The sequence below is a fragment of the Periplaneta americana genome, chromosome 11, assembly GCF_040183065.1.
Source record: "Periplaneta americana isolate PAMFEO1 chromosome 11, P.americana_PAMFEO1_priV1, whole genome shotgun sequence".
In the NCBI taxonomy this organism is placed as follows: domain Eukaryota; kingdom Metazoa; phylum Arthropoda; class Insecta; order Blattodea; family Blattidae; genus Periplaneta; species Periplaneta americana.
This window is the reverse complement of record NC_091127.1, coordinates 133,544,185-133,788,837: the sequence shown is the minus strand read 5'-3', so window position 1 is coordinate 133,788,837 and position 244,653 is coordinate 133,544,185. Positions and strand designations below refer to the sequence as shown.

At 36.1% G+C, this 244,653-nt stretch overlaps 4 protein-coding genes across 8 annotated transcripts in view; all 4 read right to left on the bottom strand.

Annotated features, from left to right (window-relative positions):
* Positions 1-16,426: 16,426 nt before the first annotated feature.
* Positions 16,427-168,073, bottom strand: LOC138709354 (nose resistant to fluoxetine protein 6-like). 4 transcript variants are annotated; one of them, XM_069840067.1, is made up of 13 exons: positions 167,791-168,073; positions 142,328-142,527; positions 140,303-140,484; positions 136,349-136,413; positions 135,327-135,520; positions 126,887-127,050; positions 111,958-112,123; positions 108,018-108,211; positions 104,510-104,642; positions 101,040-101,229; positions 98,474-98,616; positions 96,664-96,778; positions 16,427-16,743 (listed from the first exon to the last, which is right to left on the bottom strand). In XM_069840067.1, exons 1-13 carry the CDS (start codon positions 168,014-168,016, stop codon positions 16,682-16,684), a joined length of 2,034 nt encoding a protein of 677 aa, XP_069696168.1. In that variant the 5' UTR covers positions 168,017-168,073; the 3' UTR covers positions 16,427-16,681. The 4 variants fall into 4 exon arrangements, 3 of the variants coding, with proteins under 3 accessions (XP_069696168.1, XP_069696170.1, XP_069696167.1); XM_069840066.1 differs by lacking the exon at positions 16,427-16,743 and adding an exon at positions 86,772-87,741 and having other exon boundaries at positions 167,791-168,072; XM_069840069.1 differs by lacking the exons at positions 16,427-16,743; positions 96,664-96,778 and adding an exon at positions 86,764-87,741.
* On the bottom strand, positions 21,230-69,286 carry LOC138708670 (nose resistant to fluoxetine protein 6-like). Its single transcript, XM_069838757.1, has 13 exons — positions 69,134-69,286; positions 61,073-61,271; positions 59,041-59,222; positions 53,975-54,039; positions 52,907-53,100; positions 44,351-44,514; positions 40,510-40,675; positions 36,567-36,760; positions 31,820-31,952; positions 28,692-28,881; positions 27,294-27,436; positions 25,281-25,395; positions 21,230-21,261 (listed from the first exon to the last, which is right to left on the bottom strand). Exons 2-13 carry the CDS (start codon positions 61,166-61,168, stop codon positions 21,230-21,232), a joined length of 1,674 nt encoding a protein of 557 aa, XP_069694858.1. The 5' UTR covers positions 61,169-61,271; positions 69,134-69,286.
* Positions 168,074-178,587: 10,514 nt separating the features above from the next.
* On the bottom strand, positions 178,588-227,016 carry LOC138708548 (nose resistant to fluoxetine protein 6-like). Its single transcript, XM_069838664.1, has 14 exons — positions 226,794-227,016; positions 218,526-218,728; positions 213,810-213,991; positions 209,436-209,500; positions 208,353-208,546; positions 203,236-203,313; positions 201,284-201,453; positions 195,085-195,250; positions 191,407-191,600; positions 187,980-188,112; positions 184,565-184,754; positions 183,180-183,322; positions 180,894-181,008; positions 178,588-179,031 (listed from the first exon to the last, which is right to left on the bottom strand). The coding sequence occupies exons 1-14, from the start codon at positions 227,014-227,016 to the stop codon at positions 178,967-178,969; spliced, it is 2,121 nt and encodes a 706-aa protein (XP_069694765.1). The 3' UTR covers positions 178,588-178,966.
* Positions 227,017-241,894: 14,878 nt separating this feature from the next.
* Positions 241,895-244,653, bottom strand: part of LOC138709350 (nose resistant to fluoxetine protein 6-like) — a 59,451-nt gene continuing 56,692 nt past the window's right edge. For both annotated transcript variants that reach the window (XM_069840060.1, XM_069840061.1), the window contains one exon: positions 241,895-243,673. In XM_069840060.1, coding sequence (XP_069696161.1) covers positions 243,546-243,673 — 128 coding nt within the window. In that variant the 3' untranslated portion in view covers positions 241,895-243,545. The remainder of the gene's footprint in view (positions 243,674-244,653) is intronic.

Genomic DNA, 244,653 nt, shown 5'->3' with positions numbered 1-244,653 from the left:
CCAGGTAGATGTGCGTTAGGATGTTATGTTGAATCGCATGTCCTCTCATATCGTGAAGGGTACATCTTCCATGGGCAGCAGAAGCGTGTTCCGAAGAACGCTCCATTCAAACGGGGCAGCAAAATGACAGGACACTGGTAGCCTGTTCGCAAGGGTAATTGAAGAAATAAATGCATTATTCATTTCATAATTAATTATAAATATCACTAAAACCTGTCTTATTTTCGATATTGCATAGCTCTTACACGAGGCATCGGAGAACATGGATTGTTTTACGAAAAATTATCCTCTTTGCGAGAACTATGGATCCCCAGAGTTTATTGCAGATATCCTGAATCAACCTGTATTAAAAAGCTAATCTTAAAAATATTAATTTCATCTTTGTTCCAATATGAAAAAAAGCGTGAACTTGAGTACCTTTTGTAACAGCAGTCGAATAAATGGACGGAGTTATGCAGTAAGAAATCAACCGCGAAAAAGCCTGCTTTACGGATACTGACAATTCAAATAAAGCTGGTTTTTATTAAACATTTTATGCAAAAAGTATTGTAACATTGACAGTATTACAAAAAATAGCACAAATAATACTAAAAAGAGATGAACCAATTTTTAACAACAGACAAGCAGTTGGTTTAATATCAAAGCAAAAAAAAAATGTTATACAATAAACGAATTTTACTTATAAATAGCAGCAAAAAACTGATATCGCATTCTCAATTTTGTCCAAGTTAAATAATCCAGCCAACAACAGATTTGTGCAAATGTCTCATTTATTCAAATTGTCGGTTGGTATACTATTGAGTAACTCCGAGGAAATATGAATTTTAAAAATGATGGGACCGTGAAGTAAAACAATTGATATGAAAATTACCTGGCGTCCTCGCAATGCAGATAACCGCAGGGAGATAATTTTCCAAGGGAAGTCATGTATATTCTTTCAAACTTTAATTCTTATACGTGGATTTACGGTTCCATAAGTGAAACTACTCCTTTAGGGATGAATTTAAACAATTCATGAGACTTTATACAGAAGTTTCAGGTAGAATATATTATTTTGTCTACAGAGTCTGATTATGTTTTATAGGAGGAATTGCCTCCTTATAGAGGTCCATTTAGACAAAATTAACAACTTCTCTCCTTTATAATATATTTTGAAGCAACTTTGTACAACTACTAGGCCTACAGGTAGCATACAAATGTAATCAGAATTTGTACACAGACATATACAGAATATGCTACGTGTAACTGCTGTACAATGTATCTTATAATCTGTTATGTAGGAGAGAAGTTAATCTTGTGTAAATGTATCCTCTGTAAAGGGGTACTTTCTCTTTTGGAACTGTAAATGTAGTTTGTACACAAAAAATATATCCTACCTGTAACTTCCGTACAATTTTTCATAAAAATCTGTTAGATAGGAGAGAAGTTCCTATTTTGTCTAAAACCACCCCGTATAAAGAGGTAGTTCCTCTTACACAATCGTAGTCAGAGTTTGTACAAAAAGAATATGTGCTATATATAAGGTCTGTACAAAGTTTCATAACAATCCGTTGGAATGCAGGAAAGTTATGAATTTTTTCCAGCTAGATTTGCGTTATTGCAAATGCGCACTTTGCGATGGTGTATACCGTATAGACTGTGACTAGTGTGTCATACGTAGACGGAGTGTAAATGTAAGGTTTAAAATGTTTTTTCGCCACCCCTTGCGGATGCCAGAAGACCGATGACCTGAAGCTTGAATACCACCACACAGAAGGAAGAATGGAAGAACTGGAAGGAATAGATGCTGTCGATGATGATGGAAAGGAATCTGGAGTTAGAGGACGCAAAAAACAAAATGTTTAGGAGAATAGGGACGATGAAGCTGAATAGTAGTAATACACCAGTCTACGTAGTCAGTATTCTGTTGGTGGAGTCAGAGCTTTCAGCTTTGCTTATTTATTTATTCATTCTTTATTATTACTATAGCTGGGATTTTTATGTAGTATCACTTAGCAAAATATGTACATAAATATGTAACGAAAAGCAGTGAAATATGTTGTAAAATGGGAAAAATATTATTTAAAATGTGTGTTGATAACGGTTGTACTCTATAAGTAAGTTTTTAATTGGTTGTGGGGTCTCTTGGGAGGGTAGCTGCGAATATATAGAATAAGCAGTCGTGGACAGCCGATAAGGGGTGGTCCTCCAGCCGGGGGATTGGGCGAAGTGCTAACAACCCATCACCGTAAAAAACAGCTTGTTACGAATCTCTACAATAAGCCTCGGAATAGGACTGATTCTCTGGCACGACCACAGCAAAGGAATAAGGTTTTGAGATTTGGCACTTGGAACGTAACTAGTCTTTATAGAACAGGAGGGGTAACATTAGTAGCAAAAGAACTAGCTAGATATAGAATAGACTTCGTGGGAGTACAAGAGGTTAGATTATATGGCAATGGCATATCACAAATAGGAGATTACTTGTTGTATTATGGGGAAGGAAACAATAATCACCAATTAGGAACAGGATTCTTTGTTCATAAAAGAATAAAATCAGCAGTAAAAAAGGTGGAATTTATCAGTGACAGGTTATCATATTTAGTACTTAAGGGTAGATGGTGCGACGTCATAGTTATAAATGCTCACGCCCCAACAGAAGAGAAAAACGACCATATAAAGGATAGCTTCTATGAGGAATTGGAACATACTTTTGATCAGTTCCCTGGATATCACATGAAAAATTTACTGGGGGATTTCAACGCTAAAGTAGGACAGGAGGATATTTTTAGACCAACTATTGGAAAAGAGAGCCTACACGTAATTAGTAGTGACAATGGAGTTACTGGAGATTAGTCAACTTTGCCACATCGAAAAATTTAATTGTCAAAAGTACAACATTCCCCCATAAGGATATACATAAATATACTTGCACTTCTCCAGATGGATTGACACACAAACAAATAGATCACATCTTGTTAGATAAACGGAGACATACTAGTATAGTAGATATTCGAACTTTCAGGGGTGCAGACTGTAATTCTGACCATTGTTTGGTGATTGAAGAATTAAGAGAAAGATTATCAACAAGCAACAAGTTAATATTACTAAATTCAATATTTTGGAATTCAAGGACGAGGAAACTAAGCAAAAATTATCAGGTCGAAATTTCGAATAGGTTTGCCACTTTAGAAAGTTGCGACGAAGTTGAGAAAGAATTAGATGTTAATAGCGTGTGGGAAAATATCAGAGATAGTATCAAAATTGCAGCTGAGCAGAGCATAGGTTATTATGAAACTAAGAAAAAGAAACCGTGGTTTGATGAAGATTGTTGCATGGTAGTAGAAAGAAGGAAACAGGCAAAATTGAAATTCTTACAGGATCCAGTTGAGGAGAAGAGAGATAATTATTTCAATGAAAGACGGGAAGCAAGTCGTACACTTAGGAATAAAAAGAGAGGTTACTTGAAGGAAAAACTGAATGAGGTAGAAACAAATAGTAAGAATAAAAACATTCGAGATTTATATAAGGGTATAAAGGAATTTAAGAACGGATATCAGCCAAGGGTAAACGTGATCAAGGATGAGAATGGTGACTTGCTTGCAGACTCTCCATCAATCCTAAACAGATGGAAAAACTATTTTGCGCAACTACTAAATGTACATGGGCCAAATAGAAATGATCGGGACGAAATTGAAATACAAACTGCTGAGCCATTTATACCCGAACCCACTCTTTCAGAAGTCGAAATTGCGATAGAAAATCTGAAAAAGTACGAGTCTCCAGGTATCGATCAAATTCCAGCAGAATTAATACAAGAGGGTGGAAATGCATAATATAGCGAAATTTATAAGCTTGTGCTTGCTATTTGGGAAAAGGAAATTGTACCAGAACAATGGAAGGAGTCCATAATTGTACCTATTTTTAGAAAGGGGGACAAAACCAACTGTGGTAACTTTCGAGGAATATCACTTTTGTTGACGTCGTACAAAATTTTCTCCAATATCCTTTTGAGAAGATTAACTCCGTACGTAGATGAAATTATTGGGGATCATCAGTGCGGTTTTCGGCGTAATAGATCGACTATTGATGAGATTTTTTGTATTCGACAGATAATGGAGAAAAAATGGGAGTATAAGGGTACAGTGCATCAGTTATTCATAGATTTCAAAAAGACATATGACTCGGTTAAGAGGGAAGTATTATATGATATTCTAATTGAATTTGGTATTCCCAAGAAACTAGTTCGATTAATTAAAATGTGTGTCAGTGAAACATACAGCAGAGTCCGTGTAGGTCAATTTCTATCTGATGCTTTTCCAATTCACTGCGGGCTAAAGCAGGGAGATGCACTATCACCTTTACCTTTTAACTTTGCTCTAGAGTATGCCATTAGGAAAGTTCAGGATAACAGGCAGGGCTTGGAATTGAACGGGTTACATCAGCTTATTGTCTCTACGGATGACGTGAATATGTTAGGAGAAAATCCACAAACGATTATGGAAAACACGGGAATTTTACTTGAAGCAAGTAAAGAGATAGGTTTGGAAGTGAATCCCGAAAAGACAAAGTATATGATTATGTCTCGTGACGAGAATATTATACGAAATGGAAATATAAAAATTGGAAATTCATCTTTTAAAGAGGTGGAGTCCACACCTGTGGAGTAACTGTCAGCGCGTCTGACTGCGAAGCCAGGTGGCCCGGGTTCGATTCCCGGTCGGGGCAAGTTACTTGGTTGAGGTTTTTTCCGGGGTTTTCCCTCAACCCAATATGAGCAAATGCTGGGTAACTTTCGGTGCTGGATCCCGGACTCATTTCACCGGCATTATCACCTTCATCTCATTCAGACGCTAAATAACCTAAGCTGTTGATAAAGCGTCGTAAAATAACCTACTAAAAGAAAAGAGGTGCAAAAATTCAAATATCTTGGAGCAACAGTAACAAATATAAATGACACTTGGGAGGAAATTAAACGCAGAATAAATATGGGAAATGCGTGTTATTATTCGGTTGAGAAGCACTTATCATCCAGTCTGCTGTCCAAAAATCTGAAAGTTAGAATTTATAAAACTGTTATATTACCGGTTGTTCTGTATGGCTGTGAAACTTGGACTCTCACTCTCAGAGAGGAACATAGGTTAAGGGTGTTTGAGAATAAGGTGCTTAGGAAAATATTTAGGGCTAAGCGGGATGAAGTTACAGGAGAATGGAGAAAGTTACACAACACAGAACTGCACGCATTGTATTGTTCACCTGACTTAATTAGGAACATTAAATCCAGACGTTTGAGATGAGCAGGGCATGTAGCATGTATGGGCGAATCCAGAAATGCATATAGAGTGTTAGTTGGGAGACCGGAGGGAAAAAGACCTTTAGGGAGGCCGAGACGTAGATGGGAGAATAATATTAAAATGGATTTGAGGGAGGTGAGGTATGATGATAGAGACTGGATTAATCTTGCACAGGATAGGGACCGCTGGCGGGCTTATGTGAGGGCGGCAATGAACCTCCGAGTTCCTTAAAAGCCATTTGTAAGTATGTGGGGTCTCTTGAATCTCAGCAAGCAAAATTTTTTCAGCAGCGCATCGTATTCAAGATTAATTTAGAAACATGTTAAATGAATTATTCTTGCTCCAAAAACGGAAGCTCTATTTAATTATGTAATTACTTCTTAATGTCATCTGGTATTGTAATGATGTTATGACTGAGATACCTATTAATTGTTTTCATTTGTAACATTAGGCCATAACTGACCCAGTATATAAGAGGAAGAACCTCTACAGTAATCTAAACATATATTTATTACTATTTAATATCAATAAAACAACAAAATATCAATATACCTTTACGTACAGTAGTGCCAAAATAAACCGGACCGACGGAATAATCGAAGTTCCCGAAATGAGCCACTGCGCATGCCACGTCCTCACTCACAAGACAGCGAGTAATCTACTGAAATTGTTGTAGTTTAGACTGCTGAAATAAGCTAGTAAAATTCATGTTGTGGGAATAATAAGTTAATTAAGTAGTAAAATATCGCTGCAATCGAAAAGTATTGGGCATAAATTTGAATAAGGAACAAAAAAAAGTTTCCTTCCCAGGCAGGATTCGAACCACGAAAGTCTTAGTTATCAGTCTATCGTGTCTCTGTAGTGAACAAGCTCTGAAATCAGCTTCAAGGGTCGGTCGCGTTTTTTTTTTTTGCCACTATTGTACATCAATTAATAATTTCAGGCATTTCACATTGCTCCTCTTCGTAACTAAGGGCCGTATTCATAAATGGGACTTTAGATGAAGACTTCCCAAAGTCGACTTTCGTAGTAAGGTTTAACTTTGTTAAAATCATATTCATAGACAATACTTCTGGACTTTGACTTTGACTTGGGTGAGTCGAGATTTGACGATCTTGTTCTAATGTTGGCAATCACGATTATGGCCTTCTAAATGAATTACATTAATAGATAGTGAAATAGAGTAGGCACTGCCACAATCCAAGCCATCTTTTGAGTCTCACGTCATTGAAACAATTGAACATCGGTACATGTTAAGCGATTGTTAGCCGTTCTTCCAGCTTTATACAAGGACAATTATTTAATTGTAAAATAATTTTATTCTCATAAATATGTAAGATAAGAAGATGCCACCAATGACAGACTATAAAAGAGACATAAATTATCCTACTGACAGTTGGAAGAGTTACTCCCTCCCTCCCTCCCTCCCTCCCACCATGTTTGGAGAAACTATTTAAAAATTATCTGATATCAGTATGCAGAAAACGATATTATGACGACCGCAGGATTATAAATTAACTTCATATCCAACTGCATAATCAATCCTCTATAGAATTAAATAGTCAATTAAGCCCTCAATCCTTACCTGTAGCATAAAATCGCGATGATATAAGAAGTTGTAGGCCTATTAATGGTGGAACACAATTCTCTTTCATTATTATTCATAATGAATGTTGAAATTTGACGAGGATATCAAATACGGTTTGTTTATCAAATCTGTACTTTGATTTGAATTCATTATCTATATGTAATACACTAAAGAACATGAGCAGCTTTAATATCTCCTGGATGTCCTCGGCAAATTCAACAATTTTCCAAATATCAGTCATTTTTCTTATGCCCTCGAACGAAACTCAAAGTCAAAGTCTAAATTTTTGGCGACTTCGAAGTAAAGTCACTTTCGTCAAAGTGTCGACTGTGAATAGAAAAATGGCGACTTTGTACTTTCCAAAGTCAACTTTTGTCCAAAGTTTCGTCTATGAATAAGATCCTAAATGCTTTCCATATATCAGACAAATAACATTTTCGTCTCTTTCACTCATAAAAAGTCAGGAGTCCAGTCAGCCTAAAACTTACTGAACGACTTCTTCCTCAATGTGTAATCTATAACCCTTGAGTTCATCAGTGACTTGTATCTGCGAGCCGTACGTGCTCTGCACAGCGCATACGGGCGAAGAGGCACGTTTGCGCTCTCGTTGACATCACAGCTTTGTAGGAATAAGGTGAAATCTCATTTCGATCATATTTTTTACATACGAGGTAGCTGTTAAACACCATCTAACATCGTAAACCATCCATGTATAAAAAACAAACTTGTAGTTCAGAAACCAATGCTGTAGGCATGCAGTTACAATCGAAATTAAAGAATTTGGCCACTCCCTGAATAACGTATGTAATATTAAATAATACAAATAAATAATTACAGAAATTAGAGGTCAAGATTCGTTATGCCTAAAACTATAAGATATATTTTTACTGAGAATGTAATGAACAATACATTTTATCAACGAATGTGTCAGTGACCCTAAATATGTCAAAACAACGCTGATATGATATTGTATATATATATATATATATATATATATATATATATATATATATACTGCAATGGGTATATACCCGGTGGCAGTGGTAACTAATTACATTCAATAATGACAATAATAAACTTATTAAATAAAATTACAATTAATAATAATACTAATAATTAATACTAATACTAATAATAATAATAATAATAATAATAATAATAATAGTAATAATAATAATAACAACAACAACAACAAGAACAGGGAATATACTAAATTAAATGAAACGATCACTTAAAATAACATTTGAAATATTCTAATTTGTATCTTAAAACTAAGATCGAACTAAAACCCACGAGTATATGTTCACATCTGCACAACTACCTTTCAACATTACACTCATTTCGCTGTCAACTCACTCACTCGCTGTCAACTACGACACATTTCACTGATTCTATCCTGATTTCACTACCACTTCAAAAACATTTCACTGTTCAAATTCTTTGCACTGCCACTATAAACTATAAAGCTTCACTGACAGGAACACGTTTCACTTACACAGAACACTTCACTGACACGACATACTTCTTCACTGATACAACACACTTCACTGACACAACATAATTCTTCACTGATACAACACTTCAATAACAACATATCAATTACACCCTTTAACTACTGTGTATAATTACCGTCTATTAGTAAGGTCCTTAAGCCTATTTTTAAATGCATTTTTGGTTGTTGGTAAAGCCTTTAGTAAGTCTGCAGGTAAAGCATTCCAGTCCCTGATAGTACCATTGAGAAAAGAAACTTTCCAGTGTCCGTCCTCTGCCTTCTTTCCCTCAATTTATGAGTGGTCGTTCCTTGAAGAGTAATTTGGCGGCTGCAACCTATTTTTTATTTCTCTCCAGGCAGGCTCACCTCTGTATGTTTTGAACAGTGCGCATAATCGAATTCGCGTTCTCCTGTCCGTAAGTGTGTCCCATTTTAATGGTGAATTTTTCCGAAAACACTTAAGAGCCCGTTTTTGAATCTTTTCCAGTGTCTTAATATGTTCTAATCTGTAAGGATCCCAACATGCAGCACCATATTCCATTACTGGACGTACTAGTGATTTATATGCAATCTCTTTGGATTTGTCAGAACCTTTTCTTAGTACCCTCATCACAAAGTGTAACGCTCTCCATGCCTTTCCCGCTGTGTCTGTAACGTGTTCCCCCCAGCCGAGATCGCTGCTAAATGTTATTCCGAGGTATTTACATTTGTTAACTTCCGGAATGGTTTCACCCCCTAACGCATACGATGCGACTATTTTATTTCTTTTCCTTGTAAAGCTGATGGCTTTGCTCTTTAGAGAATTTATTTTCATTTTGTTGGCTATTGCCCAATCGTTTATTCTATTGAGGTCATTCTGGAGAAGAGCAGTATCTTCATGACTTTTTATTTCCCTGTATACCATACAATCATCCGCGAATAAGCGAACCCTAGACAAGATATTAACTGGCAGATCATTTACAAAAGCCAAGAATAGAAGAGGCCCCAAGACACTCCCCTGCGGGACCCAGGAAGTAATTTCAATTGGGTTCGATAATTCCTCCCCTACCCGTACTCTCTGAGTGCGACAAGTTAAAAATTCCTTGATCCACTGGAGCACTCTGAAGTCAATCCCCGTTGATTGCAGTTTAACCAACAACATATCGTGTGGGACTACATCGAATGCGCGTGAAAAGTCAATAATCACTGCATCTACTTGGCTATTGGAATCTATTCCGTCTTCTAAATCCTGACATACCGTTACTAATTGACTCTCACATGAATAGCCCCCCCGAAATCCATGCTGACAGTTATGTAACCAATTTGAGTCATCCCAATGCTGCCTTAGATAAGCTGAAATCAAGTGTTCCATCTGTTTGCAAACCAGAGAGGTGAGGCTGACCGGTCTGTAATTTTTTGTATCTGAGCGAGACCCTGACTTATAAATTGGCACCACTATTGCATCTTTCCAATCTCGCGGGATAGTACCATTGTTAATTGATATTTCAAATATACGCACTAGATAGGGAATCATGGCTTCCCCTCCCAATTTTAGTACGTCTCCGGCGATACCATCAGGTCCTACTGATTTATGAGTTTTCAATTTAGAGATCATTCTCCTTATGTCACTAGGCTTGATAAAAAACTGACCCGTATTTTCCACAGAAGCTAAGTGTGGTACTATTGTCCTCATCCCAAAAACAGTGGCATAATAGGAATTTAATTTTTCTGCTTTTTCGCTGTCCTGTACGATAAATTAATTGCGGTCATTTTTTTTGTAGCGTTTTCATAGCGTTCTGCCCAAGGTCAGGTCTTTCACTGCAAACACAGCATTCTCCAGTCTTTCCTATTTTCTGCCTTCGTCTTTGTCTCCGCATATGATTCATATATTTTAATGTATCGTCTATCATCTGATATCTTCTTCTGCCTCAAACTCTTCTCCCGTTCACCATTCCTTCTAGTGCATCCTTCAGTAGGCAGTTTCTTTCCCAGCCAGTGACCCAGCCAATTCCTTCTCCGCTTTTTGATCAGTTTCAGCATCATTCTTTCTTCATCCACTCTTTGCAACACACTTTCGTTTCTTACTCTGTCTGTCCATTTCACACGCTTCATCCTTCTCCATATTCAAATTCCAAATGATTCTATTCGCTTGTCTTCACTTTGTAGTAATGTCCATGTTTCTGCCCCATACAATGCTACACTCCACACAAAGCACTTGACTAGTCTCTCCCTTAGTTCTTTCTCCAGAGGTCCGTAGAAGTTCCTTTTTCTATTAAAAGCTTCTTATCCTTCTTTTGACTTCTTGGCAGCAACTGATGTTACTTCTTTTAGAACACCCCAAGTATATGAAGCTGTCCGCTCATTTGGAATTCGCAAGTTTACCTTCTTTACTTTTCTTCCTATGACCATGGTTTTCGTCTTGTTGGCATTTGTCTTCATTCCATACTGCTCATAGCTGTCATTTAGCTCCAGTAGGAAATCCCTTAGTATCTTCTAACAACGCCATATCAGCAAATCTTAAGCACTTTATTCTTCTTCCTCCTACTATTATTTCTCCCATGATCTGAAAAGTTTCTCACTAAATTTTTAACGTAGATGTTGAACAGGGTAGATGATAAAGAGCATTCTTATTGTACTCCTCTCCCTATTTCACTTGCTTCAGACTTTAAATTTCTTCTCTTTTGACTCGTTGTTTCATTTGTAGGTTATTGAAAAGTCTTCTCTCTTTCCAATCCACGCCAATTTTCTGTAGGATTCCCATCAGTTTATTCCAATTCACGTTTCAATTATTCCAATTTTATATAGGATTCAATCCAGGACAGAAATATAATGTTCTTTTCTAGATAACAACGTAATCATTTTTAAATGTAAGTAAACAGTACTTGTATTCATTTTTAAATGTAAATAGACAGTACTTAGAATATTACAAGTTTCAACAAACTTCACAATTGATTTGATACAATCCTTCTATATTAAGTTCCCACTGCAAATTATTGTTACACTCCAACATTTCAAACATCAATGGTGGTGGTGGTGGTGGTGGTGGTGGTGGTGGTGGTGGTGGTGGTGGTGGTGGTGGTGGTGATGATGATGATAGGGATATAATTTTATGTACAAAAAAAATAAGAAAACAGATAGAATTTTTATGTACTAAAATATATAATAAGAAAACATGTCAGTTGTGCATAGAAATCCTAGCCGTAAATAAAATCTCAAACCAGTATTATATCCTTGTTTCTCTTTCCATTTCGAAACATAGAAATAAACGTTTTGAAGTCGGACAGTTCCTTTTCACACTGGCAATTGCTCTGCCTTGGGGAACATTAAATACTAAAACAATAGTAGATAAACCTCCCCTCCCAGTCTCACGTTCGCATACGTTGCATTTTGAATTTGGCACTACATATTAAAAGTTTGAATTCGAATTCCAGACCAGCCAAACAGAGAAAGGCATTGATTGGACTGGATATTTCAAGGTTGCACAATTATGTAACTGCCCACTTTTATTAACTCCATCTCTCAGGGAATTAACGGAGTTAACTATTGTAGATTTTGTTGTTCATAATAATTCTACAAAAAAAAAAAAAAAAAAAAAAAAAAAACGAAAAACCGATAAATTTGTGAGAAAACCGATATATTACACAATATAATGAATCAAAATTTCGATATCGATATATCGAAATATCGAAACGAAAATATCGGTATTTAGTAACAGCCGATAGGCTATATCGTTCCCATCTCTATTCAGATTCATTCACGGAACTAGGTACATATTTATAATGTTTATTCGTACGTCTCATAAAACTGCGTAAAGGGATCCTACTCAGAGTGCTTCCGTCTCTGCAGTCAATCTCATTACGTCATTGTCCCATCATTAATTTATCTACGGCGAATAACTTTTGTATCGTTAAACTTAGAATGTTGACCTGTAACAAGTTTTCCTAATCACTCTGGTTCTGAATGTATAAAAATTACGAACCTAATTTACATTAAAGTATTAAAGTACAGTATTTAAAGTAGGCCTATTTAAATTTTAAAGTATGCAACGAGAGACAATCAAAAGACGGTATGCAGTGTTGGATAAATCAGAGATGTGAATTCGTGCGAAACCCCTTCCCGCCGCCAAAACAAAAGAAAAAATAGAGTTTTGCGTAGGACTATATCATGATAAATAAGAACCTTGTTTTCTCTTCAACAAAGGAGATAATATTAAAATAGTAATTGAGACTAATAAGGAAGAAATAACGCAAAACATTAAGAACTTAAAAATCGTAAATCGGCTGGACCCGATGAAATAGTAAATGAAATGTTAAAATATGGTGGCACAGAATTGATTTCCGAAATAACACTTTCAATGCAGCAGATTTTTCAACATAATCAAATACCAGAAGAATGGAAGTTAGGAATCATTACACCTATGTTTAAAAAAGGAGATAGAAGCCACAAAACTATAGAGGTATAACATTATTGAATACGTGTTTAAAACTAACAACCAAAAGAATAACTCAGAAATTAACTGAAATTATCACGTTAAGTGAAGAACAACAAGGATTTCGCAGAAGTCGTTCCTATACAGATGCAATTTTTATTATTCATCAAATTGCAGAAAAAGCACTTGAATATAATAAACCTGTATTTTATTGTTTTATAGATCTAAATAAGGCATTTGATAATGTGCAATTACATATATTTTAGAAATATTAGATAAAGTAAACGTATCTAATGGATTAATTTTATTAATACAAAACATATACATAGGAAACAAGACAAAGATTAAAATAGATAGAACATTGACACAAGAAATTACATTAAATGAAGGCATCAGACAAGAAGACTCACTCAATCCACTACTTTTTAATATTTTAATGGATTTTATCATGCAAGAAGTAAGAGACAAGCAGGGGTACTTAATGGATACATGAGAAATAAATTTAGTTGCTGATGCAGATGATGATGTTCTAATTACAATTCAGAAGATAACTTACAAATTTTGTCAGACTGTTTTTCACTAGCTTGTGATAAATATGGAATGAGTATAAATGCATCAAAATCAAAAGTTTTAAGAGTAAATAAATAACCGTTAAGAAGTAAACTACAATTAAATCAACATATACTAGATCAGGTAATGAGTTTTAACTACCTAGGAGCAAAGATAACAAGTGATGGATGTTTAAAGGAAGAAGTGAGGGATCAAGTTAATAAGGCAACAGCTGTTTCAGGATATCTTAATTGTTACATCTGGAAAAATAAATATTTAAGAAGAGAAACGAAAACCAGAATATATAAAACAGTGGTGAGGCCAATCATGACTTATGCTGTGGAAACTAGATCAGACACAACAAAAACAAAACAAATGATGAATCTAACAGAAATGAAAGTTTTAAGAAACGTTTTAACAGGTAAAACCAAATTGGATAGAATACGAAATACAGAAATCAGAGATATCTGCAATATTCAGCCATTGAGGAGTGGACTGCTAGAAGAAGGGATGAATGCAATAACTATGTTGAACGGATGTAATTGAATCGACTAGTAAGAAGAGTAAGAGATGGAGTGCTAAGAGGAAGAAGAAGCCCTGGAAGACCTAGAAATAGATGGACCGATTCCCTACCTGGTGGAATAGGCTGATAAGCCTAGAAGAAGAAGGAGAAGGAGAAGGAGAAGAAGGAGAAGGGAATTTATTTTACTGGCAGAGCAGTTGCAAGGTTAAGAAGTATCGAAAATAAATAAATGAAAACATAATGAGGATAATACATACTTACAATAAATACATTGATCAATCAATGTCATTGAATCGACTAGTAAGAAGAGTAAGAGATGGAGTGCTAAGAGGAAGAAGAAGCCCTGAATTGAATTGAAACGTGAATTGGAATAAACTGATGGGAATCCTAAAGAAAATTGGCGTGGATTGGAAAGAGAGAAGACTTTTCAATAACCTACAAATGAAACAATGAGTCAAAAGAGAAGAAATTTAATGTCTGAAGCAAGTGAAATAGGGAGAGGAGTACAATAAGGATGCCCTTTATCATCTACCCTGTTCAACATCTACGTTGAAGATTTAGTGAGAAACTGTTTTCAGAACATGGGAGAAATAATAGTAGGAGGAAGAAGAATAAAGTGCTTAAGATTTGCTGATATGGCGTTGTTAGAAGATACTAAGGGATTTCCTACTGGAGCTAAATGACAGCTGTGAGCAGTATGGAATGAAGACAAATGCCAACAAGACGAAAACCATGGTCATAGGAAGAAAAGTAAAGAAGGTAAACTTGCGAATTCCAAATGAGCGGACAGCCTCATATACTTGGGGTGTTCTAAAAGAAGTAACATCAGTTGCTGCCAAGAAGTCAAAAGGAGGATAAGAAGCTTTTAATAGAAAAAGGAACTTCTACGGACCTCTGGAGAAAGAACTAAGGGAGAGACTAGTCAAGTGCTTTGTGTGGAGTGTAGCAGTGTATGGGGCAGAATCATGGACATTACTATAAAGTGAAGAATCATTTGGAATTTGAATATGGAGAAGGATGAAGCGTGTGAAATGGACAGACAGAATAAGAAACGAAAGTGTGTTGCGAACAGTGGATGAAGAAAGAATGATGCTGAAACTGATCAAAAGGCGGAGAAGGAATTGTCTGGGTCACTGGCTGGGAAAGAAACTGCCTACTGAAGGATGCACTAGAAGGAATGGTGAACGGGAGAAGAGTTTGAGGCAGAAGAAGATATCAGATGATAGACGATACATTAAAATATATGAATTATATGCGGAGACAAAGACGAAGGCAGAAAATAGGAAAGACTGGAGAATGCTGTGTTTGCAGTGAAATACCAGACCTTGGGCAGAACACTATGAATGAATGAATGTTTAATTATCAAATACTGACCCATATAGAGTTCACTTAACACTTTCCCATTGTATCATTTAAACTCATCTTACTTCCACTATAATTTCGATTTATGTTAGGAACAACATAATAATTATGGTATTGAAAATGTATTGTTTATCGTTGCAATTTTACATTTAATCTTTTGGCTGTTATGTTAATTTCAATGCTAATAAGGAATGGGCTATTAAACTTTAAATAAGTTTATTGTAATAAATGTACACCTGCAAATGTAATTGCATCAGTATCTATTAATTTACTTACGTAATAGCGATATATCGTTAATCGTTACGATATACGGATATATTTTCTGCAATATATATCGCTTATCGAAATTGGATTTGCAATATATTGCAGTATCAGTATATCGGTATTTAAATTATTTCCTCATCTCTAAATCTGAATGATAGGAACATCATCGTTTACGTTTCCTCATATGTTCAGGAGTGAAATCAGTAATTAAGTTATTAAAATGTAAATATTATCCTATCCCAGATGAAATAAAAAACAATTAATTCTAAAGAATATAACCTCAATACTGAATGTTATATCACTAAATATATTATAGTTACTCATAAACCATTGTTTGTAATAGTCGGCCTCGTTAGCGTAGTTGGTATAGCGCTGGCTTTCTATGCACAAGGTTGCGGGTTCGATCCCGGCCCAGGTCAATGGCGAAAAGCTCATGTTAGTAGATTTACTGGCATGTAAAAGAACTCTTGCGGGACAAAATTCCGGCACCCGGCGACGCTGATATAACCTCTGCAGTTGCGAGCGTCGTTAAATAAACCATCATTTAGAATTTTTGTTGTAATATTTCTAATAATTGTGGTTTTCAGGTAGAATCTCAGTCGGTAGAGCATTCGTGCGCTAAGTGAAGAGTCCCGGGATCAATTCCCGCCCGGAACAATTTTTCCCTTGAAATTATTCAAGCTTGCTTCACAGGGAGCTTCTACCTGAAAGCCGCCAGACTTGCATGATATATTCGTTACTGGAGGTACGTTAACAGAAGGCCACAATTTAAGTCACACAGTATTTGTGTGCACTCAAAGTTGGGTTCTGGCGTCTTGTCAGCCCAGTGTGGATATAAAGGGAAGAATTGTGACGGTGTCGTATATAGTTTCTGGGGTAGCATTCGTGCGCTAAGCGAAGGGTCCCGGGATCGTTACCCGGCCCCAGAACAATTTTTCCCTTGAAAATATTCAAGCTTGCTTCACAGGGAGCTTCTACCTGAAAGCCAGATTTGCATGATGATGATGATGATGATGATTCATATTTGTATTCATATTCATATTCTTTATTGGCCCGAAGGTACAATAGTACAAGAGGCCTCGTCAATGTAATAATATAAAATAAAATGTGTCTTCCCGTAGAAATGAGAATTCTAGCGAAGAACTTTTTCATTAGCCCTAGGAAAAATTCTACTATCCTGACTGTGTACTCGGCTTATCGGCATCGATCGTGAAAGACTGGTTCACATTGCCTTCTTCAGCAGATTGATTTTTCGAAATGTTGATATTCCAGCCTTCGCTCCATCTGAAACATAAAAAGTATATGATTGCTAAGTTGATGAAGTTATTTTTCATTTCTGTTTTACATGATTAGAAAGCGAAATTATTGCGTTAATGGAAAAATCAGTGACTGAACTTCAACGACAATACAGGCCTACTTTTTGATACCAAGTATTTAGAGACTATTTTCTGAATTGTTATATTAAGGAGGCTCACTGCTGCGAGGATTCATTTTTATTAATTACCATCATTTATGGAACTATTTTACGTAGATCAGAAATTTTTTTCAGGCTAATAGAACATCCTTTCTTTCTATTTATTGGGTTATTTTACGACGTTGTATCAACATCTCAGGCCTGTGGAGTAACGGTCAGCGTGTCTGGCTGCGAAACCAGGTGGCCCGTGTTCGAATCCCGGTCGGGGAAAGTTACCTGGTTGAGATTTATTCCTGGGTTTTCCCTCAACCCAATACGAGCAAATGCTGCGTAACTTTCGGTGCTGGACCCCGGACTCATTTCACCGGCATTATCACCTTCATATCATTCAGACGCTAAATAACCTAGATGTTGATACAGCGTCGTAAAATAACCCAATCAAATAAAAAAATAAAAACATCTCAGGTTAGTTAGTTTCTGAATGAGATGAAGGTGATAATGCCGGTGAAATGAGTCCGGTGTCCAGCACCGATAGTTACCCAGGTTTTGCTCATTGGGTGGAAGGAAAGTTCCGGAAAAACCTCATCCAGGTAACTTGTCCCAACCGGTATTCGAACCCGGGCCACCTGGTTTCGCGATCAGACGCGCTAACCGTTACTCCACAGGTGCGGACAATAGAAACATCCTATGGGTGTCTTTTTATATACAGGGTTTTTCAGAATTCGACCGAAGAAATTTAAATGGTTGTAGAGAGGTCTTAGGTAAGTATTTTCAGAGAGGAAACTAGGAATCTACGGGTTCGTCCACACCTGTGGAGTAACGGTCAGCGCGTCTGGCTGCGAAACCAGGTGGCCCGGGTTCGAATCCCGGTCGGGGCAAGTTACCTGGTTGAGGTTTTTTCCGGGGTTTTCCCTCAACCCAATACGAGCAAATGCTGGGTAACTTTCGGTGCTGGTACCCGGACTCATTTCACCGGCATTATCACCTTCATATCATTCAAACGCTAAATAACCTAGATGTTGATACAGCGTCGTAAAATAACCCAATAAATAAAAAAAACAAATCTACGGGTTCTAACTTGTGCATAGAGAGACATGAAATGTTTTATGCGCCAGTACGCCACTGATTGAAGCTGCACGTAGCATAGCCATACATTTGGAAATGTGTTGGATGCAATATTGCTATGTGTCTGTGGGACAATCGGTAAACATTGTAGATGTTTTCTGTGAGAGAATGAGGTGGAAAGTTCGTTTTCCTTAAGCCTTAATTTTTCTGAACCGACGGTAGAAGTAAACAATATTCAGGAGTAATACAGTACAGTACGGTACGTACGTATACCTACTGTAAACCTGCAGTGACCTAACTCGAACGGCAGTGATGACATGCGAGAGAGATATTATGAAGTAAGGAGACGGGGGAGAGGTACATACGTGAAAACTGCAACCAGTGGTGGTTTGTGCACTAACATTGAGTTCTTCATCATAAAAACGTCAACTATTTTGAATTACATTCGCGAGTTTGCTGCATCAGTAATGTCACTACTGTCATCAAGAGCCAATAAAAATATATAGGCTACAAATTGTCTGGATTTTTTTTAAATGTTCCTCATGAACACAATCAGAAATCGTCTAAATTCTCTTTTGGATATTTAGTCGAGAAATGCACAGTTTTTCAAAATTAATTAATAACTTTCATTGGGCAAATTATTTTAGCCATCTTGATCATTAAGCTTTTATAAAACTCTCCTTCGTTCGAAGGTTTCAGAGAGCGAGCTATTTCGTTCGCCAATAGATAGCTGGCTTCTTTACATTTATTTATGTCACCTTCCTCTCCATTACGATGGTTTGAGATTGATTTCAGTTTCTGGAATTTGATACTTCGTTTCATTAGGCCTACTGCAGTAGCACGTAATATTCAAACAGTTTCTCTATATTATTATTATTATTATTATTATTATTATTATTATTATTATTAGTAGTAGTAGTAGTAGTAGTAGTAGTAGTAGTAGTAGTAGTATTATATCAATAACTAGTAAATAAGTCATTATGGTTTTCACAAGATTAAAAAATTGAGATAAGCCTATAGCGTAGTAATTATTTATCCTTCAATGGAAAATGTAGGCCCATATGATTCAGACACGTATTTAAGAATTATGGTAACACTCGCTGATAAATAATAATAATGGTAATAATTAGACATCGTGGAATTGCCACGAGAATCGCAAGGTTTACTGCGCACGCGGTATAGACTGTATGAGAAGGGGACGTGCAACGGATGGAGTATGCCGCTAATATAAACACAGAGCAGTATACTGCGATTACGATAAAACCTGTATCCTGCATTCAAGAAATATATTGAATGATCATTGAAGTAGGAAAAGTCTAAATATGTAAATACACAATTATTTTATAGTGAGATATATTAATTCTTAAAATTTAATGTAAGATACTCATATCATCCTTGAATATGTGGATTGTAGATAAGAGATACGTACATTTTGAGCGACTGCAAAGTGAAACTCCTCCGATGGTCACTTAAGATTTTTTTATCTTGGGAAAATGTACGTTCAACATAAAACGATGTAGGTGCATATATGAAGAACGGAAAGTCGCTACTTTTTAGTACACCAACTTTAGACGTCTTGTAGTGACCTGATAGTACATCATTTATAATACGAAGTTGTGAATAGGCAGAATGTTTAGCAATAATGATTCTCAAATTACACTCACCTTTTCTGAGATTAGTGAATTGTTATTTTGGATAACGGTTTGTGATACTTTATACACTATATTAAGGGCTTCTGAGAGTTGTAGTTTAGACGATTCTAAAAGGGCGATGCTTTTGTACACGATTTTAAAATTAGAATATCTTCCAATAGCTTTTCAGAAGGCATTGATTTTAGAGCTGCAACAGCGGAACTGTCTGTGCTATCCAATGCATCAATTACCTCCATTATTTTTTCGTAATATTCTGCATAATAATTAACAGCATCCAACCACGTTCCCCAACGGGACAGGACTGGCTGCGGGGGTAAGGGTATTCCAGGGGTAATTGTTTGTAACAGAAACACTCTCATTGTAGTATGATTGAATTCTTGTCTGCACTGAACAAATATTAAGCTTTGACTATTCCAACCACAGTAATGCAAGAAACAAGTGCTTACATAGGTGTATACATTAACTGTAGCTGCTGTATCTATTTGGACCGGTCACATCTCTTAACATGACCTGCTTATACTACGAGACCGAGAGGTCGCTCGCCACCTCTATACTACCGTACATCGGCAACCTGATTGCATGCTGCGTGTGGCAATTCAACGAAGCCTAATAATAATAATAATAATAATAATAATAATACCTGTTATGTCTATGTATTCAGCGTAATGCCCTGTAATGTCGCTTCTATATACTTCTACTAATTGACCCATTGAGCAAAGAAACATATTACATTTTCTCCGAAAGAACAACAAATAAATTCCTCTTCCCATTCTGTACGAAACCTTCTGTTCCTGCTCGTAGAGTCAGAGGGTTTGTAGAGCGACATGGTACCAACACTGTTTACCTTCAGTACATGAGCGAGACAGAGAGCAATGTACAGGAAACTCCCCTTACCAGTATGAATGTCTTCGATTTCACGATGTAATCACGATGCCGCTGCTGTAGACTAATAAATGAGAACAAATAATTCTTTCATTATTCACTATCAGTAGAAAAATAAGTAACGGGAATAGTTGAAAGTAACGACCTCTGCCTTAAGTAGGCCTACAGTATTTTTCTGGAAGAAGAAAAAAAGTACGGTACTTTTTCTTAAGTTTATTATTCTGGCTTAACCATTAGGAACTACGTACAACGAATTTCATACCATTTTTACGTGAATATGAGTATAAAATGCATGAAAATAATAATACAGAACATCAGCCTGGATAGCGTAGTCGGTATAGCGCTGCCTTCTGTGCTCGAGGTTGCCCAGGTCGATGGCATTTAAGTGTGTTTAAATTGCGACAGGCTCATATCAGTAGGTTTACTGGCATGTACGAGTAAAGAACTCCTGCAGAACAAAATTCCGGCACACCGGCGACGCTGATATAACCTCTGCAGTTGCGAGCGTCGTTAAATAAACATTAATTTAAATAATACAGAACACAAAAAGGCCATGGACTTGTCACTTATGCAACCAAGTACCAGACCGTTTCTAACAAATATCTGAGCTCCAGGGGTCCAATAAAACTGACTCGATTTCAAATGAACTGTAATAAGCTAGTGGCTAGTACTATGCAGTATACTGTTACCGAAAGCATAGCAAATAAATAGTAGGCTACAATACGTATTTCGGTGTCCCGCGCCGTGGCGTCACGGTCTAAGGCAGGGATGTCGAACAGCGCTCTCGAGCTGTGAAATGAAGAGCTTTCATTACTCCCTTACCGTGCAACGGTTGAACACAGATAGCAGGCAGACCGGGCTAATGATCGTAAACAAAAGCGAAACCAATGCGGCGGCTGGTACTTAGAAAACTTTTATACATCTTACTAATTTATTAGGAGCTCATTTTAGATTTGCACCTATGAACTCTGATGAACAGGTAATGTAAGTCTACATGAGGATGAATGTTGCTGCTGCTGATGATAATAATGACGATGATGATGATGATGATGATAATAATAATATTGCGTTTTATCTAGTGGGCCAATCCATGACGGAAATACTGTCAATCATAATAATAATAATAATGTTGTTAATACAATGTTTAAAATATCAACTTACTGTGTACTATGTGTTGTAGCAGTGCAACTTCAAGTTCAGAAACGTCAACTATTTTGATGTATAAAATTAATTGATTTTAGCGTGACTTGAAATTTGTTCATTGTTTTTGTTATAGATTAAAAAAATATCTTCTCCTCTACTTCGATTCTTTAGTGAAATGGCATCTACAAGATCTCCGTGAACGTTGAAATGTGAATCGACACTCCTTATGAATATAGCTAGCTGCGCCGTATCTTTGCAGTCGGTTCTTTCATCAAGAGCTAGTGCGTAACAAGTAAAATGTTTTCTTTTTGCTATCAGTTGCCCCTCCAAGTTATCTCCCATTTCTGATCTGCGATCTGCAATAATATTACGAGACAAACATAGATTTAAAACCATTAACGTGTTCCGGACATATCTCTTTTGCAACAGCTATGAGCCAGTCTTTCACAAATTCTCCATCAGTGAATAGCTTTGAAGCCGTTGCACTAATTTTACAAATTTTGTAGCTAGCACGAATCAAGGTTGTTCTAATAACACCCGATGATGATGGTGATGATGATGATGATGATGATGATGATGATGATGATGATGATGATGATGATGGAAGGTTTTCTGAATTCAATCTTGATTTTAATTTCTCTACAAGCTTTTCATGAGCGGAACCGGATAACTTTTCTGGTTCATAAACTTCAGCATGTGATGGATTAAAATGCCTTTTAACATTATGATGACTTAGTTGCCCAAGTTCCTTTCTACATATTAAGCAATGTGCCTTTCCGTCCTTTAAGTAAATATTTATCTATCCAGTCACTATTGAGTCGTCGTTCCATGTCCATACAGCCGCCAGAGTTTGATAAACACACTGCGTACAGAACACTACTACAGCGAGCTCAGGTTGACCTTACTGACTGTCGTTTCAGCTCTGCTACTATAGGCAACAGTATTAATCGTTTCACAGTTTGAGAGCGCTGGTCTAAGGCATCCCGCCTATGACTCGCGTTACGGAATGCGATCTGGTTCGAGTCCTCATAGGGGTAGAAATTTTCTCATAAAATTTCGGCTTCTGTATGTACCAGTGCCTACCCAGGATCGTGATGCACTTGGGTAGCTACGATAGGTATCGAAAATCCTGTTTCGCAAACCTGCTATAACGGCAGGGGGGATCATCGTGCTATCAACACGATACCTCCATTCTGGTTGGATGATCGTCCACCTCTGCTTCGGCATGTGGACGTGAGACCAGCAGCTGGCTGGTCGGTCTTGGCCCTGCAAAAGGCTGTAGCGCCATGGATTTACTTTACTTTACTTTTATGTATGTCGGTTGTTCAGAAAAGGAAAAATTCAGATATCTCATCAATAAAATAAGAGGTACTGGGATTATAAAAAAACTACCATAGTCACCCGAACATAGTTTCACCTGGTCTGAGGCACGACGCGTTGCCAGTTATAACCAGGCAGCGCATTTTCGTTCCCAAACAAGTTAGGAAAGTTATCGGTTAGTGTATCCAGGAGTTTTAGGGTTACGTCAGGACGCTACGAATGGTATAACCTAGTTCGGTAAATAATAATAATAATAATAATAATAATAATAATAATAATAATAATAATAACAATAATAATAATAATAATAATAACAATAATAATAATAATAATAATAATAATAATAATAATAATGGAGCATAACAACTGTAAGTGGAATTGCTACTAGATTAAAATTGTCTGTGAAGCTACGTTTTAACCATATAAACACATAGTGCTCTAGAAAATATTAGTGCTATTAATGGCAATATATAATTAGATCGATACACTTAATTAAACGAAGTAATAAAGAAAATACATTGCTGTCAGAAAGTGTGTACTTCACAAATTAAATTAAATTAAATTAAGCTCTAGCGACATCGGAATGAGACACACTTGTGTTCAGAGACGAGCCCACTTACAAAATGATTTAAAAAAAAATACAGATCAAAATGAAATACAATATAAGATTCGTCCGACACTATAGTCCCATCACTCTTATTTCCGACAGCCAATCACGTTGAAGGTCGGATACATTTAAACGTGTGCGTCTTGTCATTCGCTGCTCATCACGTTATTCACTTCCTAAGGCCGATAAATACTTAATATAATCGCCCGCGATTTTGGTTCTTTCGTTGTTATTCGCAGAAAGCACACAAGGACGTTATTTGCCGCTCAATTATTTGCTCAATTACAGTGCGTTTGATTATCATAGGAGCTACGACACGATAATGGTTAACGGTGGGACAAATAGATTCCTGGTCTGGTAACTCGGCAACGAAAGAACAAAAATGACGAACGATACTACCTACCTAGAATTTATAGAGCCTTCACTTCCTAAGGCGTAAGCAAAGAGGAGGAGTCGCACCGGAAATAACAGCGACGCGACTATAGATCTCAGATACCTATTCCCCGTGTTAATACGGCCAGTGCCACTGCTTAACACTGAAACTTGGTGTCTGAGATCTAGTGTCAGACACTTTACTCTCCCGTTAAGATCCAGCCTTAGATTTAATTTTTGTGTTGCAGTGCGGAACGGCCTTCGAGGACACCACATTGAACGCTGAACAAAGTATGCAGAACAAGGATATGTTTGAGACGACGTAACAGTAAGTGAATAATAATTGTGTGAACTTCAATTTGTGAATTTAAATTTACTATCCTGAGTGACATTTAAAATAGTACATTATGCAACGTGCCTATAATGGTAGTAATTAAGACGCGAGTATGTTTATGAAACGAGCGCAAGCGAGTTTCATAATTCTCATACGAGCGTCTTAATTACCATTATAGGCAAGTTTCATATGACTTTTTATGCTCGACCATATTTCTAATTTGAAATTATTCATAAGAATTCATGTTATTCTTATCTGACTGAGGAGCGGAACTGACCTTGTGCAATACCTCGTAAATTGTGAGATGTACGCGGAAGTATTGATTTTTTCCGAGAAACAGATGTCGACATTGACCTTGATATAATCTAGAGAGTAAAATAAACATAAATCTTGATATAACCTTGAAATTGAATTAGACATTGAAAAACGAGGTGACAAATTGAATTTAATTGAATATTATTTACAATTAACGCTAATTATTATAGTAACAGAACTGACTTTGTTTCAAATATAGGTGATTTATTGTGCAATTGGTGAAATGAATTTGCGGGAATGTGCTTTGTGAAAGGTTGGAAGATGACGGTGAATTGATGTTAATTTGTGTGTTTTTTTTTCGACTAATTTTAATGTTGTATTTGAGATTTCAATTTTATTTTAGATCTATTCTTCAACATAACCTTCTGCGACAGTATTGGATTTCCAGCCTCCGTGACGTTTCGCTAGTTGTCTTTCGATTGCATATCCGAGAATAATCTATATTTGCGTTTTCATATTGCTACAGTGGTATTTTCTGATTTGTGGAACACCTGAACTTTAATGAATAGGTGTACTTTAATGAGGTCCATTAAAGGGCTGCTACCAGGTGTATAATTACTACATTTTGGCATGGTCGAGCATAAAATGCAATATACATTATTTTTGGAAGCAGCGGAATACAAAAAGCACGATCATAACGACCATGGAATCACACTGAAGTTAATACGATATTGAAACACGGTTATTATTATTAATGCAGAACGATTTGGAACTCACCTGTAGGTCTACTGAAGATAAGTCTATCGAGCGCTATAAATGGGAACTCGATCACCAGCGACAATATGACAGACAGTATGATAATGAAGACCATCTCGCCAAAGAACCGTGTTACCTAGGGGGAGAAATCGAATGTTATACTGAAAGTTGTATTCGATAAATAAATATCAATTCAAACTCGGCGAAAAGATATGCCCACTGTTTTTTGAACAATTTCATTTAATCCTATCTACTGATTATATTTTGAAGATAAAATTTGTATTACTACGGTGGTAAAAGTTGTTCCGTACACTTCACTTCGCAGGACCTTATTAAAGAAAATATAGTACGATTGTACAGTATTCTCATTTTATGAGGAAATTAGATTACAGCTGAACGCCGGCGTACACATTTCTTCGTGCTTGCATCGGCGGGGAGCGTGTTCCCTTACAAAGTTTCTGGAAAATCAAGACATATAGTAATGACGGGGGGAAAATTGTTAGGTTTCACCCCCAGAGTATAATGGAGATAGGCCACAGCATCGTCTTACTCCGATATGAATTTGTTGCCAAACTGAAAGTCTATTGTTGGTTCTAACTTCAGTATTTATACTAATTGCCTACATTTTTCCCCCGAATTATGGCATATATTAATATATAGATTTGTCTATGAATTTAAGTTTGAAATGTAATTTGTAAGAATTGAAATAATGTGGGCCTCAGCCATTTGCTTATGGATGCATGTGTTGTTTTCCGAAATGATGGAAACATTCTAAGTGTAATCATTTTATCCAGGTTCTTTATTATGCTATAGACCAGGCGTGCACAAGGTTTGCGCTCTCCGAGCCGGCTCACGGCTCATGAGCGGAATGCAGATATTAGCTGCGCTCTGTATAAGGGTGGCTGGAATAAGGGATGATCTCGTACAAAATATACACAAAAGGAAGTTACTATTACGAGTGTTTATGAAATGAATTCCCGTTCAGTCTTTGCAAAACTATCTTGGACTATTATTAATTAATAAAAAAATATTAATTTTACAGAAATAATAGAAATTCTATAGCTACTTAAGTGTACAATATAATTTTGTTATATTTTTTTATCAATACATCAAAACGAGGTTTTATGCTGTTGGCAGCTGAAAGGAACAGTAGCCTACTGATCGTAATGAAACATCAGTTACAGATGTTCGATGTCTGCCTTTATTAAAGTTGATTATAGAGAGCAGTTGCTCACAAATATAAATGTTGAGCCAAATATAGCAATCATTTTCACAACCAGCCTGTGTAGTCGTGGATATTATTACTAATGTTTAGTCTTGTAAAACTCAACCAGGCTAGTAGTATTTTTCAATCTATCTCTAGCCCTTAGGTCACATTGAAGGTCAATATGTTTGAGCTGTAAATCGTTAAATGTTATCTTCCGTCTTTTAGATTCCTCCATACTGTACTATAGCAGTAGGTAAGCAACGTGAAACAGTTACTGAGAATAGGCCTACACATTGCACTCCACTAGATGACTGATTGGTCGTTTACCTCTCCTCTACCTAAGGCAAGTCTATGTCATTCTGACGTATCTTCCTTTCCGTTTCGGCGAGCGGTAAAGACGGCTCTCCCCTTCCGAACGAGCGCGTGAGCTCGTTGAGCACTGTTTGTGCAGGTATGCTATAGACATTTTTGCCTTTAATGTGATGAGCAGGCGCCGCATCGTTCATTTAACTTTTTTCTTCTTATATGCTTAATATTTTTAAACAAAATTACGTTCTTATGAAAGTTTAAATAAATAACTGAAGGAGTAGGAAAACGCAGTCTTTTAATTTAACGAACGTCCTTGTGAGCGTTTGGGTAGACGAACATTATTGATTAATAAAGGTTTAATGGAATTTATACCTAAAAATACAAAAGGTAACAAAATTAGAGCTAATCTGACTTCATAAGAAATTGTTTGAGCAACAGCGCGCAACCCACCCAATAATGCATAATTAGAATTATATGATCAACAAAAAATGTAGTTGAAAATTACTTGTAACGCTTACCATATCCTTGTCATTAAAGTACAGCGGCGTCCTTAGCGTCATGTGGCGGGCCAGACTGAAAATGTAGTGCACGAGATAGATGGAGTATGACAGACGACTGAACGGATGGAACCCTTTCCAAGACAGCAAGGAATTAATCGGGCCTAAAGTTCACAGTATCATTATAACAAGGCAAGTGTCAGGCTGTATTTCAGACAGATAATATGAAACAAAAACCACATATTTGTCAAATAACTTTATTCATTATCATTAAGTTTCGGATAAAGTAGCTGTATCACGATAGACTGTATAGCTGTATAGGATAGAGCCTTGACTTGCTTCAGTAAACTCTACTGTCTTCCACTAGTTACGGGGTTAGGTACAGCTTACAGCAAGAGATTTTTTTGCAAATATTTAACATTTTTTCTTCCATTACTGTATCTTGTACAATAATGAAAGTTAGTACATGTAAAACACTATTCTTCTGCAATATGAAAAAAAAAATATATTTTTTACGATTAAAAATGATCTATTTATTTATTTATTTATTTCAAAATTTATGATGGTGGTAGTTCACTGTGCAGTGATGAAGCGTTTCCCTCATAACTCAAAAACTGTTAAGTTCTTTATGTCATCTCACTTTTATTTTATTACTGAAACACATATTTACAATATCATATTCTTTAAACTATATTCGTTAAGAAATAATATTTTTTTTCTATTTTGTGTTAGAAGAAAATACTAATATTTGACCATTTTTGTTAATGAATTAATTTTTTATCAGACAATCTATGACAAGTAGAGCAGTGATCTTGCATCATATGTAGATATGACATACATAAATATACACAAAAAATGTCATCACAGAATGCTTTATAGTTCTTTAGTTATGTGGGAAACTCTTCATCACTGCTCATTCAATTTAATTTGGAATATATATATATATATATATATATATATATATATATATATATATATATTATAAAGCAGAAGGACAGTGTTTTACACATACTAATTTTCATTATTGTATAAGATACAGTAATGGAGGAAAAAAAGGTTGAATATTTCCAAAATTTTACTGCTGTAAGCTTTACCTAACCTCTTAAAACTCTACCTGCTGGGAAGAGAGCTCCCCAACCCCATGCTAAAACATCAGTGAACTGGCTGGGAGACACGGACTAGTTAATGTTTGTAAACAAATCGCACGGAACAAAGATGCCTATCCTGATACAGCTATTTTATCAGAAGCTTAATTATCACTTTCATAATCTTAAACAATAAACACAGCCAAAAGTTTGAAATATTACACTTTCCTGAAAAATTCTCTATGAAATTTCGTGTCTTACTTGTCCCATTTGGAATTAAACACACGACACATATATGATTGCAGTATATTTTATATGGCGTAAGCGTCTTTACCTCCGTATCCCGACACGCAGGCGAAGATGAGCCACGCCACTCCCAGTGCCCACACTGGACGGTGCAGGCCGCTATATAGCGAAGTCTCTAAGTTGTTGAACACATAATCTGGTTGCTGGAAGGGTAGTAAGCCGAAGAGAGGACCCAGAAGGGCCACCGCAGTGAATAACCAGCCTGCAGATATTTGGAGCTGAAACAGTGAGACATCAGTAGAGCTCAGTGTTTGATCTCATTGAACTACAAGTTTAGTGAACACATACTTACGCTCTCCACTGTTTTGTACAACGAACGATACAAGAACCCAACTCTGATTCTGGGCATGTACAAACCTGTACAGTCAGCTCACGAAAGAAATCAGTATATTCATCTGCAAAATATTGTTTTAGGAAATGATTATTGTCCATTATAAGGAAAAACGTGCATGATTATTCATAATTAAAAAACAAACAGGTCTGTATAGTGAATTATAATTGTAATAAAGAAAACATTTCAAAATAGAAAACGATAGAAAAAACTATAATCTCTGTACAAACATAAGAAACAAATCTTACGACTCTGAAAATCAACAACCCTCTTTAAATTTATTAGGGCTACAATGAATGACTATGTACATTTTATAGGCCTCATTTTTCTAACAAAAATGTTCATTTTTTCTTTGCTAGTCTAGTATAATTTCTAAGGTGTGTTTCTGAGCCATCTTTTATACGCAGTATAATGAAATTGATTTTACATGGAAAGAGGAATTCAAATTTTGGTATTCAGTACGAAATACCTTGAAGATTTTTCTTGAGTTGACGAAGCTTCTACTATGGACATTGTTCCGAAAGGAATTATCGTTAATTATTAGACTGCAATTTTTTGTAATTGGACGTCGAGAAAATTCACTCTACGTTAGTAGTGGGGTGTGATTTTAATACCTATGATTTGTCGCTGTAATAGGTTTGTCACTGGTTTCGATTATGAGTATAGTTCCGAGAAATCGCCATTTCACTGAGACCTGTTCTCCAACCAGGAGATTAACCGTGAAAGGAATGTGCTTACTATTGCGTCATCTATTGTAGAGAAGTAGATAATATTACCGTTATAATGTCAGTTTAAAAAACATGCGCTCTCCTGCATATGTTATTTCCTGCATGGATGGATTAAAATTTGAGGGGCCATATTCATAGATATTCTTAGCGCGTGCTTCCGGTAGATGATCAGCGAATTAACGTTTTTCGTATTCATCAACCAGTGTTAGCGGTATGATATGATATGAATCCTGTACAACTAATCAGTCGATAGACGGGGCTAGTTTAGCACTCTCGTAGCACAGGCTAGCGAAATGTCTATGCATAGCACTCCTGAAGAATAACCGTGATCTAATTTTGTAACTAGGGTAGTACAAGTTTGTATGAGTGTTATCGTTTGTGTTTTGAGAGTTGGCCAATGGAGATGCGTGTACCCACATGTGTGACCTTATGACATCAACATTCATTCACAGCATTGCCCCTATGCGTCTCATTCCTCTGAGACTTTTTTTCTGGTTGGAGTTCTGGTGGTTCATAGCGATGGGGATTGATGTACGTACATATAACAATTTCAGTGTTCAGATAACTGCAAGTCAGGAAATTAACTTGATGGACAACATATCAGGGATCCAATTACTTACAGCTCGATTCAACGTTATTGACCCCTGTCCTTGGTTGTTTGTCTAGTGAGCGAGCTGTGCGTTGCGTCATAAATTTAATCATAAATGTGCATAGAAGGATAAGAGGGAAGAGGAAGAATGAAAATAGTATCTATGCTTGTAGCTGAGGGACACTCATTTCAAGAAAATATAAGTCCTCATGACATTGTTTAGTCAACAGGCTGAGTGTACTGCGACATGATACGAAGAAAGTGTTTGATGTTATGACTGCGCGGCCTGACATGTGTGACCGAGCCAGCCATTAGTGATGAGTAACTCGCTCTTAGTCAATCTACTTACTTTTTGCAGGTGGCCAAAAAATTCTGAATCACGCTGTGCCGTCATACGATTGTGGCAACACTCTAGACTGCAGGTCAACTTCGGTACCTCTTTGATAGTGAAGCTGCAATGCGCACTCGCTATATTCTTCCACGAAATACTCACCTTCGTAAACATTCTTGGACGAATATGTGAGCCCACAACTTGCGATAACACAGGTCAGAGCAGTCAGAGTGTGTTTTTAGTATAATCGCCGCGTTAAACACTTTTGTTGATATAAGATATTGCACCGGTAGGCTATATCAATTCAATCCGCAGAAGAACAATAAACATAATATCTCTGATGGAATATTTTGATTAAATATAATGCTAATTTATAGTCCATAATACTAAAGGCGATTAATTTATTTGAATGTAATCCTCATTACTGATTTCTATAAAATATCAATACTCGAATGTTATGAAATACGTAGAAGAGAAAAATGAACACATCACGGGTTATCGGTTAGAATTAATGGTTTCGGTCTCAAAACGATTTGTATTCGGTAAATTACGGGCTGTACTATATCTTTTGATTGTAATCTTCGAATTCATTCCGGTTTTCTCTCGATATACATATCCCTTACAAGAACAGTTATATAGCCTACCTTAATTTTGTAAAACGGCCACGGATTGAAGTCTTGAAGAACCCAGGCAATCTGGGACTTGCAGCAACAAGAAACTTGTACATAAAATTTATGTGGTCAGTGTTGCCATATCTGCTTCATCTGTAGCCATCGCCTTATCAGCCATTTTGATAAATGGAAAGACTAACTTCATCGAGAAAACATTTAGGATAAAATTGTTTTCGTACTGCCTATATTAAACGGCTCAAAACACAGAACACATTTCCGCGTTTCATTATGCTTTTTTTTTCAAGGTGCCAATTAACAATGTGTTGAGAGAAATGGGGATTATACATTAAATTATACTTGATTTTATGCGATTTACCTAGCCTTCATGTAAAGAACAAAACTATGGAGCACAAGGTCATTTGAAAAGAATGGAGTGAAATACTTTTGAAGCGATTCCGTCTATGAAGTTCAGTGGATTTCAAATTCTCAGAAAGACGTACACTTGTTCTTTTTGTGTCAGACAATATTTTATTTTAATATTATAAAAACACGCATACAAACATCACCTTGGTTAGCCGCAGATTCCGGTTCCTGGTGTGGTGAAGCAAGTATCCGAGTCCCAACCCTATGAACCAAGGCGCGCATCGTGTGTGGGTTTTCACATAGATATAACTCAACCAAGGTTGGAATTTTGGTGTTCTATAAAAGAGAGATATAAATGTAAATGTTCATAACTTCATCAATTTCATCTTAAACCGCCATTACTGATTCTAACATGTTTAGGCGTAATAGATCAACTTTTGACCAGATATTTTGTATTCGACGGATAATGGAGAAAAAATGGGAGTATAAGTATACAGTGCATCAGTTAATCATATATTTCAAAAAGGCATATCCCTCGGTTAAGACAGAAGTTTTATGTGATATTCTTATTGAATTTAGTATTCCCAAGAAACTAGTTCGATTAATTAAAATGTGTCTCAGTGAAACGTACAGCAGAGTTCGTATAGGTCAGTTTCTGTCAGATGCGTTTCCAATTCACTGTGGGCTAAAGCAAGGAGATGCACTATCACCTTTACTTTTTAACTTTGCTCTAGAGTATGCCATTAGGAAAGTCCAGGATAACAGAGAGGGTTTGGAATTGAATGGGTTACATCAGCTGCTTGTCTATGCTAATGACGTGAATATGTTAGGTGAAAATCCACAAACGATTAGGGAAAACACGGGAATTTTACTGGATGCAAGTAAAGAGATAGGTTTGGAAGTAAATCCCGAAAAGACAAAGACAAAGTATATGATTATGTCTCGTGACCAGAATATTGTACGAAATGGAAAAATAAAAATTGGAAATTTATCTTTTGAAGGGGTGGAGAAGTTCAAATATCTGAGAGCAACAGTAACAAATATAAATGATACTCGGGAGGAAATTAAACACAGAATATATATGGGAAATGCCTGTTATTATTCGGTTGAGAAACTTTTATCATTCAGTCTGCAGTCGAAAAATCTGAAAGTTAGAATTTATAAAACATTTACATTACCGGTTGTTCTGTATGGTTGTGGAACTTGGACTCTCACTTTGAGAGAGGAAGAGAGACTACAGGTGTTTGAGAATAAGATTCTTAGGAAAATATTTGGGGCTAAGAGGGATGAAATTACAGGAGAATGGACAAAGTTACACAACGCAGAACTGCACGCATTGTATTCTTCACCTGACATAATTAGGAACATTAAATCCAGACGTTTGAGATGGGCAGGGCATATAGAACGTAAGGGCGAACCCAGAAATGCATATAGAGTGTTAGTTGGGAGGCCGGAGGGAAAAAGACCTTTAGGGAGGCCGAGACGTAGATGGGAAAATAATATTAAAATTGATTTGAGGGAGGTGGGATATGATGATAGAGAATGGATTAATTTTGCTCAGGATAGGGACCAATGGCGGCTTTATGTGAGGGCGGCAATGAACCTCCGGGTTCCTTAAAAACAAGTAAGTAAGTAAGTAATTAATTAAGTAAGCAGTGAGATATAGGATAATGAGATTGGTAGCTCGATTACCAAAAGCTAACCATCCGGTGTAGCTCGGCTATCATAGAGGCCTACAGTGCGATCAGTTTTGCTTTCTGCCGGAGTGCTTTGCCTATGGGCGAGCGCGCCGTTCGTTAGTCGGTTAACCAGTTAAGGGTGGTTCACAATAAACCTGGAACATAAACGATAGCGAGAAAGAGTACGGAAATATTGTTAAAATAAATGTATTTAAATATGAGCTTTCACAATAGTTGATTGTGGATAGTCCCATTTAATGAATTTATTTTAACATTATTTCTATTCTCGTTCTCGTTGTCGTTTCCGTTCCCGGTTTATTGTGAACCAGCCTTTACTCGGGTCTCGAGGATTAGCGGGAGAGTAAAACAATAAAACAAACCAACCATGCAGCAATACACAAACAAATTTAAGAGGCTCATTACGTGCCAAATTATCAAATGAGGTGTTGAAACTGTCCGTCTTCATTCCCCACACGTTTTTCGCATTTTTTAGGAAATTATTAATCACATTTTCGAAAATTCATTCACAAAATGTGCTCCTACGTACGGGGTCACCTGGCTGAAAGGCATGTGCCACAGTTATTTTATACGGCCTGAAGTGCAATAATTTAATAGCCTTTTGCACAAACCCAAATAAAAGTCCCACTTGTGGAATATGACAAAATGATTTTCTAGGAGAATTTTATAAACAATTACTAATGTCATATAATCTTTCTTTGGTGAGAACCCCATGCAACCTTTTTGGTTTCTTAGGCTGGACACTTCCAGTTTCCTGAAATTTATGATAAAAATTATGGACCGTTTTACGATCTGGAGCGTCTACACCCGGTACCGTTTCTTGAAACCGTCTTCGAACTTCACGAGAAGACTGAGTTAACATAACGATGACTGAGAACCAGACTGTTCTTTTCTTCTTTTTCAGTAGATTATTTTACTGCGCTTTATCAACATCTTAGATTATTTTGCGTCTGAATGAGGTGAAGGTGGTAATGCCGGTAAAATGAGTCCGGGGTCCAGCACAGAAAGTTACTCAGCATTTGCTCATATTGGGTTGAGGAAAAACTCCAGAAAAAACCTGAACCAGGTAACTTGCCCTGACCGGGGATACAACCGGGGCCACCTGGTTTCGCGGCCAGACCCGCTTACCGTTACTCCACAGTTGTGGACAGACTGTTCTAAGTCCAACTTTTTATAAGAAAGAAATCTGTGTTTTATTGTGTTCAATTTCTTGTCGGCATATATGAATAGAACAAAATAGTAAATATCCCTCTTCATAAGGTTACTATGAAGCTATTCCGAATTGTTTCATGAAACTTTGAACGTCAGGAGTTTAAAAATAGCTCTCCTGAAAATAAAAATTGTAAAATGGACTTGGAACAGTCTGGTTCTGGGCCATCGATATATGAATCGTAAATAAAGACACTCTGTGCCGCTGTAAACTCACGAGGCATATACACTTCAAGTATACTGTCGAATTAGGAAACGAACAACACGACACACACCCGGAACAGCTGCGCTACGACTGCAAGGTCAAAAAAGAAGCAATTAGGCTTGCTACTCCCTCCAGTGCGCGGCAAACGAGTGAGGGTTCACTCATAGGAAAAACACCGCGCCATCGGGGAAAGTAAAACTGATCGCACTGTAGTTCACGGGAACTCTCTCATGTCTTTTGTAGGAGTTCTTGGAATCATTTAACTCATTTTCCTTTGCAAAACTGCCGAAATATTTATCCCTATTTCTGCCTCCTCCCTCTGCTGCTTTCCACTCTTATCTGTTTCTTTCTACTCTTCTCTGCCTATTTCCACGGTTCTCAGCATCTTTCCTCTCTTCTCTGTCTGTTACTCATCTCTTTTTTTTTTTACTCTTAACAGTCTCTTTCCATATCTTCACACTCTTTTTTTTTATTCTCTGTCTCAACTATTCTTTCTCTCTTTCCCCTCTTCTCGCTTTTATCCCTCTTCTGTCTCTTTCCTCTCTCCGCTGTCTCATTCCCTTTTTCTCTGTCTGTTTACGATCTTCTTGCTGTCTCTCTCTCTCTTAAATATTTTTAGTTTCTTTTCCTCTTTCCTTTGTCTTTCACCTATTTTGCGTAACTTTCACCTCTTCTCTCTCTTTCCCCTCTTCTCTTCCTTTTTCCCTATCTCTCTTTTTCCTACCTTCTTTCTCTTTTTTCTCTCTTCTATCTTTTTATCCCTCGCTCTTCTTTCCTCCCCTCGTTGCTATCCTTTCTTCTTCTCCTTTTTCCCCTCCTAGCTATTCATTTTCCCCTCCTCTCTGTCCTTTCTTCGTTCTTATCTATTTTCCTCTTCTTGTCTCTTTCCCTATCTTCTTTCATTTACCCCTCTTCTCTCTTTTCCCTCATCTCATAGTATTTCCTTCGTCTGTTTCTTCCTGTCTTCATTTTCTTGCTGTCTTGTTTCACTTTTGTTTTACCCTTCCTTTTTTCGTTACATTTTCCCTTTCATTTCTGTTTCCTCTTTCGTACCTATTTTCCCTTTTCGATTTCCCTTCTTTCTGTTTTGCACAATTTCCCTCTGTTTTTTTTATCTCCTTCACTTATTTGATGATATTTATATATTTTTTATTTCGTTTTCTTTTCTATTTAATTTCTACCATTTCTATTCTATGCCTTTGTTTTCTTTTATTTACTTATTCCTTATTATCTACTTTTCTCTAACCTTCCTTTATTTCTTCTTTTTTCTGCTTTTATATTTCTTGCTTTTTAAATTGCTATTTCTTTCTGTTCTTACCTTTTCTATTCGTTTTATTTTCTTTACTGTTTTTGTTTTTCTTGTTTATCTTTTGTATTCCTCATCCTATACTTCTCCGCTTCCTTTCGTTTCTTTCTTATTTTCTATTTATATTCCTATTTCCCTTTATTTTAATTTTCGCTTATATTTTTTCACTTTTCCCCTTTTGTTTCTGTTATGTTAAGCTCCATGTATCTGAATCACTTATTGATTTATAAAACGATTCCCAATGATTATCTTCGAATATGTTGAGTGAACGCATTCTGTTCGGAAAGCATAATGTATTCTACAATTAATTTATATCATGATACTGATGTCAGAATTATGGCGAAGTATAGTGTTGTCTCCGTCTATCATTAAAACTATGCAGATATGAACTTTGCTCTGAATGAAATAATATTGTTCTTTTGTGGTCTGTGCCTAAACTTGTCACGAAATGAAAACTATTTTTAATAATATAAGTATATTACGAAATAAGAATAGGTTCAATGGGAGAATCAGTCAAATCTTATTGAACTTACAATTCGGGTGTTATGCCGTTGCGTATCTCCAGCACGTAGTTAACGACAAAAGTGCAGAGAAGTCCGGCGATGGTGGCGGCCGCCAGTAGCGACAGGCTATATTTGCGAGGCCATCTGAGCAAGAGGTACAGGAATATCGGCGACAGCCAGAACAGCTGCATGTCCACCGACAGATACCAGCTGTGGTTAAAACACTGTACACACTTCAGACATTAGATTGCATTACCTTACATTAGTTTCATACCTCCACCAACTTCGTAATTATTGTCATCATTGTCATCGTAACTGCTGGTCAGATGTTTGTTATCGGCGTGAGCAGCATGTATTAGTTCCGAAGTGGCCCATTTTGAAACAAACTATTACTAGTCAACGTATACTACTCTGGGTCTTCCCACAGAGTGAATAAATGATCTGTGATGTGTTAATTGAATTGTTCCTTCGGAATTATTTTATTACCTAAGGTAGGTGTGTTGTGTATGTGTGCGCGTGGAGTTATTGTCAACTGCCATAATGTTGACTTCATTGATGTCATGGAACTGTTTCGTTGTGCTTATTATTAAGCAGCAATACCAATTTTGTAACTTCCGTAGTTTTAATAAAAATGCGAGTTTGGACAGTTCTTTTTTCAAAACTCATATTTTATTTTTTTTTCTAAAAAAACGAACAGACTAATTACATGAATGTGTTTAAAAAGTATGAACTAAATATTAACAACAATTCTTTAATTAAAGATTAGCGAACATGTTGTAACAAAATTTTGATTCAAATTCAAATTAAGAAGTAGATTACAAAATATCGTTTTCTCAAATTTCTTTCTAAAGAAAGTAATTTAACATAACAACTCTTCTTAACATCCCGAGGTTCTTAGACCAAGTGCACGAGATCGTACTGTTTGGTAGACCCAAACTGTACTACTGTGTGTTTCAGACTCAGAGCCCCTTCAGACGAGATCATTTTAAGAAACGCTGCAGAAGCGTTGTCTCTTGTGAATGATGGATATAAATGAGGACCTTCACACACAGCCACGGCCACTGACGCAGCCTACGGTCTGAGGCTTCGCCGCTGGTGGCGACCACTAATAGTGGCACTTCCCGTAGCAATACCAGGAATAGAATAATTGTAGGTTTCACACGGGGTTGCAGCCACACCATTATTTTAGAGGTGCGTCAGTGGCACATACGTGGCGCGACGGTAGTGCCGGTAAAGGACAATTCTTGGGCTACCAGTGTCTTACACCACCACCCGACAGCATGAAGCCTATTAAGCCACGGTTTTCTTTTTCGAATTTCAATGGTTATTCCAGCTATCTCTTGGAATCACGTCTTAGACATGCGAAAATGCGAAGAATATCATATAATTGTCTTCATGTAAATCATTATAAAAGTGTGAATAAGTCCTCGATTCATTATTTCCAAAACCAATGGGTGGACCCAGAACCTTCTATTTCTACGTCTACGTCTATTCTTTGTATGAGAAGCGTCGCAAACCGTATATCCCCATCTATTTTTTTTTATTTTAGTAGGTTATTTTACGACACTTTATCAACATTTCAGGTCATTTAGCGTCTGAATGAGATAAAGTGATAATGCCAGTGAAATGAGTCCAGGATCAAGCACCGATAGTTCCCCAGAATTTGCTCATAATGAGTTGAGGGTAAACCCCGGAAAAACCTCAACCAGGTAACTTGCCCCGACCGGGAATCGAACCCGGGACACCTGATTACGCGGCCAGACTCACTAACCGTTACTCCACAGATGTGGACGTCTTCATCTATGTTCAGTCTATGCTCACAGGAAGATAGAAAAATTGTTATTTAAAAATGTATTGTATTAGGGAGGACTTCATACTCGCGTCCGCAGCGCCACTAACAAGCAAACAATCTCATGGGGACAGATGAAAAAGTTAATTTATTTCTTCCACCATATTAATAATGTTAAAAACAAGTACTTGTACAAATTTAGGCACTCGAGCACAATTATGAGGACCATAATAAAAGAAGTTTCCCTGGAGCCGTTTACAGAAAGTGAACACAATTACATTGGAAAAAAATATTGGAACACATTAAACAACAGTAGGGCTATTTTTCAACATATTCCCCACTGGAATTGAGACATTTATCATAACATGGAATCAACAGAGAGGTGCAAACGGCTGTCACACACTGGTTCCGATCCCTGGCGGCAGACTGCTACGATACAGGGACACAAAAGTTGACCTGAGAGTATGGACCATGTCTCAATTTCGGTGGGAATATGTTGAAAAATAGCTCATCGATAGCTGTACCTGTTCCATATAAATATTTCCTTGAAATTTTGTTTTCTTTCTTTCAACGGCCTCATGGAAACTTATTTTTACAGCCTTCGTAATTGTGCTGAAGTGGCCAAAATTTGTATAAACCCGTGTTTTTATATTATTAACATGGTGAAGGAAAAAAATCTTATTTATCTGCCCCAAGAGAGTGTTTCCTTGTGAGTTGATGCTGAAAATTAAAAACCGTTTTGTTAATCCAACAACATTGGAATGAGTATAATGTGCACGGGGTATAGGGAAAAGAAGAGCAATGGCGTTCACCTAAGAAAGAATGTTTGAAAGAAAGAAGATTTTATATATAATGATTTAATATATGTGAAAAGTTTAATACTGGACATGCATCTTCTTACAGGCTATGGCCCAGTTTCTTCAACCTTTGCCAAAATGTACCTAACATAGCGTTAATTAACTGTAAGTTAAAAGCATAAATTGCTGTCAAAATTTTGCGTTTCTTCAACTTTACATTTCACATTTTAACATTCTGTTTGATAGTTCACTGTTAGGACCAGAGGTTCTAGAGTTTAACCATTATGTATAACCAAGTATAGGCTCAATTCTGTTTTCTGAACTCTAACAATTGCAATTTTCGCTTGTTTCCTTTTTTTCATTGAGAGACGAAAGAAGTCTTTCTTTTCTCTCAGGTTTGATTTATACTTTTTTCCATCGTCTGTATCACAATAGCATGGAGTGGCGTATTGCATTGTTGGTATGCCGTTGTGAAATGGAAAACACTGGACCAAAAAGAAATCGTGGGACTAATTTCTCCTCGTTCGAGAGAATCCTTCTGCTGGAAATAATTTTGCTGTATATACCAATTATTGAGAATAAACAAACAAAAGGATCTATGTTGAGAGCGAAAAGTGAGGCTTGGCAGAAAATAGGCTGTTGTGTTAAATCACTGACATCATCTGCTCTGTTTATATATTGATGGATATCATTTTCTGAATAAGATAAGATATAGAAGTTCAGCATGTAACGCACCAGTCATTCTGAATACCTCTATGCTAACAGAGAGTTAAATGAGTTAACTGTATGAAATTTAGCAGTTAAATTAACTTGGGGTTTAACAGCCTGTTAGTACTAACAATTGTTGAAGAAATGCTTCAACTGTTAAGTTTACAGTTAAAATGGAATAACACACTGTTATAATTTAACTAAGTTGGAAGAAGCTGGGTCTATATAATTGAAACTCTAGCTGTGTAAACACCAAGATAAAAAAATGGATAAACAAAGAACTACACTGAGTGGTATTGTCCTCTTTGGCAGGGCAATTGCGCTGAACATTACTGTAATGAACAATTATTTAACTGAACTCTTTAAAATGACAATAAATTGTTATTTTGAGCAATATTTACACACATAGTCATCTGGAGTCAGTCTCTCTTCCGCTTCATGCCTCCTAAGTCCATTGTGAACATGGACCTTGCCCGCTTAACGCTACAGTCCCGCCACCAGGTGAGATTGTATCGCTGCGATGTGAGTGGATTCATGTCCCGCGGTGGTGTAAGCATGAACTTAAAAGTCCTATGTAAATTACTGGAGAAATTAACGTGTACAATGTTTATACTAAAAGGAAGGCAGTCGAGCGTGCTTGAAGTGACAAGTGTACTGTCGAAAATTAATTTTTGCTCACCATTTGTTCGCCATAGTAATAGTTCTGGATGTAAAGAAGCATAGCCCACCAATATTTCCTGCATGTATTAGTTATAAATTCGTTTCCACTCCACAATGGACCCGAACCAAGATGGTCCATGAGACTCAGCTGAATCAGCAGCAGCACTGCAATAACTGGTGTCAGTCTGTAAAGAAAGTTTTGATGAAGACCTTCATTATAATGAACTAAAATTTTCAAGGAAATAAGACGTGTGCAGATAAATTTAATGTAGGTAAACATTACAAATAATTTACAAAAATAACTTAAAATAAAAATACATATACATCTATAATTACCAAAAAGTCCTAAAAATAATCTGCATCTTACAAAAGAGTAACATATTACAATAACATTTTTTATACAGTATATAACATACATATTCAATCTGAGTTTACAAACTGGAATATATCCTTCACATCGGAAAGAAGCATCCATTATTTCAGGTTTTAAAACACGGTAAAAAAATCTGTTAGTAATTACAGACCTTTATCTATTTTAAACAATTTTTTTTTTACAATTTAAAAAAAATTATCCACAAATATATTGCATTTTATGTTAAAAATAAAATTAATTCTGCCCAACATGGATTTACTAAATGTAAATCTATAACTACAAATTTAGTATCTTATACTTATTATGCCAGCGGTTGAAACTCAAGGACAAATTGATCCTATTTATTTTGACTTTAGCAAAGCATTTTTAATGTTGTTTCTCAAAACATTTTATTAAATGAATTGAATAATTTTGATCTGTCCACTAAGTGAATTTGTTTTCAAATTATTGAAATGAATGAGAATGTCGTTTGTGACTAGGAAATTCTCTCACGTTTCCGTGTAATAGTATGTGTGGGGTTCCTCAAAGATCTACATTGGGGCCTCTCCTATTTCTTCTAATTATAAATGACATAAGTAAAAGAATAAGATCTAGCTGCCTTTTATTTGCGGATAATCTTAAAATCTTTTGTAAAATTAATAGTTTGGCTGATTGTCAAATTCTTCAAAATGATATTCTCAAATTGTCCAAAATGATATTAATTCAATTGCACTATAGTCAATTGAAAATGGAATGGAAATTATTGAATACAAAACTTTTATCATTTTCTTCTGACGTAAAACTGCTTCCTTAAAATTTAATTATTCTCTTAATAACGTTAAAATTATTAGAAAAGACTGTTTTAGAGGTCTTGGTGTCTAACGTGATTAGGAATTGTATTTTCACGATCATGTTCAATATATTTATAACCATTCAGTAAGAATACTTGGATTAATTAGATCTATAACTTATTACTTATTCTTTTTGTACTCCTGTGTGTCTATTAACTTTATCCTATACATTGGTTAGATCCAAGCTTGAATATGCATTTGTTGTCTGGAATTCAATTCTCGGCTAAATTGGAAAATTTATTCAAAGAAAATTTATTTAATTTTGTTGTTTTATATTTTTACCTAATTCCTGTGATTATAATTATGAGATTAACTGCAAATATTTAAATTGTTACAGTCTATTTGCCAGACGTCAAGATCTTCATGACTTATTTTTTTAAGGTCATTAAGATATTGATTGTGAATCCTTCTTAAGCAATATCACTCTTCATATTCCGGCCAAAGGATTAAGATTTCAAAAACTTTTCTTCACTAGAAACTCAAAATCGCTTTCTATCTCCGGTCTGCAGATGTATAAAATATGCCAATTTTCATGGATTTAATTTTGATCCATTTAATGTGCAGGATTTACTTTTTTGAGTTGGTTTCCACTTCGTTATTAATATTACCGGTAATTTATGTCTTATTTAGAATTGTTTTTATAAAATTATTCTCTTAATCATTTATATTACTTTGTATAAATTCAGTTATTAATATTATCTATCATGAATGTTACTATTGTTTTTATTGTGTTATTCTTTATTATGTATTTTACAGTATTCGTTTTGAGACTGTATATGTGTTATTGATTTGTTATGAATATGATTTCTGTGAAGAATGGGGCTGGTGATATTCAGGAATATTGTGTGCCCGAATTTCCTGACATTTGCCTTACGGTTGAGGGAAAACCCTGAAAAACCTCAACCAGGAAATTCAATCCGACCGGGGATCGAACCCGACCCCTATGCGTAGAGACTAGCATGCTGATCCCTACACCACAGAGGTGGTCAATTTTTGTCATTGTTAATTTTGTCGTAGGTCTATTGTATTTATTGTCAATTTGTGCTGAACTGTTATTGGCCTCTGGCAGTTGTAGAGGACAATAAAATGTTAATAAATAAATAAAAATAAGTAAATTATTATGATGCCATTATTAATTATTATTATTATTATTATTATTATTATTATTATTATTATTATTATTATTACTGTAAGAAGTTCCCTAGTTTTCTTCACATATTGTACTGTAACATAAGTGGTTTTACTCCCTATGAATTCCATTACTAGGCCGGAAAGACCGGGCACAACTACCAATAGTTGTGAAAGCTCTGCACGAAATTAAATGGATGATTGCAATTTTAAAATGAAACACTCTAATGTAACTATTAAGAAATTCTAAATATGCAGAGGAGATGAAAAAATATAATAAATTTAATATAGTCTATCTGTAGAGGAAAATTGTTCGGCGACTTTGTTCAGGCTTTATCTTGTTCATTGCGATTCCTATATTCCTTCAGATTGTTATCGTAAACACACGGGTACTATAGGCATCAAACAAACAAAACTCAGTGCGCAGAAACCAGCGGGCGTGACTGTCTCGCGCAGATGACGTATGCTATCTTTCCCATCTTGCTCCCCGTCTCCAATCACACTAAATACGCCATGCGCATGCGCGTGCGCATGTATTATCTTCTTGTGCTGAACTGAACACGTGTTATTGTTACAGAGTCGGCGAGTCACATAGCGTTTTATATTAAATATTAGTTTAATTCAATTTAATTTAAATATTTAAAATTTAATTATGATGCGTTGATAACAGTTCCAGTGAAGATAGATACCGATTGTGACTTAGAAAGAGACGATGTTGATCTTGTAATGTTATATTCACTTAATTGGTTATTGTTACAGGTGCTCTTTGAGTGCACATGTCCGCAACCGTAGCCGTTATAGCTATACCTGTAGCCGCTTATTAATGAACCCGCCTACTGCAGGGGGGTATAGAATGCGCGTCGCGAGGAACTGAGCTGAGTTTTGCTTATAGGATACCTATGGTTTCACCACGGTTTGCACGAACCTGTATCGGTATGTTCGTTATCCTGTAGTTTTTTGAAGATATGGTTATATAAAACTTCTATATAATTACGTGGTAACAAGTGAAGACGCTCTGAAATCTGTGCAGAGACTAGATTAGGCCTGGGCGCTATTAGCTCTATTGAGTCACTACAGATTTCTTCTTTACTCCCCCCTACACCTTCCGCGGCTGAGATGAGTAGACTGGTAGTTAAACACTGCTCAGTGACGGATTCCATCATAACTTTTACTAACTGTCGTATAGCTGGTTGCCTGAAATCCATCGCTGATGCACAGTGGACTGAGCTTTTGTTTATAAGGCAGTGTAAGCGGGAGGGGGTGTTTCAGCATTCCGTGCCCAGAGCTGAACTAGACAAAGTGTGTAACTTGGGGTGAAGCGACACCAAAGCGCATGCGCGTAGCATGGCACAAATTAAGCCGAGATCTATGTGGTAACTGGTAGTTCGCATGTAGCATTCTGCGAGCTACGCTACTGCCACGCTATTTCAGTGTGAATGCGTTTACTTGTTTACGCGTGTTTAAAAAATGATAGCATGCAACTTCGGAGTGAAAGCCGCCTAATATTAGAAAAAATGTGTGCAACATACCTAATGTAGCGGTGCAGGTAATGCAGCGGGATGTTGAAACGCGCGTCGGGTCTGCGCATCTGCTTCAGGAAGACGTATGCGACAAGCAGGCCACTAAGTAGCAGGAACGTGTCCACGGCCATGACGAAGTTCACTAAGGGCATGTTCTCCCAGCTCCTAAAATACTGCAAAGACATGATGAGTTATTCTACAAAGGCTCGCCTCCACTATTAAACATTTAACAACAACATGTTAAATGTTACGTTGTTTACCGTTAACAATCCAACATGTTGATTGAACATGTTAATACTAATTTCATTTAACACTTTGTCCACACTGTTAAACATGTTAAACTTGACTTTCTTTGCGCAGTCCACCATAAACAGTCTATGAGATTTTAATATAAGTAGTGTTTTATTTTCAAACCTTGGAGAATGGACTCAGATGATGATATGACTTTTGTTATTGCATCTATCGCTTGTTACAAGGCTTTGAAAAGGAAGAAAATGAGAATGTGGATCCGGCAATATCTTAGTAAAAGACACTATGCAGGATTCACTCTAAACGAGCTTAAAGTTGAATGCAGTATCGATTTGGATTCAAAAACTTGCTGAGAATGTAAGAACACGATTTTAATATAGGCTAATGCTGCAAAAATACTTCCTGTTACATAAAAAAAAAGACACAATTTAAGAGCAGCCATTTCATCTTAATTAAATAATTACAGCGCGATTGATTATCATAGGACCTACGACATGATAGATGTTAAAGGAGTGGGTAATATCGTATAATTATTCTTTCCGAAGTTTTACGAACGTTAACATACATCACCAAATACGACCATTACTGACGTCAACATAGCATTAACGTTTAGCGTACGATGAGAGTGCGAAAACTTTCGATTGTATTCTCGAGAACAGTTAAATAATAATTCCAGTTCTCTAAAACAGGCGGCCTTCTTAGTTTTGCCCGTGTATTCTTTTGCAGACACATCCCACAAACAAGGTCTTTCCATCAGTGCATTGATTTTATTCCAATGTATTTTCTTTCGTCCACTCCATTATTTCGAACAACTTACAGCCAACACCAAGGACCAATGATAGCATGAAAATGATCAAGATACGCGCCACAAAATCAGAAACTATAGTGGTTGCTATGGAAACTGTACGAACTTTGCCGAACTGTACCGACGCTGCACGAGCAAATGAATTGACTTGATATGTTTTCCATATCTGCTGGAAAACACGCCAACATGTTAAAAGTGTTAAATTCAACGTACTTAGTTAACATGTTAAGTCAATTGAGACTAGAAATGTCCATATACATGTTAAATTCAATATGTTATATTTAACATCTTGTTGTTAAATGTTTAATAGTGGAAACGCTCCTTAAGAAGCCTGCTTCAAAATTGCTTAGGGATTAACAATCTCATGGACTTGGAATGTCGGTCTCGTAAGTTAGCAACATGCTTAATAATTTCAGTACTCAGGCATTGAGAATATTTCAATTAATTTCGGAGTCACATAGTGGTACAGTATTACTATTTGAAGTGGCAGTGGTGATAGATAAAGGTAGAGTCAACCTGGGTAGCGTAGTCGGTATAACGCTGGCCTTCTGTGCTCGAGGTTGCGGGTTCGATACCTGCCCATGTCGATGGCATTTAAGTGTGCTTAAATGCTACAGGCTCATGTCAGTAGATTCACTGGCATGTAAAAGAACTGCACAACGCCATAGTGGGCCAGAATTAAAATCTATCGGGAAAAAATTAAATAAGTATGGAATATAATTTTAAATGATTGTGTTTTACTAAATAATGATTTCTAAGAGCTTATTTAATAAGAATAAGCCAGTATGGGATGTTATCCGTAATAATGAGCTATGAGTACCATTTTGAATAACTACTTTCATTGAGCCTACTAGGTACTCAATTATATCACTTGTTGTTTTCGTGAACTTATAGTTTCCAATATTCTCTAATAGGAGAAGTCATCGTCTGTATCATCGTCCTCCTTATCTTCCTTCCTCCTCCTCCTCTCGTCCTCCTCTTCCACCTGCTGCTGCCCTTCGTCCGCTCCGTCATCCTTCCTTCTTGTCACGCGCACGTCTTCACTTGTACAATAAGTATGAGGCTCCTTCAACATTTGTCTCACTTCAGCAGGAAAGGAATTATTCTTATTTTTTTAACACGGATAAATACTTGATATGCTAGGATCAGGAGTTACAAGAAAATCATTTAAGATATCCTACATTGTTTGAATTCGTGAAAATGTACTTGAATAATCTTTACAGTAATTAATGGCTAGCTTTTTGGGCATACCTGTAGGTAACACTGCCCATTGTATTTACATTTGATGACGTTATCTATTAAAACTGTAATGCTTTCTTTGGTGTGTATGGTCCTGGTAAAGTTGGAGATATATTAGAGGCTATCTAATAGTTTGATGCTCTTTTTGGAGTGATTTGTGTGATTTGTTGCAGAACGTATGTTGCATCTCTTTTCCCTGAACCCCGCAAAGACAATTGAGTAGCTAGAACTACTTAACTTTAAGAACGCTGCTTTTTCAGAGACCGCAGCCTACATGTTTAATTCTTGTTTTCACGCCACTTTTTCAAATATTTTTAGAGGTCTACTCCTGAAACGGGTGGAAATAAGTCCTTGGACGTTTGGAGAGTTTTTATTTATTGTAGAAGTATTTCAGGAAATTTGATATCTTTTTTTTTTTTTTTAATTGGAGAGAAATTTTAATGGCAAGCAGAGTAATATCTCATGCCTCGAAGTTAAGTTTTGTACCAGTCACTTTATTTGGACCAGGTACTCAGCTTTAAAGCCGTTAGCCCTGTGAATTTATAGTATATTTACTTTCCCTGTTTGAAGTTTCGTATTTTACTGAAATATTGACAATAATTTAATAATAGAGAGAAGAAAGAATCTGGAGTAATCGGCCAGGCATATGGAAAAGTAGAGGGAAGGGAGAAGGAGAACTGTGGTCCATTCGTTTTACTAACCATACCTTATCTTTACGCAAAAACCTGTCCTTTTGCTTGGAGCACTGTTTCAAACGTTTTTCTAAATTACTTCTAAATGTGGGCACAACTTTTTCGACACACCGTATAATATCCTTGGAACAATGTTGTAATTCCAATTTTGTTACTTCCAAATCAGTGAGAGTATGAGTAGATACTTTTTCAGTAGTCAACACCTCGTATAAGTCCATTCGAGTCACAGTGGACTGGATATGGGGATCTACCCCTGAAATAGAAAAACACAAATATAAAAAAATTCAAGCAAACGCAAACAATTCTGAACTTTTTTAATAAACTGTAAGGATTGCTTTATAATAAAGGTGCGGCAAAACCCTCACTCTGAGTTAAAGTTTAAATATAATATAGAGGATCAAAATAAGGAAACTGTATCAATATGAATAGTATCTAAACAGTGGGAAATTTAGGCTTACATGCGTTGCCATAGCGATATCAAAAGACATGCGCAAAAGAACAGGAATTGAATACGACATTGAATACACGGAATTGACATTCAATTAGTGCAAATTGTAATCTGTAACGAATTCCAAGTATGCCGTGAACGGGTGAAGAACGTGCTTACGCTGTGGTATCGTTTCTGGTAACTGGTAATTCCGTTGTCGTTGCCCAGCGTGTTTTTCGGAGACTCTTCCAGATTTCCCCTCGTGGGGTAGTTCCAGATCGGAAAAGTATTAACTTGTGGGTATCAACTTAAGACCAAGTGGTGACATGATTAAAAGGGAGGAGGAAGGCCACGCAGCGTTCGAACTCCAGAAAACATTAATGGAGTAAGGCGTTCATTTCAGTAGTCTCCAAAGAGATCTGCTCGAAAACACGCTAGAGATCTTCAGTTATCTGATCGGAGTGTGCGTCAAATTTTATACCATAACTTGTGATTTCATCCCTACAAGATGGCCGTTGTTCAAGAATTGTTTGAACGTGATTATGATAATCGTGTGAGGTCATGTGCAGACATCCTTCAAAATATGCCTGAAGCTGCTGTGGTTCTTTTTAGTGATGAAGCACATTTTCACTTATCGGGATTCGTGAATAATCAAAATTTCCGATATTGAAGTGGACAGAACCCTCATGAACTACACTAAAAACCTCTACATAACGATCTTGTCACTGTATGGCGTGCTGTTGCAAGACTCAGGATACTTGCTCCTTACTTTTTTGAAGAGGATGGTGCTACTGTAACAGTAAACTCTCAGCGATACACTTTTATGATCAACAATTTTTCGGCACCAAGACTCAATGCGCTGCAGATTGACCAGGTATGGTTTCAGCAGGATGGAGCCACCTCTCTCACAGCTCAGATTTCTCTCCAAGTCCTGAGACATGTTTCCCATACGCTTTTCATTTTCTTCACGTGGCGACGTTCCCTGGCCAGCACGATCACCAAACCTTGCACTCTGCGATTTTTTTCTATGGGGTATCTTAATGCTGAGGTGTTCAAACATCGGCCGAGGACTTTGCGAGACCTAAGAAATGCAATACAGGAAGAAATTGGTCTTATTCCTAAAGAAACGCTAGTTAGAGTGATGCAGAATTTCCGTAGTCACATTCAGCAATGCATTGATAGTGAAGGACACCACTTAAGAGACACGTTATTAAAAAAATGAAAAATTCCCACTGTTAAGATACCATTCATATTAATAAAGTTTCCTTATTTTGATCCATCTGTTTTTTATTTAAACTTTAAATTAGGGAGGAGGTTTTGCCGCACCCTATATGATATAGATTTTAAGGTGACACCTGGTGCAACATTTTTTATATCTCTAATTTAAAATGAAATTAAGACATAATTCCGCAATATTTTAAAGCCATGTTTAACGCATCCATGATAATATTTCACGTAAACAATTAAAGTAAGGATAATGGAAATAGGAAGTACGAACCTACTGTTAACACTTCAACAACAGAAGGACACTTTTCTCCACATCAACAACACACAGATTACCCTCACATCACTACCGCCATAAACCGTCTAGCGCTCAGCGCTCAGGTTGTTACACTTGGCGACTTTTAACAGCCAGCCCTGTTCACATTTCGCTCGCTATAAATTGATGGGATACAGATTTGTGAAAATCAGTATTAGTACTTCGAGACTACATAGCGAGAAAACGTCATTTAAAACATTAAAAAATTCAATTTTTTCCTGCTAGAGTTGAATTCTGGCCCACTGTGCACCGGCGACGCTGTTATAACCTCGGCAATTGCGAGTGTCGTTAAATAAACCTTAATTTAAAAAAAAATAGATAAAGTTGGCCCATAGACCTAGCGTATAAGTTAGTTGTTTTACACTTCAATAGTAGACTTACACACCTGCGACAATGAAGTAATATATTGTTGAGATCATGAAATTGCTGCGACGACAATGGTGCTGGTATGCTCTGGTTTTATAGAAACAAAACGAATGTATTTAAACACTTGGGAAATGTGAAGTCATATGGCAGCAATGTCAAGGTCAAGAGCACTTGGTCGGTTCTGCGTGCGATCAAGTGCTCACTGCTTGCAATGAATCTATTCTGCAGGAAGCAACAGAGAATAACAAGGGGTGAGCAAAGTGAACTCTATTGGCCTGTCACTGCAAGATGAATTAAACTGTTTTTAATAATAGATAACGTGTTACATTCATACAAGACAACAACAAATCAGAACATGTTTTGTAGAGTGTACCTCTCTAATAAATTAAATGAATTATAAAATAGTAGGCTACAATAAATAATAAACATAGTTTCTTCTTAGCTTATATAGTTTCAGATAGTAGCTAGAATACAATTAATTTTATATAATTATCTAATAATCCAACAAGTATTATGACACTCTTTTCCTATTTTAATCTTACCGATACAGAAGTGAAAGAAATTATAGAACATTATGCATTGAGAAAAATGATATAATAGGATTGCAACAAATAATAAACGTACCTATTATATTTTTAATCTTAGAGGTTTTAGATAAAGAGGCCTACCTAATTAATTGCTATGTAACTGTTACACACTTAATAATGTACTTATTATTTGAACAGCATATTTCTAGAAACAAATTTAAATTCCTGACTTCTCGTCTAACACAGAAGTGTTTTTTCTTGTTTTTGCCGACACCAACCTTCTTATGTGCGGCGAAATTATGTTTCCTGCAGAATGACGTAGCATAGCACGCTTATTATCTTCTGACAATCTAGATATTAGTCTTAGTTTTGTGAGGTTCATAAGTGAGAAAATTTGGTCACGTATATGTTTACTGCCAAATATAGAAATAATTGGGCCCCAAATATTCGTACCCTGGATATATTTCCAGGCAAAGCGAACTTCCAACTTGACTCTCTTCACGCAATTCTAAGAACCTGGAGAGAACATTTCCTCGGCTTAGCTGGACATCATCAATATGGTAAGAACTGAAAATCTATGGACGACATATCTTCACAATTTTTTTAGACAGAATTCATAACGAGTCTTTGCTATTAGCATCCATACTTTCTGTACTTTATTCTGTAAATTTAAATGCAATGCAGTGAGGAAGAACCTCTACAGTACATCTAAACATATTTTTATTATTATGTAATGTCAATAAAACAACAAAATTTCAATACATCATTATGTACTTCAATTAATAATTTCAGGCGTTTCACATTGCTCCTCTTCGTAACTAAATGTTTTCCATATATCAGACAAAGAGCATTTTCGCCTCTTACTCACAAGAAGTCAGGAATCCAGTCAGCCTAAAACTTACTAAACGTCTTCTTCCTCCATGTGTAATGTACTATACAACCCGTGAGTTCATCAGTGACCTGTACCTGCGTTCCGTACGTGCTCTGAACAGCGCATACGGGCGATGAGGCATGCTTGCGCTCTCGTTGACATTACTGTCATAATATCACAGTCTGCTATAGGCAGTCACGAAGCTTGGGATGATTTTTTGCAAATCTCGCGATAGTTGCTAGCCGCTTGGAGCGCTGTGAGTACTAAGAACAATAGACTGTGCCACAGCCATCATGATCTAATACAGGCCATAAGGCAGACCATGTAACTTGCTTAACCCGATCACGAAGGGCGGCGTTTCAACCATATATATATATATATATATATATATATATATATATATATATATATATATATATTAGTAGGAATGCATAAACAGTAACATATATTTATATAAAATGTGGTGTAATTCCATTAATAAAATTTAAAACAATGATTATGAGACATTTCAGACATAATTTACTTGCGAGTTAAGATGTAATATTATTTATGGTGTGAAAATTGCGTTGTTCGTATGTGTAGTACCTGCGTTTATTTCGATTAAATATTGCGAAATTCTTGTACATTCATTTATGCACGATTCAATAATGTTCTATTGCACAGCAGGGATATTTATATGTTCAAATTATAGGTTATGCTTAGTGTACCAGGTGCCCCTTTGACTAAATTTAGAGATCTCCAATGCCTTGCCATTCATATGGAAATTATAGATTATGTTTACTACATTTAACTTATATTCCTAAATTCGCAATCATACATCATAATTAAGCATAATGCCATGTATGATACCACGGACATTCAATTTGTCTGTATTTTAATACTAAAATTGAGTACTGAATTATTTATTTATCTACTACTTAAGAGATGAAGTAACACAATTGTACGTACACTAATTTCATAGGAGTGGTATGGTAAATGTTTTGTCTAAAATTAAGGAAGGTAGATGTGCTAAATTGATATCACGATATAAATTCTTTTTTATTAAGCCTCAAAATAGCTTCCATTCTAAACTTGAAATGTTGATGCGAACAGATTATGTTAACTTGTAAAATTCTCTTCACAATAAAATAACACAGTTTTGTAATTATTTCTGCAACATAATATGCAACAAGAAGTAAACGGAACTTATAACACATTACACTAAATAAAGCTTAGCAATGATAAGCAATAAAGTTATAATATAATATTTCACTGAGCTCCATACACTGAAATAGAAAACCCCAACAAACATTACGACCTAGATCGAAAAAGCATTGACTGTGCCGTATTTCGCATTTTTGTGAAAAGCTATTTAAAGTGTGAAATGTTCGTTACCGGTTTTAATAACTGTAAGTGGCTAAAATAAAATAATTTGAATAATAATATGGGTCAAGGAGACGTTTGTAGTACTATAAATTGTAAGAAAAATAGGTTAGAGTTATCCTTCTTCCGAAAGATCCAGGAAGGTGAATATAATATATATTTTATGAAAATAATATATAAACCAATGTATTTCATATTTCAATAGTGGAAGGAAGATGTTAATTTTTTCAAAAGTACATGATATCGAAAATACAATACATTTTATGGTCTGCTAGGGAAAAAGAGTCTGTGATGAGGCGATAGTAGCGATCCTGATGGTGAGCAACTATCTAGGGATGCATATTTCAACTGATTATGTTTGCACATTTAGTAAGTATTAAGTTTCGTGAGTGTATATAATAGACTGTGATAATATGGTGTATAAATTTTCATTGAAGAGTGATGTTTATAGAACAAGTTTAAAATTAGTTAAGTGAGGTATACTCACGCTGGCAACGAATACTTTGTTGATAACTGGCCCGCCCATGTAGATAATATACTGATGCCCCAGTACGATCCAGAACATGCTCAAGCTCCGCACGCCGTGCAACACGGGTAGCGAGTCGCTGGATGTATCGGCGCTCATTAGCTTGGTACCATGGCGACGCAGAGAGAACGAGAGCAACAGCTCTCGGCGAGCTCCTGCAAAGTGTGTAAATGTAAATTATTTTATATTTGACGACGCTTGCAACTGCCGAGGTTATGTCAGCGTCACCCCTGTGCTCAAATGATGTCCCACAAGAGTTCTTTTACATTCCAGTAAACTTACTGACATGAGCCTCTCGCATATATACACACTTAAATATCATTGATCTGGTCCGAGATCGAACCCTCAACCTCGGGCGCAGAAGGTCAGTAGGTCACCTCTTCCACCTGTGCCACCCAGGTCGGCCCTGCAGAGTGACATCAGTAGATAAGAAAAGTGAACGAATGAAAAGAGAAAAGTTGAAAGCAATAAAGAAAGCAACGAAAAGAGTTAGGGAAGAAAGAGGGAAGGTGAAAGGATGAAAGAAAATCAGCATAAAGAAAAAGTAAGGAGGGAAGAGAGAATGTACGAAGCAGAGAGAAAGAGAAAAGTACTGTGTTTTATATGTCAGTGACTGAAATAATGTGATACTTGTATAATATTGAAGTTTATTGTGATCAGTCAGAATGGCCGGCCACGGGTTTTGATCCCAGGGACCTCTCGAAATGGAGTGTCAGACGTAAGAAATGAAGCTATGTTTGAAAGAGTGGGTGAAGGAAGAATGATGCTGAAACTGACCAGAAAGAGGAAAAGGAATTGGTTGTGTCGCTGGTTGAGAAGAAACTGCCTACTGAAGAATGTACTGGAAGGGGAACGGGAAAAGAGTTGGGGGTAGAAGAAGATATCAGATGATAGAAGACATTAATATATATGAATCATATGAGGAAACAAAGAGGAAGGCAGAAAATAGGAAAGATTGGAGAAAGCTGGGTTTGCGGTGAAAGAACACTAAATGAATGAATGAATGAATGAAGTTTCTTTGTACTTTACCTTTATTCATTATGTCGTAGGTCGTGCTTAGGACCACCACAAAGCCAAATGCGGAGAACACGGCACTGAAACAAAAGACACCAACAATAATATATCAGTCACTCAGGTTAAAAATCAGTTGTCCGTACTTATTTTCTTTGTTTTTTTCAGTCACTCGTTATCTTCTGTAGGAATTTGGCTTAATTATAATAATTCTGATTCCCGGACATAAAGAGTAGGTCAACCCGAAGCCAATCTTTCTTCGTCATTCATGTTTAATTCTCCTTTGTGTGTATGTGTGTATGTAATTTTCCTCAGTGTTGTATAGTTATAAGTTGTAATTTACGTTTGAATTTGTAATTCTTGTAATTTGTAATATTAGTTCACTTACCACTTGCATATTCATTAAGTGTAACTTCTAAGCCTTATATTATTTTGTAATCATTACGTAATAAAAAAGTTAGAGGTATCCCCGTAACATGCCATGAAGGCGCTAGGGGGGCATAGAGGTAGAGCCCCATGCTTTCCATAACCTCGGCACTAGAATGAGGTGGTGTGGTCGGCACCACGCTCTGACCGCCTTTTACCTCCGGGAAAGACCCGGTACTCAATTTTATAGGAGGCTGAGTGAACCTCGGGGACGTTCTGAAAGTTTGGCAACGAGAAAAAATCCTGTCACTACCTGGGATCTAACCCCGGACGTTCCAGTCCGTTGCCAGCTGCTCTACCAACTGAGCTACCTGGCCGCCAATCATTACGTAATAATAATAATAATAATAATAATAATAATAATAATAATAATAATAATAATAATGATGATGATGATGATAATATTATTATTATTATTATTATTATTATTATTATTATTATTATTATTATTATTATTATTATTTATAGTAATGGCAACGGTTTATTTAATCTCGCAGAGTCAAGGCCATACCGCCTTCTCTAACACTCAACCAGGAGTAAACTGCGATATAAAAAACACTACAAATTTACAAAGTAAAGTACACTACAATTTTACACACAAAACTGAAGTAGTTAATCACAATATAATGTAAACAACAAGCCAATAGAAATCAGACATATTATATAGAAAGAAAGGAAAAATAAATGAGACATACAAAGCATAAAAATACAATAATAATAATAATAATAATAATAATAATAATAATAATAATAATAATAATAAATATTGAAATACAAAGCATACAATGAATACAATATCTTTAGGCAGACATAGTAAGGAATATTATGATTATATATAGCTCAAGTTATCACTTTATAGATATACCATTATCGGGATATGTGAAGAAGAAAAAGATAATAGTACATTATGCAACGAGGCTATAATGAAGGTAATTAAGAAGTGAGTATGGATATTTATGAAACGAGCAAAAGCGAGTTTCATAATTTTCATACGAGCTTCTTAATTACCATTATAGGCGAGTTTCATTCGACTTTTTATGCTCGACCATATTTCTAACTTGATATTATTAATTTTTGAGCAATGCCCCGTATGTTGTGAGATGTGCGCAGGCGCGAAAGTATTGCTTTTTTCCGAGGAACAGATGTCCACATTGACCTTGCTAGGCCATAAGAAGCTACAGAGATAACATTGAAATTAAATCAGACATTAAAAAACGAGATGACAAATTGAATATATTTGAATATTATTTACAATTAACGCTAATTATTATAGTAACAGAACATAACCTTCTGCGACAGTATTGCATTTCCATCCTCCGTGACTTTTCGCTAATTCTCTTTCGATTGCATATCCGAGAATAATCGATACTTGCGGTTTTATAACGGTAGAAAGCTGACCTGCCATTGGCTGAACCGTTGTAACCTGAGTCGTCATTGGCTGAAAGACCTGACCTTTAATGACTAGGTGTACTTTAATGACATGCATTAAAGGTCTGCTACTAGGTGTATAATTACTACATTTCGGCATGGTCGAGCATAAAATATGTTAAATATCACTATAATATAAAAAGATTGAGGATTGGTTGATTCGTCTCGCGTTTTCTGTCTCTTCAACATCTTCTTCAGACTCTCACGTTCTGGTAACAGTACGCATGACGGAGAAACCATAGGAAGTTCATTATTTAGCATGTTGGGCGGAGTAAGTTAGGTAATCACTTCCTATACGTTTCAGCTTAGTTTCCAGTAATTGAACCTTCGTCGCTTAGCTACGCATCAATTCATGGTGCTTTTGGGACTTTGTATTTCATGGGATTTTGGATTCGGGGAAAATTTTCCGTGTCTTTTGAGTATGTAGACCTATAAATTCAGAGTATTTGATTCGGGTGATTGGATTCGGAAAAATGCGCGGGAACGAAAAATTCTTGTATGTTTTGTTGAGAGCTCAGTTAATTTTCTGATTTTATACCTAATATTCATACTAGAGACGTTCACAACCGGTTACGAAAAATAAAAATTATATATTGCTATTGAACGCCTGGCGCTATAGTCAGTATGCAAAGCGCTCTCTCTCATCTCTCGGAGTGGCTCAGAGTCGGTTTATCAAATATTCGAGTTGTTTCTCATTCTTTGTGGGTGGACGGCATAAGCAGACCACATTGAGCCATGCAAGAGTTACAAGAGCCTTTGCAGGGACGCATTTATCATTGTGTAGGCCTACCATTTAATTGATAATTCTTCCACTCTGAGTACATTCAATCAATCAACCATCCATCGATTTATCCATCATTCATTCATCCATCCATCGACTCATTGATTCATTCATATATCGATTCATTGATTCATTCACATATGGATTGATTGATTCATCCATTCATTCATCACTGATTGACTAATTCATTAGTTGATTCATTCATAGATTTTTTATTAATTCACTCATCCAGCCCAGGTATTACAGTTGGGTACCTTCAAGAGGAACAACATGCTTGGTGAAAGTACAAGCATTTGAGCTTCAGAGTACTTTTCTTTTTCTTAATAACACTCTATTTTATTAAAAATGATTTATTAATGAAATAATAATGCAGCTCTTTAGAGTAAATAAAAGGCATTATATGTTAACAACTACTGCTTTAGAGGTATGTATTTTGAGTTTAAAATGTAAATATTACACTAGAATGTAGGACCATGTACTTATTTGCTCTTCTCTTTAGTAAGTAATTGTAATTTATTTTATTCTTGCATTTCTTTACGCACCAGATTTCATATTCTGCATTACTCTTATTTCCTTTGTTGTTACTAGTGTCCATTTGTTGATTTATGTATTAATTGTAAGTGTATTAAAGTGTCCAGTCAATAATTGTAGACCTATATCAGCAGGCACATTTTTTAATAAGACAAAGTAAATTTTCTTCAATTGTTACTCCGTTTGTGTACTGAGAAAATATCGGTTTCATGTTTGATGAAGTGGGCCTGGTGTTCTGTCTACCTGCAAAACATAAGGCGTTACCGGTTGAAAATGGAATGTTCTGTCGGTTGCCGATCTTGACGGATGTTCTCTAACCGGTCGAATCTAAACAGGCTGTGATCGCTATTTTGCAGCTGTCTGATTCATACCTACATATCTGATGAAGCCAAAAAAGCACGGTGAAAACGTTAATATTACAAATATGTATAACATGTAATTATCAAAGCTTTTACTTTGTGTTATCAATACGGTAAATCATTGAGGGAAATTAAACAAATAATTATTTGAATATTAACAAAGATTTATCTGAACTATTCAGTATGAATTGTAATTATTGAAATAAGAAGTTCTATCAGTATTGATTGTCGTAATGAATATTATAAAAACCTCCAAATCCAATTTGAATGACCTACTGTGCTTTTTTACATATTTCATCCTCACTTTTTTGAGATTTGAAACAAAATCAGAGCGAAATTCTTTGGTCGTGTTAATAACATGTCGCAAAATCTGTAAACACATGAGAAAGGCACTACAAGTCTCTTCTAACTTACAAGCAAACGTTCTGATGGGGGCAGATAAAAAATTAAAATTTTTTTCTTCCACCATGTTAATAATGTCAAAAGAAGTGCTTATACAAATTTTGGCCACTTGACCGCAATTACGAAGCCGTCCAGAAAGTGATTTTCCCTGAGACCGTTTATAGAAAAAAGCACAATTGCATAGAAATATTTATTGAAACAGATACAGCAATTATTGCGCTATTTTTCAACATATCCGCCACTGAAATTGATACATTTGAAGAGTCCACTGCAAGAATGATGGATGTCATTGGGAATACATTTTTTCAGGAGAAGCAATTGAAAGTTTGAAATGCTTAGCCCTCAAAGCTTAGGCCTAACTGTGATTTTCCGATCGTTACTGGACAATGACTATCAGTGTTAATGCCATACAACTCTCTCTTTACATTCTATAAGTCTTAAGCTATGCATTGAGAGTCTTGGTTCATTTTCGACAAGAAAGTGACATCCATCATTCTTGCAGTGGACTCTTCATTTGTCATACCTTAGGATCAATTTTTGTGCCACAGACGTCAGCCGCCTCAGATAGGAACCAGCGTTTGACTACGTCTGAACCTCTCTCTGTCGATCCCATGATATGAGAAATGGCTCAATTCCAGTGGAAAATATGTTGAAAATAGCTCAACAATTGCTGTCTCCGTTCCAATCAATATGTCCAAAAAATTGTGTTTTTTTTTTCTGTTAGCGGCTCCTGGCGAACTTATTTTTTTACGGCCCTCGTAATTGCGGTCGAGTGCCCAAAATTTGCATAAGCATTTCTTTTGACATTATTAACATGGTGGAAAAAAAATAACTTTTTTATCTGCCCTCATCAGATCGTTTCCTTGTTAGATGAACTTGCAGTTCTTGCTGAAGATCGAGTCTGGGTAGATGGTATGAAACTGGATTCGCTACTATTTCAAGGTATTATGAAAATGCTTGTAATGTAATATTTTATTTTGAGTCCAGTATTTTATATGGAAGTTAAGAGCAACTGTAATAGAGAAAAGAATTTTCTTTCCTGGGCAATATATTGCTTTGATCTGTTCTCGTATTCTGCAGTACTTGGATCACCTTTCTAATGATGTAGGATGTTTAAAAAAGGAATTGAAATCTGTTGCTGGTAGTTTTAAACTTACATCGCCACATAGTCCAGGGACGTGTAGATCTTTTCGTCCTTAGTATGGCAGTCCTTTTCCTTGAGGGTGACAACGACGTCTCGGTCGAAATGCTCCTGCAGTCCGGGCACCAGGTCTTGAACGCCGCACGTTGAAGGAATGCAGAATCCCCACCGAAGACTGAGCGTTCTCGGAGACCCCGGCTACGTCACATGCAACACAGGTGTTGGTGCTGTTACATATATTTAATGTGCCGACGTCTTTGAAGTTTTGGGAGGGTAGGACTGTACATAAAAGTCCGAGAAATCTTTAATTGCTCTTTCTAAAAGAAATCCCTTGTATATATTACAGAAAATAACATCGTCTGATTTTTCATACTTAGTGAACAACAAGTATGGAATATTGCTAATAACTTCTTAAATTTTAATTTTCCAAAAATAACAAAATAAGTTTTATACGAAAGCTGTTGGAGATAAACCATGCAGTATGACACCAATGTTCGAAAAAATGTATTCAGACAGATAGGGTGTGACCAAAAGGCTGGGCGGAAGAGGCTCATTAATTCTAAATGAAACAACTTTTCTATGAAGGAGGTAACCCAGAAATTTAATTTCAGAGTGGACCAGGGTTTTGAGCTTCAGTGAAAGGAACTGGTCTGAGGCGGACGCTTTAAAAATGTCCTTTTTTCGCCAATTTGGGTATGATACATCAGGTTAGCTCAGTTGTTCCCAACATTTTTTGACTTTCGACACACTTTACTGAACGCCCACGATATCGCGACACACTTATTTGTTTTTATTGATAATAATATACAGTAATAACAACAACAACAACAACCACGAGTGCTTTTCTTCTGGAGAAATAGATGGTGGAACTCTGTGTGGAATATTCTATAGCGGACTTGGAGATGATTACTGTTCACTGCACGGGAATTTTGTCGTTTTAATCCTCTTTTTGTCCAACTAAGACTTCAAGGTCTAAGCGGAATTCAAGAAAAATTATATTAAAACATAATCCACACATAGCTATTTCGCTGCATTATGAAAAATGCAAGAAAAAGTGCCGGATCGCCATTCCAGAGCATTCCTCGAGGAAAAAACCACTGATAAATTCTATATAGTGTAGGACATCCATTGTTGTAGATAGGTCGATGTTAACACGCAATCGAAAATTCTAAAAAGATACGTAGTAACTTGAGTGGAATTGGAAAAAAAAAATTCAATCTTAGGTGTCAATAATCTCAACCTATCTATGTTGGAAGTCCGATCAAAGATTTTTACTATAGTTTTTGAAAACTCGCCTATTTAAATTAACGTGAAGTCTGCTCCTGGTGGGTTGCACAGAATTTATCTATACGTGACCTTATGGTTGACGGGATACGTAAATCATCTTCAAATGCAGCAGTCTCTTCCTTTGTTTCGATGTCACTATTTTAATGGTAGACAATGCAGATTCACACAAGTATGACGTTGAAAACGGTAGTTTTAAATGTGTTTTTAGTTTATTCGGCATCATCTAATAATTTGACAAAACATTTCCGCATATAAGACGTTCGGGATTTTGTTTATATTCATCTCCATGCTACGTGTATCGTATTTAAAATAAGGTATTTAACACTACATTTACGAAACGCATTACCTTTCTTTGAACCCTGAAAGGAATTTTCGCGCACATTATTTGAATTAGCACTGCTGTCACCTAATTCTAACCCAGGAAAATCATCTAAGAAATTATGAGTTTAGAAGTAAGGAAAAAATAGGTAAAAACTTATAAATATGGTCCCTATATATCATGGTTGTTCCTGCAATCACTCCTATGTGACTTATTTTTCAATTTTCAGATTTTTCCTCTATTAAATATTTTAAATAGTGATAGAGCAAATAAAATCTCCTGTATGTAATTATATTTCTTTCCTTCGGACATCTAAGAATTCACAGTCTCCTATGTACTACTGCCATAGAATGAATAAATGTGTTTTTTCTTCCTAATGGAAAATTTAATATTTTGCACATAGGCGTTGTTGTAGGAACAACGAGGATATGAGATTATTTACCAGCCTGACGTCGTTGAACATTTCGTTGGGAAAGATGAACGTGTCGTTAATCCAGGTGAGAGTCACGAGGCAGTACTTGCCGCTGAACGGCGCCATGTCTGTGTGTATGTCCACCACATCCACGCACTCGTCGTAGTTCCCAAGGTCGCCAAATTCCCCACCAACAGACCCGCCGGCAATCTGGCGTTTGAGTCAAACACTGGAACAAGAACAATATTAATTAGCACATGAACGATCATAGAACTAGTCTTCGTTCCATAATGTCTGACAGGAGGAGTAAAAATTGGCGGCAAAGAAGTAACTGCCAGACTGTGCAAATGTAAAGCGGAACAAAACAATAACAGTTTCGAAACATTTGCAATGAGTTAGAATACTCAGTTTACTGTATGGCAATCTACGCAGTAAGAAAATGCTTAATGAGTTTGTTTTTGAACACTGTTAAATTCCGATAGTCTCTGATGTCATTGGGTAGGGTATTCCATAAGCGCGATAGCGAGATTGTGTATGATGATGAATGCAATGATGTCTTGTGTGTTGGCATGACTAGTATGAGTCAATTTTGCGTGGGTATTGAACAGATTATGATAACGATAGGTAACTGAAACGGGAGGCAAGATAGGTAGGTGTAGAGGTGTGAAGGACTTGGAAAAGGAGAACAAGGGAATGAAAATTTCTACGTTCGTTAAACCGTAGCCAGGAAGGATGGGATAATGTGGTTAGCGCGACGGACATCGCAGACGAAACGAACACAAAAATTATGTACACGTAATCTTTGCGACTGATTGACATTTAGGTCAGTCAGTAGAAAGTCACAATAATTAAAGTGGGGCATTACTAGTGTTCCCACTAGTATTTTTTAGTAATAGCGGGAGAAATTTTAGAATGCTGTTTAAGAAATGTAATATGGAAAGCACTTTTTGATAATATGAATTACTTGGTTATTCCAGTTTAAATGCGTATCGAAGTAAACTACAGGTTTTTTTTAACACAGGAAGCAAAAGGGATTATTGTGCCGTTTAATTTGACTGGGAGAGCAGGAGTAAAGTTGCATAATAAACTCTGATGCTCCACAAGGAAAGTTTGTGATTTTCTTGCATTGAGAGTCAAACCGAACTTTCTGGTCCATACAGATATAGATTCAAGGGTCTCGTTAAAATTACGTATTGCGTCATTGAGTGAGTCAGGCGTTTATGGATATAGATTTGTAAATCGCCTGCGTCAAGGTGATGCTAGAGTGCTGTAGAGTCGAAGGGATGTCATTTACGTAAATAGTGAATAGTAGTGGTGATAGGACAGATCCCTGAGGGATTACGGAATCAACGATACACCAAGAGGAAATTCTACTTCCAATGGAAACACACTGCTGACTTTCGCTGAGATATGAGGAGAACCAAGAAACTGTGCTTTCTGATAGTTTCAGTGATCGTAATTTTCTCGTCAGTAATTCTATATTTACAGTGTCGAACGCTTTACTGAAGTCTTATAGTGTCAGTGTTGTAATTTTACGTTCATCCATAGTTTTGCGGATGTCTTCCGTTACGTCCAACACTGCAGTCGCTGTATTGTGTCGAGTCCGAAAACCTGACTGATATGTGTCTAGGAGTTCATATATATTTAGGTAGTCAGTGAGTTGTCTGTGTACTATTCTAACACCTTCGACAAGGTAGGTAGAATGCTAATAGGTCGATAGTCCTTGGGGGTAATCAACTTGGGTATAAGGCGCACAAAGGCATATTTCCAAGGTTTAGGAAAAATAGATATCTTCAGCGGAGCGTTGAAAATGTGTGTCATTGTTGGTAAGATTATGTCAGTCAGTTTGTTTATCATTGCGATACTAATATCGTCAGAACCTGCCGTTTTGGGCATAGACAAATAACAGAGTTTTGGGTTTGTTGCGTTTAAGGCTGGTATACATAGTCGACACTTTATATCACCACTTTGCAAAGTGACACTTTTGACGAAAGTGGCTCTTTCATATTAGTGGTATTCATAGACGATTGAAGAAGTGCACTTTACAAAGTGTCACTTTACTACGTCAGCAAAGTGTAGAGTTACAATTTGGTTGGTAACAGAAGTCCCACAATGCCTTTCAAAACAAGTGAACAAGCAATAACAAATTAATATGAACCCACAGATTATAATGCTTGTAATTTGAGTTGGGAGCCTAATTTATCGCACGAGAAAGAAAATATATATTTAATCTTGTTTTATTTCAGTTTCTAGTTTTCGCTGCCGATAGTTTAGATTATTTGAGTCAGTTCATATATATATAATATTTTATTAAATAGGTAGTGGTACTGCTGGTGAAATTAGGTTATGTTTTTACAGTACATAGCTGATCCATTGATTTATATATTTAGATTAGGTTTTGTACATATCTTTTTCATTGATTTATATTGTTAAGTTAGGATTTGTATGTATCAGTTCCACTGATTTATATAATTAGGTTAGATTTTGTACCTACATATATTCTATTGGTTTATGTAGTTAGGTTAAGTTGGACTGAGTAGGTTGTTTTGTGTATCCTATTTCATTTATATCGTTAGGTTAGTTTTTATACGTACCTGCTTCATTGATATATCGTTTTATTCCCTTTACTTTCATTTTTGTCTTTTTAGTGAATAGTGAATAGAAGTCAAAGGAATGAAATAAACACATTAGGCCTATTGCTATTATTATTATTATTATTATTATTATTATTATTATTATTATTATTAGCATCATTATCATTCTCTCTCTCTCTCGTTTCCATTATTGGCTGCTCTTCAGGAATATTTTTAATGAAAATTCTTCTACAATGCAAAACAAATTAGGCCTAATGGTATGAGATCTCTTTTTATGGCGAGGTTATGACTGCAAATGAACTAGAGACAGTATCTCAGCAAAAGCAGCCATGTCATATGTATTGCTTACCGGCATGAAAATATATATTATCGAAATAATGATTATATGAACATCGAGAACGGAAAAGTGACACTTTGCGTCTTCCAAAGGACACTTTAATCGAAAGTGTCGACTATGAATACCAGCCTAAGAGCTTTCTTAACGTCAGTTGGTGTAACGTATTAATGGGTCAACTACCCGAGGTTTTGCCATTGTCTGTAGCTATATGGTATGGTCAGTACTGTTACTTTGCGGAGCGTGAAGTGTTCATTGAGGCGTTCTAATGAGATGCTGATTTGTTATGTCTGTCCTTTTGTATTTCCAAATCGCATTGAATTAACATTTTTCCACATGTGCCTAGAGTTTACATTTGAATCAATTAGTCCGTGCATATATTTCAGTTTGGTATTTGATATTTCTCGATTCGTCATATTTCTTAGTCGTTTGTAATTTCGTAGGTTGTCATCAGTTTTATCTCGTCTATATTTTCGGTAAGCAGCATCCCTGTCGGAGATCAGGTCTTTTATGTTAGTTGTCATCCATGGTGCTGGACACCTTTTAACACGTTTAGTTTTCCTTGGAGCGTGTTTGACGTACAGTGACACGAATCCGTTAAGAATGTGCGTGCAGTCAAGATCGTGTGCCAGGCCAGCTGCACAGCATCCTCGTAGAAACTAGTCTCGTTAATGCGTTTGAAATCGCGGAATGTTATTGTATTTGGCTTCATTTTAGGGTATTGCAGTGAATATGTTGGGTAAATAATGTCATGAGCTGATATGCCTGGTACAGGTTATTGTCCGTATGACAGTAGCCTACCCTATAAGTGTTCTTAGTAATCAGGTCTAGTAACGTCTCGGATGTTGCAGTGTGATGCGTGGGCAAAAACTGTAAAATAGTCATGTTATACGAGTGGAATATTGTCAGAATTTCTCGAGTAGCGGGCAACTCAGTCGCTAGCAAGTTGATATTGAAATCTCCCAAGATTAAAACGTGTTCATAATGTGATTGATAAGTCCAATAATGCAGTTACAAACTCCGTTGACATACTAAGTCTGGGAGGCTTTTATACTACACTGATTAAACATTTCTGATAGGAAGCGCAAATTTCTATAAGCATAAATTCGAGACGAGCTGCATTTATTGTTTGGGTGACTGTCGCAAAACTCTTGTTGCATGTCTGAACGCAAGTAGACACCACAACCACCCAACTCTATCATTTCGAAAAAGAACGTAGCCAGTTAAATCCAGTAGAGAAAAGAAGAGGAAAGGTTTTAAGCATGTTTCATAAATGAGGATAGCATGGATATTCAAAGGATTGAAGATGGAAAGTATTTCGTGATAGTGTGGCATTAAGTTTTGGACGTTCAAATGCAACTGCAGTGCGAAAGGATTAGGCCTACTATTGACCAAGTCTGCTTTCAGAATGTCAGTTGTTGTCTGTGCCCGCGTCAAAGTGGAGGATGTAAGGTGCATTTCACACAGAGAAGTCATAGACAGGACGTGACTCGGACGTCGGGCGAAGACATAACGTGGACATGTCGTGAGTAAAGAATAGGCCTACTGAAGAGTCAAAAACCCTTCCAACACTTGCACGTCGTACAGCTTTCGTAATGTAATTTTTCAAACGTTGAGGTTGGCCATTCTCTCAAATAGTGTGCTAATATTATATATATATATATATATATATATATATATATATATATATATATATATGTATAAAGATTTTGCGTGCACACTTATTAGTTGAAAAAAGTAAGAGTTTATGGCATATTTATTTATTTATTTATTTGTTTCTTTACTTGTTTATTTATTTGCTTATATTTGTTTATTTATTTACTTACATAATTTACTTATTTATTTAATTAATTATTTATTTATTATTTTATTTATTTATCCTGGTAGAGTTAAGGCCATGAGACCTTCTCTTCCACATTACCAGAAGTTAAATATAAATTGAAATAATAAAACGTGGTTGTATTTCAATATAAAATCGTTATCATGCATATTAAGGACCTTATTGAGTATATTGAGTATCGTACAGTCAGTGAACACAAATTTGTGCAATTGACAAAGTCAAATATTACACACAAAATAAACCAAGACATAAAAAACAATAAAATTGTATCCAAAACACTCAACAACTTTAACATTTAAAAAACTCGTTAATATCATAAAAGGGTTTGTTAATTATCTAATCAGAGACAAATCTGTTAAAAGCTTCCTTTTCAAATTGAAAACATGTGTCGGAAATTTGTTTGCAATTCTTAAAGACGTAATAAAATAATTATTAATTTTTTTGGTCAGGCTACACTTAGGTATATCAAAAAAAGGTCATGATTTCTGGTATTGTATAGCCGAACATGATTCCTATATGTCAACATTTGTGAATTATCTTTGACAAAATTTAGGGCTTGATAAATATACAGTGATGTTAAAGTCATTACTTTTTCATTCACAAATAACGGTCTTCAGTGAATAATGAAATATTGACTAAACATAATACACAATTAAGTAATTACAATTTATATCCTATTTCCATTTTATATTAGGTCTAAATGATAATTTATACAAACACACAGAATCACCTATTAAATTTGGCTAACACTCACAAATCAATTCCGTGTAAAAGTTTGTGAGTAGCTTAATATCAAAGACGGACATCTGACCTCAATCGAAATTTAGATAGCTGTGGTTTTTAATACAATTTTTCATGCGCTTTCCAGTTATAGTGAAACCAAATGCAAACTTTAACACTACATTTATAAAATGTATTAAATATTACAAGGAACACTGTGAATTAAAAAATTGCCTCTAGATCAAAACTATGGAGACAACAGATGTCCGTCTTTGATATGAAACTACACATGTAATTTTAATTCTTAATTTGAATTGATTAACTGTTCGGCAATGCCTGATATAACGAGGTAAGGAGTCCATAGGCGACAAACTGACACGGTGAAAAAGGATGAAAAGGAAGAGGTACGCTGATTAGAAATGGATAATAAAGTCTGATGTTGATTCCGCAAAGTTGTAGATATTCAAAGCGAGTTCTCAGATATTTTGGAGTAGAAGATGAAAGAATTGAATATATATCCCGACTGTGTCCAGAATTTTTATATAATATTCCACTAGTGTTTCTAGACTATATTAAACCATCTCTTCACAAAATTTATTATCAAATTTAAAATCGTCGCGGATTTTCTTTTACAATCAGACTTCACGTGTCGCTCTGAAGGCCTTAACTCTGCCAGTAAAGGTAAATCAATTACATAAATTAATAAATAATTTAAATTGTAGGAAAGATTATCGTAGTGTCACTCATCATTATAATGCATTGTGAACAGGGCTCAGTAATTATTTTTGAATCAGGAATAGAACGTCAACTACAGCACAAACAAGATGCAAAATTCATAACACTTCGAAATTTTATCACTAAGGGGGCATTGATAATAATATTTTTAGCTTTAGTACAATCATTAATACAATATGGTATAATAAATTAGGGTGAAGTAGCATCATCTGTACTTAATACATTAGTTTAATTACACAAATGTTAATAAGAAATTTATAAATATAGTTTAGTAACTTACTACCACAGAAATAAAATAAAACATAAATCTAATCGACATGAATATCGTAAGGCCAACGGGCTGATAGTTAGACACTATCCCATTCTGGCGGCCTTAACTCCTGATAACCTGGGGGTAGGACTTGCCATGTATAAGGCCCTCATTCGCTCTGTCATTACCTATGCCGCACCCGCATGGGGGTTTGCTGCAGTGTCCCATCTCCGTAAACTCCAAGTTATCCAAAACCAGGTGATTCGACTCATTAAAAAAGGTATTCCGTGGTTTTCCTAAGGCGTAGGACAAATGTTGGGATGAGCCCTATAAGAAATGGGCCACGGACCTATATGCCCTTCCCCATATATATTCCCCTTTTCTTGTGAACGACGTATGCCCTAGATCAGAACCTATAAATTGTCTATTAAATGTACGAGGTCACTAAATTAGTAGCAATTTGAAAGGACAGGGACCTCTCAAATTGCAGTTTTAGATTTCACGGCGCTTCTTCCGACGGACTTCACATGCCTTATCATCGAACAACGGATGACAGCGTCTTGCCATCCTAACGGCAAACACCAGCCAACTCCTCCTCGCCCCGTTCCGTGATCACTTTATCAAATCTCCGTCCCCTCGCGTATGTGGTACCTAAGAGGTTACGTCCAATTTCGGCATCCCCTTCAAAATTTTCTAGAGCTCCTTCAGTGGAGCAGTGTAACCCGGAGTGAGACTAGTGGCCAACAGGCTTTGAGCTCACATATTTAGTTTTGTACAATCCCCAACCCCTTGCAAGGACGCGTTTTGCGTACCTTTTAAATTTGTCCTCCCAATTCTCTTTCGATTTTTCGATTATAGTACTCGAAAACAAAAGCCTACGTTTACATTAATTGAGCCTAAATATCATACAAGTGCAGCTCTAAAAATGTGCTAGTTTCGGCCCAAGACTTTACAATAAAATTAAAAAATCATTTTCCAAATTTGAAATATTTTAAAATTGATGTTTTTGAAACAGAAATTTATAAAATTATTCATGATAGATAATATTAACTAATGTGTTTAATTTTTTTTTACCTTTTATTTCTGTCGACCATATTCATGTTTTATTGAACATCACTGGCTTCTGTCTCATTGTCAATTTATATTAAATATGTTTTCTCTCTTTTTTTTCTCTCTCTCTTGAGGGTTATTTATCGGTTTGAATTAAGTTACTTACTGTATTTAGTAAACTGTCCTTTAAATGTTATGTTATATTACTGGCTAAGACCACACCGTAGGCGAGCCTAGCTCTTACTGTAGAGGCTAGAAACATTTTTGTTTTTTATAATTTTAATTTGTACTCCTCACTAGCTAGTTAGTTAAATAAATTAAATAAATTTAAATTTAATCTAAAAAAGTGTTTCCTGATAGTGTGGCACGGCACGTCACGTTACGTCAATATAACCTAATAACTACTAACCTTATCTCCGCACGCCCTGGGCCAAAATATTGTTCCTAATAATGTCACAGCCGCTGACATAAGAATGTGATCGGAGCATTAAGTTATTTTCTTTCTTTTAGTCTATTCAATTGCAACTAGACATAAATATGAACGAATAATAGAAGAAATGCGACTTACTTTTGTAGGCCCATGGTTTTCCTGCACTTAAACTTTCGTTGTAGAAGCGAATGTGTGTCTGACACAATTCGGACTTTGGCCACGCTGAAATGGACGTGGGCAGTTCCTCCAGAGCGTTCATCAGCCGCTTGAAATGAATGTCTCCATAGACTGTCGGTGATGCCAAAGCCCAGGTCCCAGTGCAACCGTCCGCCAAAGGGCACGTACACGTTGGAGCAACGATAAACGATAAGAGAAATGATCTAGGGAGCTTTGGTATTATCAAAGAATCAAGTGTTCATATCGGAGCAACGAGGACGCGGGACGCGAACATTTTGTTTTATCAGTAGAAGATATTCTATGCATCTACTTAATGAAAGAAGATATATAGGAAATATCATCTGCTAAGTTCAAGGTTAATGTAACTTAAATACATACAATTCAACCAGTTTCTCATCCCGAAGATAGTATAAATTCGTTGTGTTGTGATTGGTTCTTGTGATCACATAACATATGCCGAATAAATACACAACTGATCAATTTGTCAATATCTACAATAATTAATTTAATAATCCGAAATAATAATAAATCGATTAATATTCGGATATATTGATAACCACCGGTATTTATACAGGTTTTATTATCTTAATCAGAGATCATATGAACGACAAGAGGAAAGAAAATGGAACTTTGGTTTTTCGTCGCTTTTATCGTGCATCTTCGCTTTTATCGTTACTCCAATATGCACACCTCAATGACAATGGATGCTTCAATTCTCTCTGATATAGCATCGCTGCTTCTTTTATCGTTTATCGTCGCTCCAACGTGTACGTACCCTTTGGGTACCTACACGTTGGAGCGACGATAAACGATAAAAGAAACAAACTAGTGACGCTTTGGTATTATGAAAGAATCAAGGGTTCATATCGGAGCAACGAGGACGCGGGAAGCGAACATTGTGATTTATCAGTAGAAGATATTCTATGCATTCATTTAATGAAAGAAGATATATAGAAAATATCAGCTGCTAGGTTCAAGGTTAATATACCGGTAACTTAAATACGTACAAAATTGAACCTGTTTCTCATCCCAAAGCTAGTATAAATTCATTTTGATGTGATTGGTTCTTGTGATCACATAACATATCACGAATAAATACACCATTGATCAATTTGCCAATATCCATGATAATTAATTTAATATTCCGAAATAATAAGTCGATTAATATTCGGATATATTGATAACCACCGGTCATTATACAGATTAATATTATCTTAATCAAAGATCATATGAACGACAAGAGCGAAGAAAATGGAATTTTTATTTCGTCGCTTTTATTGTGTAATTTCGCTTTTATCGTTACTCCAATATGCACGCCTCAATGACAATGCATGTTTCAATTCTCTCTGATATAGCATCACTGCTTCTTTCGTCGTTTATCGTCGCTCCAACGTGTACGTACCCTTATATCACTGAGAAAATGTGCCTGAAAGCGTTCATTTTACTTTGCGACTGTACCCTGGACATAATTTGAATTGTACATTCGTCGTGATATCGCTCACTACCAAATCTTGGCATTTCTTGTTACGATACTGCATTAAAGATTTCAAAAGATCGGTGAATGTTGTCTGCCTGCCAGGTCACAGTAGTTCATGTACGGATGTAGTGACATGTTGTTACATGCGGCCTGACATAGGCTCCGGACGCTAAGAATTTGACATTATGGAAAGATCATGTTAGTGCAGATAAATCTATTGCTTATTGTGAGCATTCATTTGGAATTCAGAAAGAAAACAATTACCATTATTCATTCATTCATTCATTCATTCATTCATTCATTCATTCATTCATTCATTCATTCATTCATTCATTCGGTTATTCAATTATACACTCATTCATTCATTCATTTACCTATCTGTCTGTCTATTCTTCAGTCCGTCCGTAGTTTGCTCGTTTATTATTTATCTCCTAGCCGTACCCGTGCGCTCCGCTGCACCCGTTAGAAATAAATATAAAGTAATTACATAATTAAAATAGGACATTTGATCCAGGGAACATTCGTGTTTAATAGAAGGATAAATCGTTTAATATGTTACTTAATTTAAATTGTATTTAAATAATTAAAATGCGGTCATTTTGGTCTATAGAGCAATCATTTGGTGCAATGACAATTCCTTTAATATGTTTCTTAATTGTTATTACATGCAACCATAGTTTAATGAAGATTGATATATCATTTAGTTTTAATGTGTATACTTTATATTACTTACTTTATGTTTCAGAAGTTACTGTAATAACATTGTAGAATTATGTCCATCTAGAGAAACTACAATTTCCAATGGTGAAATAATAATTAAACAATTAATAATTAGTTTCCGATATTACTACATACAAACACAGAAACATTCTCTTGGGCTGTGTTTAATAGCCTTCGATTGTTGTTGTCCAAGACCCCTTATAGACGAAGTCATTTGTTTTTATTTGAGTACAGCGCCTTAGATGGCATTGTTATTGTAATTTTAAAACTCATTTATGTCATTAAATATCAGTCCTATCAAAATTTTTCAAGGAATAAAACTTATAGGAAATTATTTTAAAGAAACTTTATTATGTAATATGTTTGATGAAAATCAATAATAAGCGAGATATTGCTATTTATTTAATTCAGCCCCCCTTATAACCCCCATTTTAAATAAAGTATTTTGAATGCCATATAGCCTAAAATCTAAGTTACAACGAACTTAATTTATATTCCAATTTTCATGTAAATCGGTTCAGCCATTATCGCCTGAAAAGGTAACAAACATCCAGCCAGTCAGTCAGACAGACAGACAGACAGACATACATACAAACAAAAATGTCAAAAAAGCGATTTTCGGCTTCAGGATGGTTAATTATACATGTTAACATAAATTATTTTTGGAAAATCGAAAGTTACCAGAAAAATTTTGGCTACAGATTTATTATTAGTATAGATAATAATAATAATAATAATATTAATAATAATAATAATAATAATAATGATTTATTTAACCTGGCAGAGTTAAGGCCATACGGCCTTCTCTAACACTGATATGTCGTTTAGATTGAACAACAAAATAAACATTTATGTTATATTATATTCCAACATAAAAGTAAAGTAAGATAAGTAAATAAGTCATTCAGAACGTAGGATAGTGTAATATCTGGTAACAGTTGGTAACACTGACAAGACGGCAATATTTGCTTTTTAGGACCTGTTCTTTCGTGATCCTCACTACAGTGTTTGTCCCTCTCAACTTCACATTCTTGCTCAAAGTTGCAAATTATTTCAACTTCCGGCTCTCTCTAAATATATACTTGTCGGTGACTTCCGTTAAGTATTCTTGTTGTAGCATAACTTACAAGGATTGACCCTATAATAAGCACATAAATTATAAAAGAGTGCATTTTTTCATTTAATTGATCATGTTAGGCTGTTATTTACATGCATAACATTTATTTGACCACAATCTTTGCCAGAATTTCGACACTGCCGAAACTATATAATAATACAGTACCGGTACTTCATTCTTTCTATCGAGTTCCTCGAAATTGCAAGGTTTTGATTGCACTTCTTAGAAAGTTCCTCACTTTACTTTAGTATTCAGGTCTTTAATTGAATGTATGAAACAGATTGAAAGCAAGATCTCTTTTCCTCCGAAAGTAAGGACGTTGTTAGCTCTTGCCATTAGTGATTATTTCGAACTTTTCTGTCGTAACTGAAGAATGCTATCAAATTTAACGACGGGATTATTGCCTCAGCTTCACTTATTAGAAGGAAACGGAAATATCGGATGCTATAAGAGAGAAATGCGATACTACTGAACAGGAAGCTGGGTTGCAAATTATCTTTCGTCATCATCTTCCCCATCCTAGAATCGACCTTATTTCTACATGCTCCTAGTGTCTCTCATCGTGAGCAAGAAATGCTCGACCGCGTTAATTTAATAGTAACACGACCACGATATTTTCACCACCTTTAATCACTATCATTCTCTTAATAGTAAATGTATAAAATCCTCTGCTCTCGTCCAAGCTATAGGTTTTCATACTAAATGGACGTACACCGGGGTACGAGTCCCAGAAGAGAGATAGGTAATTCTTTTCCTTTTGTACGAAATATGTAATGTCCTTCGTAGATGAGTAAATCTTAGATAAGAAAGATTGATTGTCATAAGATTTAATAAGTAATAATTACACAAATAATGATTATTAGATAATGGATGCGGAATGACTTATCGTTAAATGTAGGTGCACATTTGCTATATGTTATATTTTTTTCATTCAGACCATTGCACAGTGGGACGGATTGCGATTCTAGCCGGAACAAAATCTATTAATGATAAATTTCTTTCGAGTAGTTGAAAATAGCAAGATGAAGGAAATTATTATGACACTTAATGAAATATCCGCATGAGAATTATTATTTTAGTATAGAAGGCCTATTTGTTAATAAAAACCATACAATAATAGAAATTGCATACAACTAATGCGAATAAAAATTAAAGTGAACAGAAATTATTTCACACACTACTATGAAGAGAAAAGTAATATATGTATTAAATTTTATGACTCACTAGCCGTACCCGTGCGCTCCGCTGCACCCGTTAGAAATAAATATAAAGTAATTACATAATTAAAATTGGACGTTTGATCCAGGGAACATTCGTGTTTAATAGAAGGATAAATCGTTTAATATGTTACTTAATTTAAATTACATCCAAATAATTAAAATGCGATCATTTTGGTCCAGGACACTCATTTGGTGCAATGACAATTCCTTTAACCTGTTTCTTAATTTTTATTACATGCAACCATAGTTTAATGAAGATTGACATCATTTAGGTTTAAAGTGTATATTTTATTTTACTTGTTATAGGTTTCCATTGAATTATGGTAATAACTTAATTCTAACCCTTGTTTTCTACGTATTCAGTAAATGGCGCTTGGCCCACTATGGTTGTGAACCCTTCAAATAACTTAAATTATGATATATATAATATTACATATATATTATATTATATTATATTATATTATATTATATTATATTATATTATATTATATTATATTATATTATATTATACAGGATGTTTAAAAATACGGGGCATAATTTCAGGTATGTATTTCCCACATGTAGACAATCAAAATAGTTCATTACAACATGTGTCCGGAAATGCTTTATTTCCGAGTTATGGCCTTCACAACATTGAAATTCACCGGAACGTTTTTCTTTCCGCAGGTCGTTGCCGTCAAAGGAGACATTAAGAGGACACTCTGACAGTTCATTCCGAGGCGAAGGTTACATTCAGTGTTGTGTAGGCGTTAGACTGTGCGACATATATTCAAATCAAGAGCTGGCAGAGATACAATTCATGTACGGTAAGGCGGACGGCAATGCTGCGCTGGCTCGTCGTTTGTACCAGGAGAGGTACCCACAGCGACAATGTCCAGATCGGAAGACATTTGTACGTCTCCATCACCGTCTGTGCGAGTATGGAAAATTTAACTCTCCTGGTTTGGGAAGGGGACGACCAAGATCTACAACTCCAGAAGTACAGGGGGAGATTCTGGCGGCTGTGAACATGACTCCTTCTATCAGCACACAAAGGGTAGCGTTGCAAGTCAATGTTTCTCATACGACTGTCTGGAGACTGTTGAAAGAGTATCAATTGTATCCTTATCATTTGCAACGTGTACAGGCCTTGTCACCAGCAGATTACCCTGCATGAGTTAGGTTCTGTCAGTGATTCTTGCAGCAGTGTGGTGTAAATCCGAACTTTCCTGCCTTAGTACTATTTACAGATGAAGCACAGTTCACACGAGATGGCATAACAAATTTTCACAATCAGCATGTATGGGCGTATGAAAATCCACGTGCAACTGTTCCATCTCATCACCAGGTGCGGTTCTCCCTCAACATGTGGGCCGATATCATTGGTGATCGATTAGTTGGACCCCATGTACTTGTAAACAGACTTACGGGGCAGGCGTACACAAACTTCCTGGAAAACGCCATAACTCATGTTTTAGAAGACACTCCACTGATCAATCGTCAACACATTCACTTCTTGCATGATGGCGCTCCTGCACACTTCAGTCGTACGGCTCGCCGGTACTTGGATCGAAGGTTTCCTGATCGATGGATAGGTAGAGGTGGCCCAATTGCTTAGCCTCCACGCTCACCTGATCTGAACCCTCTCGATTTCTACTTGTGGGGCCATTTAAAATCATTGGCTTATTCGTCTCCGGTGCCTGATTTGGAATCCCTTCGGAATCGAATTGTGGCATGTTCTGAGGACTCCTGGAGTTTGGGATCGTGCTCGCAGGTCAATGAGACATCGATGTGAGGTCTGTATTCAAGCAGGAGGTGGACATTTTGAATATCTTCTGTAATGACAACGACCTGCGGAAAGAAAAATGTTCCGATGAATTTCAATGTTGTGAAGGCCATAACTCAGAAATGAAGCATTTCCGGACACATGTTGTAATGAACTATTTTGATTGTCTAAATGTGGGAAATACATACCTGAAATTATGCCCCGTATTTGGAAACACCCTGTATAATATTATATTATATTATATTATATTATATTATATTATATTATATTATATTGTATTATATTATATTATATTATATCAGAAGTTACTGTAATAACATTATAACATTATGTCCATCTAGAGAAACTACACTATCCAATGGTGAAATAATAATTCATTATACAAATCGGTTAATTTAGATTCCGATATTACTTATACAAACACAGAGACATTCTCTGTAGGCTATCTTTCATAGCTTTCGATTGTTGCTGTCCAAGGCCCCTTATAGACGAAGTCATTTGGTTTTTAATTCATTATACGGCCTTAGATGGCAGTAATTTAAATTTAAAACTCAATTATCTCATTAAATATCAGTCCTATCAAAATTCTTCAAGGAATAAAACTTATCGGAAATTATTTATAAAGAAACGTTTGTTATGTAACATTTTTCACAAAAATCAATAATAAGCGAGATATTTCGATTTATTTAATTCAGGCCCCCTTATAACCCCCCTTTTAAATAACGTAGTTTGAATGCCATATAGCCTAAAATCTAAGTTACAACGAACTTAATTTATATTCCAATTTTCATCGAAATCCGTTCAGCCATTATCGCGTGAAAAGGTAACAAACAAACAAACATACAGACAGACAGACAGACAGACAGACATACAAACAAAAATTTCAAACAAGCGATTTTCGGTTTCAGGGTGGTTAATTGTATATGTTAGGACCAATTATTTTTGGAAAATCGAAAATTACCAGAAAAATTTTGGCTACACATTTATTATTATTATAGATTTATACATTCATTCACTCTATCTATCTATCTATCTATCTATCTATCTATCTATCTATCTATCTATCTATCTATCTATCTATCTATCTATCTATCTATCTATCTATCTATCTATCTAACTATCTATCTATCTATCTATCTATCTATCTATCTATCTATCTATCTATCTATCTATCTATCTATCTATCTATCTATCTATCTATCTATCTGTCTGTCTGTCTGTCTGTCTGTCTGTCTGTCTGTCTGTCTGTCTGTCTGTCTGTCTGTCTGTCTGTCTGTCTGTCTGTCTGTCTGTCTGTCTGTCTGTCTGTCTGTCTGTCTGCCTGCCTGTCTGTCTGTCTGTCTGTCTGTCTGTCTGCCTGTCTGCCTGCCTGCCTGCCTGCCTGCTACTCATTCAATTTTCACTTTTTGTTTTCTATAATTCTCAACCTGTAACGTTAAAATGGAATTTGTTTCTTTGTCGCATAAAGCGGTAGTTCTCGAAGTGGGGTCCGCGAACCCCCGAGCGTCTCCGGAGCTCATTCTGTGGTAATAATGTCCCAAGAACATTGGCTGTGGTTTGTATAACTATTAAATTCGTTCAGTTGTTGTCGAAGCCTTCTTATGTTATTCTTGTTACACAGTGTAAGACAATAAGGTGGATTTTTTGTGTGGCAGTATCCCAAAGGTGGTCTATTGTCTGTTGTTCGTACAACTTATAAATTCGGTTTGTCTGTAGTTGATCGTTAGCTTAAACGCCATCATAATATGGATGAAGATGAACTTAGAGATTATTTTTCGGTTTATAATTCTAAGAATGCATTATGTGCATTCAGAATTCCTTCATCAACATAGAGATTCACAACCTCACCGAAAAGTTGGACGATCTGCTTGTTGAGTTATTGTGTAAAACTACTTGGAAAGGCTTTTAAAGAATATCAGTTTTTTGCTGAAAGCTCAATTGGTACGTAAAGAACACTCAGATTCACGAAACGAAACATAGGTTTTCTATTCATTTAAGTGTACTCTATTGTCCATTTCAATCCGGAAGGCTATTTCACTTCCAACCTTTATTTATCCAATTTTGGCTAACATAACAAATATCACTACTAGTATTCACTTAATAGTAACCCAAAATCTAACTTGCCCTTCATTCCATTAACAACTTTGCAGGAATCCGCAAAAATACTGATAACAAAGAAAGGGGATCCATAGTGCTAATAAGTTTGAGAACCACTGCCATAAAGCAGGTCTGGGCAACTTTAAGCCATAAATGATATCATTTTGCCCATGCCTGCCATAAATGATCTACTTTCAAGATTGAATACAAAAATGGTTACTGTAGCATATTGCTAAGTTACAAGAAGGCAATATTCCATAGTAATAAAAACAAACCATTTTCACTTTTAAACCAAATTAAAATCTATTCAGTACAACAAAATATAATAATACATTTGTAACCTGTCTTCTTGAATAAAAATGATGGGACAATGACTTAATGAGATTGGCTGTAGAGACAGAAGAACTCTGAGTAGTGATCTGTTTACTCAGTGTCATGCAACGTATGAATAAACATTGCATATAAGTAATTTCGTAAATGAAACTGGATGAAAGGAATATTGTCGTTTACTCTTTCTCATATTTTCACGAGTGAAATCAGTAATTTATTAAAATCTAAAGGTTCTCATACCCCAGAAGAAATAAAGAGAAGTTAGCTCTGAAGAATCTGTCCTCAATAGTCTATGCTATATCGCTAAACATATCTTAATTTTTCCTAAACCAGTGTCCCTCAAAATAAGTGCCCTAGTAACTTCATGGATACTATAGTATGAGAAAATAATTCTTAAAACAACTGCGTCCATGCAGGATGAAGACAAAGACATTGTGGTAAACAGCATTTCTAAAAGGAACTCTATAGCTACTAGATACTTTCTTTAAATTAATATGTAAGCAAAGTTTTAATTCCTTAAACTTAAACTATATAGGTCCCACTTTCCTTGATTCTGATAACATTTTTAATAGTAACTGGCACTGTCGTATTTTATACAAATCAATATCAATTTTAATATCCAGTTATCTATAAAGCAGAAATTTCCAAGCTAAAATTTACAGATTGTCTTCCTTCCATCACACAGCTTTTGGTATTCATCAAAGATCAAGCCCGGCCTCCTCCATATTGCCTGTATATATCAGGTATACCCACTTGAAACCAGAATTGAAGTCTTGCATACCGGACATTTCACATCAAATCGCACAAAAAAGTTAAAATATTAACGAAGGGTTATTTAAAAACTAAGAATCTTTATGTACATGTAGAATAGAGTCAAAATAAAGATTATACAACATATAAAAAAGGTATTCCCTAAATTTAACGCATAAACGAAAAAACAGCTAATTTAGAGGCTGATATTTCAATTATCGTGAGAGATGGAAAATTGGATATTTTGTTATTTTCATGCTGATAATATAGGCCACGCTGGCTAGAGACGTATATAGGAGCTCAGTTTGATTATTTTCATGTACAGGGTGATTCAGGACCTCTACAACTAACTCTGGGGATCGATGAATCTCACAATGATGATCATTTTTCGTAAAAGAACCCATGCTCTCTGATGACTCGTTTAGCAGCTAAGCGACATCGAAACAAAGACAGGTTTTAGTGACTTGAACAATTATGAAATGAATTATTTTTCAAGGATGTTTACTGATAGTTACAGGTGTGTACCCTGAACCTGATTATATTTATTACACCATCGTAGCAGTTGTTATCGGCCTGTGTCGAATTTGATCAAAAGCAGCTAATAATCGCATAGTCGGTTCCTCTCGTCTCAATTCGTGTGGTCTATTACTTCTCATATCGAAAATATATATATATATATATATATATATATATATATATTAAGGGTGTGAAGGCAGGTGATCACTCTGGCCACGCAACAGGTCCGGCTCTCCCTATCCATTAGTTTCCCTAGGTGTTGTTCAGATGTGCATGTACAACCAGGTTGATGTGCGTTAGGATGTTATGTTGAATCGCATGTCCTCTCACATCGTGAAGGGTACATCTTCCATGAGCAGCAGAAGCGTGTTCCGAAGGTCGCTCCATTCAAACGCGGCAGCAAAATGACAGGACACTGGTAGCCTGTCCGCAAGGGTAATTGAAGAAATAAATGCATTATTCATTTCATAATTAACTGTAAATATCACTAAAACCTGACTTTTTTTCGATATTGCATAGCTCTTACACGAGGCTTAGGAGAACATGGATTGTTTTACGAAAAATGATCCCCATTGCGAGATCTATGGATCCCCAGAGTTTATTGCAGATATCCTGAATCAACCTGTATTAAAAGGCTAATCTTAAAAATATTAATTTCATCTTTGTTCCAATATGAAAAAAGCGTGAACTTGAGTACTTTTTGTGACAGCAGTCGAATAAATGGACGGAGTTATGCAGTAAGAAACCAACCGCCAAAAAGCCTGTTTTAGAGATACTGACAATTCAAATAAAGCTGGTTTTAATTATACATTATATGAAAAAAGTATTGTAATATTGACAGTATTACAAAAAATAACACAAATAATACTAAAAAGAGATCAACCAATTTTTAACAACAGACAAGCAGTTGGTTTAATATCAAAGCAAAAAAAAAAATGTTATACAATAAACGAATTTTACTTATAAATAGCAGCAAAAAACAGATATCGCATTCTCGATTATGTCCAAGTTAAATAATCCACATTTGTGCAAATGTCTCATTTATTCAAATTGTCGGTTGGTCTACTATTGAGTAACTCCGTGCAAATATGAATTTAAAAAATTATGGGACCTTGAAGTAAAACAATTGATAGGAAAATTACCTTGCGTCCTTGCAATGCAGATAACCGCGGGGAGATAATGTTCCAAGGGAAGTCATGTGTATTCTTTCAAACTTTAATTCTTACACGTGGATTTACGGTTCCATAAGTGAAACTACTCCTTTAGGGATGAATTTAAACAAAATTAATAAATTCTCTTATATCTAACAGATTTATATGAGACTATATACAGAAGTTTCAGGTAGAATATATTATTTTGTCTACAGAGTCTGATTATGTTTTATAGGAGGAATTGCCTCTTTATAGAAGTGCATTTAGACAAAATTAACAACTTCTCTCCTTTATAATATATTTTGAAGCAACTTTGTACAACTACTAGGCCTACAGGTAGCATACAAATGTAATCAGAATTTTTACACAGACATATACAGTATATACTACCTGTAACTGCTGTACAATGTATCTTATTATCTGTTATGTAGGAGAGAAGTTAATCTTGTGTAAATGTATCCCCTGTAAAGGGGTACTTTCTCTTTTGGAACTGTAAATGTAGTTTGTACACAAAAAATATATCCTACCTGTAACTTCCGTACAATTTTTCATAAAAATCTGTTAGATAGGAGAGAAGTTCCTATTTTGTCTAAAACCACCCCGTATGAAGAGGTAATTCCTCTTACACAATCGTAGTCAGAGTTTGTACAAAAAGAATATGTGCTATGTATAGTTATCAATTTTTTTCCAGCTAGATTTGCGTTATTGCACATGCACACTGTGCGATGGTGTATACTGTATAGGCTCTGACGAGTGTGTCATACGTAGACGGAGTGTAAATGTAAGGTTTAAAATGTTTTTTCGCCATCCCTTGCGGATGCCAGAAGACCGATGACCTGAAGCTTGAATACCACCACACAGAAGGAAGAATGGAAGAACTGGAAGGAATAGATGCTGTCGATGATGATGGAAAGGAATCTGGAGTTAGAGGACGCAAAAAACAAAATGTTTAGGAGAATAGGGACGATGAAGCTGAATAGTAGTAATACTACTAATCAGTCTACGTAGTCTGTATTCTGTTGGTGGAGTCAGAGCTTTCAGCTTTGCTTATTTATTTCTTCTTTATTATTACTATAGCTGGGATTTTTATGTAGTATCACTTAGCAAAATATGTACATAAATATGTAGCGAAAAGCAGTGAAATATGTTGTAAAATGGGAAAAATATTATTTAAAATGTGTGTTGATAACGGATGTACTACTGTAAGTAAGTTTTTAATTGGTTGTGGGGGTCTCTTGAATCTCAGAAAGCAAAATTCTTCCAGCAGCACATCGTATTCAAGATTAATTTACAAACATGTTAAATGAATTATTCTTGCACCAAAAACGGAAGCTCTATTTAATTATGTAATTACTTCATAATGTCATCTGGTATTGTAATGATGTTATGACTGAGATACCTATTAATTGTTTTCATTTGTAACATTAGGCCATAATTGACCCAGTATATAAGAGGAAGAACCTCTACAGTACATCTAAACATATATTTATTACGATTTAATATCAATAAAACAACAAAATATCAATATATCATTATGTACAGTAGTGCCAAAATAAACCGGACCGACGGATTAATCGAAGTCCCCGAAATGAGCCACTGCGCATGCCACGCCCACATTCACAAGAGAGCGAGTAATCTATTGAAATTGTTGTAGTTTCGACTGCTGACATAGACCATTTCGAAAGCCATTAGGAAATAAGCTAGTAAAATTCTTGTTCTGGGAATAATAAGTTAATTAAGTAGTAAAATATCGCTGCAATCGAAAAGTATTGGGAATAAATTTGAATAAGGAACAAAAATGTTTCCTTCCCATGCAGGATTCGAACCACGAAAGTCTTAGTTATCAGTCTATCGTGTCTCAGGAGTGAACAATCTCTGAAATCAGCTACAAGGATCGGTCGCGTTTTTTTTTTTTTGCCACTACTGTACATCAATTAATAATTTCAGGCATTTCACATTGCTCCTCTTCGTAACTAAGGGCCGTATTCATAAACGGGATTTTTTGGATGAAGACTTCCCAAAGTCGACTTTCGTAGTAAGGTTTAACTTTGGTAAAATCATATTCATATACAATACTTCTGAGACTTTGACTTTGACTTTGACTTCGGTAAGTCGAGATTTGACGATCTTGTTCTAACGTTGGCAATCACGATCATGGCCTTCTAAATGAATTACATTAATAGATAGTGAAATAGAGTAGGCACTGCCACAATCCAAGCCATCTTTTGAGTCTCACGTCAATGAAACAATTGAACATCGGTACATGTTAAGCGATTGTTAGCCGTTCTTTCAGCTTTATACAAGGACAATTATTTAATTGTAAAATAATTTTATTCTCATAAATATGTAAGATAAGAAGATGCCACCAATGACAGACTATAAAAGAGACATAAATTATCCTACTGACAGTTGGAAGAGTTACTCCCTCCCTCCCTCCATGTTTGGAGAAACTATTTAAAAATTATCTGAAATCAATATGCAGAAAACATTATTATGACGAGCGCAGGATTATAAATTAACTTCATATCCAACTGTATAATCTATCCTCTATAGAATTAAATATTCAATTAAGCCCTTAATCCTTACCTGTAGCATGAAATCGCGATGATATAAGAATTTGTAGGCCTATTATTGGTGGAACACAATTCTCTTTCATTATTATTTATCAGTGAATGTTGAAAATTGACGAGGATATCAAATACGGTTTGTTTATCAAATCTGTACTTTGATTTGAATTCATTATCTATATGTAATAGGCCTAATACAATAAAAGAACATGAGCAGCTTTAATAATCTCCTGGATGTCCTCGGCAAATTCAACAATTTTCCAAATATCAGTCATTTTTCTTATGCCCTCGAACGAAACTCAAAGTCAAAGTCTAAATTTTCGGCGACTTCGAAGTAAAGTCGACTGTGAATAGAAAAATGGCGACTTTGTACTTTCTAAAGTCAACTTTTGTCCAAAGTCTCGTCTATGAATAAGATCCTAAATGCTTTCCATATATCAGACAAATAACATTTTCGTCTCTTTCACTCATAAAAAGTCAGGAGTCCAGTCAGCCTAAAACTTACTGAACGACTTCTTCCTCAATGTGTAATGTATAACCCTTGAGTTCATCAGTGACTTGTACTTGCGTGCCGTACGTGCTCTGCACAGCGCATACGGGCGATGAGGCACGCTTGCGCTCTCGTTGACATCACAGCTTTGTAGGAATAAGGTGAAATCTCATTTCGATCATATTTTTTACATACGAGGTAGCTGTTAAACACCATCTAACATCGTAAACCATCCATGTATAAAAAACAAACTTGTAGTTCAGAAACCAATGCTGTAGGCATGCAGTTACAATCGAAATTAAAGAATTTGGCCACTCCCTGCATAACGTATGTAATATTAAATAATACAAATAAATAATTACAGAAATTAGAGGTCAAGATTCGTTATGCCTAAAACTATAAGATATATTTTTACTGAAAATGTACTGAACAATACATTTTATGAAAGAAACGTTCAGTGACCTAAATATATAAAAAAAAAAAATGCAGGTATGATATTGATTGTAAATATGTGTTATCCTCATTAAGTTTTCATTTATTTATTTTCGATACTTAACCTTGCAACTGCTACCAGTGAAATAAATTCACTTCTCTTGTTCTTCTTCTTCTTCTAGGCTTATCAGCCTATTCCACCAGGTAGGGAATCGGTCCATCTCTTTTTAGGTCTTCCAGGGCTTCTTCTTCCTCTTGGCACTTTATCTCTTACTCTTCTTACTAGTCGATTCAATGACATCCGTTCAATATAGTTATTCCATTCATCCCTTCTTCTAGCAGTCCACTCCTCAATGGCTGAATATTGCAGATATATCTAATTTCTGTATTTCGTATTCTATCCAATTTGGTTTTACCTGTTAAAATGTTTCTTAAAACTTTCATTTCTGTTACATTCATAATTTGTTTGGTTTTTGTTGTGTCTGGTCTAGTTTCCACAGCATAAGTCATGATTGGCCTAACCACTGTTTTATATATTCTGGTTTTCGTTTCTCTTCTTAAATATTTATTTTTCCAGATGTAACAATTAAGATATCCTGAAACAGCTGCTGCCTTATTAACTTGATCCCTCACTTCTTCCTTTAAACATCCATCACTTGTTATCTTTGCTCCTAGGTAGTTAAAACTCATTACCTGATCTAGTATATGTTGATTTAATTGTAGTTTACATCTTAACGGATATTTATTTACTATTAAAACTTTTTATTTTGATGCATTTATACTCATTCCATATTTGTCACAAGCTAGTGAAAAACAATGTGACAATATCTTCTGAATTGCTAATTAGAACATCATCATCTGCATCAGCAACTAAATTTATTTCTCATGTATCCATTAAGTATCCCTGCTTGTCTCTTACTTCTTGCATGATAAAATCCATTAAAATATTAAAAAGTAGTGGATTGAGTGAGTCTTCTTGTCTGATGCCTTTATTTAATGTAATTTCTTGTGTCAATGTTCTATCTATTTTAATCTTTGTCTTGTTTCCTATGTATATGTTTTGTATTAATAACATTAATCCATTAGATACGTTTACTTTATCTAAAATTTCTAAAATATATGCAATTGCACATTATCAAATGCCGTATTTAGATCTATAAAACAATAAAATACAGGTTTATTATATTCAAGTGCTTTTTCTGCAATCTGATGATTAATAAAAATTGCATCTGTATAGGAACGACTTCTGCGAAATCCTTGTTGTTCTTCACTTAACGTGATAATTTCAGTTAATTTCAGAGTTATTATTTTGGTTGTTAGTTTTAAACACGTATTCAATAATGTTATACCTCTATAGTTTTGTGGTTTCTATCTCCTTTTTTAAACATAGGTATAATGATTCCTAACTTCCATTCTTCTGGTATTTGATTATATTGAAAAATCTGCTGCATTAAAAGTGTTATTTCGGAAATCAATTCCGTGCCACCATATTTTAACATTTCATTTACTATTTCATCGGGTCCAGCCGATTTACGATTTTAAAGTTTTTTAATGCTTTGCGTTATTTCTTCTTTATTAGTCTCAATTACTATTTTAATATTATCTCCTTTGTTGAAGAGAAAACAATGTTCTTATTTATCATGATATAGTCCTACGGAAAACCCTATTTTTTGTTTTCTTTTTGGCGGCGAGAAGGGGTTTCGCACGAATTCACATCTCTGATTTATCCATCACTGCATACCGTCTTCTGATTGTCTCTCGTTGCATACTTTAAATACTTTAATACAAATTAGGTTCGTAATTTTTATACATTCAGAAACAGAGTGATTAGAAAAACTTGTTACAGGTCAACATTCTAAGTTTAACGATACAAAGGTTATTCGCCGTAGATAAATTGATGGGACAATGACGTAATGAGATTGACTGTAGAGACGGAAGCACTCTGAGTAGGATCCGTTTACGCAGTTTTATGCGACGTACGAATAAATATTATAAGTATGTACCTAGTTCCGTGAATGAATCTGAATAGCGATGGGAACGATATAGCCTATCGGCTTTTACGAAATACCGATATTTTCGTTTCGATATATCGATATCGAAATTTTGATTCAATATATCGTATAATATATCGGTTTTCTCATAAATTTATTGGTGTTTTGTATTTGTTTTTGTTTTTGTGGAATTATTATGAACAACAAAATCCACAATAGTTAACTCCGTTAATTCCCTGAGAGATGGAGTTAATGAAAGAGCGCAGTTACATAATTGTGCAACCTTGAGATATCCAGTCCAATCAATGCATTTATCTGTTTGGATGGTCTGGAATTCGAATTCAAACTGTTTAGTATGCAGTGCCAAATTCAAAATGCAACGTATGCGAACGTGAGACTGAGAGGGGAGGTTTATCTACTACTGTTTTAGTATTTAATGTTCCCCAAGGCAGAGCAACTGCCAGTGTGAAAAGGAACCGTCCGACTTCAAAACGTTTATTTCTATGTTTCGAAATGGAAAGAGAAACAAGGATATAATACTGGTTTGAGATTTTATTTACGGCTAGGATTTCTATGCACAACTGCCATGTTTTCTTATTATATATTTTAGTACATAAAAATTCTATCTATTTTCTTATTTTTTTTTGTACATAAAATTCTATCCCTATCATCATCACCACCACCACCACCACCACCACCACCATTGATGTTTGAAATGTTGGAGTGTAACAATAATTTGCAGTGAGAACTTACTATAGAAGGATTGTATCAAATCAATTGTGAAGTTTGTTAAAACTTGTAATATTCTAAGTACTGTCTATTTACATTTCAAAATGGATACAAGTACTGTTTACTTACATTTAAAAATGATTACGTTGTTATCTAGAAAAGAGCATCATATTTGTGTTCTGGATTGAATCCTATATAAAATTAGAATAACTGAAACGTGGATTGGAATAAACTGATGGGAATCCTCAAGAAAATTGGAGTGGATTGGAAAGAGAGAAGACTTTTCAATAACCTACAAATGAAACAACGAGTCAAAGGAGAAGAAATTTAATGTCTGAAGCAAGAGAAATAGGGAGAGGAGTACAATAAGGAGTGAAATCAGTAATTAAGTTGTTAAAATGTAAATATTCTCCTATCCCAGATGAAATAAAAAAAATCAATTCTAAAGAATATAACCTCAATACTGAATGTTATGTCACTAAATATATTATAGTTACTTATAAACCATTGCTTGTAATAGTCGGCCTCATTAGCGTAGTTGGTATAACGCTGGCTTTCTATGTTCGAGTTTGCGGGTTCGATCTCGGCCCAGGTCAATGGCATTTAAGTGTTTAAATCCGACAAGCTCATGTTAGTATATTTACTAGCATGTAAAGAACTCTTGCGGGACAAAATTCCGGCACCCGGCGACTCTGATATAACCTCTGCAGTTGCGAGCGTCGTTAAATAAACCATCATTTAGAATTTTTGTCGTAATATTCCTAATAATTGTGGCTTTCAGGTAGAAGCTCAGTCGGTAGAGCATTCGTGCGCTAAGTGAAGAGTCCCGGGATCAATTCCCGACCGAGAACAATTTTTCCCATGAAATTATTCAGGCTTGCTTCACAGGGAGCTTCTACCTGAAAGCCAGATTTGCATGATGATGATGATGATGATGATTCATATTTGTATTCATATTCATATTCTTTATTGGCCCGAAGGTACAGTAGTACAAGAGGCTTCGTCAATGTAATAATATAAAATAACATGTGTCTTCCTGTAGAAATGAGAATTCTAGCGAACAACTTTTCATTAGCCCTAGGAAAAATTCTACTATACAGACAGTGTATTCGGCCTATCGGCATCGATCGTGAAAGACTGGTTCACATTGCCTTCTTCACCAGGTTGATTCTTCGAAATGTTGATTGTTCCAGCCCCTGCGGTCCTCTTCGCTCCATCTGAAACATAAAAAGTATATGATTGCTAAGTTGATGAAGTTATTTTTCATTTTTGTGTTACATGATTAGAAAGCGAAATTATTGCGTTAATGGAAAAATCAGTGACTGAACTTTAACGGCAATACAGGCCTACTTTTTGATACCAAGTATTTCGAGACGATTTTCTGAATTATTATGTTAAGGAGGCTCATATACCTACCCTGAGCTGCGAGAGTGAATTTTTATTAATTAACATCATTTATGGAACTATTTTACAAAGTTCAGAAAATTTTTTTCACGCTAATAGAACATCCTTTCTTTCTATTTATTGGGTTATTTTACGACGTTGTGTCAACATCTCAGGCCTGTTGAGTAACGGTCAGCGCGTCTGGCTGCGAAACCAGGTGGTCCGGGTTCGAATCCCGGTCGGGGGGCAAGTTACCTGGTTGAGGTTTTTTCCGAGGTTTTCCCTCAACCCAATACGAGCAAATGTTGGGTAACTTTCGGTGCTGGATCCCGGACTCATTTCACCGGTATTATCACCTTCATATCATTCAGACGCTAAATAACCTAGATGTTGATACAGCGTCGTAAAATAACCCAATCAAATAAAAAATAGGTTAGTTAGTTTCTGAATGAAAGGAAGGTGATAATGCCGGTGAAATGAGTCCGGTATCCAGCACCGATAATTACCCAGGTTTTGCTCATTGGGTTGAAGGATAGCCCCGGAAAAACCTCATCCAGGTAACTTGCCCCGACCGGAATTCGAACCCGGGCCACCTGGTTTCGCGATCAGACGCGCTAACCGTTACTCCACAGGTGTGGACAATAGAAACAGGGTTTTTCAGAATTCAACCGAAGAAATTTAAATGGTTGTAGAGAGATCTTAGGTAAGTATTTTCAGAGAGGAAATTAGGGATCTACGGGTTCTAACTTGTACATAGAGACATGAAACATTTTATGGGCCAGTACGCCACTGATTGAAGCTGCACGTAACATAGCCATACATTTGGAAATGTGTTGGATGCAATATTGCTATGTGTCTGTGGGACAATCGGTAAACATTGTAGATGTTTTCTGTGAGAGAATGAGGTGGAAAGTTCGTTTTCCTTAAGCCTTAATTTTTCTGAACCGACGGTAGAAGTAAACAATATTCAGGAGTAATACAGTGCACTACAGTACAGTACGTACGTATACCTACTGTAAACCAGCAGTGACCTAACTCGAACGGCAGTGATTACACGCGAGAGAGATATTATGAAGTAAGGAGACGGGGGAGAGGTACATGGCATGAAAACTACAACCAGTGGTGGTTTGTGCACTAACATTGAGTTATTCATCAACCCTCGAATAAAATTTGGCAAGGTTTGCTGCATCAGTAATGTCACTACTGTCATCAAGAGCCAATAAAAATATATAGGCTACCAATTGTCTTGATTTTTTTTTTTTTTTTAATATTCCTCATGAACACAATCAGAAATCGTCTAAATTCTCTTTTGGATATTTAGTCGAGAAATGCACAGTTTTTCAAAATTAATTAATAACTTTCATTCGACAAACTATTTCACCCATCTTCATCATTACGCTTTTATAAAACTCTCCTTCTTTGGAAGGCTTCAGAGAACGAGCTATTTCGTTCGCCAATAGATATCTGGCTTCTTTACATTTATTTATGTCACCTTTCTCTCCATGACAATGCACAGTGTTTCCTAGAGGTATAAAAGCTGGCCAAAAATACTAAAAGCCACTTTAACACTTTTTTTTACCAATTTTTGGTACTAACTGAAAGATAATATCATATTAACAATATATCAGCTCTACTGGCTTATCTTACGACAGTGTTTCTCAACTGATGGCTCGCGTTCCGCTGGGTGTACTTGAACAATGAAGTGGTAGACCCAGTTTTTTTTTCGTCCATAATAAAGGCGCTTAATTTAACACTTTATATATAAGTATTGATTGAATTAATCTGTGCATTAAGTTATTACAAACATTTTACGATTATGTTCATGACTGTTTAATAGTTAATAGTAACTTTTTAATGGTTGTTACACGTTAAAATAACTGCACTGTTTATTATATTTATTACGGAGGCACTTAATAAATAATAAATTCTAAGTGAGCACGTACACAATACAGATTCAGAAACACTTTAGCACTTTAGTAGGGTAAAGAAAGTTCATTGATCACTGTTACTAGTACTGTTACTGTCCTCCCCTCCGAAAGTTGTGACTGCGTTTGCAGTAGGCCTGAACCGTCCCTTGTTTGTTTCAGAACTCAACAGATTTATGACTTCCACATGTAGTATCCTTTTCTTGTATTTTGTTCGGTTCTCTTGGCGGAAGGATGTTATAAAAGGATCAGAGGTGGCAAGGAGTCGATTGAATATATCCCGATTAGTGGCCTCTCTTGAAATCTTTCTGGCATACAGTTCACGAAATTGCTTTAGGTGTTTATACCTTGCTTCTTGTGCTTCTTCCGACATTTGTCCAATTGAATGATAAATTTGAAAAACGACTTAAGTCCACATTTTGGGAGTTTTGAGTTGAGAGCATGATTATGTTACTATGTGCAAGGGTCATCGCTTAGTAACAGTATGACTTTAATCCACGACTTTTGTATAGTTTTCCTTAGCAGCAGAATGTTTGGTTAAGGGGTAAAACGAATTTAGTCCTGGTCTTAAGTTGTTTTGCCTGTCAAGTACTGAAGAAACTTACATAATATGTAATTTTAATTATACAATCAGCTGACAAAATGTTTTTTGTCTGTTGTAATTGGTAATTCTTCAGTTGAGAAAATTTATTACGTTTGAAAAATAGAGCATGAAAATAAAAAGCAATATGTTCAGTAATCGTGCTGAACTTGTAGCTGAAGTAAAAAGTATTGCAAAATGGAGCCAAGTTAAGTATCTAGAGAGAGAGGATTTTCTTGCTGTCACATTTGACTACATGAAAAATGTATGCTTGCCTAACACCAGTTCAGGATATGTACTACTATCGCCAGCTCACCGTCTCAGTTTTCTCTGTGCACAGCATGAAAACTAGTGAAATGTGCTTTTGTGTCTACCATGAGGGACAGGCCAAGAAACGTCTTAATGAGGTATGTAATTTTCTCCTGCACACTACTTCGATAACTATGTCACATCCAGTATATTAAAGAACTGTGGTTGTTCTGCAACAGTTGTCCGGGACAAAATAACAGCCCACTAATCAAATTCTTAATGGCAATAAGTGCTCAGAAACATTTCTTCATACTTTTCTCCATCAGAGGTCTGTGCTCTTGTGATTAAAAAATTGTTCAAAATAATGTTGTTCAACAATTGCAATAAGGTTATTTTATGATTTTGGTATAGGCTAAATATATTCTGTTAAACATGTTTATGTGTCAATAACCTAATAATTATGATGCAGAATTGAAGTTAATTTGCAGAACAACTTAAGTCCTGAAGATAATTAAATTTTTTACAACCTGAAGAAGAGTACAAAAGTATGAATTTTTATACTAAAATTTTTTCTCTTCCATATATCTTACATATAAAAAATTATATTGTAACAATATATGGTTCAGCGAAGTCAAAAACAGTTTTCTTTAATTTTCTCAAAACTACTTCTTGGGACATAAGTCGTTTTGTAAATTCACCATTCAATTGGAAGTAATGCCTCGGAAATAATAGTCGAACCATGAATGTGTATTTTATGTACAGTGACAGGCATGGGATACCAAGAGTACAGTGAGACAAATAATCTGGCAGTCTCAGTTGCATATTTTTCAAATTCATTTGTGTTTGTTTCAGATCCACAGGATATGGTTTTAAGTATAATTCCAAATCTGTGGATGAGATTCCCGTCAATGCCGGTTATTTCTGCACTTACTTTATTTTTGCAGCGAATGTTAATTTTTTCGCAATCTCTGCAGATTTTCTTACATTTTGAGTTTTTCTACGCTTAGACCTACTACTGCTCTCCCCAAACTTTGCCTGTGGTCCTCCTCTTTTCTGTAGAGTAGGTTTTATAGCATTTAAATCACATACAAACTCTTTATCTAACACTGCTCGTTTTTTTTTAAATCAAACACTCATCCTGTTAGATTTATCGATTCTGCGAAACAAATTAATGCAAAAACGAGAAACGTGTCTCTCTAACAATTTAATTTGATCATGGGAGACTTCTAGACCGATTTTTGTAATAAGAAACTGCAATACTACGTCTTTCTGTTTCTTACGACCACTTTTTTTTCCTTCTGTAAAGTATCAAACAATTCTTTCCTTTTGCAACGGTACTCCATTCTGAAACCAAAATAAATGACTAAAAATTTGTTACTTTTTACTTTTATAACTATTTGATAGCCAAATTGAACATAGTTTTGCTGTAGAGAAGAAATTAACTGATACTGAGAATATTCGTATTTTAGACAATTAATTTGAAATACGCCAATTCATATATTTATCTAAATTTTATCAAAAGGGGCAAATATGGGCAATTTTACCTTTCAAGATCATCAAGTAAACATGTCAGGCTACACGTTGGTCAAGGAAATAACACGGGGCAACGTGAGGCAATTTTTGCTGGTCTGCATAAAAACCGAACTTAAGGAATCACAAAATAAAATGTTACATAATATGATTATGATTCCTCAGCGAAGCATAATATACTTAATCATTATAATAATAACGTATTCTTAATTCAGAAACATAACTCTAACAATCCATAATAACATTTACCTGAAAATCAACGACAGAAGTACAAAAGATAATAATTGAAATTCTAATTGAAAAACACACAATCACAACACAGCAAAAACGACACTTCATGCACTACTTTCAAAGGTTCAAATACAACTGCGTAGAATTAGACCTGCTACGAGGGTGGCTGTTTTATGACCGCCAGACCTTGGAGATAGTTTGGGGTATATTGCAAACATCATAAAATTAAAAGTGAAAAAATCATTTTTGGCCAGCTTTTGAGCATCTTGGAAACACTGTGCAATGATTTAAGATTGATTTCAGTTTCTGTAGCTTGATAGATCGTTTCATTAGGCCTACTACAGTAGCACATAATATTCAAACAGTTTCTCTATGTTATTATTATTAGTATTATTATATCAATAACTAGTAAATAAGTGATTATGGTTTCACAAGATTAAAAAAATTGAGATAAGTCTATAGTGTAGTTTCTATTTATCCTTCAAGGGAAAATGTAGGCCCATATGTATTCAGACACGTATTTAAGAATTATGGTAACACTTGCTGATAAATAATAATAATAATAATAATAATAATAATAATAATAATAATAATAATAATAACAATAATAATAATATAATAATTACAATAATACCTGTTATGTCTATGTATTCAGCGTAATGCCCTGTAATGTCGCTTCTATATACTTCTACTAATTCACCCATTGAGCAAATTGAGCAAAGAAACATATTACATTTTCTCCGAAAGAACAACAAATAAATTCCTCTTCCCATTCTGTACGAAACCTTCTGTTCCTGCTCGTAGAGTCAGAGGGTTGTAGAGCGACATGGTACCGACACTGTTTACCTTCAGTACGTGAGCCAGACAGAGAGCAATGTACAGGAAACTCCCCTTACCAGTATGAATGTCTTCGATTTCACGATGTAATCACGATACCGCTGCTGTAGACTAATATATGAAAGAAAATAATTCTTTCACTATTCACTATCAGTAGAAAAATAAGTAACGGGAATAGTTGAAAGTAAAGACCTCTTCCTTAAGTAGGCCTACAGTATTTTTCTGGAAGAAGGAAAAAAGAGTACGGTATTTTTTCTTAAGTTTGTTATTCTGGCTTAACCATTAGGAACTACGTACAACGAATTTCATACCATTTTTACGTGAATATGAGTATAAAATGCATGAAAATAATAATAGAGAACATCGGCCTGGATAGCGTAGTCGGTATAGCGCTGCCTTCTGTGCTCGAGGTTGCCCAGGTCGATGGCATTTAAGTGTGTCTAAATTGCGACAGGCTCATGTCAGTAGGTTTACTGGTATGTGCGAGTGAAAGAACTCCTGCGGAACAAAATTCCGGCACACCGGCGACGCTTATATAACCTCTGCAGTTGCGAGCGTCGTTAAATAAACATTAATTTAAATAATACAGAACACAAAAAGGCCATGGATTTGTCACTTATGCAACCAAGTACCAGCCCGTTTCTAACAAATATCTGAGCTCCAGGGGTCCAATAAGACTGACTTGATTTCAAATGAACTGTAATAAGCTAGTGGCTAGTACTATGCAGTATACTGTTACCGAAAGCATTGCAAATAAATAGTAGGCTACAATACGTATTTCGGTGTCCCGCGCCGTGGCGTCACAGTCTAAGGCAGGGATGTCGAACAGCGCTCTCGAGCTGTGCAATGAAGAACTTTCTTTCCTTCCTTACCATGCAACGGTTGAACACAGATAGCAGGCAGACCGGGCTAATGATCGTAAACAAAGCGAAACCAATCCGGCGGCTGGTGCTTAGATAACTTTTATACATCTTACTAATTTATTAGGAGCTCATTTTAGATTTGCACTTATGAACTCTGATGAACAGGTAATGTAAGTCTACATGAGGATGAATGTTGCTGCTGCTGATGATGATAATGGTGGTGGTGGTGATGATGATGATGATGATGATGATGATGATAATAATAATAATAATAATAATAATAACAAGAACAACAATAGCGTTTTATCCACTGGGCCAATCCATGATGGAAATACTGCCAATCATAATAATAATGTTGTTAATACCATGTTTAAATTATCAACTTAGTATGTACTATGTGTTGTAGCAGTGCAACTTCAAGTTGAGAAACGTCAACTGTTTTGATGTATAAAATTATTTGACTTTAGCGTGACTTGAAATTTGTTCATAGTTTTTGTTATAGATTCAAAAATATCTTCTCCTCTACTTCGATCCTTTAGTGAAATGGCAACTACAAGATCTCCGTGAACGTTGAAATGTGAATCGATACTCCTTATGAATATAGCTAGCTGCGCCGTATCTTTGTAGTCGGTTCTTTCATCATGAGATAGTGCGTAACAAGTAAAACGTTTTCTTGTTGCTATCAGTTACCCCTCCAAGCTATCTCCCATTTCTGATATGCGCTCTGCAATAATATTACGAGACAAACATAGATTTAAAACCATTAACGTGTTCCAGACATCTCTCTTTTGCAACAGCTATGAGCCAGTCTTTCACAAATTCTCCGTCAGTGAATAGCTTTGAAGCCGTTGCAATAAATTCACAAATTTTGTAGCTAGCACGAATCAAGGTTGTTCTACAAACACCCGATGATGATGACGATGGTGATATGATGATGATGGAATGTTTTCTGAATTCATTCTTGATTTTAATTCCTCTACAAGCTTTTCACGAGCGGAACCGAATAACTTTTCTGGTTCATAAACTTCAGCATGTGATGGATTAAAATGCCTTTTAACGTTATGATGACTTAGTTACCCAAGTTCCTTTCTACATATTAAGCAATGTGCCTTTCCGTCCTTTAAACAAATATTTATCTACCCAGTCACTATTGAATCGTCGTTCCATGTCCATACCAGCCGTCAGAGTTTGATAAACACACTGCGTACAGAACACTACTACAGCGAGCTCAGATTGACCTTACTGTCGTTTCACCTCTGCTACTATAGGCAACAGTATTAATCGTTTCACAGTTTGAGAGCGCTGTTCGACATCCCTGGTCTAAGGCATCTCGCCTATGACTCGCATTACGGAATGCGATCTGGTTCGAGTCCTCATGGGGGAAGAAATTTTCTCATGAAATTTCGGCCTCTGTATGTACCAGTGCCTACCCAGGATCGTGATGCACTTGGGTAGCTACGATAGGTATCTAAAATCCTGTTTCGCAAACCAGCTATGACGGCTGGGGGGATCATTTTGCTAACAACACGATACCTCCATTCTGGTTGGATGATCGTCCACCTCTGCTTCGGCATGTGGACGTGAGACCAGCAGCCGGCTGGTCGGTCTTGGCTCTGCAAAGGACTGTAGCGCAATGGATTTACTTTACTTTACTTTACTTTACGTATACCGGTGGTTCAGAAAAGAAAAAAATTCAGATATCTCATCAATAAAATAAGAGGTACTGGGATTATAAAAAACTGCCATAGTCACCCAAACATAGTTTCACCTGGTCTGAGGCACGACGCGTTGCCAGTTATAACCAGGCAGCGCATTTTTGTTCCCAAACAAGTTAGGAAAGTTATCGCTTAGTATATCCTGGAGTTTTAGGGTTACGTCAGGACGCTACGAAAGGTATAGCCTAGTTCGGTAAATAATAATAATAATAATAATAATAATAATAATAATAATAATAATAATAAAAATAATAATAAAAATATTAATAATAATGGAGCTTAACAATTGTAAGTGAGATTGCTACTAAATTAAAATTGTCTGTGAAGCTAATGACGGTGAATTGATGTTAATTTGTGTTGTTTTTTTTTTTCGACTGAGTTTAATATTGTATTTCAGATTCTGGATCGACTCTTTAACATAACCTTCTGCGCCAGTATTGGATATCCAGCCTCCGTGACGTTTCGCTAGTTGTCTTTCGATTGCATATCCGAGAATAATCGATATTTGAGCTTTCATATTGCTACAATGGTATTTTCTGATTGCTGGAACACCTGAACTTTAATGAATAGGTGTACTTTAATGAGGTACATTAAAGGGCTGCAACCAGGTGTATAATCACTACATTTCGGCATGGTCGAGCATAAAATACAATATACTAAATTTTTGGAAGCAGCGGAATACAAAAAGAACGATCATAACGACCAAGGAATCACACTGAAGTTAATACGATATTGAAACACGATTATTATTATTATTATTATTATTATTATTATTATTATTATTATTATTATTATTATTATTAATGCAGAACGATTTGGAACTCACCTGTAGGTCTACTAAAGATAAGTCTCTCGATCGTTATAAATGGGAACTCGATCACCAGCGACAATATGGCGGAGAGTATGATAATGAAGACCATCTCGCCAAAGAACCGTGTTACCTAGGGGGAGAAATCGAATGTTATACTGAAAGTTGTATTCGATAAATAAATATCAATTCAAACTCGGCGAAAAGATATGCCCACTGTTTTTCTGAACAATTTAATTTAATCCTATCTACTGATTATATTTTGAAGATAAAATTTGTATTACTACGGTGGTAAAAGTTGTTTTGTACTCTTCACTTCGCAGGAGCTTCTTAAAGAACATATAGTACGATTGTACAGTATTCTCATTTTATGAGGAAATTAGATTACAGCTGAACGCCGGCGTACACTTTTCTTCGTGTCGTGCTTGCATCGGCGGGGAGCGTGTTCCCTTACAAAGTTTCTGGAAAATCAAGACATGTAGTAATGACGGGGGGAAAATTGTTAGGTTTCACCCCTAGAGTAGTAAGTAAGGTGATCCGGACTATAAAGGAGAATTATCACCACAGCTACTGTCATCCTTTCCTACTTTTCTATTAGGAACAACAATAAATTTTGCAATAACATACTGAATTAGATGCTATTATCCTTAAGAGATTTGTGACTGTGATTCTTTTTTTTTTTTTACTGTAAGTTACTCTTAATATTTGTAATGAAAATTAATGGAAATAGGCCACAGCATCATCTTACTCCGATATCAATTTGTTACCAAACTGAAAGTCTATTGTTGGTTCTAACTTCAGTATTTATACTAATTGCCTACACTTTTTTCCCAAATTATGACATATATTAATATTGTGGTTTTAGACCTATTTCAATCATATATCTCTATGAATTTAAGTTCGAAATGTAATTTGTAAGAATTGAAATTAATTTGGGCCTCAGCCATTTGCTTAAGGATGCACGTGTTGTTTTCCGAAATGATGGAAACATTCTAAGTGTAATCATTTTATCCAGGTTCTTTATTATGCTATAGACTAGGCGTGCACAAGATTTGCGCTCTCCGAGCCGGCTCACGGCTCATGAGCGGAATGCAGATATTAGCTGCGCTCTGTATAAGGGTGGCTGGAATAAGGGGTGATCTCGTACAAAATATACACAAAAGGAAGTACTATTACGAGTGCTTATGAAATTAATTCCCGTTCAGTCTTTGCAAAACTATCTTGGAGTATTATCAATTAATAAATAAATATTTATTTTACAAAAATAATAGAAATTCTATAGCTACTTAAATGTACAATATAATTTTGTTATATTTTTATTTATCAATACATCAAAACGAGGTTTTATGCTGTTGGCAGCTGAAAGGAACAGTAGCCTACTGATCGTAACGTAACTCAGTTACAGATGTTCAATGTCTGCCTTTATTAAAATGGATTATAAAAAACAGTCGCTCACAAATATAAATGTTGAGCCGAATATAGCAAACATTTTCACAGCCAGCCTGTGTAGTCGTGGATATTATTGCTAATGTTTAATCTTGTAAAACTCAACCAGGCTAGTAGTATCATTCAAACGATCTTTAGCCATTAGGTCACATTGAAAATCAATAAGTTCCAGCTGTAAATCGTTAAATGGGTAGACGAATATTATTGATTAATAAAGGTTTAATGGAATTTATACCTAAAAAATAAAATAGATAACAAAATTAAAGCTAATCTGACTTCATAAGAAATTGTTTGAGCAACAGCGCGTAACCCACCCAATAATGCATAATTAGAATTAGATGATCAACCAAAAATGTAGTTGAAAATTACTTGTAACGCTTACCACATCCATATCTTCAAGGTACACCGGCGTCCTCATCGTCATGTGGCGGGTCAGACTGAAAATGTAGTGCACGAGATAGATGGAGTATGACAGACGACTGAACGGATGGAACCCTTTCCAAGACAGCAAGGAATTAACCGGGCCTAAAATTCACAGTATCATTATAACAAGGCAAGTGTCAGGCTGTATTTCAGACAGATAATTTGAACCAAAAAGCACATACTTGTGAAATAGCTTTATTCATTATTAGACATCGTGGAATTGCCACGAGAATCGCAAGGTTTACTGCGCACGCGGTATAGACCGTATGAGAAGGGGGCGTGCAACGGATGGAGTATGCCTCTAATGTAAACACTGAGCAGTATACTGCGGTTACAATAAAACCTGTATCCTGCATTGAAGAAATATAAAATAAATTACCATTGAAGTAGGAAATGTCTAAACACGTAAGTACACAATTATTTTATAGTGAGATATATCAACTCTTAAAATTTAATGTAAGATACTCACATCATCCTTGAATATGTGCATTTCAGTGAACAGTTACGTACATTTTGAGCGACTGCACAGTAACCTCCTCCGAAAGTCACTTAAACAGTTGTTATTTTGGGAAAATATACGTTCAACATCACACGATGTAATACGTACATATTTGAAGAACGGAAAGTCGCTACTTTTTAGTACACCAACTTTAGACGTCTAGTCGTGACCTGATGGTACATCATTTATAATATGACGTTGTGAATAGGCAGAATTTTTAGCAATAATGTTTCTCAACTTACATTTCACTTTTTCTGAAATTAATGAAATGTTATTTTGGATAACGGTTTGTGATACTTTATCCGCTATAGTAAGGACTTCTGGGAGTTGTAGTTTAGACGATTCTAACAGAATGATGCTTTTGGACAAGATTTTGAAATTAGAATCAATGAACAGGATATCTTCCAATAGCTTTCCAGAAGGCAATGATTTTACAGTTACAACAGGGGAACTGTCTGTGCTATCCAATTCATCAATTACCTCCATTATTTTTCCGTAATGTTCTGCATAATAATTAACAGCATCCAACGACGTTCCCCAACGGGACAAGACTGGCTACGGGGGTAAGTTATTCTAGGGGCAATTATTTGGAACAGAAACACTCTCATTGTAGTATGTTTGATTTAATTCTTGTGTGCACTGAACAAATGTTAAGCATTGACTGTGCCAACCACAGTAATGCAAAAACAAGTGCTTACATAAGTATATATTAGCTGTAGCTGCTCTATCTATTTGGACCGGTCACAACTCTTAACATGAATTGCTTATACTACCAGACCGGGCGGTCGCTCACCTCCTCTATACTACCGTACATCGGCAACCTGATTGCATGCTGCGTGTGGCAATTCAACCAAGTCTATTCATTATCATTAAGGTTCGGATAAAGTAGCTGTATCACGATAGACTGTATAGCTGTATAGGATAGAGCCTTGACTTGCTTCAGTAAACACTACTCTCTTCCAGTAGTTAAGGGGTTAGGTACAGCTTACAGCAGTAAATTTTTTGCAAATATTCAACATTTTTTCTTCCGTAATTGTATCTTGTACAATAATGAACGTTGGTACATGTAAAACACTGTCCTTCTGCTATATGAAAAAAAAATAGTTTTACGATTAAAAAATGATTTATTTAATTATTTCAAAATTTATAATGGTGGTAGTTCACTGTGCAGTGATGAAGCGTTTCACTCATAACTCACAAGCTGTTAAGTTCTTTATGTTATCTGTCTTTTATTTTATTACTGAAACGCATATTTACAATATCATACTCTTTCAACTATATTCCTTTAGAAATAATATTTTTTTTTTTTAATTATCTGTTAGAAGAAAATACTAATATTTGACCTTTTTTGGTAAAGAAGTTATTTTTTATCAGACAATCTATGACAGGTAGAGAAGTGATCTTGCATCATATACTAGATATGACATACATAAATACACACAGAAAATTTCATCACAGAATGTTGAATACTTCTTTAGTTATGTGGGAAAAGCTTAATCATTGCAAAATGAATTTAATTTTGAAAAAAAAATATGTGTATATATATATATATATATATATATATATATATATATATATATATATATATATATAGCAGAAGGACAGTGTTTTACACGTACTAATTTTCATTATTGTACAAGATGCAGTAATGGAGGGAAAAAATGTTGAATATTTGCAAAATTTTACTGCTGTAAGCTGTACCTAACCCCTTAAAAATCTACCTGTTGGGAAGAGAGCTCCCCAACCTCTTGCTACAACATCAGTGAACTGGCTGGTAGACACGGACTAGTTAATGTTTGTAAACAAAACGCACGGACCAAAGATGCCTATCCTGATACAGCTACTTTATCAGAAGCATCATTATCACCTTCATAATCATAAACAATAAACACAGCCAAAAGTGCGAAATTTTACATTTTCCTGAAAAACTCTCTATGGAATTTCGTGTCTTACTTGTCCCATTTGGAATTAAACACACGAGACAGATATGATTGCAGTATTTTTTATATGGCCTAAGCGTCTTTACCTCCGTATCCCGACACGCAGGCGAAGATGAGCCACGCCACTCCCAGTGCCCACACTGGACGGTGCAGGCCGCTATATAGCGAAGTCTCTAAGTTGTTGAACACATAATCTGGCTGCTGGAAGGGTAGTAAGCCGAAGAGAGGACCCAGAAGGGCCACCGCAGTGAATAACCAGCCTGCAGATATTTGAAGCTGAAACAGTAAGACATCAGTAGAGCTCAGTGTTTGATCTCATTGAACTACAAGTTTAGTGAACACATACCTACGCTCTCCACTGTTTTGTACAACGAACGATACAAGAACCCAACTCTGATTCTGGGCATGTACAAACCTGTACAGTCAGCTCAAGAAAGAAATCAGTATATTCATCTGCAAAATACTGTTTTAGGAAATGATTATTGTCCATTATAAGGAAAAACGTGCATGATTATTCATAATTAAAAAAACAAACAGGTCTGTATAGTGAATTATAATTGTAATAAAGAAAACATTTCAAGATAGAAAACGATAGAAAAAACTATAATCTCTGTTCAAACATAAGAAACAAATCTTACGACTGTGAAAATCAACAACCCTTTTTAAATTTATTAGGGCTACAATGAATGACTATGTACATGTTATAGGCATAATTTTTCTAACAAAAGTGTTCAAGTTGTCTTTGCTAGTCTAGTATAATTTCTAACGTGTGTTTCTGAGCCATCTTTTTATAGCCAGTATAATGAAATTAATTTTACATGGAAAGAGGAATTCAAATTTTAGAATTCAGTACGAAATACCTTGAAGATTTTTCTTGAGTTTATGAAGCTTCTGCTATGGACATTGTTCCGAAAAAGATGATCGTTAATTATTAGACTACAAGCTTTTGTAATTGGGCGTCGAGAAATTTAACTCTACGTTATTGGTGAGGTGTGATTTTAATACCTATGATTTGTCGCTGTAATGGGTTTCTCACTGGTTCCGACTATGAGTATAGTTCCGAAAAATCGCCATTTCACTCAGACCTGTTCTCCAACCAGGAGATTAACCGTGAAAGGAATGTGCTTACTATTGCATCATCTATTGGAGAGAAGTAAATAATGTTACCATTATAACGTCAGTTTAGAAAGCATACACTCTCCTTCATATGTTATTTCCTGTATGGAGCGATTAAAAGGCCAGGGGCCATATTCATAGATATCCTTAGCGCGGGCTTCCGGTGGATGATCAGCGAATTAACGTATTTCATATTCATCAACCAGTGTTAGCGATATGTTGTGATATGAAGCCTGTAGAAGTAATAAGTCGATAGCCGGGGCTAGTTTAGCACTCTCGTAGCGCGGGCTAGCGAAATATCTATGCATAGCAATCCAGGAGATTAACCGTGATCTAATTTTGTAACTAGGGTAGTATAAGTATGTATCAGTGTTATCGTTTGTGTTTTGAGAGTTGGCCAATGGAGATGCGTGTACCCACGTGTGTGAGCTTATGACATCTTATGACATCAACAGTCATTCACAGCATTGCCCCGCTGCGTCCGTCTCATTCCTCTGAGACTTTCTCCTGGCTGGAGTACAGGTGGTTCATAGCGATGGCGATTGATGTACGTACATATGACAGTTCCAGTGTTCAGATAACTGCAAGTCAGAAAATTAACTTGATGGACAACATATCAGGGATCCAATGACTTACACCTCGATTCAACGTTATTGTCCCTGTCCTTGGTTGTTTGTCTAGTGAGCGAGCTGTGTGTTGCGTCATAAACAAATTTAATCATAAATGTGCATAGAAGGATAAGAGGGAAGAGGAAGAATGAAAATAAAGTCTATGCTTGTAGTTGAGGGACCTCATTTCAAGAAAATATAAGTCCTCATGACATTGTTTAGTCAACAGGCGGAGTGTACTGCGACATGATACGAAGAAAGTGTTTGGTGCTATGACTGCGCGGCCTGACCTGTGTGACCGAGCCAGCCATTAGTGATGAGTAACTCGCACTTAGTCTATCTACTTACTTTTGCAGGGGGCCAAAAATTCCTGAATCAAGCTGTGCCGTCATACGGGTGGGGCCACACTCTAGACTACAGGTCATCATCGGCAACTCTTTGATAGTGAAGCTGCAATGCGCACTCGCTATACTCTTCCACGAAAAACTCACCTTCGTAAACATTCTTGGACGAATATCTGCGCCCACACCTTGCGATAACACAGGTCAGAGTAGTCAGAGTGTGTTTTTAGTATAATCGCCGCGTTAAACACTTTCGTTGATGTAAAACATTGCACCGGTAGGCTATATCAATTCAATCCGCAAAAGAACAATAAATATAATATATCTGATGAAATATTTTGATTAAATATAGTGCTAATTTATAGTCCATAATTCTAAAGGCGATTAATTTAGTTGAATATAATCCTCATTACTGATTTCTATAAAATATCAATATTCGAATGTTATGAAATATGTAGAAGAAAAGACTGAACACATCACTGGTTACCTGTTAGAATTAATGGTTTCGGTCTCAAAACGATTAGTATTCGGTAAATTACGGGCTGTATTATATCTTTTGATTGTAGTCTTCGAATTCATTCCGGTTTTCTCTCGATATACATACCCCTTACAAAGAACAGTTATATATCCTACCTTAATTTTGTAAAATGGCCACGGATTGAAGTCTTGAAGAACCCAGACAATCTGGGAAGTGCAGCAACAAGAAACGTGCACATTATGACTGATGAATTACCTTGGAATGTGGCATGTATTGCCATTATTTTTAATGAATGACTCTGTGAATGCCAGGGCGTTACAGCATTCGCAATCCTCAAGAATTATCCGAATACAAAAACGAAAATGAGACAAAATCGCAATTATATATATAACACAGATTTTTCCGAAGCTGTGACGGCAAAATGCTGCAATACACCACCTCTACTCTATGTTGCGCCGTGTTGGATCATAGGTGATGCTGGATGTCAATACGTATGTCAGTTTTCAAACTCTGGAGGCGATCATAAAATTGATATATATATTTTTTTTATTATTTTAGTTGGTTATTTTACGACGCTTTACATAAAATTTATGTGGTCAGTATTGCCATATCCGCTTCATCTGGAGCCATGATAAATGGAAAGACTAACTTCATCGAGAAAACATTTAGGATAAAATTGTTTTCGTACTGCCTATATTAAACGGCTCAAAACAGAACACATTTCCGCGTTTCATTATGCTTTTTTTTTCAAGGTGCCAATTAACAATGTGTTGAGAGAAATGGGGATTATACATTACATTATACTTGATTTTATGCGATTTATCTAGCCTTCGTGTAAAGAACAGAACTATGGAACAAGAGGTCATTTAAAAATAATGGAGTGAAATACTTTTGAAGCGAGTCCGTCTGTGAAGCTCAGTGGATTTCAGATTCTCAGAAAGACATACACTTGTTCTTTTTGTTCCAGACAAAATTTTATTTCAATCTTATAAAAACACGCATCCAAACCTGACCTTGGTTAGCCGCAGATTCCGGTTCCTGGTGTGGTGAAGCAAGTATCCGAGTCCCAATCCTATGAACCAAGGCGTGCATCGTGTGTGGGTTTTCACGTAGATATATCTGAACCAAGGTGGCAAGTCTTGTGTTCTGAAAAAGAGAGATGTAAATGTAAATGTTCATAACTTCAGCAATGGCATCTTAAACCGCCATTATTGATTTGAACATGTTAGCAATGAGATATAGGAAAATGAGATTGGTAGCTCGTTTAACAAAAGCTAACCATCCAGTGTAGCTCGGCTATCATATAGGCCTACACTGCGATCAGTTTTGCTTTCCGCCGGAGTGCTTTGCCTATGGGCGAGCGCGCCGTTCGTTAGACGGTTAACCAGTTAAGACTGGTTCACAATAAACCTGGAACAGAAACGACAGCGAGAGCGAGTACGGAAATATTGTTAAAATAAATGCATTTATATGCGAGCATTCACAATAGTTAATTGTGAATACTCCCATTTAAATGAATTTATTCTAACATTATTTCCGATCTCATTCTCCTTGTCGTTTCCGTTCCCGGTTTATTGTGAACCAGCCTTTACTTGGGTCTCGATGATTAGCGGGAGAGTAAAACAATGAAACAAACCAACCATGCAACAATACACAAACAAATTTAAGAGGCTCATTACTTGCCAAATTATCAAATGAAGTGTTGAAACTGCCCGTCTTCATTCCCCACAAATTTTTCGCATAATTTTAGGAAATTATTCATCACATTTTCCAAAATTAATTAAAAAAATGTGCTCCTACGTACGGGGTCACCTGGCTGAAGAGCATGTGCCACAGTTATTTTATACTTCCTGAAGTGCAATAATTTAGTAGCCTTTTGCACAGACCCATATAAAAGTCCCACTTGTTGTGGAAGATGACAAAAAGATATTGTAGGAGAATTTTATAAACAATTACGAATGTCATATAATCTTTCTTTGGTGAGAACACCATACTGCCATTTTTATTTCTTAGGCTGGACACTTCCAGTTTCCTGAAAGTTATGAAAAAAATTATGGACCGTTTTACGATCTGGAGCGTCTACACCCGGGGCCCTTTCTTGAAACCGTCTTCGAACTTCACGAGAAGACTGAGTTAACATAACGATGACTGAGAACCAGACTGTCCTTTTCTTCTTTTTCAGTAGATTATTTTACTGCGCTTTATCAACATCTTAGATTATTTTGCGTCTGAATGAGGTGAAGGTGGTAATGCCGGTAAAATGAGTCCGGGGTCCAGCACAGAAAGTTACTCAGCATTTGCTCATATTGGGTTGAGGAAAAACTCCAGAAAAAACCTGAACCAGGTAACTTTCCCTGACCGGGGATACAACCGGGGCTACCTGGTTTAGCGGCCAGACCCGCTAACCGTTACTCCACAGTTGTGGACAGACTGTTCTAAGTCCAACTTTTTATAAGAAAGAAATCTGTGTTTTATTTTGTTCAATTTCTTGTCGGCATGTATGAATCGAACAAAATTGTAAATATCCCTCTTCATAAGGTTACTATGAAGCTATTCCGAATTGTTTCATGAAACTTTAAATGTCAGGAGTTTAAAAATAGCTCTCCTGAAAATAAAAATAGTAAAATGGACTTGGAACATTCTGGTTCTGGGCCATCGATATATGAATCGTAAATAAAGACACTCTGTGCCGCTGTAAACTCACGAAGCATATACACTTCATGTATACTGTCGAATTAGGAAACGAACAACACGACACACACCCGGGAACAGATGCGCTACGACTGCAAGGTCAAAAAAGAAGCAATTAGGCTTGCTACTCCCTCCAGTGCGCGGCTAACGAGTGAGGGTTCACTCATAGGAAAAACACCGCGCCATGGGGGAAAGCAAAACTGATCGCACTGTAGTTCACGGGAACTCTCTCATGTCTTTTGTAGGAGTTCCTGCAACCATTTAACTCATTTTCCTTTGCAAAACTGCCGAAATATTTATCCCTATTTCTGCCTCCTCCCTCTGCTGCTTTCCACTCTTATCTGTTTCTTTCCACTCTTCTCTACCTATTTCCACCCTTCTCTGCATCTTTCCCCTCTTCTCTGTCTGTTACTCCTCATGTCGGTCTTTTTTACTCTTAAAAGTCTGTTTCCCTATCTTCAGACTCTTTTTTCTCTTCTCTGTCTCAACTATTCATTCTCTCTTTCCATCTTCTCGCTTTTATCCTTCTTCTGTCTCTTTCCTCTCTCCTCTGTCTTTTTACGATCTTCTTCCTCTCTCTCTCTCTCAACTTTTTTCCGTTTCTGTTACTCTTCCCAGTGTCTTTCACCTATTTTGCCCATCTTTCACCTCTTCTGTCTCTTTCCCTTCTTCTCTTCCTGTTTCCCTTATCTCTCTTTTTCCTACCTTCTTCCTCTTTTTTCACTCTTCTATCTTTTTCTCCTTCACTCTTCTTTCCTCCCCTCGTTGCGCTCCTTTTTCCTTCTCCTTTTTCCCCTCCTAGCTATTCTTTTTCCCCTCCTCTCTTTCCTTTCTTCGCTCTTTTCTATTTTCCTCTTCTTGTCTTTTTCCCTGTCTTTCATTTACCCCCTCTTCTCTCTTTTCCCTCATCTCATAGTATTTCCTTCGTGTGTTTCTTCCTTTCTTCTTCTTCTTACTGTCTTTTTTTCACTTTAGTTTTACGTTCGTTTTTTCATTTTCATTTTCTCTTGCATTTCTCTTTCCTCTTTCGTACCTATTTCCCCCTTTTCGATTTCCCTTCTTTCTGTTTGTATAACTTCCCTCTGTTGTTTTTTTTCCATTTCTCCTTCACTTATTTGATCATAATTATATATATTTTTTATTTCGTTTTCTTTTCTATTTAATTTCTACCATTTCTATTCTATGCCCATATTTTCTTTTGTTTACTATTTCCTTATTATCTACTTTCTTCCGACCTTCTTTTAGTTCTTATTTTCCTCTTTTTTTGTATTTCTTGCTTTTTTAAATAGCTATTGCTTTCTGTTCTTACCTTTTCTATTCGTTTTATTTTCTTTACTGCTTTTGTTTTTCTTGTTTATCTTTTGTATTCCTCATCCTATGCTTCTCCGCTTCCTTTCGTTTCTTTCTTATTTTCTATTTATGTTCCTATTTCCCTTTATTTTAATTTTCGCTTATGTTTTTTTCACTTTTCCTCTTTGTTTCTGTTATGTTAAGCTCCATGTCTCTGAATCACTTATTGATTTATAAAATAATTCACAATTATTATCTTCGAATATGTTGAGTGAACGCATTCTGTTCGGAAAGCATAATGTATTCTAAAATTAATTTATATCATGATACTGATGTCAGAATTATAGCGAAGTATAGTGTTGTCTCCGTCTATCATTAAAACCGTGCACATACGAACTTCGCTCTGAATAAAATAATATTGTTCTTTTGTGGTCTGTGCCTAAACTTGTCACGAAATGAAAACTATTTTTATTAGTATAAGTATATTACAAAATAAGAATAGGTTCAATTGAAGAATCAGTCAAATCTTATTGAACTTACAATTCGGGTGATAATGCGTTGCGTATCTCCAGCACGTAGTTAACGACAAAAGTGCAGAGAAGTCCGGCGATCGTGGCGACCGCCAGTAGCGACAGGCTATATTTGCGAGGCCATCTGAGCAAGGGGTACAGGAATATCGGCGACAGCCAGAACAGCTGCATGTCCACCGACAGATACCAGCTGTGGTTAAAACACTGTACACACGTCAGACATTAGATTGCATTACATTATATTATTTCATCACTACCACCAACTTCGTAATTATCGTCATAATTGCCATCTTAACTGCAAGTCAGATGTTTGTTATCGTGAGTAGCATGTATTAGTTCCGAAGTGGCCCATTTTGAAACTAACTGTTACTGGTCAACGTATACTACTCTGGGTCTTCCCACAGAGTGAATAAATAATCTGTGATGTGTTAATTGACTTGTTCTTTCGGAATTATTTTATTACCGAAGGTAGGTGTGTTGTGTATGTGTGTGCGTGGAGTTATTATCAACTGCCATAATTTCTTATTCCGTGTATAATGTTGACTTCAGTGATGTCATGGAACTCTATCGTTGTGCTTATTATTAAGCAGCAATGCGAATTTTGTAACTGCTGTAGTTTTCATAAAAATGCGAGTTTGGACAATTTTTTTTCAAAACTCGTTTTATTCTATTCTTTTTTCTCAAAAAACGAAACAGACTAATTACATAAAAGTGTTTCAAAGGTATGAACTAAACATTAACAACTATTCTTTAATTAAAGATTAGTGAACATTTTGTAACAAAATTTTGATTCAAATTCAAATTAAGAAGTAGATTACAAAATATCGTTTTCTCAAATTTCTTTCTAAAAAAAGAAATTTAACATAACAACTCTTCTTAACATCCCGAGGTTCTTAGACCAAGTACACGAGATTGTACTGTTGGTAGACCCATACTGTACTACAGTGTGTTTCAGACTAAGAGCCCCTTCAGACGAGATCATTTTAAGAAACGCTGCAGAAGCGTTGTCTCTTATAATGATGGATATAAATGAGGGCCTTCACACGCAGCCACGGCCACTGACGCTGCCTACGGTCTGAGGCTTCGCCGCTGGTGGCGGCCACTATAAGTGGCGCTCCCATAGCAATACCAGGAATAGAATAATTGTAGGTTTCACACGGGGTTGCAGCCACACCATTATTTTAGAGGTGCGTCAGTGGCACATACGTGGCGCGACGGTAGTGCTGATAAAGGACAATTCTTGGGCTACCAGTGTCTTACACCGCCACCCGACAGCATGAAGCCTATTAAGCCACGGTTTTCTTTTTCGAATTTCAATGGTTATTCCAGCTATCTCTTGGAATCACGTCTTAGACATGCGAAAATACGAAGAAAATCATATCATTGTCTTCATGTAAATCATCATAAAAAGTGTGAATAAGTCCTCGATTTATTATTTCCAAAACCAATGGGTGGACCCAGAAGCTTCTATTTCTACGTCTACGTGTATTCTTCGTATGAGAAGCGACGCAAAACACATCCCCATCTGCTGTTTATTTTTTTTTATTTTAGTAGGTTATTTTACGTCGCTTTATCAACATCTTAGGTTATTTAGCGTCTGAATGAGATGAAGTGATAATGCCGGTGAAATGAGTCCGGGGTCAAGCACCGATAGTTACCCAGTATTTGCTCATACTGGGTTGAGGGAAAACCCCGGAAAAACCTCAACCAGGTAACTTGCCCCTACCGGGAATCGAACCCGTGACACCTGATTTCGCGGCCAGACGCACTAACAGTTACTCCACAGATGTGGACATCTTCATCTATGTTCAGTCTATGCTCACGGGAAGATTAAGAAATTGTTATATAAAAATGTATTGTATTAGGGAGGACTTCATACTCGCGTTCGCAGCGCCACTGTAAAGCAAACATTATCATGGGGACAGGTAAAAACGTTAATTCATTTCTTCCACCATATTAATAATGTCAAAACAAGTACTTGTACAAATTTTGGTCACTAGAGCACAATTATGAGGACCATAATAAAAGTAGTTTCCCTGGAGCCGTTTACAGAAACAAAACACAATTTTTTTGGAAAAAATACTGGAAAACATTAAACAACAGTTGGGCTATTTTTAATCATAAACCTCACTGGAATTGGGACTTTTATCACATCATGGAATCGATAGAGAGGTGCAGACGGCTGTCACACACTGTTTCCGATCCCTGGCGGCAGACTTCTACGACACAGGGACACAAAAGTGAACCTCACGGTATGGAAAATGTCTCAATTTCGGTGGTGAATGTGTTGAAAAATAGTTCATCGATAGCTGTACTTCTTCCAATAAATATTTAATTGAAATTTTGTTTTCTTTCTTTCAACGGCCTCATGGAAACTTATTTTTACAGCCTTCGTAATTGTGCTGTAGTGGCCAAAATTTGTACAAAGCCGTGTTTTTACATTATTAACGTGGTGAAAGAAAAAAAAAACTTATTTATCTGCCCCCAAGAGAATGTTTGCTTGTGAGTTGATGCTGAAAATTAAAGACCGTTTTCCTAGTCCAACAACATTGGAATGAGTATAATGAGCATGGAGTATAATGGAAGGAAGAGCAATGTCGCTCACCTAAGAAAGAATGTTTAAAAGAAACAGGGTTTTTATATGTAATGATTTAATGTAAGTGAAAAGTTGAATACTGGACATGCAACTTCTTAAAGACTATGACCCAGTTTCTACAACCTTTGTTAAAATGTACCTAACATAACGTTAATTAGCTGTAAGTTAAAAGTATAAATCGCTGTTAAAATACTGCGTTTCTTCAACTTTACATTTCACATTTTAACATTCTGTTTGCTAACTCATTGTTAGGACCAGTGATTCTAGAGTTCATCCATAATTTATAACCAAGTATAGGCTCAATTCTGTTTTCTGAACTCTAACAATTGCAATTCTCGCTTGATTCCTTTGTTTGATTGAGAGACTGTAGAAGTCTCTCTATTTTCTCAGGTTTGATTTATACCTTTTTCCATCGTCTGTATCACAATAGCATGGAGTGGCGTATTGCCGGGTTGGTATGCCGTTGTGAAATGGAAAACACTGGACCAAAAAGAAATCGTGGGACTAATTTCTCTTCGTTAGAGAGAATCTTTCTGCTGGAAATAATTTTGCAGTATATACCAATTATTGAGAATAAACAAACAAAAGGATCTATGTTGAGAGCGAAAAGTGAGGATTGGCAGAAAATAGGCTGTTCTGCCAAATCACTGAAGTCACTTGCTCTGTTTATATATTGATGGATATCATTTTCTGAATAATCAAGATATAGAATTCCAGCATCTAACGCACCAGCCATTCTGAATAGTTCTATGCTAACAGAGAGTTAAATGAGTTAACTGCATGAAATTGAGCAGTTAAATTAACTTGGGGTTTAACAGCCTGTTAGTACTATCAATTGTTGAAGAAATGCTTCAACTGTTAAGTTTACAGTTAAAATGGAATAACCCTGTTATAATTTAACTGAGGTGGAAGAAACTGGGTCTATATAATTGAAACTCTAGCTGTGTAAACACCAAGATAAAAAATTGAAAAACACAGAACTACTCTGAGTGGTATTGTCCTCTGTGGCAGGGCAATTGCGCTCAACATTACTGTAATGAATAATTATTTAACTGAACTCATTAAAACGACAATAAATTGTTATTTTTAGCAATAATCACACAAATAGTCATCAGGAGTCTCTCTTCCGCTTCATGCCTCGTAAGTCCATTGTGAACACGGACCTTGCCCGCTTAACGCTACAGTCCCGCCACCAGGTGAGAGTGGATTCATGTCCCGCGTTGGTATGAGGATTCCTTAAAAGTCCTATGTAAATTACTAGAGAAATTAACGTGTACAATGTTCATACTAAAAGGAAGGCAGTCGAGCGTGCTTAAAGTGACAAGTGTGCTGTCCAAAATTAATTTTTGCTCACCATTTGTTCGCCATCGTAATAGTTCTGGATGTAAAGAAGCAAAGTCCACCAGTTTTTCCTGCATGTATAAGTTACATATCCGTTTCCACTCCATACTGGACCCGAACCAAGATGTTCCATGAGACTCAGCTGAATCAGCAACAGTACTGCAAGAACTGGTGTCAGTCTGTAAAGAAAGTTTTGGTGAAGACTTTCATTAAAATGAACTAAAATTTTCAAGGAATAAGACGTATGCAGATAAATTTAAAGTAAGTAAACATTACAAATAATTTACAAAAATAACTTAAAATAAAAATACATATAAACCTATAATTACCAAAAAGTCCTAAAAATAATCTGCAGCTTACAAAAGAGAAACATATTAAAATAACAATTACATATAGTACGTATAACATACATATTCAATCTGAGTTTACAAACTGGAATATATCCTTCACTTCGGAAAGAATCATCCATTATTCCTGGTTTTAAAACACGGTAATAAAACCTGTATTGGTAATTACAGACCTATATCTATTTTAAACAATTTTTTTTACAATTTTTCAAAAAAATTATCCACAAATATATATTGCATTTTATGTTAAAAATGAAATCAATTCTGCCCAACATGGATTTACTAAATATAAATCTATAACTACAAATTTAGTATCTTATTCTTATTATGCCAGCGGTTGAAAGTCAAGGACAAATTGAATTTTTTTATTTTGACTTTAGCAAAGCATTTTTAATGTTGTTTCTCAAAACATTTTATTAAATGAATTGAATAATTTTCATTTGTCCACTAACTAAGTGAATTGGTTTTCAATTTTTTAACTGATAGACAATCTCGTGTGTGACTAGGAAATTCTCTCACGGTTCCATATAATGGTATATGTGGGGTTGCTCAAATATCTACATTGGGGCCTCTCCTATTTTTTATTTATAAATGACATAGGAAAAAAGAATAAGTTCTAGCTGCCTTTCATTTGCGGATAATCTTAAAATTCTTTGTAAAATTAATAGTTTAGCTGATTGTCAAATTCTTCAAAATGATACTAATTCAATTGCACTATGGTGAATTGAAAATGGAATGGAAATTAATGAATACAAAACTTTTGCCATTTTCTTCTCATGTAAAACTGCTTCCTTAAAATTTAATTATTCTCTTAATAACGTTAAAATTATAGAAAAGACTGTATTAGATGTTTTGGTGTTTAACTAGATTCTAAATTGTATTTTCACGATCATGTTCAATATATTTATAACCATTCAGTAAGAATAGTTGGTTTAATTAGATCTATAACTTATTACTTATTCTTTTTTTACTCCTGTGTGTCTATTAATTTTATACTATACATTGGTTAGATCCAAGCTTGAATACGCATCTGTTGTCTGGAATTCAATTGTCGGCTAAATTGGAAGATTTATTCAAAGAAAATTTACTTCATTGTGTTCTTTGATTTTTTTACCTAATTCCTGTGATTATATTTATGAGATTAACTGCAAAAATAAAATTGTTATAGTCTATTTGCTAGACGCCAAGATCTTGATTACTTAATTTTTTGTAAGGTCATTAAGATATTGATTGTGAATCCTTCTTAAGCAATATCACTCTTCATATTCCTTCCTAAGGATTAAGATTTCAAAAACTTTTCTTCACTAGAAACTCCAAATCTTTTTCTATCTCCGGTCTGCGGCCAATTTGCATGGATTTAATTTTGATCAATTTAATGTGAAGGATTTACTTGTTTGAGTTGTTTGTCACTTTGTTATTAATATTACCGGTAATTTATGTCTTATTTAGAATTGTTTTTAAAAAATTATTCTCTTAATCATTTATATTATTTTGTATAAATTCAGTTATTATATTTATCTATCATGAATGTTACTATTGTTTTTATTGAGTTATTCTTTATTATGTATTTTACAGTATTCATTTTGCGACTGTATATGTGTTACTGATTTGTTATGAATATGATTTTGGTGAAGAATGAGGCTGGCGATATGCAGGAATATTTTGGCCCGAATTTCCTGTCATTTTCCTTACGGTTGACGGAAAACTCTGAAAAATCTCAACCAAGAAATTCAACTCGACCGGGAATCGAACCCGAGCTATTTGTAGAGACCAGCATGCTGTTCCCTACACCACAGAGGTGGTCAATATTTGTCGTTGTTAATTTTGTCGTAGGTCTATTGTATTTATTGTCATTTTGTGCTGAACTGTTATTGGCCTCTGGCAGTTGTACAGGACAATAAAATATTAATAAATAAATAAAAATGAATAAATTATTATACCATAATTTTATCATTATTATCATATTATTATTATTATTATTATTATTATTATTATTATTATTATTGTTGTTGTTGTTGTAAGAATTTCCCTAGTTTTCATCACATATTGTACTGTACCATAAGTGGTTTTACTCCCTATGACATCCATTATAAGGCCGAAAAGACTGTGCACAACTACCAATAGTTGTGAATGCTCTGCACGAAATGAAATGGATGAATGCAATTTTAAAATGAAACACTCTAATGTAACTATTAACAAATTCTAAATATTCAGAGGAGATGAAAAAATATAATAAATTTAATATAGTCTATCTGTAGAGGAAAATTGTTCGGCGACTTTGTTCAGGCTTTATCTTGTTCATTGCGATTCCTATATTCCTTCAGATTGTTATCGTAAACACACGGGTACTATAGGCATCCAACAAACAAAACTCAGTGCGCAGAAACCAGCGGGCGTGACTGTCTCGCGTAGATGACGTATGCTCCCTTTCCCAGCATGCTCCCCGTCTCCAATCATACCACAGACACTATGCGCATGCGCACATATTATCTTCTTGTGCTGAACTGAACACATGTTTTTGCTACAGAGTCAGGGAGTAACATAGCGTTTTATATTAAATATTAATTTAATTTAATTTAATTTAAATATTTAAAATTTAAATATGATGAGTTGGTAACAGTTCCATTGAAGATAGATACCGATTGTGACTTAGAATGAGACGATATTGATCTTGTAATGTTCTATTCACTTAATTGGTTATTGTTACAGGTGCTCTTTGAGTGCACATGTCCGCAAACGTAGCCGTTATAGCTATACCAGTAGCCGCTTATTAAAGAACCCGTCTACTGCGGGGGGGTATAGCAAGCGCGGCGTGAGGATCTGAGCTGAGTTTTACTTGTAGGATACCTATAGTTTCGCCACGGTTTGCACGAACCTGTATCGGAGTGTTCGTTATCCGGTAGTTTTTGTGAAGACATGGTTATATCCTAGATCATATATAAAACAGATTGACCAAGCTTATATTAAATTTAGACGCAACTGGAAAATAACGGACGCTATGCGTCGCTAGTGTCGAGAAATGAGCTTGCAATAACAAACACTAGATGGCAGAGTACCTGAACAGTACATAGAGTAATACGACTGTGGGATGACTTTTTTACGTCATGCCACCTCCAAATTTCTTTCTCATTGTAATGTGAGGTTATGTTACAATAAGACTTTGATGTGTCGCTAAATTGTAGTATACAGAAGCTTGTTTTACCCAAATTCATCAACACACATAGATGACATTTTGGTACATGGCTGATATAATGTTGTTTGCGTTCAATATATAATCTGTCATCATTTGATGTATGAAATCTAATTGTTTTTAATTTTCAGTATACAATACCTCCCTAGCAACAATTATCACAAAATACTAAAAAGATCAGATTTGTCTGCGTTTGTTGAATGCACATCATGATGCTCACGAAAAGGCACTAATTTATTTTGTGTGAACAAGATTACAATTTTTGAATATGAAGGAAAAGCAGGTATCCCTCTTCTGAAATTTATCCGAAAGGGGAAGAATTACAACTCCCTCCCCCCAAACTTGTTTCCTCTTTTTCTAGGCCTATATGTTTTCATTTTACAGGTGTATTATATGATGCGATATGGAAGCAGATAAATAATAACTGTACGTTTCTCGTCCACATTAAATTCAACGAGTTCATAACGTAGACCTGATATATTGCTTCATGTAGGCTACACAGCTGGCAGTGTTCTTTTTACGAATAAGCGGTCGTACTAATCATTTTCTTTTCATCTGAACTATTGCTAGAATATGCGTTTGTGTTTTTATTTGCTCTGTATGTTGTTAAATAACTACTGAACATCGTCTTTGGTTAACAAATTGTTCTAGTATTCGTTTTATATCAGTCTTACGGTATTGAATTATGTCCATAACGTGGGCGAGATATTATCAGGCTGTAAAATTCGCTCTGAATGCATTTTTTTACACAATTTTCTAATTTTCAGCAGATTTACGATACCCTGTGCGGTTTCTCTGCCAATGCAGAGTTAATTGCAATATACGGTAATTCTGTTATTTTCCTGACACTTTTATATCCGTTCTCAAACGTACTGATTTAGATTCTTTACCCTACTGTAGGTATTTTGCTCTCTACAAATCATCGTTAGTCAAATGAAATAGCCTATAATAGTTGTTTGCAACGAATTAATAGACAACCTCAATCCCTCCTGACCGCCTCCCTTACGAATTTCTTTCTCACTTTAATTAAATTTACTTTATACTGGTCCTTAAATTACTGAAACTAGTGCTGAGGTAGTTACGGTGATTTCTGAAGTGAAAATCGTTCAATTTATAAGAGTGAAATCAAAAATAACTTTTGTAGCCTTTCCTTGTCCTTAATTGGAAATTTGAGTAACTTCATATGACGACAATATTTCTTCCTTCTTCTACAGTTAACATAATCGCAGATGGGCATTTCTAAATGAAGTTTGTTACACAGAAACCTTTGAGACAATATTGACACTTGAAGTTCTTTATATAGTTCATCTATAAGAGTTAAATTAGCGCTGAGGTAGTTTCCTTCATACTCAGCTTATTCACCTTACATACATGAGTCTGTAACAGGTTAGGTTTGGTCAGTGCTGTCATGGTAATTTTTTTCTTGGCCATACACCCCACCCCTTGTTTTCTCCCTTGAAATATATTTTACTCTCCTCTCTCTATTTCTCCAATTGTCATTTAATTATTTTTTTTATACTAAAGAAGAAGTAAAGAAATTGTTTTGCTTTACAATTTAATTGTACAAGTTTGATTTAAAGAATACACCATGTAGCACCACCATAGATGCACACTTGTCTCGATGAATCTTGGAGTGTATATTTGCAGCACTTCTTGTTTTTCAACCATTATTTTATATAATTCTGGATTCCAGTGCTGAAGAGGTGGATAATTTTTGTTTATGAACATCAAACAAAATAGGCGGTAGGTACAGTAGGAACAGGAAGAGATGATCTAAGTTCTGTATAGATCTCCACGTACAAAACTTAGGCACCCATATGCCGTATGGCTCCTTACAGACAAAATTTTCATTTCCCCATACGATTAATTAAAAAAAATTGTAGGTTCCATACGATATATGGCCTCGTGTGGCCTCCATGACAGCACTGGGGTCAGTTAGTTTAGGCACTTTTACACCTTGCATGTACAATAAAATGCATCTCCACAAAAAAATTCCTTATAAATTGAACGGTTTTCACTTCAGAAATCACAGGAACCGCTTCACCCAGGTAAGTAGTTAGGAGTTAATCATTTCAAAGCTCTTGTTATATTATGAAATAGCATCACACAATGCTGCCAAAATAAATATTCCCAGTGTTAAAATTACAGAGTGTAAATTTCGCTTAGGACAGTTTTTGCTCTGGAAAATTAAAGGAAACAAACAGTATATCAAACCAGCAGCTGAGACACAAAGCACCTGAAATTCGAAAGTGGTTAAACATTTTTATATTTCGTTCTTTCTTATTTACCAGCAACAGAAGTACCGATATCAGATTTTTTGCAGAGCTAATATCAGAGGCCCCTCCTATTAGAGAATGTTTTGAATATTATTATATTCTGGAAAACTACATTGGCACATCAACCTCCCCTCCCCCCGCCTGAATTCTGGGCTGAAGCACGAAAATTTCGAAATGTACAAACTACAGATGCGGCAGAATATTACCACAATGGTCTTCAGCAAGAATTTTGTAAGACATATCCAAATATCTTCATGGTCATTATATGTATTAAAATAAAACATATACTACATGTGAAGTACCTACTAAAAATGAGAGAAATAGAAAAGGGAAGGACAATAAAAAAAGTGGAATGGACAAACACTAAGAAACTATTCATTTTGGATCAGTATGAACAATAGGACACTTTTTTTTGGTGTTAGTGGTATAGAATATGAAATTAAGTTGCATCACTAAGTTTTTCGAGTTTAGCATTACTTTAAGTATTTATTGTCCCCCTGTTGGAAAGATGGAATTACTTTGTTTGAAACTTGATGAAATTTTATTGTACCTTAACTCAATTTATTAAGGTACAATAAAATTCAAAATAATAACTGCAGGCCATTTTAAAATAAATCTGTTGGATGTAAATTATTTCTTAATTTATTAGGACCATAAAGGTATTGTTACAAGCGATAGATTGAATCATTTTTATCTTAATAATTTAATGTAGGATGATTATTTCGGGAATTGTTATGCTCTAAATTGTGAGGATATTTTAATACTTTTTTAAAATATAAATTTGGAATATGTTTCCAGTTAGTAAAGAGTAATTCAGAGAGACAGAGGTCTCAAACATACTTATTGACACATGCCAGAATTATTAAATATGAAAAAAAGAATTCTTGCACTAACATGCTGTTTATAAAGTAACCAAATCTTAAGAAATACAGTATATGTACTGGTATTCTATATAAAGGCATAGGAGTGAATATAAATCTGTTTTAAGGAATTCCTATTTAATATTCCTGCTATAGGAACATGACAAAATAAATACAACGCAGCATGGAAGCTAATTCAACTCTTATCGAGTATTGTTGATGAGATGTGTTATGAAGGTAGACCGAATCATTCAATATAAATGTATAAATAGGACGAATAATAATAGATTAATTTCAGTGTATGTAGTATCAAAACTGAAAGCGGTAACTAGTCTATGAATGATGTCTTAACAAGTATAAATAAAATGGACTCTTGACAAGAGACACACATTTGGCTTCAGTAATAACTAGGACTTCAAGGAATTTATGGTAGCTCACCTGTCAGGCAAAACTCTGAATAGTCAGCATTGTCGAACTATAGAAGCGCGATTAAAAAGTATTTTTTTCCCCACCCATTACATATGATTGCTTTTTTCAAGTCCCGGTAATAACATTATTAAATTAATTATCCCACATATTTGGGTGGTGCCTTTCTTTATTTCTGACATAATTTATGAGAGTTTCTCTTTTACACTTCAATAGAGAAATACAACTTTCAGTGGACAATGAACTTGTAACTCTAATGGAACTCTAAGATACCACAGCATTAATGTTTTCTTCTTTTCTTTCATGCCCTTTAGTTTTTGTTGCAGATAATATCATGCTATTGGATAATTATACATGCACCTTTCTAATAAAATTGGCATATATTTCACTGGTCTCAGAAGTAAAATTAAATGTATAATAGCTTCTCGGTGCAAAATATTTACTGAAAATTATTGTAGGATTTGACTAGAAATGTCACTTCTCAGGCAAGGTTATTCGTGGATGACTGTATAATATACAGAAAAAATTAGTGATAAATCTTATATCACCGCCTTGCAAAACTAGCTTGACGTTATTGAAAACTGGACTACAACAAATAAAATTAAAATCAATGTGAGCAAAAGTAAATCAATATGTATCCTTCTGTAAAACACAAAATTAAATTCGTCTCATATACCAATTAAATGGATCACCAGTGTCACAAGTAAACGCTTAGGTACTGTATATATTTTAGTAACAAACTGGTTGAAATAAGTCACTAATATTACAAGGATAGCCTGGAAAACACTACATTTCTTTATGCGTATTCTTAAGAAAGCTAACCGAAAGTCAAAAGAATTAATGTACATAACCCATGTTCGGTCCACTGCTGTGGAGTAATGGTTGGCACATCTGACCGTGAAATGAGTGGGCCTGGGTTCAAATCCTGATTGGGGCAAGTTACCTGGTTGAGGTTTTTTCCAAGGTTTTCCCCAATTGTAAGGCGAATGTCATGTAATCTATGGCGAATCCTCAACCTCATCTCGCCAAATATCATTTCACTATCATCAATTCCATCGAGGCTAAATAACCTAGTAGTTGATACAACATCGTTAAATAATCAATTTAAAAAAAGACGTCAGATAAGCAGAGGAAATTACAAAAGCTTGTAGTGGTGAAGAATTTAAAGCGTCTGTGTTGTTAAAAAAAGGGAAGTACTACAAATGGCAGAAAAAGTGGATAGCTTATATTGATGTATTTGTTACGTGACATTACACAGGAGATATCACCACATATAGTTGTAAACAACCGTGGATATTTTAAATCTGAAAGTGTACTTTAGTGTAATTTTTTTATTGGGTTATTTTACGACGCTGTATCAACATCTAAATTATTTAGCGTCTGAATGATATGAAGGTGAAATGAGTCCGGGGTCCAGCACCGAAAGTTACCCAGCATTTGCCCGTATTGGGTTGAGGGAAAACCCCGGAAAAAACCTCAACCAGGTAACTTGCCCCGACCGGGATTCGAACCCGGGCCACCTGGTTTCGCAGTCAGACGCGCTGACCGTTACTCCACAGGTGTGGACACTTTAGTGTAATCAAGTGTTGCTTTGTATAATAAGAACTGTAGACACAGTGTATACGGTAAATCTCTATATGCATTTGAAAAGATTAGTAATCAACTTGACAGAAATGTTCGTGTGTCACAATATAATTTGTAATATTTTATTTGTTAATGGCACTGTTATTTTTATTAAAGTATGCGATTTAGCAGTTACATGTACTTCACAAATGCCTTAATTGTTTCAAAAACAATTAAATGCATTTATGACATTTGGCACAATAATATGAACATTTTCCATTTTGGTAATAAATTAAGTGGCAAGAAAATGTTCATGTGTCACACCATATAATATTTAATATTTTTTACATTATTAATTATTCCTTTTCATTATGATTTTCTGTTTATATTTTGGAATGCTTACGTTAAAAAACAGTGATGTGTCTTTCATGAACTCCTAAGTATCTGATTAAGTATCCTGTGAAGATCATAGTTACTTCGAAAATGTTACGTGTGTGACTATGGAATGACCCATCAGTATTGTTAGTATTGTTACAAATTACAAAACCTGAAACTGTTAGAATGGGATCAGGAGTAGTGACAAAAAATGTAATGTTGTAGGCCTACATCAACATGACTATTTTAATCCAGTTTCTAATAGTTTTTAAGGTTTGAAGGCCTTTTGAGGTAAACAGTATTGAACATGTGAGGGAAGGGCTATTTCTTGGTAATGGATTAGGCCTGTATATTTTATAATATTATTAACTATATATTGTTAAAGTACCTAGTAAATATCGTAATATGTATATTATATAATACTGTAAACGAGACAATACCACAGGCTGAAAACTAGATTATTCTTGTTTTTGTATAATTATATGAACATGTCTGAAATAAACAAGACTACCATTGGTTAGGTTAGGATAGGATTACTTATATATTGTAATCAGGCTATATGCACAAATTTTCCAATATACTACTATCATAACTAAATAGGTAATGTTAACATTAATTTTCATAAGTTTTTGTGGTGCAAATTAAAATAATTCAAAGTAAAGTATAACAAAACTCCGACAACATTATAATTATGAACGTCAAATTCTCTTATTTTATTTATTTTTCAGTGTTTAGTCCCTTATTTCCCATTGTTCTTTGGATTTATCATTAGTGAAATATCAATTAACGGATAAATTAAGTTATACACTCAGTTGATAATATAAATAATATTCACGACAAATATATAAAAACAGAAGAGATAACGAATCATAATTTAGCCCACCGATAACTTTATAACATGGTCTAAAAATTCTAGGTAGATTGGCTTTGCGCGAGACTCTGTATTGTATTCTATTCAATACAAAGGCGTACTTTATCTTATCTCCCCGCTTCGCCCACGTGACAACTATAATTAGAACTCCCTCGTTCCGAACTTGCCTAGGTCATATAGGCCAATAATATTTATCCATGGTCATCAATTGTCGACAGTACATACACTGCCATCGTGATCTAGACCAGGCCGTAATGCAGGTTGTGTGACGTCACTCGATGAGTCGGGCTTTTCTATTTGAGTATACGGAGCTGAGTGAAATATATTACTTTATAGCGTGTCGGCGCTCAATTTCATTTAGTGTAATGTGTGTATAAGACCCCTTCACACTTCTTATTGCATAATATGTTGCAGAAATAATTATAAAACTGTGTTATTTTAATGTGAACGGAGTTCTACATGGTAACATAACCTGGTTGCAGCGACATTTTAAGTTTGGAATGGAAGCTATTTTGAGATTTAATAAAGAAGAATTATTTATATTGTGATTTTAATTTAGCACATCTACCTTCCTTACTTGTAGGTACAAAATTTACCACAGTCCCTCCTATGAAATTAATGTATGTACAGTTGTGTGTTAATCTGGTAGGTTAGATAAATACAATTCATTACAACCCAGTATAGTAGGGAACAAATAAATAATACAATTAAATTTTTATTCAATATAATATGTGCATAAGTTCCATTTAAATGTTGCATAATGTGGCAGGAATAATAAATAAAACTGTGTTATTTTTATGTGAAGAGAATTTACCATGTTAACATAACCTATCTGCGTCAACATTTTAGGCTTAAGTTGAGAACGAAAACGGTTTTGAGATTTAATAAAGAAGAATATATTTTTAGGATAAACTTCAGAACACGGTTACCGTCCTTACTTATAGGTAGAAAATTCACCACAGTCCCTCCTATGAAATGTACATACGTTATATTACTTAGTAGCGCTGAGGTATAGTTCCGGTAATTTCTGAACTGAAAACGGTTGAATTTATTTTTTGTGGAGATGCATTTGATCCTATAAGCAAGGCATATTAAAATCCTGAACGAACCGAACTAATTTGTATATCCAAGATGTATGAATACGAAGGGAACTACCTCAGCGCTAGTTTAGCCCTAGTAACATATTAAACTAATCAGACTTCAGACTGGAGTACCGTCTGAAACGAATAAATACAATTGAAGTGTAGACAAATTGCATTAAGTTATACGTAGCGTTATGCTTAATTATAATGCATAATTGCGAATATGGAAATAAGGCAAGTACTGATAGAATAAACATAACCTATAACTTCAACACATTAAAATATGCGTGCGATGCAACTGAAAATTGTTGAAACGTGCATAAATGAATGTGCAAGAATTTCGTAATGAAGCATGAGTGCTTTATTTCAACTAATTACAATTCTAGATACTGTAACAGTAATGAAAACTATAGGGTATAATTTTTCGTAATATACTATATGTATCTCGTTTTTAGTTCAAATTGTGTATATTATCAAACGTCGTATTATTTACTCGTATAATGTAGGTTATTCACAAATAAAAAGGGCGCAATAATTTAAATTTAATAAGACAAATACGGTAAACTAACAATAATGGATTAGACAAGAGTAACATCGGTAACGTTGCACTTAGGCCTAATCACAACTTACTTTACATGCCAGTCAATGTTTCACTTTCACGTATATATTACACATATTTAGCCTACTGTTTATAAGACCAAAATTTCACTTAACCACATAAGGGCGCAATATTTAATCGAAATAAAGGCAGGTATTACACATACGAACTTTGCCTGCAACAACGTAATTTTCACACCAAAAATAATATTATACCTTAAATTGCAAGTAAATTGTGTCTCAAGTGTCTCACAATCACTGTTTAAAATTTTACTGACGCAATTACACTGCATTTCAGAGAAATATATGTTATTCTTCATGCACTGCAACTAATTCATATGGTTGAAAGACCGCCTTTCGCGATCAGCTGTTAAGCGAGTCACGTGGTCTGCCTTACGGCCTGTATTAGATCACGACGGCAGTGGTACATACCGTTGCTTACGAGAATAACTCGTAAGCAAGAAATAATCGATTTAGACCGACCAGACCGGTTCAGAGTTCGTGTCTCGTGATGGCGTTGGTCATTGTGCCATCTGTTGACGATTATTGAACTACATCAAGCCGGCCTCGACTGCAAACCCTAAAGCCTATATAAAAGAGCTATCTGATAGTATATATGATCTAGGGTTATATACAATTTCAATATAATTACGTGGTATCAAGTGAAGACGCTCTGAAATCTGTGCAGAGACTAGATTAGGCCTGGGCGCTATTAGCTCTATTGAGTCACTACAGATTTCCTCTTTACTCCGCCCTAAACCTTCCCCGGCTGTGATGAGTAGACTGGTAATTAAACACTGCTCAGTGACGGATTCCATTATAACTTTTACTAACTGTCGCTATAGCTGGTTGCCTGAAATCCATCACTGAAGCACAGTGGACTGAGCTTTTGTTTATAAGGCAGTGTAAGCGGGAGGGGGTGTTTCAGCATTCCGTGCCCAGAGCTGAATTAGACAAAGTGTGTAACTTGGGTGAAACGACACCAAAGCGCATGCGCGTAGCATAGCACAAATTAAGTCCAGATCTATGTAGTAACTGGTAGTTCGCATGTGGCATTGTGCAAGCTACGCTACTGCCACGTTATTTGAGTGTGAATGCTTTTACTTGTTTACGCGTGTTTAAAAAAGAGTAGCATGCAACTTCGGAGTGAAAGCCGCCTAATATTAGAGAAAATGTGTGCAACGTACCCAAAGAGTTTGTAATACTTACTAGAGACACATACCCGTGAGTGGCAGGCAAGGAAAATGTCACAAACTGAATCGGCTAGCATCCGCCATTAAAGGGAGTGTTTGCGGCGCGAAATTCGGAAACAGTACCACAATACATTGATGTAACCTGGTGATAGACACTGTTTTAAACATATTTTACCAAGGATGTTATGTTTTATTTAACGACGCTCGCAACTGCAGAGGTTATATCAGCGTCGCCGGATGTGCCGGAATTTTGTCCCGCAGGAGTTCTTTTACATGCCAGTAAATCTACTGACATGAGCCTGTCGCATTTAAGCACACTTAAATGCCATCGACCTGGCCCGGGATCGAACCCTCAACCTTGGGCATAGAAGGCCAGCGCTATATCAACTTGCCAACCAGGTCGACTTTACCAAGGATGGGTCGTGATGAAATAAAAATGAATGGCAGAGGAGCGATGTATTTATTGAAGTATTATATGATTCATCTTTGGCAATATTATAAAAAAAAATAAATAAATTCAATCACCCATATAAGTTATACGCGGGATAAGTAAGTGAAATATTGAATAATGGCAATGCCAACATGAATTTTCAGTATTACCAGTATTTTAGGGCCATAATAATAGATATCTACTGTAATATTTAAAATGATATATAGTTTAGTCCTTTCATGCAAAGGAAGAGAAAGATATATGGTGCATAGAAAATGTTTAGTGGTGAAATATGACATCAAAATTTTGGAAACCTGGTTCAAAACATAACAAGAATACATTTTTTTACCATAAAACGATTTATTAATTGTATAGCTGTCAGTACAGGCTTTTTAATGCAGTAGTAGTAATAGACCTAGTAGTAGTGATATAATAGAGGTGTAGTAGTAGTGATATTAGTAGGCCTAGTAGTAGTGGTAACAGTAGACCTAGTATTGGTGATATTAGTAGACCTATTAGTAGTGGTAAGAGTAGGCCTAGTATTGGTGGTATTAGTAGGCCTATGCCTAGTATTGGTGATATTAATAGGCCCAGTACTAGTGGTAATAGTAGGCCTAGTATTGGTGATATGAGTAGGCCTTTAGTAGTGGTAAGAGTAAGCCTAGTATTGATGGTATTAGGAGGCCTAGTAATTGTGGTATTAGTAGGCCTAGTAGTAGTGGTAACAGTAGACCTAGTATTGGTGATATTAGTAGGCCTGTTAGTAGTGGTAAGAGTAGGCCTAGTAATGGTGGTATTAGTAGGCCTAGTAGTAGTGGTAATAGTAGGCCCAGTATTGGTGATATTAGTAGGCCTAATATTTGTGGTATTAAAATGTCCAGTAGTACTGGTAAGAGTAGGCCTAGTAGTAATAGTGGGCCTCGTATTGGTGATAATAATCGGCCTAATAGTAGTGGTAATAGTATGCCTATAAATGTGTTATTAGTAGGCCTGGTGGTTGTGGTGGTGGTGATTGTAATAGTAGGCCTAGTAGTGGTAATAGTAAGCCTAGTAATAGTGGTATTAGTAGGTCTAATATTTGTTATTAATAGGCCTAGTATTTGGTATTAGTAGGCCTAGTAGTAGTGATGGCAAGGCAATTTGTGGTGGTGATGGTAATAAATTTGTGGACATCAGCTATATTTTCACGAATAAACTAGAAGTCCCAAACGGAAATTACATGATTTACCGTAATTTATTCTGAAATAAACAGTTTTATACAGATACTGTCTGAGGATTTTATTATGCATTTTGCTATTATAATCTACTGCAATATGATTGCACCTAACCCTTACATACATTGTTGAAATCAACCGTATAAACCAGATTAATATGCTTCTGGAAAAAAAAAAAGTTATCCAAGAAATGTTCCGACATTCTGTAAACACATTGAAAGGAGGAACTGCATTTAGAACATTTTTCCAAATATTAAGTTATGCATGCTTTCCTGAGCATCCGACAGTAGTATGCTATGTTTGAACAATTATTTGCGGCGCAGTATTTCACCATTTTCTCATTATTTCCCTTCAGGTGTACTTATATTTATTCGTACTCCTCAAATAAGCATGAACTGCTCGCACTCCCGGCGAAGCATCGACTCCCTTTAATGGCGGCCAAACAGCGGTTCAAATTTGTACACCACATTAGCGCCATTGGTGTCTCTAGTTATATATTACAAACTCTTTGAACGTACCTAATGTAGCGGTGCAGGTAATGCAGCGGGATGTTGAAACGCGCGTCGGGTCTGCGCATCTGCTTCAGAAAGACGTATGCGACAAGCAGGCCACTAAGCAGCAGGAACGTGTCCACGGCCATGAGGAAGTTCACTAAGGGCATCCTCTCCCAGCTCCTCAAATACTGCAAAGACATGATGAGTTATTCTATAAAGACTCGTCTCCACTATTGAACATTTAACAACAACATGTTAAACGTTAAATTGTTTACCGTTAACATCCCTACATGTTGATTGAATATGTTAATGCTAATTTCATTTAACACTTTGTCCACACTGTTAAACATGTTAAACTTGACTTTCTTTGCGTAGTCCACCATAAACAGTGTATGAGATTTTAATATAAATAGTGTTTTATTTTCAAACCTTGGAGAATGGACTCAGATGATGGTATGACATTTGTAATTGCCTCTATTGCTTGTTACAAGGCTTTGAAAAGGAAGAAAATGAGAATGTGGATGCGGCAATATCTTAGTAAAAGACACTATGCAGGATACACTCTAAACGAGCTTAAAGTTGAATACAGGATCGATTTGGATTCAAAAACTTGCTGAGAATGTCAGAACACGATTTTAATATAGTGCTGCAAAAATACTTCCTGTTACATCAAAGAAAAACACAATTTAAGAGCAGCCATTTCATCTTAATTAAAAAATTACAGCACGATTGATTATCATAGGACCTACTACATTATAGATGTTAAAGGCGTGGGTAATATCGTATAATTATTCTTTCCGAAGTTTTACGAACGTTAACATACATCACCAAATACGACCATTACTGACGTCAACATAGCATTAACGTTTAGCGTACGATGAGAGTGCGAAAACTCTCTACTGTATTCTCAAGAACAGTTAAATAATAATTCTAGTTCTCTAAAACAGTCGACTTCTTAGTTTTGCCCGTGTATTCTTTTGCAGACAAATCCCACAAACAAGGCCTTTCCATCAGTGCATTAATTTTATTCTATGTATTTTCTTTCGTCCACTCCATTATTTTGAACAACTTACAGCCAACACCAAGGACCAATGATAGTATGAAAATGATCAAGATACGCGCCACAAAATCGGAATTTATAGTTGTGGCTATGGAAACTCTAAAAACTTTGCCGAACTGTATCGACGCTGCACGAGCAAATGAATAGACTTGACATGTTTTCCATATCTGCTGGAAAACACGCCAACATGTTGAAAGTGTTAAATTCAATGTACTTAGTTAACATGTTAAGTCAATTGAGACTTGAAATGTCCATATACAAGTTAAATTCAGCATGTTATATTTAATATGTTGTTGCTAAATGTTTAATAGTGGAGACGCTCCTTAAGAAGCCCGCTTCAAAATTGCTTTGGCATTAACAATCTCGTGGACTTGAAATGTCGGTCTCGTAAGTTAGCAACATGCTTAATAATTTCAGTACTAAGGCATTGAGAATATTTAAATTAATTTTGGAGTCACATAGTGGTACAGTATTTCTATTTGAAGTGGCAGTAGTGATAGATAAAGGTAGAGTCAACCTGGGTAGCGTAGTCGGTATAACGCTGGCCTTCTGCGCTCGAGGTTGCGGGTTCGATACCGGGCCAGGTCGATGGCATTGAAGTGTGCTTAAATGCGACAGGCTCATGTCAGTAGATTCACTGGCATGTAAAAGAACTGCACACCGCCTCAGTAGGCCAGAATTCAAATCTAGCGGGAAAAAATTAAATAAGAATGGAATATAATTTTAAATGATTCTGTTTTACTAAATAATGATTTCTAAGAGCTTATGGAATAACAATAAGCCAGTATGGGATGTTATCCGTAATAATGAGCTATGAGTACCATTTTGAATGACTACTTTCATGGAGCCTACTAGGTACTCAATTATATCACTTGTTCTTTTCCTGAACTCATAGTTTCCAATATTCTCTAATAGGAGAAGTCATCGTCTGTATCATCGTCCTCCTTATCTTCCTTCCTCCTCCTCCTCCTCCTCCTCCTCTCGTCCTCCTCTTCCAGCTGCTGCTGCCCTTCGTCCGCTCCATCATCCTTCCTTCTTGTCACGCGCACGTCTTCACTTGTACAATAAGTATGAGGCTCCTTCAACATTTGTCTCACTTCAGCAGGAAAGGAATTATTCTTATTTTCTTAACACGGATAAATACTTGATATGCTAGGATCAGGAGTTACAAGAAAATCATTTAAGATATCCTATATTGTTTGAATTCGTGAAAATTTTCTTGAATGGTCTTTACAGTACTTAATGTCTAGATTTTTGGGCATACCTGTAGGTAACACTGCCCAATGTATTTACATTGGTGACGTTGTCTATTAAAACTGTAATGCTTTGTCTGGTGTATATGGTCTTGATAAAGTTGGAGATATATTACAGGCTATCTTATACTTTGATGCTCTTTTTGGAGTAATTTGTTTGATTTGTTGTAGAATGTATGCTGCATCTCTTTTCCCTGAACCCCGCAAATACAATTGAGTAGCTAGAACTACTTCACTTTAAGAAAGCTGTTTTTTCAGAGACCGTAGCCTACATGTTTAATTCTTGTTTTTACGTCACTTTCTTCAAACAGTTTTTGAGGTCTACTCCTGAAACGCGTGGAATTAAGTCCTTGGACGTTTTTGAGAGTTTTTATTTATTGTAGAAGTCTTTCAGGAAATTTGATATCTTTTTTTTTTTAATTGGCGCGAAATTTCAATGGCAAGCAGAGTAATTATCTCATGCCTCCATGTTAAGTTTTGTACCAGTGCGCTTTATTTGGACCAGGTACTCAGCTTTGAAGCCATTAGCCCTGTGAATTTATAGTATATTTACTTTCCCTGTTAGAAGTTTCAGATTTTACTAAAATATTGACAATAATGTATTAATAGAGAGAAGAAAGAATCTGGAGTAATCGGCCGGCATATGGAAAAAGTAGAGGAAAGGGAGAAGGAGCCATGTGGTCCATTGATTCTACTAACCATTCCGAATCTTTACGCAAAAACCTGCCCTTTTGCCTGGAGCACTGTTTCAAACGTTTTTCTAAATTACTTCTAAATGTGGGCACAACTTTTTCGACACACCGTATAATATCCTTGGAACAATGTTGTCATTCTAATTTTGTCACTACGAAATCAGTGAGAGTATAAGTAGACCCTTTTTCAGTAGTCCAACACCTCGTATAAGTCCATTCGAGTCACAGTGGACTGGATATGGGTATCTACCCCTGAAATAGAAAAACGCAAATATAAAAAAATGCAAGCAAACGCAAGCAAATCTGAATTTTTGTAATAAACTGGAAGCATTGCTTTATAATAAAGAATGCGGCAAAATCCTCACCCTAATTTAAAGTTTAAATAGAATATAGATGGATCAAAATAAGGAAACTGTATCAATATGAATGGTATCTAAACAGTGGGAAATTTAGGTTTACATGCGTTGTCTTAGCGATATCAAAAGACATGTGCAAAACAACAGGAATTGAATAGGACATTGAATTCACGGAATTGACATTCAATTAGTGTAAATTTTAATCTGTAACGAATTCCAACTATGCAGTGGACGGATGAAGAACGTGCTTACGCTGTGGTATCGTTTCTGGTAAGTGGTAATTCCGTTGTCGCTGCCCAGCGTGTTTTTCGAAGACGCTTCCAGATTCCCCCTCTTGGTGCAGTTCCAGATCGGAAAAGCATTAACATATAGGTATCAAACTTTAGACCAAGTGGTGACATGATTAAAAAGGGAGGAGGAAGGCCACGCAGCGTTCGAACTCCAGAAAACATTAATGCAGTAAGGCGTTCATTTCAGCAGACTCCAAAGAGATCTGCTCGAAAACACGCTAGAGCTCTTCAGGTATCTGATCGGAGTGTGCGTCAAATTTTACACCATAACTTGTGATTTCATCCCTACAAGATGGTCGTTGTTCAAGAATTGTTTGAACGTGATTATGATAAGTGTGAGGTCATGTGCAGATATCCTTCAAAATATGCCTGAAGATGCTGTGGTTCTTTTTAGTAATGAAGCACATTTTCACTTATCGGGATGCGTGAATAATCAAAATTACCGATATTGAAGTGGACAGGACCCTCATGAACCTCATTAAAAATCTCTACATAAGGACCGGGTCACTATATGGTGCGCGACTGTAAGACTCAGGATACTTGGTCCTTACTTTTTTTAAGAGGATGGTGCTACTGTAACACTCTCAGCGGTACACTTTTATGATCAACAATTTTTCGACACGAAGGCTCAATTCCCTGCAAATTAACCAGGTGTGGTTTCAGCAGGATGGAGCCTCCTCTCTCACAGCTCAGATTTCTCTCCAAGTCCTGAGACATGTTTCCCAGACGCTTTTTTTCTTCTTCACGTGGCAACGTTCCCTAGCCATCACGATCACCAGACCTTGCACTCGGCGATTTTTTCTGTGTGGCATCTTAAGGCTGAGGTGTTCAAACATCGGCCGAGGACTTTGCGAGACATAAGAAATGCAATACAGGAAGAAATTTTACTTATTCCTAAAGAAACGCTAGTTACAGTGATGCAGAATTTCCATACTCGCATTCAGCAATGCATTGATAGTGAAGGACACCACTTAAGAGACACGTTATTCAAAAAATGAAAAATTCCCACTGTTAAGATACCATTCATATTAATAAAATTTCCTTATTTTGATCCATCTGTTTTTTTATTTAAACTTTAAATTAGGGAGGAGATTTTGCCGCACCCTATATGATGCAGATTTTAAGGTGACACCTGGTGCAACATTTTTTATATCTCTAATTTAAAATGAAATAAAGACATAATTCCGCAATATTTTAAAGCCATGTTTAACGCATCCATGATAATATTTCCCGTAAACAATTAAAGTATGAATAATGGAAATAGAAAGTACAAACCTACTGTTAACACTTCCATCACAGAAAGACATTTTTCTCCACATCAACAAGACACAGATTACCCTCACATCACTACCGCCATAACAGTCTGGCGCACAGCGCTCGGGTTCCTACACTTGGCGACTTTTAACAGCCAGCCCTGTTGGCATTCCGCTCAGCATAAATTGATGGGATACAGATTTGTGAAGATCAGTGTTAGTACTTCGAGACTACATAGCGAGAAAATGTCATTTAAAAGGTTAAAAAATTCAATATTTTCCTGCTAGAGTTGAATTCTGGCCCACTGTGCACCGGCGACGCTGATATAACCTCGGCAGTTGCGAGCGTCGTTAAATACACCGCGATTAAAAAAAATAGATAAAGTTGGCCCATAGACCTAGCGTATAAGTTAGGTCGTTTTACACTTTAATAGTAGACTTACACACCTGCGACAGTAAAATCATATATTGTTGAGATCATGAAATTTGTTGCGACGACAATGGTACTGGTATGCTCTGATTTTATAGAAACAAAACGAATGTATTTAAACACTTGGGAAATGTGAAGTCATATGGCAGCGATATCAAGGTCAAGAGCACTTGGACGGTTCTGCTTGCGATCAAGTGCTCACTGCTTGCAATGAATCTATTCTGCAGGAAGCAACAGAGAATAAGAAGGGGTGAGCAAAGTGAACTCTATTGGCCTGTCACTGCAAGATGAATTAAACTGTTTTTAATAATAGATAGCGTGTTACATTCATACAAGACAACAACAAATCAGAACATGTTTTGTAGAGTGTACTTCTCTAATAAATTAAATTATAAAATAGTAGGCTGCAATAAATAATAAACATAGCTTCTTCTTAACATATAGTTTCAGATAGTAGCTAGAATATAATTATTTAATATTCCAACAAGTATAAAAACACTGTTTTCCTGTTTTAAACTTACCAATACAAAAGTGAAAGAAATTACAGGACATTGTGCATACCTATTATATGAACAGCACATTTCAATAAAGAAATTTAAATTTCTGACTTCTCGTCTAACACAGAAGTGTTTTTTCTTGTTTTTGTCGAAACTAACCTTCTTATGTACGGCGAAATTACGTTTCCTGCAGCATGCCGTATCATAGCACGCTTATTATCTTCTGACAATCTAGATATTAGTCTTAGTTTTGTGAGGTTCTTAAGTGAGAAAAATTGCTCACATAGACTATATGCTTACTGCCAAATATAGAAATAATTTGCGCCGCAAATATTCGTAACCTGAATATATTTCCAGGCAAAGCGAAATTCCAACTTGACTCTCTTCACGCAATTCAAAGATATTAGTCTTAGTTTTGTGAGGTTCTTAAGTGAGAAAAATTGCTCACATAGACTATATGCTTACTGCCAAATATAGAAATAATTTGCGCCGAAAATATTCGTATCCTGAATATATTTCCAGGCAAAGCGAACTTCCAACTTGACTCTCTTCACGCAATTCAAAGAACCTGGAGAGAACTTTTCCTTGGCTCAACTGGACATCAAAATGGTAAGAATTGAAAATCTATGGACGACATATCTTCACAATTTTTTTTAGACAGAATTCATAACGAGTCTATGCTATTAGCATCCATACTTTTTTCTTTATTCTGTAAACTTAAATGCAATGCAGTGAGGAAGAATCTCTACAGTACATCTAAACATATATTTATTACTATTTAATGTCAATAAAACAACAAAATTTCAATACATCATTATGTATATCAATTAATAATTTCAGGCGTTTCACATTGCTCCTCTTCGTAACTAAATGTTTTCCATATATCAGACAAAAAACATTTTCGCCTCTTACTCACAAGAAGTCAGGAATCCAGTCAGCCTAAAACTTACTGAACGTCTTCTTCCTCAATGTGTAATGTACTATACAACCCGTGAGTTCATCAGTGACCTGTACCTGCGTTCCGTACGTGCTCTGAACAGCGCATACGGGCGATGGGGCATGCTTGCGCTCTCGTTGACGTCACTGTCATAATATCACAGTCTACTATATACAGTCACGAAGCTTGGTATGATTTTTTGCAAATCTCGCGATAGTTGCTAGCCGCTTGGAGCGCTGTGAGTACTAGGAACAATAGACTGTGCCACAGTCATCATGATCTAATACAGGCCGTAAGGCAGACCATGTAACTCGCTTAACCCGATCACGAAGGGCGGCGTTTCAAGCATATAAATTAGTTCGAATGCATAAACAGTAGCATATATTTCTCTAAAATATGGTGTAATTCCATTAATAAAATTTAAAAAAATTGATTATGAGACACTTCAGCCATAATTTACTTGCGAGTTAAGATGTAATATTATTTATGATGTGAAAATTACGTTGTTCGTATGTGTAATACCTGCGTTTATTTCGATGAAATATTTCGAAATTCTTGTACATTCATTTATGCACGATTCAATAATGTTCAATTGCACCGCAGGGATATTTAGATATGTTCAAATTATAGGTTATGTTTACTGTACCAGGTGCCCCTTTCTGTCAAAATTTAGTGATCGCCAATCCTTTGCCATTCATATGAAAATTATAGATTATGTTTACTATATTTAACTTATATTCCTAAATTCGCAATCATTTATTATAATTAAGCATAATGTCAGGTATGATACCCCGGACATTCAATTTGTCTGTATTTTAATACTAAAATTGAGTACTGAATTATTTATTTGTCTACTACTTAAGAGATGAAGTACCGTAAGACAATCGTACGTACACTAATTTCATAGGAGTGGTATGGTAAATGTTTTGTCTAAAATTAAGGAAGGTAGATGTGCTAAATTGAAATCACGATATAAATTCTTTTTTATTAAGCCTCAAAATAGCTTCCATTCTAAACTTGAAATGTTGACGCGAACAGATTATGTTAACATGTAAAATTCTCTTCACATTAAAATAACAAAGTTTTGTAATTATTTCTTCAACATATTATGCAACAAGAAGTAAACGGAACTTATAACACATTACACTAAATAAAGCTTAGCAATGATAAGCAATAAAGTTATAACATAATATTTCACTGAGCTCCAACAAACATTACGGCCTAGATCGAAAAAGCATTGACTGTGTCGTATTTCGCATTTTTGTGAAAAGCTATGTAAAATGTGAAATGTTCGTTATCGGTTGTAATAACTGTAAATGGCTAAAATACAATAATTTGAATAATAATATGGGACAAGGAGACGTTTGTAGTACTATAAATTGTAAGAAAAACCTTATGTATTTCATATTTCAATAGTGGAAAGAAGGTGTTAATTTTTTCAATAGAACACGATATCGAAAATACAATACATTTTATGTTCTGCTAGGGAAAGTCTCTGTGATGAGGGGATAGTAGCGATCCTGGTGGTGAGCAACTATTTATGGATGCATATTTCAACTGTTTATGTTTGCACATTTAATAAGTATTAAGCTTCGTGACTGTATATCCTAGACTGTGATAATATGGTGTGTAAATTTTCATTGAAGAATGATGTTCATAGAACAAGTTTAAATTTAGATAAGTGAGGGATACTCACGCTGGTAACGAATATTTTGTTGATAACTATCCCGCCCGTGTTGATTTGGTACTGATGCCCCAGTACGATCCAGAACATGCTCAAGCTCCGCACGCCGTGCAACGCGGGCAGCGAGTCGCTGGATGTATCGGCTCTCATTAGATTGGTACCATGGCGACGCAGAGAGAATGAGAGCAAGATCTCTCGGCGCGCTCCTGCAAAGTGTGTAAATGTAAATTATTTTATATTTGACGACGCTTGCAACTGCCGAGGTTATGTCAGCATCACCCCTGTGCCCAAATATGTCCCACAAGAGTTCTTTTACATGCCAGTAAACTTACTGACATGATCCTGTCGCATATATGCACACTTAAATATCATTGATCTGGTCCGGGATCGAACCCTCAACCTCGGGCGCAGAAGGTCAGTAGGCCACCTCTACCACCTGCGCCACCCAGGCCGGCCCTGCAGAGTGATATCAATAGATAAGAAAAGTGAACGAATGAAAAGAGAAAAGTTTAAAGCAAAAAGAAAGCTACGAAAAGAGTTGGGGAAGAAAGAGGGAAAGGTAAAAGGATGAAAGACGAAAAAGATAAAGGAAATGTAAGGAGGGAAGAGAGAAAGTGCGAAGGAGAGAGAGAAAGAGAGAGAGAGAGAGAGCGAAAGAAGAAAAGTACTGTGTTTTATGTGTCAGTGACTGAAATAATTTGATAATTGTATAATATTTAAGTTTATTCTGATCAATCAGAATGGCCGGCCACGGGTTTTGATCTCAGGTACCTCTCGAAATGGAGTGTCAGACGTAAGAAATGAAGCTTTGTTGGAAAGAGTGGGTGAAGGAAGAATGATGCTGAAACTGATCAGAAAGAGGAAAAGGAATTGGTTGGGTCACTGGTTGAGAAGAAACTGCCTACTGAAGAATGCACTGGAAGGGGAACGGGAAAAGAGTTCGGGGTAGAAGAAGCTATCAGATGATAGACGACATTAATATACATGGATCATATGAGGAATGAATGAATGAATGAAGTTTATTTGTACTTTACCTTTATTCATTATGTCGTAGGTCGTGCTTAGGACCACCATAATGCCAAATGCGGAGAACACGGCACTGACACAAAAGAGACCATCAATAATATATCACTCACTCAGGTTAAAAAACAGTTGTCCCTACTAATTTTCTTTGTTTTTTTTTAGCACTCGTTATCTACTGTAGGAATTTGGCTTAATAACAAAAATTCTGATTCCCGGACATAAAGAGTAGGTCTACCCGAAGCCAATATTTCTTAGTCATTCATGTTTAATTCTCCTTTGTGTGCATGTAATTTTCCTCGTTGTTGTATAATTATTAGTTATGATTTGCGTTTGAATTTGTAATTCTTGTAATTTGTAATTTAGTTCACTTACCACTTGCATATTCATTAAGTGTATCTTCTAAGCCTTATATCATTTTGTAATCATTATGTAATAATAATAGTAATAATAATAATAATAGTAATAATAATAATAATAATATTTATAGTAATGGCAACGGTTTATTTAGTCTCGCAGAGTTAAGGCCATACGGCCTTCTCTAACACTCAACCAGGAGTAAAACTGCGATACAAAAAGCACTACAAATTTACAAAGTAAAATACACTACAATTTTACACACAAAACTGAAGTAGTTAATCATAATATAATGTAAACAGCAAGCCAATAGAAATCAGACATACTATATAGAAAGAAAGGAAAAATAAATAAATGAGACATGCGCAGTATAAAATACAAAATAATAATAATCATAATAATAATAATCATAATAATAATAATAATAATAATAATAAATGAAATAGTAAAATACAAAGGATGCAATGAACACAATATTTTAAGGTACACACAGTAAGGAAAATTATGATTATATATGTAGCTCAATTTATCACATTATAGATATACCATTATCGGGATATGTGAAGAAGAAAAAGATAAAAATTTGTTAAATATCACTAGAATATTTAAAGAATGAGGATTGGTTGATTCGTCTCGCCTTTTCTGTCTCTTCAACATTATCTTCAGACTCTCACGTTCTGGTAACAGTACGCATGACGGAGAAACCATAGGAAGTTCATTATTTAGCATGTTTGGCGGAGTAAGTTAGGTAATCACTTCCTATACGTTTCAGCTTAGTTTTCACTAATTGAACCTTCGTAGCCTAGCTACAGCATCAATTCATGGTGCTCTTGGGACTTTGTATTCCATGGGATTTTGGATTCGGGGAAAATTTTTCGAGTCTTTTGAGTATGTAGAGCTATACATTCAGGGTATTTGATTCGGGTGATTGGATTCGGAAAAATGCGCGGGAACGAAAAATGCTTGTATGTTTTGTTGAGAGCTCAGTTAATTTTCTGATTTTATACCTAATATTCATACTAGAGACGTTCACAACCGGTTACGAAAAATAAAAATTATATATTGTTATTGAACGCCTGGCGCTATAGCCAGTATGCAAAGCTATCTCTCATCTCTCGGAATGGCTCGGAGTGGCTCAGAGTCGGTTTATCAAATATTCGAGTTGTTTCTCATTCTTTGTGGGTGGACGGCATAAGCAGACCACATTGAGCCATGCAAGAGTTACAAAACCCTTTGCAGGGAAACATTTATCATCGTGTAGGCCTACCATTTAATTGATAATTCTTCCTCTCTCAGTACATTCAATCAATCAACCATCCATCGATTCATCCATCATTCATTCATTCATCCATCCATCGACTCATTGATTCATTCATACATCGATTCATTGATTCATTCACATATGGATTGATTGATTCATCCATTCATTCTTTCATCACTGAATGATTAATTAATTAGTTGGTTCTTTCGCAGATTCTTTGATTAATTCACTCATCCAATCCAGGTATTACAGTTGGGTACCTTCAAGGGGAAGAACATGCTACGTGAAAGTACAAGCATTTGAGCTTCGGAGTACTTTTCTTTTTCTTAATAACACTATCTTCTTAAAAATGATTTATAAATGAAATAATAATGCAGCTCTTTAGAGTAATTAAAAGGCATTATATATTAAAAACTACTGTTTTAGAGGTATGCATTTTGAGTTTAAAATATAAATATTACACTAGAATGTAGGCCCATGTACTTATTTGCTCTTCTCTTTAGTAAGTAATTGTGATTTATTTAATTCTTGCATTTCTTTACGCACCAGATTTCATTATCTGCATTACTCTTACTTCCTTTGTTGTTACCAGTGTCCATTTGTTCATTTATGTATTAATTGTAAATGTATTAAAGTGTCCAATCAATAATTGTAGACCTATATTAGCAAACACATTTTTTAATAAGACAAAGTAAATTTTCTTCAATTGTTACTCCGTTTGTGTACTCAGAAAATGTCGGTTTCATGTTTGATGAAGTGGGCCTGGTGTTCTGTCTACCTACAAAACATAAGGCGTTACCTGTTGAAAATCGAATGTTCTGTCGGTTGCCGATCTTGACGGATGTTCTCTATCCGGTCGAATCTAAATAAGTTGTGAGCTCTATTTTGCAGCTCTTTGATTCATACCTTCATATCTGATGAAGCCAAAAAAAGCACGGTGAAAAGATTAATGTTACAAATATGTATAATATATAATAATCAAAGCTTTTACTTTGTGTTATCAATACGGCAAATCATTGACGGAAATTAAACAAATAATTAACAAATAATTATTTGAATATTAACAAAGATTTATCTGAACTATTCAATATGAATTGTAAATATTAAAATAAGAAGTTCTATCAGTATTGATTGTCGTAATGAATATTATTAAAACTTCCAAATCCAATTTGAATGACCTACTGTGCATTTTTACACATTTCATCCTCACTATTTTGAGATTAAAAAAAAATCAGAGCGAAATTCTTTGGTCGTGTTAATAACATGTCGCAAATTCTGTAAACACATGTCAAAAGAACTGCTTATACAAATTTTGACCACTCGACCGCAATTACGAGGCCTTACAGAAAGTGTTTTTCCCTGGGACCGTTTATAGATAAAGGCACAATTGCATAGAAATATTTATTGAAACAGGTACAGCAATTTTTGCGCTATTTGTCAACATATCAGCCACTGGAATTGAGGCATTTGAAGAGTCCACTGCAAGAATGATGGATGTAATTCTCAATACATTTTTCAGGAGAAGCAATTGAAAGTTTGAAATCCTTAGCGCTCAAAGCTTAACTGTGATTTTCCGATCGTTACTGGACAATGACTATCAGTGTTAATGCCATATAACTCTCTCTGTATATTCTAGATATCTTAAGCTATGCATTGACAGCCTTGGTTCATTTTCGACAAGATCATCATAATTGCAGTGGCCTCTTCATTTTTCATACCATAGGATCAATTTTTGTGTCACAGAAGTCAGCCACCTCAGATCGGAACCAGCGTTTGACTACGTCTGCACCTCTCTCTGTCGATCCCATGATATGAGAAATGTCTCAATTCCAGTGGAAAATATGTGGAAAAATAGCTGAACAATTGCTGCGTCCGTTCCTCCAATAAAATTGTGTTTTTTTTTTCTGTTAGCGGCTCCTGGCCAACTTATTTTTTACGGCCCTCGTAATTGCGGTCGAGTGGCCAAAATTTGTATAAGCACATCTTTTGACATTATTAACATGGTGGAAGAAAAAAAAAATAACTTTTTTTTGTGCCCTCATCAGAACGTTTGCTTGTTAGATGAACTTCCACTTCTTGCTGAAGATCGAGTCTGGGTAGATGGATATGAAACTGGATTTGCTACTATTTCAAGCTATTATGAAAATGCTTGTAATGTAATATTTTATTTTGAGTCCAGGATTTTATATGGAAGTTAAGAGCAACTGTAATAGAGAAAAGAAATTTCTTTCCTGAGCAATATATTGCTCTGATCTGTTCTCATATTCTGTAATACTAGGATCACTTGTCTAACGATGTAGGATGTTTAAAAAAGGGAGTTCAAATCTGTTGCTGGTGGTTTTTAACTTACATCGCCACATAGTCCAAGGACGTGTAGATCTTCTCGTCCTTAGTATGGCAGTGCGTGTCCTTGAGGGTGACAACGACGTCTCGGTCGAAATGCTCCTGCAGTCCGGGCACCAGGTCTTGAACGCCGCACGTTGAGGGAATGCAGAATCCCCACCGAAGACTGAGCGTCCTCGGAGACCCCGGCTACGTCACATGCAACACAGATGTTGGTGCAGTTACATATACTTAATGTGCCGACGTCTTTGAAGTTTTGGGAGGGTAGGACTGCACATAAAAGTCCGAGAAATCTTTAATTGCTCTTTCTAAAAAATTCCATGTATATTATACAGAAAATAACATCGACTGATTTTTCACACTTGGTGAACAGCAAGTATGAAATATTGCTAATAACTTCTTAAATTTTGATTTTCCAAAAACAAAAATATAAGTTTTATACGAAAGCTGTTGGAGATAAACCATACAGTATGACACCAATTTTCGAAAAAAGTTATTCAGACATACAGGGTGTGACCAAAAGGCCGGGCAGAAGAGGCTCATTAATTCTAATGGAAACAACTGTTCTATGAAGGAGGTAATCCAGAAATTTAATTTCAGAGTGGACCAGGCTTTTGAGCTTCAGTGAAAGCAACTGGTCTAAGGCGGACGCTTTAAAAATGTCCTTTGTTCGCCAATTTTGGAAATGATACATCAGGTTAGCTCAGTGGTTCCCAACATTTTTTTGACTTACGACACACTTTACTGAACGCCCACGATATCGCGACACACTTATTTGTTTTTATTAATAGTAATATACAGTAATAACAACAACCAGTGATTTTCTTCTGGAGAAAGAGGTGGTGTAACTCTGTGTGGAATATTCTATAGCGGACGGGGAGATGATTACTGTTCACTCCACTGGAATTTTGTCGTTTTTTATCTTCTTTTTGTCCAACTAACACTTCAAGGTCTAAGCAGAATTCAAGAATATTTATATTAAAACATAATTCACACATAGCTATTTCGCTGCATAATGAAAAATGCAAGAAAAAGTGCCGGAACGCCATTGCAACGAGTTCCTCCAGGAAAAAAGCACTGATAACTTCTATATAGTGTAGGACATGCATTGTTGTAGATAGGTCGATGTTAACACGCAATCGAAAATTCTAAAAGGAAACATAGTAACTTGAGTGGAATTAGAAAAAAAAGCAAACGTATATGTCAAAAATCTCAACCTATCTATGTTGGAAGTCCGATCTAAGATTTTTACTATAGTTTTTGAGAACTCGCCTATTTTAATTAACTTGAAGTCTGCTCTTGGTGGGTAGCACAGAATTTATCTATAGGCCTACGTGACCTTATGGTTGACGGGATACGTAAATCATCTTCAAGATGCAGCAGTCTCTTCCTTTGTTTCGAATTCACTATTTTCATGGTAGAAAATGCAGATTCACACAAGTATGACGTTTAAAAACGGGAGTTTTAAATGTCTTTTTAGTTTATTCGGCATCATCGAATGATTTGACAAAACATTTCCGCATATAAGACACTCGGGATTTTGTTTATATTCATCTCCATGCTACGTGAATCATATTTCAAATACGGTATTTAACACTACATTTACGAAACGCAATGCCTTTCTTTGAACCCTGAAAGGAATTTTCGCGCACATTATTTGAATTAGCACTGCTGTCATCTAATTCTAACCCAGGAAAATCATCTAAGAAATTATGAGTTTAGAAGTAAGGAAAAAAATAGGTAAAACTTATAAATATGATTCCTATATATCGTCGTTGTTCCTGCAATAACTCCTATGTGACTTATTTTTAATTTTCAGATTTTTGCTCTATTAAATAAGTTAAATAGTGATAGAGCAAATAAAATGTCCTATATGTAATTATATTTCTTTCTTTCTAACATCTAAGAATTCACAATCTCCTATGTACTACTGCCATAGAATGAATAAATGTGTTTTTTCTTCCTAATGAAAAATTTTATATTTTGCACATAGGAGTTATTGCAGGAACAACGACGATATGAGTTTATTTACCAGCCTGACGTCGTTGAACATTTCATTGGGAAAGATGAACGTGTCGTTAATCCAGGTGAGAGTCACGAGGCAGTACTTGCCGCTGAACGGCGCCATGTCTGTGTGTATGTCCGCCACATCCACGCACTCGTCGTAGTTCCCAAAGAACGCCAAATTCCCCACCAACAGACCCGCAGGCAATCTGGCGTTTGAGTCAAACACTGGAACAAGAACAATATTAATTAGCACATGAACGATCATGGAACTAATCTTCGTTCCATAATGTCTCACAGGAGGAGTAAAAATTGGCGGCAAAGGAGGAGACAAGTAAGTTATAATTGAAGTGTTCAGAACCATAGCGGGCCAAGCGCCATTTACTAGAACCGTAGCAAGCAAGGGTTAAAATGAAGTTATTACCGTAATTCCATGGGAGCATGTAGCAAGTAATATAAACTATACACGTGACCCAGCCAATTCCTTATCCTCTTTTTCATCAGCTGCAGCATCATTCATTCTTCATCTACTCTTTCCAACACAGTTTCGTTTCTTATTCTGTCTGTCCCACTTCACACGCTCCATTCTTCTCCACATTTCAAATGCTTCTATTCGCTTCTCTTTATTTCGTTGTAATGCCAATGTTTCTGCCCCATACAATGCTACACTCCACACAAAGGACTTCACTAGTCTCGTCCTGAGTTCTTTCTCCATAGGTCGACAGAAGATGCTTCTGTTTCTATTAAAAGCTTCCTTTGCCATTGCTATTCTCCTTTTGACTTCTTGGTAGCAGCTCATGTTAGATGATGAATACAACCCTTGCAGTTCTGCATTGTGTAACGTTCTTCTTTAATTTCATCCCTTTTAGTCCCAAATATATTCCTAGCACCTTATTATCGAATACCCTTAACCTCTGTTCCTCTTTCAAATTCAGAGTCCAAGTTTCACAATCATACAGAACAACCGGTAATTTAACTATTTTATAAATTCTACCTTTCCGTTTTTTTAAGCAGACTATACGACAAAAGCTTTTCAACCTAATAATAGCAGGCATTTTCCATATGTATTCTGTGTTTCATTTTCTCCTGTATATCATTTATATGTGTTATTATTGCTCCAATATATTTTACTTTTTTAACCTTTTGAAAAAATAAACTTCCAATATTTTTTTTCGTACTATGTTCTGGTCACTTCGTCTTTTCGGGATTTACTACCAAACCTATCTCATTAGGTACTTGCTTCAAGTAGAGTTCCCGTGTTTTCCCTGTCAGTTTTCTTATGTCAGGGATTCGTAACAAGCTCTTTTTTACGATGGTGAGTTGTTACCCCTTTGCCCAACCCTCAAGCTGGAGGACCACCCATATCGGCTGTCTGCGAATGTTTATTCCATACCTTCTTAGCCACCCTCCATATCTGGATACAGTCTCCTTTATCCGCAACTTGAGCACGCTCGATGTCGTGGTGGTAGGAACCCACAGTTGGCTCAAAACAGTATTACATTGACAATATTAAAGACCTTCTAATGTATCCTATGCCTTACATTTATCGAAAATTGTCTGATAGGTTGACTAGTCTTAGTAACGGTATTTTGCTAGAAAACAGTATGATATATTCAAGGTCGGGTGAAAATAGAAATTGTATATTTTCTGATAAGACTAAAAGACCTAAATAAGATTTTACCGCGTGACAGCCACCTACTTTAACATGAAAAGTGAATGGAATTTGATCAGATCCTGATATTGGCGTCGCTCCATCCGTGCAATCTTCTTCTGTCGACCAAGGTTTAAGTCTTTAGGCTAGGATTACGATCAACATTCGTTTGCGTTGCGTTACGTTACGTTTCGGTGAAGTTAGTTGAATTTTGAAAAATATAAGCTCCATGTATTTGATTACGATTACGTTTAACTTTAAATTGAACGAAAGCATGACGGTGTTGTTTCGACATTGCGAAGATCTAGCTTCCACAGACGCAAAGGAACGTGAGTTGAACGTCATCCAATCACGAATCAGAAGCGCTGAAATGGCCTGGGACTGTTTACTCTCACAGTTTGTTAAAAATTGTGAATAAACAATATTTGAAAGTATCGAGTTACCCTGCCATAGAACGTTATGATCGGGATGGTAATCTGCTTCTCAAGGTGATTGAGGAAAAACACATAATACAAAGTCAAATTCCCTCAAAGAAATATTTATTAATGATGTAACTGTAAAAATGACGGTACTGCGTCGTCACACTAAAACCCCAGTCACTGATTATTTACGTTTTAAGTAAATTAGTTGTTACTTTTCATTCATTGACCTGGCTTTCGTCAGAACTAGGGCTAGCAATGCCACCTGTCTTCTCCAACACAAATGAGTAATAGATATTGAAAATTAAGCCTGTCTCCCACAGCATAACTTTAAATTACGAATCGCCCTACAATTATTATAGCCCCGTTTGAGGAAGACCACGTACAAACACTTCACGTTGTTGATATCTTGCTGTTATGAAAATTCATACATAACCAACTCTGTAAACATACACCAAACTTGTTACAATCTGGTAGTGACGCCATCACAGTCAACGCAACAATGCTTTCTCACTTTCGCTTTCAAATATGGTCATAAACAGAGAAGACCTTTATAAGCACAAAATAAACGTCCTCGTTCGATTCTCGGTTAGTCTGGTGTCACATCCCAGCTAGAAGCTTAAGACGCACATATCTAATACCCGACGGTATTTAATCAACCGCTTTCCTACCTTCTCACTTCACTATAACTCCAAGTCGGCTGCACTCCTGCCTGTAAAGATTATCGAACCCAGTTCGATTCTCGTTCAACTTCAATGCTCGTATTTCCCGAGCTTTCCACCTTCGCGATCCAATTGCGAATTCCCACAACCAATAACCACGGTTACCACATCGTAACTGCTCGTAGCTCTGCCCGCTGCTCTCCAGCTAATTACGTCGTCAACACATCCACCCCGCAGCTGACCATGCTGCGATACGTCCTTCCTCAACGAGTCATACTACAAGACTGACGCTACTAGGCCTACTAAAAATTCATGCTCCCCTGCAATCAAAAATGTTATGCTCCCTCGCCAAAATATCGAATCATAAATCCAATCCAAATCACGTGATACACTACTCGCTTCTTGTGCGTGAAAGATAGCTGAGCTATAATGGAAGATAAGAAACTAGTTATCTAAAAGAGAAAGTAAGACTGAAAATGGAGAAAGGATAAAAGCCATCTGTGAAGAGTGAGGAAAACTAAATCTACAAATAAATATCAAGAATGGAAAGGAGAGAGAAAAATAAAAGTAATGTGACGAAATAAAACGGCACAGCGCGTCACCTGTTCTTTCGTTGCAGATCCGGCCATATTGCTACTGAAATCTTAATATATAAAAGTGAATGTGGGTATGTATGTGTGTATGTTCTCTATACAAATCTATACGCTTTGACAGGTGTCAAAGTTTGCACATCTAAACTTCTTAACCAGGAAAAAAATATAGGCTACATTAAAATTGTGCAAATGTACGTTAAATTAATAAAAAAAATAGAAATAAATACGATCAAACATTCATGTATAATAAAATACATTAAAGTTGATATGTTACAGTTGTATGAACACTCATAAATACAATAAGTTTATTGAAGATGTTAGTCAGAAATGCTTCGGAGATGCTTCTCCATCTTCAGTGACTAATTGCAACGACTGCAGACGAAAACAATTATAATTATTAATTAATTACAGTAGTTATATTTCAAAAATTAAAAAGTGATAAATGGAAAAACAGAAAGATTATCTTAAATTATGATACTTTACAAACGTCTTTCATTGACTAGAAAGATTAAAGATATAAAATATATTTGATTTCTGAATAAGCAATATGTGTTATATTTTTGTATATGTATGTGATGACAAAAATGATATAAGAAACTGTAATAATGTATTATAAAATTGAATAAAAGTACGAAAATTGAATTGACATTTAAAAAATTTAAAAGTTAAAATCTTATGATGTGTATACATAAAAAATTAACACAGGCCATATTTGAAAATAAAGATAAAAGAAGAATGGACAAAATTGCAACTTGGATGAATGACTCACCGATGTGGTTCAGATGTTCGAACCGTGTTCTTACTTGGCTTAAAAGCAGACTGACTGAGATGAAGAAAAGGACAGAAATTAGGTTGACTAATACTGCGTTAGTCTTTTACTATTCAAATCGGAAGTGGTATATAGGTCAGAGAGGATGTTTTTTTCGTAAATTGCTTTTTCATTCAAATTGTGAGAATTTATGAGTTTGTCTTTGTATATTTCGATAGACTCCAGAATATTTAATTATTTACCTTTCCTATTAATATGTAAAATTTCCATATCTGAGGTAATGTCTGTAAAATAATGTTGATTATTGTATATATGTGTTCGTTGAAAGTTGAATGAGAAATTTCATGTGAGATATTTCTATGTTCTTTATATCTGGTATTAAAATTTATGACTGTTTGACCTACATATGTATCGTTATATTCTGGAAATTGAGAATTTAATTTGTGTACACCTGATGAACTGAATTTATCAAAATTATTATTATGAAATTTATTAAACAGAATTTTACCGATGGAGTTATTAGTCTTGAAAGGAATATTGAAGTTCATAATTTTGTCATATAGCTAATCTAGTATGTGAATGTACGTAAGCCGACTGAAAACAACACTATTAATTCTAAAACATACGTCTCCTAAAATATTGTTGTTCATGTCCGAAAATATGTTACTGTGAAATTCTAACTGTATAATCACGTTGGCAATGTAGTATGTTATGCGTTGCGGAAATAACAATCTTTTAATTAAAAAAAAATCGGTATACGTCTCTCAGAATATTAGTTTTTATGTTAAAAATGACTTATTGCGGGTTTATATTGTAATAATAATAATAATAATAATAATAATAATAATAATAATACACTTTTCAGCTTTCCCAATAACGGGACTGCCTCATTGGACAAAGCATAACACACCGAGTGAAAACAAAACCAAACCATAAAATAGGAATGTGGGGAATGAACAAAAATGGGAAATTAAGTACAGGAAGGATATTAGCATACATATAACAGGCCTAAACATAATAAACAAACGGATTAGACATTCAAACAAAAGTTCTTCCTTGTTAGGAAACAAAGTACAGGCGGAATTTTAAAATGGCAAGTGATCCTTTGATAGCAGTAAGGGAAACATCCCGAATAAAGTCGTTGTTCAGCTTGAACTTCTTACAGAAACTGACAAAGAGGTGAGATATTGTGCCCCTAGCACCAACCATGAGCCCAACTACTTCAATGGAGGTGAGGTGATATTTCTCCAAATAGAATGGAACTGTGGGCTCATAAATTCTGCATTTTTGTGCCTGGACTTCAGCGGGCTGCTGTTCCTGAGCCTCGAACCTGAATGTCGGGTCGATAATGTAGGCGGATGTAGAGCCTGGTGGAATGGCAAGCATGTCAATTCGCCGACAGGATCCCTCTTGAGAGATGCCATGGACTTCTTCGTGTACAGTGAGACCTTTCTTCCTCAAGGCTTCTGCAATCATGGACCTGATTCTGTGATGTCTAGAGTTCCGCAGTGTTTCGCTGAAAGGACACGCACCCTAAACGTGGCCAAGAGTTTCAATCTCACTGATGCAACGACGACAGTGGTTTCCGTTTCGGGACCTTCCTGGTATAGCACGCAGTGGACAGACATTAGCTGTCATTTTAAGAGCTAGTCTCCATTCACTGCTAGTGAAGCGATCAGGTTGTCGGATCCATTTATTGGAGGGAGTGAACTCCGTATATAGGATGACGCCTTTCCCTTTCTGATTTAAAGAGCACCAAGATTGAAATGCTCGTTCCCTGAGCTCTTGTCTCAATTTTTTCATTTGAAGTGAATCAGAAGAGATGTTTTGAAGTCCAAGTTTATTTAAACGAACCCAAATTTCACTAGACAAGTTGCGACAAGCGTTGACATGGATATTATGGGATCGTTGTAAAGTCTGACTGCATTGATATGCTGCAAAAAAGCTTCCCAGCTAGATTTAAATAGTCCCAATCCCTTGCATTTTCTGTCGGCATAAAGCATGTTATCTGGTGTTTCGGTGGGAAGCTGGAGTATTTCCTTCAATGTGGTTTTAATGAAAACATCGTGTGTACTCTGTGTATAAAATAAGAATTAATATAATATATTCTGAATTTATGATATTTAAAAACACAGACGTACAGCGGTGAAGGGGTAAAAAATCTTCCAATATAAATTAATTTATATGGGCCTACGTATATATTGATTCTTTGGTACGACCGATAGAGAGAGAAATTCTGGCTTTTGATGGCACCCCAACGGGAACAAGGGAATTCCCTGTTTATCGTCAGCTTTCTCAGAAATTCAAGTGAAAGCACACATAGACAAGATATTATGTGTAATGCACAGCTTCAGATCAATGTACAGATCTTATAATTATTTTATCTCTTCCTCTGTGCAACGTCACATTTACTGGGGAAGAAAAGGAGACGTCAGAAAGGTTGTAATGATTTTTAATACTAAGATAAGCCACTTGAAATGTAACAGTCACTGACCGGCAGAGATAAAATGTAAAAATGTATAGAACATTGATACAATGCTAAGTGGTCGTATAGGGACCGAAGAGTGTGTTCTGTTTCGCTGAACTTCAAGACAATTTTGGCCCAGGGCGTGCGGAGATAAGGTTAGTTGTTCCTAGGTTATATTGACGTAACGTGACGTGCCACAGCTATCAGGAAACAATTTTTTTTAGATTTAATTTAAATTTATTTAATTTATTTAACTAGCTAGTTAGTGAGTACAAATTAAAATTATAAAAAAACAAAAATATTTCTAGCCACTACAGTAAGAGTCAGGCTCGCCTACGGTGTGGTCTTAGCCAGTAGTAATATAACATATAAAATTTAAAGGACAGTTTACTAAATACAGTAAGTAACTTAATTCAAACCGATAAATAACCCACAAGAGCAAAAAAGAAGAAAGAGAAAAAGAGAGAAAAAACATATTTAATATAAATTGACAATGAGACAGAAGCCAGTGATATTCAATAAAACATGAATATAGTCGACAGAAATAAAAGGTAAAAAATAAACACATTAGTTAATATTATCTATCTAGAATAGTTTTATACATTTCTGTTTTAAAAACTTCAATTTTAAAATATTTCAAATTTGGAAAATGATTTTTAATTTTATTATAAAGTCTTGGGCAGAAACTAGCACATTTTAAGAGCTCCACTTGCATGTCATGTAGGCTCAATTAATGGAAAAGTAGGCTTTTGTTTTCGAGTACGATATTCATGTCGATTAGATTTATGTTTTATTTGATTTCTGTGGTAGTAAGTTAGTAAACTATATTTATAAATTTCTTCAATAGTTAACACTTTAAAATCTGTATAAATTAAATTTGTTGGGTAATCCATATTTTTGGTCAGACAAATTCTTATTAATTTGTGTGTAATAAAATTAATGTATAAAGTACAGATGATGCTACTTCACCCTAATTTATTATACCATATTGTGTTAATGATTGTACTAAAGCTAAAAATATTATTCTCAATGCCTCCATAGTGATAAAATTTCGAAGTGTTATGAATTTTGCATCTTGTTTGTGCTGTAGTTGACGTTGTATTCCTGATTCAAAAATAATTACTGAGCCCTGTTCACAATGCATTATAATGATGAAGAGTGACACTACGATAACCTTTCCTACAATTTAAATTATTTATTAATTTATGTAATTCATTTATTTTTACTGGCAGAGTTAAGGCCTTCAAAGCGACACGTGAAGTAGACCTATGATTGTAAAAGAAAATGCGCGACGATTTTGAATTTGATATTAAATTTTGTGAAGAGATGATTCAATATGGTATAGAAACACTGGTGGAACAGTATATAAAAATTCTGGAAACAGTCGGGATATATGTTCAATTCTTACATCTTCTACTGCAGAATATCTGAGAACTCGCTTCGAATATCCTACAACAGTAGTGTCAGAGTTGTAAGATCCAATACCGGTTGTGGAGCTAGATCGGAGCTTGAATTTGCTTTTGTCTGTGGAAACACCGGTGCACGCAACCAGTTTAGTGGAGCGCTCCGCTCCGTTTAGTCCCTGTCTGACATCGCTGTCCTACAACTTTGCGGAATCAACATCAGACTTTATTATCCATTCCTCAATACAGTACCTCTTCCTTTTCATCCTCTTTCACCGTGTCAGTTTGTCGCCTATGGACTCCTTACCTCGTTATATCAGGGCTTGCCGAACAGTTAATCAATTTAAATTAAGAATTAAAATTACATACTTTTACACGGAATTGATTTGTGAGTGTTAGCAAAATTTAATAGGTGGTTGTGTGTGTTTGTATAAATTATCATTTAGGCCTAATATAAAGTGGAAATAGAATATAAATTGTAATTACTTAATTGTGTATTATGTTTAGTCAATATTTCATTATTCACTGAAGACCGTTATTTGTGAATGAAAAAGTAATGACTTTAACATCACTGTATATTTATCAAGCCCTAAATTTTGTCAAAGATAATTCACAAATGCTGACACATAGGAATCATGTTCACCTATACAATACCAGAAACCGTGACCATTTTGATATACCTAAGTGTAGCCTGACCAAAAAAAATTAATAAATATTTTATTACGTCTTTAAAAATTGCAAATAAATTTCCGACACATGTTTTCAATTTGGAAAGGAAGTTCTTAACAGACTTCTCTCTGATTAGATAAGTAACAAACCCTTTTATGATAATAATGAGTTTTTTAATGTTAACTTGTTGAGTGTTTTTGATACAATTTTATTTTTTTTTTTATGTCTTTGTTTATTTTGTATGTAATATTTGACTTTGTCAATTGCACAAATTTGTGTTCACTGACTGTACGATACTCAGTATACTAAATAAGATCCTTAATGTGCATGATAACGATTTTATATTGAAATACTACCACGTTTTATTGTTTCAATTTAAATTTATATTTCACTTCTGGTAATGTGGAAGGGAAGGCCTTATGGCCTTAACTGTACCAGAATAAATAAATAAGTAAGTAAATATATAAATAAATAAGTAAATTATGTAAGTAAAGAAATAAATAAAGAAAATAAATAAACAAATATAAACAAATAAATAAACAAGTAAATAAATAAAGATTATGCTGTACACTCTTTCTTTTTTCAACCACTAAGTGTTCACGCAAAAACTTTTTTTTTTTTTTTTAATATTAGCAAACTATTTGAGAGAAATGCAATCCTCAACGTCTGAAAAATTACATTACGAAAGCTGTGCGACGCGCAAGTATTGGAAGTGTTTTTGACTCTTCAGTAGGCCTATGCTTTACTCACGACATGTCCACGTCATGTCTTCGCCCGACGTCCGAGTCACGTCCTGTCTATGTCTTCTCTGTGTGAATTGCGCGTTACATTCTCCACCTTGACACCGGCACAGACAACAACTGACATTCTGAAAGGAGACTTGGTCAATAGTAGGCCTAATCCTTTCGCACTGCAGTTGCATTTGAACGTCCAGAACTGATTGCCACATTATCACGAAATACTTTCCATCTTCGCTCCTTTGAATATCCATGCTATCCTCATTTCTGAAACATGGTTAAAACCTTTCCGCTCCTTTTCTTTAGTGGATTTAACTGGCTACGTTCTTTGTCGAAATGATAGAGTTGGATTGTTGTGGTGTCTACTTGCGTTCAGATCTGCAACAACAGTTTTGCGACAGTCACCCAGCCAATAAATGCAGCTCGTCTCGAATTTATGTTTAAAGGAATTTGCGCTTCCTATCAGAAATGTTTAATCAGTGTAGTGTAAAAGCCTCTCAGGCTTAGTATGTCAGCGGAGTTTGTAACTGCATTATTGGACTTATCAATCACATTATGAACACGTTTTAAACTTGGGAGATTTCAATATCAATTTGCTAGCGATTGAGTTGCCCGCTACTCGAGAAATTCTGACAATATTCGACTCGTATAATATGACTATTTTACCGTTTTTGCCCACGCATCACACTGCAACATCCGAGACGTTACTAGACCTGATTACTAAGAACACGGACAGGGTAGGCTACTGTCATACGGACAATAACCTGTCATGACATTATTTAACTAACATATTCACTACAATACCCTAAAATGAAGCCAAATACAATAACATTCCGCGACTTGAAACGCATTAACGAGACTAGTTTCTATGAGGATGCTGTGCATCTAGCCTGGCACACGATCTTGACTGCACGCACATTCTTAACGGACTCGTTGTGTCATTGTACGTCAAACACGCTCCAAGGAAAACTAAACGTGTTAAAAGGTGTCCAGCACGATGGATGACAACTAAGATAAAAGACCTGATCTCCGACAGGGATGCTGCTTACCGAAAATATAGACGAGATAAAACTGATGACAACCTACGAAATTACAAACGACTAAGAAATATGACGAATCGAGAAATATCAAATACCAAACTGAAATATATGCACGGACTAATTGATTCAAATATAAACTCTAGGGACATGTGGAAAAATGTTAATTCAATGGGATCTGGAAATACAAAAGGACAGACAGAACAAATCAGCATCTCATTAGAACGCCTCAATAAACACTTCACGCTACGCCAAGTAAATCCCGGTTCAGACGGTGCGTGTTTCTGTGATGGACTCCAAGGTGGCTGGGCGGATGGCTCGCCTGCGTGGTCACAGACCAGAAGTAATGCGCTCTGGTGGCTCCGTGGATGGCTAGCTTGCTGGATTTCGACGGTAGGTTCCTTGCTATTTTTCGTGATGGTCTGCAGGTTGAAGACCAAAGATGATCACATAATATCACCACTGAAACCATGCCGCCATGTTCGTTGTTTTTCAACTAAACCTGTTTTTTTTCTATATTCTTTAGCTTCTAAGAAACAAGAATTAAATATCGGACTTCAGCTGTTTTGCACTTATGGCTTAGTTACTTTATTACGACATTTACTACTATTAATGTAGGACTTTAATTGTTTTCCACTTACGGTTTACTTTCTTTCTGACCATGAGTGTTGGCAACAGATGAAGCAGCAGAATGATTTTCCAATTTGAACTGTGAAATGAGCAAGCTCCGTGTGAGCAACTACCATCACCGTAGGCAACACGGGAGCGAGCCAGTCAGCACGAAGGCTTATATCCGCGCAGCCACCTTGGAATCCATCACAGAAACACGCACCGTCTGAACCAGGCTTAACAGTACTGACCATACCACACAGCGACAGACAATGGCAAAACCTCAGGTAGTTGACCCATTCATACGTTACACCAACTGACGTTAAGAAAGCTCTTAAACGCAACGAACCCAAAACTCTGTTATTTATCTATGCCCAAATCGGCAGATTTGACGATATTAATATCCCAATGATAAACAAACTGACTGACATAATCTTACCAACACTGACACACATTTTCAACGCTTCGCTGACGATATCTATTTTTCCTAAACCTTGGAAATATGCCTTTGTGCGCCTTATACCCAAGTTAAAACGCAGATTACCCCCAACGACTATCGACCTATTAGCATTCTACCTACCTTGGCGAAGGTGTTAGAGATAATATTACACAGAGAACTCACTGACTACCTAAACATATATGAGCTCCTAGACACATATCAGTCAGGTTATCGGACTCGACACAATACAGCGACTGCAGTGTTGGAAGTAACGGAAGACATCCGCAAAGCTATGGACGAACGTAAAATTACAATACTGACACTATTAGACTTCAGTAAAGCGTTTGACACTGTAAATATACAGTAGAATTACTGACGAGAAAATTACGATCACTCCAACTATCAGAAAACACAGTTTCTTGGTTCTCCTCATATCTCAGCGAACGTCAGCAGTGTGTTTCCATTGGAAGTAGAAGTTCCTCTTGGCGTATCGTTGATTCCGTAGTCCCTCATAGATCTGTCCTATGACCACTACTATTCACTATTTACGTAAATGATACCCTTCGACTCTACAGCACTCTAAATATCACCTTTACGCAGACGATTTACAAATCTATATCCATAAATCCCTGACTCACTCAATGACGCAATACGTAATCTTAACGAGGACCTTGAATCTATATCTGCATGGACCAGAAAGTTCGGTTTGACTCTCAATGCAAGAAAATCACAAGCAATCCTAGTGGAGCATCAACGTCTATTATGCAACATTACTCCTGCTCTCCCAGTAAAATTAAACGGCACAATAATCCCTTTTGCTTCCTGTGTTAAAAACCCTGGAGTTTACTTCGATACGCATTTAAACTGGAATACCCAAGTAACTCATATTATCAAAAAGTGCTTTCCATATTACATTCCTTAAACGGCATTCTAAAATTTCTCCCGCTATCACTAAAAAATACTAATGGGAACACTAGTAATGCCCCACTTTGGTTATTGTGACTTCTACTGACTGACCTAAATGTCAATCAGTCGCAAAGATTACGTGTTCATAATTCTTGTGTTCGTTTCGTCTGCGATGTCCGTCGCGCTGACCACATTATCCCATCATTCCTCGCTACGTCTTAACGAACATAGAAATTTTCATTCCCTTGTTCTCCTTTTCCAAGTCCTTCACACCTCTACACCTACCTACCTTGCCTCCAGTTTCAGTTACCTATCGTTATCAGAATCTCTTCAATACCCACGAAAAATTGACTCATACTAGTCATACCAACACATAAGACATCATTGCATTCATCATCATAACAATCTCGCTATCACGCTTGTGGAATACCCTACCCAGGGACACCAGGGACTGTCGGAATTTAACAGTGTTCAAAAACAAACTCATTAAGCATTTTCTTACTGCGTAGAGTGCCATGCAGTAAACTGAGTATTCTAACTCATTGCAAATGTTTCGAAACTGTTATTGTTTTGTTCCGCTTTACAGTTGCACAGTCAGCTACTTACGTCTAAATATTTAATCATTTTTCTTAATCACTAATATATTAGGTAAACAATATACTGTACTGTATTAGTACCTTTTGTACCAATTGTGATCTTATCTTTGTACTAGTATATATGTATATACTATTATTATGATTATTATTATTTCTCTCATTATTTTTGCATTTGTTTTTTTTCTATTTGTATCTGCAACTTTACTAGCCTACTATTTCTTATTTCCTTCTTCTCTCTGAATTTATTTCTTGTATATGTCTATTTGTATTCTGATGGTGTGGTAGAGAAGGTCTAATGGCCTTAACTCCGCCAAATTAAATAAATAAATAAATAAATAAATAAATAAATAAATAAATAAATAAGTAAATAAAAATACAAATAGATAAACAAATAAATAGATAAATAAATAAATGAATAAATAAATAAATAAATAAAATAAATAATTAATAAATGAAGGAAAGTTGATATAAAGGTATTAAAAATAAAAATCATTTTCTACAAAAGTAATATTTAAAGACAGGTCATAATCTACACCTCATTTCAGTTTGGTTGATAGGCTTTCCCCTCTACTCTCACTCCCTACCAACAATGAAGGGGAAGATGCTACTATCCATTTCACAAACGTTCGACTAATTGACTTCCTACATAGTGACAAATTTTATTTCAGAAAGTGATTACCGGTACTGTCCATACCAAGCGTTTATATTGAATTTTATTACTGTTTATATTAACTGGCACATTAAAAAACCGCTGATAATAGATGATAAATGTTTTCTCCACCGCTAGTTGCTACTCTACAACATCCACAATGGGACAATTTGCATTGTGTCGCTCCCCCTGACTTCATAATACAAACTGACATTCCTAAATGTAATTAATTATATTAGTTGAAAATATTGTAAGAACTACACAAAAATATACTCTAATATGAAACTGTCAATCATCTGTGACACTGTATTTTATATTCACTTATATACTTTATTTAATATTTTATTTTCTAGTGTGTACAGCTTGGGGGGGGGGCAGGTATAAGAGGTAACAGCTACCAGTCTGTCACTGACGGACTCAGGACAAGTAGAAGGGGAACGAAATGCCTTCGCATCCTCTCAACTTGTATGAAATGTCGTTTAGAAACGAAAAACAGTCTTTCTAAAAATGGGCTTTTGAAAGTAGTCAATTAGCCAATGTGCTGAAAGTCCTTTACACTATGTACACTAGAATACGCAATTTTTACTATTTACAGTATACGGTCATAAAGAATGTAGGGTTACACTGATCAAACATATGTACACTATTATAGGCGTAAATTATTTACAAAATAAGTAGGCTATATGAGTAGTATTATTAAATAAAATACAGTACTTTGCATTACAGTACACAACAATGTACATGTTAGTATAAATAATATTTGATCAATGTAGGCATAAATTCTTTATGACAATATAAATAGTAAAAATAACGTATTATAGTGTGCATAATGTAAATAATTTAAATTGCGAATATTAGTGTAACTTAAAATGGTTCATGTTTTGTTCTGCCGAACATGACTAAAGAAGATTCGCGCTAGCATATAGTCAAGTCCATCGTTGCAAGTTTCACGAACGTCATGGACTTAAAAACTCCAGTAATATTTTAATCTTGTAGCCTCGTGTGACTAAGTAGGGTCCGTAGTCATTATATTTAGGTCAAGTAAAGTATTCAACTATGAAATACGCCGTAAGAAATTATCTTCAACCTAATATTAACTAAATTATTTATTGACATATACTTCCCCTTCACCAGTTTGCCAATGTCCGGGTGAAGATTTCATAAGCTTAGTAGCAAGAAGCAACCATGTGAAAATCTTAATATTGGCATGCCACACGCACGATAGTAATCACTTTTTAAATACCTGTTCAAATAAATAGATTCAACCAAATATTCAGAGAAAACGGCTTGCAAATGACAGCAATTAAGGCAAAGTCGTTTCATTTTTTTCATTTCATTTATTATATTCCACAGATCTTTCATTAGCATTGAAGCTTTAAGATACTGAACAAGTGAAGAGTTACACAATTTTTTGGCGAGGTGAGATGAGACCGAGGATTCGCCACAGATTACCTGATATTTGTCTTACGGTTTGGGAAAACCTTGGTAAAAATCAACCAGGTAAACAGTCCGAGCGGGAATCTAAGAAAAGACCGAGCGGTGCTCAGAATCAGTAGGCAAGCGAGTCTGCCGACTGAGTAGCAGTAGTAGCAGCAGCAGTAACAGTAGTAGTAGTAATAGTAGTAGTAGTAGTTTAATCGGTTTTCTTCATGGCGAGACGTGAAGGCAGGAATCCCTCAAGGATCTGGACTAAGGTCTCTACTCTTTGCTATTTACATTAACGACATCTCTACTGCCCTTAAACATTGCCAGCACCATCTCAATGCAGATGATCTTAAGATATATACGGGCTGGAAATGAAATAACCCTGCAGATTTTCAGAGCAAATAGCTCATGCTGTATGTAACAAAAACAGTGTACATATTGGTGGAAAGTTTATAGTTTTCTCAGAATTTTTTTTCTCAAATGTTTAACAGCCTCTTACTCGGTAACTGTTGCGAGCAGCGTAGTGATTTTTGTCCATATCGATAGAAAATGCAATAAAGAACCGTTTATTCCTCTGGCGAATTTCCATAGCGTGGATGGTTTTCGTGTAAATTTAATTTAAAACCCGATAATTTTAAGCCACTGAACGATGCGAACAGATTGCAATATTACCAGGGAGGGAGAGGTTCACCTAGGTCTATCTTGTCAAGGTCACTCGCCACTACGAGAGGATTGTGGCTCACGTGGCAATTGTAGCAGTTGTACCTATAAAAAAATGTTGTTACGTTAAATTTATCAGACTATATATAAAATCGAGAACTCTGTGTAGAATATGTTCGTATTGATACATATTCAAACAAACGGTTTAATCCGAAACTGTAATATTAAATATGCTTAATGAATAATAATTATACAATATATTTTTAGTAGCTTATTTTATAACGGTGTGTCAACATCTCAGGTTATTTAGCGTCTGAAAGAAATTAAGGTGATAATGTCGTGAAATAAGTTCGGAGTCCAGCACCAATTGTTACCCAGCATTTGTTCACATAGGGTTGAGAGAAAAACCCGGATAAAACCAGGTAGCGTGCCCCAATCGGGATTCGAACCCAGACCACTTGGTTCCGCGATCAGACGCGCTAACTGTAACTCCACAGGTGTGGAGTAATATATTATTTCCCCCCTCACATAATGAATAAGTGCATTCTAAACTACTGCAATTTTTAATAGTCTGAAGTATGGAAAACAAGTTTATAACAATTCGATTTTTGAAATCACTGAAATTTAATTATCTCACACTTCAAATATTGCATAAGAAAATGTCTACTTCGTTTGTAAGTATTGTAAGGCACATATGTGTACTTAAAAATCATTCGGTATTCACAAATTATCAAGTTTGTACTTTTGCTTCCGCTGCTACGAATGGCGAGAAGATTTATAAATTTGTAAAAAAAACATTAAAATAATTGTACACCTGAAATAAGTAAACTCAATAGTAAAACAAAAACGAACAAATACAACCTATGCATTTAGTATGTTTACTATGAAGACAAACTAGGAACTATCAGCTGAGTTGTCAATCATATGGCCACTGTAGAAAAGACGAACCACGGCTATGGCAAATTAGTATGGTTCACTTTGACATCCCAGAAAACTCACTTAATGATAGCCTAACAAAATTAAATCATGATCTCATGTCAATCAGAAGCTGGGCTAGAAAATGCGGGCGAAACCTTAATCCAGGTAAAACGCAATTAAATATACTAGGCCTAGAACATCAAGGATTACTATTCTCCATTATAATTAATACACGTTTGCCAACGATTCTTAACTCTAGTATTATACCATTCAATACTACCCTTAAAAACTTGGGTTTCTTTTCGACTCGAATCTCAGGCGGAATGCACAATAAAATGTCTGTAAGAAAAATTTCTCAATCTTGCATACACTAAAAGGACTGAAAAATGTCTTTCCTTCTTAACTGAAACAGATCTTCATTATTCCGACATTTTGTATAGTGATCTTAGTGTTGAATTGTCTATAGTAATTTCAGACCTCGAGTTACATATTTTATTAGAAATATTTCGTGAATAAAATAGAATTGTAAATAATACGAGTATATATCTAAAATTCGCTCACAAAATGTTTGTATATTTATGAACACTTAATCTATTCTGACATTGCGAAGTTGAAACAGATGAATATCGATTGGTACAACAAAGAAATTGGATATTATTCAGTAATGCCAGTTGAGAAAAGCGAAATACAGGTTTAACACTGTTCATTACATGTACTGCATTTTTCTCTTGTTTTTATAACAAATACATTTTCATTATCTCCTGAAATCATAATTTAAATTTAAACATTTTATAATATAATTGCAAATAACCTGATTAATACGTTAATTAAATGAACAATTGTTATGAAGGAGTGTCATTTTCTTTAGATACAATGGACATGGAATTAGAAGATGAAGCTGTAGATATGGAAATAGGAATTCGCACTTTATTTAGTACAATGGATTCATGCTCAACGATTTACGGGAAAAATTGGCTATACTGACTAAACCAGGGCTGGGCGTCGGCAGCGGATCCAGACTCTAAACGGGGACGCTTAATATTCATCCGATACTCAATCAACGCTGCGCGGTGTTCGGCGGGGAAGAAAGGGGATGAAGAGAAATCATATGGCTTCCCGTGAGAGAGTAGAATCTGCTCTTGCTGCCCAGCTCTGGACTAAACAAAAGAACGACCATGCGATAAATTGAAAAGGATAAATCGAACTACAAGAATTATCGCGATGTATGACTGTGATTATTTGAAATTCAAATTTTCATTACACTTTATTGGTCGAAAATGGAACGACGTCATATAAACGAAATAGCCATTGAAACTTCAGCGTGTTCATAATGCTTGTGCCCCTTTCATTTTTAATAGCCGTCGCTGTGATCATGTCTCCGAGTATTTCTTACAATAAATTATCTTGGCTTCGTTTACGAGAGAGACGTTCAGTCCATTCATTTTGTTTGCTGTATCAATTGTACAAGTAAATAACTCCACATCTATTTAACCATACACTGGTCAAAAGAAAAAGTTTCGCATATTACAGAATTTTTTATTTCTGGATCAAATGTGCCACAAATTTCTATGTATTTCTACTACACGTCAGTTACTTAAAGAAAAAACAAAATAAAATTCCTAACTTCTTACACACATAATGAAAAAAGAAATGTGTTTTAATTTGCAACAAGTCCAAACCTCATTGATTTGACAAAACAAAACAAAAACACATCTTGAATTAATTGAATAATGTGTATGGCCTCCATGAACTCGTAGACATTCCTGGACACGACGTGGCATACTGAAAGCCAGGTTATCCAATTTATTTTGAGCCACTCTCATAGACCAACTTGTTTGAACTGTTGATTGTGACGAACTGATTAACTTTGAATGGTAAACACATGAAACTTGTTTCAAAAATGATAAAAAGGCAAGGTAGAATACTTTTTTCTCTGATATGGGTCTTATATGGATTGTATGACAATATGCAAAGCTTCTTTTGACCTAGGTAGTAATTATCATAATCATGTTGATAGTTAGCCGATAAGCAGGGAACAATTTAAAAGTATATATGTATATGAGGGCCGTCTATATGTTTACCTAAATACAATAGAGTTTTAAATACTATATTACATTCATTAAAAGATTAACTTTTTCGGCATTAGGATGCCATCTTCAGATTAATAATAATACGTAAAATTGATCACACTAAATACATGGTTTTTTAGAGAATCAATTATAATATGTACAATATCTACAATGTAAATATGGTTAAAAATTAAAATGTTCAATATTAGAATTATAAAAGGCGTGACTGGTAGTTTGATACATAGTGAGGTTGTTGTTCAAATTCTTCCGGCGGAAGATAATGTCACGTTGCGAGAGTCATCTTGGCCGAGTTTTATTCTAACACGAGTTAAATATTTTAAGAAACTAATTCAGATGTAAGTTTTTGTCTGTTTGAAAAGTTTTAAAGCATTTGATGGGTACTTCGTGATAGCTCGGCTATAATCAGGGTGCAAATTAATGAGGGGGATGGAGGGATTTGGAAAGTTATCCTCCTCTCATAAATTCATATAAACATCCCTGCCAGGGATAACTTCTAACTTCCCCTCACAAAATACAATTGTTTTAATACGAGTACGAGTATAATATGTACTTTATAAAGTACAAATTAAGCAAAGAAAATAATATTTCTGTACTGTTCTCCAACCAGGAGATCAACAGTGAAAGGAATGTGCTTACTATTGCGTCATCTATTGGAACGAAGTAGATCAATAATATTACCGTTATAACGTCAGTTTAAAAACCATACGCTCTCCTGCATATGTTATTTCCTGTATGAAGAGATTAAAAGACCAGGAGATTAACTGTGATGTAATTTTGTAACTAGGGTAGTATCAATATGTCCGTATCAATGTTATGGTTTGTGCTGTGAGAGCTAGCCAATAGAGAGAAGAATTCCCACGTGTGTGACCTTATGACATCTTATGACATCAACATTCATTCACAGCATTACCCCGCTTCGTTTCATCCGGCAGAGACTTTCTCGTGGTTGGAGCACACTATATCACCACCAGCAAGTGACAACAATCAATAACCTAGAAATTACACATTTTATCTTAAGCCTGTTCACGGATATAATTATTATTATTATGATCAAGATGCAAGACAAGCAATTCAGTGCGACCAAGCGTGGAGCCGTATCGAATGAGGATAATAATTTTATGTATGGTATTCTCTATCTAGGATTTTATCCCCCCTCATCAGAAATCTTAATTCGCACCCTCGCTATAACTGATTCTCGGGGTCGAGTTCACATAGTACGTATACATGCTAATGTACAGCTGTCAAAAGAAAAAGTGGCCGCTCTCTTGAAACAAAGTTCCCTTCGGGTATCTTCGCTACAATTCGGAGACAGGCGATGTTACATGTTGTTGGACCACGTTGCCTGATATCTACAGTTATAATTCAAGTATTCTGTGTGTTATTCGATAGCGTAATGGTAGCGTTCAGGCCTCTTATTCATGAGGTCCTGCGTTCGACAACAACCTCGTGCTTTTTATGTTCTTCTTTGTTCTGTTTTTAAGAGAGACAAACTATACATAGCTCCTTTCTCTTTTACGATTATTTTAGTAATTAACATCAGGTTCATTAATATATTATGCCATGACTTTATCATTATGATATTGTAGCTGCAAATGGAAAGAAAAAAGATTTTATTCTCAATAAAAATATCTTTCGTGGCATAAACAAAACAAATTTACTGGCGTCGGCCTTAAAACATTCAAACAATTAAGCGTTCAAAAAACAAAACAAAAAGCCACAATTCAATATTTAGTCTATCTTCCTCTTATCTCGATCATCTTGCAGTCGAGTGGGCATGGAATTGACTAGTCTTTGCAAATAGCGACTGTTCTTAGACACGATATTCCAGGCATTCTGAACATACATAGGCCTACATAAGTGTTCTTTCCATGGGCAGGTCTTTCATTGCAAACCCAGCAATCTCCAATCTTTCCTATTTTCTGCCTTCCTCTTAGTCTCCGCATATGATCCACATATCCTAATGTCGTCTATTATTCTTTTCAACCAGAGACCCAACCAATTCCTTTTTCTCTTTCTAATCAGTTTCAGCATCATTCTTTCTTCACTCACTTTTTCAAACACAATTTTATTTCTTATTCTGTCTGTCCACTTCACACGCACCGTTCTTCTCCACATCCACATTTCAAATGCTTCAATTCGTTTCTCTTCATTTCGTCGTAATGTCCATGTTCCTTCCCCATACAATGCCACACTCCACACAAAGCAATTCACTAGTCTCTTCCTTAGTTCTTTTTCCAGAGGTCCGCAGAAGCTTCCTTTGTTCATGTTTGCAGTTTTTCTTGGGAAGGATAGGTCTAAATGCGGTAACATCCCGTTGCATTCCGCACACCACTATCTCTTTCGCATCTTATTAAATTCCAGGGGGCCCAAGCGTGGAGATGAGGAGAGTGGATTTGACTAATTGGGCCCTCCGGACTTCACCGAAAGTCACGGCAAGGATTAAATATTCTATCAGGATATTTGACCCGATCAGAGACCGGGAAATCTCAATTAGCCTTTGCCCCCCGCATCCTGGACTAGCTTCTACGAATCATCAGAAAATCTTAGAGTGTGATTGGGCCAATTTTTCCGAAAATGTTTCCACATTTTTGCCCTCGTAGCTCAGCGGACGAACGTCGGAATTTAGATGTCAACGTCCCAGGTTCAATTCCTCGTTACTCCTTTTCATTTTATTGTGGTTCAAGATAGTATAATGTAATAATACAAAAAGAAAAACTAATACCAGTATTATGCAACTGGATTTTTCCAAACCTAATATTAAATTTATGTTATTACAATATAAATAATTTGAATATTATTTATACAGTATCACTAAAGAACGATAACAGAATATAAATGATAAATATGGGTTTGTTTAATTAATATAAGATATTACATAATATATATTTAATTATCTAAATAAAATAACCTATTTTACAAACAAAGATGGTTATTTGTGTTATAATAATTACTTACATAAAATACAGATTATTTATATTGCGAAAGAACAATAACAATATAAATAACTTGAATATTATTTTATAATGGTAATGAAGGAAAACAGAATATAAATGATAACTTGAATATTATTTAAATCGCTAAAGAACGATAACGATATAAAAAACGTGAATATTATTCATATCGGAATTTCACAGATTTATTGCAGATGTATTTAAGAAATTGTAGAAGAATAGTAATTAGTAACAGTGTCCTATTTATTCTTCTTCGAGCCAAATTTGCAACTTTTAAAAGTGTGGTTACTATGTTGAAGTGTATGTGTTGCAACGGATGCTTGATTTGTTATGTATGTCAGCCAGTTATGGGATGCTTGATGTCGTCGCAATGTCGTAATTATAGTTTGATTGTGTTTCTGTGACTTTGTGTATTAATTTATGATGTATGGTACAGAAAGCTGCATATTTGTGTTATAGAAGTGTTACGTATGTGTGTTGTTAATGTTTTGCCTAATTTAAGGATTGTTTATGTTTTGTTTACATCGCGTAAGCTAATTTAATTTTCTTTTCCATTTCTCTTTATGCTTATCTTTTTTGTGTATAAAACTATAGCCCTAACATACATATGTAAAATAGGGCTAACCCCCATTGGAGATACAATAATAATATTTATTATTCATATCGTTATAAAACGATAACAGAATACGAATGATGACTTGAATTTTATTCATATCTCTAAAGAACGATAACAAAATATAAATAACGTGATATCCATAAAGAACGATAACTGGATATAAATGATAATTTGAATATCATTTACATCGCTAAAGAACGATTAAAAATAAAATGAACCCACAACCTTTGAATCATTAATCAAGGACTCTACCGCTGGTCTACGAGGCACAGATATGGAACACTTTCAAAGTTCCGGAACTGCTTGTACAAGCACATGCATCGTGTAACATCGCCGCGACCCGAAGTGAACTTTGAAAATATTCGCTGTTCACGAGTGCGGCCACTTTTTTTTTTTTTTGACAACTGTACATCAAATGACGACGTGATGTAGAGGGAGTTGTATATGAGGGGCTCACAACCAGAGTGGATCAAGTCCACCTGTGGTCAGTTTGTGGATTAATACAATCTCGGATGAAGAAAACGCCATAACAAACAAAGTCCATAACTCATTTGTTACTCCACAGAGAGCAGCATTTCCTATAGAAGGTGAAGGTTGCTAAGCGTAAGCCAGGAACTTTAAGACTCAATATCTCAGAACTATTCCAAATAGACTTGGTCCACTCTGGTTGTGAACCCCTCATATATGGGCATAGGTGGGGGTTGCTTTACGATGATTAATTTGAATAGGTTGTATAATGAGATTGTTGAATTACTAATTTGTTCGTTTAAAATTCTAAATGAACAAAAATGAACAAATTAGTATTTCAACAAACCCTTGTGTAGTCGCGTGTTTCCTATACCTTTAATAGCCGCATCACGGAAAAAACCTTCGAGTTATTTTATTTTGTAAAATATGTATCCAAAATTATAAAAGACATTTTATTCCCTTTTAGTCCTATATTACACATGTTCACTTAATTATCCACTCTCTAGCAGTCTCGCTGTAGGGGCAATAGCACCAAAATTTCTAATTTTTTGTAATGTGATAGTCCTGTGAGTTGCTTTTATTCAGAAATCGGCTGGCTATTTTTCCATTGGTCTCTTGCACCTGCTGGTGTACTTATTACATGTGCGGAAACACTTGTACAATTGTAATTTTTTATTATTAGAAGAGCTGGAAGGTTTTACGAAACAATATACGAATTAGCAAATAATGTTTACTGATATAGTGGCTAATGTTACAAAATGTGAAATCTTGATATTACACCCAATACAGAATTTCAAGAATAACACGAGAGATAAATCCTTCTGGGGTTCCACTTTGTGATTTAAGACAGCGATCATAAGTCGGATCCCGGCCATTTAGGCACATAGAATGTTGGACATTGTGCCACTGTCACACATCTGTGACACAGTGCATGAGGGTTAGCCACTAAAGGGAAACTGAGAGGTGGAACTTAAACTGAGAGGATTCAATCCGGCATCGGAACTGAAATTCGGTGTGGCTTAGTCGATAAAGAGTAAGCTGAAAACCTGGGTTCGAATCCCGAGTGTTTTAGATTTCTCCGCTCCACCCATTCCTCATTAGTTCTACAAGTTTATAATGCATCACAAAACTGTAGGACCAATATTGTGTTAATACGTTTTCTTACTTTTCTCAAAACATAGGTGAATGGACGTACTTCTCTTTTCGAATCAGTGATTCAATTATAAAATCAACCCCAGGTCGAACGGGGGTCCAATTACACAGCGATCTTTACTTTATCAATACGCTACAAAGAGCTCCACAGAGGTGTAATGAAAGATTTTATGTTTGCTACCTATAATGTTCAATTTTAAACAAAAATGTGCTTTATGCCATACAGAGGAAATATAGTCATGTGACCTGACACATTCAATAAAGATCGCTTCTCGTATTATGTCATTTTTAACTAATATCATTTTATTTAATACTAGCTGAAGGCATCCGGCGTTGCCCGGGTTGTCCTTTTTGTTTCTTTTTTTGATTAAACTAGTTTGAGACTTTTCGGAAATCTCAGAAACTCAATTATAGACAACCAAAAGAATATAATAAAATACTTATCTTTAATAAGCTTTCCTCGTCCATAAAGATGAATCTTTACATAGTGTCACTTACTTGAATTAATGAACTTCTTAGCCAATGCCTGAAAGAATTAACTCAATTTAAAACTACAGATCAGGCAACGAAAGAAAATTTATCTTTCGAAGAGGTGGAAAAATTCAAATATCTTGGAGCAGCAGTAACAAATATAAATGACACTCGGGAGGAAATTAAACGCAGACAAAATATGGGAAATGCGTGTTATTATTCGGTTGAGAAGCTTTTGTCATCTAGTCTTCTGTCAAAAAATCTGAAAGTTAGAATTTATAAAACAGTTATATTACCGGTTGTTCTGTATGGTTGTGAAACTTGGACTCTCACTTTGAGACAGGAACAGAGATTAAGGGTGTTTGAGAATAAGGTTCTTAGAAAAATATTTGGGGCTAAGAGGGATGAAGTTACAGGAGAATGGAGAAAGTTACACAACACAATCCTGCACGCATTGTATTCTTCATCTGACATAATTATGAACATAAAATCCAGACGTTTGAGATATGCAGGACATGTAGCACGTATGGGCGAATCCAGAAATGCATATAGAATGTTAGTTGGGAGGCCGGAGGGAAAAAGACGTTTGGGGAGGCCGAGACGTAGGTGGAAAGATAATATTAAAATGGATTTGAGGGAGGTGGAATATGATGGTAGATACAGCATTAATCTTGCTCAGGATAGGGACCAATGGAGGGCTTATGTGAGGGCGGTAATGAACCTCCGGGTTCATTAAATGCCAGTAAGTAAGTAAGTTTTTATTTATTTATTTATTTATTTATTCATTTATTCATTTATTTATTTATTCATTTATTCATTTATTCATTTATTTATTTATTTATTTATTTATTTATTTATTTATTTATTATGGCGTAGTTAAGGCCATCAGATCTTCTCTTTCACATCACCAGAAATACAAATAAAATAGTAAAAAAATCAAACTTTAAAGAAAGTTAAATCAAATGAACATATACATGGGCTACAGTCACACAAATTTTAAATTATTAACAATCCCAATGTCACAGCCGCTGACATAAGAATGTGATCAGAGCATTAAGTTTTTTTCTTTCTTTTAGTCTGTTCAATTGCAACTAGACATAAATATGAACGAATAACAGAAGAAATGCGACTTACTTTTGTAGGCCCATGGTTTTCCAGCACTTAAACTATCGTTGTAGAAGCGAATGTGTGTCTGACACAATTCGGACTTTGGCCATGCTGAAATGGACGTGGGCAGTTCCTCCAGAGCTTTCATCAGCTGCTTGAAATGAATGTCTCCATAGCCTGTCGGTGATGCCAACGCCTGGTTGAACAGTGACCCACGTAATAGCCCGCAGATAATGAGGACGACCACATACATGTTGCACCTGACAGTGTTCGCTACTAACTACAGGTCCCAGTGCAACCGTCCGCCTTAGGGTACCTACACTTTGGAGCGACGATGAACGATAAAAGAAATGAACTAGTGACGCTTTGGTATTATCAAAGAATTAGGGGTTCATATCTGAGCAACAAGGACGCAGGAAGCGAACATTTTTATTTATCAGTAGAACAGTGATGTCAAAGCAAGCGCACTTTTCTGAACTTGACGTCGTGCGCGGCCTCTCAGCCGGAAAATGAATCTAGATCTATAGACTATGGCTGTGAAAATCTACACTACCAGATGAAGATAAAGACTCTTTGGTAAACAGCATTTCTAAAAGGAACTCTATCGCTTACTAGATACTTTCTTTAGAATACTATATAAGCAAATTTTAATTCCTTAAACTTAAACTATATAGCTCCCACTTTCCTTGATTTTAATAAAATTTTTAATAGTATCTAGCACTGTTGTATTTGATGGAAATCAATATCTATTCTGTAAGAATTTTAATAGTCGTCTATAAAGCAGAAGTTACCAAGCAAAAACTTACAGATTGTCTTCCATCCACAACACAGCATTTGATATTCATCAAAGATCAAGCTTGGGCTCTCCTCCATATTGCCTGTATATATCAGGTATACCCAATTGAAATCAGAACTCTGTCGTCGATTTGCAAAAAGGGACATGTTCAAAATAACAAAGTGTTGGAAAATCGGAAAAAGTATAACTAAGTTAACAAATTAAAATGTTTATATATTTTTTCTAATTAGATCACTGGGTAGATACATACATTCAGGATCCATGAACATTTTAGTTTTTTTTTAAAGTCTGTTATGGTTTCTTGCGATTTCCCAAGGCTTTGTTATTTTGTATGTGTCCCCTTTTGCAAATCGACGACAGAATTTGAAGTCTTACATACAGGATATTCCACATCAAATCGCACAAAAAGGTAAAATATTAACCAAGGGTTATTTAAGAACTAAGAATCTTTATGTACGTGTAGAATAGAGTCAAAATAAATATTATACAAAATATAAAAAAGATATTCCCTAAATTTATCGCATAAACGAAAAAACGGCTAATTTCGAGGCTGATATTTCAATTATCCTTAGAGATGAGAAATTGGATACGGTGTCATTTTCATGCTGAAAACATACGCTGGCTAGAGATGAATATAGGAGTTCATTTGGATTATTTCAACATAGGCCTACAGGGTGATTCAGTACCTCTACAACAAACTCTGGGGATCGATGAATCTCGCAATGAGGATCATTTTTCGTAAAAGAATCCATGTTCTCCGATGCCTCGTTTAGGAGCTAAGCGACATCGAAACAAAGACAGGTTTTAGTGACATGAACAATAGGCCTAAATAAATGAAATGAATTGTTTTTCAAGTATGTTTGCTTAGTACAGGTGTTCAAAGTGTCTACCTTGAACCTGTTTACATTCATTACACCGTCGTAGCAGTGGTTATCGGCCTGTGTCGAATTTGATCAAAAGCAGCTAATAATCGCATAGTCGGTTCCTCTCTGGTGTCAATTCGAGTGATGTATTACTTCACATATCTCAAAAGAAAAAAATATATTAAGGGTGTGAAGGCGGGTGATCACGCTGGCCACGCAACAGGTCCGGCTCTCCCTATCCATTGCTTCCCCTAGGTGTTGTTGGAGATGTGCACGTACAACCAGGTTGATGTGCTTTAGAACGTTATGTCGAATCACATGTCTCCTCACATCGTGAAGGGTACATTCTCCATGAGCAGCAGAAGCGTGTTCCGAAGATCGCTCCATTCAAACGGGGCAGCAAAATGACAGGACACTGGTAGCTTGTCCGCAAGGGTAATTGAAGAAATAAGTAAATTATTCATTCCATAATTAACTGTAAATATCTGTCTTTTTTTTCGATGTTGCATAGCTCTTACACGAGGCATCGGAGAACAAGATTTTTTACGAAAAATGATCCTCAATTCGAGAGCTGTGGATCCCCAGAGTTTGCTTCAATGTCCTGAATCACCCTGTAGCATATTAAAGTGGTAATGATAAAAATATTAGTTTCATCTTTGTTCCAATATGAAAAAAGTATGAACTTGAGTACTTTAAGTAACAGCAGTCTAATAAATGGACGGAGTTATGCAATAAGAGACCAACCGCCAAAAACCTGTTCTCGAGATACTGACCATTGAAATAAAGCTGATTTTTATTAAACATTTTATGCAGGAAGTATTCTGACATTCACAGTATTACAAAAAAAAAAAAGCACAGATAATACTAAAAAAAAGATCAACCCATTTTTAATAACAGACCAGCAGTTTATCTGATATCAAAGCAAAATAAATAAATGTTATACATAAAAATAATTTTACTTATAAATAACAGCAAAATTGAGATATCGAATTCTTAATTTTTCCAAGTTAAATAATCCAGTCAACAACAGATTTGTGCAAATGTCTCAATTTCTTCAAATTGCCGGTTGGTCTACTACTGCATAACTCCGTGCAAATATCAGTTATAAAAATTATGGTACCATGAAGCAAAACAATTGAGAGGAAAATTTCCTGGCGTCCTCGCATTGCGGATAACAGCGGGGAGATAATGCTGCAAGGGAAGTCATGTAGTCAGTATCTGGCGACGCTAGCTACTTAGTTAACCTTGTGTTATTCCCTGTAACTATTTCACTAACATTCTCGTGCACAGAAGGAATAGATACGTCAAAATCCAACAGTTTCTTTCGGCAAATGGAACATGATGTTGCGTCTTCCCTCTTATTCTCAGAAATGCCTAACTTGTGACAAATAGATTTTCCTTACATTCCTAAGATGTAATAATTCATGACGGCGATGAAATGGATTTAAGCATCGGTCACTTTTATATCTCCCATCTTTTTCAACAACCTACAGAAATAACAGTTCGGAAATATATGCGTAAATTGATACATCTTTTAGTAATTTATAAGTTAAATAATTTATATTAATGTCGAATACTCTCTGGAAAAAGCTTTGGATTCCCATGGAAGTAGCAACTGCATTTTAATTAACGTAACTTATTTATTCTGGCAAAGTTAAGGCCATGAAGCCTTCTCTTCCACTCAACCAGAGGACAAGAAAGGAAATACATGATAATTATACAGGAGCTTACAGGGGGTGCCAAGGGTGCTTGGGCAAACCCTAATGAACCTGTGGACCTCTCAAAAGGAAGTTCATCAGTAAAGTACAAAGGGAAAATTTTACGTCAACTTAATTCATCAGTTGAGCGGGCGGTCAATTTTGGGATGCATCAGTTGAGCGCGGCGATCAGTTTTAGGATGCGTCAGTTGAGCGCGGCGGTCAGTTTTAGGATGCGTCAGTTGAGCGCGGCGGTCAGTTTTAGGATGCGTCAGTTGAGCGCGGCGGTCAGTTGTGTGATCCATCAATTGAGAGCGGCGGTCAGTTTTAGGATGCATCTGTTGAGCGCGGCGGTCAGTTTTGGGATGCATCGGTTGAGCGCGGCGGTCAGTTTTGGGATGCATCAGTTGAGCGTGTCAATCAGTTTTAGCATGCATCAGCTGAGCGCGGCGGTCAGTTTTGTGATGCGTCAGTTGAGAGCGGCGGTCAGTTTTAGGATGCATCAGTTGAGCGCGGCGGTCAGTTTTGGGATGCATCAGTTGAGCGCGGCGGTCAGTTTTAGGATGCATCAGTTGAGCGCGGCGGTCAGTTTTGGGATGCAATAGTTGAGCGCGGCGGTCAGTTTTGTGATGCATCTGTTGAGCGCGGCGGTCAGTTTTTGGGTGCATCAGTTGAGAGTGGCGGTCAGTTTTGTGATGCATCAGTTGAGCGCGGCGGTCAGTTGTAGGATGCATCAGTTGAGAGCGGCGGTCAGTTTTAGGATGCATCAGTTGAGAGCGGCGGTCAGTTTTGGGATGCATCAATTGAGCGCGGCGGTCAGTTTCAGGATGCATCAATTGCGCGCGGCGATCATGTTTTAGGATGCATGAGTTGAGAGCGGCGGTCAGTTTTGTGATGCATCTGTTGAGCGCGGCGGTCAGTTTTGTGATGCATCAGTTGAGAGCGGCGGTCAGTTTTGTGATGCATCAGTTGAGCGCGGCGGTCAGTTTTGTGATGCATCAGTTGAGCGCGGCAGTCAGTTTTGTGATACATCAGTTGAGAGCGGCGGTCAGTTTTGTGATACATCAGTTGAGCGCGGCGGTCAGTTTTGTGATGCATCAGTTGAGCGCGGCGGTCAGTTTTGGGATGCATCAGTTGAACGTGGCGGTCAGATTTGTGATGCATCAGTTGAGCGCGGCGGTTAGTTTTGTGATGCATCAGTTGAGCTCGGCGATCAGTTTTGTGATGCATCAGTTGAGCGCGGCCTCAGTTTCGGGATGCATCAGTTGTGCGCGGCGGTCAGTTTAACACGAGCCGTAGCAATTTCCCTTCCCATTTTGTAGAGGCTTAGGATTCTCTGTATATTGATAGGTATGGTTAAAAATGCTACTCTCGTAAAAATGGTTGTACCGATAATTGATACTTTTCAGAATTTAAAATATTTGTTCCAGTGCCAGTAATGAATTGTTTAATATCTAGGTCACTTTCTTTGATAATATTAGACCATTTTCTGTAGAAAACCAATTCCAGTAATATTTCCGTGTCTATATCTACAAAATAATTCTTCTATAATTATACTCTTTCCTCCTTTTCTATGTAGGATTGACTCTAACAGTATTCCCGTTGTCATTCATTTTTACATCGTCGCCCCAGTACTATACTCAAATACTCTACAACAGTGATGAGACGATATTAGCTCTCCATCACTGTAGAAGAACTCGACCTTGATCACAAGCGCATAGCGCAAGCACTGCATAGCCATCAGGGATGTACATGCGCATGCAGCGAATAAAGGCAGTAATTATTACAATAACTTGCGTTACTAAATTTCCTGGATACGTAATAATTATTTAATATATATGAACATATACGTGGTACAGTCATTAAGTTCTGACACTGACGCCTGAAGGGTAGGCACCCACAAGAATCTGGATGTCTCAGAAGATGCCGCGTGATACGGCGTACACTTAAACAGATCGACATCCTCCCTCAATATAGTCGCCGTTGGCCGCTATGCACGTCTGCCAACGTTGGTGTAGCTGCTGGAAGCACCGCTGAAAGATGTTGGCAGGAAGATGCCGTACGGCTTCTCTTGTGGCAGTCATGACCTTTTCGGCCGCATAAAAATTACGCCCTCCTAGGATTCATTTCATGAGGGGAAAGAGAAAAAAAATCGCATGGTGCGAGATCAGGTGAGTACGGAGGGTGTGGCAAAACAGCGACCTGTTGCCTTGCAAGTTCCTCTTGGACAAGGATGGAGCGATGTGCAGGGGCGTTGTCGTGTAGCAACAGCCAATTCTTCCTATGTCAAAGCTCAGGACGCTTACGACGAATTGAATTGCTTAAACGGCCAAGAATCTCTTTGTAGAGGATCTTGTTTACAGTTGCACCTTGTGGGATGAATTCTATGTGAACAATTCCATTTGAATAAAAAAACTGTTAAAGCATCACCTTGCCTTTTGACCTGTCTTGTTGCGGATTTTTCTGTCGTGGAAATAATGGCGTTTTCCAGGTGGCGGATTGTCGCTTCAGTTGCGGATCGTAAAGGAAACACCATGTTTCGTCTCCAGTTATGATCGGTTATAGTAGTTTCGCCTAATTTCTGACAGAACGTGACGTTTGCCCGTTACTCAAACTGCAACATACTCGAGTTCCGACGCGCGCATTCAAATCACCGTCACAACAAAGACCGTAGTTCTGCTTACAGTGGATGCACTCAACTGTCTCTTGTTGGGTCGAGAGACTAACTGACAAGGTATCATACCATGGCGCCACCTATGCGCTATAGTGCACCACAACGCCACTATGCGCTCAGTATTAGGACTTAATGACTGTACCACGTATAAACAAAGCGCAAAGGAAAAAAATTTATGAACAAAAAGAGAAGAGAAAAATTTAATTGTCTTGTTTTCATTATCTTCATTCCATACTGCTCTTAGCTGTCATTTAGCTCCAGTAGCATATTCATTGTATTTATTTTATTTATATATTTGGTTATTTTATTTGTATGTTTATTAATTAATTAATCAATCAATTTATTTATTTATTCATATTTGTTCATTCATTCATTCACTCATTCATTTATTAGAAACTTAGTAGAACCAGGGGCATAGAGCGGCCGGAAGGATAGATCAATGGAAAAATTGATGACTCCATCGGGAATCGAACCCGCAACTTCCGCCTTGCAGCGTTATGCCTTAACTGCGACGCTACCGGGCTTCCAGTAAATGATTTTGGAAATAAAAATTCCACTGAAATGATTAATTTATTTCTAAAATACAAAAATTCACCCAAAAGAGCTTGCATTAGGAGCAAGGATATCAAATTAGGTTGTCGTTTTTTAATATCGTGTCACTGTAGTGATTAGCTAAGATGTCTTAGGTTGTTCTTGGACATTTTTGAAAACTGCTTGCTTGTACTTATTGTTAGATAACATTTTATTTAACTTAATTTGATAAGATGTACGCCACACAAATGAGTTGGAATAAAAGCGAAAATACATTAAACATTTCGTGAGTTAAGGAGGTTAAAATTGTACTTTACCTTTATTCATTATGTCTTAGGCCGTGCTTATGGCGACCACAATGCCAAATGTGGAGAACACAGCACTGAAACAGAAAATTATGTCAGCCATTGGGGCAATAAAAACCAGACCGAACCTTGTAGCTGATACAAAAGAATCCAGTCCTGTGTATCGTGTAAAACTGAGATAATTTCAATATGGATAGTGAAGCCAGAGGTATGTACTTCTATTTAATGTAAAAATATTCAGTTATCTTTGCAGAATAGAAGTATAAATGCAATATTGATGCCAGAAGGAAATAAAACTCTATAAAAGTTTTTTCGTCTGTAAGTTTGAGGCACTGAAGGATACAAAAGACGGTAAGAATCAAACAAATGCAATAAATTTCATTGTTACAATTAATTAAACAAGATGGATGTGTTTTGTGACTAGCAAAATTTGAATCTGTGACTCTGAAATCAGGTACAAGGGTCGGTCCGGGATTTTTTGACACTTCTCTGCACATAACTTCCCGCATCATTATCTCTCTCTTCTCTCTCTCTTTTTTCGTTCAACCATTAATTATTTTGTGTGAGCGTTTGATTTAATTATAAAAGTTTTTGTGGTTGTTGAGAGACCAGTTACTTTTTATTTTATACTCTTTTCTCTTACACCCATGTACCCTCATAATTTGCTTCCTGGTGTTCTTCTTTATTTCTTAATAATTTACTGGAATCCCTATTATATATTTTGAAACACATAGCTGCAGTAACAAGGAGTTTGCGCCTACAAATCTTGCGAACTCAGATTAATTCCTTAGTAAACAAACTGAAGATTTGCTCCTTTTGATTGCAAGTTGGTTATTTTTCTCTGTGTGATTTCACGTTACATTATATCATTTGGTGAATGCTGGTTGTCATGTCTGATATTTCAAATAGATTCCCGCCCTATACAAGAACTAATCAGATTCACAGATGGCGGCTGATGGAGACTGCCACCACCTCTGCAAGCTGATGGCACCGGTGCGACACCGGTGCAACAACGGTGGAACATCAGTAATGCCATCGGTGAAATTCTGAACACCGTGATGCCATCAGATTGCTCAGCGCTGAGATTAGGAATACGCTCAATGAATCTATTCTGGAGACAGCAGCAGAGAATAAGAAGTGGTGAACAAAGTGAAGTCTATTGGCCTGTCACTGCATGATGAATTAAACTGTTTCTAAATAATAAATAACGTGTTACATTCATACAAGACAACAACAAATCAGAACATGTTTTGTAGAGTGTACCTCTCTAATAAATGAAATGAATTATAAAATACCAGGCTACAATAAATAACATACATAGCTTCTCCTTAACTTATATAGTTTTAGATAATAGCTAGAATATAATTAATTTTTATATATTTATCTAATAATCCAACTAGTATAAAACATTTTTTTCCTGATTTACTAATACAAAAATTAAAGAAATTACAGGACATTGTGCATACGGAAAAATGAAATAATAAGATTGCAACAAATAATAAAAGTAGTATATTTTTTTATCTTCGAGGTTTTAGATAGTGAGAGCTACCTAATTAACTATGTAACTGTTACACACTTAATAATGTACTTATCATATGAACAGCACATTTCTAGAAACAAATTTAAATTCCTGACTTCTCGTCTAATACAGAAGCGTTTCTTCTTGTTTTACCCGACACCAACCTTCTTATGTCCCGCGAAATTAAGTTTCCTGCAGAATGACGTAGCATAGCACGCTTATTATCTTCTGATAATCTTGGTATTAGTCTTGGTTTTGTGAGGTTCATAAGCGAGGAAAATTTCTCACATACGTGCTTACTGCCAAATATAGAAATAATTTGCGCCGCAAATATTCGTACTCAGGATATATTTGCAGGCAAAGTGAACTTCCAACTTGACTCTCTTCACACAATTCAAAGAACCTGGATAGAACTTTTCCTCGGCTTAACCACTGAAAATTTATAGACGACATATCTTTACAATTTTTAGACAGAATTCGTAAAGAGTACGCTATTAGCATCAATACTTTTTACATTTTATTCTGTAAACTTATATGCAATGAAGCGAGGAAAAACCTATGCAGTACTTCTAAACATAGGCTATATTTATTACCATTTAATGTAAATAAACCAACAAAATTTCAATACATCATTATGTACAGTAGTGGCAAAAAAGCGGACCGACGGAATAATCAAAGTCCCCGAAATGAGCCACTGCGCATGCCACGCCCGCATTCACAAGAGAGCGAGTAATCTATTGAAATTGTTGTAGTTTAGACTGATTACTTAGCCCATTTCGAAATCCATTAGAAAATAAACTGGTTCTGGGAATAATATTGTAAATTTTATACTGAAAAACAATGTAATTTTATTATCTCAACAATAATTATCACTATCTACAATTTAATTTCACTCCCGTCAACAATGGGATTTGCTCTCCGCACAGCAACACAGCGTTCGTTATTGCACTCCACAAACGACAATGACAATTTACTTGGACTATGAAGAACGACAATGAACTGTTAATCTTAACTAATATTCCCAAAGCACTATTTACAACACAGAACTGTCAGTTCTCAGTTCACACCTCGTTTGTCTTGGCTAATTCTTCTAGCTCAGTCACTCGCGTTCACTGAATCTCGAACCCCAGACCTTCGGAGACGATCCGCTGAACTTCAAACTCAGGTGCCCCAACTGCGGTCCACTGCACTCGAACTCCGGGCTTCAGGCTCCACAGTTACGGACACAACTCAAGTCGCGTTCTGGTCTCGAAGCTTGCTTCACTGCTACACAAGACTAACTCGCTTACTGTCTAAATTTGCCTGTAACAACACTGGCTTACTGACTGACTGAATCGCTGTCGTTCACTCGCGTACGTAATTTATAACCACAGCGACGTAGCCGAGAAAGTTCGAGCTCGGGATTTTTCCACTTCGACGGACTTCTGGACCTCTCTCGGCAAGCAGCAGATGCGCGCGCAACCTTCCCTCGCCGCTTCGTCGTAGTACACCGCCCCTCTTACCTCTCAGCATGCAGACGCTCCAGGAAGCAGATGCGCGCGCAACCCGCCCAAAACACGGCCGACTTAGCCTCTCCTCCGTCGGTCGTGAGATCGAATCTCACGTTGCTGTCACAATATGTTAATTCTTTCTTTCTTACTTTCTTTCTTTCTTTCTTTCTTTCTTTCTTTCTTTCTTTCTTTCTTTTTTCTTTCTTTCTTTCTCTCAGTTTAACCTCTCCCTTCTAGGTGCATTTACACGACCCACGTCACCCGGGCCTTACAGGGCTGCGACCTGTCGGGAGAGGTATTAAGCTATGGATCGCATACATACTTTTTTGACCACACAAGGACATGGAGGGCCTCCCCGGATGAGGGATCAGCTCAATGCCAGGGCCACCTCCGATACAACACAAACATTTAAGACATTACATATCATTCACTCACACAATAAGTTAATTAAGTACCTAGTAAAATATCGCTGCAATCGAAAAGTATTGGGAATAAATTTGAATAAGGAACAAAAAAAAGTTTCCTTCCCAGGCAGGATTCGAACCGCGAAAGCCTTAGTTACCAGTCTATCGTGCTGCCACTGTGAACAAGGCTCTGAAATCAGCTACAAGTGTGGGTCACAATTCTTCTCTTTATATCCACATCCATATAGTTTATATCAAGTGGGATGACAAGACGCCAGAACCCAACTTCGAGCGCACACAATTCTGTGTGGCTTAAATTGTGGCTTTCTGTTAACGTACCTACAGTAACGAATATATTGTGCGAATCTGACTTTCAGGTAGAAGCTCAGTCGGTAAAGCATTCGTGCGCTAAGCGAAGGGTCCCGGGATCGATACCCGGCCCGGAACAATTTTTCCCTTAGAAATTATTCAAGCCTGCTTCACAGGGACCTTCTACCTGAAAGCCAGATTTGCATGATGATGATGATTCATATTCGTATTCTTTATTGGTCTGAAGATAGAATAGTACAAGAGGCCTCGTCAATATAATAATATAAAATACAATGTGTCAATATCAATGACGCTGACGATGAGAATTAGTTTGAAAAATTCTCATCTACAATATAAGCGCACGTTAATATTCTACGGAAATCTATCACTGTTGCAATGTTCTTCTAAACTCTCTTCTCTTATTTCTTTGTCTTTTTTTATCCTTGTGAATACTGTGTGTTTTGTTTTTGGTGTTTCTGTAAATACTCTTCCCGTAGAAATGAGAATTCTAGCGAAGAAATTGGTTTTCATTAGCCCCAGGGAAAAATTCTGCTATCCAGACTGTGTACTCGACTTATCAGTGGCATCGATCGAGAAAGCCTGGTTCACATTGTCTTATTCAGCAGATTGGCTTTTCGAAATGTTGATTGTTTCAGCCTTCGCAGTCCTCTTCGCTCCATCTGAAACATAAAAATTGTATGATTGTCAAGTTGATGAAGTTATTTTACATTTTTGTTTTACATGATTAGAAAGCGAAATTATTGCGTAATGGGAAAATCAGTGACTGAACTTTAACGGCAATACAGACCTACTTTTTGATACCAAATATTTCGAGGTGATTTTCTGAATTGTTATATTAAGAAGACTCATACATCTACCCTGAGCTACGAGTATGCAGTTATCTTAATTGACAACATTTGTGGAACTATTTTACACAGAGCAAAAACTTTTTTTACGCTAATAAAACATCCTTTCTTTCTTTTTCTTTATTGGGTTTTTTACGACGTTGTATCAACATCTCAGGTTATTTAGCGTCTGAATGAAATGAAGGTGATAATACCGGTGAAATGAGTCCGGGGTCCAGCACCGGTAGTTACCCAGTATTTGCTCATATTGGGTTGAAGGAAAGCCCCGGAAAAAACTTCAACCAGGTAACTTGCCCGACCGGAATTCGAACCCGGGCCACCTGGTCAGACTTGCAGATTCCTTAAAAGCCATTTGTAAGTAAGTTTGTAAGTAATAATAGTAATAATAATAATAATAATAATATTATTATTATTATTATTATTATTATTATTATTATTATTAATGGAGAATGACAACTTTAAGTGGGATTGCTACTACTAAATTAGAATTGTCTGTGAAGCTACTCTTTAACCACATAAACGCATAGACTAAGTGCTATACAGAGTGTTTCCGAGGTGGTTCCTTATCTCACATTTATACATGTGCCCTTCGCCATCATCCCTGAAAGTTTGTAACACGACCTCGGAAATACTGTATATGACAATATATAATTAGATCGATACATTAATTAAAGGAAGTAATAAAGAAATATTTCTGTCAAGAAGTGTGTACTTTACAAATTAAATTAAATTAAGCTCTAGCGACATCAGAATGGGACAAACTTGGGTTCAGAGACTAGCCCACTTACAAAACTAATTAAAAAAAATAGAAATCAAAATGAAATACAACATAACATTCTTCCGACACTGTAGTCCCGTCGCTCTTATTTCCGGCAGCCAATCACGTTGCAGATCGGCTATATTTAAACGTGTGCGACTTGTCATTCGCTGCTGATGACATTATGCACTTCCTAAGGCTCGATAAATAATATAATCGCCCGCCATTTTGGTTCTTTCGTTGTTGTTCGCAGAAAGCACACGAGGATGTTATTTGTCGCTCAATTATTTGTTCAATTACAGTGCGTTTAAATATAATCAAACATCATACGAGCTACGACATGATAATGTTTAACAGTGCGACAACGAAAGAAAAAAATGGCGAACGATACTACCTACCTAGACTTTATAGAGCCGTCACTTCCTAAGGCGTAAACAAAGGGGAGAAGTCACGCCGGAAATAACAGCGACGCGACTACAGATTTCAGACACCTAGTTTCCGTGTTAATACGGCTAGTGACACTGCTCTACTGCCGTCTTAAGACTGAAACTTGGTGTCTGAGATCTAGTGTCGGACATTTTACTCTTCCTTTAAGAACCTGCCTTAGATTTAGTGTGTTGCAGTGCGGAACGGCCTTCGAGGACACCACATTACATGTTAGGAATATAGACTTGTGGGCGCTGAGCAAAGTGTGCAGAACAAGGAGATGTTTGAGGAGAAGTAACAGTAAGTGAATAATATTGTCTGAATTACATTTGTGAATTTAATTTTACTATCCTTTGTGGCGTTTAAAAAATACAATATACATTACTTTCGGAAGCAGCGGTCATAAAGACCAAGGAATCGCACTGAACCATACTGAAGTTAATACGACATTGAAACACGATTATTGTTAATGCAGAAACGTTTTGGAACTCACCTGTAGGTCGACTAAAGATATGTCTCTCGATCGCTATAAATGGGAACTCGAACACTAGCGACAATATGGCAGACAATATGATTGTGAAGACGAACTCTCCGAAGAACTGTGTTACCTAGAAGGAGAAATCGAACGTTATACAGAAAATTGTATTCGATAATTAAATATGAATTCAAACTCGGCGAAAAGATGTGTCCATTGGTTTTCTGAACAATTTAATTTATTTCTGTCTACTGATTATATTTTGAAGATAAAATTTGTAATACTACGGTGGTAAAAGTTCTTTCGCACTCTTCACTTCGCAGGAACTTATTAAAGAAAATATAGTACGATTGTACAGTGCTTTCATTTTAAGAGGAAATTATATTACAGCTGAACGCCGGCGTACACTTTCCTGAGTGTCGTGCTTGCATCGGCGGGGAGCGTGTTCCCTTACTACTGGGAAATAAAGGTATATTTAGTAATGGGAGGAGGGGAAGTGGTTAGGTTTCACCCTAGAGTATTAAATAAAGGAGAATTATCACCACAGATACAGTCATTCTTTTCTACTTTTTTATTAGAAACACAATAAATTTTGCAGTAATATATTGAATTAGATCATATCACCCTGAAGAGAATTGTGACTGATTGTTTTTCACCTGTACTCTTAATAGTTACAATGAAAAGTAATGGAGATAGGCCACAGCATCGTCTTACTCCGCTATGAATTTGTTACGAAACTGAAAGTCTAACGTAAGTATTTATTGTGGCACCCGTCTGGAACATTCTAGTCGTGGCTGGTTGCCTCGGGAGTGTACGCGCCGTTGCTTACGAGATTATACGTCCAGCGGAAAGGAAGGCGCGGGAGGCGAGGCTCGAGCTTCGCTGGGCGATGGGACGCGGCGCGGAGAGAGGGGAAACAAGGCTACGGGACAGCGCGGGGGAGCGGAGGGAGGTAAGGAAGCGCCTGGAAGTGAATTGTTATTGAGGTCCAGATGTTTCGCGACGCAGAACATTCTAGACGATCGTGTTAAATAAATAACACCGCGAGTGCAGTCAGTAAGTCAGTTGCGAGAGAGTTAGCTAGTTAGTCTTCAAGTCTTGGAGCAAGGTGAACCTGAGTTCGACGTGCAGTGAACTTGAGTGAGTCTGTAACTGTGGCAGTATCCAGGCGAGTGCAACGTACCCGGAGGTCTTAGGTTCGACGTGCAAGAAACCGCATCTGGAGGGCTGGGTTCGACGTGCAGGGAACCGCGTGTGGAAGGATTGGGTTCGAAGTGCAGTGAACTGTATCTGGCAGGCTTGGTTTCGAGGTGCAGTGAACTGTATCTGGAAGGCTTGGGTTCGACGCACAGTGAACTTGAGTGAATGAGCTAGAAGAACTAGCCAAGGCGAACGAACTATGAACTGAGAAATGCCAGTTTTGTTTTCTACATAGTGCTTTATGAACGTTAATTGAAATTAGGAGTACATTGTTGTTCTTCTCAATAATACACGTGAATTGCCATTGTCGCTGTGTTGAGTGCAATAGCGACTACTGTGTTGCTGTGTTGAGTAGAATACACATTGTTGACGGGTGTGTGGTTAAAGGTATAAATAAAAGTCACATTGTTGTAAGGTGAATTAAGGAGAATAAAAGTTACATTGCCTACATTTTTCCCCAAATTATGACATATATTAATATTGTGGTTTTAGGCCTATTTCAATCATATTTATAGATTTCTCTATGAATTTTAGTTCGAAATGTCATTTGTAATAATTGATATCAATTTGGGTGTCAGGCATTTGCTTAAGGATGCATCTGCTGTTTTCCGAAGTGGTGGAAACTTTTTAAGTGTAATCATTTTTTTTCCAGGTTCTTTATCAGCTATAGACGTTATTTTTGTCTTTAATGTGATGAGCACAGTGTCGCCAATTCAGCGGTTTTCCCGCTATATCTGGCGTTTTTCTGTGTTCGTTTAGCGGGTAAAGTTTATGAAATTTGTATTGCTGATAAAGGAATTTAGCGGGTATTTTTGGCACTCACAGCGGCAAAATAATTTCATTTTACATTGACAGGAAAACAATTTAGCGGTTTGTGCACTGTTTGATAGCGGTTTTTTTAAAGAATTGAGTTGGCAAGACTGGATGAGCGCAGGCACCGTCATCGTTCATTTAACTTTTTTCTTCTTATATGCTTAATATGTTTAAACATGTTACGTTCTTATGAAGGTTTAAATAAATAACTGAAAGACTAGGAAAATGCAGTCTTTTAATTTAACGAGCGACCTTTGTATTCTCTGGTTGAAAATTACTTGTAACGCTTACCACATCCATGTCATTGAAGTACAGCGGCGTCCTCAGCGTCATGTGGCGGGCCAGACTGAAAATGTAGTGCACGAGGTAGATGGAGTATGACAGACGACTGAACGGATGGAACCCTTTCCAAGACAGCAAGGAATTAACCGGGCCTAAAATTCACAGTATCATTATAACAAGGCAAGTGTCAGGCTGTATTTCAGACAGATAATATGAACCACATAATTGTCTCATAGCTTTATTCATTATCATCAAGGTTCGGACAAAGTAGCTGTATCACGATAGACTGTATAGCTGTATAGGATAGAGCCTTGACTTGCTTCAGTAAACACTACTCTCTTCCACTAGTTAAGGGATTAGGTATAGCTTACAGCAATAACAGTTTTGGAAATATTCAACATTTTTTTCCTCCATTACTGTATCTTGTACAATAATAATAATTAGTATGTGTGAAACGCTGTCCTTCTGCTATATGAAAAAAATATTTTTACGTTAAAAAAAAATATATATATTTATTTTCTTTCAAAATTCATAATGGTGGTAGTTCATTGTGCAGTGACGAAGCGTTTCCCTCATAACTCAAACTTGTTAACTTCTTCATGCTCTCTCTCTTTTATTTTATTGCTGAAACATATGCTTACAATATCATGCTCTTTCAACTATATTCCTTAATAAATCATATTTATTTTATTTTGTGTTAAAAGAAAATACTAATATTTGACCATTTTTGGTAAAGATGTTAATTTTTATCAGACAATCTATTAAAGGTAGAGAAGTGATCGTGCACCATATTGTAGATATGACATGCATAAATACGCACAAAAATTTCATCACAGAATGTTGGATAGTTTTTTTTAGATATGTGGGAAACACTTCGTCACTGCACAGGGAATTGAATTTCTGGGAAAAAAAAAAAAAAAGTAAGTAATTTTTTTAAATCGTACAAATATTTCTTTTATATAGCAGAAGCACAGTGTTTTACACATACTAATTTTCATTATTGTACAAGATACAGTAATGGAGGGAAAAATGTTGAATATTTCCAAAATTTTATTGCTGTAAGCTGTACCTAACCCCTTAAAACTCTACTGCTGGGAAGAGAGCTCCCCAACCCCTTGCTAAAACATCAGTGAACTGGCTGGGAGACAACGACTATTTAATGTTTGTAAACAAAACGCACGGACCAAAGATGCCTATCCTGATACAGCTACTTTATCAGAAGCTTAATTATCACCTTCATAATCATAAACAATAAATACAGCCAAAAGTGCGAAATTTTACATTTTCCTGAAAAACTCTCTATGGAATTTCGTGTCTTACTTGTCCCATTTGGAATTAAACACACGACACAGATATGATTGCAGTATTTTTTTATATAGCGTAAGCGTCTTTACCTCCATATCCCGACACGCAGGCGAAGATGAGCCACGCCACTCCCAGTGCCCACACTGGACGGTGCAGGCCGCTATATAGCGAAGTCTCTAAGTTGTTGAACACATAATCTGGCTGCTGGAAGGGTAGCAAGCCGAAGAGAGGACCCAGAAGGGCCATCGCAGTAAATAACCAACCTGCAGATATTTGAAGCTGAAACAGTGAGTCATAAGTAGAGCTCAGTGTTTGGTCACATTGAACTATAAGTTTAGTGAACACATACCTACATTATCCACTGTTTTGTGCAACGAAAGATGCGGCAAGAATTCAACTACTGTTTCTGGGCATGTACAAATCTCTACAGTCAGCTCACGAAAGAAATTAGTATATTCATCTGCAAAATACTGTTTTAGGAAATAATGATTGTTTGCATTATAAGGAAAAACGTACAAGATTATTTATAATTAAAAACAAACAGATCTATATAGTGAATTATAATTGTAATAAAGAAAACATTTCAAGATAGAAATCGATAGAAAAATCTCTACTCTCTGTTCAAACATAAGAAACAAATCTTAAGACTGTGAAAATCAGCAACCCTCTTTAAATTTATTGGGATACAATGAATGTTCAAGTGTATCTTTGGCAGTCTAGTACAATTTCTAACTTGTGTTTCTGAGCCACCTTTTCATAGCAAGTATAATGAAATGAATTTCACATGGAAGAAGGAATTCAAATTTTAGCATTCAGTACGAAATATCTTGACAATTTTCCTTGAGTTTACGAAGCTTCCGCTTGTGGACATTGTTCCGAAAGGAATGATCGTTAATTCTTGCAAGATTTGTAATTGGACGTCGAGAAACGTCACTCTACGTTAGTGGTGGGGTGTGATTTGAAGACCGAGACGTAGATGGGAAGATAATATTAAAATGGATTTGAGGAAGGTGGGATATGATGATAGAGAATGGATTAATCTTGCTCAGGATAGGGACCTATGGCGGGCTTCTGTGAGGGCGGCAATGAACCTCCGGGTTCCTTAAAAGCCAGTAAGTAAGTAAGTAAGTAAGTAAGTAAGTATTACAAAGACATATATTTACGTACCTTCCGTTATGTGCAGAAGATTCATCATATATTTATTCTGGGTTTGAGGTCCCTCCTTTATTTTCTTGTGGTCCACACCTGTGGAGTAGTGGTCAGCGCGTCTGGCTGCGAAACCAGGTGGCCCGGGTTCGAATCCCGGTCGGGGTAAGTTACCTGGTTGAGGTTTTTTCCGGGGTTTTCCCTCAACCCAATACGAGCAAATTCTGGGTAACTTTCGGTGCTGGACCCCGGACTCATTTCACCGGCATTATCAACTTCATATCATTCAGACGCTAAATAACCTAGATGTTGATACAGCGTCGTAAAATAACCCAATAATAATAAAAAAAATATTTTCTTGTGTGCTACAATGGCTCTGTATATAACATCGCTTGTCACCTCGTATGATTGTATTACGTAATTTACATGTGAGCCGTTGAGAGCAGAAGTGGTGTAAGTCAAGAATGGGTACTGAGAGTTAAAGTAAACATTATGTAAAATACAGCGCAAAGTAGAAATTAATATTCAATTTATTTAAACTATTAGTTTTTTACTTGGTTATTTAACGACGATATATCGACTAAGAGATTATTTAGCGTCGATGGGTTTGGTGATAGCGAGATCATATTTTTCGAGATGAGGCCGAGGATTCGTCATAGATTACCTGACATTTGCCTTACGGTTGGGGAAAACCTCGGAAAAACCCAACCAGGTAATCAGCCCAAGAGGGAATGAACCCGCGCCCGAGCGCAACTCCAGATCGCATGAAAGCGCCTTAACCGACCAAGCTACGCCGGTGGCTTTTTAAACTATTAGTAGTCAGTGGATAGCACGAAGGACATATTAATTGCTACTTTGCGCTGTATCTTACAGAATTCTTACTTTATACCTCATTACCCAATTTTTACTTACACCACTTCTGCTCTGAACGGCTCGTGTAATGTTCCCGTCATTTACTTCAAAACTCTCACCAAATTCCGCTGCAAAAATATGCGCCTGAGAACCTTCAACCTTCTGCATTATTATTCAGCAGGTACACTGTTCACTGTACGGTAATGACTGGCGAACGGAGTATTCAGCAGGTATACTGTTTATGCATGCTAGAGTACTGACTGATGAACGGATACTCGACTTGAAACCACCGTAACGCACCCTATCGGTCCCCAACATTACAAGCCTAATTATTATAAATTTAAGGGGGCTTACGACAGTGGTAGTGATAGTGATAATATTAGTAATACTGATGACAGTGATGGCAGTAAGGGTAGTGAGAACAGTGGCATTGCACCTGAATGTGACGCTGACATGGGACTTGCTCAACAGCTTCCGCTATGAGGTAGGAACAGAACATAATTTTTAGACAGCTGGTAGCAGGCTAGCATTACTAATTAGGATCACTATCGCTAACTGTAGGGTCGCGTCGCATTTCTGTCAAGAGGACTGTCCTCTTGAGTCCTGTCAGGTTCCAAGATTAGAGTCTTCAACAGTACCTTAATTTTGTAAAATTGCCATGGATTGAAGTCTTGAAGAACCCAGACAAGTTGGGACTTACAGCAACAAGAAACTTGTACATTACGACTGATGAATTACCCTTGGAATGTGGCAAGTATTACCATCACTTTAATGAATGACTCTGTGAATACCAGGGCGTTATAGCATTCGAAGTCGTCAAGAATCAACCGAATACAAAAATGACACTGAGAAAAAATCGCTAATATATACTGTATAACAGAGATTTTTCCGAAGGTGTCACAGTTCGAAGCTGTGACGGCAAAATGCTGTCATACCCCACCCCTACTCTATGTTGTGCCATGCTGGGTCATAGGTGAATGAAAGATGTTCTGATGCTGGATGTCAATTCGTATGTCAGTCTTAAAACTCTGGAAGCGATCATAAAATTGATGTGGTCAACTTTACCATATCCGCGTAATCTGGAGCCATCGCGTTATCACCTATTTTGGTAAATGGAAAGACTAACGTCATCGAGAAAACTTTTACGATAAAATAATTTTTTTCGTACTGCCTATATTAAACGGCTCAAAACACAGAACAGAACACACTTCCGCGTTTCATTATGGTTTTTTTTTTTTTCAAGGTGTCAATTAACAAAGTGTTGAGGAGAAATGGGGGTTATACATTAAATAAATACTTGATTTTATGAGATTTATCTAGCTTTCATGTAAAGAACAATACTATGAAACACAAGGTTATTTAAAAATAATCGAGTGAAATACTTTTGAAGCGAGTTCGTCTATGAAGCACAGTGGATTTCAAATTTTCAGAAAGACATACACTTGATCTTTTTGTTCCAGACAAAATTTTATTTTGATCTTATAAAAAGACGCATACAAACCTCACCTTGGTTAGCCGCAGATTCCGGTTCCTGGTGTGGTGAAGTAAGTATCCGAGTCCCAACCCTATGAACCAAGGCGCGCATCGTGTGTGGGTTTTCACATAGATATATCTGTACCAAGCTGCCCAGTTTGGTGTTCTGAAAAAGAGAGATGTAAATGTAAATGTTCATAACTTCAGCAATGGCATCTTAAACCGCCATTATTGATTTTAACATGTTAGCAGTGAGATATAGGAAAATGAGATTGGTAGCTCGATTACCAAAAGGTAACCATCCAGTGTAGCTCGGCTATCATATAGGCCTGAAGTGCGATCAATTTTGGTTTCCGCCGGAGTGCTTTGCCTATGGGCGAGCGCGCCGTTCGTTAGACGGTTAACCAGTTACCCGGGTCTCGGTGATTAGCGGGATAGTAAAACAATGAAACAAACCAACCATACAACAATACACAAACAAATTTAAGAGGCTCATTACTTGCCAAATTATCAAATGAGGTGTTGAAACTGTCCGTCTTCATTCCCCACACATTTTTCGCATGTTTTTAGGAAATTATTCATCACATTTTCCTAAATTCATTCACAAAATGTGCTCCTACGTACGGGGTCACCTGGCTGAAGAGCATGTGCCACAGTTATTTTATACGGCTTGAAGGGCAATAATTTAGTAGCGTTTCGCACTGACCCATATAAAAGTCCCACTTGTTGTGGAAGATGACAAAAAGATTTTCTAGGAGAATTTTATAAACAATTACGAATGTCATATAATCTTTGTTCGGTGAGAACCCCATGCTGCTTTTTTTGGTTTCTTAGCCTGGACGTTTCCAGTTTCTCGATATTTATGATAAAGATTATGGACCGTTTTACGATCTGGAGCGCCTACACCCGGGACTCTTTCTTGAAACCGTCTTCGAACTTCACGAGAAGACTGAGTTAACATGACGATGACTGAGAACCAGACTGTTCTTTTCTTCTTTTTTAGTAGATTATTTTACGGCGCTTTATCAACATCTTAGATTATTTTGCGTCTGAATGAGGTGAAGGTGGTAATGCCGGTGAAATGAGTCCGGGGTCCAGCACAGAAAGTTACCCAGCATTTGCTCATATTGGGTTGAGAGAAAACCCCGGAAAAAACCTCAACCAGGTAACTTGCCCTGACCGGGAATAGAACCCGGGCCACCTGGTTTCGCGGCCAGACGCGCTAACCGTTACTCCACAGGTTTGGACTGAGACTGTTCTAAGTGCAACTTTTTATAAGAAAGAAATTTGTGTTTTATTGTGTTCCAGTTCTCCTCTGCATATATGAATCGAACGAAGTTGTTAATATCCCTCTCCATAAGGTTACTATGAAGCTATTCCGAATTGTTTCATGAAGCTTTGAATGTCAGGAGTTTAAAATAGCTCGCCTTAAAGAAAATAGTAAAATGGACCTGGAACAGTCTGGTTCTGGGCCATCGATATATGAATCGTAAATAAAGACACGCTGTGCCGCTGTAAACTCACGAGGCATATACACTTCATGTATACTGTCGAATTAAGAAACGAACAACACAACACAGTCGCGGGAACAGCTGTGCCACGACTGTGACGTTCAGGAAGGTCAACAAATAAGCAAGCAGGTTTGATACTCCCTCCAGTGCGCGGCAAACGAGTGGTGGCTCGCACATAGGATAAACCCCGCGCCGCGGGGGAAACCATAACTGATCGCACTGTAGTTCAGGGGAACGGCTATGTAGAAGAATCTCCTTTAAAAACAAGTTTCTCTCTCTTGTCTTTTGTATAAGTTCTTGCAATCATTTCTTGACTCACTTTCCTTTGCAAACCTGCCAAAATATTTATCCCTGTTTCTGCCTCCTCCTTCTGCTGCTTTCCACTCTTCTCTGCCTCTTTTCACTCTTCTCTGTCTCTTTCCACTCTTCTCTGCCTATTTCCACTCTTCTCTGCCTCCTTCCCTTCTTTTCTCTCTGTTACTCCTCATCTCGGTAATTTTTCACTCTTCATAGTCTCTTTCTTTATCTTCACAGTCTTTCTTTCTCTTCTCTGTCTCCTTCAACTATTCTTTCTCTCTTTCCCCTCTTCTCGCTCTTATCCCTCTTCTGTCTCTTTCCTCTCTCCTCCGTCTGATTCTCCTTTTCTCTGTCTTTTTAGGATCTTCTTGCTCTCTCTCTCTCTCAGCTTTTTTCAGTCTCTTTCCCTATTCTCTGTGTCTGTCACCTATTCTGCGTATCTTTCAACTCATCTGTCTCTTTCCCTTCTTCTCTCTCTTTTTCCTACCTTTTTCCTCTTTTTTTCCTCTTCTATCTTTTTCTCTCTCGCTCTTCTTTCCTCTCCTCGTTACTCTCCTTCCTTCTTCTCCTTCTTCTCCTTTTCCCTCTCCTAGCTATTCTTTTTCCCCTCCTCTCCTTCCTTTCTTCGCTCTTATCTCTTTTCCTCTTCTTGTCTTTTTTCCTCTCTTCCTTCATTTACTCCCTCTTCTCTCGTTTCTTTCATCTCATCGTATTTTTTTCATCTGTTTCTTTTTCTTGCTGTCTTTTTTTCACTTTAGCTTTACCCTTCGTTTTTTCGTTTTCATTTGCCCTTTCATTTCTCTTTCTTTTTTCGTATTTTTCCATTTCCCTTCTTTCTGTTTTGTGGTAGTAATTCTGTGCTTTCTGTTTCTTACTTTCCTTTGTTTCCTCTTGTTTTTATTTGTAGGCCTATACCTCTCATTAATGCAATTTCCCTCTGTTGTTTTTTTTTCCATTTCACCTTCACTTATTTGATCATATTTATATATTTTTTTATTTAGTTTTATTTTCTATTTAATTTCTTCCATTTCTATTCTATGCCTTTGTTTTTTCTTACTATTTCCTTATTATCTACTTTTTTCTAACCTTCCTTTATTTCTTCTTTTCCTCTTATTTTGTATTTCTTGCTTTTCTTTAATTGCTATTTCTTTCTGCACTTACCTTTTCTATTCGTTTTCTTTTCTTTTCTGTTTTTATTTTTCTTGTTTATCTTTTGTATTCCTCGTTCTATGCTTCTCCGCTTCATTTCGTTTCTTTCTTACTTTCTATTTATGTTTCTATTTCCCTTTATTTTAATTTTCGCTTGTATTTTTTTCACTTTCCCTCTTCTGTTTCTGTTATGTTAAGCTCCATGTCTCTGAATAACTTATCGATTTACGTTGAGTGAACGCATTATGTTCGGAAAGTATAATATATTCTAAAATTAATTTATATCATGATACTGATGTCAGAATTATGGCGAAGTATAGTGTTGTCTCCGTCTATCATTAAAACCGTGCACATACGAACTTTGCTCTGAATACAATACTATTATTCTTTTGTGGTCTGTGCCTAAACTTGTCACAGAATGGAAACTCTTTTTATTAGTATAAGTATAGTACGAAATAAGAATAGGTTCAATGGGAGAATCAGTCAAATTTTATTCCACTTACAATTCGGGTGTCATGCCGTTGGGTAGCTCCAGCACGTAGTTAACGACAAAAGTGCAGAGAAGTCCGGCGATCGTGGCGACCGCCAGTACCGACAGACTGTACTTGCGAGGCCATCTGAGCAAGGGGTACAGGAATATCGGCGACAGCCAGAACAGTTGCATGTCCACCGACAGATACCAGCTGTGCATAAAACACTGTACACACGTCACGTCAGATATTACATTGCATTACATTACATTACGTTCACATCTCCACCAACTTCGTAAATCGTCATCATTGTCATCGTAACTGCAAGTCAGATGTTTGTTATCATCGTGAACAGCATGGATTAGTTTGGAAGTGGCCCATTTCGAAACTAATTATACGGCAATTACTGGTCAACGTATCCTACTCTGGGTCTTCCCACAGAGTGAATAAATAATCTGTGATGTGTTAATTGAAGGTAGGTGTGTTGTGTATTAGTGCGCGTGGAGTTATTGTCTACTGCCATAATTTCTTATTCGGTATATAATTTTGATTTCAGTGATGTCATGGAACTCTATCGTTGTGCTTATTATTAAGCAGGAATATCAATTTTGTAACTGCCATAGTTTTCATAAAAATGTGGGTTTGGACAATTTTTTTTCAAAACTCGCTTTATTCTATTTTTTTTTTCTCAAAAAACGAAACAGACTAATTACATAAAAGTGTTTCAAAAGTATGAACTAAGTATTAACAACAATTCTTTAATATTAAAGATTAGTGAACATCTTGTAACAAAATTTTGATTCAAATTCAAATTAAGAAGTACATTAAAAAATATCGTTTTCTCAAATTTCTTTCTAAAGAAAGTAATTTAACATAACAATTCTTCTTAACATCCCGAGCTTCTTAGACCAAGTACACGAGATTGTACTGTTGGTAGACCCATACTGTACTACAGTGTGTTTCAGACTAGCCTCCTCAGACGAGATCATTTTCAGAAACCCTGCAGAAGCTTTGTCGCTCGTGAATAATGGATATAAAAGAGGGCCTTCACACACAGCCACGGCCACTGACGCTGCCGACGGTCTGAGGCTTCGCCGCTGGTGGCGACCACTGTAAGTGGCGCTCCCGTAGCAATACCAGGAATACAATAATAATTGTAGGTTTCACACGGGGTTGCAGCCACACCATATTTTAGAGGCGCGTCAGTGGCACATACGTGACGCGACGGTAGTGCTGATAAAGGACAATTCTTGGGCTACCAGTGTCTTACACCGCCACGACAATATGAAGCCAAATATGCCATAGTTTTCTTTTTCGAATTTCACTGGTTATTCCAGCTATCTCTTGCAACCAAGTCCTAGACATGCGAAAATACGAAGAAAAATCATATCAGTGTCCTCATGTAAATCATTATAAAAGTGTGAATAAGTCCTCGATTTATTATTTCCAAAACTAGTGCGTGGACCCAGAAGCTTCTATTTCTACGTCTATTCTTTCTTCGTATGAGAAGCGTCGCAAAACGTATATCTTAATCTATGTTCAGTCCATGTTCACTGGAAGGCTAAAAAATTGTTATATAAAAAATATATATTGTATTAGGGTGGACTTCATACTCGCGTTCGCAGCGCCACTAACAAGCAAACATTCTCATGGGAACGGATAAAAAAAAAGTTGTTTTTTCTTCCACCATGTTAAAAATGTCAAAACAAGTGCTTGTACAAATTTTGGCCACACGAGCGCAATTATGAGGACCATAATAAAAGAAGTTTCCCTGGAGCCGTTTACAGAAACAAAACACAATTTCTTTGGAAAAAATATTGGAACACATAAAACAACTATTGAGCTATTTTTCAACATATTCCCCTCTGGAATTGATACATCATATCATGGAATCGACAGAGAGTTGCAGACCTCTGTCACACACTGGTTCCGATCCCAGGCGGCAGATTTCTACGACACAGGGACACAAATGTTGACCTCATGGGATGGCAAATGTCTCAATTTCGGTGGGGAATATGTTGAAAAATAGCTCATCAATTGCTGTACCTGTTCCAATAAATATTTTCTTGAAATTTTGTTTTCTTTCTGTAAACGACCCCTTGGAAACTTATTTTTTCAGCCTTCGTAATTGTGCTGTAGTGGCCAAAATTTGTACAAACCTGTGTTTTTACATTAATTAACATGGTGAAAGAAAAAAAACTTATTTATCTGCCCCCAAGAGAATATTTGCTTGTGAGTTGATTCTGAAAATTAAAGACCGTTTTCTTAGTCCAACAACATTGGAATGAGTATAATGTGCACGGGGTATAGGGGAAGGAAGAGCAATGGCGTTTACCTAAGAAAGAATATTTGAAAGAAACAAGATTTTATATATAGTGATTTAATAGACTATAAGTGAAAAGTTTAATACTGGACATGCATATTCTTAAAGACTATGGCCCAGTTTCTTCAACCTTTGTTAACATGTACCTAACTTAACGTTAATTAACTGTAAGTTAAAAGTATAAATTGCTGTTAAAATATTGCGTTTCTTCTACTTTACATTTCACATTTTAACATTCTGTTGTTAACTTACTGTTAGGACCAGAGATTCTAGAATTTAACCATAACCTATAACCAAGTATAGGCTCAATTCTGTTTTCTGAACTCTTAACAATTGCTATTCTCGCTAGTTTCCTTTGTTTGATTGAGAGACGGTAGAAGTCTTTCTATTCTCTCAGGTTTGATTTATACTTCTTTCCATCGTCTGTATCACAATAGCATGGAGTGGCGTATTGCCGGGTTGGTATGCCGTTGTGAAATGGAAAACAGTGGAACAAAAAGAAATCGTGGGAATAATTTCTCTTCGTTCGATAGAAGCTTTCTGCTGGAAATAATTTTGCAGTGTAAACCAATTATTAAGAATAAACAAACAAAAGGATCTATGTTGAAAGCGAAAAGTGATGCTTGGCTGAAAATAGGCTGTTCTGTCAAATCACTGAAATCATCTGCTCCGTTTATGTATTCATGGATATCATTTTCTGAATAATCAAAATATAGGAGTTCAGCATCTAACGCACCAGCCATATTGAATTCTTCAATGCTAACAGAGAGTTAAATGACTTAACTGCATGAAATTGAGCAGTTAAAATAACTTGGGTTTTAACAGCCTCTTAGTACTAAGAATTGTTGAAGAAATGCTTCAACTGTTAAGTTTACAGTTAAAATGGAATAACACACTGTTATAATTTAACTAAGGTTGAAGAAACTGGGCCTATATAACTGAAACTTTAGCTGTGTAAACACCAAGATAAAAAATTTAAAAAGAAAGAACTACACTGAGCGGAATTGTCCTCTATGGTAGGGCAATTGCAGTCAACATTACTGTAATGAATAATTATTTAACTGAACTCTTTAAAACAATAATAAATGCATATTTTGAGCAATAAACACACACAATGTCATCTGGAGTCAGTCTCTCTTCCGCTGTATGCCTCATAAGTCCATTGTGAACACGGACCTTGCCCTCTTAACGCTCCAGTCCCGCCATCAGGTGAGATTGTATCGCGTTATGGTGTGAGTGGATTCATGTTCCGCGTTGGTGTGAGCAGAACTTAAAAGTCCTATGTAAATTACTGAAGAAATTAATGTGTACATTGTTTATACTAAAAGGAAGGCAGTCGAGCGTACTTAAAGTGGCAAGTGTACTGTCCAAATTTAATTTTTGCTCACCATTTGTTCGCCATAGTAATAGTTCTGGATGTAAAGAAGCATGGCCCACCAATTTTCCCTGCATGTATCAGTTATAAATTCGTTTCCACTCCACAATGGACCCGAACCAAGATGGTCCATGAGACTCAGCTGAATCAGCAGCAGCACTGCAATAACTGGTGTCAGTCTGTAAAGAAAGTCTTGATGAAGACCTTCATTATAAGGAACTAAAATTTTCAAGGTAATAAAACGTATACAGATAAATTTAAAGCAGGTAAACATTACAAATAAGTTACAGGAATAACTTAAAAATAAAAATACGTATAAACCTATAATTACGAAAAAGCCCTAAAAATAATCTGCAACTTACAAAAGTATATAACATACATATTCAATCTGACTTTAAAAACTGGAATATATCCTTCACTTCGGAAAGAAGTATCCATTATTCCTGTTTTTAAAACACGGTAATAAAATGTGTCAGTAATTATAGACGTATTTCTATTTTAAACAATTTTTCTACAATTTAAAAAAAATATCCACAAACATATTGCATTTTATGTTAAAAATAAAATTAATTTTGCCCAACATTGATTTACTAAATGTAAGTCTACAACTATAAATTTAATATCCTATCTTAATCTTATTATGCCAGCGGCTCAAACTCAAGGACAAATTGACCATTTTATTTTGACTTTGGCAAAGAATTTTTGGTGTTGTTCTTCAAAAAAAAATTATTAAATGAATTCAATAATTTTGATTTGTCCACTAACTAAGTGAATTGGTTTGAAAATTATTTAACTGATAGACAATCTCGTGTATGACTAGGAAATTCTCTCACGTTTTCATATAATAGTATATATGGAGTTCCTCAAAGTTCTACATTGGGACCTCTCCTATTTTTATTATTTATAAATGACATAAGGAAAATAATGAGTTCTTGCTGCCTTTTATATGCGGATAGTCTTAACATCTTTTGTAAAATTTATAGTTCGGCTGATTGTCAAATTCTTCAAAATGATATTAATTTAATTGTGCTATGGTCCATTGCAAATGGAATGGAAATTAATGAATACGAAACTTTTGTCATTTTCTTCTCACGTAAAACTGCTTCCTTAAAATTTAATTATTCTCTTAATAACGTTAAAATTAATAGAAAAGATTGTATTAGAGATGTTGGTGTCAAAATTGATTCTAAATTGTATTTTCACGATCATGTTCAATATATTTATAACCATTGAATAAGAATACGTGGTTTAATTAGGTCTGTAACTTACACTTTTTCTACTCCTGTGTGTCTATTAATTTTATATTATACATTGGTTAGATACAAACCTGAATATGCATCTATTGTCTGGAGTTCAATTCTCAGCTAAATTGGAAAATTTATTCAAAGAAAATTTATTTCATTGTGTTCTTTTACATGTTTACCTAATTGCTGTGATTATAATTATGAGATGAACTACAAATATTTAAATTGTTATAGTCTATTTGCCAGACGTCAAGATCTTGATTATTTATTTTTTGTAAGGTCATTAAGATATTGATCGTGAATCCTTCTTAAGCAATATCAGTCTTCGTATTCCGGCCAAAGGATTAAGATTTCAAAAACTTTTCTTCACTAGAAACTCACAATCTCTTTCTATCTCCGGTCTGCAGATGTATAAAATATGCCAATTTGCATGGATTTAATGTTGATCCATTTAATGTGTAGGATTTAATTTATTAAGTTGTTACTTTGTTATTAATATTACCGGTAATTTAGGTCTTGTTTAGAATTGTTTTTATTAAATTATTCTCATAATCTTATAATAATATTATTTGTATTAATTAATTTATTATATTCTTGTGTCATGTATGTTACTATTATTTTTATTGAGTTATTTTTGATTATATAATTATTTTACAGTATTCATTTTATTCCGTACTTTCATTGTCATTATTATCATTAATTGCAATTGTCTTTATTTTTAATAATCATTTTATGCACTTTTATTTAATTTTATCATTGTTAATTTTGTGATAGGCCTATTGTATTTATTGTCATTTTGTGCTGAACTGTTATTGGCCTCTGGCTATTGAACAGCACAATAAAATATTAGTAAATATATAATAGTACATTATGCAACGAGCCTATAATGGTAGTAATTAAGACGCAAATACGATTGTTTATGAAACGAGCTTAAGCGAGTTTCATAATTTTCATACGAGGTTCTTAATTACCATTATAGGCAAGTTTCATACGACTTTTTATGCTCGACCATATTTCTAACTTGAAAGTATTGAAAATTAGGTCTTTTTATGGTTATGTGCGAACTGGCCTGAATTGTGAGATATGCGCAGATGCGAAAGTATTGATTTTTTTCGGAGGCCGAATGTCATTGACCTTGGCACATAATAAGAATAAACATTAGTCTGATATAACCTGGAAATTGATTTAGAATTGAAAAACGAGATGACAAATTGAATTTATTTGAATATTATTTACAATTAACGCTAATTATTATAGTAACAGAACATAAGCTTCTGCGACAGTATTGGATTTCCAGCCTCCGTGACATTTCGCTAATTGTTTGTCGATTGCATATCCGAGAATAATCTATATAACGGTACAAAGCTGACTTGTGAGTGGCTGAAGACCTGTACTTTAATGAGTAGGTGTACTTTATGACATGCATTATAGGACTGCTAGCAGGTGCATAATTACTACATTTCGGCATGGTCGAGCATAAAAATAAATAAATTATTGTTATTATTATTATTATTATTATTATTATTATTATTATTATATCATTATTATAATTTCATTATTATCTTTATCATTATTATCGTTATTGTTATAATTATTATTATTATTACTATTGTAAGAATTTCCCTAGATGTTTTCTTCACATATTGTACTGTAACATAAGTGGTTTTACTCCCTATGACATACATCATTAGGCCGGAAAAACCGTGTGCTACTACCAATAGTTGTGAAAACTCTGCAAGAAATTAAAGGAATAAATGCAATTTTAAAATGAAACACTCTAATGTAACTATTAAGAAATTCTAAATATTCAGAGGAGATGAAAAAATAAAATAAACAAATTTAATATAGTCTATCTGTAGAGGAAAATTGTTCGGCGAGTTTGTTCAGGCTTTATCTTGTTCATTTCAATTGCTATATTCCTTCAAATTGTTGTCATAAACATACGGGTACTATTTTCTCCACGTTTTGCACGAACTATATATTGAAATGTTCGTTATCCGGTAGTTATTGTAAAGACATGGTTATATGCAACTGCTATATAATTACGTGGTAACAAATGAAGATGCTGTGAGATCTGTGCAGAGACTAAATTAGGCCGGGGCGCTATTAACTCTATTGAGTCACTAAAGATTTACTCTTTACTCCCCCCTCCACCTTCTCCGGATTAGACGAGTAGATTGACAGTTAAACACTGCTCAGTGACGGATTGTACCATAACTTTCACGAACTGTCGCTCTCTCTGGTCGCCTGAAATCCATCACTGATGCACAGCAGTGTAAGCGGTGTTTGAGCGTTCCGTTTCACTTCCCCGTTGTGCCCAGAGCTAGACTAGACTAAGAGTTTAACTTGGGTCAAACGACACCAAAAGGCATGCGCGTAGCGTGGCACTAATTTAGTCAAGATCTATGTGGTAATTCGCATGTAGCTGGAGTTGAGCTTAAACGATATTTTCAAGTATCTGTGACAACTGTGACTGTGATAATTAGGCCTAAATATCTGTGACTTTTATCGGTGATTTTGTCATACCGATATTTTATATCGCCAAGTAAGCACAATATGCATGAATTACACAGATATTTCGTCACACCGATAAAAATTAACAGGAAATATTAAAGAGCAGTGCAATGTGAATACGATTTCTCTATACACGCCTCACTTCAGTGGTTTATATGGGGAAATCCAACAAATAAATTATGTACATGTACCATTAACAAATAAATGCTAATCTAACTGAACAGTAACATGCAAAAAGTTAACCTCATATACCAAGAGGTTATATCGTAGTTGATTGTAGATATGGAATCAGTTGATAATTTTTTTAAGAAATTGAGGTTATGTGATCATCCTAATCATTTTAAAAATTGATCCTTTTTATTGTGTGTAATATAATGGATAAATTATTTTAAGTCGTGCATTAACATTATAATATTGAGTCAGAATAAAAATTAACGAAACATAAGTATTCGGAAAAACAATGGAAAATAATTACAAAACAAAACAGTTGTTCAGACAGGATTTTACACAAGATAAAGTATTGGTAACCAATGGCATTATTATTATTTTAATCGTATAATCAGTATATCATTAATTATAATAAGATGTTGAAACTAGCGCGAAGTAGTTTCGGCGATTTCGGATGTGAATATCGTTGAATTTGATTGTTTGTGGAGATGCAGTTGATCGTATATCCAAGGCATAACAAAGCCTAAACTAACCAAACCTAACCTGTCACAGATGCGTATATGCGGAGTAGGAAGGGAATTACCTGAACGCTAGTTTAATCTTTGATCGTATATGCCTAGGCATAATAAAAGCTTAAACCAACCAAACCTGACCTCTCTCAGATTCGTATATGCAACGTGTATAAGGTGAATACGAAGGAAACTACCTCAAGGTTAGTTTAGCCAAATAAGTTGCCCATCATATTAGCCAGTTTTGTCTCGTTCGGTTTTAATTCTATAGGTAGCCTACTGTTGTCGGCTTGTGAGAAATGCTTCGAAAGTTCGGAAGAGCATAACGTTCAGTGACACGGAATGAATTAACATGATTTACGTTTGACCCCTTATTTTCAAACGTAATTAATTATCCCATTTATGTGTAAGTGTAGGCCTATTTTAAAAGTGTGCAAGGGCAATGAGAACGATTTGATGGAGCAGTGTCTGCTAGATGTCAGATCTTTTTGGAATTTATAAAATTGACAATTTTTGCTAACTACCCCATATTATTATATTTAAAAGTTGAAAATTACTTGCAAGTTGATGATTTTAACAATATCTAGATAAATATCAAGTTTAGAACATTGATTAGGCCTATTAATTGGGGTGAAATAACACCCCACACGAGTACTAATGTTAGGAAGCACTCTGCGATTTCCTAAGAGATTAAATAGGTGATAGATTGTGAATCTGTTAAGGAGAATTGTTTCTCTTCTACTATCAAGAATGAATAAATTTATTGAAGGTCTTATATTCGTATTTTGTATGATAATAGAATGCAATTATGTAGGAGTAAACTGGTCACTAAGGCTTAAAGAAATTTAATCTTTATTTATAGTTTTGAAGGATATTAGTTTAAAATTAACTTAAAGCCTTTAAAAGATATTAATAGATATTAATCACTAAACTACATAATGTTAAACCCAATATGGAAATTGAGGATAAAGTTATTCCAGCTGGAATAAACAACATACCAATAATGAACTTATTACAAATAATTTTATTTTAAGTTTAATTATTTTAATTAATACTACCCTGCACTGTTCGTGTTGGAGCTATACATTAAAACTAGGTCATACATAAATGAGAGAAGTACAGGTAAAGTTATTAAAATAATGTAAGCTCCTGTAACTATTCTGTTTGTAATTAATATTATAACTAAAAAAAAATATTGTTACTAGTAAAAATTGAGTGGAAAATACTTATAATATAAATTCACAGTAATATGAAAATGTGAAGATCTCGGGGGAATACATAAAATATTTATAAAACATATATACAGACTAAATATGAAAACAAAATGTCAGATTCATGATTATATTATTATAATGCCGCTGATAACTTTGCAACACATCATCACTTTGAAAAAAATAATATTGAACAAAATATCACGAAAAAAATAATCAAATGCCACCGCCCGATTGCTGTTATTGTATCATGCGCATGCGCAAACTCACGACGTAGAGGAGAAAATATGTCGCAGACGTTGCAACGGTTACAGAGTACGAATACGAGCAGATTTCGATAGCGATATTTTTTCACAGATATTTCGCGTCATCAGTCACAGGTTTATCTGTGACAAAATATCGGTTTGTGGAATATCGGCCATCTCTAATGTAGCATTCTGCAAGTTTCACTGGTGTCACGCTACTACAGTGTGAATGCTTTTACTTCTTTACACGTGTTTAAAAAGAGTAGCATGCAACTTTGGTATGAAAGCCGCCTAATATTAGAGAAAATGTGTGCGACATACCTAATGTAGCGGTGCAGGTAATGCAGCGGGATGTTGAAACGCGCGTCGGGTCTGCGCATCTGCTTCAGAAAGACGTATGCGACAAGCAGGCCACTAAGCAGCAGGAACGTGTCCACGGCTATGCGGAAGTTCACTAAGGGCATTCTCTCCCAGCTCCTCGAATACTGCAAACACATGATGAGTTATTCTATAAGAAGCCTACTTCAAAATTGCTTTGGCATAACGCTGGCCTTCTATGCCCAAGGTGTGCTTAAATGCGACAGGCTCATGTGAGGAAACTTACTGGCATGTAAAAGAACTCCTGCGGGACAAAATTCCGGCACATCTGGCGACGCTGATATAGGCCTAACCTCTGGAGTTGCGAGCGTCGTTAAATAAAACATAACATTTTTTTTTTTAACAATCCCATGGACTTTGAATATCGGTCTCCAAAGTTAGCACCTTACTTACTCACTTACTTACTGGCTTTTAAGGAACCCGGAGCTTCATTGCCGCCCTCACATAAGCCCGCCATTGGTCCCTATCCTGAGCAAGATTAATTCAGTCTCTAGCATCATATCCCACCTCCCTCAAATCCATTTTAATATTATCTTCCCATCTGCGTCTCGGCCTCCCCGAAGGTCTTTTTCCCTCCGGCCTCCCAACTAACACTCTATATGCATTTCTGGATTCGCCCATACGTGCTACATGCCCTGCCCATCTCCAACGTCTGGATTTAATGTTTCTAATTATGTCAGGGGAAGAATACAATGCGTGCAGGATTGTGTTGTGTAACTTTCTCCATTCTCCTGTAACTTCATCCCTCTTAGCCCCAAATATTTTCCTAAGCACCTTATTCTCAAACACCCTTAACCTATGTTCCTCTCTCAAAGTGAGAGTCCAAGTCCATAAAGAACAACTGGTAATATAACTGTTTTATAAATTCTAACTTTCCGATTTTTTGACAACAGACCGGATGATAAAAGCTTCTGAACCGAATAATAACAGGCATTTCCCATATTTATTCTGTGATTAATTTCCTCCCGAGTATCATTAATATGTGTTACTGTTGCTCCCAGGAATTTGAATTTTTCCACCTCTTCAAAGGATAAATTTACAATTTTTATATTTCTATTTCTTACAATATTCTCGTCACGAGACATAATCATATAATTTGTCTTTTCGAAATTTACTTCCAAACCTATATCTTTACTTGCTTCAAGTAAAATTCCCGTATTTTCCCTAATCGTTTGTGGATTTTCTCCTAACACATTTACGTCATCCGCACAGATAAGCAGCTGATCTAACCCGTTCAATTCCAAACTCTCTCTGTTATCCTGGACTTTCCTAATGGCATATTCTAGAGCAGAATTACAAAGTAAAGGTGATAGTGCATCTCCTTGCTTAGCACACAGTGAATTGGAAACGAATCAGACAGAAACTGGCCTATACGGATCCTAAGTTAGCAACATGCTTAATAATTTCAGTACTAAGATATTGAGAATATATGAGTTAATTTTGGAGTTACTTAGTGGTACTACTACTTGAAGTGGCAGTAGTGATAGATAGAGGTGGAGTCAACCTGGGTAGCGTAGTCGTTATAGCGCTGGCCTTCTGTGCTCGAGGTTGCGGGTTCGATCCCGACTCAGGTCGATGGCATTTAAGTGTGCTTAAATGCGACAGGCTCATATCAATAGATTTACTGGAATGTAAAAGAACTCCTGCGGGACAAAATTCCGGCACACCGGCGACGCTGATATAACCTCGGCAGTTGCGAGCGTCGTTAAATAAACCATAACTAAAAAACATAGATAAAGATGGCCCATAGACCTAGCGTACAATTTAGATAGTTTTACACTTTAATAGTAGACTTAAGACACCTGCGACAATAAAATCATAGGAAGTACGAACCTACTGTTACCACTTCCATCATAGAAAGACGCTTTTCTCCACATCAACAACACACAGATTACCCTCACATCACTACCGCCAGAAACCGTCTGGCGCTCAGCACTCGAGTTCTTACACTTGGCGACTTTCAGCAGCCAGCCCTGTTGGCATTTCACTCGGTGTAAATTGATGGGGTACAGATTTGTGAAGATCAGTGTTAGTACTTCGAGACTACATAGCGAGAAAACGACATTTAAAACATTAAAAAATTCAATATTTTCCTGCTAGAGTTGAATTCTGGCCCACTGTGCACGGGCGACGCTGATATAACCACGGCAGTTGCGAGCGTCGTAAAATAAATCGTAATTTTAAAAAAATTAGATAAAGTTGGCCCATAGACCTAGCGTATAAGTTAGGTCGTTTTACACTTTAATAGTAGACTTACACACCTGCGACAATGAAGTCATATATTGTTGAGATCATGAAATTGCTGCGACGACATTGCTGCTGGTATGCTCTGATTTTATAGAAACAAAACGAATGTTTTTAAACACCTGAGCCAATGAAGTCATATGGCAGCGATATCAAGGTCATGAGCACGTGGACGGTTCTGCGTGCGATCAAGTGCTCACTGCTTGCAATGAATCTATTCTGCAGGAAGCAGCAGAGAATAAGAAGGGGTGAGCAGTGACGTCGCCAGGACAGAGCAAGGGAGGTGCGTATGGGGTGCGAGCTATAAAAAATGGAGTGCGAGCTGTAAAAATGTGGTACATAAAAATCCAAAATGTTCTCTCATGCACTTGCGCACATAATATACATCTGTTTATTAATATTATTATACAAAGTGAAGTGGCGTCCAATAAGTTAGCCTAGCTGGTCTAAACCCTAAAAAGTGTTCATGAACTTTGTCATTCAGTAAAAACAAACGACGACAGATAACTGTTCAGTTTTACTTACATCTTTAGTTTCGTCTACCATAAATAGCAAAATAAATAGCGCTGTTTATTTGTTTGCTCAGAACTTCAAGAGTAACACAAGCAATGACATTTAAGATTTCATTCTGAATTGATGGATGAGTATACTTAGCATTTTTCGGCCTTTCTTTTAGTTTGTTTTGTACAATGGGATTGTTTTTAGATATTAGCTGTAGTAACTCTAAGAAATTTCCGCGGTTTTCATTATCTTGGGTTTCATTGTTGCCTCTCTGAGCGATGCCTTGTATAGCAGTAAACCTGAGGATTTCTATTATTTGTCCAACATACATACGATTTTCTCGCACCTTAATTGCGTATGCTTAGCTTATCAAGGTCCCAACTGATGTTTGTGGATCTCTTATTTTCATGCGTCGGTATTCTTTCCATGCAGCACAACTTTTCTTATGTGATTCAACATTTTCATGTTTTTTATGTCTGTGTCGGCGGATAGTGCTTTGTTTCAGTTTTTTTCCGCCCTTCGTTGTTAGAGACTAACAACGACCATTCTCAGTCGAAAAAACGGCACGCGACACAAAATGTAACATCTTGGGAAACACTATTCTCCAGTCAGGGGAAAGTTTTAAACCATTCAGATTGGAAACTTTTCCCCTGCTTCCCAAATGTTCTTTTCGGGTATTCATTTAACACGAAATGTTGAGAACAGTCGGAAACTGATTCAGCTATATCGAGAGGGAAGCCCTTTTCACTCAGTACTCTATCGCTTTCACTACACTTTCAAATTCTTTTGTAACATCTTCACCTTCACTTACTTTTCTTTGTTTCTGCGTAATTTTTGAAAAGAAGTACGAAATATTACGTTTTTTGCCCGGTAGATATTATAACAGACTGTAAAATTGGTCTTTTTACAACCAAATCACTTATATATTATAATTATGAACAAAATATTATTTAAACTAGTAACTCGTAAGAACACACTCACTATGTTAGAAGTCAACTGTATACTACACTATCGCATTGATGGAAGATTTCCTCATAGGTACATTATTGTCATGATACGCTCTCAGTTCGTAACACAGCTAATATGACGTCATATGAAAATTCAAATTCATTTAATCTTCATGAAACTTCATATACAGTCTTGTTGTTCTACGTAGACTATAGTCATGTTAATTTCATTTAATAAAAATGTTAAATATATTGAAAAATAATAATTAATATAACGTATAGGTTTACCAATAATGAGTCTGACATCCGGGAATGTTCATTGTCGAGTCGACAGTATTGCACTGATACATATTAATGCTAACTGCGTTCAAGCAGACGTAACGCTATTTATAGTCCCGTCGCTCTAATTTCCGGCAGCCAATCGCGTTGCAGGTCGGCTACATTTAAACGTGTGCGTCTTGTGATTCGCTGATGACGTTATTCATTTCTTAAGGCTCGATAAATACTTAATATAATCGCCCGCCATTTTGGCCCTTTCGTTGGCGTTCAGAAAGCACACGAAGACGTTATTTGCCGCTCAATTATTTGCTGAGCTACGACATCAAAATGTTTAACGGTGTGGCAAATAGATTCCTCGTATGATAGCTCGGCAACGAAAGAACAAAAATGGCGAACGGTACTACCTACCTAGACTTTATGGAACCTTCACTTCCTAAGACGTAAGCAAAGAGGAGGAGTCACGCAAGGAATAACAGTGTCGCGACTATAGTGATGGAATAAAAACAAGATTAATATTGATTTGAGTTTAACAGTGAATCGTGTAAAATGTCAAATGTTATGTACAGTTTGAATAATGGCTAGTTTTTTTTTCTCGCGTTTAATGAAATTTGTTTTACACACTTACAGGAATATGTTCGTTTTTGTTCTTCAAAATAACTTATGACTAGTATTTTTTTAAATAAATTGCCCAAATCAGGGCTTTAAATAACCTTTGGGGTGCGGAAAGGGGTACTCCGATTTTTTATGGGGTGATTGCGCATCCTTTCGCACCCCCCTAGCGACGTCCCTGGGGGTGAGCAAAGTGAACTCTATTGGCCTGTCACTGCAAGATGAATTAAACTGTTTTTAAATAATAAATAACGTGTTACATTCATACAAGACAACAACAAATCAGAACATGTTTTGTAGACTGTACCTCTCTAATAAATGAAAAGAATTATAAAATAGTAGGCTACAATAAATAATAAACATAGCTTCTCCTTAACTTATATAGTTTCAGATAATAGTTAGAATATAATTAATTTGTATATAATTATCTAATAATCCAACAAGTATAAAACACTGTTTTCCTGTTTTAAACTTAGTAATACAAAAGTGAAAGAAATTACAGGACATTGTGCATACAAAAAAATGAAATAATAGGATTGCAACATATAATAAACGTAGTATATTTTTTATCTTAGAGGTTTTAGATAATGAGACCTACCTAATTAAATGCTATGTAACTGTTACACACTTAATAATGTACTTATTATATGGACAGCACATTTCTAGAAACAAATTTAAATTTCTGACTTCTCGTCTAATACAGAAGTGTTTCTTCTTGCTTTACCCGACACCAACCTTCTTATGTCCGGCGAAATTATGTTTCCTGCAGAATGACGTAGCATAGCATGCTTATTGTCTTCTGATAATCTTGGTATTGGCCTTGGTTTTGTGAAGTTCATAAGTGAGGAAAATTTCTCACATACGTGCTTACTGGCAAATATAGAAATAATTTGCGCCGCAAATATTCGTACCCTGGATATATTTCCAGGCAAAGCAAACTTCCAACTTGACTCTCTTCACACAATTCAAAGAACCTGGAGAGAAATCTTCCTCGGCTTAACCAAAGGACATCACAATGTAAGAACTGAAAATCTATGGACGACATATCTTCACAATTTTTTTAGACAGAATTCATAACGAGTCTATGCTATTAGCATCCATAATTTTTGTACTTTATTCTGCAGACTTAAATGCAATGCAGCGAGGAAGAACCTCTACAGTACTTCTAAACATATATTTATTACTATTTAATGTCAATAAAACAACAAAATTTCAATACATCAATATGTACATCAATTAATAATTTCAGGCGTTTCACATTGCTCCTCTCCGTAACTAAATGTTTTCCATATATCTGACAAAGAACATTTTCGCCTCTTTCACTTAAGAAGTCAGGAGTCCAGTCAGCATAAAACTTACTGAACGACATTTTCCTCGATGTGTAATGTACAGTGTTACCAACAGTTCATATAATCCAGCTAGATGACTTTCGAAAACCCGCGATTTTCTAACAAATATCTTTAGATTTTAATGTGTTCTTATTACTGTTCAATTTTACAACAACAACAACAACAACAACAACAACAATAATAATAATAATATAATATAATATAATAATAATAGTGAAGATAGAGCATCCACCTGCCAATGTAACGAATACTGCACACTTTTATCATTGCCAATTTGACGCTATAAAGCAATTTTGAACACTTTTATCACAGCTACAACATATTTCAATTCTTATTGCACTATATATATATGTTACTGTTAAAACCTGAAATCCGACAAGATCCAGTTTCAACTAGTAAAAACTAATTTTAAAATGTAGACAGAAAGCGAATTTTCGTAAGATCTAGAATCAATGACAGGTTGGGTTTGGTTTGTTTAGGTTTTTGTTTTGTTTTGTTTTGTTTTTTAGGCTTTTACCAAACAAAAACCTAAACAAATCAAACTTAACCTGTCCTTGATTCTATAGCGTACGAAAACTCGCCTTCTATCTGTATTTGCTTAAACTAGTTTTTCCTAGTTGAAACTGGTTTTCGCGGATTTCGGATTTTAACAGTAACATATAGGCCTATATGGAATTATCACCACATTAACACATACCTTATTTCACAAAATACACACTGAACGAATTAAATGTAATTATGAAAGCCGCCAATAATGCTAATATGAATTTCATTTCAGAAACTTCAAAGATTAAAACCAGCTAGTATTCCCGCTAAGCGGGATAATATAATTTTATCCGCGAGACTGTTATCCAATAAAGCTAGATTTAGCAGGAAAACCGCTGAATTGGTAACACTGGTAATGTACAACCCTTGAGTTCATCAGTGACTTGTACTTGCGTGCAGTACGTGCTCTGTACAGCGCATACGGGCGATGAGGCACGCTTGCGCTCCCGTTGACATCTGTCGTAATATGGTGGGTGTGTAAACTTTCATTGATGTTCATAGAACAAGTTTAAATTTAGGTAAGTGAGGGATACTCACGCTGGTAATGAATACTTTGTTGATAACTGGTCCGCCCGTGTTGATAAGATACCGATGCCCCAGTACGATCCAGAACATGCTCAAGCTCCGCACGCCGTGTAGCACGGGCAGCGAGTCGCTGGATGTATCGGCGCTCAGCAGTTTGGTGCCATGAAGACGCAGGGAGAACGACAGCAACAGCTCTCGGCGCGCTCCTGCAAAGTGTGTAAATCTAAATTATTTTATATTTCACGTCGCTTGCAACTGCCGAGGTTATGTCAGCATCACCCGTGTGCCGAAATTTTGTTCCACAAGTGTTCTTTTACACGCCAGTAAACCTACCGACATGAGCCTGCCGCATATAAGCACACTTAAATGCCATCGATCTGGACCGGGATCGAACCCGCAACCTCGGGCGTAGAAGGCCAGCACTCTACCGACTGCGCCACCCAGGCCGGCCCTGCAGAGTGATATCAATAGGGAAGAAAAGTGAAAGAATGAAAAGAAAAAAAATGTTGGAAGCAAAAAGAAAGCAACGAAAAAAGTTAGGGAAGAAAGAGGGAAAGGTGAAAGGATGAAAGACGAAGAGAATAAAGAAAATGTAAAGAGGGAAGAGAGAAAGGATGAAGAAGAGAGAGAGAGAAGAAAGGTACTGTGTTTTATGTGTCAGTGACTGAAACAATTTGATCCTTGTATAATATTTAAGTTTATTCTAATCAATCACATAGGCCGGCCACGGGTTTTTGATCCCAGGGACCTCTCGAAAGAGAGTTGTCAGACGTAAGAAATGAAGCTGTGTTGGAAAGAGTGGGTGAAGAAAGAATGATGCTGAAACTGATCAGGAAGAGGAAAAGGAATTGGTTGGGTCACTGGCTGAGAAGAAACTGACTACTGAAGGATGCACTGGAAGGAATGGTGAACGGGAAAAGAGTTCGGGGTAGAAGAAGATATCACATGATAGACGACATTGAGATATATAGATCATATGAGGAAACAAAGAGGAAGGCAGAAAATAGGAAGGATTGGAGAAAGCTGGGTTTGCAGTGAAAGACCTGCCCTTGAGCAGAACACTAAATGAATTAATGAAGTTGAATTGTACTTTACCTTTATTCATTATGTCGTAGACCGTGCTTAGGACCACCACAATGCCAAATGCGGAGAACACGGCACTGAAACAAAAGAGACCAACAATAATATATCAGTCACTCAGGTTAAAAACCAGTTGTACCTACTTGTACATAACTCTCCCTTTATTATTTTCTTTTTTTTCAGTCACTCATTATCTTCTGTAGGCATTTGGCTTAATTACAAAAATTCTGCTTTTCTGAGGCTTGAAAGTAATGTAGTTTTCTCTCAGATAGATTACTAGCCTTATCGTTAGGTAGTCCAGTAGTGGGGCTGCCACTTTTAGCCTCTGGACAGGCTTGTAATGAGGTTAGGAAGACCCTTTAGAAGACTGCTAGATGGGGCCGAAACAGGTCTACACAGGCCTAATTCGTGACGGATGATGATGATGATGATGATGATGATGATGACAAATTCTGATTCCCGGACGTATATAATAATAATAATAATAATAATAATAATAATAATAATAATAATAATAATAATAATAATAATAATGATTTATTTTAGCTGGCAGAGTTAAGGCCGTAAGGCCTTCTCTTCCACACAACCAGCAAAAAGTGTATATACATATGCATGAACTTACAAAGAATTCAACAATTTGATTTAGATGAGAGTTACATGTATACAAGAGTTATTTACGAATTAAACAACAAAATACTATGAACTATTAATTAAACACTGAAATAAACTGGGTAGCAGAATTAAACTAAAATACATAGAATGTTAATATATTTCAAATTATATTAGATAATAGAAAGAGATTATTATGAGACAATTTTGAAAATGCAGCACAATCAGGATGATGTCTAAAGAAAAAAAGCAACAGTGTAGTCAGTAATATTTTAAATCAGTATGATTGGAGTGAAATGCTAATAAGGTTATCTTTTAAGCTGTTCTTAAAGGTGTTTGTTGTCTTGCAGCCCCTAATACTTTGTGACAGTAGGTCTACCCGAAGCCAATCTCTCTTCTTCATTCTTGTTTAATTCCCCTTTGTGTGTATGTGTGTATATGTAATTTTCCTCAGTGTTGTATAGTTATAAGTTATAATTTACGTTTGGATTTGTAATTCTTGTAATTTGTAATATTAGTTCACTTACCACTTGCATATTCATTGAGTGTAACTTCTAAGCTTTATATTATTTTGTAATTATTATTTAATAATAATAATAATAATAATAATAATAATAATAATAATAATAATAGTAATAATAATAATAGTAATAATAATAATAATAATAATAATAATAATAATAATAATAATAATAATGGTTTATTTAACCTGGCAGAGTTAACGCCATACGGCCTTCTCTAACACTCAAGCAGGAGTAAAACTGCGACACAAAAAACACTACAAATTTACAAAGTAAAGTACACTACAATTTTACACACAAAATTGAAGTATACAAATCTGGCTTTCAGGTAGTAGCTCCCTGTAAAGCAGGTTTCAATAATTTCAAGGAAAAATTGTTCCGGGGCCGGGTATCGATCTCGGGACCCTTCGCTTAACGCGCAAATGCTCTACCGACTGAGCTACCCCAGGAACTCTACATGAAACCGTCACAATTTTTCCTTTTATATCCACACAACTCACAATAGCTGACAAGACGCGAGAACTCAACTGTGAGTGCACACAAATAATGTGTGACTTTAAATTGTGGCTTTCTGTTAACGTACCTCCAGTAACGAATGTATTATACAAATCTGGCTTTCAGGTAAGCTTGCTGCAGAGAGTTCCAGTGATGAGAGGTAGCAACAGATGAGGAATCCAGATATGATGTGTGGAGTGGAATTCATAGCTTGTATCGCGTTGTGATCGAGTATTAATATTATGATAGCGAGAGAGATTATGAAAACTGGCAAATAAATAAGAGGGGGATGAAGTGTGCATAATTCGATATAAGAGAGAAAGCGAGTGCAGATTTTTAGTATGTTTGCATGTATAGTATGTATATTGCTAGTGTGTTGATTATTTTCCAATTCGCATTGTGCTGGTTCCAGAAAGTCATATGGAAACGTGAAGGTTTGGCTGATCTGTAACATAATTGAGATCGAAATAATCTGAAATGGTTAACACGTTGTCTGGTGCAACTACTCCTCAAAAACGTACCTAACATCCTCGCAGTGAATAAATGCCCTTTACTTCACGGTCTCTTTATCATTATATGTCTACTGCAGGTCCTCTGACTTTACACGTCTGTGCACGCTTTGGCCTAAGTGAAAAAAAAAAATCAGCAGGATATATGACTATTGCAAAATGTTTCTGTGACATTGGTAATGATAGAGATTTATAAGTCGCACAAAACTCTTTTCGGATATAGGACTGTGATCCTTAATACCCTGGTAGCGTTTAAAATTAGGTACAAAACAATTTGCATAAAGAGCTTGACTTTGCTTGGAAAAAATTCGTACACGTATACAGCCACAAAATCGCCTTCCATCTTCCGATTTTTCCTTTCTAAATTTTGACACGTGGCAAACACAATCACACGAAATTCTAGCTCCACATTTTCGCTTGAATTATCATACAAGAAAATGTTCCTTTTTAGCAGTCCTTATGTAACATTCCGAAACTTCTTTCAGATCGGATAATGATTGACAATTGGCTGATTGGTCTCGCCTTTTCTGTCTCCTCAACATCTTCGTTAGACTCTCACTTTCTGGTAACAGTACGAGTACGCATGATGGAACCATAGGAAGTTCATTCTTTAGCACGTTTGCCGCAGTATATTAGGTAATCACTTGTTATAAATTTCACTAATTGAACCTCCGTAGCTTAGCAATTCGTGATGCTTTTGGGGCTTTGTATTCCACGGGATTTTGGATTCGGGGAAAATTATTCTTGCCCATACAAGTTTATAAAATAATAAGTTTACGCATGATAGGTAACTGATTTCATACAACGGATCAGTGCATCATGCAACAGTAATCCAGTTTTAATTTAATTGAGATTACAAACACAAACTCACATTATCAAACTACAAATTGCATATAACCCATATGCTTACGAACAATTGCTTTTATATAATGTATTTTATTGTAAATGAGTTTTCACTTACACGCAAACGTAACATTCGTACACGTTGATATGATTCGGGCAACAAATATACATAATATTAAAATTGAATAAATATAATTAAATTGTTTTTACATACATAATTGAAGGTTCGTAAATAGTATTTTAAAATTCCAATGTAGGCCTACTACAAATTAGGCCTACTGTTTTTTAAATCTTATGATTTTTATATTTATGTTTTAAAACACTTTATATTAAGGTTTTACCTTGGTGATCTCATCAATCAGTCAATCAGTCAATCAATCAAACTCCTGTATTTCCTCGTAAGGAGCATAGGGCATTCACAAAATGCCTCCATCGGACCCTATTTGTAGCCAACTTCTTCACTTCGCTCCATGTTTTCCCTTCCTAGCAGTCTCTTCCATGTATTTTTTGGCCTTCCTCTTGTTCTACTGCCCTGGGGATTCCAATTCAAAGCCATTCTTTCTACTGCTCCATCTTCTTTCCTGATTGTGTGCCCTATCCAATTCCACTTTCGTCTTTTGATTTCTATTGTGATTTCTTTCTGATTTGTTATCTTCAACGCTTATATTATTACATAAAATCTAAGACACTGTATACATGAGGTTAGTTATTGAAAAGATCAAAAGTATCTGATGAAGCCAAAAAGTATGGCGAAAACGTTAATACTACAAATATGTATAACATAATTAGCAAAGATTTTACCTTGTGTTATCAATACGATAAATCATTAACGGAAATTAAATAAGTAATTATTTGAATATTAACAAAGATTTATCTGAACTATTCAATATGAATTGTAAATATTAAAATAAGAAGTTCTATCGGTAATATGTAATTAATCGATTGTCGTAATTAATATATTAAAACCTCCAAATCCAATTCGAATAGGCCTACTGTGCCTCACTATTTTGAGATTAGAATCAAAATCAGAGCGAAATTCTTTAGTCGTATTAATAAAGTGTCGCAAAATCTGTAAAAACATGAGAAAAGCACTACAATTCTCTTCTAAACTTAGATGAACTTCCACTTCTTGCTGAAGATCGAGGCCGGGTAGATGAATATGAAACTGGATTCGCCACTATTTCAAGTATATGCCTGCTATTATGAAAATGCTTGTAATGTAATATTTTATTTTGAGTCCAGGATTTTATATCGAAGTTAAGAGCAACTATAACAGAGAAAAGAAATTCCCTTCCTGAGCAATATATTGCTTTGATCCGTTCCCGTATTCTGTAGTACTTGGATCACCTGTCTAAGGATGAAGGATGTTCAAGAAAAGGATTGAAATCTGTTGCTGGTAGTTTTTAACTTACATCGCCACACAGTCCAGAGTCGTGTAGATCTTCTCGTCCTTAGTATGGCAGTCCTTGTCCTTGAGGGTGACAACGACGTCTCGGTCGAAATGCTCCTGCAGTCCGGGCACCAGATCTTGAACGCCGCACGTTGAGGGAATGCAGAATCCCCACCGAAGGCTGAGCGTCCTCGGAGACCCCGGCTATGTCAATTGCAACACAGATGTTGGTGCTGTTAGATAGTTGATAGCCATCCCAACCAGGGTTTAATAATCGGCCTCCTAATCAATTCTAAATAAATATTAATATCTAATTCAATTTTTTCTTTGATAGAAACACTAGTTAGGTAAGCTATCATTGAGAAATTTATTGGAAATGCAACAAACGATTTAGGCTATAAGACAAATTACATTTTATAAAGAATATAAGTAATGATTAATTATGCTAATCGATGAATACAGTGCAGTGGAGGATATCATGTCCAGGGTGCTGTCAGGAACTTTTAATTTTCGGAAGACTTCTAACGACTCCCGTGGGATTGTGCCTCTAGCCCCAACCATAATTTATATAACGTCCCATGTCTTGATGTTATATTTGGTCCCCAAATCGCTGCAGCATGGCAGATAAATTGCCCGTTTTTCTTTGCAGACTTCTCTAGGTTGTTCCTCGCTGTTCTCAAAACGGACTGTGGGATCGAGAATGAGTCCACATTTTTTTTTTCGGACTATAATAATGATATCTGCTCTTCGAGTTGAACCGTCAGCAGAAAGGCACCCAATTTCCTCGTACACCTCATACTTATCAGCCCGGCGAAGTTCATTGACAATCATGGAGCGAATTTTATTATGACAATCTATTCTCAGTAATTCTCCCTTCCGGCAAAAACCCAATGTGCCGACGTCTTTGAAATTTTGGGAGGGTAAGACTGTACACAGAAGTCCGAGAAATCTTTAATTGCTCTTTCTAAAAAAAATCCTTGTATACATTACAGAAAATAACATCGTCTGATTTTTCATACTTGGTGAACAACAAGTATGGAATATTGCTAATAACTTCTTAAATTTTACGATCGACGTTCGTTTGCGTTACGTTACGTTGCGTTCATCTGTACGTTGAATTTCCACCGAAGTTCAGAGGCAGTGTATTATGATCGACGTTCGTGACAACTATCACGCTCTGCCGGCCATAATGAGTACTGAAATGCACATGTCAGTCAGTCAGTCAGCTGATTATGATAAACATTGAATTTTATGGTAACTTTGAGACAAATAAAATAGGCCTACCGGTATTACAAAAATATTTTACGACAGAATAATATAGAATGACGATAATAATAATAATAATAATAATAATAATAATAATAATATTAATAATAATAATAATAATAATAATAATAATAATAATAATAATAAAACCATATACTAGGGAAGACTGTTGTACCTTGAAAACTTTTCACCTTTTTCTTTTAATTTTGAGAAATGAAATATCTTAAATGAAAAATGCTTGAAATAATTATTGAAGTTTCCTTTACAACTTCCTGTATGTATTTTCGTGTTTTACAGATCTATTAAGGAGGAAAAAATAAAGGGATGTGTAATGTGTTCGAAGGTACAACAGAAGGTATCTTGGAATATACCCTTTTGTAGTTTGGGACACATGGAATATAGGTGGGAATATAGCTGTAAAACTGACAATCATATTTAAAATATATTTCCCATCATAAACCAGAGTGATTGAAATTTTATTTCTTGGTTTTGTGTTAGAAAACATATATCAATGAACGAAATGTTTACTTCTGGTACTAAAAAAATTGTTTCGTCCACAGAACTCACACTTTGCAATAAATCAAACCGAAATTAAGACCAGAGCTACTGAGCGACTTTCTCTACAATCCAATTCAGTTTGCGTCCTCTAGGTAGAAAAAAAAAAAAAAAAAAAAAATGTTCAAAGCTATACTATGCTGAAGGTACAACAGTCTTCCCTACTAAATAGCTGGACTAGTGCGAATTACGAATATATTATTTGTGAGGTAAAAGCCCCTTTATTTCGGGTTAAAATAAAATAACGTATCTAAAATCTATACTAATAATAAATCTGTAGCCGAAATTTTTCTGGTAATTTTCGATTTTCCAAAAATAATTAGTCCTAACATATATAATTAACCACCCTGAAACCGAAAATCGCTTTTTTTAAATTTTTGTTTGTTTGTATGTCTGTCTGTCTGTCTGTCTGTCTGTCTGTTTGTTACCTTTTCACGCGATAATGGCTGAACCGATTTCGATGAAAATTGGAATATAGATTAAATTCGTTGTAACTTAGATTTTAGGCTATATTGCATTAAAAATACATCATTTAAGAGGGGGGTTATAAGGGGGCGTGAATTAAATAAATCGAAATATCTCACTTATTATTGATTTTTGTGAAAAATGTTACATAACAAAAGTTTCTATAAAAATAATTTTCGATCAGTTTTATTCCTTGAAAAATTTTGATAGGACTGATATTTAATGAGATAAATGAGTTTTAAAATTAAAATAACTGCCATCTAAGGCCGTGTAATGAATTAAAAAACAAATGACTTCGTCTATAAAGGGCCTTGGACAGCAACAATCGAAAGCTATGAAAGCCTACAGAGAATGTTTCTGTGTTTGTATGAAGTAATATCGGAAGCTAAATTAACCGATTTGTATAATTAATTATTATTTCATCATTGGAAAGTGTAGTTTCTCTGGATGGACATAATGCTATAATGTTATTACAGTAACTTGTGAGTGAATTTAGGACAGGTAAGATTAAAATAGCTTCTTATGCACAGAAAACTTAATAGGCTATTCTGTATATTCATTTTCTGTATTTCTGAAAATAATGTTTATGAACATATTCATTTTTATCTCAGAGAATTAACGAACAACGAGAGTGTATTGATTTAGTATGCAGTAATAGTACGTTAGCTTAGCAATCCATTATTTTATAATTCAAATTTTAACTATGCACAATTGAATCGTGTTAAAATACATAAATTACATATGCAATAAATGCAATGCAAAAAAATTGGGTAATGAGCCAAGCAGATTATGTTGCGCTGTTGTAAAAGTTGTTCCTCCTGAGATTCAAGAGCTCCCACAACAAATTAAAAACTTTCTAATTTGAGTACATCCGTTATCAACACACTTTTTATATAATATAATATAATAATAAATCTGTAGCCAAAATTTTTCTGTTAATTTTCGCTTTTCCAAAAATAATTGGTAATAACAATTACGAAACATGTTAAAGGAATTGTTATTGCACCAAATGAGTGGTCTCTGGATCAAAATGATCGCATTTTAATATTTTAAACACAATTTAAATTAAGTAACATATTAAACGATTTATCCCTTTATCAAACATGAATGTTGCCTGGATCAAATGTCCTATTTTAATTATGTAATTACTTGATATTTATTTCTAACGGGTGCAGCGGAGCGCACGGGTACGGCTAGTAATGTAAATAAATTATTAAAAGATAAAAAAAAAGTAAGTTTAACCAAGGCTCGAACCAGAGCCCATCTACACCACAACCAGTCTCTTGACCACTACGCTACGGAGAAATACGAAATGCAATTGTTGGATTAGGTGTTATGAAAGCTTTCATGTTTGCTGCCTATAATGTTTAATTTTAAACAAAATGTGTTTTATGCCATATAGAGGAAATGTATTCATGTGACGTGACATATTCAATAAAAGATCGTTTCTCGTATTATGTAATTTTTAATTAACATGATTTTATTTAATATTTCAGTAGCAATATGGCGCATCTACAACGAAAGAAGAGGTGAAAACATATGAAGGGCTTCTGATTCGTGATTGGTTGACGTTCAGTTTACGTTTCTTTGCGTTTGTGAAAGCTTGACCTTGACAATGTTGAAACAACGCCGTCATGCGTTTGTTCATTCTAACGTTGATCGTAATGAAATACACGGAGCTTGCATTTGTTCAACTTCTACGTACTTCACCGCAACGTAACGTAACGCAAACGAACGTCGATCGTAATCCCGGCTTTAAGAATATAAACGTTACGGTAAAATCAAGAAGTCATACCATCATTCACGATGGGAACACAAACATAACAGCAAACATACTTGGTAACCATGGAAACATAACAACGACGCCATTTCCTCATATTCTGTCGTATACTTCAGCGCTCCACGACTGTGTTCTGTTTGCAAATCACGTAAGCATAAGCATGAAAGTTTGGAGTTTGCAAACTTTCATGTTAACGTCTTACAGTAATGTTTATGTCAATGCTTATGTGAATCATTGCTAGCCTGGGCGAAAACTTCTGTGTTTATGTTACGGTTATGTTTAATTTTCATTGTGAATGGGCCTTAAGTTTTTCAGTTGTAAATTTGTGCAAAGTGATGGTTGTGAATTGTAATTCATCAGTCAACAATGGCAGCGGGACCACTTCTGCTTCAACCTTTAAGGAATAATGCGAGTTTACTATTATTAATACTAACTAGTTTTGTCTACTGCCAAGGGACATTAATTCTTTTAATTTAAGAGTGCATATTTATTGCCATATTTTCAAGTTTTAAGAGCATATTTCCATGCATATTTCATAGTTTTTTAGGGCATGAACTTCCGGGCCCTACTTATGACCATAATTCGGAAAATTATCTAAGAAATAATGAATTTATAAGTAAGGAAAAAATAGATAAAAACCTATAAATCCGGTCCCTATATGAGATTATTTACCACTCTGACGTCGTTGAAGATTTCGTTGGGAAAGATGAACGTGTCGTTAATCCAGGTGAGAGTCAAGAGGCAGTACTTGCCGCTGAACGGCGGTGCCATGTCTGTGTGTATGTCCACCACATCCACGCACTCGTCGTAGTTCCCAAAGGACACCAAGTTCCCCATCAACAGACCCGCCGGCAATCTGGCGTTTGAGTCAAACACTGGAACAAGAACAATTAATTAGCACATGAACGGGCATAGAACTTTGCTTCGTTCCATAATGTCTGACAGGAGAAGTAAAAATTGTCGGCAGAGGAGGAGAGAAGTAAGTTATAATTGCTATTCAACCGATGGCAGAGGTCTCATTCCACGCTTACTCTGAAGTTGGGCTGTCTGAAGCGTTCTACCGTCATCCAAATTACATACAAGTGTGGAATGAGATCGCTGCCATTGGTTGAATAGCAATTATATTTATCTCCTCATCTACCAGCAATGTTTACTTCTACTGTCAGACATTATGGAAAGAAGTACAGTTATTGTCTGTGCCGATTGTTTTCCGGCACCCTGTATTTCCTGCATTCTTTTTCTTCTTTCTCCTTATTTCCCTGACTAGTTTGTTTTATTTTCTATCTTCTTACATAGATGGCGTTCCTTTATACGCCATTTTCTGTCGAACTTACTTCTTCATATCTAGAGCGAGTTTATTTAGTTTAGCGATTCGGCTTTTGATTGGTGGGCCTTGCTTTCTTTTTTGACATTGGTTTATTTGATTCAAATTTTTGTCTGTTACGTCGGGGTTAGTCAGCCATGGGGAGTTGAGTGAGAAAGATCATTATTACCGTTAACATCAACTCTTCTTCCTTTTTATTGATGTCACGTAACCTCGTTCATTCATTCTTAGTGTTCTGCCCAAGGGCAGGTCTTTCACTGCATATTCAGCATTCTCCAGTCTTTCCTATTTTCTGCATTCCTCTTTTTCTCCTCATATGATCCATATATCTTAATGTCGCCTACCATCTGATATCTTCTTCTGCACCCGACTCTTCTCTCGTTCACCATTCCTTCCAGTACATCCTTCAGAAGGCAGTTTCTTCTCAACCAGTGACCCAGCCAATTCCTTTTCGTCTTTCTGATCAGCTTCAGCATCATTCTTTCTTCATCCACTCTTTCCAACACTGCTTCGTTCCTTAATCTGTCTGTCCCACTTCACACGCTCCATTCTTCTCTATATCCACATTTCAAATGCTTCTATTCGCTTCTCTTCATTTCCTCGTAATGTCCATATTTCAGGTCCATACAATGCTCCACTCCACACAAAGCACTTCACTAGTCTCTTCTTTAGTTCTTTCTCCAGAGGTCCGCAGAAGATGCTCCTGTTTCTATTAAAAGCTTCCTTTGCCATGCTATTCTCCTTTTGACTTCTTGGCAGCAGCTCATGTTAGGTGATGAATACAACGCTTGCAGTTGTGCATTGTGTAAATTTCTCCTGTATCTTCATCCCTCTTTGTCCCAAATATATTCATAAGCATTTTATCCTCTAACACCCTTAACATCTGTTCCTCTCTCAAAGTCCGAGTCCAAGTTTCACAATCATACAGAACCGGTTGGTAATATAACTGTTTTATAAATTCTACCTTTCCGTTTTTTTTCTAAAGCAGATTAATGACAAAAGATTTTCAACCGATTAATAGCAGGGATTTCCCATATTTATTCTGTGTTTAATGTCCTCCCGAATTTCATTTATATTTGTTATTATTGCTCCAAAATAGTTTGCTTTTTTAACATTTTCAAAAAATAAATTTCCAGTGCTTATATTTTTCGTACAATGTTCTGGTCACGACAAACAATCATATACTTAGTCTTTTCGGGATTTACTACCAAACCGATCTCATTACTTGCTTCAAGTAAAATTCCCTTGTTTTCTTATGTTAGGGTTTCGTAACAAGCTCTTTTTTACGGTGGTGGGTGTTAGCCTTTCACCCAACCCCCAAGCTAGAGGACCACCCGTATCGGCTGTCCGCGAATGTTTATTAAATACATTCTCAGTCACCCTCCATATCTGGAAGCCGTCTCCTCTATCCGCAACTTGAGGACGTGCCATGCGTGGTGGTACGATCCTACAATACATGGCTCAAACACAGTAGCCCAGAGGTCTCCAAAAAGCGTATCGTCATTCGTGCTCTCGATTCTGCCCGTCGAACACAGTGTGCTGTAAGACTAGAGAAGGGGGGTGAGACTCGTACCTCAACAGATAGCGATCAGGGGGAGATCGCGGCAACGGTGTGCTTATGTTTACAAATAATATCAAAAGGATAAGAAATATACGTTTGTATATTATTTTGACATACTATGAAGCTGGAGCCCCGCCTGTTGCTATTGACACAAGCCATTGCAAATTCAACCTCTTCTGTTCTATGATGCCTTTCAGTGCCTGGAAAAGATCTTCTCCAATTGTGTTTTGTAATTACATCTAGAAGACATTCAGACACATTAAAATGTTCATTAACTCCTCGAATGAAAATGGCTAGGTTAGCTTTGTCATTTCTATCAGTGCTTTCGTCCAATGCAAGTGAGTAAGCTACAAATTGGTTAGTTGTGGTTTCGACTTCAGATTCAATTATTACATTTACAATCTTGAAATTCCTTCTCTGAACTGTAATAGGAAACAATTTAATTTTCTTAAACTTTGACTTTGTTCTGGACACAGTATTTTAGTAACGTCCCGTATGCACGATTTTACAAATGATGCTTTTGTAAAGGGCTTCATTGATTTTCCAAATTCCAAGCTAGAACATAGCTAGCAAGAAGCTTTTCTGTTTAAGACTGAGGATACGTGTGTGATTTTTGTTTGTATTTTCTTGTTTTATATTTTATCAAAATATTTGTAGGCCTACGCATTTCACCTAAAATTAAACGAAATATTATAGGCTAGGCCTATTTTGTCATGCGGAACTGAGTGTAAACGTATTGTAATATACTGATTATTATGTATAATCAACAGTTATACAGATAGCCCCAAAATAAATTATTTTCACATGTCCAGCATGCCTGTAATTGTATGATATTCTTTGTGAAGAGTCGAGTATTGTCGTCCCATGTTGAATTTTAACACACCCATGAGAATTTTCAAACAAATTAAGCATTTCACATTCTCCCCACTAACATACAAAAATGTATCTTCCTATTCATCCTTGAATGTACTCCGTCCATGATTAGAAGACATTGTGAAGCGGTGGAACACTCCGATCAACACAACGATAATGGCAGTCCGCCACTGCTTTTCGTTTGCGCATAAACATCGAGTACAGTACAGGTGGGGATGGGTGAGGCGGAACGCGCTCATTATGTACTGGCCTCGGTTCCGTTCAGGGCCTTACTCGCGAGTAGGCTTTTGGAGACGTCTGCTGAGTATCCTATTACATTGACAATATTGAAGACCTTCTAATATATGCTATGTCTTACATTTATCGAAAATTGTCTGATAGGCTATCTAGATTTAGTAACGGTCTTTTGCTAGAAAACAGTTTGATATATTCAAGGTCTGATGAAACTAGAAATAGTATCAGTTTCTGATAACGCTAAAAGACCTCAACAAGATTTTTCCGCGTGACAGCCACGTAACTTTAACATGAAGAGTGAAGCAAATTTGATCAGATCCTGTCATCGGCGTCGCTCCATCCGTGCAATATTCTTCTGTCGACCAAGGTTTAGGTCTCTAGGCTAGGATTACGATCGACGTTCGTTTGCGTTACGTTTCGTTTCGGTGAAGTTCGTTGAAGTTTGACCAACACAAACTCCGTGTATTTGATTACATTCAACGTTAAAATGAACGAACGCATGACGGCGCTGAACTAAAACTAGTTTAATTAAAAATAAAAAAGGGCAACCCTGGCAACGTCGGATATCTTCAGCTGGTATTAAATAAAATAATATTAATTAAAAATTACATAATACGAAGAGCGATCTTTGATTCAATGTGTCATGTCATATAACTACAGTATATATCTTGTGTATGGCATAAAACACATTTTTGTTTAAAATTAAACATTATAGGTACCAAACGTGAAAGCTTTCATAACACCTAATTCAACATTTACTACTGTGGAGTTCTTTGTAGCGTAATGGTGAAGTAAAGATCGTTGTGTAATTGGACCCCCGTTCGAACCTGGTGTTGATTTATTAATTGAATCACTGATTGGAAAAGGGAAGTATGTCCATTCACTTCCGTTTTGAGAAAACTAAGAAAAACTTATTAACACTTTCAAAATTGCTTCTACAGTTATGTGATGCATTACAAACTTGTACAGGGACATCATTTTATTTTTACTAACATTTTTAATATTAACCTGGCTATACCTTTGGATTAATGATTGAGACCCGGAAACACCGTTTGCTCCCTCCTTCCACGACTGGAGTTCGATGATACTGGCGTAAAATACAAACAAATCACTTTACTAGGTACAGGAGGGAAGAAAAGTAGTTCATCCATTTATGTAAAGTAGGAAATATCGCGATTTTGAGTGTGATAATTTTCATTAGGTTTTGTTTAATCAAAATACAGTACAGTATTAACAATAAGTGTTTTTACTCACGAACTGAGTTACCCATGCGAACGTACGGTATTCATTATGCAGTGTATATTATACTGTCTACAGCACATTAGCGTACGATATAGAGAATGAAGTGAAAATGAAAAATAATCATAATATGGATATTTAAACACATTTTTTTAAATTGTGGCCGTTCATTTCGATACAGACTTCAGTTCTTTTGTGGCTATTATCGCACTATAGACTATTGCATCTAATTCCAATTACCAATGATTCAATATTGGAAGTTTTCGTCACTGGAAAACGCGAACATATTTCTGAAACGTACTATAATCACTAACTCAGTACTGCGGCCTCGGTTCTGTGTGCAGGATAGCTGGAACTTCGTTAGTAGAAGAGGTAGGAGTGAAGTACATTAAAAAACTCAGGTACAATAAAAGTTGAAGTAAAAATAAAATGTCCCTGTAGAACTAATGAAGGATGGCTGGAGCGGAGAAAAATTCTTTCCGACACCGGGACTCGAACCTGGGTTTTCAGCTCTACGTGATGACGCTTTATCCAGTAAGCCACACCGGATTCCAGTTCCGATGCCGGATTGAATCCTCTCAGTTTAAGTTCCACCTCTCAGTTTCCCCTTAGTGGCCAACCCTCATGCACTGTGTCACAGATGTGTGATAGAGGCACAATGTCCAACACACTATGTGCAGAGGTGCACTCAATACGAGTGACAAAATGGCCGGGATCCGACTGATGAGCGCTGTCTTAAATCTCAAAGTGAAACCCCAGAAGGATTAATTTTCCGTGTTATCCCTGAAATTCTGTATTAGGTGTAATATCAAATATTTACAATGTGTGTAATAGAGCAGATTTCACATTTTGTAACATTAGCCAGTATATCAGTAAACATTATTTACTAATTCCTATATTGTTTCGTAACACCTTCCAACTCTTCCAATAATGAAAAATTATAATTGAACAAGCTACTTATTGACATGATATCATGATTTAATTTTGATAAGCTATCATTAAGTGAGTTTTCAGGCATGTCAAAGTGAGCCATTTGCCATAGCCGTGGTTCGTCTTTTCTACAGTGGCCATATGACTGACAGCTCAACTGAGAGTTCCTAGCCTTTCGTCATAGTAAACATACTAAAAGCATAGGTTGTATTTGTTTGTTTTTGTTTTACTATTGATTGAGTTTACTTTTTTTAAGGTGTACCATTATTTTAATGTTATAATAAAGTTTTTTGCGGAAGCAAAATGAACATAGCCTACTCGATAATTTGTGAATACCGAATGACTTTTAAGTACAATTACAGCGCGTCTGACCGCGAAACAAAGTGGCCTGGTTCGAATCCCGATTGGGACAAGTTACCTCGTTGAGATTTTACCCGGGGTTTTCCCTAACCCAATGTGAGCAAATGCTGGGTGACAATTGGTGCTGGACCCCGAACTTACTTTGCCGGCATTATTACCTTTATTTCATTCAGACGCTAAATAACCTGAGATGTTGGCACAGCGTCGTAAAATAACCTACTAAAATATATTATATAATAATTTTTCAATAAGCATGTTTAATATTACAGTTTCGGAGTAAATCACTTGTATGTATATGTCTCAATACGAACATATTCTACACAGAGTTCTCGATTTTACGTATAGTATGATAAATTTAACGTAAGAACATTGTAACATTAAGTGTTCCAAGTTTGTAGTTCGTAGTATATTATTTTTTCTAGGAGACAGCTGCTACAATTGCCACGCGAGCCACAACCCTCTCTCGACCGTGACAAGACAGACCTAGGTGAACCTCTCCCTCCCTGGTAATATTGCAATCTGTTCGCATCGTTCAGTGGCTTAAAATTAGCGGGTTTTATATTAAATTTACACGAAAACCATCCACGTTATGGAAATTCACCAGAGGAATAAACGATTCTTTATTACATTTTCTATCGATATGGACAAAAATCACTACCCTGCTCGCATTAGTTACCGAGTAAGAGGGTGTTAAACAATTGAAGAAAAAAAATTTTTGAGAAAACTATAAACTTTCTACCAATATGGTATTACACTTTTTTGTTACCTACAATGTGAGCTATTGGCTCTGAAAATCTGAATAATTATTTCACTTCCACCCCGTATATATATATATATATATATATATATATATATATATATATATATATATATATCCGAAGATCATCTGCATAGAGATGGTGCTGACAATGTTTAAGAGCAGTAGAGATGTCGTTAATGTAAATAGCAAAGAGTAGAGACCCTAGTGCAGATCCCTTAGGGATTCCTGCCTTCACGTCTCGCCATGAAGAAAACCGATTAAACTACTACTACTACTACTACTACTACTACTACTACTACTACTACTACTACTGCTGCTGCTACTGCTACTGCTGCTGCTGCTGCTGCTAACTCAGTTGGCAGACTCGCTTGTCTGCTGATTCTGAGCTCCGCTCGGGCTTTTCTTAGATTCTCGCTTGGACTGTTTACCTGGTTGATTTTTACCGAGGTTTTCCCCAACCGTAAGACAAATGTCATATAATCTTTGGCAATCGAAGAACTTGAATGCTAGCGCGAATCTTCTTTGGTCAACTTCGGCAGAACAAAGCATGGACAATTTTAATAGTTACACTAATATTCACAATTTAAATTATTTACACTATATACACTATAATACGTTATTTTTACTATTTATACTGTCATAAAAAATGTATTCCTACATTGATCAACTATTATTTATACTAATATATACATTGTTGTGTACTGTAATGCAAAGTACTGTATTTTATTTAATAATACTACTCATATAGCCTACTTATTTTGTAAATAATGTAGGTCTATAATAGTGTAAATATGTTTGATCAATGTAAGCCTACATTCTTTATGATAGTATAGGCTACTGTAAATAGTAAAAATTGCGTATTCTAGTGTACATAGTGTAAAACTTTCAGACATTGACTAACTGACTACTTTCAAAAGCCCATTTTAGAAACACTGTTTTTCGTTTCTACATTATAACCTTTCTTCAGATATTAATTTTGTAGAATATGATTTTTATTTTTAATACCGGTATATCAACTTTCCTTCATTTATTATTTATTTATTTGTTTATTTATTTATTTATTTATTTATTTATTTAATCTGGCGGACTTAAGGCCATCAAGCCTTCTCTACCACACCACCAGAATACAAATAGACATATACAAGAAACAAATGCAGAGAGAAGAAGGAAATAAGAAATAGTAGTAGAATTGCAGATACAAATACAAAAAACACAAATGCAAAAAGAATGAGAGAAATAATAATAACAATAACAATAATAATAATAATAATAATAATAATAATAATAATATAATAATAGGCCTAATATACATATATATTAGTAGGAAGATAAGATCACAATGGGTACAAAAGGTACTAATACAGTATATTGTTTACCTAATATATTAGTGACTAAGAAAAATAATTAATTATCTAGAAGTAAGTAGCTGACTGTGCAAATGTAAAGCGGAACAAAACAATAACAGTTTCGAAACATTTGCAATGAGTTAGAATACTCAGTTTACTGCATGGCACTCTACGCAGTAAGAAAATGCTTAATGAGTTTGTTTTTGAACACTGTTAAATTCCGACAGTCTCTGATGTCACTGGGTAGGGTATTCCACAAGCGCGTTAGAGACATTGTGTATGATGATGAATGCAATGATGTAATGTGACTTACTTTTGTAGGCCCATGGTTTTCCTGCACTTAAACTATCGTTGCAGAAGCGAATGTGTGTCTGACACAATTCGGACTTTGGCCACGCTGAAATGGACGTGGGCAGTTCCTCCAGAGCGTTCATCAACTGCTTGAAATGATCGTCTCCATAGCCTGTCGGTGATGCCAACGCCTGGTTTAACAATGACCCACGTAAGAGTCCGCAGATAATGACGACCACATGCATGTTGCACCTAACGTTGTCCGCTACTAACTGCAGGTCCCAGTGCAACCGTCCGCCTTAGGGTACGTGCACGTTGGAGCAACGATAAACGATAAAAGAAACGACCTAGTGACGCTATGGTATTATCAAAGAATCAAGGGTTCTTATCGAAGCAACGAGGACGCGGGACACGAACATTTTGATTTATCAGTAGAAGATATTCTATACTTCCACTTAATGAAAAAGATGTATAGAAAGTATCAGCTGCTAGGTTCAAGGTTAATATAACTTAAATACGTACAAAATTGAACCTGTTTCTCATCCCAAAGCTAGTATAAATTCATTGTGACGTGGTTGGTTCTTGTGATCACATAACCTATTACGAATAAGTACACAACTGATCAATTTGCCAATATCCATGATAATTAATTTAATATTCCGAAATAATAATAAATCGATTAATATTCGGATATATTGATAACCACCGGTCATTATACAGATTGATATTATCTTAATCAAAGATCATCTGAACGACAAGAGCGAAGAAAATGGAATTTTTCTTTTTCGTCGCTTTTATTGTGTATCTTCGCTTTTATCGTTACTTCAATTCACCCTGATATAGCATCGCTGCTTCTTTTATCGTTTGTCGTCGCTCCAAGGTGTACGTACCCTTATTTCACTGAGAAAATGTGCCTGATGGCGTTCATTTTAGTTTGCGACTGTACCCTCGACATAATTTGAATTGTACTTTCGTCATGATATCGCTCGTTACCAAATCTTGGCATTTCTTGTTTACGATACTGCATTAAATATTTCAGAAGATAGGTGAATGTTGTCTGCCTGCCAGGTCACAATAGTTCATGTACGGATGTAGTGGACATGTTGCATGCGGTCTGACATAGGCGCCGGCCGCTAAGAATTTGGCATTATGGAAAGCTCATGTTAATGCAGATAAATCTATTAATTATTGTGAGCATTCAATTGGAATTTAGAAAAAAAACAATTACCATTATTAATTAATTAATTAATTCATTCATTCATTCTTTCAACCATTCATTCAGTTATTCACTTATTCACTGATTCATTCATTTACCTATCTGTCTGTCTATCCTTCAGTCCGTCCGTAGTTTGCACGTTTATTTATTTATTATTTATTTATTTATCCATTTATCCATTCATTCACTCATTCATGTCTCTATCTATCTATCTATCTATCTATCTATCTATCTATCTATCTATCTATCTATCTATCTATCTATCTATCTATCTATCTGTCTGTCTGTCTGTCTGTCTGTCTGTCTGTCTGTCTGTCTGTCTGTCTGTCTGTCTGTCTGTCTGTCTGTCTGCTCATTCAATTTTCACTTTTTGTTTTCTATAATTCTCAACTTATAACGTTGAAATGGAATTTGTTTCTTTGTCGCATAAAGCGGTGGTTCTCAAAGTGGGGTCCGCGGACCTCCGGGCGTCCCCGAAGCTCATTCTGGAAGTCCGCGAATATTCTATATAGGGAAATATTTTCTTCCTTCAGAAAGATATTGACTTTTTATGTGGTAATAATGTCCCAAGAGTATTGGCTGTGGTTTGTGTAACTATTACATTCATTCAGTTGTTGTCGACAGCCTTCTTGTGTTATTCTTAGTACACAGTGTAAAACAATAAGGAGGATTTATTGTGTGGCAGTATCCCAAGGTAGAGAAAGTAGAATTTTTTTATATCTCGGTACTGTCATAAGTAGTGATGGGAAAATTGAACAAGAAGTGTTAAATAGAACTAAGAAAGCAGTTTCAGCCTGCTACCAAATGAATAATACTATCATAGGGAAGTCAGAGATCAGCAACGAAACAAAAATGGAGATTTACAACTCGATAATGGCCCCGATTACGTTGTATGGTATGGAGAGCCTTGCATTACAAGACAAACACATAAGTAAGATTACTGCTACGGAAATGAAATTTGTAAGGAAAGCCAGAAGAGATAGAATCAGAAATGAAGGAATCCGAGAAGACGCTGGACAAAGGAAAGCTATGAGGATGGTAGTGGAGGAACGCCAATTGAAGTTGTGTGGCCATGTTAAAAGAATGGATTTTCAATATCTATTCTGTTCTTCTTTTTTTTTCTTTTGTGGGCTCTTCCACTCTTCAGCGGTTGCCCTGAATTCCCTTCCGCCATCCTTCTCGATCCCGCCAATCCTCCTCCTGCATATGTCGGTCCTTCATCATTTGCATGACACCGGCTTTCCATGTTTTTCTTGGTCTCGCACGCTTCCTCCTTCCCCGAGGTGACCATTCCAGAATAATCTTTGGCCATTTTCCTTCTTTCATCCTTTTTACGTGGCCATACCATTGAAGAGTTCGTTTTTCGATTCTTTCAATTACCGACTCTTCCATCTCCATCATTTGCCTCACATCCTCATTCCTTCTCCTTTCCAATCTGGATACTCTAGCAGCTCTTCTTAATCCCTCCATCTCCGTCGCTTGTATCTTACACTTCTGACGTTCAACAAGTGCCCATCCCTCTGCCCCGTATGTTAGTATAGATTCAACTATAGATCTATTCTGTAACAATTTTAATAGCCAGTTATCTATAATGCAGAAGTTTTCAAGCAAAAACTTACAGATTGTCTTCCATCCATCACACAGTATTTGATATTCATCAAAGATAAGCCTGGGTCCTCCATATTGCCTATATATTTCAGATATACCCACTTCAAACCAGAATTCTGTTGTCGATTTGCTAAAGGGACATGTCCAAAATAACAAAGTGTTGAGGTTAGTAGGTTATTTTACAACGCTTTATCAACATCTTAGGTTATTTAGCGTCTGAATGAGATGAAGGTGATAATGCTGGTAAAATGAGTCTAGGGTCCAACACCGAAAGTTTCCCAGCATTTGTTTATATTGGGTTGAGGGAAAACCCCGGAAAAAACCTCAACCAGGTAACTTTCCCCGACTGGGAATCGAACCCGGGCCACCTGGTTTCGCGGCTAGACGCGCTAACCGTTACTCCACAGGTGTGGACACAAAGTGTTGAAAAGTCGCAAAAAGTATAACTAAGTTAACAAATTAAAATGTTCATATATGTTTTTCTAATTAGATCATTATGGATACAGACATTCAAGATCCATGAACATTCTAGTTTTTTTTTTTCAAGTCTGTTATGGTTTTTTGCCATTTCCCAACGCTTTATTATTTTAGATGTGTCCTCTTTTGCAAATCGACGACAGAATTTGAAGTCTTACATACCGGATATTTATCATCAAATCGCACAAAAAGTTAAGATGTTAACCAAGGGTTATTTAAAAACTAAGAATCTTTATGTACATGTAGAATAGGAGTCAAAATAAAGATTATACAAAATATAAAAAAGATATTCCCTAAATTTATCGCATAAACGAAAGAACAGCTAATTTCGAGGCTGATATTTCAATTATCCTTAGAGATGGGAAATTTGATACGGTATCATTTTCTTGCTGATATCATACACTGGCTAGAGATGTATATAGGAGTTCATTTGGATTATTTCAATATAGGCCTACAGGGTGATTCAGTACCACAACAACAAACTCTGGGGATCGATGAATCTCGCAATAAGGATTATCTTTCGTAAAAGAATCCATGTTCTCCGATGCCTCGTTTAGGAGCTAAGCGACATCGAAACAAAGACAAGTTTTAGTGACATGAACAATAAATTATGAAATGAATAGTTTTTCAAGTATGTTTGCTGACAAATTACAGGTGTTCAAAGTGTCTACCCTGAACCTGATTACATTCATTACACCGTCGTAGCAGTGGTTATCGGCCTGTGTCGAATTTTATGAAAAGCAGGTAATAATCGCGTAGTCGGTACAACCAGGTTGATGTGAGTTAGGACGTTATGTTGAATCACATGTCTCCTCTCATCGTGAAGGGTACATCCTCCATGAGCATCGGAAGCGTGTTCCAAAGAACGCTCCTTTCAAACTGGGCAGCAAAATGACAGGACACTGGTAGCCTGTCCGCAAGGGTAATTGAAGAAATAAATGAATTATTCATTTCATAATTAACTGTAAATATCACTAAAACCTGACTTTTTTTCGATGTTGCATAGCTCTTACATGAGGCATCGGAGAACATGGGTTGTTTTACGAAAAATGATCCTCATTGCGAGAGCTATGGATCCCCAGAATTTGTTGCAAGTGTCCTAAATCACCCCGTATTAAAGAGGCAATCATAAAAATATTAATTTCATCTTTGTTCCAATATGAAAAAAGTATGAACTTGAGTACTTTAATTAAAAAACGTGTTCTCGAGATACTGACCATTGAAATAAAGCTGATTTGTATTAAACATTTTATCTTCGGAATATGTATGATAAGAGCTTTCTTGTGTTAAATTTTAACGTACCTTGTTAACATGTTTCGACCTATTTTGGGTCATCTTCAGAACTGGTCGTTGTTGGTCTTGGCGCCTCTTCTTTCCTGTGACGGTGCGTTCGTAGTGTTGAGTCAAAGAGTGTATGTGTTTTGAAATTGAGTTGTGTGTTGAGAATATCGTTGGGGTGTGTTTTCGTGTGTCTGTATATTTCATATCGTTCTAGTGTGTTGAGTTTCTGGCTTTTTGGTTAGATGTGCAGTATTTCTATGTCTGTGTCGATGTCTCTGTAGGTGTGGTTGGCATTTGTGATGTGTTCTGCATATGTGGAGGTGTTTTGTAATTTTGTTATGGCTGTGATGTGTTCTTTGTAACATGTTTGAAATGATCTGCCTGTCTGTCCTATGTAGAAGTTGTTGCAGGTATTACATTTGAGTTTGTATACGCCTGTGTGGTTGTATTTTTTTTGTTTGTGTTCTTTGTGTCTTGAGATGTTTTTGTAGAGTGTTATTTGTTCTGTATGCGATGTTGTAATTTAATTTCTTGAATGAGGTTGCATTTTTATGTGTGTTTTTGTTTTCGTATGTTAGTGTGATGTATTTTTTGTGTTCTTGTGTTTGTGTTGCATTCTTCTGTTTTTTGTGGTTTTGTTTTGTCTTACGTATTATGTTGTCTATTATGTTGGGGTTGTATCCGTTTTCTTGTGCTATGTATTTGATTGTGTTTAGTTCTTCGTTGTAATCCTGTTGGTTCATTGGTATGTTGAGTAGTCTGTGTACCATTGTTCGGAATGCAGCTTTGTTTGTGTTGTGTGGGGTGGTTGGATGTGTTGTGTATGTGTGTTGTTGTTGTTATGGGTTTTCTGTATACTTTGAATGTGTGTTTGTTGTCTACTTTTGTTATTGTGATGTCTAGAAAATTTATGGATTTGTTGTTTTCAATTTCTAATGTGAAGTGTAGCCAACGATATTCTCAACACACAACTCTATTTCAAAACACATACACTCTTTGACTCTACACTACGAACGCACCCTCACAGGAAACAAGAGGCGCCAAGACCAACAACGACCAGTTCTGAAGATGACCCAAAATAGGTCGAAACATGTTAACAAGGTACGTTAAAATTTAACACAAGAAAGTTCTTATCATACATATTCCGAAGTGATACAGTGTTAAAAGTTGTGTAATCATGATGTATAAAAAAATTTATGCAAGAAGTATTGTAACATTCACAGTATTACAAAAAAGCACAAATAATACTAAAAAAAAGATCAACCCATTTTTAATAACAGACCAGCAGTTTATCTGATATCAAAGCAAAATAAATAAATGTTATAAAATCAACTAATTTTACTTATATATAACAGCAAAATTCAAATATCGCATTCTTGATTTTTTCCAAGTTAAATAATCCAGTCAACAAGAGATTTGTGCAAATGTCTCAATTTCTTCAAAATGTCGGTTAGTCTACTATTGCATAACTCCGTGCAATTATGAGTTATAAAAATTATGGGACCATGAAACAAAACAATTGATAGGAAAATTGCCTGGCGGTCTCGCAATCCAGATAACAGCGGGGAGATAATGCTGCAAGGGAAGTCATGCAGTCAGTATCTGGTGACGCTAGCTAGTTAGTTAACCTTCTGTTATTCCCTGTAACTATTTCACTAACATTCTCTTGCACAGAAGGAATAGATACTTCGAAATCCAACAGTTTCGTTCTGCAAATAGTACATGGTGTTGCGTCTTCCCTCTTATTCTCAGGAATGCCTAACTTGTGACAAATAGATTTTCCTTACATCCCTAAGATATAATAATTTATGACGGCGATGAAATGGAATTAAGCATCGGTCACTTTTCTATCTCCCATCTTTTCCAACAATCTACAGAAATAATAGTTTGGAAATATATGCGTAAATTAATACTTCTTTTAGTAATTTATAAGTTGAATAATTTATATTAATGTCGAATACTCTCTGGAAAAAGCTTTGGATTCCCATGGAATTAGCAACATCATTTTAATTAACATAACTGATCATAGGCGGAGTTAATAATAATAATAATAATAATAATAATAATTATTATTATTATTATTATTATTATTATTATTATTATTATTTATCCTGGCAAAGTTAAGGGCATGAAGCCTTCTCTTCAACTCAACCAGAGTTAAACATGCACTAAAACCAGACGTAAGTGCAGGTTTGAATCAATAAATTATTGAGATTTGCGATATATTAATTAGGTTAGAAAATTGTATATTTATTATGTATAACTACTTTTGTATATAGATCTTTTAGATAAATTATTAAGTTTTGTACTTTTGTGAACTAATATCAATAAATCTATCACATTCTACCACTCAACCAGAGGATAAAAAAGACATACATGATAATTATACAGGAGGTTACAGGGGTTACCAGGGGTACTTGGGCACCCCCTAATAAACCTGTGGACCTCTCAAAAGGGAGTTTATCAGTTGACTGCAAGAGAAAATTTTACGTGAACTTAATTTATCAGTTGAGAGCGGCGGTCAATTTTGGGATGCATCAGTTGAGCGCGGCGATCAGTTTTAGGATGCATCAATTGAGCGCGGCGGTCAATTTTGGGATGCATCAGTTGAGCGCGGCGGTCAGTTTTAGGATGCATCAGTTGAGGGCGGTCAGTTTTAGGATGCATCAGTTGAGTGCGGCGATCAGTTTTAGGATGCATCAGTTGAGCGCGGCGGTCAATTTTGGGATGCATCAGTTTTAGGATGCATCAGTTGAGAGCGGCGGTCAGTTTTGGGATGCATCAGTTGAGCGCGGCGGTCAGTTTTGGGATGCATCAGTTGAGCGCGGCGGTCAGTTTTGTGATGCATCAGTTGAGCGCGGCGGTCAGTTTTAGGATGCATCAGTTGAGCGCGGCGGTCAATTTTGGGATGCATCAGTTTTAGGATGCATCAGTTGAGAGCGGCGGTCAGTTTTGGGATGCATCAGTTGAGCGCGGCGGTCAGTTTTGGGATGCATCAGTTGAGCGCGGCGATCAGTTTTAGGATGCATCGGTTGAGCGCGGCGGTCAATTTTGTGATGCATCAGTTGAGCGCGGCGGTCAGTTTTAGGATGCATCAGTTGAGCGCGGCGGTCAATTTTGGGATGCATCAGTTTTAGGATGCATCAGTTGAGAGCGGCGGTCAGTTTTAGGATGCATCAGTTGAACGCGGCGGTCAGTTTTGGGATGCATCAGTTGAGCGCGGCGATCAGTTTTAGGATGAATCGGTTGAGCGCGGCGGTCAGTTTTGTGATGCATCAGTTGAGCGCGGCGGTCAGTTTTAGGATGCATCAGTTGAGCGCGGCGGTCAATTTTGGGATGCATCAGTTTTAGGATGCATCAGTTGAGAGCGGCGGTCAGTTTTGGGATGCATCAGTTGAGCGCGGCGGTCAGTTTTGGGATGCATCAGTTGAGCGCGGCGATCAGTTTTAGGATGCATCGGTTGAGCGCGGCGGTCAGTTTTGTGATGCATCAGTTGAGCGCGGCGGTCAGTTTTAGGATGCATCAGTTGAGCGCGGCGGTCAATTTTGGGATGCATCAGTTTTAGGATGCATCAGTTGAGAGCGGCGGTCAGTTTTAGGATGCATCAGTTGAACGCGGCGGTCAGTTTTGGGATGCATCAGTTGAGCGCGGCGATCAGTTTTAGGATGCATCGGTTGAGCGCGGCGGTCAGTTTTGTTATGCATCAGTTGAGCGCGGCGGTCAGTTTTGGGATGCATCAGTTGAGCGCGGCGGTCAGTTTTGTGATGCATCAGTTGAGCGCGGCGGTCAGTTTTGTGATGCATCAGTTGAGCGCGGTGGTCAGTTTTGTGATGCATCAGTTGAGCGCGGCGGTCAGTTTAACACGAGCCCGTAGCAATTTCCCTTCCCATTTTGTAGAGGCTTAGGATTCTCTGTACATTGATAGATATGGTTAAAAATGCTGCTCTCGTAAAAATGGTTGTAGGCCTACCGATAATTGATACTTTTCAGAATTTAAAATATTTGTTCCATTGCCAGTAATGAATTGTTTAATATCTAGGTCGCTTTCTTGGATAATAGTAGGCCATTCTCTGTAGAAAACCAATTCTATTAATATTTCCTTGTCTATATCTACAAAATAATTCTTCTATAATTATACTGTTTCCTCCTTTTATATGTAGGATTGGCTCTAACAGTATTACCGTTGTCATTCATTTTTATATCGTGGCCCCAGTACTATACTCAAATACTCTACAACAGTGATGAGACGATATTAGCTCTCCATCACTGTAGAAGAGCTCGACCTTGATCACGAGCGCATAGCGCATGCACTACATAGCCATCAGGGATATACATGCACATGCAGCGAATAAAGGCAGTAATTATTACAATAACTTGCATTACTAAATTTCTTGCTACGTAATAATTATTTAATATACAGGAACATATATTAACAAAGCGCAAAGGAAAAAAGTTTTATGAACAAAAAGAGAAGAGAAAAATTTAATTGTTTGTAAACCATTAAAAATAATGACAATATGATTGAAATAAAGTATATTGATTCTGTGATTGTGAAAATGTAGTCCATATTCTCCAATCATGATTATGTAGTGACTTTTCTTAGAGCGATTTGTGAGATGCACATAACGCGGAAAAGCAAATTAATTAAATTTTGCCATTGAAGAGCCATCGTAATTTTTAGTGTCAATCATTTACGGGGACACATATGAATTTAAAACTTCCACAATTTCCATGCAAAATTTGTGAAATTTAAACTACATAAACAGATCTAAAATATTATCATTTGTAGAAAATATGGTGCTATTAGGTCTAATATTTTTAAATTATACTTTTTTAAATATATTTTATATTGACGCCATTAAAGAGGCTCCTTGCGTCAAAGTTTTCAATACTTTTAGTTCATATTTGCCATAAATCTTGAAAATAGTTATGGGAATAAAACTGAATTAGCTTTTTGTGCTCAATCTAAATAGAGAGACATAATAAATGTTTAACTTATGAATTTACCATTACAACATATTTAATCTAAGTGCAATATGAATATTCCCCGAAGAAACTTAATATTAATATTTCATACAAATGCTAGTTACATTTTATTTATCAACATTTAATTGATCTTTATGAGAAGTTTCAGACCAATATGACAATAACTGTTATGCAAGGAGCTTTTCATTCAGTAAACTGCTTAAAATTTTAAGTCGAGAAAACAGCATTAAAATGACAAAAAAAGAAAACATTTCTCTCAACCCACGCACTGTATGTCTGGCCACACTTGATATGGTTAGATCATTATTTAAAACAGTGTCAAATATAAAACGATTATAAAAAACAAAAATTGTGAATTTTCATAACTTTTGAGCGTTATTTCACCACAGTGTCCCCTTAAATAGTAGTTGCACCTGTGATTCTTGTCTGAAATCAATTTCTTTCTTCTCCAGAATAATGTCTATATCCGTGTTTTGTGTTGTGTTTCGTACCGACGTTAGACGTTTTTTGCAAATAATATATATATATATATTTTTTTACTTATTAAACACTGTTCATTATATAAAAACTGAACTTTCTACTTATCATTAAAATCTTTGTTGTAATCTCGCTTGCGATCTGTCATGGTCTACAACGTTATATGTTCTGTACACTCCTTCTTACTGCTACAGTAGCAGCAGAAAAGCGCCGCGCTTATGGAGGGAGCTTAAAAAAGCTCCCACTCGGAATTACTAGTAAGCATCGCATCCCTGATCTAAATATAAAATCAAAATATTTATTTAAGATTGATTCATTAGCTAATAACGAAGTATTCGTCATTAATATGAAAACATTCATTATTCGTTATTTTCAATCGTCTTTAATGGCTAATAAATTTTATTTTTTATGTTAATTTCGTACAGTTATGTAGGTACTTTGCGCTGACAACTGTTTGCAAACAATTAAGTAAGTGATCAAATATTTCAAAGAAGGAAGGATTTTCTATCTGAACCATCGCCGCTGTGTTCTGAGTACCTGGCAGGTAATAACTGTGCATGCCTCAAATGCCGCGTCTGTGGCTCAAGTGCTGGGCGCTGGTGTTCCATCCAAGCGGACCGCGTTCGGTCCCCGGCCAGGTCGTGATGAATTTGTGGTGGACAAGGCAGACGTTGCAGAAAGGTTTTCTCGGAGTACTCCCGTTTCCCACCATTATTCCCCCAACACTCTTACCGCTTCCCTCATTTCGTCTATCATTTTCAATAGTAAATAGGTGGGGTGAAGTCTTGGGGGTAGTACGAATTTCCGATGTAGAAGGGCATGGAACTCTGGCTTCTGGGGCTTATCATGCTATTCGTCCGAAAAACTAGACATGATTCTATCAGGGACCGAGGCAATAATGAGAAATCTTCCAAAGTCGCATCAACTATCAGATGGTGTGTCTGAAGTTCAGAAAGATCACAAATGAAGGGCCAGGGGAAAGAAATATCGATGTCCTTAATGAGCTGTCCCGAGAAAATGGCGTTTTAACGCCTGAACAACAACTGTTCTCTCCCTGCAGTACAGTACTTAGACTGTCTTCAAATCTGCTTTACAAGGACTACGTGCTTATTAGCGCGAGGTGACCCGAAAGGCTCGTAGTACCTCTGAAGAACAACAGAGTGTACTACTTAACTCAAAAATGTCAAAAGGTGTACATCGACGTTTTTTTCCCCTGATCCTTCAAATGTAGAGAAACGCAGTGATTCAATATTTCTAAATCATACAGTCAGTGATTAAAATTTTCATATTAGATCAAATCATTTTTGTAAGCCTCAATTCTACAAGGATATTATAATAAAAGGTAGGTGTTCCTGATATGGCCATGCTGAGGTTTGAGAATTTTTGTAGCCGCCATTTTGAAAAAATGTAAACCAATTTTTTCTTACTCGTTCTCAGTCTAATGGACTTTCTTAAAACAATTTCCTTTCCCCATAAAAATAGCTTTAATTGCCCAAAATATACCAAATTCCAAAAGTCTACCTAGTGGCCATATCTGGAGCATGTGCACATGATATGGCCACCCTTACTCCATGTTCTACAAGTTTGATAGCGCAGTTGTGTTAAAATTAAATAATTTTGGTGTAAAATGAATAAAAATGACACTTAATAATCTTTTTTATAATTCAAATGTGTAGTCAAAACAGGTTTTTCCATAAAAAATTAAGTTGTTTTTCTTAAAATACAAAATTTTTGCGTAATCGCAGCTATAAGCAATGTAAATTTGTCAGGTGAAAAAATAAAAGTGAAATGAACTTGATATGGCCATGGTGCATTTGATATGGCCATATCAGGAGCAGGTAAGCTTTCACGAAAATCGTTTGATTATGAACAGCTCGTAAAAGATACGCCATCAACTACAAGACCAATCAACAGAACATTAAAAACTGAATGGAGTACTATGGTTTTCATGAAACAAGTCTTTGAAAAACATTCATAAAACAAAAGAGACTTACCAGAGAAAAATAAGAAGAGGTCACATGAAAACCGCAAAACAGGCAACTGAAGCCATATTGCTCAACCTGACTGGATGGAAAACGATCAAGTGACATACCAGGATGCCCTTTCATTGGATCCTGCTGCAATTTAGCGGTTTTTTGGTTAACTAACTCACAATAGGGGGGTGGCCATATCAGGAACATGGCCATAACAGGCGCACCCACCTTATATGTCAATAAACTCTAAAAAAATATTAAACACACATGTGTTATATTCATTCATTCATAGTGTTCTGCCCAAGGGCAGGCCTTTTTTTTTATTTATTTAGTTATTTAACGACGCTGTATCAACTACGAGGTTATTTAGCGTCGATGAGATTAGTGATAGCGAGATGGTATTTGGCGAGATGAGGCCGAGGATTCGCCACAGATTTACCTGGCATTCACCTTACGGTTGGGGAAAATTTCGGAAAATACCCAATCAGGTAATCAGCCCAAGCGGGGATTGAACCCGCGCCCGAGCGAAACTTCAGATCGGCAGACAAGCTCCCTAACCGACTGAGCCACGCCGGTGGCAGCAGGCCTTTCACTGCAAACCCAGCATTCTCCAGTTTTTTCTATTTTCTGTCTTCCTCTTTGTCTTCTCACATGATCCACATGTCTTAATTTCGTCTATCATCTGATATCTTCTTCTGCCCCGAACTCGTCTCCCGTTCACTATTCCTTCCAGTGCGTCCTTCAATAAGCAGTTTCTTCTCAGCCAGTGACCCAATCAATTCCTTTTTCTCTTTCTGATCAATTTTAGCATCATTATTTCTTCACTCACTCTTTTCAACACAATATCATTTCTTATTCTATCTGTCCACTTCACACGCTCCATTCTTCTCCATATCCACATTTCAAATGCTTCAATTCGCTTCTCTCCATTTCGTCGTAATGTTCATGTTTATTTCCCATACAATTCAACACTCCACACAGAGCACTTCGTTAGTCTCATCCTCAGTTCTTTTTCCAGAGGTCCGTGCTGGGTAACTTTCAGTGCTGGACCCCGGACTCATTTCACCGGCATTATCACCTTCATCTAATTCAGACGCTAAATAACCAAATATGTTGATAAAGCGTCGTAAAATAACCTACAAAAAGAATTTCCAGAGGTCCGCAGAAGATGCTCCTTTTCCTATTAAAAGTTCCTTTGCCATTGCTGTTCTCCTTTTGACTTCTTGGCTGCAGCTCATGTTACTGCTTATAGTACACCCCAAGTATTTGAAGCTGTCTCCTTGCTCTACTGCCTCATTTAGAATTCGCAAGTTTTCCTTTTTTTTTTACTTTTCTTTCTATGACCATGCTCTTTGTCTTGTTGGCATTATCTTCATTCCATACTGCTCTTAGCTGTCATTTAGCTCCAGTAGCATATTCCTAGTATCATTTCTTCCTCTGCTAACAACACCATATCATCAACAAATCTTATACAATTTATTCTTCTTCCTCCTACTATCTTTGCTCTCATGTTCTGAAAACAGTTCTTCACTAAGTCAACCAAGTAGATGTTAGGGCTACTTATATGTTGTCATACTCGTTTTTTTGCTTTGTTATTTAATGATGCTGTATCACCTACGAGGTTATTTAGCGTCGATGGGATTGGTTTTAGTGAAATAATATTTGGCGAGATAAGGCCGAAGATTCCCCATAGATTACCTGACATTTTCCTTACGGAAAACACCAAACCAGATAATCAGTCTAAGCGGGAATGGAACCCGCGCCCGAGCGCAACTGCAAGCGCCTCGCCGACTGGGCTATGCCATTGGCTACTCGTTAATTTGTATTCATTGTGTAGTGTGATGGAGGATATAGAACTGGACTACACCTAATCCACAATGGTGAGTGTATCTTTCATGCTGTGAAATTTGAGCACATTTCAATGTTTTGTGTCCACACCTGCGCGTCTAGCCGTGAAACCAGATGGCCCGGGTTCGATTCCCGGTCGGGGCAAGTTACCTGGTTGAGGTTTTTTTCCGGCGTTTTTCCTCAACCCAATATGAGCAAATGCTGGGTGACTTTCGATACTGGAGCCCGGACTCATTTCACCGGCATTATCACCTTCATCTCATTCAGACGCTAAATAGCCTGAGATGTTGATAAAGCGTCGTAAAATAACCTAATAAAATAAAAAAAAATTCAATGTTTTGTTGCGAAAATAATAGCTGAATAAAATGTTTCACGTACTTTGTAAACACGGAGTGATAACTCATTTTCATCTTAAAAAAAAAGAAGTAGGAACCAATGATGACTCTAGCAGAAACAGCACATCATATGGTCACCTTTTCACTGTGTATTTTTCTGCCAAACTCATTAGAACCATCTTGTGATGAATAACTCATGAGATACCAAGGGGATTATTTTAAATAGGTCATTTCCAAAAAGTAACAACATAGCTACCTACCAAAAAAATTGCATTATTCAAGCCATATCCTGTGTTCTTTTGATATTCCTAAACCTTATAGTCACTTTAGAACTGGATGCTGAAATTCGTCAGAATCAAATTCCAGACTTTGTAGTAGAAATCAGTCATGGGTTGCCTTAAACGGCAACCTTACTGGTCTTAGTATTCTGAATAGATAATTACGTATGTACAGATACGGAATTAAACTTTGGAGGGAGTTTTGATGGGAATCTACCTGTATGTAGGCAACAATTTCACACGACTGTCCACAAGAATGTATGTATGTGTAGGCCTTATGTATTTATTCCCCGGTGGCAGTGGTAACTAATTACACTCAATAATGACAATTAATTATAAATACAATTAATAATAACATTTAATACTACTAATAAATAATAATAATCATAATATGACATGATATATTTGGTCACAGCACTTCTTTACGTATAATAGTGTACCTCATATTTCTGTATCCGGTGCTACCATTAACATATTACAGTAACACATTATTTGCAGTGTGCATCTACACAAATACTCCCAATTACACTATGTACTGTACCTCTCTAATAAATTCAATGAATTATAAAATAGCAGGCTACAATAAGCAATAAGCATTGCTTCTCCTTAACTTATATAGATTCAGATAATAGCTAGAATATAAATAATTTTTACATATTTATCTAATGATCCAACTAGTATAAAACATTGTTTTCCTGTTGTAAACTTACTAAAACAAAAGTGAAAGAAATTACAGGATATTGCGCATACGGAATAAATTAAATAATAGGATTGCAACAAGTAATAAAAGTAGTATATTTTTTATCTTCGAGGTTTTAGATAATGAGACCTACCTAATTAAATGATATGTAACTGTTAAACCCTTAATAATGTACTTATTATATGAACAGCACATTTCTAGAAACAAATTTAAATTCCTGATTTCTCGTCTAATACAGAAGCGTTTCTTCTTGCTTTACCCGACACCAACCTTCTTATGTGCGGCGAAATTATGTTTCCTGCAGCATGACGTAGCATAGCACGCTTATTATCTTCTGACAATCTTGGTATTGGCCTTGGTTTTGTGAGGTTCATAAGTGAGGAACATTTCTCACATACGTGCTTACTGCAAATATAGAAATAATTTGCGCCCCAAATATTCGTACCCTGGATATATTTCCAGGCAAAGCAAACTTCCAACTTGACTCTCTTCACGCAATTCAAAGAACCTGGAGAGAACTTTTCCTCGGCTTAACCACTGAAAATCTATAGACGACATATCTTCACAATTTTTTAGACAGAATTCATAACGAGTCTATGCTATTAGCATCCATACTTTTTGCATTTTATTTTGTAAACTTAAATGCAATGCAGCTAGGAAGAAGCTATACAATACTTCTAAACATATATTTATTACCATTTAATGTCAATAAAACAACAAAATTTCAATATATCATTATCTACAGTAGTGGCAAAAGAAATCGGTAAAATTCATGTTCTGGGAATAATAAGTTAATTAAGTAGTAAAATATCGCTGCAATCGAAAAGTATTGGGAATAAATTTGAATATGGAACAAAAAAAAGTTTCCTTCCCTGGCAGGATTCGAACCACGAAAGTCTTAGTTACTAGTCTATCGTGTTGTCACTGTGAACAAGGATCTGAAATCAGCTACAAGGGTCGGTCACAATTCTTCCCTTTATATCCACACAACTCAAATGGGATGACAAGGCGCCAGAACCCAACTTTGAGCGCACGCAATTCTGTGTGACTTCAATTGTGGCTTTCTGTTAACGTACCTATAGCAACGGATATATTATGCAAATCTGACTTTCAGGTAGAAGCTCAGTCGGTAGTGCATTCATGCGCTAAGCGAAGGATCTCGGGATCGATACCCGACCCCGGAACAATTTTTCCCTTGAAATTATTCAAGCCTGCTTCACAGGGAGCTTCTACCTGAAAGCCAGACTTGCATGATGATGATTCATTTTCGTATTCTTTATTGGTCTGAAGGTAGAACAGTACAAGAGGCCTCGTCAATGTAATAATATAAAACACAATGTGTCAATATTAATGACGATGACGATGAAAATTAGTTTGAAAAATTCTCATCTACAATATATGCGCACGTTAATATTCTACCGAAATCTATCACTGTTGCAATGTTCTTCTAAACTCTCTTCTCGTATTTCTTTCTTTTTTTTTATCCTTGTGAATACTGTGTGTTTTGTTTTTGGTATTTCTGTAAATACTCTTCCCGTAGAAATGAGAATTCTAGCGAAGAACTTGATTTTCATTAGCCCCAGGGAAAAATTCTACTATTCAGACTGTCTACTCGACTTATCAGTGGCATCGATTGTGAAAGCCTGGTTCATATTGCCTTCTTCAGCAGATTGGTTTTTCGAAATGTTGATTGTTTCAGCCTTCGCAGTCCTCTTCGCTCCATCTGAAACATAAAAATTATATGATTGTTAAGTTAATGAGGGTCTATTTTACCTCCGGAGAATTTTACACCGAGGGACTCCATGAATATAAACAGTGAAAAATATAGTGGGAATGTGTTGGTGGTAACGCAGCTTATGTGGTTGTTACTTGTTAGCTTAAACAACAAGTTTAAGCCCCCCTTCCCACAAGGTGAGTACCCACAAGAGGGAACACACAATGACCTGGAAATGTACAAAAACTTGCCCAGACATGTTCATACATTTTTAACAAGCGCCAGAACAGGTCACATTGTCACTCAATTGTACCTACACCGATTTCACATTTCTGATAATCCTACTTGTCTGTGGTGTAATAATCATGATGAAGATCTGGAACACATTCTTCTATACTGTCCATCCATAAACCACAAAAGATGTAAATTAAAATCATCAGTACCAGTTGCAGAAGACCCAGCCCTGCAGTATATATTGACTACACCCCAACTCTGGCTACTAGCAACAGGCATCTACAATGAACACCGATCAAAATATCCCTCATTTCTCGTGAAAAACAACAACTGAATAGACTACAGTGGACTGTAGTGGACTTTATGTTGTCAGCAAAGAGCTGGATACATTAAGAAGATTTATTGGTTAAGTTAATGAAGTTATTTTTCATTTTTGTTTTACATGAATAGAAAGCGAAATTATTGCGTAATGGGAAAATCAGTGACTGAACTTTAACGGCAATACAGGTCTACTTTTTGATACCAAATATTTCGAGATCATTTTCTGAATTGTTATATTAAGAAGGCTCATACACCTACCCTGAGCTACGAGCATGCAGTTTTCTTAATTGACAACATTTGTGGAACTATTTTACACAGAGCATAAACTTTTTTCACCCAAATAGAACATCTTTTCTTTCTTTTTCTTTATTTGGTTATTTTACGACGATGTATAAACATCTCAGGTTATTTAGCGTCTGAATGTAATGAAGGTG

Bases quoted from the DNA above. Each gene is read 5' to 3' on its own strand.
- LOC138708670 (XM_069838757.1), bottom strand. From the start codon at position 61,168: ATGGCGCCGTTCAGCGGCAAGTACTGCCTCGTGACTCTCACCTGGATT. The intron at 53,101-53,974 runs GTAAAGTACAAA...CACACTTTGCAG, and splicing joins CTACGACATAATGAATAAAG to GAGCTCGCCGAGAGCTGTTG. The intron at 21,262-25,280 runs GTGAGTTCCAAA...TTCATTTCACAG, and splicing joins TATCTTCAGTAGACCTACAG to CTCGAGAGCGCTGTTCGACA.
- LOC138709354 (XM_069840066.1), bottom strand. From the start codon at position 168,016: ATGTATGTGGTCGTCCTCATTATCTGCGGGCTATTACGTGGGTCACTG. The intron at 140,485-142,327 runs GTAAATAAACTC...CATGTGACGTAG, and splicing joins TGTTCAACGACGTCAGGCTG to CCGGGGTCTCCGAGGACGCT. The intron at 108,212-111,957 runs GTGAGCAAAAAT...ACGTGTGTACAG, and splicing joins ATTACGATGGCGAACAAATG to TGTTTTAACCACAGCTGGTA.
- LOC138708548 (XM_069838664.1), bottom strand. From the start codon at position 227,016: ATGCATGTGGTCGTCATTATCTGCGGACTCTTACGTGGGTCATTGTTA. The intron at 213,992-218,525 runs GTAAATAATCTC...CAATTGACATAG, and splicing joins TCTTCAACGACGTCAGAGTG to CCGGGGTCTCCGAGGACGCT. The intron at 179,032-180,893 runs GTGAGTTCCAAA...TTTATGTTTCAG, and splicing joins TATCTTTAGTCGACCTACAG to ATGGAGCGAAGAGGACTGCG.